We start from the raw sequence: 225106 nt of genomic DNA, 5'->3' as shown, positions 1-225106 counted from the left end.
ACAGACAAAAAGAGAGACAGAGAGAGAGACACATGGAGAGACAGAGAGCGACACACAGAGAGGGAGACATCCCGAGACAGAGAGACACACGGAAAGAGAGAGAGACAGACAAAAAGAGAGACAGAGAGAGAGACACATGGAGAGACAGAGAGCGACACACAGAGAAAGAGACAGAGAGACACACAGAGAGGGAGACATCCCGAGACAGAGAGACACACGGAAAGAGAGACAGACAGACAAAAAGAGAGACAGAGAGAGAGACACATGGAGAATCAGAGAGTGACACACAGAGAAAGAGACAGAGAGACAAACAGAGAGGGAGACATACAGAGGCAGAGAGACACACGGAAAGAGAGACAGACAGACAAAGAGAGAGACAGAGAGAGACACATGGAGAGACAGAGAGCGACACACAGAGAAAGAGACAGAGAGAGACACACACAAAGGAAGAGAGACAGAACGAGACAGAGAGAAACACACACACACATGGAGAGCCAGAGGGCGGAGTGGTGATATGCATCACCATATATACTCAAGGGGTTAATGTAAATACACTACAACTAAGTAAACACCGGGGATGTCATGATATGCAAACATGCAGCTAATGAACACTTAGAATAGGACACAACCAATGAGCAGTCAAGACACCCGGAGGTGGCATTACCACAAGGGGGCATTACACAACCCATATAAAAGGACAGGGCACACATGCTCTGTCTCTTTCCACAGACCCACAGCTAGAGAGTACATCAGGGTTGATCAGAATCATCACACCCAGCACGTGGCTTAGAGCAAGCTGGTAAAGATAGACTGAGTTACTACAGTTAGATTAGCAGGAGAGTCGAACTCATTTAAGAACTGTGTTAATAGTTCAATAAACATATTGAACTCATTTCAAAGTCTGGAGCTTCCTTTGTCAGAGTATACATCAAGGCAGCAGCGTATGCTACACGAAGCAGCAGAACACAGCAACATTCACAGAGAGAAAGGGGCAGGAGACAAGGGGGGATTGAGAGGTGACAAAAAGACAGAAAGAAAGTGGGAGAGAGGCCAAAAAAGAGAGATGCCGAAAGTGGGGGAGGGACAGAGAGATGAAAGAGGCAGAGCGAGTGGGGAGAGGCAGAGAGAGAGAGTGGGGGAGAGAGAGAGAGAGAGAGAGTGGGGAAGTGGCAGAGAGAGTGGGGGAGAGAGTCGGGAGAGAGAGACAGAGAGAGAGACAGTGGGGAGAGGCAGAGAGAGAGAGGGGAGAGAGAGAGAGAGAGAGAGAGAGTGGGAGAGAGAGAGTGGGGGAAGTGGCAGAGAGAGAGTGGGGGAGAGGAGAGAGAGAGTGGAAGAGAGAGGGGAGAGGAGAAGAGAGAGTGGAGAGGAGAGAGAGTGGGGGAGGGAGAGAGAGAGAGAGAGTGGGGAGAGTGAGAGAGAGAGTGGGGGAGGGAGAGAGAGCTGGGGAGAGAGAGAGAGTGGAGGGGGGAGAGAGAGAGAGAGAGAGTGAGAGAGAGAGAGGAGAGAGAGAGGAGAGAGAGGGAGAGGAGAGCCGAGGGGGGGAGAGGCAGAGAGAGAGTGGGGAGAGAGAGGGGAGAGTGGGGAGAGGAGAGGAGAGAGAGTGGGGGAGAGGGAGAGAGAGGGAGTGGCGGGAGAGGCTGAGAGAGAGTGGAGGGAGGCAGAGAGAGAGTGGGGGGGGAGAGGAGAGAGATGGGGAGAGGCAGAGAGAGAGTGGGGAGAGAGATGGGGGGGAGAGAGAGAGTGGGGGAGAGAGAGAGATGGAGTGGGGGAGAGGCTGAGAGAGAGTGGGGGAGAGGGAGCAAGAGTGGGTGGAGGCAGAGAGAGAGTGGGGAGAGGGAGAGAAAGAGTGGGGGAGAGAGAGTAGGGGGAGAGATAGAGTGGAGTAGAGGCAGAGAGAAAGAGTGGGGGAGAGAGAGAGAGTGAGAGTGGAGGAGAGAGAGAGTGAGAGAGAGAGAGAGTGGGGGAGAGAGAGTGGGAGAGAGATAGAGTGGGGGTGAGAGAGAGAGAGTAGGGGAGAGAGAGGGAGAGGCGGGGAGAGAGAGTGAGGGAGAGAGAGTGGGGTGAGAGAGAGTGGGGGAGAGAGTGGAGTAGAGACAGAGAGAGTGTGGGGGAGAGAGAGAGTGAGAGTGGAGGCGAGGGAGAGAGAGAAAGTGGGGAGAGGCAGAGAGAGTGGGGGAGAGAGAGAGTGCGGGATGGAGAGAGAGAGTGGTGGGAGAGAGAGAGAGTGGGGGGAGAGAGAGAGTGGGGAAGTGGCAGAGACAGTGGGGGAGAGGCAGAGAGAGAGAGTGGGGGGAGAGGCAGAGACAGAGAGAGTGGGGGGAGAGAGAGAGTGAGAGTGGGGGAGAGAGAGAGAAAGAGAGTGGGGGAGAGAGAGAGAGTGGGGGAGAGAGATAGAGTGGGGGGGGTGAGAGAGTGGGGGAGAGAGAGAGTGGGGAGAGAGAGATAGAGTGGAGGGGAGAGAGTGGGGGGGGGTGAGCGTGTGGGGGAGAGAGAGTGGGGAGAGAGAGAGAGTGGGAGAGAGAGAGAGAGAGAGTGGGGGAGAGGCAGAGAGAGTGGGGGAGAGAGAGAGAGTGCGGGAGAGAGAGAGAGAGTGGGGGAGAGAGAGAGAGGCGGGGAGAGAGTGGGGGAGACAGAGTGGGGGAGAAAGTGGGGGGGGAGAGAGAGTGGGGGAGAGGCACAGAGAGAGAGTGGGGAGAGAGAGTGGGTGAGAGAGAGAGTGGGGGGAGAGAGAGAGTGAAGTAGAGGCAGAGAGAGCGAGTGGGGGGAGAGAGAGAGTGTGGGGGAGAAGAGAGAGTGGAGTAGAGGCAGAGAGAGAGTGGGAGGAGAGAGAGAATGGGGGGAGAGAGAGAGAGGGTGTGGGGGAGAGGCTGAGAGAGAGTGGGGAGAGGGAGAGAAAGAGTGGGGGGAGAGAGACAGAGTAGAGGCAGAGAGAGAGAGTGGGGGAGAGAGAGGGTGAGGGTGGAGGAGATAAAGGGTGGGAGAGAGAGAGTGGGGTAGAGAGAGAGTGGGAGAGAGTGAGAGAGTGGGTGAGAGAGAGAGTGGGGGGGGAGAGAGGGAGTGGAGTAGAGGCAGAGAGAGAGAGTGGGGGGAGAGAGAGAGAGTGGGGGAGAGAGAGAGTGGGAGAGAGAGAGAGAGAGTGGGGAGAGGCAGAGAGAGTGGGGGAGAGAGAGAGAGTGTGGGAGAGAGAGAGAGAGTGGGGGAGAGAGAGAGAGGAGGGGGAGAGAGAGAGAGGCGGGAGAGAGAGTGGGGGAGAGAGAGTGGGGGAGAGAGTGAGGGGGAGAGAGTGGAGTAGAGGCAGCGAGAGAGTGGGGGAGAGGCAGAGAGAGAGTGGGGAGAGAGAGACGCGGGGAGAGAGAGTGGGGGGGAGAGAGAGAGAGTGGGGGAGAGAGAGAGTGGGAGAGAGAGAGAGTGGGGAAGTGGCAGAGACAGTGGGGGAGAGGCAGAGAGAGAGAGTGGGGGGAGAGGCAGAGACAGAGAGAGAGAGTGGGGGAGAGAGAGAGGGAGTGCGGGAGAGGCTGAGAGAGAGTGGAGTAGAGGCTGAGAGAGAGTGGGGGGGGAGAGAGAGAGAATGGGGGTAGAGGCAGAGAGTGGGGGGGGAGAGAGAGAGTGGGGAGAGAGAGAGAGATGGAGTGGGGGAGAGGCTGAGAGAGAGTGGGGGGAGAGGGAGCAAGAGTGGGTGGAGGCAGAGAGAGAGTGGGGGAGAGGGAGAGAAAGAGTGGGGGAGAGAGAGTAGGGGGAGAGATAGAGTGGAGTAGAGGCAGAGAGAAAGAGTGGGGGAGAGAGAGAGAGTGAGAGTGAGGAGAGAGAGAGTGAGAGAGAGAGAGAGTGGGGGAGAGAGAGTGGGAGAGAGATAGAGTGGGGGTGAGAGAGAGAGAGTAGGGGAGAGAGAGGGAGAGGCGGGGAGAGAGAGTGAGGGAGAGAGAGTGGGGGTGAGAGTGAGTGGGGGGAGAGAGTGGAGTAGAGACAGAGAGAGTGTGGGGGAGAGAGAGAGTGAGAGTGGAGGCGAGGGAGAGAGAGAAAGTGGGGGAGAGGCAGAGAGAGTGGGGGAGAGAGAGAGTGCGGGAGGGAGAGAGAGAGTGGGGGAGAGAGAGAGAGTGGGGGAGAGAGAGAGTGGGGAAGTGGCAGAGACAGTGGGGGAGAGGCAGAGAGAGAGAGTGGGGGGAGAGGCAGAGACAGAGAGAGTGGGGGAGAGAGAGAGAGAGAGTGGGGGAGAGAGAGAGAGGTGGGGGAGAGAGAGAGAAAGAGAGTGGGGGAGAGAGAGAGTGGGGGAGAGAGATAGAGTGGGAAGATGAGAGAGTGGGGGAGAGAGAGAGTGGGGAGAGAGAGATAGAGTGGGGGGAGAGAGTGGGGGGGAGAGCGTGTGGGGAGAGAGAGTGGGGAGAGAGAGAGTGGGAGAGAGAGAGAGAGAGTGGGGGAGAGGCAGAGAGAGTGGGGGAGAGAGAGAGAGTGCGGAGAGAGAGAGAGAGTGGGGGGAGAGAGAGAGGCAGGGAGAGAGTGGGGGAGACAGAGTGGGGGAGAGAAAGTGAAGGGGGGGAGAGAGAGTGGGGGAGAGGCAGAGAGAGAGTGGGGAGAGAGAGTGGGTGAGAGAGAGAGTGGGGGAGAGAGAGAGTGGAGTAGAGGCCGAGAGAGCGAGTGGGGGGAGAGAGAGAGTGTGGGGGAGAGAGAGAATGGGGGGAGAGAGAGAGAGGGTGTGGGGGAGAGGCTGAGAGAGAGTGGGGGAGAGGGAGAGAAAGAGTGGGGGGGAGAGAGACAGAGTAGAGGCAGAGAGAGAGAGTGGGGAGAGAGAGGGTGAGGGTGGAGGAGATAAAGAGTGGGAGAGAGAGAGTGGGGTAGAGAGAGAGTGGGAGAGAGTGAGAGAGTGGGTGAGAGAGAGAGTGGGGGGGGAGAGAGAGAGTGGAGTAGAGGCAGAGAGAGAGAGTGGGGGGAGAGAGAGAGAGTGGGGGAGAGAGAGAGTGGGAGAGAGAGAGAGAGAGTGGGGGAGAGGCAGAGAGAGTGGGGGAGAGAGAGAGAGTGTGGGAGAGAGAGAGAGTGGGGGAGAGAGAGAGAGAGGGGGAGAGAGAGAGAGGCGGGGAGAGAGAGTGGGGGAGAGAGAGTGGGGGAGAGAGTGAGGGGGAGAGAGAGTGGGGGAGAGGCAGCGAGAGAGTGGGGGAGAGAGAGTGGGTGAGAGAGAGAGTGGAGTAGAGGCAGAGAGAGAGTGGGGGAGAGGCAGAGAGAGAGTGGGGAGAGAGAGACGCGGGGAGAGAGAGTGGGGGGGAGAGAGAGAGAGTGGGGGAGAGAGAGAGTGGGAGGGAGAGAGAGAGAGTGGGGGAGAGGCAGAGAGAGTGGGGGAGAGAGAGAGAGAGCGGGGAGAGAGAGAGAGAGTGGGGGGGAGAGAGAGAGGGGGAGAGAGAGACAGGCGGGGAGTGAGAGTGGGGGAGAGGCAGAGAGAGAGTGGAGGAGAGAGAGAGTGGGTGAGAGAGAGAGTGGAGTAGAGTCAGAGAGAGAGTGGGGGAGAGGCAGAGAGAGTGGGGAGAGAGAGAGGCGGGGAGAGAGAGTGGGGAGAGAGGGTGGGGGAGAGAGTGGGGGGGAGAGAGAGTGGGGGAGAGGCAGAGAGAGAGTGGGGGAGAGAGAATGGGTGAGAGAGAGAGAGTGGAGTAGAGTCAGAGAGAGAGTGGGGGAGAGGCAGAGAGAGCGTGGGAGAGAGAGAGTGAGTGAGAGAGAGAGAGTGGAGTAGAGGCAGAGAGAGAGTGGGGGAGAGGCAGAGAGAGAGTGGGGGGAGAGAGAGGCGGGAGAGAGAGTGGGGGAGAGAGTGGGGGGGGTGAGAGAGAGTGGAGTAGAGGCAGAGAGAGAGTGGGGGGAGAGAGAGAGAGTGGAGAGAGAGAGAGAGAGGGAGTGGGGGAGAGGCTGAGAGAGAGTGGGGGAGAGGGAGCAAGAGTGGGTGGAGGCAGAGAGAGAGTGGGGGAGAGGAGAGAAAGAGTGGGGGAGAGAGAGTAGGGGGAGACAGAGAGTGTAGTAGAGGCAGAGAGAAAGAGTGGGGGAGAGAGAGTGAGAGTGGAGGAGAGAGAGTGAGAGAGAGAGAGAGTGGGGGAGAGAGAGGGTGGGAGAGAGAGAGATAGAGAGTGGGGGTGAGAGAGAGAGAGTAGGGGAGAGAGAGGGAGAGGCGGGGAGAGAGAGTGAGGGAGAGAGTGGGGGTGAGAGAGAGTGGGGGAGAGAGTGGAGTAGAGACGAGAGAGTGTGGGGGAGAGAGAGAGTGAGAGTGAGAGTGGAGGCGAGAGTGGGGAGAGAGAGAGAGAGTGGGGGAGAGACAGAGAGAGTGGGGGAGAGAGAGAGAGTGCGGGAGGGAGAGAGAGAGTGGGGAGAGAGGGAGAGTGGGGGAGGGAGAGAGTGGGGAAGTGGCAGAGACAGTGGGGGAGAGGCAGAGTGAGTGGGGAGAGAGAGAGAGGTGGGGGAGAGAGAGAGAAAGAGAGTGGGGGAGAGAGAGAGAGTGGGGGAGAGGGAGAGAGTGGGGGGGGAGAGAGAGTGGGGGGAGAGAGAGTGGGGGAGAGAGAGAGAGTGGGGAGAGAGAGATAGAGTGGGGGGGGAGAGAGAGTGGGGGAGAGAGAGTGGGGGAGAGAGAGACAGTGCGAGTGAGGGAGAGAGAGAGTGGGAGAGAGAGAGATAGAGTGGGGGAGAGAGAGTGGGAGAGAGAGAGTGGGGGAGAGAGAGAGGGGGAGAGAGTGAGAGTGGGGGAGAGGCAGAGAGAGTGGAGTAGAGGCAGAGAGATAGAGTGGGGAAGAGAGGGAGTGAGAGTGGGTGGAGGCAGAGAGAAAGTGGGGGAGGGAGAGTGGGGGAGAGAGAGAGTGCGGGAGAGGGAGAGAAAGAGTGGGGGTGAGAGAGTGGGGGAGAAGAGACACAGGGCTAGAGGCAGAGAGAGAGAGTGGGGGAGAGAGAGAGTGAGAGTGGAGGAGAGAGAGAGTGGGAGAGAGAGAGAGTGGGGTAGGGAGAGAGTGGGGTAGAGAGAGAGTGGGAGAGAGTGAGAGAGTGGGAGAGAGAGAGTGGGGAGAGAGAGAGTGGGGGGGAGAGGCAGAGAGAGTGGAGGAGAGAGAGAGTGGGAGAGAGAGAGAGAGTGGGGGAGGAGAGAGAGAGTGGAGAGAGAGTGAGAGTGGGGGAGAGGCAGAGAGAGTGGAGTAGAGGCAGAAAGAGAGAGTGGGGGGGGAGAGAGAGAGAGAGTAGGGGAGAGAGAGGGAGAGGCGGGGAGAGAGAGTGGGGGTGAGAGAGAGTGGGGGGAGAGAAAGAGTGGAGTAGAGACAGAGAGAGAGTGTGGGGGAGAGAGAGAGTGAGAGTGGAGGCGAGAGTGGGAGAGAGAGAGAGAGAGAGAGTGGTGGAGAGGCAGAGAGAGTGGGGGAGAGAGAGAGAGTGCGGGAGGGAGAGAGAGAATGGGGGGAGAGAGAGAGAGTGGGGGAGAGGAGAGAGTGGGGAAGTGGCAGAGACAGAGGGGGAGAGGCAGAAAGAGAGAGTGGAGGGAGAGGCAGAGACAGAGAGAGTGGGGGAGAGAGAGAGAGAGAGTGGGGGGAGAGAGAGAGAGGTGGGGGAGAGAGAGAGAAAGAGAGTGGGGAGAGAGAGAGAGTGGGGGAGAGAGATAGAGTGGGGGGGAGAGAGAGTGGGGGAGAGAGAGTGGGGGAGAGAGAGAGTGGGGAGAGAGTGATAGAGTGGGGGGGAGAGCGTGTGGGGGAGAGAAAGTGGGGGAGAGAGAGAGTGGGAGAGAGAGAGTGGGGGAGAGGCAGAGAGAGTGGGGGAGAGAGAGAGAGTGCGGGAGAGAGAGAGAGTGGGGGGAGAGAGAGAGAGGCGGGGAGAGAGAGTGGGGGAGAGAGAGTGGGGGAGAGAGTGGGGGGGAGAGAGAGTGGGGGAGAGGCAGAGAGAGAGTGGGGAGAGAGAGTGGGTGAGAGAGAGAGAGTGGGGGGAGAGAGAGCGGAGTAGAGGCAGAGAGAGTGAGTGGGGGGAGAGAGAGAGAGTGGGGGAGAGAGTGGAGTAGAGGCAAAGAGAGAGTGGGGTAGAGAGAGTGGGGGGGAGAGAGAGTGGGGGAGAGGCAGAGAGAGAGTGGGGGAGAAGAGAGTGGGTGAGAGAGAGTGGAGTAGAGGCAGAGAGAGAGTGGGGGAGAGGCAGAGAGAGAGTGCGGGAGAGAGAGAGAGTGGGGGGAGAGAGAGAGAGAGGGGGAGAGAGAGAGATGCGGGAGAGAGAGAGTGGGGGGAGAGAGAGTGGGGGGGAGAGAGAGTGGGGGAGAGAGAGAGAGAGGGGAGAGAGAGAGAGGCGGGGAGAGAGAGTGGGGGAGAGAGAGTGGGGGGGAGAGAGAGTGGAGTAGAGCAGAGAGAGAGGGGGAGAGACGGAGAGAGAGTGGGTGAGAGAGAGAGAGTGGAGTAGAGGCAGAGAGAGAGTGGGGGAGAGGCAGAGAGAGAGTGGGGGAGAGAGGGTGGGGAAGAGAGTGGGGGGGAGAGAGAGTGGGGTAGAGGCAGAGAGAGAGTGGGGGAGAGGCGGAGAGAGAGAGTGGGTGAGAGAGAGAGAGTGGAGTAGAGGCAGAGAGAGAGTGGGGGACAGGCAGAGAGAGAGTGGGGAGAGAGAGAGGCGGGAGAGAGAGTGGGTGAGAGAGGGTGGGGGAGAGAGTGGGGGGGGAGAGAGAGTGGGTAGAGGCAGAGAGAGAGTGGGTGAGAGAGAGAGAGTGGAGTAGAGGCAGAGAGAGGGTGGGGTAGAGGCAGAGAGAGAGTGGGGGAGAGAGAGTGGGAGTAGAGAGAGAGAGTGGAGTAGAGGCAGAGAGAGAGTGGTGGAGAGGCAGAGAGAGAGTGGGGAGAGAGAGAGGCGGGGAGAGAGAGAGAGGCGGGGAGAAGAGAGAGAGAGTGGGGGAGAGAGAGAGAGTGGGGGAGGAGAGGGTGGGGAGAGAGGGTGGGGGAGAGAGTGGGGGGGAGAGAGAGTGGGGAGAGAGAGAGGCGGGGAGAGAGAGTGGGGGAGAGAGGGTGGGGGAGAGAGTGGGGGGGGAGAGAGAGTGGGGGAGAGTCAGAGAGAGAGTGGGGGAGAGAGAGAGTGGGTGAGAGAGAGAGAGTGGAGTAGAGGCAGAGAGAGAGTGGGGGAGAGGCAGAGAGAGAGTGGGGAAAGAGAGAGGCGGGGAGAGAGAGTGGGTGAGAGAGAGTGGGGGAGAGAGTGGGGGGGGAGAGAGAGTGGGGGAGAGGCAGAGAGAGAGTGGGGGAGAGAGAGTGGGTGAGAGAGAGAGAGTGGAGTAGAGGCAGAGAGAGAGTGGGGGAGAGAGAGTGGGTGAGAGAGAGAGAGTGGAGTAGAGGCAGAGAGAGAGTGGGGAGAGAGAGTGGGGGAGAGAGAGAGAGTGGAGTAGAGGCAGAGAGAGAGTGGAGGAGAGGCAGAGAGAGAGTGGGGGAGAGGCAGAGAGAGAGTGGGGGAGAGAGAGTGGGGGAGAGAGAGAGGCTGAGAGAGAGTGGGGTAGAGGCAGAGAGAGAATGGGGAGAGAGAGAGGCTGAGAGAGAGTGGGGTAGAGGCAGAGAGAGAATGGGGGAGAGAGAGAGAGTGGAGTAGGGCAGAGAGAGAGTGGGGAGAGGCACAGAGAGAGTGGGGGAGGGAGAGTGGGGGAGAGAGAGAGAGAGTGGAGTAGAGGCAGAGAGAGAGTGGAGGAGAGAGAGTGAGAATGGGGGAGAGAGAGAGGCGGGGAGAGAGAGTGGGGGAGAGTGAGTGGGGGAGAGAGAGAGAGTGTGGAGTAGAGGCAGAGAGAGAGTGGAGGAGAGGCAGAGAGAGAGTGGGGGAGAGGCAGAGAGAGAGTGGGGGAGAGAGAGTGGGGGAGAGAGAGACAGAGTGGAGTAGAGGCAGAGAGAGAGTGGAGGAGAGGCAGAGAGAGAATGGGGAGAGAGAGAGAGGCTAGGGAGAGAGAGTGGTGGAGGGAGAGTGGGGAGAGAGAGAGAGTGGAGTAGAGGCAGAGAGAGAGTGGGGTAGAGGCAGAGAGAGAGTGGGGGAGAGAGAGTGGGTGAGAGATAGAGAGTGGAGTAGAGGCAGAGAGTGTGGGGAGAGAGAGAGGCGGGGAGAGAGGAGAGAGTGGGGGGGAGAGAGAGAGAGTGGGGGAGAGAGAGAGAGAGGGGGAGCGAGAGAGAGTGGAGTAGAGGCAGAATGAGAATGGGCTAGAGGCAGAGAGAGAGTGGGGGAGAGAGAGTGGGTGAGAGATAGAGAGTGGAGTAGAGGCAGAGAGAGAGTGGGGTGAGAGAGTGGGGGAGAGAGAGTGGGGGAGAGAGATAGAGTGGAGTAGAGAGGCAGAGAGAGTGTGGGGAGAGAGAGAGGCGGGGGAGAGAGAGAGTGGGGGGGAGAGAGAGAGAGTGGGGGAGAGAGAGAGAGTGAGTAGAGGCAGAGTGAGAATGGGGTAGAGGCAGAGTGAGAGTGGGGGAGAGAGATGGGTGAGAGATAGAGAATGGAGTAGAGGCAGAGAGAGAGTGGGTGAGAGAGAGAGAGTGGAGTAGAGGCAGAGAGAGTGTGGGGGAGAGGCAGAGAGAGAGTGGGGAGAGAGAGAGGCGGGGAGAGAGAGGAGTGGGGGGGAGAGAGAGAGAGTGGGGGAGAGAGAGAGAGTGGGGGAGAGAGAGAGAGTGGGAGTAGAGGCAGAGTGAGAATGGGGTAGAGGCACAGAGAGAGTGCGGGAGAGAGAGAGAGTGGGGGAGAGAGAGAGAGTGGGGGAGAGAGAGTGGGTGAGAGATAGAGAGTGGAGTAGAGGCAGAGAGAGAGTGGGGGAGAGAGAGTGGGGGAGAGAGAGAGAGTGGAGTAGAGGCAGAGAGAGTGTGGGGGAGAGGCAGATAGAGAGTGGGGAGAGAGAGTGGCGGGAAGACAGAGAGAGTGGGGGGGGAGAGAGAGAGAGTGGGGGAGAGAGAGAGAGTGGAGTAGAGGCAGAGAGAGTGGGGTAGAGAGAGAGAGTGGAGAAGAGGCAGAGAGAGAGTGGGGTAGAGGCAGAGAGTGTGGGGGAGAGAGAGTGGGTGAGAGAGAGAGAGTGGAGTAGAGGCAGAGAGAGAGTGGGGTAGAGGCAGAGAGAGAGTGGGTGAGAGAGAGAGAGTGGAGTAGAGGCAGAGAGAGAGTGGGGGAGAGGCAGAGAGAGAGTGGGGCGAGAGAGAGGCGGGGAGAGAGAGTGGGGGAGAGAGGGTGGAGGAGAGAGTGGGGGGCGAGAGAGAGTGGGGTAGAGGCAGAGAGAGAGTGGGGGAGAGAGAGAGAGTGGAGTAGAGGCAGAGAGAGAGGGGTCGAGGCAGAGAAAGAGTGGGGGAGAGAGAGAGAGTGGGGTAGAGGCAGAGAAAGAGTGGGGGAGAGAGAGTGGGTGAGAGAGAGAGAGTGGGGTAGAATCCAGAGAGAGAGACAGAGGAGCGGAAGGTGGGGTTGAGAGAAAAGTCGAGAGGTAGACGCTCAGAGAGAGCAGCACAGTGGTAGAGGCACAGAGAGAAGACAGAGAGGGGTGCAGTGAGGCAGATGGAGAGACAGAGCAAGGCACTGAGAGAGCGGGAGAGGAACAGGGTCAGCCAAGATCAAATACTTGTTGCTCTCATACTCAGGTTGTGTTGATCTGCGCACATCTTGATAGGTCCTGTTACACAATGAGAGAGAGCGAGGGAGAGAAACTGGAATGTCATTTAATATGGCCAGGGTTCCCAATTATCGATTGTTGGGCAGTTATCCAAAGATAGAGAAAGGGAGGGAGAGAGAGAGCCTGATGGAGAGCACGAGAGAGAGAGAGAGAGAGAGAGTGATAAAGTGTGAGCCTCACCCCCACCGCCCCCAAACTGTGGAACTCCTCACCCCACCCCACCTCATTGTAACACTGCACTTTTTTGCCATTATGCTCTATTCAGACTTACTGGAAATTTTGCGAGCAGCTATTCAAAGTTTGGAAACCATATCAACAAGTGCAGAGTCGGGCAGGCAGATTCCTGTGTATGATTAGGAGATATCCAGTTTCTTTCCAAATCAGCTCTAATCCTGAAATTTTGGATGGAGCGACAGAACAACTAAAAGCCTTTATACAGAACATCTCGTCCCCGAGGCAGTGAACTATAAAGAGGGATTAACCTTCTCATTCACGTCCCTCCTCTTATACACACCATGCAGCCTGTTCCCCTATCGGAGGGGGATTAACCCCCTCACCCACCTCTCTCCATTTACACACACTGGGCAGCCTGTTCCCCTATCGGAGGGGGATTAACCCCCTCACCCACCTCTCCCCATTTACACACACTGGGCAGCCTGTTCCCCTATTGGAGGGGGATTAACCCCTTCACCCACCTCTCCCCATTTACACACACTGGGCAGCCTGTTCCCCTATCGGAGGGGGATTAACCCCCTCACCCACCTCTCCCCATTTACACACACTGGACAGCCTGTTCCCCTATCGGAGGCGGATTAACCCCCTCACCCACCTCTCCCCATTTACACACACTGGGCAGCCTGTTCCCCTATCGGAGGGGGATTAACCCCCTCACCCACCTCTCACCATTTACACACACTGGGCAGCCTGTTCCCCTATCGGAGGGGGATTAACCCCCTCACCCACCTCTCTCCATTTACACACACTGGGCAGCCTGTTCCCCTATCGGAGGAGGATTAACCCCCTCACCCACCTCTCCCCATTTACACACACTGGGTAGCCTGTTCCCCTATCGGAGGGGGATTAACCCCCTCACCCACCCCATTTACACACACTGGGCAGCTTGTTCCCCTATCGGAGGGGGATTAACCCCCTCACCCACCTCTCTCCATTTACACACACTGGGCAGCCTGTTCCCCTATCGGAGGGGGTTAACCCCCTCACCCACCTCTCTCCATGTACACACACTGGGCAGCCTGTTCCCCTATCGGAGGGGGATTAACCCCCTCACCCACCTCTCCCCATTTACACACACTGGGCAGCCTGTTCGCCTATCGGAGGGGGATTAACCCCATCACCCACCTCTCCCCATTTACACACACTGGGTAGCCTGTTCCCCTATCGGAGGGGGATTAACCCCCTCACCCACACCATTTACACACACTGGGCAGCTTGTTCCCCTATCGGAGGGGGATTAACCCCCTCACCCACCTCTCCTCATTTACACACACTGGACAGCCTGTTCCCCTATCGGAGGGGGTTAACCCCCTCACCCACCTCTCCCCATTTACACACACTGGGCAGCCTGTTCTTCTATCGGAGGGGGAATAACCCCCTCACCCACCTCTCCCCATTTACACACACTGGGCAGCCTGTTCGCCTATCGGAGGGGGATTAACCCCCTCACCCACCTCTCCCCATTTACACACACTGGGCAGCCTGTTCGCCTATCGGAGGGGGATTAACCCCCTCACCCACCTCTCCCCATTTACACACACTGAGCAACCTGTTCCCCTATCGGAGGGGGATTAACCCCCTCACCCACCTCTCCCCATTTACACACACTGGGCAGCCTGTTCCCCTATCGGAGGGGGATTAACCCCCTCACCCACCTCTCCCCATTTACACACACTGGGCAGCCTGTTCCCCTATCGGAGGGGATTAACCCCCTCACCCACCTCTCCCCATTTACACACACTGGGCAGCCTGTTCCCCTATCGGAGGGGGATTAACCCCCTCACCCACCTCTCCCCATTTACACACACTGGGCAGCCTGTTCACCTATCGGAGGGGGATTAACCCCCTCACCCACCCCATTTACACACACTGGGCAGCTTGTTCCCCTATCGGAGGGGGATTAACCCTCTAACCCACCTCTCCCCATTTACACACACTGGACAGCCTGTTCCCCTATCGGAGGGGGATTAACCCCCTCACCCACCTCTCCCCATTTACACACACTGAGCAGCCTGTTCCCCTATCGGAGGGGGATTAACCCTCTAACCCACCTCTCCCCATTTACACACACTGAGCAGCCTGTTCCCCTATCGGAGGGGGGTTAACCCCCTCACCCACCTCTCCCCATTTACACACACTGGACAGCCTGTTCCCCTATCGGAGGGGGATTAACCCCCTCACCCACCTCTCCCCATTTACACACACTGAGCAGCCTGTTCCCCTATCGGAGGGGGATTAACCCCCTCACCCACCTCTCCTCATTTACACACACTGGACAGCCTGTTCCCCTATCGGAGGGGGATTAACCCCCTCACCCACCTCTCCCCATTTACACACACTGGACAGACTGTTCTTCTATCGGAGGGGGAATAACCCCCTCACCCACCCCATTTACACCCACTGGGCAGCTTGTTCCCCTATCGGAGGGGGATTAACCCCCTCACCCACCTCTCCTCATTTACACACACTGGACAGCCTGTTCCCCTATCGGAGGGGGATTAACCCCCTCACCCACCTCTCCCCATTTACACACACTGGACAGACTGTTCTTCTATCGGAGGGGGAATAACCCCCTCACCCACCTCTCCCCATTTACACACACTGGGCAGCCTGTTCGCCTATCGGAGGGGGATTAACCCCCTCACACACCTCTCCCCATTTACACACACTGGGCAGCCTGTTCCCCTATCGGAGGGAGATTAACCCTCTCACCCACCCTCTCCCCATTTACACACACTGGGCAGCCTGTTCGCCTATCGGAGGGGGATTAACCCCCTCACCCACCTCTCCCCATTTACACACACTGGGCAGCCTGTTCCCCTATCGGAGGGGGATTAACCCCCTCACCCGCCTCTCCCCATTTACACACACTGGGCAGCCTGTTCCCCTATCGGAGGGGGATTAACCCCCTCACCCGCCTCTCCCCATTCACACACACTGGGCAGCCTGTTCCACTATCGGAGGGGGATTAACCCCCTCACCCACCTCTCCCCATTTACACACACTGGGCAGCCTGTTCCCCTATCGGAGGGGGATTAACCCCCTCACCCACCTCTCCCCATTTACACACACTGGGCAGCCTGTTCCCCTATCGGAGGGGGATTAACCCCCTAACCCACCTCTCCCCATTTACACACACTGGGCAGCCTGTTCCCCTATCGGAGGGGGATTAACCCCCTCACCCACCTCTCCCCATTTACACACACTGGGCAGCCTGTTCGCCTATCGGAGGGGGATTAACCCCCTCACCCACCACTCCCCATTTACACACACTGGACAGCCTGTTCCCCTATCGGAGGGGGATTAAGCCCCTCACCCACCTCTCCCCATTTACACACACTGGGCAGCCTGTTCCCCTATCGGAGGGGGATTAACCCCCTCACCCACTACTCCCCATTTACACACACTGGGCAGCCTGTTCCCCTATCGGAGGGGGATTAGCCCCCTCACCCACCTATCCCCATTTACACACACTGGGCAGCCTGTTCCCCTATCGGAGGGGGATTAGCCCCCTCACCCACCTCTCCCCATTTACACACACTGGGCAGCTTGTTCCCCTATCGGAGGGGGATTAGCCCCCTCACCCACCTCTCCCCATTTACACACTCTGGGCAGCCTGTTCCACTATCGGAGGGGGATTAACCCCCTCACCCACCTCTCCCCATTTACACAGACTGGGCAGCCTGTTCCCCTATCGGAGGGGGATTAACCCCCTCACCCACCTCTCCCCATTTACACACACTGGGCAGCCTGTTCCCCTATCGGAGGGGGATTAACCCCCTCACCCACCTCTCCCCATTTACACACACTGGGTAGCCTGTTCCCCTATCGGAGGGGGATTAACCCCCTCCCCCCATTTACACACACTGGGCAGCCTGTTCCCCTATCGGAGGGGGATTAACCCCCTCCCCCACCTCTCCCCATTTACACACACTGGGCAGCCTGTTCCCCTATCGGAGGGGGATTAACCCCCTCCCCCCATTTACACACACTGGGCAGCCTGTTCCCCTATCGGAGGGGGATTAACCCCCTCACCCACCTCTCCCCATTTACACACACTGGGCAGCCTGTTCCCCTCTCGGAGGGGGATTAACCCCCTCACCCACCTCTCCCCATTTACACACACTGGGCAGCCTGTTCCCCTCTCGGAGGGGGATTAACCCCCTCACCCACCTCTCCCCATTTACACACACTGGGCAGCCTGTTCCCCTCTCGGAGGGGGATTAACCTCCTCACCCACCCCTCCCCATTTACACACAATGGGCAGCCTGTTCCCCTATCGGAGGGGGATTATCCCCCTCACCCACCTCTCCCCATTTACACACACTGGGCAGCCTGTTCCCCTATCGGAGGGGGATTAACCCTCTCACCCACCTCTCCCCATTTACACACACTGGGCAGCCTGTTCCCCTATCGGAGGGGGATGAACCCCCTCCCCCACCTTTCCCCATTTACACACACTGTGCAGCCTGTTCCCCTATCGGAGGGGGATGAACCCCCTCCCCCACCTCTCCCCATTTACACACACTGGGCAGTCTGTTCCCCTATCGGAGGGGGATTAGCCCCCTCACCCACCTCTCCCCATTTACACACTCTGGGCAGCCTGTTCCACTATCGGAGGGGGATTAACCCCCTCACCCACCTCTCCCCATTTACACAGACTGGGCAGCCTGTTCCCCTATCGGAGGGGGATTAACCCCCTCACCCACCTCTCCCCATTTACACACACTGGGCAGCCTGTTCCCCTATCGGAGGGGGATTAACCCCCTCACCCACCTCTCCCCATTTACACACACTGGGTAGCCTGTTCCCCTATCGGAGGGGGATTAACCCCCTCCCCCCATTTACACACACTGGGCAGCCTGTTCCCCTATCGGAGGGGGATTAACCCCCTCCCCCACCTCTCCCCATTTACACACACTGGGCAGCCTGTTCCCCTATCGGAGGGGGATTAACCCCCTCCCCCCATTTACACACACTGGGCAGCCTGTTCCCCTATCGGAGGGGGATTAACCCCCTCACCCACCTCTCCCCATTTACACACACTGGGCAGCCTGTTCCCCTCTCGGAGGGGGATTAACCCCCTCACCCACCTCTCCCCATTTACACACACTGGGCAGCCTGTTCCCCTCTCGGAGGGGGATTAACCCCCTCACCCACCTCTCCCCATTTACACACACTGGGCAGCCTGTTCCCCTCTCGGAGGGGGATTAACCTCCTCACCCACCCCTCCCCATTTACACACAATGGGCAGCCTGTTCCCCTATCGGAGGGGGATTATCCCCCTCACCCACCTCTCCCCATTTACACACACTGGGCAGCCTGTTCCCCTATCGGAGGGGGATTAACCCTCTCACCCACCTCTCCCCATTTACACACACTGGGCAGCCTGTTCCCCTATCGGAGGGGGATGAACCCCCTCCCCCACCTTTCCCCATTTACACACACTGTGCAGCCTGTTCCCCTATCGGAGGGGGATGAACCCCCTCCCCCACCTCTCTCCATTTACACACACTGGGCAGTCTGTTCCCCTATCGGAGGGGGATCAACCCCCTCACCCACCTCTCCCCATTTACACACACTGGGCAGTCTGTTCCCCTATCGGAGGGGGATTAACCCCCTCACCCACCTCTCCCCATTTACACACACTGGGCAGCCTGTTCCCCTATCGGAGGGGGATTAACCCTCTCACCCACCTCTCCCCATTTACACACACTGAGCAGCCTGTTCCCCTATCGGAGGGGGATGAACCCCCTCCCCCACCTTTCCCCATTTACACACACTGGGCAGCCTGTTCCCCTATCGGAGGGGGATGAACCCCCTCCCCCACCTCTCCCCATTTACACACACTGGGCAGTCTGTTCCCCTATCGGAGGGGGATCAACCCCCTCACCCACCTCTCCCCATTTACACACACTGGGCAGTCTGTTCCCCTATCGGAGGGGGATTAACCCCCTCACCCACCTCTCCCCATTTACACACACTGGGCAGCCTGTTCCCCTATCGGAGGGGGATTAACCCTCTCACCCACCTCTCCCCATTTACACACACTGAGCAGCCTGTTCCCCTATCGGAGGGGGATTAACCCCCTCACCCACCTCTCCCCATTTACACACACTGGGCAGCCTGTTCCCCTATCGGAGGGGGATGAACCCTCTCACCCACCTCTCCCCATTTACACACACTGGGCAGCCTGTTCCCCTATCGGAGGGGGATTAACCCTCTCACCCACCTCTCCCCATTTACACACACTGGGCAGTCTGTACCCCTATCGGAGGGGGATTAACCCCCTCACCCACCTCTCCCCATTTACACACACTGGGTAGCCTGTTCCCCTATCGGAGGGGGATTAACCCCCTCCCCCCATTTACACACACTGGGCAGCCTGTTCCCCTATCGGAGGGGGATTAACCCCCTCACCCACCCCTCCCCATTTACACACAATGGGCAGCCTGTTCCCCTATCGGAGGGGGATGAACCCCCTCCCCCACCTCTCCCCATTTACACACACTGGGCAGACTGTTCCCCTATCGCAGGGGGATTAACCCTCTCACCCACCTCTCCCCATTTACACACACTGGGCAGTCTGTTCCCCTATCGGAGAGGGATTAACCCCCTCACCCACCTCTCCCCATTTACACACACTGGGCAGCATGTTCCCCTATCGGAGGGGGATTAACCCCCTCACCCACCTCTCCCCATTTACACACACTGGGCAGTCTGTTCCCCTATCGGAGGGGGATTAACCCCCTCACCCACCTCTCCCCATTTACACACACTGGGCAGCCTGTTCCCCGATCGGAGGGGGATTAACCCCCTCACCCACCTCTCCCCATTTACACACACTGGGCAGTCTGTTCCCCTATCGGAGGGGGATGAACCCCCTCCCCCACCTCTCCCCATTTACACACACTGGGCAGTCTGTTCCCCTATCGGAGGGGGATTAACCCCCTCACCCACCTCTCCCCATTTACACACACTGGGCAGCCTGTTCCCCGATCGGAGGGGGATTAACCCCCTCACCCACCTCTCCCCATTTACACACACTGGGCAGACTGTTCCCCTATCGGAGGGGGATGAACCCTCTCACCCACCTCTCCCCATTTACACACACTGGGCAGCCCGTTCCCCTATCGGAGGGGGATTAACGCTCTCACCCACCTCTCCCCATTTACACACACTGAGCAGCCTGTTCCCCTATCGGAGAGGGATTAACCCCCTCACCCACCTCTCCCCATTTACACACACTGGGCAGCCTGTTCCCCTATCGGAGGGGGATGAACCCCCTCACCCACCTCTGCCCATTTACACACACTGGGCAGCCTGTTCCCCTATCAGAGGGGGATTAACCCCCTCACCCACCTCTGCCCATTTACACACACTGGGCAGTCTGTTCCCCTATCGGAGGGGGATGAGCCCCCTCACCCACCTCTGCCCATTTACACACACTGGGCAGCCTGTTCCCCTATCAGAGGGGGATTAACCCCCTCACCCACCTCTCCCCATTTACACACACTGGGCAGCCTGTTACCCTATCAGAGGGGGATTAACCCCCTCACCCACCTCTCCCCATTTACACACACTGGGCAGCCTGTTCCCCTATCGGAGGGGGATTAACCCCCTCACCCACCTCTCCCCATTTACACACACTGGGCAGTCTGTTCCCCTATCGGAGTGGATTAACCCCCTCACCCACCTCTCCCCATTTACACACACTGGGCAGCCTGTTCCCCTATCGGAGGGGGATTAACCCCCTCACCCACCTCTGCCCATTTACACACACTGGGCAGCCTGTTCCCCTATCAGAGGGGGATTAACCCCCTCACCCACCTATCCCCATTTACACACACTGAGCAGCCTGTTCCCCTATCGGAGGGGGATTAACCCTCTCACCCACCTCTCCCCATTTACACACACTGGGCAGCCTGTTCCCATATCGGAGGAGGATTAACCCCCTCACCCACCTCTCCCCATTTACACACACTGGGCAGCCTGTTCCCCTATCGGAGGGGGATTAACCCCCTCACCCACCACCCCCCATTTACACACACTGGGCAGTCTGTTCCCCTATCGGAGGGGGATGAACCCCCTCACCCACCTCTGCCCATTTACACACACTGGGCAGCCTGTTCCCCTATCAGAGGGGGATTAACCCCCTCACCCACCTCTGCCCATTTACACACACTGGGCAGCCTGTTCCCCTATCAGAGGGGGATTAACCCCCTCACCCACCTCTCCCCATTTACACACACTGGGCAGCCTGTTCCCCTATCGGAGGGGGATTAACCCTCTCACCCACCTCTCCCCATTTACACACACTGGGCAGTCTGTTCCCCTATCAGAGGGGGATTAACCCCCTCACCCACCTCTCCCCATTTACACACACTGAGCAGCCTGTTCCCCTATCGGAGGGGGATTAACCCCCTCACCCACCTCTCCCCATTTACACCCACTGGGCAGCCTGTTCCCCTATCGGAGTGGATTAACCCCCTCACCCGCCCCTCCCCATTTACACACACTGGGCAGTCTGTTCCCCTATCGGAGTGGATTAACCCCCTCACCCACCTCTCCCCATTTACACACACTGGGCAGCCTGTTCCCCTATCGGAGGGGGATTAACCCCCTCACCCACCTCTCCCCATTTACACACACTGGGCAGTCTGTTCCCCTATCGGAGTGGATTAACCCCCTCACCCACCTCTCCCCATTTTCACACACTGGGCAGCCTGTTCCCCTATCGGAGGGGGATTAATCCTCTCACCCACCTCTGCCCATTTACACACACTGGGCAGCCTGTTCCCCTATCAGAGGGGGATTAACCCCCTCACCCACCTCTCCCCATTAACACACACTGGGCAGCCTGTTCCCCTATCGGAGGGGGATTAACCCTCTCACCCACATCTCCCCATTTACACACACTGGGCAGCCTGTTCCCCTATCAGAGGGGGATTAACCCCCTCACCCACCTCTCCCCATTTACACACACTGAGCAGCCTGTTCCCCTATCGGAGGGGGATTAACCCTCTCACCCACATCTCCCCATTTACACACACTGGGCAGCCTGTTCCCATATCGGAGGAGGATTAACCCCCTCACCCACCTCTCCCCATTTACACACACTGGGCAGTCTGTTCCCCTATCGGAGGGGGATTAACCCCCTCACCCACCACCCCCCATTTACACACACTGGGCAGCCTGTCATTTTTAAATAAAATACCAACGAGCTGCTCTGTATTCAGAAATATTTGTTTTATTCGGTATTTTGGTGTAAGGTGTTAATGGGACACTGCTCTCCAGGTTGTGCCCATGATTCGGGCTGGAAGCTGCCTCCCTTGGCTGAGCAGCCGGCTGCAGCCTTCAGTCCTCCAAATTGCGGAACGCGTTTTGCATCTCGTCATGGAGCTGCGCATAGTCCGCTCTTATCTTCGCTTCGCCGTCCTTGACCGGATCCTGAAGGAGAAGGAGGGAGAGAGAACGAGAAAATGAGGCAGAGAGAGGGAGAGCAATTGGTGAAGACAAATGTAGGTCCCTTACAGTCAGAAACAGGGGAATGTATAATAGGGGACAAAGAAATGGCTGGGCAACTAAACACTTACTTTGGTTCTGTCTTCACAAATCAGATACCAGACATGTTGGGGAAAGCAGGGTTTAGTGGGAGGGAGGAACTGAAGGTGATCATTATTAGTAGAGAAACGGTGTTGGGGAAACTGATGGGATTGTAGATTGATAAATCACCAGGACCTGATAATCTACATCCCAGAGTATATAAGGAAGCGGCTCTAGAAATAGAGGGTGTATTGGTGGCCATCTTCCGGGATTTTATAAACTCTGGAACAGTTCCTGCACACTTTGTTTTCTTTTTTTCCCGTTCATTTACGGGATGTGGGCGTCGCTGGTCGGGCCAGTGTTTGTCGCCCATCACTGTTCACCCTTCAGAAGGTGGTGGTGAGTTGCCTTCTTGAACCGCTGCAGTTCCTGAGGTGTAGGTACACCCAGTGTGCTGTTAGGAAGGGAGTTCCAGGAGACAGTGAAGGAGCGGCGATATATTTCCAAGTCAGGGGTGGTGAGTGACTTGGAGGGGAACCTCCAGGTGGTGGGGTTCCCAGGCATCTGCTGCTCTTGTCCTTCTAGATGCTAGTGGTCATGGGTTTGGAAGGTGCTGCCCAAGGAACCTCGGCGAGTTCCTGCAGTGCATCTTGTAGATGGTACACACGGCTGAAGGAGAAGGAGGGAGAGAGAATGAAGCAGAGGGAGCGCAATAGGTGAAGAGAAATGTAGGTCCCTTACAGTCAGAAAATGAAATGAAAATCGCTTATTGTCACAAGTAGGCTTCAAATGAATTTACTGTGAAAAGCCCCTAGTCGCCATATTCCCGCGCCTGTTTGGGGAGGCTGTTACGGGAATTGAACCGTGCTGCTGGCCTGCCTTGGTCTGCTTTCAAAGCCAGCGATTTAGCCCTGTGCTAAAACAGGGGAATTTATAATGGGGGTAAAGGAATGGCTGTTCATTGGTGGTGAAGGGTTTGAATGTTTTTTTTGTTGTTATATATTTAGAGTGCCCAATTCATTTTTCCAATCAAGGAGCAATTTAGTGTGGCCAGCCCACATAGCCTGCAAATCTTTGGGTTGTGGGGGCGAAACCCACGCAAACACGGGGAGAATGTGCAAACTCCACACGGACACTGACCCAGAGCCGGGATCGAACCTGGGACCTCGGCGCCGTGAGGCAACAATGCTAACCACTGTGCCACCGTGCTGCCCAAAGGGGCTGAATGTCTGTGGAAGGAGGAGCAATCAAGGGGGCTGCTTTGTCCTGGATGGTGTTGAGCTTCTTGAGTGTTGTAGGAGCTGCACTTATCCAGGCAAGTGGAGAGTACTCCTGACTTGTGCCTTGTAGATGGTGGATAGGGTTTGGGGAGTCAGGAGGTGAGTTACCTGCCATAGAAGTTCTAGCCTTTGACCTGCCCTGGTAGCCACTGTATTAATGTGGTTACTCCAATTCAGTTTCTGATCAATGGATGTTGATTGTGGAGGATTCAGCGATGGTAATGCAATTGAATGTCAAGGGGCGATGGCTAGATCCTCTCTTGTAGGAGACGGTCATTGCCTGGCACTTGTGTGGCGTGAATGTAACTTGCCACTTGTCAGCCCGAGCCTGGATACTGTCCAGGTCTTGCTGCATTTGGACATGGACTGCTTCAGTATCGGAGGAGTCGCAAATGGTGCTGAACATTGTGCAGTCATCCGCAAACATCCCCACTTCTGACCTTATCATGGAAGGGACGCCATTGATGAAGCAGCTGAAGATGGTTGGGCCGAGGACACTACCCTGAGGAACTCCTGCAGTGATGTCCTGGAGTTGAGATGATTGACCTCCAACCATCACAACCATCTTCCTTTGTGTCAGGTATGACTCCAACCAGCGGAGTTTCCCCTGATTCCCATTGACTCGAGTTTAGCTCCGGCTCCTTGATGCCACACTCGGTCAAATGCTGCCTTGATGTCAAGGGCAGTCACTCGCACCTCACCTCTGGCATTCAGCTCTTTTCTCCATGTTTGAACCAAGGCTGTAATGAGGTCAGGAGCTGAGTGACCCTGCGGAACCCAAGCTGAGCGTCCGTGAGTAGGTTATTGCTGAGTGAGTGCTCCTCGATGGCACTGTTGATGACTCCTTCCATCATTTTGCTGAGGATGGTGAGTAGACTGATAGGGCAGTAATTGACTGGATTGGATTGGTTCTGCTTTCTGTGTCCAGGACATACCTGGGCAATTTTCCACGTTGCTGGGTAGATGCCAGTGTTGCAGTTGTACTGGAAGAGCTTCCACCAGAGATCCATGTTCAATTCCAACCTTGGGTCACTGTGTGGCGTTTGCACATCCTCCCCGTGTGTGCGTGGGTTTTCTCCGGGTGCTCCGGTTTCCTCCCACAGTCCAAAATGTGTGGGTTAGGTGGATTGGCCAGAGGGCAGCACGGTGGCGGCACTACTGCCTCAAGGCACCGAGGTCCCGGGTTCGATCCCAGCCCCGGGTCACTGTCCGGATGGAGTTTGCACATTCTCCCCGCGTTTGCAAAAAATGTGCTGGTGAGGTCAAATGGCCACGCTAAATTACACCTTAATTGGAAAAAAATAATTGGGTACTCTAAATTTATTTTTTAAAAAGGTGAATTGGCCATGCGAAATTGCCCCTTTGTGCCCAAAAGGGTAGGTGGGGTTGCGGGAATGGGGCGAAAAGGGCCCAGGTGGGGTGTTCTTTTGTAGGTTGGGTGCAGACTCGATGGACTGAATGACCTCCTTATGCACTGTAGGGACACTAGAAACAGTAGGAATTAAGGGGTCTTTTTCCAAATGAGCAGACATTAACCAGTGGGGTACCGCGGGTATCGCTGCTGGGGCCCCAGCTATTCACAATATATATTCATGATTTAGATGAGGGAACAAAATGTAATATCTACAAATTTGAAGTTGACACCAGGGTGAGCTGTGAGGAGGATACAGAGACCCTTCAGTGTGATTTGGACAAGTTCAGTGAGTGGGCAAATGCAGTGTAATTTGGATAAAGGTGAGGGCATCCACTGGTAGCAAAAACGGGAAGCCAGACTATTACCTGAATGGCCAGGAATTAGGAGAAGAGGGCGGCACGGTGGCGCAGTGGTTAGCACTGCTGCCTCACGGCGCCGAGGTCCCAGGTTCAATCCCGGCTCCGGGTCACTGTCCGTGTGGAGTTTGCACATTCTCCCCGTGTTTGCGTGGGTCTCACCCCCACAACCCAAAGGTGCGCAGGCTAGGTGGATTGGCCTCGCTAAATCCCCTTAATTGGAAGAAATGAATTGGGTACTCTAAATTTAATAAATAAATAAATCCGGAGAAGGGAATGCGCAATAAGACCTGGATGTCCTCATACATCAGTCGCTGAAAGTAAGTGTGCAGGTACTGCAGGCAGTGGAAAAGGCTAATGGTATGTTGGCCTTCATTGCGAGAAGTTTCGAGTACAGAAGCAGGGATGTGTTGCTGCAATTGTACAGGGCCTTGGTGAGGCCACACTTGGAATATTGTGCGCAGTTTTGGTCTCCTTCTCTGAGGAAGGATGTTCTTGCTCTAGAGGGAGTGCAGCGAAGGTTCACCAGACTGATTCTGGGAATAACAGGACTGACGTACGAGGAGAGATTGAATCGGTTAGGATTGTACCAGCTGGGGTTCAGAAGAATGAGAGGGGATCTCTTATAAAATTCCAACAGGACTGGACAGGGTCGATGCAGGAAGGATGTTCCCGATGGCGGGTGTGCCCTGAACCAGGGGTCACAGTCTGAGGATACAGGGTCGACCATTGAGGACCGATGAGACATTGCTTCACCCAGAGAGTGGGCGGCCTGTGGAATTCATTACTCCAGGAAGCAGTTGAGGTCAAAACATAGAACAGTACAGCACAGACCAGGCCCTTCGGCCCTCGATGTTGTGCCGAGCATTGTCCGAAACCAAGATCAAGCTATCCCACTCCCTGTCATTCTGGTGTGCTCCATGTGCCTATCCAATAACCGCTTGAAAGTTCCTAAAGTGTCCGACTCCACTATCACAGCAGGCAGTCCATTCCACACCCTAACCGCTCTCTAAGAACCTACCTCGGACATCCCTCCTATATCTCCCACCCTGCATCTTATAGTTATGCCCCCTTGTAACAGCTACATCCACCCAAGGAAATAGTCTCTGAGCGTCCACTCCATCTATCCCCCTCATCATCTTATAAACCTCTGTTAAGTCGCCTCTCATCCTCCTCCGCTCCAATGAGAAAAGCCCTCGCTCCCTCAACCTTTCCTCATAAGACCTGCCCTCCAATCCAGGCAGCATCCTGGTAAATCTCCTTTGCACCCTTTCCAATGCTTCCACATCCTTCATATAATGATGTGACCAGAACTGCACAAAATACTCCAAATGTGGTCTCACCAGGGTCCTGTACAGTTGCAGCTTAAACAATGTATGTTTTCAAGAAGTAGTTAGATACAGCACTTAGGGCGAAGGGGATCAAAAATATGGAGGGAAAGCGGGATTAGGCGGTTGTGTTGGATGGTCAGCAGCGATCATAATGAATGGCGGAGCAGGCTCGAAGGGCCGAATGGCCTCCTGCTGCTCCTGTTTGCTATGTTTGTGTGCAATAGAACCAGTGGAGCAGGGGTAGGCTATGCAGTCCTTCAAGCCTGCTCCGCCATCCAATCAGATTAAGGTTGATCTGGCTGATGATCATGGCTCCACTTTCCAGCCTGTCCCCCCACTCGCCCTGAATGTCGTCAACGGCCCACAGCCTCCAATACTCCCTGGACAAGAGAATTCCACACACCAAACACCCTCTGGGAGAACAAAAGTCGACACTTCTGTCTTCAAAGGGAGACCTCTTAAAGTATGTCCCCCGGTTCTATTCTCATAAAACCATAAGACATAGGAGCAGAATTAGGCCACTCGGCCCATCGAGTCTGCTCCCCCATTCAATCATGGCTGATATTTTCTCATCCCCATTCTCCTGCTTTCTCCCCATAACCGCTGATCCCCTATTAATCAAGAACCTATCTACCTCTGTCTTAAAGACACTCAGTGATTTGGCCTCCACAGCCTTCTGCGGCAAAGAGTTCCACAGATTCACCACCCTCTGGCTGAAGAAATTCCTCCTCATCTCTGTTTTAAAGGATCGTCCCTTCAGTCTGAGATTGTCCCCTCTGGTTCTAGTTTTTCCTACAAGGGGAAACATCCTCTCCACGTCCACTCTATCCAGGCCTCGCAGTATCCTGTAAGTTTCAATAAGATCCCCCCTCATCCTTCTAAACTCCAACGAGTACAGACCCAGAGTCCTCAACCATTCCTCATACAACAAGTTCTTCATTCCAGGGATCATTCTTGTGAACCTCCTCTGGACCCTTTCCAAGGCCAGCACATCCTTCCTTAGATACGGGGCCAAAACTGCTCACAATACTCCAAATGGGATCTGACCAGAGCCTTATACAGCCTCAGAAGTACATCCCTGGTCCTGTATTCTAGCCCTCTCGACAAGAATGCATTTGCCTTCCTAACTGCCGACTGAACCTGCACGTTAACCTTAAGAGAATTGTGAACAGGAATCCCAAGTCCCTTTGTGCTTCTGGGGCGAAATTCTCCCGAAACGGCGCGATGTCCGCCGACTGGCGCCCAAAGCGGTGCCAATCAGACGGGCATCGCGCCACCCCAAAGGTGCGGAATGCTCCGCATCTTTGGGGGCCGAGCCCCAACATTGCGGGGCTAGGCCGACGCCGGAGGAATTTCCGCCCCGCCAGCTGGCGGAAACGGCCTTTGTTGCCCCGCCAGCTGGCGCGGAAATGACATCTCCGGGCGGCGCATGCGCGGGAGCGTCAGCGGCCGCTGAAAGTTTCCCGCACATGCGCAGTGGAGGGAGTCTCTTCCGCCTCCGCCATGGTGGAGACCGTGGCGGAGGCGGAAGGGAAAGAGTGCCCCCACGGCACAGGCCCGCCCGCGGATCGGTGGGCCCCGATCGCGGGCCAGGCCACCGTGGGGGCACCCCCCGGGGTCAGATCGCCTCGCCAGGACCCCGGAGCCCGCCCACGCCGCCTTGCCCCGCCGTTCAAAAGGTGGTTTAATCCAAGCCGGCGGGACAGGCAATTTATCAGCGGGACTTCGGCCCATCCGGGCCAGAGAATCCAGCGGGGGGGCCTGCCAACCAGCGCGGCCCGATTCCCGCCCCCGCCGAATATCGGTACCGGAGAGTTCGGGAACCGGCGGGGGCGGGATTCACGGCGGCCAACGGCCATTCTCCGACCCGGCGGGGGGTCGGAGAATGGCGCCCCTGATTTCGAAACCTTTCCCCATTTCGAAAATAGTCTATTCTTCCTACTTAAGTGCACAATCCTGTCAAGCTCTACCCCTAGAAAGGTCCCAATTAAATCACCCTTCATTCTTCTAACCTCCAATGAGCATGGGCTCAACCTGTTCAATCAGGGGCTGGTTTAGCACAGTGGGCTAAACAGCTGGCTTGTAATGCAGAACAAGGCCAGCAGCATCGGTTCAATTCCCGTACCGGCCTCCCCGAACAGGCGCCGGAATGTGGCGACTAGGGGCTTTTCACAGTAACTTCATTGAAGCCTACGCGTGACAATAAACAATTATTATTATTGTCTTTCCTGATAGAACAAAACCCCTTCACCCCAGGGTTCAGGCCAGTGAACCTTCTCCGAACTGCTTCCAAAGCTATTCCGGATGGATTCTCCGGTCCCCCAGCTGCTTGTTCATGGAAACGCGCCATTGACTGGCGGTGGGATTCTATCCTCCACCGCTTGTCAATGGGATTTCCCATTGAAGCCCCCCCCCCCCCACATTGCTGGGAAACCTGCAGGCGGGGGTGCAGTGTCGACGGGAACAGAGATTCACAACAGACGGAGAATTCCGGCCTATATCTTCTTTTAAAATTAGGAGACCAAATTGAGCCTCAACTCTGGTGGCAATTAGGAGCAATGACCGGGTGCTGGGACAGTGTGTGCCATTTTGCCATGTTTCCATGGCTTTATCCTGTTTCTGCTTCTTCTCTGGTGGGGTTTTTCGATGTATCAACGCGAGTAACTCGCCTCCTGACCCCCCCCCCCCCCCCCAGTCTGTCCACCGTCTACAAGGCACAAGTCAGGAGTGTGATGGAATACTCCCCACCTGCCTGGATGAATGCAGCTCCAACAACACTCAGGAAGCTCAACACCATCCAGGACAAAGCAGCCCCGCTTGATTGCTCCCCCTCCCACAAACATTCACTCCCTCCACCACCGACGCACAGCAGCAGCCGTGTGCACCATCTACAAGATGCACTGCGGCACCTGCCAAACCCACGGCCACCACCATCTAGAAGGACAAGAGCAGCAGATACCTGGGGCGGGATTCTCCAATCCCGCGACAGAGTGTCCACGCTGTCGTAACACGACGGCGTGAACGGGCCGCTCCCACGTCTAATTCTGGCCCCCCACGGCGCTGGAGCGGTTCCCGCTGCTCCAGCTGCAGCTCCCGGTGCGAACTGTGCACCGCGGGATCCACGCATGTGCAGTTGCACCGGCGCCAACGAGGACGTGCGCAGTGGCCTCCTCCAACGTGCCGGCCCCGACGCAACATGGCGCAGGGCTACAGGGGCTGGCGCGTAGGAAAGGAGGCCCCCAGCCAGAGAGGCCCCGATTGTGGACCAGGCCGCATCGGAGGCCCCCCCCTGGGTTCGGAGCCCCCCCCCACAGGCGGCCCCCCCGGCCCTGCGCACAGAGTACCCGCCGGCTGCGACCAGGTGTGGACGGTGCCGGCGGGACACTGCCTTTTTAGAGCGGCCGCTCGGCCCATCCGGGCCGGAGAATCGGCGGCCCGTCCACGTAGAGCGGCCCGCGACCGGCACCGCGGCAACCGCGCCAGCGCCAATGGCACCGATTCTCCACTCCGCGGAGATTGGCGTCGGGGCGGCGCGGCGCGGTTGTGGGGATTCTCCGGCCCGGCGCGGGGCTGGGAGAACCCCGCCCTCAGTAACGCCACCACCTGGAGGCTCCCCTCCAAGTCACTCACCACCCTGGCGTGGAAATACATCGCCGCTCCGTCACTGTCGCTGGGGCAACATCCTGGGCCTCCCTCCCTAACAGCACAGTGGGTGTACCTACACCTCAGGGACTGCAGCGGTTCAAGAAGGCAGCTCACCCCCACTTTCTAAATGGCAACTAGAGATGGACAATAAATGCCGGCCCAGCCAGCGACGCCCACACACCACAAATGAATATTTTAAAAAATCTAATGATTGTATTGACCCAGTGTTACTGCCCGTCTCCTGGTCCTCCTGTGTACTCACGCATGTTTTTTTAAAATAATTTTTATTGAGGTTTTCACAAAATATCAACAACAAAATGAAAAAGGAACCCAATAGAATTAAATACAAAACAAAATAAAACAACCCCGTGCCCCCCTATATATAAATAATAAATTAACACACCGAATTAACACAAAGCAAACATAACAAATATATACATCCCCTCAGATCCCCTAGTGTAAACAAACAAAAATAAAATAGAACCTCCCACCCCCCCCCGGGTTGCTGCTGCTGACCAATGTCTATCGTTCTGCCAGGAAGTCCAAGAACGGTTGCCACCGCCTGAAGAACCCTTGTACCGATCCCCTTAAGGCGAATTTCACCCTCTCCAATTTAATAAACCCCGCCATATCGCTGATCCAGGATTCCACGCTTGGGGCCTCGCATCCTTCCACTGAAGAAGAATCCTTCGCCGTGCTACCAGGGACGCGAAGGCCAGAATTCCGGCCTCTTTCGCCTCCTGCACTCCCGGCTCCCCTGGAACCCCAAATATTGTGAGCCCCCAGCCCGGTCTGACCCTGGATCCTACCACCCTCGACACCGTCCTCGCTACGCCCTTCAAAATTCCTCCAGCGCTGGGCATGCCCAGAACATATGGGTGTGATTTCCTGGGCTCATTGAGCACCTAACACACCTGTCCTCACCCCCAAAGAACTGGCTCATCCTTGTCCCGGTCATGTGTGCCCTGTGCAGCACCTTAAACTGTATGAGGCTGAGCCTCGTGCACGAAGAGGAAGAGTTCACCCTCCCTAGGGCATCTGCCCACGTCCCCTCTTCGATCTCCTCCCAAATCCTCCTCCCACTTACCTTTCAACTCCACCACCGAGGTCTCCTCCTCCTCCGGCATCACCTGGTAAGTTTCTGAGATCTTCCCCACTCCAACCCACCCCCCCCCAATAGCACCCTGTCCTGTACTGTGTGTGGCAGTAGCCATGGGAATTCCACCACTTGCCGCCTGGGAAACGCCCTGACCTGTAAGTACCTGAAGGTGTTTCCCGGGGGGAGCCCGTACTTCTCCTCCAGCTCACCCAGGCTCGCGAACTTCCCGTCCACAAACAGGCCCCTCAACCTTCTTATCCCTGCCCTGTGCCACCCCGAAAACCCTCCATCTATTCTCCCTGGGACAAACCGGTGGTTCCCCCGTATCGGGGTCCACACCGAGGCTCCCACTTCCCCCCTGTGCCGCCTCCACTGCCCCCTGATTTTGAGGGTAGCCGCCACTACCGGGCCCGTGGTATACCTCATTGGAGGGAGCGGCAGCGGTGCCGTTGCCAGCGCCTCCAGATTCGTACCCTCACAAGACGCCGTCTCCAGCCTCTTCCGTGCTGTCCCCTCCCCCTCCATCACCCACTTGCGCACCATCGCCACATTGGTGGCCCAGTAGTACCCACAGAGGTTGGGCAGCGCCAGTCCCCCCACATCCCTACCCCGCTCCAGGAAAACCCTTCTCACCCTCGGAGTCCCTCGTGCCCACACAAACCCCGTTATGCTCCTGTTGACCCGCCTAAAGAAGGCCTTCGGATAAGAATGGGGAGGCACCGGAACAGGAACAAAAACCTTGGAGCACCGTCATCTTAACTGACTGCACCCTACCCGCCAGGGACAGCGGCAACGCGTCCCACCTCTTGAACTCCTCCTCCATTTGCTCCACTAGCCTCGTGAAATTAAGCCTATGCAGGGCCCCCCAGCTCCTGGCCACCTGGACCCCCAAATACCTGAAGCTCCTCTCCGCCCTTTTTAGTGGGAGCTCGCCAATCCCCCTCTCCTGGTCCCCTGGGTGAACCACAAACAACTCGCTCTCCCCCATGTTGAGCTTTTCCCCTGAGAAATCCCCGAACTCCCTGAGGATTCTCATTACCTCTGCCATTCCTCCCACCGGGTCCGCCACATATAGCAGTAAGTCGTCCGTATAGAGCGGCACCCTATGCTCCTCCCCACCCCGCACCAACCCCCCCCAGTTCCTCGACTCCCTCAGTGCCATAGCCAGGGGTTCAATCGCCAGTGCAAAGAGCAGGGGGGTCAGGGGACACCCCTGTCTCGTCCCTCGGTGCAACCGAAAGTACTCAGACCTCCTCTTGTTCGTGGCCACACTCGCCATCGGGACCTCGTACAACAGCCTAACCCACCTGACGAACCCCTCCCCAAACCCGAACCTCTTCAGCACCTCCCACAGGTACCCCCACTCTACCCTATCGAAGGCCTTCTCAGCGTCCATCGCCACCACTATATCCGCCTCCCCCTCCCTTGCCGGTATCATAATAACGTTCAGGAGCCTCCGCATATTCGCGTTCAACTGTCTCCCCTTCACAAACCCCGTCTGGTCTTCGTGGATGATCTGCGGCACACAATCCTCAATCCTCGTGGCTAAGACCTTCGCCAGCACCTTGGCATCTGTGTTTAACAACAAAATCGGCCTGTAAGACCCACACTGCAGCGGATCCTTGTCCCGCTTCAGAATCCAGGAGATCAGTGACTGGGACATCGTCGGGGGCAAAGCCACCCCCCCCCCCCCCCCCACCCCACCCCAACCTCCCTTGCCTCATTGAAGTTCCTAACTAGCAACGGGCCCAACAGGTCCACATATTTTTTGTAGAATTCGACCGGGAAACCATCCGGCCCCGGTGCCTTCCCCGCCTGCATGCTCCCTATCCCTTTGGCCAGCTCCTCCAGCCCAATCGGGGCCCCTAATCCCGCCACCAGTCCCTCCTCCACCTTCGGGAACTTCAGTTGGTCCAGAAAGCGGCCCATCCCTCCCTCCTCCAGTGGGGGCTCGGACCGATACAGTTCCTCATAAAAGTCCCCATTGAACCAACCCCACTCCGCACCACGCGCCCTCCCCTATCCTTAACTCCCCCGATCTCCCTAGCTGCGTCCCGCTTCCGAAGCTGATGTGCCAGCATCCGACTTGCCTTTTCCCCACACTCATAAATCGCCCCCTGGGCCTTCCTCCACTGTGCCTTCGCCTTCCTGGTGGTCACCAGGTCGAATTCGGCCTGGAGGTTCCGCCTCTCCCTCAACAGCCCCTCCTCCGGCACCTCCGCATACCTCCTGTCTACCCTCACCATCTCCCCCACCAGCCTCTCCCTCTCTCTCTGCTCTCTCCTCTCCTTGTGGGCCCTAATGGAGATCAGCTCTCCCCTAACCACCGCCTTCAGCGCCTCCCGGACCATCCCCACTCGGACCTCCCCGTTATCGTTGGACTCCAGGTATCCCTCTATGCTTCTTCGGACCCGCTCGCTCACCTCCTCAACCGCCAACAGCCCCACCTCCAAACGCCACAATGGGCGCTGGTCCCTCTCCTCCCCCAGCTCTAGGTCTACCCAATGCGGGGCGTGATCCGAAATGGCTATCGCCGAGTACTCGGTATCCTCAACTCTCGCAATCAACGCCCTGCTCATAATAAAAAAGTTGATTCGGGAATAAGCCTTATGAACGTGTGAGAAGAATGAAAATTCCCTAGCCCCCGGCCTTGCAAACCTCCAAGGGTCCACCCCTCCCATCTGGTCCATAAACCCCCTCAGCACTTTAGCCGCCATCGGCCCCCTACCCGTCCTAGACCTGGAACGGTCCAGTGCCGGATCCAACACCGTGTTAAAGTCCCCCCCCCCCCCCCCCCCAATTATCAGGCCCCCCACTTCCAAGTCCGGGATCCGACCCAACATGCGCCACATAAAACCCGCATCGTCCCAGTTCGGGGCGTACACGTTGACGAGCACCACCCTCTCCCCTTGCAGCTTACCACTTACCATTACGTACCTGCCGCCATTGTCTGTCACAATGCTCGACGCCTCGAACGACACCCTCTTTCCCACCAAGATCGCCACCCCCTGATTTTTGGCATCCAGCCCCGAATGAAACACCTGACCTACCCACCCCTTCCTCAATCTTACCTGGTCTACCACCTTCAGGTGTGCCTCCTGGAGCATGACCACATCCGCCTTCAGCCCCTTCAGGTGTGCGAACACCCGGGCCCGCTCAACCGGCCCGTTCAGCCCCCTTACATTCCAGGTTATCAGCCGGATCAGGGGGCTACCCGCGCCCCTCCCCCGCCGACGAGCCATAACCGCTCCTCGGCCAGCCACGCGCCCATGCCCAGCCCGTTCCCCGCGGCGGCAGACCCCGTCCCAACGCCCTCTACTCGCTCCAGCTCCCCCTTGACCATACCAGCAACAACCCGTTTCCCCCCACCCCCCCACAGCTAGGACCCCTCCGAGCTGCACTGCTCCCCCCATTGCACTCCCGCAAGTCAGCTGACTCCTGCTGACCCCGGCCGCTCCCGCCTCTCCTTCGACTCCTCCCATTGTGGGACTTCCCCTCCCCCTCCATTACCCATCAGCAGGCTCTCCGCCTCCCCCTTCCACCCCAAGCGCGGGAAAAAACCCGCGCTTCCCCGCCCAGGCCCTGCCCCCTCCAGCCTTCAGCGCGGGAAAAAGCCCGCGCTTTCCACCTGCCCGGCCCCGCCACCTCTGACGCAGCTCCTCTTACAGGCCTAGTCCCCTCACCCCCGACTCGGGCCTCCCCCTCACCACGGGGCACCATCCCCCCTACCGGCCATCCACCCCCTACTCCGTTTACTTACACCCCTCCAAGAGCCCATCCGTCAGACCCAACCAGAACAGTGCCCAACTCACCCTAACCACCCACACCGAACCAAAACTAAACAAGAACAAAGAACCCCCCCCCCCCCTCAAAATGTAACCAACAGCAATCCCCGACCACCCATCCCGACCCTCAGTTTGTGTCCAGCTTCTCGGCCTGAACAAAGGCCCATGCCTCCTCCGGGGACTCAAAATAATGGTGCCGGTCCTTGTAGGTAACCCACAATCGCGCCGGCTGCAACATGCCAAACTTCACCCCCTTCCTGTGCACCACCGCCTTCGCTCGATTGTACCCGGCCCTCCTCTTCGCCACCTCAGTGCTCCAGTCCTGATATATCCGAACCTCCGCGTTCTCCCACCTGCTGCTCCTCTCCTTCTTGGCCCACCTGAGCACACACTCCCGATCGACGAACCGATGGAACCGCACCAGCACCGCCCGCGGAGGCTCGTTAGCCTTGGGCCTCCTCGCCAACACTCTATGGGCCTCTTCCAGCTCCAGGGGCCCCTGGAAGGACCCCGCTCCCATCAGCGAGTTTAACATGGTGACCACATAGGCCCCCACGTCCGGCCCCTCCAGCCCCTCCGGGAGACCCAGAATCCGCAAATTCTTTCACCTCGACCGATTCTCCATCTCCTCGAACCGCTCCTGCCATTTCTTGTGGAGCGCCTCGTGCGCCTCCACCTTTACCGCCAGGCCTAAGATCTCGTCTTCGTTGTCGGAGATCTTTTGTCGGACCTCGCGGATCGCCACCCCCTGGGCCGTCTGTGGCTCCAGCAGGTCCGCTTTGATCTCCCTGAAGCAGCGCTGGATAACCTCCTGCTGCTCCTGCGCCCACTGCATCCACGCTGCCTGGTCCCCGCCCGCCGCCATCTTGCTCTTCTTCCCTCGCACTTTCTTTGGGTTCACCACCACTTTTTTAGTCGCCCCGCTCCTGGCCCAAACCATACACTGTCGGGGGAATATTGCAGTCTTCTTCCCACACCGGGAAATGTTGAAAAAATGCCGTTGGGGGCCCTGAAAAGAGCCCAAAAGTCCGTTCCAAGCGGGAGTTGCCGAACATGCTGACCCAGTGGTACTGCCCGTCTCCTGGTCCTCCTGCGTATTCATGTATGTTGAGCCTGTACTTTTTCTTGAGGGGCTGTGCCATTGTTGTGGTTTAATTGCGTTATTTGTTCAAATGTAAAACCTTAATGAGTATAATTTGTGTTCAAACGGGGAGGCCAAAACTGTGCAGAGTGCTCCAGATGTGGTCTGAATGATCTACAGTAAAACTTCGAATAGATAGTCATAGAATTTACAGTGCAGAAGGAGGCCATTAGGCCCATCGGGTCTGCACCGACACTCTGAAAGAGCACCCCACCCAAGCTCACTCCCCCAACCTCTCCCAATAAACCCCTTAGCCTAACCTACACATCTTTTTTTGGAGACTAAGCGGCAATATATCATGGCCAATCCACCTAACCTGCACATCTTTGGACTGTGGGAGAGAGAGAGAGACCCCAGACTCTCTGGGCCCACACACCTTGACCCTCGTCCCCCCCCCCCCGCCCCATCCCTACATCTCCAGGGGGAGCAGTGAATCATAGAATAGAATTTACAGTGCTGAAGGAGGCCATTCGACCCATCGAGTCTACACCGGCCCCTGAAAGGGCACCCTATCTCAGTCCACACCTCTACCCTATCCCCATAGCCCAGTAACCCAACCTAACATTTGGACACTCAGGGCAATTTATCATGGCCAATCCACCTAACCTGCGCATCTTTGGACTGTGGGAGGAAACCGGAGCACCCGGAGGAAACCCACGCACACACGGGGAGGATGTGCAGACTCCGCACAGACAGTGACCCAAGCCGGGAATCGAACCTGGGACCCTGGAGCTGTGAAGCAACAGCTCTTAATTAAAAAAAAAATTTAGAGTACCCAATTCATGTTTTCCAATTAAGGGGCAATTTAGCGTGTTCAATCCGCCTACCCTGCACATCTTTGGGTTGTGGGGGCGAAACCCACGCAAACACGGGGAGAATGTGCAAACTCCACACGGACACTGACCCAGAGCCGGGATCGAACCTGGGACCTCGGCACCGTGAGGCAGCAGTGCTAACCACTGCTCCACCGTGCTGCCCTGAAGCAACAGTGCTAACTAGTGATCTTGCCCAAAGCTCTGAGCTGGCTGAGGAAGGTGGATTGGGCGAAAGGATTACCCGGCACTGACCTTGAACTTCATGGAGCTGAGCTTGTACAGAATGTCTCCCAGATTCTCCCGGATGTTCGCCCAGGTGATGCGGCACTCGGAGTGCACCGTGGTCTCCACCGCATGCCGGGCCAGCTCGTAGAAACCGATGATGTTCTGCAGGATCCCCACCGTCTTATAGAAGGGGCAAAACCTGTAACGAGAGAGAGAGGGGTGGGGGGGGGGTTGTGAGGGTGAGGTTACATGCGTGTACTGGACACGGAGAGGAGACCACACCGTGTTGGGCATCCCCCAAACTATCCCCCACTTCAGGAGGCCCCGCTGCCCATCCTCTGCACAGCAGGAATTCAGCCGGAACCGCCCCCCCCCCACCCTCCAGGACAACCAGCCTTTGAGTTCCCCCACCACCCACACCGGATGTCTGGAGTTGGGGGGGGGGGGGGGGGGGGTGAATGGGTGGATCCTGGTTGGACGTAGAGGCGGTCACTCAGATTCGCAGTCACCTTCGTGGATGGAGATGAGCGATGCCTCCCCGTGTCGAACAGATCGGCCACCTCACGGGAGGAGCGAGGGGGGACGCTCGCCAGGTCAATCTCCCAGTCCACGTTGGATTGTCCGTGAGGGGCATCACGTTGACCAGGGATGGTCACCCACTCTCGCTTCCATGCTCTACCTTCACCCCCCCCCCCGCACTGACCTGTCACAGGGGGAATATTCATTCTGCCCCCCCCCACTGACCTGTCATAGGGGGAATGTCCATCCTGGCCCCCCCACTGACCTGTCATAGGGGGAATGTCCATTCTGCACCCCCCCCACTGACCTGTCATTGGGGGAATGTCCATCCTGGCCCCCCCACTGACCTGTCAAGGGGGAATGTCCATTCTGCCCCCCTCCACTGACCTGTCATCGGGGGAATGTCCATTCTGCCCCCCAACCACTGACCTGTCATAGGGGGAATATCCATTCTGCCCCCCCCCCACTGTCCTGTCATAGGGGGAATGTCCATTCTGCCCCCCCCCACTGTCCTGTCATAGGGGGAATGTCCATTCTGCCCCCCCCCCACTGTCCTGTCATAGGGGGAATGTCCATTCTGCCCCCCCCCCACTGTCCTGTCATAGGGGGAATGTCCATTCTGCCCCCCCCCCGACTGACCTGTCATCGGGGGAATGTCCACTCTGCCCCCCCCCCACTGACCTGTCACAGGGGGAATGTCCATTCTGCCCCCCCACTGACCCGTCATAGGGGGAATGTCCACTCTGCCCCCACCACTGACCTGTCATAGGGGGAATGTCCATTCTGCCCCCCCCCCCAATGACCTGTCACGGGGGAATGTCCATTCTGCCCCCCCCCCACTGGCCTGTCATAGGGGGAATGGCCACTCTGCCCCCCCCACTGACCTGTCATAGGGGGAATGTCCACTCTGCCCCCCCCCCACTGACCTGTCATAGGGGGAATGTCCATTCTGCCCCCCCCCCCCCACTGACCTGTCATAGGGGGAATGTCCACTCTGCCCCCCCCCACTGACCTGTCATAGGTGGAATGTCCACTCTGCCCCCCCCCACTGACCTGTCATAGGGGGAATGTCCACTCTGCCCCCCCCCACTGACCTGTCATAGGGGGAATGTCCACTCTGCCCCCCCCACTGACCTGTCAGAGGGGGAATGTCCACTCTGCCCCCCCCCACTGACCTGTCATAGGGGGAATGTCCATTCTGCCCCCCCCCCACTCACCTGTCATCGGGGGAATGTCCATTCTGCCCCCCCCCCCCACTGACCTGTCATAGGGGGAATGTTCATTCTGCCCCCCCCCCCACTGACCTGTCATAGGGGGAATGTCCATTCTGCCCCCCCCACTGACCTGTCATAGGGGGAATGTCCACTCTGCCCCCCCCCCCACTGACCTGTCATAGGGGGAATGTCCATTCTGCCCCCCCCCACTCACCTGTCATAGGGGGAATGTCCATTCTGCCCCCCCCCCACTGACCTGTCATAGGGGGAATGTCCATTCTGCCCCCCCCACTGACCCGCCATTGGGGGAATGTCCATTCTACCCCCCCTCCCCCACTGACCTGTCATAGGGGGAATGTCCATTCTGCCCCCCCCACTGACCTGTCATAGGGGGAATGTCCATTCTGCCCCCCCCCCCCCCCCACTGACCTGTCATAGGGGGAATGTCCATTCTGCCCCCCCCCCCACTGACATGTCATAGGGGGAATGTACATTCTACCCCCCCCACTGACCTGTCATAGGGGGAATGTCCATCCTGCCCCCCCCACTGACCTGTCATCGGGGGAATGTCCACTCTGCCCCCCCCCCCCACTGACCTGTCATAGGGGGAATGTCCACTCTGCCCCCCCCCACTGACCTGTCATTGGGGGAATGTCAATTCTGCCCCCCCCACTGACCTGTCATAGGGAGAATGTCCATTCTGCCCCCCCCCACTGACCTGTCATAGGGGGAATGTCCATTCTGCCCCCCCCCACTGGCCTGTCATAGGGGGAATGTCCATTCTGCCCCCCCCCACTGACCTGTCATTGGGAGAATGTCAATTCTGCCCCCCCCACTGACCTGTCATAGGGAGAATGTCCATTCTGCCCCCCCCCCACTGACCTGTCATAGGGGGAATGTCCACTCTGCCCCCCCCCCCACTGACCTGTCATTGGGGGAATGTCCATTCTGCCCCCCCCCCACTGGCCTGTCATAGGGGGAATGTCCATTCTGCCCCCCCACTGGCCTGTCATAGGGGGAATGTCCTTTCTGCCCCCCCCCCACCCACTGACCTGTCTTAAGGGGAATGTCCATTCTGCCCCCCCCCCCCCACCACTGACCTGTCATAGGGGGAATGTCCATTCTGCCCCCCCCCACTGACCTGTCATCGGGGGAATGTCCATTCTGCCCCCCCCCACTGACCTGTCATAGATGGAATGTCGTTTCTGCCCCCCCCCCACTGACCTGTCATAGGGAGAATGTCCATTCTGCCCCCCCCCACTGACCTGTCATAGGGAGAATGTCCATTCTGCCCCCCCCCCACTGACCTGTCATAGGGGGAATGTCCATTCTGCCCCCCCCAATGACCTGTCACAGGGGGAATGTCCACTCTGCCCCCCCCACTGACCTGTCATAGGGGGAATGTCCATTCTGCCCCCCCCCACTGACCTGTCATAGGGGGAATGTCCATTCTGCCCCCCCCCACTGACCTGTCATAGGGGGAATGTCCATTCTGCCCCCACCCCACTGACCTGTCATAGGGGGAATGTCCATTCTGCCCCCCCCCACTGACCTGTCATAGGGGGAATGTCCATTCTGCCCCCACCCCACTGACCTGTCATAGGGGGAATGTCCATTCTGCCCCCCCCCCACTGACCTGTCATAGGGGGAATGTCCATTCTGCCCCCCCCCCCACTGACCTGTCATAGGGGGAATGTCCACTCTGCCCCCCCCACTGACCTGTCATAGGGGGAATGTCCATTCTGCCGCCCCCCCCACTGTCCTGTCATCGGGGGAATGTCCATTCTGCCCCCCCCCGACTGACCTGTCATCGGGGGAATGTCCACTCTGCCCCCCCCCACTGACCTGTCATAGGGGGAATGCCCATTCTGCCCCCCCCACCACTGACCCGTCGAAGGGGGAATGTCCATTCTGCCCCCCCCCACTGACCTGTCATAGGGGGATTGTCCACTCTGCCCCCCCCCACTGACCTGTCATAGGGGGAATGTCCATTCTGCCCCCCCCACACTGACCTGTCATAGGGGGAATGTCAATTCTGCCCCCCCCCCCACTGACCCGTCATAGGGGGAATGTCCATTCTGCCCCCCCCCCACTGACCTGTCATAGGGGGAATGCCCATTCTGCTCCCCCCCCCACTGACCCGTCATAGGGGGAATGTCCATTCTGCCCCCCCCCACTGACCTGTCATAGGGGGATTGTCCACTCTGCCCCCCCCCACTGACCTGTCATAGGGGGAATGTCCATTCTGCCCCCCCCCCACTGACCTGTCATAGGGGGAATGTCAATTCTGCCCCCCCCCACTGACCTGTCATAGGGGGAATGTCCACTCTGCCCCCCCCACTGACCTGTCATTGGGGGAATGTCAATTCTGCCCCCCCCACTGACCTGTCATAGGGGGAATGTCCATTCTGCCCCCCCCCACTGGCCTGTCATAGGGGGAATGTCCATTCTGCCCCCCCCCACTGACCTGTCATAGGGGGAATGTCCATTCTGCCCCCCCCCCACTGGCCTGTCATAGGGGGAATGTCCATTCTGCCCCCCCCCACTGACCTGTCATAGGGGGAATGTCCATTCTGCCCCCCCCACTGACCTGTCATAGGGGGAATGTCCATTCTGCCCCCCCCCGCCATCCACTGACCTGTCATAAGGGGAATGTCCATTCTGCCCCCCCCCCACTGACCTGTCATAGGGGGAATGTCCATTCTGCCCCCCCCCGCCATCCACTGACCTGTCATAGGGGGAATGTCCATTCTGCCCCCCCCCCACTGACCTGTCATAGGGGGAATGTCCATTCTGCCCCCCCCCCCCACTGGCCTGTCATAGGGGGAATGTCCATTCTGCCCCCCCCCACTGACCTGTCATAGGGGGAATGTCCATTCTGCCCCCCCCCCACTGACCTGTCATAGGGGGAATGTCCATTCTGCCCCCCCCCCACTGACCTGTCATCGGGGGAATGTCCATTCTGCCCCCCCCACTGACCTGTCATAGGGGGAATGTCCATTCTGCCCCCCCCCCAGACCTGTCATAGGGGGAATGTCCATTCTGCCCCCCCCCACTGGCCTGTCATAGGGGGAATGTCCATTCTGCCCCCCCCCTCACCTGTCATAGGGGGAATGTCCATTCTGCCCCCCCCTCACCTGTCATAGGGGGAATGTCCATTCTGCCCCCCCCCCCCCACTGACCTGTCATAGGGGGAATGTCCATTCTGCCCTCCCCACTGACCTGTCATAGGGGGAATGTCCATTCTGCCCCCCCCCCCCCACTGACCTGTCATAGGGGGAATGTCCATTCTGACCCCCCCCCCTCACCTGTCATAGGGGGAATGTCCATTCTGCCGCCCCCCACTGACCTGTCATAGGGGGAATGTCCACTCTGCCCCCCCCCCACTGACCTGTCATAGGGGGAATGTCCATTCTGCCCCCCCCCACTGACCAGTCATAGGGGGGATGTCCATTCTGCCCCCCCCCCCCCACTGACCTGTCATAGGGGGAATGTCCACTCTGCCCCCCCCCCACTGACCTGTCATAGGGAGAATGTGAATTCTGCCCCCCCCACTGACCTGTCATAGGGGGAATGTCCACTCTGCCCCCCCCCCCCACTGACCTGTCATAGGGGGAATGTCCATTCTGCCCCCCCCCACTGACCTGTCATAGGGAGAATGTCCATTCTGCCCCCCCCCCCACTCACCTGTCATAGGGGGAATGTCCATTCTGCCCCCCCCCACTGACCTGTCATACGGGGAATGTCCATTCTGCCCCCCCCACTGACCTGTCATAGGGAGAATGTCCATTCTGCCCCCCCCCACTGACCTGTCATAGGGGGAATGTCCATTCTGCCCCCCCCACTGACCTGTCATAGGGAGAATGTCCATTCTGCCCCCCCCCCACTCACCTGTCATAGGGGGAATGTCCATTCTGCCCCCCCCCCCACTGACCTGTCATAGGGAGAATGTCCATTCTGCCCCCCCCCCACTGACCTGTCACAGGGGGAATGTCCATTCTGCCCCCCAACCACTGACCTGTCATAGAGGGAATGTCCATTCTGCCCCCCCCCCAATGACCTGTCATAGGGGGAATGTCCACTCTGCCCCCCCCCCCACTGACCTGTCATAGGGGGAATGTCCATTCTGCCCCCCCCCACTGGCCTGTCATAGGGGGAATGTCCATTCTGCCCCCCCCCCACTGGCCTGTCATAGGGGGAATGTCCATTCTGCCCCCCCCCACTGGCCTGTCACAGGGGGAATGTCCATTCTGCCCCCCCCACTGACCTGTCATAGGGGGAATGTCCATTCTGCCCCCCCCCCACTGGCCTGTCATAGGGGGAATGTCCATTCTGCCCCCCCCCCCCCCCCCCACTGGCCTGTCATAGGGGGAATGTCCATTCTGCCCCCCCCCTCACCTGTCATAGGGGGAATGTCCATTCTGCCCCCCCCCACTGACCTGTCATAGGGGGAATGTCCACTCTGCCCCCCCCCCACTGACCTGTCATAGGGGGAATGTCCACTCTGCCCCCCCCACTGACCTGTCATAGGGGGAATGTCCATTCTGCCCCCCCCCCCCCACTGACCTGTCATAGGGGGAATGTCCATTCTGCCCCCCCCCGACTGACCTGTCATCGGGGGAATGTCCACTCTGCCCCCCCCCACTGACCTGTCATAGGGGGAATGTCCATTCTGCCCCCCCCACTGACCTGTCATAGGGGGAATGTCCATTCTGCCCCCCCCCCGACTGACCTGTCATCGGGGGAATGTCCACTCTGCCCCCCCCCACTGACCTGTCATAGGGGGAATGTCCATTCTGCCCCCACCACTGACCTGTCATAGGGGGAATGTCCATTCTGCCCCCCCCCCACTGACCTGTCATAGGGGGAATGTCCATTCTGCCCCCCCCCACTGGCCTGTCATAGGGAGAATGTCCATTCTGCCCCCCCCCCCACCCACTGACCTGTCATAAGGGGAATGTCCATTCTGCCCCCCCCCCCCCCACTGACCTGTCATAGGGGGAATGTCCATTCTGCCCCCCCCCCCACTGACCTGTCATCGGGGGAATGTCCATTCTGCCCCCCCCAGACCTGTCATAGGGGGAATGTCCATTCTGCCCCCCCCCACTGAACTGTCACAGGGGGAATGTCCATTCTGCCCCCCCCCACTGGCCTGTCATAGGGGGAATGTCCATTCTGCCCCCCCCCCCCACTGACCTGTCATAGGGGGAATGTCCATTCTGCCCCCCCCACTGACCTGTCATAGGGGGAATGTCCACTCTGCCCCCCCCCCACTGACCTGTCATAGGGGGAATGTCCACTCTGCCCCCCCCCCACTGACCTGTCATAGGGGGAATGTCCATTCTGCCCCCCCCCCACTGACCTGTCATAGGGGGAATGTCCATTCTGCCCCCCCCCCACTGACCTGTCATAGGGGGAATGTCCATTCTGCCCCCCCCCCACTGACCTGTCATAGGGGGAATGTCCACTCTGCCCCCCCCCCACTGACCTGTCATAGGGGGAATGTCCACTCTGCCCCCCCCCCACTGACCTGTCATAGGGGGAATGTCCATTCTGCCCCCCCCCCCACTCACCTGTCATAGGGGGAATGTCCACTCTGCCCCCCCACTGACCCGTCATAGGGGGGATGTCCATTCTGCCCCCCCCCACTGACCTGTCATAGGGGGAATGTCCATTCTGCCCCCCCCCACTGACCTGTCATAGGGGGAATGTCCATTCTGCCCCCCCCCACTGACCTGTCATCGGGGGAATGTCCACTCTGCCCCCCCCCACTGACCTGTCATAGGGGGAATGTCCATTCTGCCCCCACCACTGACCTGTCATAGGGGGAATGTCCATTCTGCCCCCCCCCACTGACCTGTCATAGGGGGAATGTCCATTCTGCCCCCCCCCCACTGGCCTGTCATAGGGAGAATGTCCATTCTGCCCCCCCCCACCCACTGACCTGTCATAAGGGGAATGTCCATTCTGCCCCCCCCCCCCCACTGACCTGTCATAGGGGGAATGTCCATTCTGCCCCCCCCCCTCACCTGTCATAGGGGGAATGTCCATTCTGCCCCCCCCCACTGACCTGTCATAGGGGGAATGTCCACTCTGCCCCCCCCCCACTGACCTGTCATAGGGGGAATGTCCACTCTGCCCCCCCCACTGACCTGTCATAGGGGGAATGTCCATTCTGCCCCCCCCCACTGACCTGTCATAGGGGGAATGTCCATTCTGCCCCCCCCCCACTGACCTGTCATCGGGGGAATGTCCATTCTGCCCCCCCCTGACCTGTCGTAGGGGGAATGTCCATTCTCGCCCCCCCCACCCCACTGACCTGTCATAGGGGGAATGTCCATTCTGCCCCCCCCCACTGACCTGTCATAGGGGGAATGTCCACTCTGCCCCCCCCCACTGACCTGTCATAGGGGGAATGTCCATTCTGCTGCAGAAAATCATCCTTCAGGAGCTTCGCTACTTCCAGAGTGATCTTATCTGTCTCAGCCAAGGATGCCTGCGGGAGAGGGGAAGTTTCAAAAAAATATACATTACACACAGAGCTGGAGAGAGAGAGAGACGGAGAGAGTGGGATAGAGAGAGAGAGAGTGGGATAGAGACCGAGAGAGTGGGATAGAGAGAGAGAGAGAGAGAGTGGGATAGAGGCCGAGAGAGTGTGGGATAGAGAGAGAGAGAAGCTAGGGAGGAGATTGCTGAGCCTTTGGCTTTGATCTTTAAGTCATCTTTGTCTACAGGAATAGTGCCAGAAGACTGGAGGATAGCAAATGTTGTCCCCTTGTTCAAGAAGGGGAGTAGAGACAACCCCAGTAACTATAGACCAGTGAGCCTTACTTCTGTTGTGGGCAAAATCTTGGAAAGGTTTTAAGAGATAGGATGTATAATCATCTGGAAAGGAATAATTTGATTAGACATAGTCAACACGGTTTTGTGAAGTGTAGGTCGTGCCTCACAAACCTTATTGAGTTCTTTGAGAAGGTGACTGAACAGGTAGACGAGGGTAGAGCAGTTGATGTGGTGTATATGGATTTCTGCAAAGCGTTTGATAAAGTTCCCCACGGTAGGCTATTGCAGAAAATACGGAGGCTGGGGATTGAGGGTGATTTCGCAGTTTGGATGCACACACACACACACAAATACTCACACACAGTTCCACAAGCACACGCATGTACACAAATACTCTCTGAAATACACAGCACCCCACACACAGTCCCACCAACACACATGCAGAACGCACACAGACTTCCAGACAGAGAAATAGAAACACAGAAACACAGGGCGGGATTCTCTCAGCCCGGGGCCGGGCCGGACAAGCCCCGCTTCCGGTGCGGATCGCGCCACGCCACCCCGACTCCGGCACGCGGGGGGGGCCTCCTTTCTTCCGCGCCGGCCCCTGTAGCCTCACGCCACGTTGCGTCGGGGCCGGCGCGTTGAAGGGAGCCACTGCGCATGCGCGGACCCCGTGGCGCCCAGTTGACGCCGGGATCAGCAGCTGTGCGGCGTGAACCTCTCCAGTGCCGTGCTGGCCCCCTGTAGGGGGCAGAATTGCCGATCCCGAGCCCGTGTTGACGCCGTCGAGAAACGTGACGCTGTTTCCGACGGCGTCAACACTTAGCCTCAGGATCACAGAACCCCGCCCATAGTCTCAGCACACACGCGTGGCTTCAGTCCCCGAAACGCAGCTCGTCCTTCCTCCGAACAGGCCTCACCTTTCCCACCAGCTGGACAATCTCAGCCAGATCCTCCTCTTCCTGAAGAATCTCTTTGGCCTTGGTGCGAAGCGGGACAAACTCGGAGAAATGCTTCTCGTAGTACTCGTCCAGAGACCGGGTGTACTTACTGTAGCTAATCAGCCAGTTAACAGAGGGGAAATGCTTCTGCTGGGCCAGCTTCTTATCAAGGCCCCAAAATACCTGCAACAGAAGATGGAGAGAACATCTAAACTCTGCCTCCAACAACATGAAGCAGGAAGGGTTGGGCCGAATGTGGCTCAGGGAGCTTTTTATCAGACACGATGGGCGTCATTCTCCGCCGGCGGGAGTCTCCGTTTTGCCAGCGCTCCGGGGGTTTCCCCACGGCGTGCGGCTCCCCACAATGGGAAACCCCATTGACCAGCCGGTGTTACGGAGACTCCCGCCGGCCGGTCGGAGCAGAAATATGGCGGGGCGGGTAGGAGAATTTCGCCCATTTAGTGATGCAGAACTCAGTACTGACCCTCTGACAGTGCAGCACTCCCTCAGTACTGACCCTCTGACAGTGCAGCGCTCCGTCAGTACTGACCCTCTGACAGTGCAGCGCTCCCTCAGTACTGACCCTCTGACAGTGCAGCACGCCCTCAGTACTGACCCTCTGACAGTGCAGCACCCCCTCAGTACTGACCCTCTGACAGTGCAGCACTCCCTCAGTACTGACCCTCTGACAGTGCAGCGCTCCCTCAGTACTGACCCTCTGACAGTGCAGCGCTCCCTCAGTACTGACCCTCTGACAGTGCAGCACCCCCTCAGTACTGACCCTCTGACAGTGCAGCACCCCCTCAGTACTGACCCTCTGACAGTGCAGCACCCCCTCAGTACTGACCCTCTGACAGTGCAGCACTCCCTCAGTACTGACCCTCTGACAGTGCAGCACTCCCTCAGTACTGACCCTCTGACACTGCAGCGCTCCCTCAGTACTGACCCTCTGACAGTGCAGCGCTCCCTCAGTACTGACCCTCTGACAGTGCAGCACTCCCTCAGTACTGACCATCTGACAGTGCAGCACTCCCTCAGCACTGACCCGCTGACAGTGCAGCACTCCCTCAGCACTGACCCGCTGACAGTGCAGCGCTCCCTCAGCTCTGCTGCCTGCATCATTCTAGATTTTAGTGGTCAACTCTCAGCTCTGGATATGAATGCACAACCTACTGAACTGGTGGCGCGAGAGTGACAAGGCCCACTCTGCCAGGGCTGGATAGACAGGATGCAGGGTGCTGTTTCCTCTGGTTAGAGGGTGCAGGGGTTGGTGGGGGGGTTGGGGGGGGGCGGCGGTGATCTGGAACAAGGGGCCACAGCCTCAGGATGAGGGCTGGACCATTTAGGACTGAGATGGAGAAATGTCTTCACTCGGAGGGTGGGGAACCTATGGAAATCCCTCCTGCAAAAGACTGTGGAGGCCAAGGCACCGTCTTCTTCTAGGGAGGGTTGTAGGGGCTGGAGGAGGTTACAGAGATAGGGAGGGTTGTAGGGGCTGGGGGACGTTACAGGGATAGGGAGGATTGTAGGGGCTGGAGGAGGTTACAGAGATAGGGAGAGTTGTAGGGGCTGGAGGAGGTTACAGAGATAGGGAGGGTTGTAGGGGCTGGGGGAGGTTACAGAGATAGGGAGGGTTGTAGAGGCTGGAGGGGTTTACGGAGATAGGGAGAGTTGTAGGGGCTGGAGGAGGTTATAGAGATAGGGAGGGTTGTAGGGGCTGGGGGAGGTTACAGAGATAGGGAGGGTTGTAGGGGCTGGAGGAGGTTACAGAGATAGGGAGGGTTGTCTGGACTGGGGGAGGTTACAGGGATAAGGAGGGTTGTTGAGTCTGGAGGAGGTTACAGAGATAGGGAGGGTTGTAGGGACAGGGGGAGGTTATAGGGATAAGGAGGGCTGGTGAGTGTGGAGGAGGTTACAGAGATAGGGAGGATTGTAAGGGCTGGAGGAGGTTACAGAGATAGGGAGGGTTGTAGGGGCTGGGGGAGGTTATCGGGATAGGGAGGGTTGTAGAGGCTGGTGGAGGTTACAGAGATAGGGAGGGTTGTAGGGGCTGGGGGAGGTTACAGGGATAGGGAGGATTGTAGGGGCTGGAGGAGGTTACAGAGATAGGGAGAGTTGTAGGGGCTGGAGGAGGTTACAGAGATAGGGAGGGTTGTAGGGGCTGGGGGAGGTTACAGAGATAGGGAGGGTTGTAGAGGCTGGAGGGGTTTATGGAGATAGGGAGAGTTGTAGGGGCTGGAGGAGGTTACAGAGATAGGGAGGGTTGTAGGGGCTGGGGGAGGTTACAGAGATAGGGAGGGTTGTAGGGGCTGGAGGAGGTTACAGAGATAGGGAGGGTTGTCTGGACTGGGGGAGGTTACAGGGATAAGGAGGGTTGTTGAGTCTGGAGGAGGTTACAGAGATAGGGAGGGTTGTAGGGACAGGGGGAGGTTATAGGGATAAGGAGGGCTGGTGAGTGTGGAGGAGGTTACAGAGATAGGGAGGATTGTAAGGGCTGGAGGAGGTTACAGAGATAGGGAGGGTTGTAGGGGCTGGGGGAGGTTATCGGGATAGGGAGGGTTGTAGAGGCTGGTGGAGGTTACAGAGATAGGGAGAGTTGCAGGGGCTGGAGGAGGTTACAGAGATAGGGAGAGTTGTAGGGGCTGGAGGAGGTTATAGAGATAGGGAGGGTTGTAGGGACTGGAGGAGGTTACAGAGGTAGAGAGAGTTGTATGAGCTGGTGGAGGTTACAGAGATTGGGACGGTTGTAGGGTCTGGAGGATGTTACAGAGATAGGGAGGGTTGTAGTGGCTGTTGGAGGTTACAGGGATAGGGTGGTAGGGGCTGGAGGAGGTTACAGGGTTGGGGAGGATTGTAGGGACTGGAGTAGGTTTCAGAGTTAGGGAGGGTTGTAGGGGCTGGAGGAGGTTACAGAGATAGGGAGGATTGTAGGGTCATGAGGAGGTTACAGAGATAGGGAGGGTTGTAGGGGCTGGAGGAGGTTACAGAGATAGGGAGGATTGTAGGGGATGGAGGAGGTTACAGAGTTAGGGAGGATTGTAGGGACTGGAGTAGGTTACAGAGTTAGGGAGGGTTGTAGGGGCTGGAGGAGGTTACAGAGATAGGGAGGATTGTAGGGTCTGGAGGAGGTTACAGAGATAGGGAGGATTGTAGGGGCTGGAGTAGGTTACAGAGATAGGGAGGGTTGTAGGGACTGGAGTAGGTTACCGAGATAGGGAGGGTTGTAGAGGCTGGAGGAGGTTACAGAAATAGGGAGGGTTGTAGGGGCTGGAGGATGTTACAGAGATAGGGAGGGTTGTAGGGGCTGGAGGAGGTTACAGAGATAGGGAGGGTTGTAGGGGCTGGAGGATGTTACAGAGATAGGGAGGGTTGTAGGGGCTGGAGGAGGTTACAGAGATAGGGAGGGTTGTAGGGTCTGGAGGAGGTTACAGAGTTAGGGAGGGTTGTAGTGGCTGGAGGAGGTTACAGAGATAGGGAGGGTTTAAGGGGCTGGCAGAGGTTACAGAGATAGGGAGAGTTGTAGGGACTGGAGGAGGTTACAGAGATAGGGAGGGTTGTAGGGTCTGGAGGAGGTTACAGAGTAAGGGAGTGTTGTAAGGGCTGGAGGAGTTTACAGAGGTAGGGAGGGTTTTAGGGGCTGGATGAGGTTACAGAGATAGGGAGGGTTGTAGGGACTGGAGGAGGTTACAGAGATAAGGGAGGGTTGTAGGAGCTGGAGGAGGTTACAGAGATAGGGAGGGTTGTAGGGACTGGAGGAGGTTACAGAGATAAGGGAGGGTTGTAGGGACTGGAGGAGGTTACAGAGATAAGGGAGGGTTGTAGGAGCTGGATGAGGTTACAGAGATAGGGAGGGTTGTAGGGACTGGAGGAGGTTACAGAGATAAGGGAGGGTTGTAGGAGCTGGAGGAGGTTACAGAGATAGGGAGGGTTGTAGGGACTGGAGGAGGTTACAGAGATAAGGGAGGGTTGTCGGAGCTGGAGGAGGTTACAGAGATAGGGAGGATTGTCGGGGCTGGAGGAGGTTACAGAGATAGGGAGGGTTGTAGGGGCTGGAGGAGATCCAGAGATAGGGAGAGCTTTAGGGGCTGGAGTAGTTTACAGAGATAGGGAGGGTTGTAGAGGCTGGTGGAGGTTACAGAGATAGGGAGAGTTCCAGGGGCTGGAGGAGGTTACAGAGATAGGGAGAGTTGTAGGGGCTGGAGTAGTTTACAGAGATAGGGAGGGATGTAGAGGCTGGTGGAGGTTACAGAGATAGGAGAGTTGTCGGGGCTGGAGGAGGTTACAGAGATAGGGAGGGTTGTAGGGGCTGGAGGAGGTTCCAGAGATAGGGAAGGTTGTAGGGGCCTGAGGAGTTTCCAGAGATAGGGAAGGTTGTCGGGGCTGGAAGAGGTGACAGAGTTAAGGAGGGTTGTAGGGGCTGGAAGAGGTTACAGAGTTAAGGAGGGTTGTAGGGGATGGAGGAGGATACAGAGTTAGGGAAGGTTGTAGGGGCTGGAGGAGGTTACAGAGATAGGGAGGGTTGTAGGGGCTGGAGGAGGTTACAGAGATAGGGAGGATTGTCGGGGCTGGAGGAGGTTACAGAGATAGGGAGGGTTGTAGGGGCTGGAGGAGGTTCCAGAGATAGGGAAGGTTGTAGGGGCCTGAGGAGGTTCCAGAGATAGGGAAGGTTGTCGGGGCTGGAAGAGGTTACAGAGTTAAGGAGGGTTGTAGGGGCTGGAGGAGGTTCCAGAGATAGGGAGAGTTGTAGGGGCTGGAGTCGTTTACAGAGATAGGGAGGGTTGTAGAGGCTGGTGGAGGTTACAGAGATAGGGAGAGTTCCAGGGGCTGGAGGAGGTTACAGAGATAGGGAGAGTTGTAGGGGCTGGAGTAGTTTACAGAGATAGGGAGGGTTGTAGAGGCTGGTGGAGGTTACAGAGATAGGAGAGTTGTCGGGGCTGGAGGAGGTTACAGAGATAGGGAGGGTTGTAGGGGCTGAAGGAGGTTCCAGAGATAGGGAAGGTTGTAGGGGCCTGAGGAGGTTCCAGAGATAGGGAAGGTTGTCGGGGCTGGAAGAGGTTACAGAGTTAAGGAGGGTTGTAGGGGCTGGAAGAGGTTACAGAGTTAAGGAGGGTTGTAGGGGATGGAGGAGGATACAGAGTTAGGGAAGGTTGTAGGGGCTGGAGGAGGATACAGAGATAGGGAGGGTTGTAGGGGCTGGAGGAGGTTACAGAGATAGGGAGGATTGTCGGGGCTGGAGGAGGTTACAGAGATAGGGAGGGTTGTAGGGGCTGGAGGAGGTTCCAGAGATAGGGAAGATTGTAGGGGCCTGAGGAGGTTCCAGAGATAGGAAAGGTTGTAGGGGCTGGAAGAGGTTACAGAGTTAAGGAGGGTTGTAGGGGCTGGAAGAGGTTACAGAGTTATGGAGGGTTGTAGGGGATGGAGGAGGATACAGAGTTAGGGAAGGTTGTAGGGGCTGGAGGAGGTTACAGAGATAGGGAGGATTGTCGGAGCTGGAGGAGGTTACAGAGATAGGGAGGGTTGTCGGGGCTGGAGGAGGTTACAGAGATAGGGAGAGTTGTAGGGGCTGGAGGAGGTTACAGAGATAGGGAGGGTTGTAGGGGCTGGGGGAGGTTACAGGGATAGGGAGAGTTGTCTGGAATGGGGGAGGTTACAGGGATAAGGAGGGTTGTTGAGTCTGGAGGAGGTTACAGAGATAGGGAGGGTTGTAGGGGCTGGGGGAGGTTATCGGGATAGGGAGGGTTGTAGAGGCTGGTGGAGGTTACAGAGATAGGGAGAGTTGCAGGGGCTGGAGGAGGTTACAGAGATAGGGAGAGTTGCAGGGGCTGGAGGAGGTTACAGAGATAGGGAGAGTTGCAGGGGCTGGAGGAGGTTACAGAGATAGGGAGAGTTCCAGGGGCTGGAGGAGGTTACAGAGATAGGGAGAGTTGCAGGGGCTGGAGGAGGTTACAGAGATAGGGAGAGTTGAAGGGGCTGGTGTAGTTTACAGAGATAGGGAGGGTTGTAGAGGCTGGTGGAGGTTACAGAGATAGGGAGAGTTGAAGGGGCTGGTGTAGTTTACAGAGATAGGGAGGGTTGTAGGGGCTGGAGGAGGTTACAGAGGTAGAGAGAGTTGTATGAGCTGGTGGAGGTTACAGAGATAGGGGGGGGGGGTTGTAGGGGCTGGAGGAGATTACAGAGATAGGGTTGTAGGGGCTGGAGGAGGTTACAGAGTTGGGGAGGATTGTAGGGACTGGAGTAGGTTTCAGAGTTAGGGAGGGTTGTAGGGGCTGGAGGAGGTTACAGAGATAGGGAGGGTTGTAGGGACTGGAGTAGGTTACCGAGATAGGGAGGGTTGTAGAGGCTGGAAGAGGTTACAGAGATAGGGAGTGTTGTAGGGACTGGAGGAGGTTACAGAGATAGGGAGGGTTGTAGGGGCTGGAGGATGTTACAGAGATAGGGAGGGTTGTAGGGGCTGGAGGAGGTTACAGAGATAGGGAGGGTTGTAGGGTCTGGAGGAGGTTACAGAGTTAGGGGGGGCTGTAGTGGCTGGAGGAGGTTACAGAGATAGGGAGGGTTGTAGGGGCTGGAGGATGTTACAGAGATAGGGAGGGTTGTAAGGGCTGGAGGAGTTTACAGAGGTATGGAGGGTTTTAGGGGCTGGATGAGGTTACAGAGATAGGGAGGGTTGTAGGGACTGGAGGAGGTTACAGAGATAAGGGTGGGTTGTAGGAGCTGGAGGACGTTACAGAGATAGGGAGGGTTGTAGGGACTGGAGGAGGTTACAGAGATAAGGGAGGGTTGTCGGAGCTGGAGGAGGTTACAGAGATAGGGAGGATTGTCGGGGCTGGAGGAGGTTACAGAGATAGGGAGGGTTGTAGGGGCTGGAGGAGGTTCCAGAGATAGGGGGAGTTGTAGGGGCTGGAGTAGTTTACAGAGATAGGGAGGGTTGTAGAGGCTGTTGGAGGGTACAGAGATAGGGAGAGTTCCAGGGGCTGGAGGAGGTTACAGAGATAGGGAGAGTTGTAGGGGCTGGAGTAGTTTACAGAGATAGGGAGGGATGTAGAGGCTGGTGGAGGTTACAGAGATAGGAGAGTTGTCGGGGCTGGAGGAGGTTACAGAGATAGGGAGAGTTGTAGGGGCTGGAGGAGGTTCCAGAGATAGGGAAGGTTGTAGGGGCCTGAGGAGGTTCCAGAGATAGGCAAGGTTGTCGGGGCTGGAAGAGGTTACAGAGTTAAGGAGGGCTTTAGGGGCTGGAAGAGGTTACAGAGTTAAGGAGGGTTGTAGGGGATGGAGGAGGATACAGAGTTAGGGAAGGTTGTAGGGGCTGGAGGAGGTTACAGAGATAGGGAGGATTGTCGGGGCTGGAGGAGGTTACAGAGATAGGGAGGGTTGTAGGGGCTGGAGGAGGTTCCAGAGATAGGGAAGGTTGTAGGGGCCTGAGGAGGTTCCAGAGATAGGGAAGGTTGTCGGGGCTGGAAGAGGTTACAGAGTTAAGGAGGGTTGTAGGGGCTGGAGGAGGTTCCAGAGATAGGGAGAGTTGTAGGGGCTGGAGTAGTTTACAGAGATAGGGAGGGTTGTAGAGGCTCGTGGAGGTTACAGAGATAGGGAGAGTTCCAGGGGCTGGAGGAGGTTACAGAGATAGGGAGAGTTGTAGGGGCTGGAGTAGTTTACAGTGATAGGAAGTGTTGTAGAGGCTGGTGGAGGTTACAGAGATAGGAGAGTTGTCGGGGCTGGAGGAGGTTACAGAGATAGGGAGGTTTGTAGGGGCTGAAGGAGGTTCCAGAGATAGGGAAGGTTGTAGGGGCCTGAGGAGGTTCCAGAGATAGGGAAGGTTGTCGGGGCTGGAAGAGGTTACAGAGTTAAGGAGGGTTGTAGGGGCTGGAAGAGGTTACAGAGTTAAGGAGGGTTGTAGGGGATGGAGGAGGATACAGAGTTAGGGAAGGTTGTAGGGGCTGGAGGAGGATACAGAGATAGGGTGGGTTGTAGGGGCTGGAGGAGGTTACAGAAATAGGGAGGATTGTCGGGGCTGGAGGAGGTTACAGAGATAGGGAGGGTTGTAGGGGCTGGAGGAGGTTCCAGAGATAGGGAAGGTTGTAGGGGCCTGAGGAGGTTCCAGAGATAGGAAAGGTTGTAGGGGCTGGAAGAGGTTACAGAGTTAAGGAGGGTTGTAGGGGCTGGAAGAGGTTACAGAGTTATGGAGAGTTGTAGGGGATGGAGGAGGATACAGAGTTAGGGAAGGTTGTAGGGGCTGGAGGAGGATACAGAGTTATGGAGGGTTGTAGGGGATGGAGGAGGATACAGAGTTAGGGAAGGTTGTAGGGGCTGGAGGAGGTTACAGAGATAGGGAGGATTGTCGGAGCTCGAGGAGGTTACAGAGATAGGGAGAGTTGTAGGGGCTGGAGGAGGTTACAGAGATAGGGAGGGTTGTAGGGGCTGGGGGAGGTTACAGGGATAGGGAGAGTTGTCTGGAATGGGGGAGGTTACAGGGATAAGGAGGGTTGTTGAGTCTGGAGGAGGTTACAGAGATAGGGAGGGTTGTAGGGGCTGGTGGAGGTTACAGAGATAGGGAGAGTTGCAGGGGCTGGAGGAGGTTACAGAGATAGGGAGAGTTGCAGGGGCTGGAGGAGGTTACAGAGATAGGGAGAGTTGCAGGGGCTGGAGGAGGTTACAGAGATAGGGAGAGTTCTAGGGGCTGGAGGAGGTTACAGAGATAGGGAGAGTTGCAGGGGCTGGAGGAGGTTACAGAGATAGGGAGAGTTGAAGGGGCTGGTGTAGTTTACAGAGATAGGGAGGGTTGTAGAGGCTGGTGGAGGTTACAGAGATAGGGAGAGTTCTAGGGGCTGGAGGAGGTTACAGAGGTAGAGAGAGTTGTATGAGCTGGTGGAGGTTACAGAGATAGGGGGGGGGTTGTAGGGGCTGGAGGAGGTTACAGAGTTAGGGAGGGTTGTAGTGGCTGTTGGAGGTTACAGAGATAGTGTTGTAGGATCTGGAGGAGGTTACAGAGTTGGGGAGGATTGTAGGGACTGGAGTAGGTTTCAGAGTTAGGGAGGGTTGTAGGGGCTGGAGGAGGTTACAGAGATAGGGAGGATTGTAGGGTCATGAGGAGGTTACAGAGATAGGGAGGGTTGTAGGGGCTGGAGGAGGTTACAGAGATAGGGAGGGTTTCGAGGCTGGAGGAGGTTACAGAGTTAGGGAGGGTTGTAGGGGCTGGAGGAGGTTACAGAGATAGGGAGGGTTGTAGGGGCTGGAGGAGGTTACAGAGATAGGGAGGATTGTAGGGTCTGGAGGAGGTTACAGAGATAGGGAGGGTTGTTGGGGCTAGAGGAGGTTACAGAGATAGGGAGGATTGTAGGGACTGGAGTAGGTTACCGAGATAGGGAGGGTTGTAGAGGCTGGAAGAGGTTACAGAGATAGGGAGTGTTGTAGGGACTGGAGGAGGTTACAGAGGTAGAGAGAGTTGTATGAGCTGGTGGAGGTTACAGAGATAGGGACGGTTGTAGGGGCTGGAGGATGTTACAGAGATAGGGAGGGTTGTAGGGGCTGGAGGAGGTTACAGAGATAGGGAGGGTTTTAGGGGCTGGAGGAGGTTACAGAGATAGGGAGGGTTGTAGGGACTGGAGGAGTTTACAGAGGTATGGAGGGTTTTAGGGGCTGGATGAGGTTACAGAGATAGGGAGGGTTGTAGGGACTGGAGGAGGTTACAGAGATAAGGGTGGGTTGTAGGAGCTGGAGGACGTTACAGAGATAGGGAGGGTTGTAGGGACTGGAGGAGGTTACAGAGGTAAGGGAGGGTTGTCGGAGCTGGAGGAGGTTACAGAGATAGGGAGGATTGTCGGGGCTGGAGTAGTTTACAGAGATAGGGAGGGTTGTAGAGGCTGTTGGAGGTTACAGAGATAGGGAGAGTTCCAGGGGCTGGAGGAGGTTACAGAGATAGGGAGAGTTGTAGGGGCTGGAGTAGTTTACAGAGATAGGGAGGGATGTAGAGGCTGGTGGAGGTTACAGAGATAGGAGAGTTGTCGGGGCTGGAGGAGGTTACAGAGATAGGGAGGGTTGTAGGGGCTGGAGGAGGTTCCAGAGATAGGGAAGGTTGTAGGGGCCTGAGGAGGTTCCAGAGATAGGCAAGGTTGTCGGGGCTGGAAGAGGTTACAGAGTTAAGGAGGGCTTTAGGGGCTGGAAGAGGTTACAGAGTTAAGGAGGGTTGTAGGGGATGGAGGAGGATACAGAGTTAGGGAAGGTTGTAGGGGCTGGAGGAGGTTACAGAGATAGGGAGGATTGTCGGGGCTGGAGGAGGTTACAGAGATAGGGAAGGTTGTAGGGGCCTGAGGAGGTTACAGAGATAGGGAAGGTTGTCGGGGCTGGAAGAGGTTACAGAGTTAAGGAGGGTTGTAGGGGCTGGAGGAGGTTCCAGAGATAGGGAGAGTTGTAGGGGCTGGAGTAGTTTACAGAGATAGGGAGGGTTGTAGAGGCTGGTGGAGGTTACAGAGATAGGGAGAGTTCCAGGGGCTGGAGGAGGTTACAGAGATAGGGAGAGTTGTAGGGGCTGGAGTAGTTTACAGTGATAGGAAGTGTTGTAGAGGCTGGTGGAGGTTACAGAGATAGGAGAGTTGTCGGGGCTGGAGGAGGTTACAGAGATAGGGAGGTTTGTAGGGGCTGAAGGAGGTTCCAGAGATAGGGAAGGTTGTAGGGGCCTGAGGAGGTTCCAGAGATAGGGAAGGTTGTCGGGGCTGGAAGAGGTTACAGAGTTAAGGAGGGTTGTAGGGGCTGGAAGAGGTTACAGAGTTAAGGAGGGTTGTAGGGGATGGAGGAGGATACAGAGTTAGGGAAGGTTGTAGGGGCTGGAGGAGGATACAGAGATAGGGAGGGTTGTAGGGGCTGGAGGAGGTTACAGAGATAGGGAGGATTGTCGGGGCTGGAGGAGGTTACAGAGATAGGGAGGGTTGTAGGGGCTGGAGGAGGTTCCAGAGATAGGGAAGGTTGTAGGGGCCTGAGGAGGTTCCAGAGATAGGAAAGGTTGCAGGGGCTGGAAGAGGTTACAGAGTTAAGGAGGGTTGTAGGGGCTGGAAGAGGTTACAGAGTTATGGAGAGTTGTAGGGGATGGAGGAGGATACAGAGTTAGGGAAGGTTGTAGGGGCTGGAGGAGGTTACAGAGATAGGGAGGATTGTCGGAGCTGGAGGAGGTTACAGAGATAGGGAGGGTTGTAGGGGCTGGAGGAGGTTACAGAGTTGGGGAGGATTGTAGGGACTGGAGTAGGTTACAGAGTTAGGGAGGGTTGTAGGGGCTGGAGGAGGTTACAGAGATAGGGAGGATTGTAGGGTCTGGAGGAGGTTACAGAGATAGGGAGGATTGTAGGGACTGGAGTAGGTTACAGAGGTAGAGAGAGTTGTATGAGCTGGTGGAGGTTACAGAGATAGGGAGGGTTGTAGGGTCTGGAGGAGGTTACAGAGGTAGAGAGAGTTGTATGAGCTGGTGGAGGTTACAGAGATAGGGAGGGTTGTAGGGACTGGAGGAGGTTACAGAGGTAGAGAGAGTTGTATGAGCTGGTGGAGGTTACAGAGATAGGGAGGGTTGTAGGGTCTGGAGGAGGTTACAGAGTTAGGGGGGGCTGTAGTGGCTGGAGGAGGTTACAGAGGTAGGGAGGGTTTTAGGGGCTGGATGAGGTTACAGAGATAGGGAGGGTTGTAGGGACTGGAGGAGGTTACAGAGATAAGGGAGGGTTGTAGGAGCTGGAGGAGGTTACAGAGATAAGGGAGGGTTGTCGGAGCTGGAGGAGGTTACAGAGATAGGGAGGATTGTCGGGGCTGGAGGAGGTTACAGAGATAGGGAGGGTTGTAGGGGCTGGAGGAGGTTCTAGAGATAGGGAGAGTTGTAGGGGCTGGAGTAGTTTACAGAGATAGGGAGGGTTGTAGAGGCTGGTGGAGGTTACAGAGATAGGGAGAGTTCCAGGGGCTGGAGGAGGTTACAGAGATAGGGAGAGTTGTAGGGGCTGGAGTAGTTTACAGAGATAGGGAGGGTTGTAGAGGCTGGTGGAGGTTACAGAGATAGGAGAGTTGTCGGGGCTGGAGGAGGTTACAGAGATAGGGAGGGTTGTAGGGGCTGGAGGAGGTTCCAGAGATAGGGAGGATTGTCGGGGCTGGAGGAGGTTACAGAGATAGGGAGGGTTGTAGGGGCTGGAGGAGATTCCAGAGATAGGGAAGGTTGTAGGGGCCTGAGGAGGTTCCAGAGATAGGAAAGGTTGTAGGGGCTGGAAGAGGTTACAGAGTTATGGAGGGTTGTAGGGGATGGAGGAGGATACAGAGTTAGGGAAGGTTGTCGGGGCTGGAGGCGGATACAGAGATAGGGAAGGTTGTAGGGGCTGGAGGACGTTACAGAGATAGGGAGGATTGTCGGAGCTGGAGGAGGTTACAGAGATAGGGAGAGTTGTAGGGGCTGGAGGAGGTTACAGGGATAGGGAGGGTTGTAGGGGCTGGAGGAGGTTACAGAGATAGGGAGAGTTGTAGGGGCTGGAGGAGGTTACAGGGATAGGGAGGGTTGTAGGGGCTGGAGGAGGTTACAGAGATACGGAGGGTTGTAGAGGCTGGAGGAGGTTACAGAGAGAGGGAGGGTTGTAGCGGCTGGAGGAGGTTACAGGGATAGGGAGTGTTGTAGGGGTTGGAGGAGGTTTCAGAGATTGGGTGGGTTGTAGGGGCTGGAGGAGGTTGCAGAGATAGGGAGGGTTGTAGGGGCTGGAGGAGGTTACAGAGATAGGGAGGGTTGTCTGGAATGGGGGAGGTTACAGGGATAAGGAGGGTTGTTAAGTCTGGAGGAGGTTACAGAGATAGGGAGGGTTGTAGGGGCTGGGGGAGGTTATCGGGATAGGGAGGGTTGTAGAGGCTGGTGGAGGTTACAGAGATAGGGAGAGTTGCAGGGGCTGGAGGAGGTTACAGAGATAGGGAGAGTTGAAGGGGCTGGAGTAGTTTACAGAGATAGGGAGGGTTGTAGGGGCTGGTGGAGGTTACAGAGATAGGGAGGGTTGTAGGTGCTGGAGGAGGTTACAGAGATAGGGAGGATTGTTGGGGCTGGAGGAGGTTACAGAGATAGGGAGGGTTGTAGGGGCTGGAGGAGGTTACAGAGATAGGGAGGGTTGTCTGGAATGGGGGAGGTTACAGGGATAAGGAGGGTTGTTGAGTCTGGAGGAGGTTACAGAGATAGGGAGGGTTGTAGGGGCTGGGGGAGGTTATCGGGATAGGGAGGGTTGTAGAGGCTGGTGGAGGTTACAGAGATAGGGGGGGTTGTAGGGGCTGGAGTAGTTTACAGAGATAGGGAGGGTTGTAGAGGCTGGTGGAGGTTACAGAGATAGGGAGAGTTCTAGGGGCTGGAGGAGGTTAGGGAGATAGGGAGGGTTGTAGGGACTGGAGGAGGTTACAGAGGTAGAGAGATTTGTATGAGCTGGTGGAGGTTACAGAGATAGGGACGGTTGTAGGGGCTGGAGGATGTTACAGGGATCGGGAGGGCTGTAGGGGCTGGAGGAGGTTTCAGAGATAGGGAGGGTTGTCTGGAATGGGAGAGGTTACAGGGATAAGGAGGGTTGTTGAGTCTGGAGGAGGTTACAGAGATAGGGAGGGTTGTCGGGGCTGGGGGAGGTTATCGGGATAGGGAGGGTTGTAGAGGCTGGTGGAGGTTACAGAGATAGGGAGAGTTGCAGGGGCTGGAGGAGGTTACAGAGATAGGGAGGGTTGTAGAGGCTGGTGGAGGTTACAGAGATGGGGAGAGTTCTAGGGGCTGGAGGAGGTTACAGAGATAGGGAGGGTTGTAGGGACTGGAGGAGGTTACAGAGGTAGAGAGATTTGTATGAGCTGGTGGAGGTTACAGAGATAGGGAGAGTTGCAGGGGCTGGAGGAGGTTACAGGGATAGGGAGGATTGTAGGGTCTGGAGGAGGTTACAGAGATAGGGAGGATTGTAGGGACTGGAGTAGGTTACCGAGATAGGGAGTGTTATAACCTGCCTACTTACGATTGGCTGGGGACTAATGACTATCCCACAATCCTATGGGAGTATGAACTTCCCCAATGAGGGGGGCGGAGAAACTCCTAGTATAAATAAGCTGTCCAGTTCCATAACCAGCAGGAAGGAGAATGTAGCAAGGGAAGTTACTGCTACTGTTATGTATATATGTTATAGTAAATAAACATTATTATTTTGTATCCTTAAAACTCGTGCTGGATTCTTCGTGGCCCTCACAAAACTGGCGACGAAGGTTACAGTGAATAGCTGTCTACACTGCTGAAGCCACCTCCCTGGATTTTTGTTGGATCCAGGTTGGAAGTTGTTTTCTATTATACCATGCCTCTGTACGGACGTTTGGATGTTTTTGATGCTGCGCTGGGAAGCTGGAACCAGTACACACAACGGATGCGTTACTATTTCCGGGCGAACAGTATCACCGAAAACGAGGGCCAGGTGGTCATATTGCTCACCGCCTGCGGCCCGCATACCTTTGGGGTGATTAGGAGCCTTACGTACCCAGCTGCGCCGGACACCAAAACGTTTGACAAACTTGTGAATATAGTGGGGTAACACTTTAACCCAACCCCGTCCACGATAGTCCAGCGTTACCGGTTTAATACCGCTGAGAGGACCCCTGGAGAATCCCTTGCCGATTTTCTATCCAGGCTACACAGGATTGCGGAGTACTGTGACTATGGTGAGACCTTGTCAGAAATGTTACGCGACCGTTTGGTTTGCGGTAATAACAATGCGGCCACCCAGAGAAAGTTGTTAGCGGAGCCAACATTGACTTTTCAACAGGCAATACAAATAGTCTTGTCCCGAGAGAGCGCAGAGCGAGGAGTACAGGAGCTACAGGGAATGGAAGTGCATGCCTTGGGGCGCAACCCTTTCCGCCCAAAAACGTCCCCCCGCACTCCTCCGGTACCTTGGGCGAGGCAACGACCGGACCGGCGCCAGTGGCCATCGGACATTCCTCCCCGAAGGGAGCCTTCTCCAGAGCCAATGGATGAGGAGCCATGTCTGTGTCAGACTTGTAGGCGCCGACCCCGTCGCGGACGGCGGTCCTGGGGACGCCAGAGGCACCGTCGTTCCGACCGAAACTGGGACCAGCCCAGGGGCCGTAACTGGGACCAGCCCAGGGGCCGTACCTTCCATGTGGATGAACCTGCGGCGACTACTACTGAGGACGTGGAGACGGAGGACGACTTCCTGCAGTTGCATTGTGTGGCAGCTCCCCATGTGGCCCCCATTAAGGTGACAGTACGGGTCAATGGCCACCCGCTGGAGATGGAGTTGGATACTGGCGCAGCGGTCTCCGTGATCGCCCAGAGGACATTCGACCGCATCAAGCAGGGTATACAGACCCTTACACTAACTGACTCACAGGCCAGGTTGGCCACCTACACGGGGGAACCACTGGACATTGCAGGAACTACAATGACCCCTGTTGTCTATGGACGCCAGGAGGGGCGTTTCCCACTTATCGTAGTGCGTGGCCATGGGCCCAGCCTGTTGGGTAGGGACTGGTTACGCCATTTGCGGTTGCAATGGCAGCACATCCTCCAAACAGTTTCTGGAGGGTTGACTGAGGTTCTAGGACGATACCCAGAGGTATTCCAGCCTGGTTTGGGGAAAATAAAAGGGGCCGTAGCCCGTATCCAAGTTGAACCAGGAGCCACGTCGCGCTATTTCCGGGTGCGCCCAGTGCCTTACGCTTTGCTCGAGAAGGTAGAAGGGGAGCTCACTCGTTTGGAGAGTTTGGGTATTATCAGGCCCGTCCGTTTTGCTGACTGGGCAGCACCAATTGTACCAGTAATGAAGCCAGATGCCACAGTTCGCTTGTGTGGCGACTATAAACTTACAGTGAATACAGTTTCCCGACTCGACCGATACCCAATGCCTCGCATAGAGGATCTCTACGCGAAACATGCAGGTGGACTCTCATTCACAAAATTAGATATGAGTCACGCCTACCTGCAGTTGGAGCTGGACCCTGCCTCCCGACCATATGTAACAATTAATACACACCGGGGCCTGTATGAATATACACGGTTGCCTTTTGGAGTATCCTCTGCCTGCGCAATTTTTCAACGTGTTATGGAGGGCATTTTGAGAGGTTGAGCACCTGTGGCTGTCTACCTAGATGACGTGTTGATTCCAGGGACGTCGGAGCAAGAGCATTTGGAAAATCTGGAGGCTGTCCTTAAACGCCTTTTCGGAGGCTGGAGTCCGTTTACGTCACACAAAGTGCGTATTTCAGGCAAAAGAAGTAGTCTACCTAGGTTATCGGGTGGACCGCGAGGGTCTGCACCCCGTCGCAGAGAAGGTGCGTGCAATTCAACATGCCCCCACCCCGACTGACACTTCGCATCTTCGTTCTTTTCTCGGTCTCGTAAACTATTACGGGAAGTTCCTCCCCAATCTGGCAACTACGCTGGCCCCTTTGCACCTGCTGCTAAAGAAAAATCACACCTGGGTTTGGGGTCAGCCGCAAGAAACCGCTTTCCGGCGGGTAAAGCAACAATTGTCGTCGTCTGGGTTACTAACCCACTATGATCCGGGAAAGCCTTTGCTCGTCACATGTGATGCATCCCCGTATGGTATTGGGGCCGTCCTGTCCCACAAGATGGAGAACGGGGCCGAGCGACCGATAGCTTTCGCCTCCCGCACATTGACTGCAGCGGAGAAAAAGTACGCGCAGATCGAGAAGGAGGGCCTGGCAGTGGTTTTTGCGGTGAAACGCTTCCACCAGTATGTGTACGGCCACCATTTCACTATCGTGACTGATCATCAGCCCCTGCTGGGACTTTTCAGAGAGGATAAGCCAATACCGCCCATTGCTTCCACACGGATCCAGCGCTGGGCTTTGTTGCTTGCTGCATACGAGTATTCTCTGGAGCACAAACCAGGTACGCAGATAGCAAATGCCGACGCACTGAGCCGTTTGCCTTTATCGACCGGCCCCATGTCGACCCCCACGACCGGTGAGGTGCTTGCAACCCTAAATTTTATGGACACCTTGCCTGTCACGGCATCACAGATCCATGAGTGGACCCAGACGGAGCCAGTCCTGTCAAAGGTTCGGCACGTAGTCCTGTATGGTGGGCAGCATAGACAGCTCCCAGGCGAGTTGCGGGCATTTTCCTCCAAGCTGTCAGAGTTCAGCGTGGAAGACGGCATCCTCTTGTGGGGGACGCGTGTGATTGTCCCGGAAAAAGGCCAGGAGCTGATATTATCAGACTTGCACAATGGGCATCCAGGCATGACCAAAATGAAAATGTTGGCCCGGAGTTATGTCTGGTGGCCAGGCCTCGACACCGACATTGAGAAGGTGGCCCAAAACTGCTCCATTTGCCAGGAGCATCAGAAGCTTCCGCCGGCCGCGCCCCTACATCACTGGGAATGGCCAGGGCGGCCTTGGGCACGCTTACATGCAGATTTCGCAGGCCCTTTTCAGGGATCCATGTTCCTTCTACTAATTGACGCCCAGTCCAAATGGCTAGAGGTGCATAAAATGCAGGGGACAACGTCCTGCGCAACAATTGAAAAGATGCGTTTATCGTTTAGTACGCATGGCCTCCCCGAGGTGCTGGTCACGGATAACGGCACTCCATTCACGAGTGAGGAGTTTGCTAGGTTTACAAAGATGAACGGCATCCGCCATATCCGCACTGCCCCTTACCACCCGGCTTCAAATGGGTTGGCAGAGCGCGCAGTGCAAACATTCAAAAGAGGCCTAAAGAAGCAGTCTTCCGGATCAATGGACACGAGACTGGCTCGCTTTTTGTTTTCGTATAGGACCACCCCCCATGCGGTGACTGGGGTAGCTCCTAATGGGCCAGAGACTTCGCACCCGCCTTAGTATGGTCTTCCCGGACATTGGCGCAAAAGTATGCCGCACACAAGAACAGCAGGGACAGGGATTTTCTCGGCATCGTCCGATTCGGCAGTTTGCGCCCGGTGACCCAGTATTCGTGCGTAATTTTGCTGGTGGTGCCCAGTGGGTTCCTGGTGTAATCTTTCACCAAACGGGCCCTATATCTTGCCCAGGGTCGCCTCCAGCGCAAACATGTAGACCACATCCGGTCCAGAAGATCATCCCCTCAAAAGATTCCCTGTCCCCGGAGCTCATTTCAACAGCCGCAGAGACCAGAGACAAGGGAAGGTAGTCCTCACAATCTTCCACTGGTGCCTCACTCGAAGCCTGCGCAGGTCGTTACAGAACCGAATGGAGATAGAGACGCTGACATGGCGGAGGCAGCAGACTCTGACTCCGAGATGGAGACACGGGATGCATCAGAGGGGGAATCCTCGGGTCCATGGGCCGTGGATGTACAACCGCGCCGTTCATCACGGAAGCGCCGGTCTCCATCTCGTTACACGCCGCCTGATCCAGCGCCGCGTGCAAATGGCGTCCGGCCTGCGGCAAAACGAGTTTGACGCCCTCCTTCGCCAAGGTCTTCGGTGGATTCCTTGGACTTTGGGGGGGAGGAATGTTATAACCTGCCTGCTTACCATTGGCTGGGGACTAATGACTATCCCCCAATCCTATGGGAGTATGAACTTCCCCAATGAGGGGGGCGGGGAAACTCCTAGTATAAATAAGCTGGCCAGTTCAGGAACCAGCAGGAAGGAGAAGGTAGCAAGGGAAGTTACTGCTACTGTTATGTATATATTGTTATAGTAAATAAACATTATTATTTTTATCCTTAAAACTTGTGCTGGATTCTTCGTGGCCCTTACAAAAGGAGGATTGTAGGGTCTGGAGGAGGTTACAGAGATAGGGAGGATTGTAGGGGCTGGAGGAGGTTACAGAGATAGGGAGGGTTGTCGAGGGTGGAGGAGGTTACAGAGATAGGGAGGGTTGTAGGGGCTGGAGGAGGTTACAGAGATAGGGAGGATTGTAGGGTCTGGAGGAGGTTACAGAGATAGGGAGGATTGTAGGGTCTGGAGGAGGTTACAGAGATAGGGAGGGTTGTAGGGGCTGGAGGAGGTTACAGAGATAGGGAGGGTTGTAGGGGCTGGAGGAGGATACAGAGATAGGGAGGATTGTAGGGTCTGGAGGAGGTTACAGAGATAGGGAGGATTGTAGGGGCTGGAGGAGGTTACAGAGATAGGGAGGATTATAGGGACTGGAGTAGGTTACCGAGATAGGGAGGGTTGTCGAGGCTGGAGGAGGTTACAGAGATAGGGAGGGTTGTAGGGACTGGAGGATGTTACAGAGATAGGGAGGGTTGTAGGGGCTGGTGGAGGTTACAGAGATAGGGAGGGTTGTAGGGGCTGGAGGATGTTACAGAGATAGGGAGGGTTGTAGGGGCTGGTGGAGGTTACAGAGATAGGGAGGGTTGTAGGGGCTGGAGGATGTTACAGAGATAGGGAGGATTGTAGGGGCTGGAGGAGGTTACAGAGATAGGGAGGGTTGTAGGGTCTGGAGGAGGTTACAGAGTTAGGGAGGGTTGTAGGGGCTGGAGGAGTTTACAGAGATAGGGAGGGTTGTCGGGGCTGGAGGAGGTTACAGTGGTAGGGAGGGTTGTAGGGACTGGGGGTGGTTCCAGAGATAGGGAAGGTTGTAGGGGCTGGAAGAGGTTTCAGAATTAAGGAGGGTTGTAGGGGATGGAGGAGGATACAGAGTTAGGGAAGGTTGTAGGGGCTGGAGGAGGTTTCAGAGATGGGGAGGGTTGTAGGAGCTGGAGGAGGTTACAGAGATAGGGAGGGTTGTATGGGCTGGAGGAGGTTACAGAGATAGGGAGGGTTGTCGGGGCTGGGGAGGTTACAGAAATAGGGAGGGTTGTAGGGGATGGAGGAGGTTACAGAGATAGGGAGGGTTGTAGGGAATGGAGGAGGTTACAGAGTTAGGGAAGGTTGTAGGGACTGGAGGAGGTTACAGAGATGGGGAGGGTTGTAGGAGCTAGAGGAGGTTACAGAGATAGGGAGTGTTGTAGGGGCTGGAGGAGGCTACAGAGATAGGGAGGGTTGTCGGGGCTGGGGAGGTTACAGAGATAGGGAGGGTTGTAGGGGCTGGAGGAGGATACAGAGAATGGGAGGGTTGTAGGGGCTGGAGGAGGTTACAGAGATAGGGAGGGTTGTAGGGGCTGGAGGAGGTTACAGAGATAGGGAGGGTTGTCGGCGCTGGGGAGGTTACAGAGAGAGTGAGGGTTGTAGGGGCTGGAAGAGGTGACAGAGTTAAGGATGGTTGTAGGGGATGGAGGAGGATACAGAGATAGGGAAGGTTGTAGGGGCTGGAGGAGGTTACAGAGATAGGGAGGGTTGGAGGGACTGAGGGTAGTTACAGAGATAGGGAGGGTTGTAGGGGCTGGAGGAGGCTACAGAGATAAGGAGGGTTGTAGGGGATGGAGGAGGATACAGAGATAGGGAGGGTTGTCGGGGCTGAAGGAAGTTACAGAGATAGGGTGGGTTGTAGGGGCTGGAGGAGGTTACAGAGATAGGGAAGGTTGTAGGGGCTGGAGAAGGTTACAGAGTTAAGGAGGGTTGTAGGGGATGGAGGAGGATACAGAGATAGGGAGGGTTGTAGGGGCTGGAGGAGGTTACAGAGATAGGGAGGGTTGTAGGGGCTGTAGGAGGTTACAGAGATAGGGAGGGTTGTAGGGGCTGGAGGAGATTACAGAGATCGGGAGGGTTGTGGGTGCTAGAGGTGGTTACAGAGATAGGGAGGGTTGTAGGGGCTGGAGGAGGTTACAGAGATAGAGAGGGTTGTAGGGGCTGGAGGAGGTTACAGAGATAGAGAGGGTTGTAGGGGCTGGAGGACGTTACAGAGATAGGGAGGGCAGTAGGGGCTGGAGGAGGTTACAGAGATAGGGAGGGTTGTAGGGGCTGGAGGAGGTTACAGAGTGAGGGGCGGGATTCTCCCATCCCACGGCATAGTGTCCACGCCGTCGAAAACACCGACTTGTTTGACGGCGGTGTGAACGGGCGTCTCCCAGGAGTAACTCTGGCCCCTACAGGGGGCCCAGCACTGGTCTGGAGAGGTTCGCGCCGCTCCAGCTGCCGATCCTGGCACGAACTGTGCGCCGCGGGACCCGCGCGTGCGCAGTGGTGCGGGAGCCAAGCCGCGCGTGCGCAGTGGTGCGGGAGCCAAGCCGCGCGTGCGCAGTGGTGCGGGAGCCAAGCCGCGCGTGCGCAGTGGTGCGGGAGCCAAGCCGCGCGTGCGCAGTGGTGCGGGAGCCAAGCCGCGCGCGCGCAGTGGTGCGGGAGCCAAGCCGCGCGCGCGCAGTGGTGCGGGAGCCAAGCCGCGCGCGCGCAGTGGTGCGGGAGCCAAGCCGCGCGCGCGCAGTGGTGCGGGAGCCAAGCCGCGCGCGCGCAGTGGTGCGGGAGCCAAGCCGCGCGCGCGCAGTGGTGCGGGAGCCAAGCCGCGCGCGCGCAGTGGTGCGGGAGCCAAGCCGCGCGCGCGCAGTGGTGCGGGAGCCAAGCCGCGCGCGCGCAGTGGTGCGGGAGCCAAGCCGCGCGCGCGCAGTGGTGCGGGAGCCAAGCCGCGCGCGCGCAGTGGTGCGGGAGCCAAGCCGCGCGCGCGCAGTGGTGCGGGAGCCAAGCCGCGCGCGCGCAGTGGTGCGGGAGCCTAGCCGCGCGCGCGCAGTGGTGCGGGAGCCAAGCCGCGCGCGCGCAGTGGTGCGGGAGCCAAGCCGCGCGCGCGCAGTGGTGCGGGAGCCAAGCCGCGCGCGCGCAGTGGTGCGGGAGCCAAGCCGCGCGCGCGCAGTGGTGCGGGAGCCAAGCCGCGCGCGCGCAGTGGTGCGGGTGCCAAGCCGCGCGCGCGCAGTGGTGCGGGTGCCAAGCCGCGCGCGCGCAGTGGTGCGGGAGCCAAGCCGCGCGCGCGCAGTGGTGCGGGAGCCAAGCCGCGCGCGCGCAGTGGTGCGGGAGCCAAGCCGCGCGCGCGCAGTGGTGCGGGAGCCAAGCCGCGCGCGCGCAGTGGTGCGGGAGCCAAGCCGCGCGCGCGCAGTGGTGCGGGAGCCAAGCCGCGCGCGCGCAGTGGTGCGGGAGCCAAGCCGCGCGCGCGCAGTGGTGCGGGAGCCAAGCCGCGCGCGCGCAGTGGTGCGGGAGCCAAGCCGCGCGCGCGCAGTGGTGCGGGAGCCAAGCCGCGCGCGCGCAGTGGTGCGGGAGCCAAGCCGCGCGCGCGCAGTGGTGCGGGAGCCAAGCCGCGCGCGCGCAGTGGTGCGGGAGCCAAGCCGCGCGCGCGCAGTGGTGCGGGAGCCAAGCCGCGCGCGCGCAGCGGTGCGGGAGCCAAGCCGCGCGCGCGCAGCGGTGCGGGAGCCAAGCCGCGCGCGCGCAGCGGTGCGGGAGCCAAGCCGCGCGCGCGCAGCGGTGCGGGAGCCAAGCCGCGCGCGCGCAGCGGTGCGGGAGCCAAGCCGCGCGTGCGCAGCGGTGCGGGAGCCAAGCCGCGCGTGCGCAGCGGTGCGGGAGCCAAGCCGCGCGTGCGCAGCGGTGCGGGAGCCAAGCCGCGCGTGCGCAGCGGTGCGGGAGCCAAGCCGCGCGTGCGCAGCGGTGCGGGAGCCAAGCCGCGCGTGCGCAGCGGTGCGGGAGCCAAGCCGCGCGTGCGCAGCGGTGCGGGAGCCAAGCCGCGCGTGCGCAGCGGTGCGGGAGCCAAGCCGCGCGTGCACAGCGGTGCGAGAGCCAAACCTTTTGTGCGCAGCGGTGCGAGAGCCAAGCCGCGCGTGCGCAGCGGTGCGAGAGCCAACCCGCGCGTGCGCAGCGGTGCGAGAGCCAAACCTTTTGTGCGCAGCGGTGCGGGAGCCAACCCGCGCGTGCGCAGTGGTGCGAGAGCCAAACCTTTCATGCGCAGTGGTGCGGGAGCCAAGCCGCGCGTGCGCAGTGGTGCGAGAGCCAACCCGCGCGTGCGCAGTGGTGCGAGAGCCAAACCTTTCGTGCGCAGCGGTGCGGGAGCCAAGCCGCGCGTGCGCAGCGGTGCGGGAGCCAACCCGCGCGTGCGCAGCGGTTCGGGAGCCAACCCGCGCGTGCGCAGCGGTGCGGGAGCCAAGCCGCGCGTGCGCAGCGGTGCGGGAGCCAAGCCGCGCGTGCGCAGTGGTGCGAGAGCCAAACCTTTCGTGCGCAGTGGTGCGAGAGCCAAACCTTTCGTGCGCAGCGGTGCGGGAGCCAAGCCGCGCGTGCGCAGCGGTGCGGGAGCCAAGCCGCGCGTGCGCAGCGGTGCGGGAGCCAAGCCGCGCGTGCGCAGCGGTGCGGGAGCCAAACCTTTCGTGCGCAGCGGTGCGGGAGCCAACCCGCGCGTGCGCAGTGGCCTCCTTCAACGCGCCGGCCCCGACCCAGCATGGCTCAGGACTGCAGGGCCGGCGCGTAGGAAAGGAGGCCGAGGGACAGAGAGGCCAGCCTGCCGATCGGTGGGCCCGGCCGCATCGGAGGCCCCCTCCTACCCCACAGGCCGCCACCCGACCCTTCGACCTCAAGGTCCCGCCGGCCGTGAGCAGGTGCGGACGGGCGGCGGCGGGACTCAGCATTTTAACTGCGGCCGCTCGGCCCATCCGGGCCAAAGATTCGGCGGGCCGGCTGCATCGAGCGGCCCGTGACCTCCGCCGCGACAATGGCGCCGTTTCTCCGCTCTGCGGAGTATCGCGTGCCGGGGTGGGGGCGGCGTGGCCCGGTCGCGGGGATTCTCCGGCCTGGCCCGGGGGCTGGGAGAATCCCCCCCAGGGAGGGTTGCCGGGGCTTGAAAGCAAGGATTAGAATTTGGAGATTGAGATGTTGCCAGACCAGGAGCCAATCTAGGCCAGCGAGCACAGGGGGCGGAGGGTGGCCTGGTGTTAGGGAGGCGGTGGGGGGGCGGTGGTGACGAGGGAGGGCCGGGGTGGGTGGGGGGGGGGGGGTGCAGCTGAGTTTAGGCTAACCTCGCAACGAGGCAGGTTAGACTGTGAGGGAGCTCTGCAGCCAAGCTCCGAGGTAACCGAGGCAACGCCTGCGCTTGGAGAAAGGCAGTGTGGCCAAAACAGGCAGTCTTATAGACGGCCTGCGTGTCCAGCCAGGGGCCTGCCTCCCGCAAAGGCAACACCAGTTGAAACCGAGAAAAGTTTGGAATCTGCGGGAGGTGCAACGAGACTTGGGATAGAGTTTGGGCGGGGTGGAGCGGGGGTGGATTGATGAGTGGGTGTGGGTGGGGCTGCTCCAGTTGCACAGACTATTAAACAGCCCAGAACAGGTACAGAAGATTACCCAACAGTTTACTGGAATATGTTCCAGTTGGTTAGACCAATCGCTGGCTTTGAAAGCAGACCAAGGCAGGCCAGCAGCACGGTTCGATTCCCGTACCAGCCTCCCCGAACAGGCGCCGGAATGTGGCGACTAGGGGCTTTTCGCAGTAACTTCATTTGAAGCCGACTCGTGACAATAAGCGAGTTTCATTACATAATGAGAATGATAATCTTTATTCACAGTTCTGGCCACCATGCCAGAAGAACACTGTGACCTTGCGAAGGCACCCTGCTGATTTACTGGAATTATAAATTTCCAGGTGAGATTACACAAACTATGCGTTTTTAAAATATATTTAGAGTATCCAATTACTTTTTCCAATCAAGGGGCAATTTAGCGAGGCCAATCCATCTACCCTGCACATCTTTGGGTTGTGGGGGTGAGACCCACACAGACATGGGGAGAATGTGCAAACTCCACACGGCCAGTGACCCAGGGCCAGGATTCGAACCCGGGTCCTCAGAGGTGCAGTCCCAGTGCTAACACTGTGCCATACAGAAACTATGCTTGTATTCAATGGAATTTAGAAGTTTCAGGGGACATTTCATTAAGATTCTTGCAGCTAACAGGCTCGAGAGGGGCTGAATGGGCTCCTCCTGTTCCTGTGTAACAGGCTCAAGAGGGGCTGAATGGGCTCCTCCTGTTCCTGTGTAACAGACTCAAGGTGCTGAATGGGATCCTCCTGTTCCTGTATAACAGACTTGAGAGGGGTTGAACGGGCTCCTCCTGTTCCTGTGTCACAGGCTCGAGAGGGGCTGAATGGGCTCCTCCTGTTCCTGTGTAACAGGCTCGAGAGGGGCTGAATGGGCTCCTCCTGTTCCTGTGTAACAGACTTGAGAGGGGCTGAATGGGCTCCTCCTGTTCCTGTGTAACAGGCTCGAGAGGGGCTGAATGGGCTCCTCCTGTTCCTGTGTAACAGGCTTGAGAGGGGCTGAATGGGCTCCTCCTGTTCCTATGTAACAGGCTTGAAAGGGGCTGAATGGGCTCCTCCTGTTCCTGTGTAACAGGCTTGAGAGGGGCTGAATGGGCTCCTCCTGTTCCTGTGTAACAGGCTTGAGAGGGGCTGAATGGGCTCCTCCTGTTCCTGTGTAACAGGCTTGAGAGGGGCTGAATGGGCTCCTCCTGTTCCTGTGTAACAGGCTTGAGAGGGGCTGAATGGGCTCCTCCTGTTCCTGTGTAACAGGCTCGAGAGGGGCTGAACGGGCTCCTCCTGTTCCTGTGTAACAGGCTCGAGAGGGGCTGAACGGGCTCCTCCTGTTCCTGTGTAACAGGCTCGAGAGGGGCTGAATGGGCTCCTCCTGTTCCTGTGTAACAGGCTTGAGAGGGGCTGAATGGGCTCCTCCTGTTCCTATGTAACAGGCTTGAAAGGGGCTGAATGGGCTCCTCCTGTTCCTGTGTAACAGGCTTGAGAGGGGCTGAATGGGCTCCTCCTGTTCCTGTGTAACAGGCTTGAGAGGGGCTGAATGGGCTCCTCCTGTTCCAGTGTAACAGACTCAAGGTGCTGAATGGGCTCCTCCTGTTCCTGTGTAACAGACTCGAGACGTTGAATGGGCTCCTCCTGTTCCTGTGTAACAGGCTCGAGGGGCTGAATGGGATCCTCCTGTTCCTGTTTAACAGGCTTGAGAGGGGCTGAATGGGATCCTCCTGTTCCTGTATAACAGACTCGAGAGGTTGAATGGGCTCCTCCTGTTCCTGTTTAACAGGCTTGAGAGGGGCTGAATGGGCTCCTCCTGTTCCTATGTAACAGGCTTGAAAGGGGCTGAATGGGCTCCTCCTGTTCCTGTGTAACAGGCTTGAGAGGGGCTGAATGGGCTCCTCCTGTTCCTGTGTAACAGGCTTGAGAGGGGCTGAATGGGCTCCTCCTGTTCCTGTGTAACAGGCTCGAGAGGGGCTGAATGGGCTCCTCCTGTTCCTGTGTAACAGGCTTGAGAGGGGCTGAATGGGCTCCTCCTGTTCCTATGTAACAGGCTTGAGAGGGGCTGAATGGGCTCCTCCTGTTCCTATGTAACAGGCTTGAGAGGGGCTGAATGGGCTCCTCCTGTTCCTGTGTAACAGGCTTGAAAGGGGCTGAATGGGCTCCTCCTGTTCCTGTGTAACAGGCTCGAGAGGGGCTGAATGGGCTCCTCCTGTTCCTGTGTAACAGGCTTGAAAGGGGCTGAATGGGCTCCTCCTGTTCCTGTGTAACAGGCTCGAGAGGGGCTGAATGGGCTCCTCCTGTTCCTGTGTAACAGGCTTGAGAGGGGCTGAATGGGCTCCTCCTGTTCCTGTGTAACAGGCTCGAGAGGGGCTGAATGGGCTCCTCCTGTTCCTGTGTAACAGACTCGAGACGTTGAATGGGCTCCTCCTGTTCCTGTGTAACAGGCTCGAGGGGCTGAATGGGATCCTCCTGTTCCTGTTTAACAGGCTTGAGAGGGGCTGAATGGGATCCTCCTGTTCCTGTATAACAGACTCGAGAGGTTGAATGGGCTCCTCCTGTTCCTGTTTAACAGGCTTGAGAGGGGCTGAATGGGCTCCTCCTGTTCCTATGTAACAGGCTTGAAAGGGGCTGAATGGGCTCCTCCTGTTCCTGTGTAACAGGCTTGAGAGGGGCTGAATGGGCTCCTCCTGTTCCTGTGTAACAGGCTTGAGAGGGGCTGAATGGGCTCCTCCTGTTCCTGTGTAACAGGCTCGAGAGGGGCTGAATGGGCTCCTCCTGTTCCTGTGTAACAGGCTTGAGAGGGGCTGAATGGGCTCCTCCTGTTCCTATGTAACAGGCTTGAGAGGGGCTGAATGGGCTCCTCCTGTTCCTATGTAACAGGCTTGAGAGGGGCTGAATGGGCTCCTCCTGTTCCTGTGTAACAGGCTTGAAAGGGGCTGAATGGGCTCCTCCTGTTCCTGTGTAACAGGCTCGAGAGGGGCTGAATGGGCTCCTCCTGTTCCTGTGTAACAGGCTTGAAAGGGGCTGAATGGGCTCCTCCTGTTCCTGTGTAACAGGCTCGAGAGGGGCTGAATGGGCTCCTCCTGTTCCTGTGTAACAGGCTTGAGAGGGGCTGAATGGGCTCCTCCTGTTCCTGTGTAACAGGCTCGAGAGGGGCTGAATGGGCTCCTCCTGTTCCTGTGTAACAGGCTTGAGAGGGGCTGAATGGGCTCCTCCTGTTCCTATGTAACAGGCTTGAGAGGGGCTGAATGGGCTCCTCCTGTTCCTGTGCAACAGGCTCGAGGGGCTGAATGGGCTCCTCCTGTTCCTGTGTAACAGGCTCGAGGGGCTGAATGGGCTCCTCCTGTTCCTGTGTAACAGGCTTGAAAGGGGCTGAATGGGCTCCTCCTGTTCCTGTGTAACAGGCTCGAGAGGGGCTGAATGGGCTCCTCCTGTTCCTGTGTAACAGGCTCGAGAGGGGCTGAATGGGCTCCTCCTGTTCCTGTGTAACAGGCTCGAGAGGGGCTGAATGGGCTCCTCCTGTTCCTGTGTAACAGGCTTGAGAGGGGCTGAATGGGCTCCTCCTGTTCCTATGTAACAGGCTTGAGAGGGGCTGAATGGGCTCCTCCTGTTCCTGTGCAACAGGCTCGAGGGGCTGAATGGGCTCCTCCTGTTCCTGTGTAACAGGCTCGAGGGGCTGAATGGGCTCCTCCTGTTCCTGTGTAACAGACTTGAGAGGGGTTGAATGGGCTCCTCCTGTTCCTGTGTAACAGGCCTGGAGAGGGGCTGAATGGGCTCCTCCTGTTCCTATGTAACAGGCTTGAAAGGGGCTGAATGGGCTCCTCCTGTTCCTGTGTAACAGGCTCGAGAGGGGCTGAATGGGCTCCTCCTGTTCCTGTGCAACAGGCTTGAGAGGGGCTGAATGGGCTCCTCCTGTTCCTGTGTAACAGACTCGAGAGGGGCTGAATGGGCTCCTCCTGTTCCTATGTAACAGGCTTGAAAGGGGCTGAATGGGCTCCTCCTGTTCCTGTGTAACAGGCTCGAGAGGGGCTGAATGGGCTCCTCCTGTTCCTGTGCAACAGGCTTGAGAGGGGCTGAATGGGCTCCTCCTGTTCCTGTGTAACAGACTCGAGAGGGGCTGAATGGGCTCCTCCTGTTCCTGTGTAACAGGCTTGAAAGGGGCTGAATGGGCTCCTCCTGTTCCTGTGTAACAGGCTCGAGAGGGGCTGAATGGGCTCCTCCTGTTCCTGTGTAACAGGCTTGAAAGGGGCTGAATGGGCTCCTCCTGTTCCTGTGTAACAGGCTCGAGAGGGGCTGAATGGGCTCCTCCTGTTCCTGTGTAACAGGCTCGAGAGGGGCTGAATGGGCTCCTCCTGTTCCTATGTAACAGGCTTGAAAGGGGCTGAATGGGCTCCTCCTGTTCCTGTGTAACAGGCTCGAGAGGGGCTGAATGGGCTCCTCCTGTTCCTGTGTAACAGGCTTGAAAGGGGCTGAATGGGCTCCTCCTGTTCCTGTGTAACAGGCTTGAGAGGGGCTGAATGGGCTCCTCCTGTTCCTGTGTAACAGGCTCGAGAGGGGCTGAATGGGCTCCTCCTGTTCCTGTGTAACAGGCTTGAGAGGGGCTGAATGGGCTCCTCCTGTTCCTATGTAACAGGCTTGAGAGGGGCTGAATGGGCTCCTCCTGTTCCTATGTAACAGGCTTGAGAGGGGCTGAATGGGCTCCTCCTGTTCCTGTGTAACAGGCTTGAAAGGGGCTGAATGGGCTCCTCCTGTTCCTGTGTAACAGGCTCGAGAGGGGCTGAATGGGCTCCTCCTGTTCCTGTGTAACAGGCTTGAAAGGGGCTGAATGGGCTCCTCCTGTTCCTGTGTAACAGGCTCGAGAGGGGCTGAATGGGCTCCTCCTGTTCCTGTGTAACAGGCTTGAGAGGGGCTGAATGGGCTCCTCCTGTTCCTGTGTAACAGGCTTGAGAGGGGCTGAATGGGCTCCTCCTGTTCCTGTGTAACAGGCTCGAGAGGGGCTGAATGGGCTCCTCCTGTTCCTGTGTAACAGGCTCGAGAGGGGCTGAATGGGCTCCTCCTGTTCCTGTGTAACAGGCTTGAGAGGGGCTGAATGGGCTCCTCCTGTTCCTATGTAACAGGCTTGAGAGGGGCTGAATGGGCTCCTCCTGTTCCTGTGCAACAGGCTCGAGGGGCTGAATGGGCTCCTCCTGTTCCTGTGTAACAGGCTCGAGGGGCTGAATGGGCTCCTCCTGTTCCTGTGTAACAGACTTGAGAGGGGTTGAATGGGCTCCTCCTGTTCCTGTGTAACAGGCCTGGAGAGGGGCTGAATGGGCTCCTCCTGTTCCTATGTAACAGGCTTGAAAGGGGCTGAATGGGCTCCTCCTGTTCCTGTGTAACAGGCTCGAGAGGGGCTGAATGGGCTCCTCCTGTTCCTGTGCAACAGGCTTGAGAGGGGCTGAATGGGCTCCTCCTGTTCCTGTGTAACAGACTCGAGAGGGGCTGAATGGGCTCCTCCTGTTCCTATGTAACAGGCTTGAAAGGGGCTGAATGGGCTCCTCCTGTTCCTGTGTAACAGGCTCGAGAGGGGCTGAATGGGCTCCTCCTGTTCCTGTGTAACAGGCTTGAAAGGGGCTGAATGGGCTCCTCCTGTTCCTGTGTAACAGGCTCGAGAGGGGCTGAATGGGCTCCTCCTGTTCCTGTGTAACAGGCTTGAAAGGGGCTGAATGGGCTCCTCCTGTTCCTGTGTAACAGGCTCGAGAGGGGCTGAATGGGCTCCTCCTGTTCCTGTGTAACAGGCTCGAGAGGGGCTGAATGGGCTCCTCCTGTTCCTATGTAACAGGCTTGAAAGGGGCTGAATGGGCTCCTCCTGTTCCTGTGTAACAGGCTCGAGAGGGGCTGAATGGGCTCCTCCTGTTCCTGTGTAACAGGCTTGAAAGGGGCTGAATGGGCTCCTCCTGTTCCTGTGTAACAGGCTCGAGAGGGGCTGAATGGGCTCCTCCTGTTCCTGTGTAACAGGCTTGAGAGGGGCTGAATGGGCTCCTCCTGTTCCTGTGTAACAGACTCGAGAGGGGCTGAATGGGCTCCTCCTGTTCCTGTGTCACAGGCTCGAGAGGTTGAATGGGCTCCTCCTGTTCCTGTTTAACAGGCTTGAGAGGGGCTGAATGGGATCCTCCTGTTCCTGTATAACAGACTCGAGAGGTTGAATGGGCTCCTCCTGTTCCTGTTTAACAGGCTTGAAAGGGGCTGAATGGGCTCCTCCTGTTCCTATGTAACAGGCTTGAGAGGGGCTGAATGGGCTCCTCCTGTTCCTGTGTAACAGGCTTGAGAGGGGCTGAATGGGCTCCTCCTGTTCCTGTGTAACAGACTCGAGAGGGGCTGAATGGGCTCCTCCTGTTCCTGTGTAACAGGCTTGAGAGGGGCTGAATGGGCTCCTCCTGTTCCTATGTAACAGGCTTGAGAGGGGCTGAATGGGCTCCTCCTGTTCCTGTGTAACAGGCTCGAGAGGGGCTGAATGGGCTCCTCCTGTTCCTGTGTAACAGGCTTGAAAGGGGCTGAATGGGCTCCTCCTGTTCCTGTGTAACAGGCTCGAGAGGGGCTGAATGGGCTCCTCCTGTTCCTGTGAAACAGGCTTGAGAGGGGCTGAATGGGCTCCTCCTGTTCCTATGTCACAGGCTTGAAAGGGGCTGAATGGGCTCCTCCTGTTCCTGTGTAACAGGCTCGAGAGGGGCTGAATGGGCTCCTCCTGTTCCTGTGTAACAGGCTTGAGAGGGGCTGAATGGGCTCCTCCTGTTCCTGTGTAACAGGCTTGAGAGGGGCTGAATGGGCACCCCCTGTTCCTGTGAAACAGGCTCGAGAGGGGCTGAATGGTCTCCTCCTGTTAAAGGAGCTCTATGCTTAATCGAACAACGGCATAATGTTGTCTTTTCTCCTGATGTCTGCTGTCACAAACTTCTTGGCAGCTGTGAGCGTGCCCGTGGGACAGAGAGACCTCACCTGAACAATTCCCAGCGTCGCAGACGTGACGGGGTCTGAGAAATCACCACCAGGGGGAGAGACGCTGATGGAAGGAAAGAGAGAGAGAAAATGGTCAGATGTTCAACAGTCATGTCACACAGCGCGGGGAAAGGAGGGGAGCACAAGGGATAGAGGGGAGTGAGGGGGAGGAGGAGCAGGGAGAGGATGGAGTGTGTGATGAACGGTTACTGTGTTACTTTACCCTGATCATCATGTAAGGTGATGTCCCCTTTAAGACTGGGCGTGGAACCCTGGGGGACTCCGCCTCTGGCTCCGCCCAACAGGGAGTCATATGTAAGGGGCCGCTCTGCAGGCGGCACTCAGTAAGCGCCCGTCTCAGCATCAGGCTAGTTCTCAGCTTATTAAAGCCTTCATTACCGTTCAACTATCTTGGGTCGTTATTGAGGGTACTACAGAGTGGCAAAGGGAGGAGAAGGAAGCCCAGCATAGCAGACAAAAAGGGACAATATGGGGGAGGAGAGAGGGAATAGGGGAGGGTAGTAGAGGGAAGGGGAGGGGGTTCAGACTAAGAACCAAACATATTCTCTCGTTGTCATCCCCTCACTCACTGACAATACTGACCCTCACTCCCCCGTCACTGACAATACTGACCCTCACTCCCCCCTCACTCACTGACAATACTGACCCCCACTCCCCCCTCACTCACTGACAATACTGACCCCCACTCCCCCCTCACTGACAATACTGACCCTCACACCCCCTCACTCTCTGACAGTACTGACCCTCACTCCCCCCTCACTGACAATACTGACCCTCACTCCCCCCTCACTCAGTGACAATACTGACCCTCACTCCCCCCTCACTGACAATACTGACCCTCACTCCCCCCTCTCTGACAATACTGACCCTCACTCCCCCCTCTCTGACAATACTGACCCTCACACCCCCCTCACTCAGTGACAATACTGACCCCCACTCCCCCCTCACTCACTGACAATACTGACCCTCACTTCCCCCTCACTCACTGACAATACTGACCCTCACTCCCCCCTCACTGACAATACTGACCCTCACTCCCCCCTCACTGACAATACTGACCCTCACACCCCCTCACTCACTGACAATACTGACCCTCACTCCCCTCTCACTGACAATACTGACCCTCACTCCCCCCTCACTGACAATACTGACCCTCACTCCCCCGTCACTGACAATACTGACCCTCACTCCCCCGTCACTGACAATACTGACCCTCACTCCCCCGTCACTGACAATACTGACCCTCACACCCCCTCACTCACTGACAATACTGACCCTCACTCCCCCGTCACTGACAATACTGACCCTCACTCCCCCCTCACTGACAATACTGACCCTCACTCCCCCGTCACTGACAATACTGACCCTCACTCCCCCCTCACTGACAATACTGACCCTCACTCCCCCTCACTCACTGACAATACTGACCCTCTCTCCCCCCTCACTGACAATACTGACCCTCACTCCCCCGTCACTGACAATACTGACCCTCACTCCCCCCTCACTGACAATACTGACCCTCACTCCCCCGTCACTGACAATACTGACCCTCACTCCCCCCTCACTGACAATACTGACCCTCACTCCCCCCTCACTCAGTGACAATACTGACCCTCACTCCCCCCTCACTCAGTGACAATACTGACCCTCTCTCCCCCTCACTCACTGACAATACTGTCCCTCACTCCCCCTCACTGACAATACTGACCCTCACTCCCCCCTCACTCACTGACAATACTGACCCTCACACCCCCCTCACTGACAATACTGACCCTCACTCCCCCCTCACTCACTGACAATACTGACCCTCACTCCCCCCTCACTCACTGACAATACTGACCCTCACTCCCCCCTCACTGACAATACTGACCCTCACTCCCCCCTCACTGACAATACTGACCCTCACTCCCCCGTCACTGACAATACTGACCCTCACTCCCCCCTCACTGACAATACTGACCCTCACTCCCCCCTCACTCAGTGACAATACTGACCCTCACTCCCCCCTCACTCAGTGACAATACTGACCCTCACTCCCCCCTCACTCACTGACAATACTGACCCTCACACCCCCCTCACTGACAATACTGACCCTCACTCCCCCCTCACTCACTGACAATACTGACCCTCACTCCCCCCTCACTCACTGACAATACTGACCCTCACTCCCCCGTTACTGACAATACTGACCCTCACTCCCCCCTCACTGACAATACTGACCCTCACTCCCCCGTCACTGACAATACTGACCCTCACTCCCCCCTCACTGACAATACTGACCCTCACTCCCCCCTCACTCAGTGACAATACTGACCCTCACTCCCCCCTCACTCACTGACAATACTGACCCTCACTCCCCCCTCACTGACAATAGTGACCCTCACTCCCCCCTCACTCACTGACAATACTGACCCTCACTCCCCCCTCACTGACAATACTGACCCTCACTCCCCCCTCACTCAGTGACAATACTGACCCTCACTCCCCCCTCACTGACAATACTGACACTCACTCCCCCCTCACTCACTGACAATACTGACCCTCACTCCCCCCTCACTGACAATACTGACACTCACTCCCCCCTCACTCACTGACAATACTGACACTCACTCCCCCCTCACTGACAATACTGACCCTCAATCCCCCCTCACTCACTGACAATACTGACCCTCACTCCCCCCCTCACTCACTGACAATACTGACCCTCACTCCCCCCTCACTCAGTGACAATACTGACCCTCACACCCCCTCACTCACTGACAATACTGACCCTCTCTCCCCCCTCACTGACAATACTGACCCTCACTCACTGACAATACTGACCCTCACTCCCCCCTCACTGACAATACTGACCCTCACTCCCCCCTCACTCACTGACAATACTGACCCTCACTCCCACCTCACTGACAATACTGACCCTCACTCCCCCCTCACTCACTGACAATACTGACCCTCACTCACTGACAATACTGACCCTCACTCCCCCCTCACTGACAATACTGACACTCACTCCCCCTCACTCACTGACAATACTGACCCTCACTCCCCCCTCACTCACTGACAATACTGACCCTCACTCCCCCCTCACTCACTGACAATACTGACCCTCACACCCCCCTCACTGACAATACTGACCCTCTCTCCCCCCTCACTGACAATACTGACCCTCACTCCCCCCCTCACTCAGTGACAATACTGACCCTCACACCCCCTCACTCACTGACAATACTGACCCTCTCTCCCCCCTCACTGACAATACTGACCCTCACTCCCCCCTCACTCACTGACAATACTGACCCTCACTCCCCCCTCACTCACTGACAATACTGACCCTCACTCTCCCCTCACTGACAATACTGACCCTCACTCCCCCCTCACTGACAATACTGACCCTCACCCCCCCTCACTGACAATACTGACCCTCACTCCCCCCTCACTGACAATACTGACCCTCACTCCCGCCTCACTCACTGACAATTCTGACCCTCACTCCCCCCTCACTCACTGACAATACTGACCCTCACTCCCCCCTGACTGACAATACTGACACTCACTCCCCCCTCACTGACAATACTGACCCTCACACCCCCCTCACTGACAATACTGACCCTCACTCCCCCCTCACTCACTGACAATACTGACCCTTACTCCCCCCTCACTCACTGACAATACTGACACTCACTCCCCCCTCACTGACAATACTGACCCCCACTCCCCCCTCACTGACAATACTGACCCTCACTCCCCCCTCACTCACTGACAATACTGACCCTCACTTCCCCCTCACTCACTGACAATACTGACACTCACTCCCCCCTCACTGACAATACTGACCCTCACTCCCCCCTCACTCACTGACAATACTGACACTCACTCCCCCTCACTGACAATAGTGACCCTCACTCCGCCCTCACTGACAATACTGACCCTCACTCCCCCCTCACTCACTAACAATACTGACACTCACTCCCCCTCACTGACAATACTGACCCTCACTCCCCCCTCACTCACTAACAATACTGACCCTCACTCACGCCTCACTCACTGACAATACTGACACTCACTCCCCCCTCACTGACAATACTGACCCTCACTCCCCCCTCACTGACAATACTGACCCTCACTCCCCCCTCACTCACTGACAATACTGACCCTCACTCCGCCCTCACTGACAATACTGACCCTCACTCCCCCCTCACTCACTAACAATACTGACCCTCACTCACGCCTCACTCACTGACAATACTGACACTCACTCCCCCCTCACTGACAATACTGACCCTCACTCCCCCCTCACTGACAATACTGACCCTCACTCCCCCCTCACTGACAATACTGACCCTCACACCCCCCTCACTGACAATACTGACCCTCACTCCCCCCTCACTGACAATACTGACCCTCACTCACCCCTCACTCACTGACAATACTGACCCTCACTCCCCCCTCACTGACAATTCTGACCCTCACTCCACCCTCACTCACTGACAATACTGACCCTCACTCCCCCCTCACTGACAATACTGACCCTCACACCCCCCTCACTGACAATACTGACCCTCACTTCCCCCTCACTCACTGACAATACTGACCCTCACTCCCCCCTCACTCACTGACAATACTGACCCTCACTCCCCCCTCACTCACTGACAATGCTGACCCTCACTTCCCCCTCACTCACTGACAATACTGACACTCACTCCCCCCTCACTCACTGACAATACTGACCATCACTCCCCCCTCATTCACTGACAATACTGACCCTTACTTCCCCCTCACTCGCTGACAATACTGACACTCACTCCCCCCTCACTGACAATACTGACCCTCACTCCCCCCTCACTCACTGACAATACTGACACTCACTCCCCCTCACTGACAATACTGACCCTCACTCCGCCCTCACTGACAATACTGACCCTCACTCCCCCCTCACTCACTAACAATACTGACACTCACTCCCCCTCACTGACAATACTGACCCTCACTCCGCCCTCACTGACAATACTGACCCTCACACCCCCTCAATGACAATACTGACCCTCACTCCCCCCTCACTGACAATACTGACCCTCACACCCCCTCAATGACAATACTGACCCTCACTCCCCCCTCACTGACATTACTGACCCTCACACCCCCCTCACTGACAATACTGACCCTCACTCCCCCCTCACTGACAATACTGACCCTCACTCCCCCCTCACTGACAATACTGACCCTCACTCCCCCCTCACTGACATTACTGACCCTCACACCCCCCTCACTGACAATACTGACCCTCACTCCCCCCTCACTGACAATACTGACCCTCACTCACCCCTCACTCACTGACAATACTGACCCTCACTCCCCCCTCACTGACAATACTGACCCGCACTCCCCCCTCACTGACAATACTGACCCTCACTCCCCCCTCACTGACAATACTGACCCCCACTCCCCCCTCACTGACAACACTGACGCCCACTCCCCCCTCACTGACAATACTGACCCTCACTCCCCCGTCACTGACAATACTGACCCTCACACCCCGCTCAATGAAAATACTGACCCTCACTCCCCCGTCACTGACAATACTGACCCTCACCCCCCCCTCACTGACAATAGTGACCCTCACTCCCCCGTCACTGACAATACTGACCCTCACTCCCCCGTCACTGACAATACTGACCCTCACCCCCCCCTCACTGACAATAGTGACCCTCACTCCCCCCTCACTGACAATACTGACCCTCACTCCCCCCTCACTCACTGACAATACTGACCCTCACTCCCCCCTCACTCAGTGACAATACTGACCCTCACTCCCCCCTCACTCAGTGACAATACTGACCCTCACTCCCCCCTCACTGACAATACTGACCCTCACTCCCCCCTCACTGACAATACTGACCCTCACTCCCCCCTCACTCACTGACAATACTGACCCTCACTCCCCCCTCACTGACAATACTGACCCTCACTCCCCCCTCACTGACAATACTGACCCTCACACCCCCCTCACTGACAATACTGACCCTCACTCCCCCCTGACTGACAATACTGACACTCACTCCCCCTCACTCACTGACAATACTGACCCTCACTCCCCCCTCACTCACTGACAATACTGACCCTCACTCCCCCCTCACTCACTGACAATACTGACCCTCACACCCCCCTCACTGACAATACTGACCCTCTCTCCCCCCTCACTGACAATACTGACCCTCACTCCCCCCCTCACTCAGTGACAATACTGACCCTCACACCCCCTCACTCACTGACAATACTGACCCTCTCTCCCCCCTCACTGACAATACTGACCCTCACTCCCCCCTCACTCACTGACAATACTGACCCTCACTCCCCCCTCACTCACTGACAATACTGACCCTCACTCTCCCCTCACTGACAATACTGACCCTCACTCCCCCCTCACTGACAATACTGACCCTCACCCCCCCTCACTGACAATACTGACCCTCACTCCCCCTTCACTGACAATACTGACCCTCACTCCCCCCTCACTCACTGACAATTCTGACCCTCACTCCCCCCTCACTCACTGACAATACTGACCCTCACTCCCCCCTGACTGACAATACTGACACTCACTCCCCCCTCACTGACAATACTGACCCTCACACCCCCCTCACTGACAATACTGAGCCTCACTCCCCCCTCACTCACTGACAATACTGACCCTCACTCCCCCCTCACTCACTGACAATACTGACACTCACTCCCCCCTCACTGACAATACTGACCCCCACTCCCCCCTCACTGACAATACTGACCCTCACTCCCCCCTCACTCACTGACAATACTGACCCTCACTTCCCCCTCACTCACTGACAATACTGACACTCACTCCCCCCTCACTGACAATACTGACCCTCACTCCCCCCTCACTCACTGACAATACTGACACTCACTCCCCCTCACTGACAATAGTGACCCTCACTCCGCCCTCACTGACAATACTGACCCTCACTCCCCCCTCACTCACTAACAATACTGACACTCACTCCCCCTCACTGACAATACTGACCCTCACTCCGCCCTCACTGACAATACTGACCCTCACTCACGCCTCACTCACTGACAATACTGACACTCACTCCCCCCTCACTGACAATACTGACCCTCACTCCCCCCTCACTGACAATACTGACCCTCACTCCCCCCTCACTGACAATACTGACCCTCACACCCCCCTCACTGACAATACTGACCCTCACTACCCCCTCACTGACAATACTGACCCTCACTCACCCCTCACTCACTGACAATACTGACCCTCACTCCCCCCTCACTGACAATTCTGACCCTCACTCCACCCTCACTCACTGACAATACTGACCCTCACTGACAATACTGACCCTCACACCCCCCTCACTGACAATACTGACCCTCACTTCCCCCTCACTCACTGACAATACTGACCCTCACTCCCCCCTCACTCACTGACAATACTGACCCTCACTCCCCCCTCACTCACTGACAATGCTGACCCTCACTTCCCCCTCACTCACTGACAATACTGACACTCACTCCCCCCTCACTCACTGACAATACTGACCATCACTCCCCCCTCACTCACTGACAATACTGACCCTTACTTCCCCCTCACTCGCTGACAATACTGACACTCACTCCCCCCTCACTGACAATACTGACCCTCACTCCCCCCTCACTCACTGACAATACTGACACTCACTCCCCCTCACTGACAATACTGACCCTCACTCCGCCCTCACTGACAATACTGACCCTCACTCCCCCCTCACTCACTATCAATACTGACACTCACTCCCCCTCACTGACAATACTGACCCTCACTCCCCCCTCACTCACTAACAATACTGACACTCACTCCCCCTCACTGACAATACTGACCCTCACTCCGCCCTCACTGACAATACTGACCCTCACTCCCCCCTCACTGACAATACTGACCCTCACTCCCCCCTCACTGACAATACTGACCCTCACACCCCCTCAATGACAATACTGACCCTCACTCCCCCCTCACTGACATTACTGACCCTCACTCCCCCCTCACTGACAATACTGACCCTCACTCCCCCCTCACTGACATTACTGACCCTCACACCCCCCTCACTGACAATACTGACCCTCACTCCCCCCTCACTGACAATACTGACCCTCACTCACCCCTCACTCACTGACAATACTGACCCTCACTCGCCCCTCACTGACAATACTGACCCGCACTCCCCCCTCACTCACTGACAATACTGACCCTCACTCCCCCGTCACTGACAATACTGACCCTCAATCCCCCCCTCACTGACAATACTGACCCTCACTCCCCCCTCACTGACAATACTGACCCCAATTCCCCCCTCACTGACAACACTGACGCCCACTCCCCCCTCACTGACAATACTGACCCTCACTCCCCCGTCACTGACAATACTGACCCTCACACCCCGCTCAATGAAAATACTGACCCTCACTCCCCCGTCACTGACAATACTGACCCTCACCCCCCCCTCACTGACAATAGTGACCCTCACTCCCCCGTCACTGACAATACTGACCCTCACTCCCCCCTCACTCTCTGACAATACTGACCCTCACTCCCCCCTCACTCACTGACAGTACTGACCCTCACTCCCCCTCACTCTCTGACAATACTGACCCTCACTCCCCCCTCAATCACTGACAATACTGACCCTCACTCCCCCCTCACTGACAATACTGACCCTCAGTCCCCCCTTCACTGACAATACTGACCCTCACTCCCCCCTCACTGACAATACTGACCCTCACTCCCCCCTCACGCACTGACAATACTGACCCTCACTCCCCCCTCACTGACAATACTGAACCTCACTCCCCCCTCACTGACAATACTGAACCTAACTCCCCCCTCACTGACAATACTGACCCTCACTCCCCCCTCATTCACTGACAATACTGAACCTCACACCCCCCTCACTGACAATACTGACCCTCACTCCCCCCTCACTGACAATACTGACCCTCACTCCCCCCTCACTGACAATACTGACATTCACTCCCCCCTCACTGACAATACTGACCCTCACTCCCCCTCACTGACAATACTGACCCTCACTCCCCCTCACTGACAATACTGACCCTCACTCCCTCCTCACTGACAATACTGACCCTCACTCTCCCCTCACTGACAATACTGACCCTCACTCCCCCCTCACTGACAATACTGACCCTCACACCCCCCTCAATGACAATACTGACCCTCACTCTCCCCTCACTGACAATACTGACCCTCACTCCCCTCTCACTGACAATACTGACACTCACTCCCCCCTCACTGACAATACTGACCCTCACTCCCCCCTCACTCACTGACAATACTGACCCTCACTCACTGACAATACTGACCCTCACTCCCCCCTCACTGACAATACTGACACTCACTCCCCCTCACTCACTGACAATACTGACCCTCACTCCCCCCTCACTCACTGACAATACTGACCCTCACTCCCCCCTCACTCACTGACAATACTGACCCTCACACCCCCCTCACTGACAATACTGACCCTCTCTCCCCCCTCACTGACAATACTGACCCTCACTCCCCCCCTCACTCAGTGACAATACTGACCCTCACACCCCCTCACTCACTGACAATACTGACCCTCTCTCCCCCCTCACTGACAATACTGACCCTCACTCCCCCCTCACTCACTGACAATACTGACCCTCACTCCCCCCTCACTCACTGACAATACTGACCCTCACTCTCCCCTCACTGACAATACTGACCCTCACTCCCCCCTCACTGACAATACTGACCCTCACCCCCCCTCACTGACAATACTGACCCTCACTCCCCCCTCACTGACAATACTGACCCTCACTCCCGCCTCACTCACTGACAATTCTGACCCTCACTCCCCCCTCACTCACTGACAATACTGACCCTCACTCCCCCCTGACTGACAATACTGACACTCACTCCCCCCTCACTGACAATACTGACCCTCACACCCCCCTCACTGACAATACTGACCCTCACTCCCCCCTCACTCACTGACAATACTGACCCTTACTCCCCCCTCACTCACTGACAATACTGACACTCACTCCCCCCTCACTGACAATACTGACCCCCACTCCCCCCTCACTGACAATACTGACCCTCACTCCCCCCTCACTCACTGACAATACTGACCCTCACTTCCCCCTCACTCACTGACAATACTGACACTCACTCCCCCCTCACTGACAATACTGACCCTCACTCCCCCCTCACTCACTGACAATACTGACACTCACTCCCCCTCACTGACAATAGTGACCCTCACTCCGCCCTCACTGACAATACTGACCCTCACTCCCCTCTCACTCACTAACAATACTGACACTCACTCCCCCTCACTGACAATACTGACCCTCACTCCGCCCTCACTGACAATACTGACCCTCACTCCCCCCTCACTCACTAACAATACTGACCCTCACTCCCCCTCACTGACAATACTGACCCTCACTCCGCCCTCACTGACAATACTGACCCTCACTCACGCCTCACTCACTGACAATACTGACACTCACTCCCCCCTCACTGACAATACTGACCCTCACTCCCCCCTCACTGACAATACTGACCCTCACTCCCCCCTCACTGACAATACTGACCCTCACACCCCCCTCACTGACAATACTGACCCTCACTCCCCCCTCACTGACAATACTGACCCTCACTCACCCCTCACTCACTGACAATACTGACCCTCACTCCCCCCTCACTGACAATTCTGACCCTCACTCCACCCTCACTCACTGACAATACTGACCCTCACTCCCCCCTCACTGACAATACTGACCCTCACACCCCCCTCACTGACAATACTGACCCTCACTTCCCCCTCACTCACTGACAATACTGACCCTCACTCCCCCCTCACTCACTGACAATACTGACCCTCACTCCCCCCTCACTCACTGACAATGCTGACCCTCACTTCCCCCTCACTCACTGACAATACTGACACTCACTCCCCCCTCACTCACTGACAATACTGACCATCACTCCCCCCTCATTCACTGACAATACTGACCCTTACTTCCCCCTCACTCGCTGACAATACTGACACTCACTCCCCCCTCACTGACAATACTGACCCTCACTCCCCCCTCACTCACTGACAATACTGACACTCACTCCCCCTCACTGACAATACTGACCCTCACTCCGCCCTCACTGACAATACTGACCCTCACTCCCCCCTCACTCACTAACAATACTGACACTCACTCCCCCTCACTGACAATACTGACCCTCACTCCGCCCTCACTGACAATACTGACCCTCACACCCCCTCAATGACAATACTGACCCTCACTCCCCCCTCACTGACAATACTGACCCTCACACCCCCTCAATGACAATACTGACCCTCACTCCCCCCTCACTGACATTACTGACCCTCACACCCCCCTCACTGACAATACTGACCCTCACTCCCCCCTCACTGACAATACTGACCCTCACTCCCCCCTCACTGACAATACTGACCCTCACTCCCCCCTCACTGACATTACTGACCCTCACACCCCCCTCACTGACAATACTGACCCTCACCCCCCCCTCACTGACAATACTGACCCTCACTCACCCCTCACTCACTGACAATACTGACACTCACTCCCCCCTCACTGACAATACTGACCCCCACTCCCCCCTCACTGACAATACTGACCCTCACACCCCCCTCACTGACAATACTGAGCCTCACTCCCCCCTCACTCACTGACAATACTGACCCTCACTCCCCCCTCACTCACTGACAATACTGACACTCACTCCCCCCTCACTGACAATACTGACCCCCACTCCCCCCTCACTGACAATACTGACCCTCACTCCCCCCTCACTCACTGACAATACTGACCCTCACTTCCCCCTCACTCACTGACAATACTGACACTCACTCCCCCCTCACTGACAATACTGACCCTCACTCCCCCCTCACTCACTGACAATACTGACACTCACTCCCCCTCACTGACAATAGTGACCCTCACTCCGCCCTCACTGACAATACTGACCCTCACTCCCCCCTCACTCACTAACAATACTGACACTCACTCCCCCTCACTGACAATACTGACCCTCACTCCGCCCTCACTGACAATACTGACCCTCACTCACGCCTCACTCACTGACAATACTGACACTCACTCCCCCCTCACTGACAATACTGACCCTCACTCCCCCCTCACTGACAATACTGACCCTCACTCCCCCCTCACTGACAATACTGACCCTCACACCCCCCTCACTGACAATACTGACCCTCACTCCCCCCTCACTGACAATACTGACCCTCACTCACCCCTCACTCACTGACAATACTGACCCTCACTCCCCCCTCACTGACAATTCTGACCCTCACTCCACCCTCACTCACTGACAATACTGACCCTCACTGACAATACTGACCCTCACACCCCCCTCACTGACAATACTGACCCTCACTTCCCCCTCACTCACTGACAATACTGACCCTCACTCCCCCCTCACTCACTGACAATACTGACCCTCACTCCCCCCTCACTCACTGACAATGCTGACCCTCACTTCCCCCTCACTCACTGACAATACTGACACTCACTCCCCCCTCACTCACTGACAATACTGACCATCACTCCCCCCTCACTCACTGACAATACTGACCCTTACTTCCCCCTCACTCGCTGACAATACTGACACTCACTCCCCCCTCACTGACAATACTGACCCTCACTCCCCCCTCACTCACTGACAATACTGACACTCACTCCCCCTCACTGACAATACTGACCCTCACTCCGCCCTCACTGACAATACTGACCCTCACTCCCCCCTCACTCACTATCAATACTGACACTCACTCCCCCTCACTGACAATACTGACCCTCACTCCCCCCTCACTCACTAACAATACTGACACTCACTCCCACTCACTGACAATACTGACCCTCACTCCGCCCTCACTGACAATACTGACCCTCACTCCCCCCTCACTGACAATACTGACCCTCACTCCCCCCTCACTGACAATACTGACCCTCACACCCCCTCAATGACAATACTGACCCTCACTCCCCCCTCACTGACATTACTGACCCTCACTCCCCCCTCACTGACAATACTGACCCTCACTCCCCCCTCACTGACATTACTGACCCTCACACCCCCCTCACTGACAATACTGACCCTCACTCCCCCCTCACTGACAATACTGACCCTCACTCACCCCTCACTCACTGACAATACTGACCCTCACTCGCCCCTCACTGACAATACTGACCCGCACTCCCCCCTCACTCACTGACAATACTGACCCTCACTCCCCCGTCACTGACAATACTGACCCTCAATCCCCCCCTCACTGACAATACTGACCCTCACTCCCCCCTCACTGACAATACTGACCCCAATTCCCCCCTCACTGACAACACTGACGCCCACTCCCCCCTCACTGACAATACTGACCCTCACTCCCCCGTCACTGACAATACTGACCCTCACACCCCGCTCAATGAAAATACTGACCCTCACTCCCCCGTCACTGACAATACTGACCCTCACCCCCCCCTCACTGACAATAGTGACCCTCACTCCCCCGTCACTGACAATACTGACCCTCACTCCCCCCTCACTCTCTGACAATACTGACCCTCACTCCCCCCTCACTCACTGACAGTACTGACCCTCACTCCCCCTCACTCTCTGACAATACTGACCCTCACTCCCCCCTCAATCACTGACAATACTGACCCTCACTCCCCCCTCACTGACAATACTGACCCTCAGTCCCCCCTTCACTGACAATACTGACCCTCACTCCCCCCTCACTGACAATACTGACCCTCACTCCCCCCTCACTCACTGACAATACTGACACTCACTCCCCCCTCACGCACTGACAATACTGACCCTCACTCCCCCCTCACTGACAATACTGAACCTCACTCCCCCCTCACTGACAATACTGAACCTAACTCCCCCCTCACTGACAATACTGACCCTCACTCCCCCCTCATTCACTGACAATACTGAACCTCACACCCCCCTCACTGACAATACTGACCCTCACTCCCCCCTCACTGACAATACTGACCCTCACTCCCCCCTCACTGACAATACTGACATTCACTCCCCCCTCACTGACAATACTGACCCTCACTCCCCCTCACTGACAATACTGACCCTCACTCCCCCTCACTGACAATACTGACCCTCACTCCCTCCTCACTGACAATACTGACCCTCACTCTCCCCTCACTGACAATACTGACCCTCACTCCCCCCTCACTGACAATACTGACCCTCACACCCCCCTCAATGACAATACTGACCCTCACTCTCCCCTCACTGACAATACTGACCCTCACTCCCCTCTCACTGACAATACTGACACTCACTCCCCCCTCACTGACAATACTGACCCTCACTCCCCCCTCACTGACAATACTGACCCTCACTCCCCCTCACTCACTGACAATACTGACCCTCACTCCCCCCTCACTGACAATACTGACACTCACTCCCCCCTCACTGAAAATACTGACCCTCACTCCCCACTCACTGACAATACTGACCCTCACTACCCCCTCACTCACTGATAAGATTGACCCTCACTCCCCCCTCACTGACAATACTGACCCTCACTCCCCCCCTCATTCACTGACAATACAGACAATCAATCCCCCCTCACTCTCTGACAATACTGACCCTCACTCCCCCCTCACTGACAATACTGACCCTCACACCCCCCTCACTGACAATACTGACCCTCACTCCCGCCTCACTCACTGACAATACTGACCCTCACTCCCCCCTCACTGACAATACTGACCCTCACTCCCCCCTCACTGACAATATGGACCCTCACTCCCACCTCACTGACAATACTGACACTCACTCCCCCCTCACTGACAATACTGACCCTCACTGCCCCTCACTGACAATACTGACCCTCACTCCCCCTCACTGACAATACTGACCCTCACTCCCCCTCACTGACAATACTGACCCTCACTCCCCCTCACCCACTGACAATACTGACCCTCACTCACTGACAATACTGACCCTCACTCCCCCTCACTCACTGACAATACTGACCCTCACTCCCCCCTCACTCACTGACAATACTGACCCTCACTCCCCCCCTCACTCACTGACAATACTGACCCTCACTCCCCCCTCACTCTCTGACAATACTGACCCTCACTCCCCCCTCACTGACAATACTGACTCTCACTCCCCCCTCACTGACAATATGGACCCTCCCTCCCCCTCACTGACAATACTGACCCTCATAACCCCTCACCCACTTACAATACTCACTCCCCCCCTCACTCAGTGACAATACTGACCCTCACTCCTCCCTCACTCTCTGACAATACTGACCCTCACTCCCCCTCACTGACAATGCTGACCCTCACTCCCCCTCACTGAAAATACTGACCCTCACTCCCCCCTCACTCACTGACAATACTGACCCTCACTCCCCCAACACTGACAATACTGACCCTCAATCCCCCCTCACTCAGTGACATTACTGACCCTCACTCCCACTTACTCACTGACAATACTGACCCTCACTCCCCCCTCAATGACAATACTGACCCTCACTCCCCACTCACTGACAATATGGACCCTCAATCCCCCTCACTGACAATACTGACCCTCACTCCCCCTCACCCAGTGACAATACTGACCCTCACTCCCCCTCACTGACAATACTGACACTCACTCCCCCCTCACTGACAATACTGACCCTCACTGCCCCTCACTCTCTGACAATACTGACACTCACTCCCCCCTCACTCTCTGACAATACTGACACTCACTCCCCCCTCACTGACAATACTGACCCTCACTCCGCCCTCACTGACAATACTGACCCTCACTCCCCCTCACTCTCTGACAATACTGACACTCACTCCCCCCTCACTCACTGACAATACTGACCCTCACTCCCCCTCACCCAGTGACAATACTGACCCTCACTCCCCCTCACTGACAATACTGACACTCACTCCCCCCTCACTGACAATACTGACCCTCACTGCCCCTCACTCTCTGACAATACTGACACTCACTCCCCCCTCACTCTCTGACAATACTGACCCTCACTCCCCCCTCACTCTCTGACAATACTGACACTCACTCCCCCCTCACTCTCTGACAATACTGACACTCACTCCCCCCTCACTGACAATACTGACCCTCACTCCCCCCTCACTGACAATATGGACCCTCACTCCCCCTCACTGACAATACTGACCCTCACTCCCCCTCACCCACTGACAATACTGACCCTCACTCCCCCCCTCACTCAGTGACAATACGGACCCTGACTCCCCCCTCACTCTCTGACAATACTGACCCTCACTCCCCCTCACTGACATTACTGACCCTCACTCCCCCTCACTGACAATACTGACCCTCACTCCCCCCTCACTCACTGACAATACTGACCCTCACTCCCCCTCACTCACTGACAATACTGACCCTCAATCCCCCCTCACACAGTGACAATACTGACCCTCACTCCCACTCACTCACTGACAATACTGACACTCACTCCCCCCTCACTGACAATACTGACCCTCACTCCCCCCTCACTGACAATATGGACCCTCACTCCCCCTCACTGACAATACTGACCCTCACCCACTGACAATACTGACCCTCACTCCCCCTCACTGACAATACTGACACTCACTCCCCCCTCACTGACAATACTGAGCCTCACTCCCCCCTCACTCAGTGACAATACTGACCCTCACTCCCCCCTCACTCTCTGACAATACTGACCCTCACTCCACCTCACTGACAATACTGACCCTCACTCCCCCCCCACTGACAATACTGACCCTCACTCCCCCTCACTGACAATACTGACCCCCACTCCCCCCTCACTGACAATACTGACCCTCACTCACTGACAATACTGACCCTCACTCCCCCCTCACTCACTGACAATACTGACCCTCACTCCCCCCCTCACTCACTGACAATACTGACCCTCACTCCCCCCTCACTCTCTGACAATACTGACCCTCACTCCCCCCTCACTGACAATACTGACTCTCACTCCCCCTTCACTGACAATATGGACCCTCCCTCCCCCTCACTGACAATACTGACCCTCACTCCCCCTCACCCACTGACAATACTGACCCTCACTCCCCCCCTCACTCAGTGACAATACTGACCCTCACTCCCCCCTCACTCTCTGACAATACTGACCCTCACTCCCCCTCACTGACAATACTGACCCTCACTCCCCCTCACTGAAAATACTGACCCTCACTCCCCCCTCACTCACTGACAATACTGACCCTCACTCCCCCAACACTGACAATACTGACCCTCACTCCCCTCTCACTCAGTGACAATACTGACCCTCACTCCCCCCTCACTCACTGACAATACTGACCCTCACTCCCCCCTCACTCACTGACAATACTGACCCTCAATTCCCCTCTCACTCAGTGACAATACTGACCCTCACTCCCACTTACTCACTGACAATACTGACCCTCACTCCCCCCTCACTGACAATATGGTCCCTCACTCCCCCTCACTGACAATACTGACCCTCACTCCCCCTCACCCAGTGACAATACTGACCCTCACTCCCCCTCACTGACAATACTGACACTCACTACCCCCTCACTGACAATACTGACCCTCACACCCCCTCGCTCTCTGACAATACTGACCCTCACTCCCCCTCACTGACAATACTGACCCTCACTCCCCCCTCACTGACAATATGGACCCTCACTCCCCCTCACTGACAATACTGACCCTCACTCCCCCTCACCCACTGACAATACTGACCCTCACTCCCCCCCTCACTCAGTGACAATACGGACCCTCACTCCCCCCTCACTCTCTGACAATACTGACCCTCACTCCCCCTCACTGACAATACTGACCCTCACTCCCCCTCACTGACAATACTGACCCTCACTCCGCCCTCACTCACTGACAATACTGACCCTCACTCCCCCCTCACTGACAATACTGACCCTCAATCCCCCCTCACTGACAATACTGACCCTCACACCCCCTCACTCACTGACAATACTGACCCTCACTCCCCCCTCACTGACAATATGGACCCTCACTCCCCCTCACTGACAATACTGACCCTCACCCACTGACAATACTGACCCTCACTCCCCCTCACTGACAATACTGACACTCACTCCCCCCTCACTGACAATACTGACCCTCACTCCCCCTCACTGACAATACTGACCCTCACTCCCCCCTCACTCTCTGACAATACTGACCCTCACTCCCCCTCACTGACAATACTGACCCCCACTCCCCCCTCACTGACAATACTGACCCTCAATCCCCCCTCACTCAGTGACAATACTGACCCTCACACCCCCTCACTCACTGACAATACTGACCCTCGCTCCCCCCTCACTGACAATACTGACCCTCACTCCCCCCTCACTGACAATACTGACCCTCACACCCCCTCACTCTCTGACAATTCTGACCCGCACTCCCCCCTCACTGACAATACTGACCCTCACTCCCCCCTCACTCACTGACAATACTGACCCTCACTCCCCCCTCACTGACAATACTGACCCTCACACCCCCTCACTCTCTGACAGTACTGACCCTCACTCCCCCCTCACTGACAATACTGACCCTCACACCCCCTCACTCACTGACAATACTGACCCTCACTCCCCCTCACTGACAATACTGACCCTCACTCCCCCCTCACTCACTGACAATACTGACCCTCACTCCCCCCTCACTGACAATACTGACCCTCACTCCCCCCCTCACTCACTGACAATACTGACCCTCACTCCCACTCACTGACAATACTGACCCTCAATCCCCCCTCACTCATTGACAATACTGACCCTCACTCCCACTCACTCACTGACAATACTGACCCTCACTCCCCCCTCACTGACAATACTGACCCTCACTCCCCCCTCACTGACAATATGGACCCTCACTCCCCCTCACTGACAATACTGACCCTCACCCACTGACAATACTGACCCTCACTCCCCCTCACTGACAATACTGACACTCATTCCCCCCTCACTGACAATACTGACCCTCACTCCCCCTCACTGACAATACTGACCCTCACTCCACCTCACTGACAATACTGACCCTCACTCCCCCCCCACTGACAATACTGACCCTCACTCCCCCTCACTGACAATACTGACCCCCACTCCCCCCTCACTGACAATACTGACCCTCAATCCCCCCTCACTCACTGACAATACTGACCCTCACTCCGACTCACTCACTGACAATACTGACCCTCACTCCCCCTCACTGACAATATTGACCCTCACTCCCCCCTCACTCACTGACAATACTCACCCTCACTCTCCCGTCACTGACAATACTGACACTCACTCCCCCGTCACTGACAATACTGACCCTCACTCCCCCCTCACTGACAATACTGACCCCCACTCCCCCCTCACTGACAATACTGACCCTCACTCCCCCCTCACTTACTGACAATACTGACCCTCACTCCCCCCTCACTGACAATACTGACCCTCACTCCCCCCTCGCTGATAATACTGACCCTTACTCCCCCTCACTGACAATACTGACCCTCTCTCCCCCCTCACTGACAATAGTGACCCTCACTCCCCCTTCACTCACTGACAATACTGACCCTCCCTCTCCCTCACTGACAATACTGACCCTCACACCCCCCTCACTGACAATACTGACCCTCACTCCCCCCTCACTGACAATACTGACCCTCACACCCCCTCACTCACTGACAATACTGACCCTCACTCCCCCCTCACTGACAATACTGACCCTCACTCCCCCCTCACTGACAATACTGACCCTCACTCCCCCCTCACTGACAATACTGACCCTCACACCCCCTCACTCTCTGACAATACTGGCCCTCACTCCCCCCACACTGACAATACTGACCCTCACTCCCCCCTCACTCACTGACAATACTGACCCTCACTCCCCCCTCACTCACTGACAATACTGACCCTCACTCCCCCCTCACTGACAATACTGACCCTCAATCCCCCCTCACTCAGTGACAATACTGACCCTCACTCCCACTCACTCACTGACAATACTGACCCTCACTCCCCCCTCACTGACAATACTGATCCTCACTCCCCCTCACTGACAATACTGACCCTCACTCCCCCCTCACTGACAATACTGACCCTCACTCCCCCCCTCACTCACTGACAATACTGACACTCACTCCCCCTCACTAACAATACTGACCCTCACTCCCCCCTCACTGACAATACTGACCCTCACTCCCCCTCACTCACTGACAATACTGTCCCTCACTCCAGCCTCACTCACTGACAATACTGACCCTCACTCCCCCCTTACTGACAATACTGACCCTCACTCCCCCGTCACTGACAATACTGACCCTCACTCCCCCCTCACTGACAATACTGACCCTCACTCCCCCTCACTGACTATACTGACCCTCACTCCCCCTCACTGACAATACTGACCCTCACTCCCCCCTCACTGACAATACTGACCCTAACTCCCCCCTCACTGACAATACTGACCCTCACTCCCCCTCACTGACAATACTGACCCTCACACCCCCTCACTCACTGACAATACTGACCCTCACTCCCTCCTCACTGACAATGCTGACCCTCACTCCCCCCTCACTGACAATTCTGACACTCACTCCACCCTCACTCACTGACAATACTGACCCTCACTCCCTCCTCACTGACAATGCTGACCCTCACTCCCCCCTCACTGACAATACTGACCCTCTCTCCCCCACCACCCCCTCACTCACTGCTGCGACATGTTTTAAAAAATTTACTGTGCCCAATTAATTTTTCCAGTTCAGGGACAATTTAACCTGGCCAATTCACCTACCCTGCACAGCCTTTCATGTTGTGATTCATTGACATGACTGACCCTACCGCCACCCCCCCTCCCAGCCATGGACAGTCCCCCACCCTCAGTTCCCCGCTCACTCACGCTCCGACAATGCTGACACTGCCCTCTCTCTCGGGGCTGCCCAGACATTTCACCCGTCCGGCCCTCTCATAGAACGAAGCCAGGCGTGCTCCAAGGTACGCAGGATAGCCACTGTCTGTGGAGAGAAACACCAGGTTAGGGCACAGAGAGGGCACAGGTTAGAGTGTAGGAGAGCATAGAGAGTGGGATGCGCCATTCAACGTCTTGTCCCATCATTCCTGCCACTTTCTCACCTCACTCCACCCATGTTTCCGGTTCTATTCTCCATCTTGGAAGAGTTCCCCCTTAAGCTGTGCACAGTGCTCCAAGTGGGGACAGTGTACAGGGTACTTTACTCTGTATCTAACCCCGTGCTGTACCTGTCCTGGGAGTGTTTGAAGGGGACAGTGTAGAGGGAGCTTTACTCTGTATCTAACCCCGTGCTGTACCTGTCCTGGGAGTGTTTGATGGGGACAGTGTAGAGGGAGCTTTACTCTGTATCTAACCCCGTGCTGTACCTGTCCTGGGAGTGTTTGATGGGGACAGTGTAGAGGGAGCTTTACTCTGTATCTAACCCCATGCTGTACCTGTCCTGGGAGTGTTTGATGGGGACAGTGTAGAGGGAGGATTACTCTGTATCTAACCCCGTGCTGTCCCTGTCCTGGGAGTGTTTGATGGGAACAGTGTAGAGGGAGCTTTACTCTGTATCTAACCCTGTGCTGTACCTGTCCTGGGAGTGTTTGATGGGGACAGTGTAGAGGGAGCTTTACTCTGTATCGAACCCCGTGCTGTACCTGTCCTGGGAGTGTTTGATGGGGACAGTGTGGAGGGAGCTTTACTCTGTATCTAACCCCGTGCTGTACCTGTCCTGGGAGTGTTTGATGGGGACAGTGTGGAGGGAGCTTTACTCTGTATCTAACCCCGTGCTGTACCTGTCCTGGGAGTGTTTGATGGGGACAGTGTCGAGGGAGCTTTACTCTGTATCTAACCCCATGCTGTACCTGTCCTGGGAGTGTTTGATGGGGACAGCGTAGAGGGAGCTTTACTCTGTATCTAACCCCGTGCTGTACCTGTCCTGGGGGTGTTTGATCGGGACAGTGTAGAGGGAGCTTTACTCTGTATCTAACCCCGTGCTGTACCTGTCCTGGGAGTGTTTGATGGGGACAGTGTAGAGTGGGCTCTACTCTGTATCTAACCCCGTGCTGTACCTGTCCTGGGGGTGTTTGATGGGGACAGTGTAGAGGGAGCTTTACTCTGTATCTAACCCCGTGTTGTACCTGTCCTGGGGGTGTTTGATGGGGACAGTGTAGAGGGAGCTTTACTCTGTATCTAACCCCGTGCTGTACCTGTCCTGGGAGTGTTTGATGGGGACAGTGTAGAGGGAGCTTTACTCTGTATCTAACCCCATGCTGTGTCTGTCCTGGGAGTGTTTGATGGGGACAGTGTAGAGGGAGCTTTACTCTGTATCTAACCCCATGCTGTACCTGTCCTGGGAGTGTTTGATGGGGACAGTGTAGAGGGAGCTTTACTCTGTATCTAACTCCGTGCTGTACCTGTCCTGGGGGTGTTTGATGTGGACAGTGCAGAGGGAGCTTTACTCCATATCTAACCCTGTGCTGGACCTGTCCTGGGAGTGTTTGATGGGGACAGTGTAGAGGGAGCTTTACTCTGTATCTAACCCCGTGCTGTCCCTGTCCTGGGAGTGTTTGATGGGGAGTGTCGAGGGAGCTTTACTCTGTAACTAACCCCGTGCTGTACCTGTCCTGGGAATGTTTGATGGGGACAGTGTAGAGGGAGCTTTACTCTGTATCTAACTCCGTGCTGTACCTGTCCTGGGAGTGTTTGATGGGGACAGTGGAGAGGGAGCTTTACTCTGTATCTAACCCCGTGCTGTACCTGTCCTGGGAGTGTTTGATGGGGACAGTGTAGAGGGAGCTTTACTCTGTATCTAACCCCGTGCTGTACCTGTCCTGGGAGTGTTTGATAGGGACAGTGTAGAGGGAGCTTTACTCTGTATCTAACCCCGTGCTGTACCAGTCCTGGGAGTGTTTGATGGGGACAGTGTAGAGGGAGCTTTACTCTGTATCTAACCCCGTGCTGTACCTGTCCTGGGAGTGTTTGATGGGGACAGTAGAGGGAGCTTTACTCTGTATCTAACTCCGTGCTGTACCTGTCCTGGGAGTGTTTGCCGCGTTTCAGTGAGGGATAGGCTCTCACCTGCAGGCATTTCTGCAAGGCGACCTGAGATTTCCCGAAGAGCTTCCGCCCAGCGGGAGGTGGAGTCGGCCATCATGCTGACATTGTAACCCATGTCACGGAAATACTCGGAGAGGGTGATCCCTGTGGAGAAACAGGAGGCATTCAATCACTGACCGAACACAGCAGCAAGCGTTTTTACACAGGCAGCGAGTAGATCAGAGGGAGGGGCTGAGAGGGACAGGTGGTAAGCTGTGTGAAGGTCAGAGGGCAAGGTGGGAGAGGGTCAGATTTCGATGTGGGAGAGGCTCGGAGGGTGAGCAGGTCAGAGGGCGGGGGAACGCCGAAGGGACATGGGATCAGAGGGTGAGTTGGATGATGGTCGCAGGTAGTGGGGCACAAAGGTCAGAGGGCAAGGGATAAGGTCAAAGGTGAGCGGTCAGGCAGCCGGGTACTCACCCGTGTAGATTGACGCCTCACGTGCTGCCACTGGCATGTTGGATGTATTGGCGACCAGGGCCGTTCTCTTCATGATGCTCTCCATCTTCCCATCGACTTCCATCGTCAGCTGGAGAGAAGGTAATGTTACCATGGATAAAGGGTGGTCAGCCCCCCGCCCCCCCCACACACACAGGGGTCAGGATACCCTGAGGAAGAGCCCCAGACTCCCTCACACCCTTTGTGCCCCCCGACCCTTGATTGAGACTCCCGCAGCCTCCGCTCCCGCCGCCCCCCCCCCTCCCCCGCGCCACCACCCCCTCACCCTCACGACCGCATGCCTCATTACCTCAGGGAAGTCCCTCAGCACCTCCGCCATTTCGTTGCCTCTCTCTCCACAGCCCACGTAGACGATGACGTCGCTGTTGGAGAACTTGGACAGGGACTGGGAGATGACGGTTTTCCCACAGCCAAATGCCCCGGGGATGGCTGTCGTTCCTCCCAGGACGCACCTGGATTGTGAGGGCGAAGCGGCAAGAGGGCGACAGGTTAATAAACAGGCGGCAACCAGGGTCAGGCAGCTTAACTGGGCCAAACCAGGGTTCAATCAGTTCATCTGGGATGGGGAAGTGTCATTGGTGGTGCCGTTGTGGGGGGCGGGGGAGTCGCACAGATTGGTGGGGGGGGGGGGGGAGTCGCACAGTTTGGTGGGGGGGGGAGTCGCACAGTTTGGTGGGGGGGGGGGAGTCGCACAATTTGGTGGGGGGGGGGAGTCGCACAGTTTGGTGGGGGGGGGAGTCGCACAGTTTGGTGGGGGGGGAATCGCACAGTTTGGTGGGGGGGGAGTCGCACAGTTTGATGGGGGGGGGAGTCGCACAGTTTGGTGGGGGGGAGTCGCACAGTTTGGTGGGGGGGGGAGTCGCACAGTTTGGTGGGGGAGGGAGTCGCACAGTTTGGTGGGGGGGAGTCGCACAGTTTGGTGGGGGGGGGGGGAGTCGCACAGATTGGTGGGGGGGAGTCGCACAGTTTGGTGGCGGGGGAGTCGCACAGTTTGGTGGGGGGGGGGAGTCGCACAGTTTGGTGGGGGGGGAGTCGCACAGTTTGGTGGGGGAGGGAGACGTACAGTTTGGTGGGGAGGGAGTCGCACAGTTTGGTGGGGGGGGAGTCGCATAGTTTGGTGGGGGGGGAGTCGCACAGTTTGGTGGGGGGGAGTCGCACAGTTTGGTGGGGGGGGGAGTCGCACAGTTTGGTGGGGGGGGAGTCGCACAGTTTGGTGGGGGGGGGGAAGTCGCACAGTTTGGTGGGGGGGAGTCGCACCGTTTGGTGGGGGAGGGAGTCGCACAGTTTGGTGGGGGGGAGTCGCACAGTTTCGTGGGGGAGGGAGACGTACAGTTTGGTGGGGAGGGAGTCGCACAGTTTGGTGGGGGGGAGTCGCACAGTTTGGTGGGGGGAGTCGCACAGTTTGGTGGGGGGGTAGTCGCACAGTTTGGTGGGGGGGAGTCGCACAGTTTGGTGGGGGGGGAGTCACACAGTTTGGTGGGGGGGAGTCGCACAGTTTGGTGGGGGGGAGTCGCACAGTTTGGTGGGGGGGAGGAGCACAGTTTGGTGGGGGGGAGTCGCACAGTTTGGTGGGGGGGGAGTCGCACAGTTTGGTGGGGGGGGAGTCGCACAGTTTGGTGGGGGGGGAGTCGCACAGTTTGGTGGGGGGGGAGTCGCACAGTTTGGTGGGGGGGGAGTCGCACAGTTTGGTGGGGGGGGAGTTGCACAGTTTGGTGGGGGGGGGTGCCGCACAGTTCGGTGGGGGGGAGTCGCACCGTTTGGTGGGGGGGGAGTCGCACAGTTTGGTGGGGGGGAGTCGCACAGTTTGGTGGGGGGGAGTCGCACAGTTTGGTGGTGGGGGGGGAGTCGCACAGATTGGTGGGGGGGAGTCGCACAGTTTGGTGGCGGGGGAGTCGCACAGTTTGGTGGGGGGGGGGGAGTCGCACAGATTGGTGGGGGGGAGTCGCACAGTTTGGTGGCGGGGGAGTCGCACAGTTTGGTGGGGGGGGGGAGTCGCACAGTTTGGTGGGGGGGGAGTCGCACAGTTTGGTGGGGGAGGGAGACGTACAGTTTGGTGGGGAGGGAGTCGCACAGTTTGGTGGGGGGGGAGTCGCATAGTTTGGTGGGGGGGGAGTCGCACAGTTTGGTGGGGGGGAGTCGCACAGTTTGGTGGGGGGGGGAGTCGCACAGTTTGGTGGGGGGGGAGTCGCACAGTTTGGTGGGGGGGGGGAAGTCGCACAGTTTGGTGGGGGGGAGTCGCACCGTTTGGTGGGGGAGGGAGTCGCACAGTTTGGTGGGGGGGAGTCGCACAGTTTCGTGGGGGAGGGAGACGTACAGTTTGGTGGGGAGGGAGTCGCACAGTTTGGTGGGGGGGAGTCGCACAGTTTGGTGGGGGGGAGTCGCACAGTTTGGTGGGGGGGTAGTCGCACAGTTTGGTGGGGGGGAGTCGCACAGTTTGGTGGGGGGGGAGTCACACAGTTTGGTGGGGGGGAGTCGCACAGTTTGGTGGGGGGGAGTCGCACAGTTTGGTGGGGTTGAGGAGCACAGTTTGGTGGGGGGGAGTCGCACAGTTTGGTGGGGGGGGAGTCGCACAGTTTGGTGGGGGGGGAGTCGCACAGTTTGGTGGGGGGGGAGTCGCACAGTTTGGTGGGGGGGGAGTCGCACAGTTTGGTGGGGGGGGAGTCGCACAGTTTGGTGGGGGGGGGAGTTGCACAGTTTGGTGGGGGGGGGTGCCGCACAGTTCGGTGGGGGGGTGTCGCACCGTTTGGTGGGGGGGGAGTCGCACAGTTTGGTGGGGGGGAGTCGCACAGTTTGGTGGGGGGGAGTCGCACAGTTTGGTGGTGGGGGGGGAGTCGCACAGATTGGTGGGGGGGAGTCGCACAGTTTGGTGGCGGGGGAGTCGCACAGTTTGGTGGGGGGGGGGAGTCGCACAGTTTGGTGGGGGGGGAGTCGCACAGTTTGGTGGGGGAGGGAGACGTACAGTTTGGTGGGGAGGGAGTCGCACAGTTTGGTGGGGGGGGAGTCGCATAGTTTGGTGGGGGGGGGAGTCGCACAGTTTGGTGGGGGGGAGTCGCACAGTTTGGTGGGGGGGGGAGTCGCACAGTTTGGTGGGGGGGGAGTCGCACAGTTTGGTGGGGGGGGGAAGTCGCACAGTTTGGTGGGGGGGAGTCGCACCGTTTGGTGGGGGAGGGAGTCGCACAGTTTGGTGGGGGGGAGTCGCACAGTTTCGTGGGGGAGGGAGACGTACAGTTTGGTGGGGAGGGAGTCGCACAGTTTGGTGGGGGGGAGTCGCACAGTTTGGTGGGGGGGAGTCGCACAGTTTGGTGGGGGGGTAGTCGCACAGTTTGGTGGGGGGGAGTCGCACAGTTTGGTGGGGGGGGAGTCACACAGTTTGGTGGGGGGGAGTCGCACAGTTTGGTGGGGGGGAGTCGCACAGTTTGGTGGGGGGGAGTAGCACAGTTTGGTGGGGGGGAGTCGCACAGTTTGGTGGGGGGGGAGTCGCACAGTTTGGTGGGGGGGGAGTCGCACAGTTTGGTGGGGGGGGAGTCGCACAGTTTGGTGGGGGGGGAGTCGCACAGTTTGGTGGGGGGGGAGTTGCACAGTTTGGTGGGGGGGGGTGCCGCACAGTTCGGTGGGGGGGAGTCGCACCGTTTGGTGGGGGGGGAGTCGCACAGTTTGGTGGGGGGGAGTCGCACAGTTTGGTGGGGGGGAGTCGCACAGTTTGGTGGGGGGGGGAAGTCGCACAGTTTGGTGGGGGGGAGTCGCACAGTTTGGTGGGGGGGGGGAGTCGCACAGTTTGGTGTGGGGGGAGTCGCACAGTTTGGTGGGGGAGGGAGTCGCACAGTTTGGTGGGAGGGAGTCGCACAGTTTGGTGTGGGGGAGTCGCACAGTTTGGTGGGGGGGGGGAGTCGCACTGTTTGGTGGGGGGGGAGTCGCACAGTTTGGTGGGGGGGTAGTCGCACAGTTTGGTGGGGGGGTAGTCGCACAGTTTGGTGGGGGGGGAGTCGCACAGTTTGGTGGGGGGGAGTCGCACAGTTTGGTGGGGGGGGAGTCGCACAGATTGGTTGGGGGGAGTCGCACATTTTGCTGGGGTGGTGTCGCACAGTTTGGTGGGGGGGTAGTCACACAGTCTGGTTGGGGGGAGTCGCACAGTTTGGTGGGGGGAGAGTAGCACAGTTTGGTGGGGGGGAGTCGCACAGTTTGGTGGGGGGGGAGTCGCACAGTTTGGTGGGGGGGAGTCGCACAGTTTGGTGGGGGGGGAGTCGCACAGATTGGTTGGGGGGAGTCGCACAGTTTGCTGGGGGGGTGTCGCACAGTTTGGTGGGGGGGAGTCGCACAGTTTGGTGGGGGGAGAGTAGCACAGTTTGGTGGGGGGGGAGTCGCACAGTTTGGTGGGGGGGGGAGTCGCACAGTTTGGTGGGCGGGAGTCGCACAGTTTGGTGGGGGGGAGTCGCACAGTTTGGTGGGGGGAGAGTCGCACAGTTTGGTGGGGGGGGGGAGTCGCACAGTTTGGTGGGGAGGGGAGTCGCACAGTTTGGGGGGGAGTCGCACAGTTTAGGGGGGGAGTCGCACAGTTTGGTGGGGGGGAGTCGCACAGTTTGGTGGGGGGGTGTCGCACAGTTTGGTGGGGGGGAGTCGCTCAGTTTGGTGGGGTGGGAGTCGCACAGTTCTGTGGGGGGGGGGGAAGTCGCACAGTTTGGTGGGGGGGGAGTCGCACAGTTTGGTGGGGGGGGGGGAGTCGCACAGTTTGGTGGGGGGGAGAGTGGAACAGTTTGGTGGGGGGGGGAGTCGCACAGTTTGGTGGGGGGGGAGTCGCACAGTTTGGTGGGGGGGGAGTCGCACAGTTTGGTGGGGGGGGAGTCGCACAGTTTGGTGGGGGGGAGACGCACAGTTTGCTGGGGGGGGGAGTCGCACAGTTTGGTGGGGGGGGAGTCGCACAGTTTGGTGGGGGGGAGGGAGTCGCACAGTTTGGTGGGGGGGGCGAGACGCACAGTTTGGTGGGAGGGGGAGTCGCACAGTTTGGTGGGGAGGGAGTCGCACAGTTTGGTGGCGGGGGAGTCGCACAGTTTGGTGGGGGGGGGAGTCGCACAGTTTGGTGGGGGGGGGAGTCGCACAGTTTGGTGGGGGGGAGTCGCACAGTTTGGTGGACGGGAGTCGCACAGTTTGGTGGACGGGAGTCGCACAGGTTGGTGGGGGGGGAGTCGCACAGTTTGGTGGGGGGGGAGTCGCACAGTTTGGTGGTGGGGAGTCGCACAGTTTGGTGGGGGCGGACTCGCAGTTTGGTGGGGGGGAGTCGCACAGTTTGGTGGGGGGGGAGTCGCACCGTTTGGTGGGGGGGGAGTCGCACAGTTTGGTGGGGGGGAGTCGCACAGTTTGGTGGGGGGGGGAGTCGCACAGTTTGGTGGGTGGGGGAGTCGCACAGTTTGGTGGGGGGGGAGTCGCACAGTTTGGTGGGGGGGAGTCGCACAGTTTGGTGGGGGGGGAGTCGCACAGTTTGGTGGGGGGGAGTCGCTCAGTTTGGTGGGGGGGAGTCGCACAGTTTGGTGGGGGGGGGGAAGTCGCACAGTTTGGTGGGGGGGAGTCGCACAGTTTGGTGGGGGGGGGAGTCGCACAGTTTGGTGTGGGGGGAGTCGCACAGTTTGGTGGGGGAGGGAGTCGCACAGTTTGGTGGGAGGGAGTCGCACAGTTTGGTGTGGGGGAGTCGCACAGTTTGGTGGGGGGGGGAGTCGCACAGTTTGGTGGGGGGGGAGTCGCACAGTTTGGTGGGGGGGGGTAGTCGCACAGTTTGGTGGGGGGGGAGTCGCACAGTTTGGTGGGGGGGGAGTCGCACAGTTTGGTGGGCGGGGGAGTCGCACAGTTTGGTGGGGGGGGAGTCGCACAGTTTGGTGGGGGGGAAGTCGCACAGTTTGGTGGGGGGGGAGTCGCACAGTTTGGTGGGGGGGGGAGTCGCACAGTTTGGTGGGGGGGGGAGTCGCACAGTTTGGTGGGGGGGGAGTCGCACAGTTTGGTGGGGGGGAGTCGCACAGTTTGGTGGGGGGGAGTCGCACAGTTTGGTGGGGGGGGGAGTCGCACAGTTTGGTGGGGGGGAGTCGCACAGTTTGGTGGGCGAGTAGCCCAGTTTGGTTGGGGGAGTCGCACAGTTTGGTGGGGGGGGGAGTCGCACAGTTTGGTGGAGGGGGGGAGTCGCACAGTTTGGTGGGGGGGAGTCGCACAGTTTGGTGGGGGGGGAGTCGCACAGTTTGGTGGGGGGGAGTCGCACAGTTTGGTGGGTGGGCGAGTAGCCCAGTTTGGTTGGGGGAGTCGCACAGTTTGGTGGGGGGGAGTCGCACAGTTTGGTGGGGGGGAGTCGCACAGTTTGGTGGGGGGGGGTCGCACAGTTTGATGGGGGGGGAGTCGCACAGTTTGGTGGAGGGGGGGAGTCGCACAGTTTGGTGGGGGGGAGTCGCACAGTTTGGTGGGGGGGGAGTCGCACAGTTTGGTGGGGGGGTAGTCGCACAGTTTGGTGGAGGGGGGGAGTCGCACAGTTTGGTGGGGGGGAGTCGCACAGTTTGGTGGGGGGGAGTCGCACAGTTTGGTGGGGGGGGAGTCGCACAGTTTGGTGGGGGGGTAGTCGCACAGTTTGGTGGAGGGGGGGAGTCGCACAGTTTGGTGGGGGGGAGTCGCACAGTTTGGTGGGGGGGAGTCGCACAGTTTGGTGGGGGGGAGTCGCATAGTTTGGTGGGGGGGAGTCGCACAGTTTAGTGGGGTGGGAGTCGCACAGTTCTGTGGGGGGGGGAAGTCGCACAGTTTGGTGGGGGGGAGTCGCACAGTTTGGTGGGTGAGGGGGGAGTCGCACAGTTTGGTGGGGGGGAGAGTGGAACAGTTTGGTGGGGGGGGGGATTCGCACAGTTTGGGGGGGAGTCGCACAGTTTGGGGGGGGAGTCGCACAGTTTGGTGGGGGGGAGTCGCACAGTTTGGTGGGGGGGGTGTCGCACAGTTTGGTGGGGGGGAGTCGCTCAGTTTGGTGGGGTGGGAGTCGCACAGTTCTGTGTTGGGGGGAAGTCGCACAGTTTGGTGGGGGGGGAGTCGCACAGTTTGGTGGGGGGGGGGAGTCGCACAGTTTGGTGCGGGGGAGAGTGGAACAGTTTGCTGGGGGGGGGAGTCGCACAGTTTGGTGGGGGGGGAGTCGCACAGTATGGTGGGGGGGGAGTCGCACAGTTTGGTGGGGGGGGAGTCGCACAGTTTGGTGGGGGGGAGACGCACAGTTTGCTGGGGGGGGAGTCGCACAGTTTGGTGGGGGGGGAGTCGCACAGTTTGGTGGGGGGGAGGGAGTCGCACAGTTTGGTGGGGGGGGCGAGTCGCACAGTTTGGTGGGTGGGGGAGTCGCACAGTTTGGTGGGGAGGGAGTCGCACAGTTTGGTTAGGGGGGGAGTCGCACAGTTTGGTGGGGGGGGGGAGTCGCACAGTTTGGTGGGGGAGGGGAGTCGCACAGTTTGTTGGGGGGGAGTCGCACAGTTTGGTGGACGGGAGTCGCACAGTTTGGTGGACGGGAGTCGCACAGGTTGGTGGGGGGGGAGTCGCACAGTTTGGTGGGGGGGGAGTCGCACAGTTTGGTGGGGGCGGAGTCGCAGTTTGGTGGGGGGGAGTCGCACAGTTTGGTGGGGGGGAGTCGCACCGTTTGGTGGGGGGGGAGTCGCACAGTTTGGTGGGGGGGAGTCGCACAGTTTGGTGGGGGGGGGAGTCGCACAGTTTGGTGGGTGGGGGAGTAGCACAGTTTGGTGGGGGGGGAGTCGCACAGTTTGGTGGGGGGGAGTCGCACAGTTTGGTGGGGGGGGAGTCGCACAGTTTGGTGGGGGGGAGTCGCACAGTTTGGTGGGGGGGGAGTCGCACAGTTTGGTGGGGGGGGGGGGGAAGTCGCACAGTTTGGTGGGGGGGAGTCGCACAGTTTGGTGGGGGGGGAGTCGCACAGTTTGTTGTGGGGGGAGTCGCACAGTTTGGTCGGGGAGGGAGTCGCACAGTTTGGTGGGAGGGAGTCGCGCAGTTTGGTGTGGGGGAGTCGCACAGTTTGGTGGGGGGGAGTCGCACAGTTTGGTGGGGGGGGAGTCGCACAGTTTGGTGGGGGGGTAGTCGCACAGTTTGGTGGGGGGGGAGTCGCACAGTTTGGTTGGGGGGGAGTCGCACAGTTTGGTTGGGGGGGAGTCGCACAGTTTGGTGGGCGGGGGAGTCGCACAGTTTGGTGGGGGGGGAGTCGCACAGTTTGGTGGGGGGGAAGTCGCACAGTTTGGTGGGGGGGGAGTCGCACAGTTTGGTGGGGGGGGGGAGTCGCACAGTTTGGTGGGGGGGGGAGTCGCACAGTTTGGTGGGGGGGGAGTCGCACAGTTTGGTGGGGGGGAGTCGCACAGTTTGGTGGGGGGGAGTCGCACAGTTTGGTGGGGGGGGGAGTCGCACAGTTTGGTGGGGGGGAGTCGCACAGTTTGGTGGGCGAGTAGCCCAGTTTGGTTGGGGGAGTCGCACAGTTTGGTGGGGGGGGGAGTCGCACAGTTTGGTGGAGGGGGGGAGTCGCACAGTTTGGTGGGGGGGAGTCGCACAGTTTGGTGGGGGGGGAGTCGCACAGTTTGGTGGGGGGGAGTCGCACAGTTTGGTGGGTGGGCGAGTAGCCCAGTTTGGTTGGGGGAGTCGCACAGTTTGGTGGGGGGGAGTCGCACAGTTTGGTGGGGGGGAGTCGCAGTTTGGTGGGGGGGGGTCGCACAGTTTGATGGGGGGGGAGTCGCACAGTTTGGTGGAGGGGGGGAGTCGCACAGTTTGGTGGGGGGGAGTCGCACAGTTTGGTGGGGGGGGAGTCGCACAGTTTGGTGGGGGGGTAGTCGCACAGTTTGGTGGAGGGGGGGAGTCGCACAGTTTGGTGGGGGGGAGTCGCACAGTTTGGTGGGGGGGAGTCGCACAGTTTGGTGGGGGGGGAGTCGCACAGTTTGGTGGGGGGGTAGTCGCACAGTTTGGTGGAGGGGGGGAGTCGCACAGTTTGGTGGGGGGGAGTCGCACAGTTTGGTGGGGGGGAGTCGCACAGTTTGGTGGGGGGGAGTCGCATAGTTTGGTGGGGGGGAGTCGCACAGTTTAGTGGGGTGGGAGTCGCACAGTTCTGTGGGGGGGGGAAGTCGCACAGTTTGGTGGGGGGGAGTCGCACAGTTTGGTGGGTGAGGGGGGAGTCGCACAGTTTGGTGGGGGGGAGAGTGGAACAGTTTGGTGGGGGGGGGGATTCGCACAGTTTGGGGGGGAGTCGCACAGTTTGGGGGGGGAGTCGCACAGTTTGGTGGGGGGGAGTCGCACAGTTTGGTGGGGGGGGTGTCGCACAGTTTGGTGGGGGGGAGTCGCACAGTTTGGTGGGGTGGGAGTCGCACAGTTCTGTGTTGGGGGGAAGTCGCACAGTTTGGTGGGGGGGGAGTCGCACAGTTTGGTGGGGGGGGGGAGTCGCACAGTTTGGTGCGGGGGAGAGTGGAACAGTTTGCTGGGGGGGGGAGTCGCACAGTTTGGTGGGGGGGGAGTCGCACAGTATGGTGGGGGGGGAGTCGCACAGTTTGGTGGGGGGGGAGTCGCACAGTTTGGTGGGGGGGAGACGCACAGTTTGCTGGGGGGGGAGTCGCACAGTTTGGTGGGGGGGGAGTCGCACAGTTTGGTGGGGGGGAGGGAGTCGCACAGTTTGGTGGGGGGGGCGAGTCGCACAGTTTGGTGGGTGGGGGAGTCGCACAGTTTGGTGGGGAGGGAGTCGCACAGTTTGGTTAGGGGGGGAGTCGCACAGTTTGGTGGGGGGGGGGAGTCGCACAGTTTGGTGGGGGAGGGGAGTCGCACAGTTTGTTGGGGGGGAGTCGCACAGTTTGGTGGACGGGAGTCGCACAGTTTGGTGGACGGGAGTCGCACAGGTTGGTGGGGGGGGAGTCGCACAGTTTGGTGGGGGGGGAGTCGCACAGTTTGGTGGGGGCGGAGTCGCAGTTTGGTGGGGGGGAGTCGCACAGTTTGGTGGGGGGGAGTCGCACCGTTTGGTGGGGGGGGAGTCGCACAGTTTGGTGGGGGGGAGTCGCACAGTTTGGTGGGGGGGGGAGTCGCACAGTTTGGTGGGTGGGGGAGTAGCACAGTTTGGTGGGGGGGGAGTCGCACAGTTTGGTGGGGGGGAGTCGCACAGTTTGGTGGGGGGGGAGTCGCACAGTTTGGTGGGGGGGAGTCGCACAGTTTGGTGGGGGGGGAGTCGCACAGTTTGGTGGGGGGGGGGGGGAAGTCGCACAGTTTGGTGGGGGGGAGTCGCACAGTTTGGTGGGGGGGGAGTCGCACAGTTTGTTGTGGGGGGAGTCGCACAGTTTGGTCGGGGAGGGAGTCGCACAGTTTGGTGGGAGGGAGTCGCGCAGTTTGGTGTGGGGGAGTCGCACAGTTTGGTGGGGGGGAGTCGCACAGTTTGGTGGGGGGGGAGTCGCACAGTTTGGTGGGGGGGTAGTCGCACAGTTTGGTGGGGGGGGAGTCGCACAGTTTGGTTGGGGGGGAGTCGCACAGTTTGGTTGGGGGGGAGTCGCACAGATTGGTTGGGGGGAGTCGCACAGTTTGCTGGGGTGGTGTCGCACAGTTTGGTGGGGGGGTAGTCACACAGTCTGGTTGGGGGGAGTCGCACAGTTTGGTGGGGGGAGAGTAGCACAGTTTGGTGGGGGGGGAGTCGCACAGTTTGGTGGGGGGGAGTCGCACAGTTTGGTGGGGGGGGAGTCGCACAGTTTGGTGGGGGGGGGAGTCGCACAGTTTGGTGGGGGGGGAGTCGCACAGTTTGGTGGGGGGGGGAGTCGCACAGTTTGGTGGGGGGGGGAGTCGCACAGTTTGGTGGGGGGGTAGTCGCACAGTTTGGTGGGGGGGAGTCGCACAGTTTGGTGAGGGGGGAGTCGCACAGTTTGGTGGGGGGGGAGTCGCACAGTTTGGTGGGGGGGGGAAGTCGCACAGTTTGGTGGGGGGGAGTCGCACAGTTTGGTGGGGAGGGAGTCGCACAGTTTGGTGGGGGGGGAGTCGCACAGTTTGGTGGGGGGGGAGTCGCACAGTTTGGTGGGGGGGAGTCGCACAGTTTGGTGGGGGGGGAGTCGCACAGTTTGGTGGGGGGGGGGAGTCGCACAGTTTGGAGGGGGGGAGTCGCACAGTTTTGTGGGGGGGGGAGTCGCACAGTTTTGTGGGGGGGGAGTCGCACAGTTTGGTGGGGGGGGGAGTCGCACAGTTTGGAGGGGGGGAGTCGCACAGTTTTGTGGGGGGGGGGAGTCGCACAGTTTGGTGTTGGGGGGAGTCGCTCAGTTTGGTGGGGGGAGTCGCACAGTTTGGTGGGGGGGCAAGTCGCACAGTTTGGTGGGGGGGGAAGTCGCACAGTTTGGTGGGGGAGTCGCACAGTTTGGTGGGGGGGGAGTCGCACAGTTTGGTGGGGGGGGGAGTCGCACAGTTTGGTGGGGGGGGAGTCGCACAGTTTGGTGGGGGGGGAGTCGCACAGTTTGGTGGGGGAGTCGCACAGTTTGGTGGGGGGGGAGTCGCACAGTTTGGTGGGGGGGGGAGTCGCACAGTTTGGTGGGGGGGAGTCGCACAGTTTGGTGGGGGGGAGTCGCACAGTTTGGTGGGGGGGAGTCGCACAGTTTGGTGGGGGGGGGAGTCGCACAGTTTGGTGGGTGGGGGAGTAGCACAGTTTGGTGGGGGGGGAGTCGCACAGTTTGGTGGGGGGGAGTCGCACAGTTTGGTGGGGGGGGAGTCGCACAGTTTGGTGGGGGGAGTCGCACAGTTTGGTGGGGGGGGAGTCGCACAGTTTGGTGGGGGGGAGTCGCACAGTTTGGTGGGGGGGGGAGTCGCACAGTTTGTTGTGGGGGGAGTCGCACAGTTTGGTGGGGGAGGGAGTCGCACAGTTTGGTGGGAGGGAGTCGCACAGTTTGGTGTGGGGGAGTCGCACAGTTTGGTGGGGGGGGAGTCGCACAGTTTGGTGGGGGGGGAGTCGCACAGTTTGGTGGGGGGGTAGTCGCACAGTTTGGTGGGGGGGGAGTCGCACAGTTTGGTTGGGGGGGAGTCGCACAGTTTGGTTGGGGGGGAGTCGCACAGATTGGTTGGGGGGAGTCGCACAGTTTGCTGGGGTGGTGTCGCACAGTTTGGTGGGGGGGTAGTCACACAGTCTGGTTGGGGGGAGTCGCACAGTTTGGTGGGGGGAGAGTAGCACAGTTTGGTGGGGGGGGAGTCGCACAGTTTGGTGGGGGGGGAGTCGCACAGTTTGGTGGGGGGGGAGTCGCACAGTTTGGTGGGGGGGGGAGTCGCACAGTTTGGTGGGGGGGAGTCGCACAGTTTGGTGGGGGGGAGTCGCACAGTTTGGTGAGGGGGGAGTCGCACAGTTGGGTGGGGGGGGAGTCGCACAGTTTGGTGGGGGGGGAAGTCGCACAGTTTGGTGGGGGGGAGTCGCACAGTTTGGTGGGGAGGGAGTCGCACAGTTTGGTGGGGGGGGAGTCGCACAGTTTGGTGGGGGGGGAGTCGCACAGTTTGGTGGGGGGGAGTCGCACAGTTTGGTGGGGGGGGAGTCGCACAGTTTGGTGGGGGGGGGCAGTCGCACAGTTTGGAGGGGGGAGTCGCACAGTTTTGTGGGGGGGGGAGTCGCACAGTTTTGTGGGGGGGGAGTCGCACAGTTTGGTGGGGGGGGGAGTCGCACAGTTTGGAGGGGGGGAGTCGCACAGTTTTGTGGGGGGGGGAGTCGCACAGTTTGGTGGTGGGGGGAGTCGCTCAGTTTGGTGGGGGGGCAAGTCGCACAGTTTGGTGGGGGGGGAATTCGCACAGTTTGGTGGGGGAGTCGCACAGTTTGGTGGGGGGGGAGTCGCACAGTTTGGTGGGGGGGGAGTCGCACAGTTTGGTGGGGGGGGAGTCGCACAGTTTGGTGGGGGGGGAGTCGCACAGTTTGGTGGGGGAGTCGCACAGTTTGGTGGGGGGGGAGTCGCACAGTTTGGTGGGGGGGGGAGTCGCACAGTTTGGTGGGGGGGAGTCGCACAGTTTGGTGGGTGGGCGAGTAGCACAGTTTGGTTGGGGGGAGTCGCACAGTTTGGTGGGGGGGGGAGTCGCACAGTTTGGTGGGGGGAGTCGCACAGTTTGGTGGAGGGGGGGAGTCGCACAGTTTGGTGTGGGGGAGTCGCACAGTTTGGTGGGGGGGGAGTCGCACAGTTTGGTGGGGGGGTAGTCGCACAGTTTGCTGGGGTGGTGTCGCACAGTTTGGTGGGGGGGGAGTCGCACAGTTTGGTGGGGGGGGGGAGTCGCACAGTTTGGTGGGGGGGTAGTCACACAGTCTGGTTGGGGGGAGTCGCACAGTTTGTTGGGGGGAGAGTCGCACAGTTTGGTGGGGGGGGAGTCGCACAGTTTGGTGGGGGGGGAGTCGCACAGTTTGGTGGGGGGGGAGTCGCACAGTTTGGTGGGGGGGGGAGTCACACAGTTTGGTGGGGGGGGGAGTCGCAAAGTTTGGTGGGGGGGGGAGTCGCACAGTTTGGTGGGTGGGGAGTCACACAGTTTGGTGGGGGGGAGTCGCACAGTTTGGTGGGGGGGAGTCGCACAGTTTGGTGGGGAGGGAGTCGCACAGTTTGGTGGGGGGGGAGTCGCACAGTTTGGTGGGGAGGGAGTCGCACAGTTTGGTGGGGGGGGGAGTCGCACAGTTAGGTGGGGGGGTAGTCGCACAGTTTGGTGGGGGGGGAGTCGCACAGTTTGGTGGGGGGGTAGTCGCACAGTTTGGTGGGGGGGGAGTCGCACAGTTTGGTGGGGGGGAGTCGCACAGTTTGGTTGGGGGGGAGTCGCACAGATTGGTTGGGGGGAGTCGCACAGTTTGCTGGGGTGGTGTCGCACAGTTTGGTGGGGGGGGAGTCGCACAGTTTGGTGGGGGGGGGAGTCGCACAGTTTGGTGGGGGGGGGAGTCGCACAGTTTGGTGGGGGGGTAGTCACACAGTCTGGTTGGGGGGAGTCGCACAGTTTGGTGGGGGGAGAGTCGCACAGTTTGGTGGGGGGGGGAGTCGCACAGTTTGGTGGGGGGGAGTCGCACAGTTTGGTGGGGGGGGAGTCGCACAGTTTGGTGGGGGGGGAGTCACACAGTTTGGTGGGGGGGGGGAGTCGCACAGTTTGGTGGGGGGGGGGATTCGCACAGTTTGGTGGGGGGGAGTCGCACAGTTTGGTGGGGGGGAGTCGCACAGTTTGGTGAGGGGGGAGTCGCACAGTTTGGTGGGGGGGGAGTCGCACAGTTTGGTGGGGAGGGAGTCGCACAGTTTGGTGGGGGGGGAGTCGCACAGTTTGGTGGGGGGGGAGTCGCACAGTTTGGTGGGGGGGAGTCGCACAGTTTGGTGGGGGGGGAGTCGCACAGTTTGGTGGGGGGGGAGTCGCACAGTTTGGTGGGGGGGAGTCGCACAGTTTGGTGGGGGCGGAGTCGCAGTTTGGTGGGGGGGAGTCGCACAGTTTGGTGGGGGGGGAGTCGCACCGTTTGGTGGGGGGGGAGTCGCACAGTTTGGTGGGGGGGAGTCGCACAGTTTGGTGGGGGGGGGAGTCGCACAGTTTGGTGGGTGGGGGAGTCGCACAGTTTGGTGGGGGGGGAGTCGCACCGTTTGGTGGGGGGGGAGTCGCACAGTTTGGTGGGGGGGAGTCGCACAGTTTGGTGGGGGGGGGAGTCGCACAGTTTGGTGGGGGGGAGTCGCACAGTTTGGTGGGGGGGAGTCGCACAGTTTGGTGTGGGGGAGTCGCACAGTTTGGTGGGGGGGGAGTCGCACAGTTTGGTGGGGAGGGAGTCGCACAGTTTGGTGGGAGGGAGTCGCACAGTTTGGTGGGGGGGGAGTCGCACAGTTTGGTGGGGGGGAGTCGCACAGTTTGGTGGGGGGGGAGTCGCACAGTTTGGTGGGGGGGAGTCGCTCAGTTTGGTGGGGGGGAGTCGCACAGTTTGGTGGGGGGGGGGAAGTCGCACAGTTTGGTGGGGGGGGGGGGAGTCGCACAGTTTGGTGGGGGAGGGAGTCGCACAGTTTGGTGGGAGGGAGTCGCACAGTTTGGTGTGGGGGAGTCGCACAGTTTGGTGGGGGGGGGAGTCGCACAGTTTGGTGGGGGGGAGTCGCACAGTTTGGTGGGGGGGGTAGTCGCACAGTTTGGTGGGGGGGGAGTCGCACAGTTTGGTGGGGGGGGAGTCGCACAGTTTGGTGGGGGAGTCGCACAGTTTGGTGGGGGGGGGAGTCGCACAGTTTGGTGGGGGGGAGTCGCACAGTTTGGTGGGGGGGAGTCGCACAGTTTGGTGGGGGGGGAGTCTCACAGTTTGGTGGGCGAGTAGCACAGTTTGGTTGGGGGAGTCGCACAGTTTGGTGGGGGGGGAGTCGCACAGTTTGGTGGGCGAGTAGCACAGTTTGGTTGGGGGAGTCGCACAGTTTGGTGGGGGGGGGAGTCGCACAGTTTAGTGGGGGGGGAGTCGCACAGTTTGGTGGAGGGGGGGAGTCGCACAGTTTGGTGGGGGGGGAGTCGCACAGTTTGGTGGAGGGGGGGAGTCGCACAGTTTGGTGGGGGGGAGTCGCACAGTTTGGTGGGGGGGAGTCGCACAGTTTGGTGGGGGGGAGTCGCATAGTTTGGTGGGGGGGAGTCGCACAGTTTGGTGGAGGGGGGGAGTCGCACAGTTTGGTGGGGGGGGAGTCGCACAGTTTGGTGGAGGGGGGGAGTCGCACAGTTTGGTGGGGGGGAGTCGCACAGTTTGGTGGGGGGGAGTCGCACAGTTTGGTGGGGGGGAGTCGCATAGTTTGGTGGGGGGGAGTCGCACAGTTTGGTGGGGTGGGAGTCGCACAGTTCTGTGGGGGGGGAAGTCGCACAGTTTGGTGGGGGGGGAGTCGCACAGTTTGGTGGGTGAGGGGGGAGTCGCACAGTTTGGTGGGGGGGAGAGTGGAACAGTTTGGTGGGGGGGGGATTCGCACAGTTTGGGGGGGAGTCGCACAGTTTGGGGGGGGAGTCGCACAGTTTGGTGGGGGGGAGTCGCACAGTTTGGTGGGGGGGGTGTCGCACAGTTTGGTGGGGGGGAGTCGCTCAGTTTGGTGGGGTGGGAGTCGCACAGTTCTGTGGGGGGGGGAAGTCGCACAGTTTGGTGGGGGGGGAGTCGCACAGTTTGGTGGGGGGGGGAGTCGCACAGTTTGGTGCGGGGGAGAGTGGAACAGTTTGGTGGGGGGGGGAGTCGCACAGTTTGGTGGGGGGGGAGTCGCACAGTTTGGTGGGGGGGGAGTCGCACAGTTTGGTGGGGGGGGAGTCGCACAGTTTGGTGGGGGGGAGACGCACAGTTTGCTGGGGGGGGAGTCGCACAGTTTGGTGGGGGGGGAGTCGCACAGTTTGGTGGGGGGGAGGGAGTCGCACAGTTTGGTGGGGGGGGCGAGTCGCACAGTTTGGTGGGTGGGGGAGTCGCACAGTTTGGTGGGGGGGGGAGTCGCACAGTTTGGTGCGGGGGAGAGTGGAACAGTTTGGTGGGGGGGGGAGTCGCACAGTTTGGTGGGGGGGAGTCGCATAGTTTGGTGGGGGGGGAGTCGCACAGTTTGGTGGGGGGGGAGTCGCACAGTTTGGTGGGGGGGAGACGCACAGTTTGCTGGGGGGGGAGTCGCACAGTTTGGTGGGGGGGGAGTCGCACAGTTTGGTGGGTGGGATGGAGTCGCACAGTTTGGTGGGGGGGGCGAGTCGCACAGTTTGGTGGGTGGGGGAGTCGCACAGTTTGGTGGGGAGGGAGTCGCACAGTTTGGTGGGGGGGAGTCGCACAGTTTGGTGGGGGGGGGAGTCGCACAGTTTGGTGGGGGGTGGGAGTCGCACAGTTTGTTGGGGGGGAGTCGCACAGTTTGGTGGACGGGAGTCGCACAGTTTGGTGGACGGGTGTCGCACAGGTTGGTGGGGGGGAGTCGCACAGTTTGGTGGGTGGGGAGTCGCACAGTTTGGTGGGGGGGAGTCGCACAGTTTGGTGGGGGCGGAGTCGCAGTTTGGTGGGGGGGAGTCGCACAGTTTGGTGGGGGGGAGTCGCACCGTTTGGTGGGGGGGGAGTCGCACAGTTTGGTGGGGGGGAGTCGCACAGTTTGGTGGGGGGGGGAGTCGCACAGTTTGGTGGGTGGGGGAGTAGCACAGTTTGGTGGGGGGGGAGTCGCACAGTTTGGTGGGGGGGAGTCGCACAGTTTGGTGGGGGGGGAGTCGCACAGTTTGGTGGGGGGGAGTCGCACAGTTTGGTGGGGGGGGAGTCGCACAGTTTGGTGGGGGGGGGGGAAGTCGCACAGTTTGGTGGGGGGGGAGTCGCACAGTTTGGTGGGGGGGGGAGTCGCACAGATTGTTGTGGGGGGAGTCGCACAGTTTGGTGGGGGAGGGAGTCGCACAGTTTGGTGGGAGGGAGTCGCACAGTTTGGTGTGGGGGAGTCGCACAGTTTGGTGGGGGGGGGCGTCGCACAGTTTGGTGGGGGGGGAGTCGCACAGTTTGGTGGGGGGGTAGTCGCACAGTTTGGTGGGGGGGGAGTCGCACAGTTTGGTGGGGGGGAGTCGCACAGTTTGGTTGGGGGGGAGTCGCACAGATTGGTTGGGGGGAGTCGCACAGTTTGCTGGGGTGGTGTCGCACAGTTTGGTGGGGCGGTAGTCACACAGTCTGGTTGGGGGGAGTCGCACAGTTTGGTGGGGGGAGAGTAGCACAGTTTGGTGGGGGGGGAGTCGCACAGTTTGGTGGGGGGGAGTCGCACAGTTTGGTGGGGGGGGGAGTCGCACAGTTTGGTGGGGGGGGGAGTCGCACAGTTTGGTGGGGGGGAGTCGCACAGTTTGGTGGGGGGGGAGTCGCACAGTTTGGTGGGGGGGGAAGTCGCACAGTTTGGTGGGGGGGAGTCGCACAGTTTGGTGGGGAGGGAGTCGCACAGTTTGGTGGGGGGGGAGTCGCACAGTTTGGTGGGGGGGGAGTCGCACAGTTTAGTGGGGGGGAGTCGCACAGTTTGGTAGGGGGGGGAGTCGCACAGTTTGGTGGGGGGGGAGTCGCACAGTTTGGAGGGGGGGAGTCGCACAGTTTTGTGGGGGGGGGAGTCGCACAGTTTTGTGGGGGGGGAGTCGCACAGTTTTGTGGGGGGGGGAGTCGCACAGTTTGGTGGTGGGGGGAGTCGCTCAGTTTGGTGGGGGGGAGTCGCACAGTTTGGTGGGGGGGCAAGTCGCACAGTTTGGTGGGGGGGGAAGTCGCACAGTTTGGTGGGGGAGTCGCACAGTTTGGTGGGGGGGGAGTCGCACAGTTTGGTGGGGGGGGAGTCGCACAGTTTGGTGGGGGGGGGAGTCGCACAGTTTGGTGGGGGGGAGTCGCACAGTTTGGTGGGGGGGGAGTCGCACAGTTTGGTGGGGAGGGATTCGCACAGTTTGGTGGGGGGGAAGTAGCACAGTTTGGTGGGGGGGGAGTCGCACAGTTTGGTGGGGGGGGAGTCGCACAGTTTGGTGGGGGGGGAGTCGCACAGTTTGGTGGGGGAGTCGCACAGTTTGGTGGGGGGGGAGTCGCACAGTTTGGTGGGGGGGGAGTCGCACAGTTTGGTGGGGGGGAGTCGCACAGTTTGGTGGGGGGGAGTCGCACAGTTTGGTGGGGGGGAGACGCACAGTTTGGTGGGGGGGGGAGTCGCACAGTTTGGTGGGGGGGAGTCGCACAGTTTGGTGGGGGGGGAGTCGCACTGTTTGGTGGGGGGGGGAGTCGCACAGTTTGGTTGGGGGGAGTCGCATAGTTTGGTGGGGGGGAGTCGCACAGTTTGGTGGGGGGGGGAGTCGCACAGTTTGGTGGGGGGGGAGTCGCACAGTTTGGTGGGGGGGAGTCGCACAGTTTGGTGGGGGGGGGAGTCGCACAGTTTGGTGGGGGGGGGAGTCGCACAGTTTGGTGGGGGGGAAGTCGCACAGTTTGGTGGGGGGGAGTCGCATAGTTTGGTGGGGGGGAATCGCACAGTTTGGTGGGGGGGAGTCGCACAGTTTGGTGGGGGGGAGTCGCACAGTTTGGTGGGGGGGAGTCGCACAGTTTGGGGGGGGGGAGTCGCACAGTTTGGTTGGGGGGGGCAGAGTCGCACAGTTTGGTGGGGGGGGAGTCGCACAGTTTGGTGGGGTGGGGAGTCGCACAGTTTGGTGGGGGAGGGAGTCGCACAGTTTGGTGTGGGGGGAGTCGCACAGTTTGGTGGGGGGGGAGTCGCACAGTTTGGTGGGGGGGAGTGGCACAGTTTGGTGGGGTGGGGAGTCGCACAGTTTGGTGGGGGGGGAAGTCGCACAGTTTGGTGGGGGGGGAGTCGCACAGTTTGGTGGGGGGTGGAGTCGCACAGTTTGGTGCGGGGGGAGTCGCACAGTTTGGTGGGGGGGAGTCGCACAGTTTGGTGGGGGCGGGGAGGCGCACAGTTTGGTGGGGGGGGAGTCGCACAGTTTGGTGAGGGGGGAGTCGCCCAGTTTGGTGGGGGGTGGAGTCGCACTGTTTGGTGGGGGGGGAGTCGCACAGTTTGGTGGGGGGGGAGTCGCACAGTTTGGTGGGGGGGGAGGGAGTCGCACAGTTTGGTGCGGGGGAGTGGCACAGTTTGGTGGGGTGGGGAGTCGCACAGTTTGGTGGGGGGGGAAGTCGCACTGTTTGGTGGGGGGGGAGTCGCACAGTTTGGTGGGGGGGTGTCGCACAGTTTGGTGCGGGGGGTGAGTCGCACAGTTTGGTGGGAAGGGAGTCGAACAGTTTGGTGGGGGGGAGTCGCACAGTTTGGTGGGGGGGAGTCGCACAGTTTGGTGGGGGGGGAGTCGCACAGTTTGGTGGGGGTGAGTCGCACAGTTTGGTGGGGGGGGAGTCGCACAGTTTGGTGGGGGGGAGGCACACAGTTTGGTGGGGGTGAGTCGCACAGTTTGGTGGGGGGGGAGTCGCACAGTTTGGTGGGGGGGGGAGTCGCACAGTTTGGTGGGGAGGGAGTCGCACAGTTTGGTGGGGAGGGAGTCGCACAGTTTGGTGGGGGTGAGTCGCACAGTTTGGTGGGGGGGAGGCACACAGTTTGGTGGGGTGGAGTCGCACAGTTTGGTGGGGGGGAGGCACACAGTTTGGTGGGGAGGGAGTCGCACAGTCTGGTGGGGGGGAGTCGCACAGTTTGGTGGGGGGGGAGTCGCACAGTTTGGTGGGGGGGAGTCGCACAGTTTGGTGGGGGTGAGTCGCACAGTTTGGTGGGGGGGGGAGTCGCACAGTTTGGTGGTTGGGGAGTCGCACAGTTTGGTGGGGGGAGGGTCGCACAGTTTGGTGGGGGGGGAGTCGCACAGTTTGGTGGGGGGAGTTTCGCACAGTTTGGTGGGGGGGGAGTCGCACAGTTTGGTGGGGGGGGAGTCGCACAGTTTGGTGGGGGGAGTTTCGCACAGTTTGGTGGGGGGGGGAGTCGCACAGTTTGGTGGGGAGGGAGTCGCACAGTTTGGTGGGGGGGGAGTCGCACAGTTTGGTGGGGGGGGGAGTCGCACAGTTTGGTGGGGAGGGAGTCGCACAGTTTGGTGGGGGGGGAGTCGCACAGTTTGGTGGGGGGAGTTTCGCACAGTTTGGTGGGGGGGGAGTCGCACAGTTTGGTGGGGGGGGGAGTCGCACAGTTTGGTGGGGGGGGGAGTCGCACAGTTTGGTGGGGGGGGAGTCGCACAGTTTGGTGGGGGGGGAGTCGCACAGTTTGGTGGGGGGGGAGTCGCACAGTTTGGTGGGTGGGGGAGTAGCACAGTTTGGTGGGGGGGGAGTCGCACAATTTGGTGGGGGGGGATTCGCACAGTTTGGTGGGGGGGGAGTCGCACAGTTTGGTGGGGGGGGAGTCGCACAGTTTGGTGGGGGGGGGAGTCGCACAGTTTGGTGGGGGGGGATTCGCACAGTTTGGTGGGGGGGGAGTCGCACAGTTTGGTGGGGGGGGAGTCGCACAGTTTGGTGGGGATGGAGTCGCACAGTTTGGTGGGGGGGGGGTCGCACAGATTGGTGGGCGGGAGTCGCACAGTTTGGTGGGGGGGGGAGTCGCACAGTTTGGTGGGGGGGGATTCGCACAGTTTGGTGGGGGGGGAGTCGCACAGTTTGGTGGGGGGGGATTCGCACAGTTTGGTGGGGGGGGAGTTGCACAGTTTGGTGGGGGGGGAGTCGCACAGTTTGGTGGGGGGGGTGGAGTCGCACAGTTTGGTGGGGGGGAGTCGCACAGTTTGGTGGGGGGGGAGTCGCACAGTTTGGTGGGGGGGGAGTCGCACAGTTTGGTGGGGGGGAGAGTCGCACAGTTTGGTGTGGGGGAGTCGCACAGTTTGGTGGGGGGGGAGTCGCACATTTTGTGGGGAGGGAGTCGCACAGTTTGGTGGGCGGAGTCGCACAGTTTGGTGGGGGGGAGTCGCACAGTTTGGTGGGGGGGAGTCGCACAGTTTGGTGGGGGGGGGAGTCTCACAGTTTGGTGGGGGGGGGTCGCACAGTTTGGTGGGGGGGTGAATCGCACAGTTTGGTGGGGGGGGGGAAGTCGCACAGTTTGGTGGGGGGGGGAGTCGCACAGTTTGGTGGGGGGGGGAGTCGCACAGTTTGGTGGGGGGGGGAGTCGCACAGTTTGGTGGGGGGGGGGAGTTGCACAGTTTGGTGGGGGGGGGAGTCGCACAGTTTGGTGGGGGGGGAGTCGCACAGTTTGGTGGGGGGGGAGTCGCACAGTTTGGTGGGGGGGGGGAGTCGCACAGTTTGGTGGGGGGGAGTCGCACAGTTTGGTGGGGGGGAGTCGCACAGTTTGGTGGGGGGGGGGAGTCGCACAGTTTGGTGGGGGGGAGTCGCACAGTTTGGTGGGGGGGAGTCGCACAGTTTGGTGGGGGGGGGGGAGTTGCACAGTTTGGTGGGGAGGGGAGTCGCACAGTTTGGTGGTGGGGGAGTCGCACAGTTTGGTGGGGAGGGAGTCGCACAGTTTGGTGGGGGGGGGAGTCGCACAGTTTGGTGGGGGGGAGTCGCACAGTTTGGTGGGGGGGAGTCGCACAGTTTGTTGGCGTGGGAGTCGCACAGTTTGGTGGGGGGGGAGTCGCACAGTTTGTTGGGGGGGGAAGTCGCACAGTTTGGTGGGGGGGAGTCGCACAGTTTGGTGGGGGGGGAAGTCGCACAGTTTGGTGGGGAGGGAGTCGCACAGTATGGGGGGGGGAGTCGCACAGTTTGGTGGGGGGGAGTCGCACAGTTTGGTGGGGGGGAGTCGCACAGTTTGGTGGGGGGGAGTCGCACAGTTTGGGGGGGGGAGTCGCACAGTTTGGGGGGGGAGTCGCACAGTTTGGTGGGGGGGAGTCGCACAGTTTGGTGGGGGGGGAGTCGCACAGTTTGGGGAGGGATGAGGACTGAGTGGATTGGGGTAGGAGAGGGAATATTATAGAGTGTGAGAGATAGGGTGAGACTGAGGGAGACGGACACAGTTGGATATCGCACCCCTCGCCACTCGCCCACCCACACCCAGAACTCACGGGAAAAGGGCATCTAAGACGCGCTGTCCTGTCAGCAGGGGGTAGTTGGAGGGCAGCTTTTCAGAGACTGGCCGGATCTGCCTCACCGGCCATACTTGGACCATGGTCAGCTGCTCTGTCACTCCTTCAAAGTCCAGCTCCATCAGCACATCCTGAGAGGGAGCGAGAGATTCAGAAGCAGGTTAATCAGGTGCCAGTCAGACACACCCCTCTCTCTGCTCACACAGTCACAGAATTCACAGTGCAGAAGGAGGCCATTCAGCCCATCCAGTCTGCACCGGCCCCTGGAAAGACAACTCTACCGAAACCCACACCGCCACCCTATCCCCGTAACCCAATAACCCCATCTAACCTTTTTGGACACGAAGGGCAATTTAGCATGGCCAATCCACCTAACCTGCACATCTTTGGACTGTGGGAGGAAACCGGAGCACCCGGAGGAAACCCACGCACACACGGGGAGGATGTGCAGACTCCGCACAGACAGTGACCCAAGCCGGAATCGAACCTGGGACCCTGGAGCTGTGAAGCAGCAGTGCTAACCACTGTGTTACCGTGCTGCCCAGTCTCCTGCTCGGAGACAGGGGTTATACTCACCGTCACGTCGTAGTGCCCAGGAGGGGCAATGAAGGAGACTGTCCCCCTGCTCCTGGGAGGGATCAGAATCTGGTGTTTGATCAGCGAGTTCTCGAAAACCCAGGCGTAAATATCTCCGCCCGTCACGTGACTGCCCACCTGAGGAAGGACAGAATGGCGCAGTGAGTGCGGGGGCACGCTGGCCTGCTCCTTCCAGCTCTGTCACACTCACTCCATCTCTCCATCTAAATCTGTCACACTCTCTCCATCTTTCCTTACAAATCTGTCACACTCTCCATCCCTCTTCCAACTCGGTCACACTCACTCCATCCCTCCCACCAGCTCTGTCAAACTCACTCCATCTCTCCATCTGTGTCTGTCACCCACTCTCAATCTCTCCATCTGAGTCTGTCACACTCTCTCCATCTTTCCCTCCAAATCTGTCACACTTTCCATCCCTCTTCTAACTCGGTCACACTCATTCCATCCCTCCCTCCAGCTCTGTCGCACTCACTCCAACCCTCCATCTGGGTCTGTCACACTCACTCCATCACACCCTTTGCTCTGTCACACTTACTCCATCTCTCCATCTGGCTGTCTTCTTTCCCTGTGACTCTCCATCTCTCCCTCTGGTTCTGTCACACTATTTCTCTCCCTCCAACTCTTTCACACTCTATCCATCCGGTTCTGTCATACTGACTCCTTCTTTCCCTCTGACTCTGTCACATTCTCTACCTCTCCCACTGACCCTTTCACACTCCGCATCTCTCCATCTGGCTCTGTCACACTCTCTCCATCTCTACTCTGACCCTGTCACCCTCCATCTCTCTGTCCATCTCTCTGTCTGACGGTCACCCTCTCACCATCTTTCCCTCCAACTTTGCACCACTCTCTCTTCAACTCTTTCAAACTCTCCATCTTTCCCTGCGATTCTGTCACACACTTTCTATCTCTCCCGCCAACTCTGTCACCCTCATACATCCCTTCCTCTCGCTCCGTCCCTGTCTTTACATCTCTCTGACTCTCTCTCAGGGTCTGTCAAAGCTCTCCATTACCCCATCTATCTTCCTCCCTCCAACTCTCTCTCCCTCCCCTTTCTCCCTATCTCTCCCTCCCTTCCACCCTTTCCCGCCCTCTCGCTCTCTCCCTTCTCTCTCCTCCGCCCTCAATCTCTCCCCATTTCTCACTTCCTCATTCCCCCTCCCTTTGTCTCTCTCCCTCTCCCATCTCCCCCCCCACTTCTCTCTCTCCTCCTCTGCCTCACTTCCTCCCTGTCCCCCTCTCTCTCTCTCTCTGCCACCTCTGTCTCTCCCCCTCTTTAACTCACTCTCCCCTTCCCTCCATTTCTCTCTGTCTCTCGCCCTCTCCCCCTCCATCTCTCCCCTCTCTATCCACCTCTACCTCCATTCCTCCCTCCCTCCTGCACTCTCTCTCTCACCCTCTCCCGCACTGCTCGCCCCCATTCCGTACCCTGATATGAGGATCTGGGGTGAACTCCCACTTGGAGTGCGTGGGCAGTGGGGTGACGTTGACCCCCCTCGGGATGTAGATGCTCTTGGTCAGCTGCCAGATGTCGAAGAGGGGGCGCTGGATCCCGTCAAAGATGGAGCCCATGATACCGGGACCCAGCTCCACCGAGAGGGGCTTCTCTGTCCGCAGGACCGGGTCGCCGACTGACACACCAGCTGGGGAGGGGAGTCAGTTCAGGACGTCAACACGGCAGAGATCCAGGCTCCCGGCCTACCCAGCGAGGGCTTAACATCGATGGCCAACGGTAACGGCCCACCGAACCCCATCCCACCCCCGCGCAGCAGAGAACACCAACTAAGGATACAGGTTTCCTCGTAGACTTGGACGGTCGCCATTTCCCCATCCAAGCGGATAATCTCGCCCACCAGCTCGCTGTGGCCGACTCGCACCAACTCGTACATGGCAGCACCGGACATGTTGGATGCCAAGATGACTGGGGAGGGAGAGACACAGAGGAAAATATGAGGAGTGTCTCTCAGCCCCTCTCTCTCAGGGTGATATCTGTACACTGACTGGTGTCTCTCAGTCCCTCTCTCAGGGAGATATCTGTACACTGACAGGTGTCTCTCAGTCTCTCTCTCGGGGAGATATCTGTACACTGACTGGTGTCTCTCAGTCCCTCTCTCAGGGTGACATCTGTACACTGACTGGTGTCTCTCAGTCCCTCTCTCTCAGGGAGATATCTGTACACTGACTGGTGTCTCTCAGTCCTTCTCTCTCAGAGAGATATCTGTACACTGACTGGTGTCTCTCAGTCCCTCTCTCTCAGAGAGATATCTGTACACTGACTGGTGTCTCTCAGTCCCTCTCTCTCAGAGAGATATCTGTACACTGACTGGTGTCTCTCAGTCCCTCTCTCTCAGGGAGATATCTGTACACTGACTGGTGTCTCTCAGTCCCTCTCTCAGGGAGATATCTGTACACTGACTGGTGTCTCTCAGTCTCTCTCTCAGGGAGGTATCTGTACAGTAACTGGTGTCTCTCAGTCCCTCTCTCAGGGAGATATCTGTACACTGACTGGTGTCTCTCAGACTCTCTCTGGGAGATATCTGTACACTGACTGGTGTCTCTCAGTCCCTCTCTCTCAGGGAGATATCTGTACACCGACTGGTGTCTCTCAGTCCCTCTCTCTCAGGGAGATATCTGTACACTGACTGGTGTCTCTCAGTCTCTCTCTCAGGGAGGTATCTGTACACTGACTGGTGTCTCTCAGTCTCTCTCTCTCAGGGAGATATCTGTACACCGACTGGTGTCTCTCAGTCCCTCTCTCTCAGGGAGATATCTGTACACTGACTGGTGTCTCTCAGTCTCTCTCTCAGGGAGATATCTGTACACCGACTGGTGTCTCTCAGTCCCTCTCTCTCAGGGAGATATCTGTACACTGACTGGTGTCTCTCAGTCTCTCTCTCAGGGAGGTATCTGTACACTGACTGGTGTCTCTCAGTCTCTCTCTCTCAGGGAGATATCTGTACACTGACTGGTGTCTCTCAGTCCCTCTCTCTCAGGGAGATATCTGTACACTGGCTGGTGTCTCTCTCTCTCTCTCTCAGGGAGATATCTGTACACTGGCTGGTGTCTCTCTCTCTCTCAGGGAGATATCTGTACACTGACTGGTGTCTCTCAGTCTCTCTCTCTCAGGGAGATATCTGTACACTGACTGGTGTCTCTCAGTCCCTCTCTCTCAGGGAGATATCTGTACACTGACTGGTGTCTCTCAGTCTCTCTCTCTCAGGGAGATATCTGTACACTGACTGGTGTCTCTCAGTCTCTCTCTCAGGGAGGTATCTGTACACTGACTGGTGTCTCTCAGTCTCTCTCTCTCAGGGAGATATCTGTACACCGACTGGTGTCTCTCAGTCCCTCTCTCTCAGGGAGATATCTGTACACTGACTGGTGTCTCTCAGTCTCTCTCTCAGGGAGATATCTGTACACCGACTGGTGTCTCTCAGTCCCTCTCTCTCAGGGAGATATCTGTACACTGACTGGTGTCTCTCAGTCTCTCTCTCAGGGAGGTATCTGTACACTGACTGGTGTCTCTCAGTCTCTCTCTCTCAGGGAGATATCTGTACACTGACTGGTGTCTCTCAGTCCCTCTCTCTCAGGGAGATATCTGTACACTGGCTGGTGTCTCTCTCTCTCTCAGGGAGATATCTGTACACTGGCTGGTGTCTCTCTCTCTCTCAGGGAGATATCTGTACACTGACTGGTGTCTCTCAGTCTCTCTCTCTCAGGGAGATATCTGTACACTGACTGGTGTCTCTCAGTCCCTCTCTCTCAGGGAGATATCTGTACACTGACTGGTGTCTCTCAGTCTCTCTCTCACTGAGATATCTGTACACTGACTGGTGTCTCTCAGTCTCTCTCTCTCAGGGAGATATCTGTACACTGACTGGTGTCTCTCAGTCCCTCTCTCTCAGGGTGATATCTGTACACTGACTGGTGTCTCTCAGTCCCTCTCTCTCAGGGAGGTATCTGTACACTGACTGGTGTCTCTCAGTCCCTCTCTCTCAGGGAGATATCTGTACACTGACTGGTGTCTCTCAGTCCCTCTCTCAGGGAGATATCTGTACACTGACTGGTGTCTCTCAGTCCCTCTCTCACAGGGAGATATCTGTACACTGACTGGTGTCTCTCAGTCCCTCTCTCAGGGAGATATCTGTACACTGACTGGTGTCTCTCTGTCTCACTCTCTCAGGGAGATATCTGTACACTGACTGGTGTCTCTCAGTCCCTCTCTCAGGGAGATATCCGTACACTGACTGGTGTCTCTCAGTCCCTCTCTCTCAGGGAGATATCTGTACACTGACTGGTGTCTCTCAGTCTCTCTCTCAGGGAGATATCCGTACACTGACTGGTGTCTCTCAGTCCCTCTCTCTCAGGGAGATATCTGTACACTGACTGGTGTCTCCCAGTCCCTCTCTCTCAGGGAGATATCTGTACACTGACTGGTGTCTCTCAGTCCCTCTCTCTCAGGGAGATATCTGTACACTGACTGGTGTCTCCCAGTCCCTCTCTCTCAGGGAGATATCTGTACACTGACTGGTGTCCCTCAGTCCCTCTCTCTCTCAGGGAGATATCTGTACACTGACTGGTGTCTCTCAGTCTCTCTCTCAGGGAGATATCTGTACACTGACTGGTGTCTCTCAATCCCTCTCTCTCAGGCAGATATCTGTACACTGACTGGTGTCTCTCAGACTCTCTCTCTCAGGGAGATATCTGTACACTGACTGGTGTCCCTCAGTCCCTCTCTCTCAGGGAGATATCTGTACACTGACTGGTGTCTCTCAGTCTCTCTCTCAGGGAGATATCTGTACACTGACTGGTGTCTCTCAGTCTCTCTCTCAGGGAGATATCTGTACACTGACTGGTGTCTCTCAGACTCTCTCTCAGGGTGATATCTGTACACTGACTGGTGTCTCTCAGTCCCTCTCTCTCAGGGAGATATCTGTACACTGACTGGTGTCTCACAGTCTCTCTCTCAGGGAGATATCTGTACACTGACTGGTGTCTCTCAGTCCCTCTCTCTCAGGGAGATATCTGTACACTGACTGGTGTCTCTCAGTCTCTCTCTCAGGGAGATATCTGGACACTGACTGGTGTCTCTCAGTCCCTCTCTCTCAGGGAGATATCTGTGCACTGACTGGTGTCTCTCAGTCCCTCTCTCTCAGGGAGATATCTGTACACTGACTGGTGTCTCAGTCTCTCTCTCTCAGGGAGATATCTGTACAGTGACTGTTGTCTCTCAGTCTCTCTCTCTCAGGGAGATATCTGTACACTGACTGGTGTCTCTCAGTCTCTCTCTCAGGGAGATATCTGGACACTGACTGGTGTCTCTCAGTCCCTCTCTCTCAGGGAGATATCAGTACACTGACTGGTGTCTCTCAGTCCCTCTCTCTCAGGGAGATATCTGTACACTGACTGGTGTCTCTCAGTCTCTCTCTCTCAGGGAGATATCTGTACACTGACTGGTGTCTCAGTCTCTCTCTCTCAGGGAGATATCTGTACACTGACTGGTGTCTCTCAGTCTCTCTCTCTCAGGGAGATATCTGTACACTGACTGGTGTCTCAGTCTCTCTCTCTCAGGGAGATATCTGTACAGTGACTGTTGTCTCTCAGTCTCTCTCTCTCAGGGAGATATCTGTACACTGACTGGTGTCTCTCAGTCTCTCTCTCAGGGAGATATCTGTACACTGACTGGTGTCTCTCAGTCCCTCTCTCTCAGGGAGATATCAGTACACTGACTGGTGTCTCTCAGTCCCTCTCTCTCAGGGAGATATCTGTACACTGACTGGTGTCTCTCAGTCTCTCTCTCTCAGGGAGATATCTGTACACTGACTGGTGTCTCTCAGTCCCTCTCTCTCAGGGAGATATCAGTACACTGACTGGTGTCTCTCAGTCCCTCTCTCTCAGGGAGATATCTGTACACTGACTGGTGTCTCTCAGTCTCTCTCTCTCAGGGAGATATCTGTACACTGACTGGTGTCTCTCAGTCCCTCTCTCTCAGGGAGGTATCTGGACGCTGACTGGTGTCTCTCAGTCTCTCTCTCAGGGAGATATCTGTACACAGACTGGTGTCTCTCAGTCCCTCTCTCTCAGGGAGATATCTGTACACTGACTGGTATCTCTCAGTCCCTCTCTCTCAGGGAGATATCTGTACACTGACTGGTGTCTCTCAGTCCCCCTCTCAGGGAGATATCTGTACACTGACTGGTGTCTCTCAGTCCCTCTTCAGCGAGATATCTGTACACTGACTGGTGTCTCTCAGTCCCTCTCTCTCAGGGTGATATCTGTACACTGACTGGTGTCACTCAGTCTCTCTCTCTCAGGGCGGCATCTGTATACTGACTGGTGTCTCTCAGTCTCTCTCTCTCAGGGCGGTATCTGTACACTGACTGGTGTCTCTCAGTCTCTCTCTCAGGGAGATATCTGTACACTGACTGGTGTCCCTTAGTCTCTCTCTCAGGGAGATATCTGTACACTGACTGGTGTCTCTCAGTCCCTCTCTCAGGGAAATATCTGTCCACTGACTGGTGTCTCTCAGTCCCTCTCTCTCAGGGAGATATCTGTACACTGACTGGTGTCTCTCAGTCCCTCTCTCAGGGAGATATCTGTACACTGATTGGTGTCACTCAGTCCCTCTCTCTCAGGGTGATATCTGTACACTGACTGGTGTCACTCAGTCTCTCTCTCTCAGGGTGGCATCTGTATACTGACTGGTGTCTCTCAGTCTCTCTCTCTCAGGGCGGTATCTGGACACTGACTGGTGTCTCTCAGTCTCTCTCTCAGGGAGATATCTGTACACTGACTGGTGTCCCTTAGTCTCTCTCTCAGGGAGATATCTGTACACTGACTGGTGTCTCTCAGTCCCTCTCTCAGGGAAATATCAGTCCACTGACTGGTGTCTCTCAGTCCCTCTCTCTCAGGGAGATATCTGTACACTGACTGGTGTCTCTCAGTCCCTCTCTCTCAGGGAGATATCTGTACACTGACTGGTGTCTCTCAGTCTCTCTCTCTCAGGGAGATATCTGTACACTGACTGGTGTCTCTCAGTTCCTCTCTCAGTGAAATATCTGTCCACTGACTGGTGTCTCTCAGTCCCTCTCTCTCAGGGAGATATCTGTACACTGACTGGTGTCTCTCAGTCCCTCTCTCAGGGAGATATCTGTACACTGACTGGTGTCTCTCAGTCCCTCTCTCTCAGGGTGATATCTGTACACTGACTGGTGGCTCTCAGTCCCTCTCTCTCAGGGTGATATCTGTACACTGACTGGTGTCACTCAGTCTCTCTCTCTCAGGGCGGCATCTGTACACTGACTGGTGTCTCTCAGTCTCTCTCCCTCAGGGAAATATCTGTACACTGACTGGTGTCTCTCAGTCTCTCTCTCAGGGAGATATCTGTAAACTGACTGGTGTCTCTCAGTCTCTCTCTCAGGGAGATATCTGTACACTGACTGGTGTCTCTCAGTCCCTCTCTCTCAGGGAGATATCTGTACACTGACTGGTGTCTCTCAGTCCCTCTCTCAGGGAGATATCTATATACTGACTGGTGTCACTCAGTCTCTCTCTCAGGGAGATATCTGTACACTGACTGGTGTCTCTCAGTCCCTCTCTCTCAGGGAGATATCTGTACACTGACTGGTGTCTCTCAGTCCCTCTCTCTCAGGGAGATATCTGTACACTGACTGGTGTCTCTCAGTCTCTCTCTCAGGGAGATATCTGTACACTGACTGGTGTCTCTCAGTCCCTCTCTCTCAGGGAGATATCTGTACACTGACTGGTGTCTCTCAGTCTCTCTCTCTCAGGGAGATATCTGTACTCTGACTGGTGTCTCTCAGTCTCTCTCACTCAGGGAGATATCTGTACACTGACTGGTGTCTCTCAGTCTCTCTCTCTCAGGGAGATATCTGTACACTGACTGGTGTCTCTCAGTCCCTCTCTCTCAGGGAGATATCTGTACACTGACTGGTGTCTCTCAGTCCCTCTCTCTCAGGGAGATATCTGTACACTGACTGGTGTCTCTCAGTCCCTCTCTCTCAGGGAGATATCTGTACACTGACTGGTGTCTCTCAGTCTCTCTCTCTCAGGGAGATATCTGTACACTGACTGGTGTCTCTCAGTCCCTCTCTCAGGGAGATATCTGTACACTGATTGGTGTCACTCAGTCTCTCTCTCTCAGGGTGATATCTGTACACTGACTGGTGTCACTCAGTCTCTCTCTCTCAGGGTCGCATCTGTATACTGACTGGTGTCTCTCAGTCTCTCTCTCTCAGGGCGGTATCTGGACACTGACTGGTGTCTCTCAGTCTCTCTCTCAGGGAGATATCTGTACACTGACTGGTGTCCCTTAGTCTCTCTCTCAGGGAGATATCTGTACACTGACTGGTGTCTCTCAGTCCCTCTCTCAGGGAAATATCAGTCCACTGACTGGTGTCTCTCAGTCCCTCTCTCTCAGGGAGATATCTGTACACTGACTGGTGTCTCTCAGTCCCTCTCTCTCAGGGAGGTATCTGTACACTGACTGGTGTCTCTCAGTCCCTCTCTCTCAGGGAGATATCTGTACACTGACTGGTGTCTCTCAGTCCCTCTCTCAGGGAGATATCTGTACACTGACTGGTGTCTCTCAGTCCCTCTCTCACAGGGAGATATCTGTACACTGACTGGTGTCTCTCAGTCCCTCTCTCAGGGAGATATCTGTACACTGACTGGTGTCTCTCTGTCTCACTCTCTCAGGGAGATATCTGTACACTGACTGGTGTCTCTCAGTCCCTCTCTCAGGGAGATATCCGTACATTGACTGGTGTCTCTCAGTCCCTCTCTCTCAGGGAGATATCTGTACACTGACTGGTGTCTCTCAGTCTCTCTCTCAGGGAGATATCCGTACACTGACTGGTGTCTCTCAGTCCCTCTCTCTCAGGGAGATATCTGTACACTGACTGGTGTCTCCCAGTCCCTCTCTCTCAGGGAGATATCTGTACACTGACTGGTGTCTCTCAGTCCCTCTCTCTCAGGGAGATATCTGTACACTGACTGGTGTCTCCCAGTCCCTCTCTCTCAGGGAGATATCTGTACACTGACTGGTGTCCCTCAGTCCCTCTCTCTCTCAGGGAGATATCTGTACACTGACTGGTGTCTCTCAGTCTCTCTCTCAGGGAGATATCTGTACACTGACTGGTGTCTCTCAATCCCTCTCTCTCAGGCAGATATCTGTACACTGACTGGTGTCTCTCAGACTCTCTCTCTCAGGGAGATATCTGTACACTGACTGGTGTCCCTCAGTCCCTCTCTCTCTCAGGGAGATATCTGTACACTGACTGGTGTCTCTCAGTCTCTCTCTCAGGGAGATATCTGTACACTGACTGGTGTCTCTCAGTCTCTCTCTCAGGGAGATATCTGTACACTGACTGGTGTCTCTCAGACTCTCTCTCAGGGTGATATCTGTACACTGACTGGTGTCTCTCAGTCCCTCTCTCTCAGGGAGATATCTGTACACTGACTGGTGTCTCACAGTCTCTCTCTCAGGGAGATATCTGTACACTGACTGGTGTCTCTCAGTCCCTCTCTCTCAGGGAGATATCTGTACACTGACTGGTGTCTCTCAGTCTCTCTCTCAGGGAGATATCTGGACAGTGACTGGTGTCTCTCAGTCCCTCTCTCTCAGGGAGATATCTGTGCACTGACTGCTGTCTCTCAGTCCCTCTCTCTCAGGGAGATATCTGTACACTGACTGGTGTCTCAGTCTCTCTCTCTCAGGGAGATATCTGTACAGTGACTGTTGTCTCTCAGTCTCTCTCTCTCAGGGAGATATCTGTACACTGACTGGTGTCTCTCAGTCTCTCTCTCAGGGAGATATCTGGACACTGACTGGTGTCTCTCAGTCCCTCTCTCTCAGGGAGATATCAGTACACTGACTGGTGTCTCTCAGTCCCTCTCTCTCAGGGAGATATCTGTACACTGACTGGTGTCGCTCAGTCTCTCTCTCTCAGGGAGATATCTGTACACTGACTGGTGTCTCAGTCTCTCTCTCTCAGGGAGATATCTGTACACTGACTGGTGTCTCTCAGTCTCTCTCTCTCAGGGAGATATCTGTACACTGACTGGTGTCTCAGTCTCTCTCTCTCAGGGAGATATCTGTACAGTGACTGTTGTCTCTCAGTCTCTCTCTCTCAGGGAGATATCTGTACACTGACTGGTGTCTCTCAGTCTCTCTCTCAGGGAGATATCTGTACACTGACTGGTGTCTCTCAGTCCCTCTCTCTCAGGGAGATATCAGTACACTGACTGGTGTCTCTCAGTCCCTCTCTCTCAGGGAGATATCTGTACACTGACTGGTGTCTCTCAGTCTCTCTCTCTCAGGGAGATATCTGTACACTGACTGGTGTCTCTCAGTCCCTCTCTCTCAGGGAGATATCAGTACACTGACTGGTGTCTCTCAGTCCCTCTCTCTCAGGGAGATATCTGTACACTGACTGGTGTCTCTCAGTCTCTCTCTCTCAGGGAGATATCTGTACACTGACTGGTGTCTCTCAGTCCCTCTCTCTCAGGGAGGTATCTGGACGCTGACTGGTGTCTCTCAGTCTCTCTCTCAGGGAGATATCTGTACACAGACTGGTGTCTCTCAGTCCCTCTCTCTCAGGGAGATATCTGTACACTGACTGGTATCTCTCAGTCCCTCTCTCTCAGGGAGATATCTGTACACTGACTGGTGTCTCTCAGTCCCCCTCTCAGGGAGATATCTGTACACTGACTGGTGTCTCTCAGTCCCTCTTCAGCGAGATATCTGTACACTGACTGGTGTCTCTCAGTCCCTCTCTCTCAGGATGATATCTGTACACTGACTGGTGTCACTCAGTCTCTCTCTCTCAGGGCGGCATCTGTATACTGACTGGTGTCTCTCAGTCTCTCTCTCTCAGGGCGGTATCTGTACACTGACTGGTGTCTCTCAGTCTCTCTCTCAGGGAGATATCTGTACACTGACTGGTGTCCCTTAGTCTCTCTCTCAGGGAGATATCTGTACACTGACTGGTGTCTCTCAGTCCCTCTCTCAGGGAAATATCTGTCCACTGACTGGTGTCTCTCAGTCCCTCTCTCTCAGGGAGATATCTGTACACTGACTGGTGTCTCTCAGTCCCTCTCTCAGGGAGATATCTGTACACTGATTGGTGTCACTCAGTCCCTCTCTCTCAGGGTGATATCTGTACACTGACTGGTGTCACTCAGTCTCTCTCTCTCAGGGTGGCATCTGTATACTGACTGGTGTCTCTCAGTCTCTCTCTCTCAGGGCGGTATCTGGACACTGACTGGTGTCTCTCAGTCTCTCTCTCAGGGAGATATCTGTACACTGACTGGTGTCCCTTAGTCTCTCTCTCAGGGAGATATCTGTACACTGACTGGTGTCTCTCAGTCCCTCTCTCAGGGAAATATCAGTCCACTGACTGGTGTCTCTCAGTCCCTCTCTCTCAGGGAGATATCTGTACACTGACTGGTGTCTCTCAGTCCCTCTCTCTCAGGGAGATATCTGTACACTGACTGGTGTCTCTCAGTCTCTCTCTCTCAGGGAGATATCTGTACACTGACTGGTGTCTCTCAGTTCCTCTCTCAGTGAAATATCTGTCCACTGACTGGTGTCTCTCAGTCCCTCTCTCTCAGGGAGATATCTGTACACTGACTGGTGTCTCTCAGTCCCTCTCTCAGGGAGATATCTGTACACTGACTGGTGTCTCTCAGTCCCTCTCTCTCAGGGTGATATCTGTACACTGACTGGTGGCTCTCAGTCCCTCTCTCTCAGGGTGATATCTGTACACTGACTGGTGTCACTCAGTCTCTCTCTCTCAGGGCGGCATCTGTACACTGACTGGTGTCTCTCAGTCTCTCTCCCTCAGGGAAATATCTGTACACTGACTGGTGTCTCTCAGTCTCTCTCTCAGGGAGATATCTGTAAACTGACTGGTGTCTCTCAGTCTCTCTCTCAGGGAGATATCTGTACACTGACTGGTGTCTCTCAGTCCCTCTCTCTCAGGGAGATATCTGTACACTGACTGGTGTCTCTCAGTCCCTCTCTCAGGGAGATATCTATATACTGACTGGTGTCTCTCAGTCTCTCTCTCAGGGAGATATCTGTACACTGACTGGTGTCTCTCAGTCCCTCTCTCTCAGGGAGATATCTGTACACTGACTGGTGTCTCTCAGTCCCTCTCTCTCAGGGAGATATCTGTACACTGACTGGTGTCTCTCAGTCTCTCTCTCAGGGAGATATCTGTACACTGACTGGTGTCTCTCAGTCCCTCTCTCTCAGGGAGATATCTGTACACTGACTGGTGTCTCTCAGTCTCTCTCTCTCAGGGAGATATCTGTACTCTGACTGGTGTCTCTCAGTCTCTCTCACTCAGGGAGATATCTGTACACTGACTGGTGTCTCTCAGTCTCTCTCTCTCAGGGAGATATCTGTACACTGACTGGTGTCTCTCAGTCCCTCTCTCTCAGGGAGATATCTGTACACTGACTGGTGTCTCTCAGTCCCTCTCTCTCAGAGAGATATCTGTACACTGACTGGTGTCTCTCAGTCCCTCTCTCTCAGGGAGATATCTGTACACTGACTGGTGTCTCTCAGTCTCTCTCTCTCAGGGAGATATCTGTACACTGACTGGTGTCTCTCAGTCCCTCTCTCAGGGAGATATCTGTACACTGATTGGTGTCACTCAGTCCCTCTCTCTCAGGGTGATATCTGTACACTGACTGGTGTCACTCAGTCTCTCTCTCTCAGGGTCGCATCTGTATACTGACTGGTGTCTCTCAGTCTCTCTCTCTCAGGGCGGTATCTGGACACTGACTGGTGTCTCTCAGTCTCTCTCTCAGGGAGATATCTGTACACTGACTGGTGTCCCTTAGTCTCTCTCTCAGGGAGATATCTGTACACTGACTGGTGTCTCTCAGTCCCTCTCTCAGGGAAATATCAGTCCACTGACTGGTGTCTCTCAGTCCCTCTCTCTCAGGGAGATATCTGTACACTGACTGGTGTCTCTCAGTCCCTCTCTCTCAGGGAGATATCTGTACACTGACTGGTGTCTCTCAGTCTCTCTCTCTCAGGGAGATATCTGTACACTGACTGGTGTCTCTCAGTTCCTCTCTCAGTGAAATATCTGTCCACTGACTGGTGTCTCTCAGTCCCTCTCTCTCAGGGAGATATCTGTACACTGACTGGTGTCTCTCAGTCCCTCTCTCAGGGAGATATCTGTACACTGACTGGTGTCTCTCAGTCCCTCTCTCTCAGGGTGATATCTGTACACTGACTGGTGGCTCTCAGTCCCTCTCTCTCAGGGTGATATCTGTACACTGACTGGTGTCACTCAGTCTCTCTCTCTCAGGGCGGCATCTGTACACTGACTGGTGTCTCTCAGTCTCTCTCCCTCAGGGAAATATCTGTACACTGACTGGTGTCTCTCAGTCTCTCTCTCAGGGAGATATCTGTAAACTGACTGGTGTCTCTCAGTCTCTCTCTCAGGGAGATATCTGTACACTGACTGGTGTCTCTCAGTCCCTCTCTCTCAGGGAGATATCTGTACACTGACTGGTGTCTCTCAGTCCCTCTCTCAGGGAGATATCTATATACTGACTGGTGTCTCTCAGTCTCTCTCTCAGGGAGATATCTGTACACTGACTGGTGTCTCTCAGTCCCTCTCTCTCAGGGAGATATCTGTACACTGACTGGTGTCTCTCAGTCCCTCTCTCTCAGGGAGATATCTGTACACTGACTGGTGTCTCTCAGTCTCTCTCTCAGGGAGATATCTGTACACTGACTGGTGTCTCTCAGTCCCTCTCTCTCAGGGAGATATCTGTACACTGACTGGTGTCTCTCAGTCTCTCTCTCTCAGGGAGATATCTGTACTCTGACTGGTGTCTCTCAGTCTCTCTCACTCAGGGAGATATCTGTACACTGACTGGTGTCTCTCAGTCTCTCTCTCTCAGGGAGATATCTGTACACTGACTGGTGTCTCTCAGTCCCTCTCTCTCAGGGAGATATCTGTACACTGACTGGTGTCTCTCAGTCCCTCTCTCTCAGGGAGATATCTGTACACTGACTGGTGTCTCGCAGTCCCTCTCTCAGGGAGATATCTGTACACTGACTGATGTCTCTCAGTCTCTATCTCAGGGAGATATCTGTACACTGACTGGTGTCTCTCTGTCTCTCTCTCTCTCAGGGAGATATCTGTACACTGACTGGTGTCTCTCAGTCTCTCTCTCAGGGGGATATCTGTACACTGACTGGTGTCTCTCAGTCTCTCTCTCAGGGAGATATCTGTACACTGAAGTCACACGGGATCAGGGGTGAGCTGGCAAGGTGGATTCAGAACTGGCTAGGCCATAGAAGGCAGAGGGTAGCAATGGAGGGATGCTTTTCTAATTGGAGGGCTGTGACCAGTGGTGTTCCACAGGGATCAGTGCTGGGACCTTTGCTGTTTGTAGTATATATAAATGATTTGGAGGAAAATGTAACTGGTCTGATTAGTAAGTTTGCAGACGACACAAAGGTTGGTGGAATTGCGGATAGCGATGAGGACTGTCTGAGGATACAGCAGGATTTAGGTTGTCTGGAGACTTGGGCGGAGAGATGGCAGATGGAGTTTAATCCGGACAAATGTGAGGTAATGCATTTTGGAAGGGCTAATGCAGGTAGGGAATATACAGTGAATGGTAGAACCCTCAAGAGTATTGAAAGTCAAAGAGATCTAGGAGTACAGGTCCACAGGTCATTGAAAGGGGCAACACAGGTGGAGAAGGTAGTCAAGAAGGCATACGGCATGCTTGCCTTCATTGGCCGGGGCATTGAGTATAAGAATTGGCAAGTCATGTTGCAGCTGTATAGAACCTTAGTTAGGCCACACTTGGAGTATAGTGTTCAATTCTGGTCGCCACACTACCAGAAGGATGTGGAGGCTTTAGAGAGGGTGCAGAAGAGATTTACCAGAATGTTGCCTGGTATGGAGGGCATAAGCTATGAGGAGCGATTGAATAAACTCGGTTTGTTCTCTCTGGAACGAAGGAGGTTGAGGGGCGACCTGATAGAGGTCTACAAAATTATGAGGGGCATAGACAGAGTGGATAGTCAGAGGCTTTTCCCCAGGGTAGAGGGGTCAATTACTAGGGGGCATAGGTTTAAGGTGAGAGGGGCAAGGTTTAGAGTAGATGTACGAGGCAAGTTTTTTACGCAGAGGGTAGTGGGTGCCTGGAACTCGCTACCGGAGGAGGTAGTGGAAGCAGGGACGATGGGGACATTTAAGGGGCATCTTGACAAATATATGAATAGGATGGGAATAGAAGGATACGGACCCAGGAAGTGTAGAAGATTGTAGTTTAGTCGGGCAGTATGGTCGGCGCGGGCTTGGAGGGCCGAAGGGCCTGTTCCTGTGCTGTACATTTCTTTGTTCTTTGTTTGTTGACTGCTGTCTCTCTGTCCCTCTCTCTCAGGGAGATATCTGTGCACTGACTGGTGTCTCTTAGTCCCTCTCTCTCAGGGAGATATCTGTGCACTGACTGGTGTCTCTCAGTCCCTCTCTCTCAGGGGGATATCTGTACACTGACTGGTGTCTCTCTGTCCCTCTCTCTCAGGGAGATATCTGTGCGCTGACTGGTGTCTCTCAGTCCCTCTCTCTCAGGGAGATATCTGTACACTGACTGGTGTATCTCAGTCTCTCTCTCAGGGAGATATCTGTGCACTGACTGGTGTCTCTCAGTCCCTCTCTCTCAGGGGGATATCTGTACACTGACTGGTGTCTCTCTGTCCCTCTCTCTCAGGGAGATATCTGTGCGGTGACTGGTGTCTCTCAGTCCCTCTCTCTCAGGGAGATATCTGTACACTGACTGGTGCATCTCAGTCTCTCTCTCAGGGAGATATCTGTACACTGACTGGTGTCTCTCAGTCACTCTCTCAGGGAGATATCTGTACACTGACTGGTGCCTCTCAGTCTCTCTCTCAGGGAGATATCTGTACACTGACTGGTGTCTCTCAGTCACTATCTCAGGGAGATATCTGTATACTGACTGGTGTCTCTCAGTCGCTCTCTCTCAGGGAGAAATCTGTACACTGACTGATGTCTCTCAGTCACTCTCTCTCAGGGAGATACCTGTACACTGACTGGTGTCTCTCAGTCCCTCTCTCTCAGGGAGATATCTGTACACTGACTGGTGTCTCTCAGTCCCTCTCTCTCAGGGAGATATCTGCACACTGACTGGTGTCTCTCAGTCTCTCTCTCAGGGAGATATCTGTGCGCTGACTGGTGTCTCTCAGTCCCTCTCTCTCAGGGAGATTTCTGTACACTGACTGGTGTCTCTCAGTCTCTCTCTCAGGGAGATATCTGTACACTGACTGGTGTCTCTCAGTCACTCTCTCAGGGAGATATCTGTACACTGACTGGTGCCTCTCAGTCTCTCTCTCAGGGAGATATCTGTACACTGACTGGTGTCTCTCAGTCACCCTCTCAGGGAGATATCTGTATACTGACTGGTGTCTCTCAGTCGCTCTCTCTCAGGGAGAAATCTGTACACTGACTGATGTCTCTCAGTCACTCTCTCTCAGGGAGATACCTGTACACTGACTGGTGTCTCTCAGTCCCTCTCTCTCAGGGAGATATCTGTACACTGACTGGTGTCTCTCAGTCCCTCTCTCTCAGGGAGATATCTGCACACTGACTGGTGTCTCTCAGTCTCTCTCTCTCAGGGAGATATCTGTACACTGACTGGTGTCTCTCAGTCCCTCTCTCTCAGGGAGATATCTGTACACTGACTGGTGTATTTCAGTCCCTCTCTCTCAGGGAGATATCTGCACACTGACTGGTGTCTCTCAGTCTCTCTCCCTCAGGGAGATATCTGTACACTGACTGGTGTCTCTCAGTCCCTCTCTCTCAGGGAGATATCTGTACACTGACTGGTGTCACTCAGTCCCTCTCTCTCAGGGAGATGTCTGTACACTGACTGGTGTCTCTCAGTCCCTCTCTCTCAGGGAGATATCTGTACACTGGCTGGTGTCTCTCAGTCCCTCGCTCTCAGGGAGATATCTGTACACTGACTGGTATCTCTCAGTTCCCCTCTTTCAGGGAGAAAACTGTACACTGACTGGTGTCTCTCAGTCCCTCTCTCTCAGGGAGATATCTGTACACTGACTGGTGTCTCTCAGTCCCTCTCTCTCAGGGAGATATCTGCACACTGACTGGTGTCTCTCAGTCCCTGTCTCTCAGGGAGATATCTGTACACTGACTGGTGTCTCTCAGTCCCTCTCTCAGGGAGATATCTGTACACTGACTGGTGTCTCTCAGTCTCTCTCTCAGGGAGATATCTGTCCACTGACTGGTGTCTCGCAGTCCCTCTCTCTCAGGGAGATATCTGTACACTGACTGGTGTCTCTCAGTCCACCTCTCAGGGAGATATCTGTACACTGACTCGTGTCAGTCTCTCTCTCAGGGAGATATCTGTAAACTGACTGGTGTCTCTCAGTCTCTCTCTCTCAGGGAGATATCTGTACACTGACTGGTGTCTCTCAGTCCCTCTCTCTCAGGGAGATATCTGTACACTGATTGGTGTCTCTCAGTCCCTCTCTCTCAGGGAGATACCTGTACACTGACTGGTGTCTCTCAGTCTCTCTCTCTCTCAGGGAGATATCTGTACACTGACTGGTGTCTCTCAGTCTCTCTCTCTCAGGGAGACATCTGTACACTGACTGGTGTCTCTCAGTCCCTCTCTCTCAGGGAGATATCTGTACACTGACTGGTGTCTCTCTGTCCCTCTCTCTCAGGGAGATATCTGTACACTGACTGGTGTCTCTCAGTCCCTCTCTCTCAGGGAGATATCTGTACACTGACTGGTGTCTCCCAGTCCCTCTCTCTCAGGGAGATATCTGTACACTGACTGGTGTCCCTCAGTCCCTCTCTCTCTCAGTGAGATATCTGTACACTGACTGGTGTCTCTCAGACTCTCTCTCTCAGGGAGATATCTGTACACTGACTGGTGTCCCTCAGTCCCTCTCTCTCTCAGGGAGATATCTGTACACTGACTGGTGTCTCTCAGTCTCTCTCTCAGGGAGATATCTGTACACTGACTGGTGTCTCTCAGTCTCTCTCTCAGGGAGATATCTGTACACTGACTAGTGTCTCTCAGTCCGTCTCTCTCAGGGAGATATCTGTACACCGAATGGTTTCTCTCAGTCCCTCTCTCTCAGGGAGATATCTGTACAATGACTGGTGTCTCTCAGTCCCTCTCTCTCAGAGAGATATCTGTACACTGACTGGTGTCTCTCAGTCCCACTCTCTCAGAGAGATATCTGTACACTGACTGGTGTCTCTCAGTCTCTCTCTCTCAGGGAGATATCTGTACACTGACTGGTGTCTCTCAGTCTCCCTCTCTCAGGGAGATATCTGTACAGTGACTGGTGTCTCTCAGTCCCTCTCTCTCTCAGGGAGATATCTGTACACTGACTGGTGTCTCTCAGTCTCTCTCCCTCAGGGAGATATCTGTACACTGACTGGTGTCTCTCAGTCTCTCTCTCTCAGGGAGATATCGGTACACTGACTGGTGTCTCTCAGTCTCTCTCTCAGGGAGATATCTGTACACTGACTGGTGTCTCTCAGTCCCTCTCTCTCAGGGAGATATCTGTACACTGACTGGTGTCTCTCAGTCCCTCTCTCTCAGGGAGATATCTGTACACTGACTGGTGTCTCTCAGTACCTCTCTCAGGGAGATATCTGTACACTGACTGGTGTCTCTCAGTCTCCCTCTCTCAGGGAGATATCTGTACACTGACTGGTGTCACCCAGTCTCCCTCTCTCAGGGAGATACCTGTACACTGACTGGTGTCTCTCAGTCGCTCTCAGGGAGATATCTGTACACTGACTGGTGTCTCTCAGTCCCTCTCTCAGGGAGATATCTGTACACTGACTGGTGTCTCTCAGTACCTCTCTCAGGGAGATATCTGTACACTGACTGGTGTCACTCAGTCTCCCTCTCTCAGGGAGATATCTGTACACTGATACCGGAGAGATAGAAGTGCAGATTTCTGAGAATCGTAAGGAAAATTGGGTAATAATAATAGCGGACTTCAGCTTCCCCGATAGTCAAAGTGTCAAAGGCTTATTGGGGGCAGAATTCGGTGGCAGTACGGCGGCGCAGTGGTTAGCACTGCTGCCTCATGGCGCCGAGGACCTTGGTTCGATCCTGGCCCCGGATCACTATCCGTGTGGAGTTTGCACATTCTCCCCGTGTCTGCGTGGGTCTCACCCCCACAACCCAAAGATGAGCAGATTAGGTGGATTGGCCACGCTAAATTGCCCCTTAATTGGAAAAAATGAATTGGGCACTCTAAATTTTAAAATGAAAAATAGGGGGCAGAAGTGTTAAACGCACCCAGCAGAGCTTTTTCTGCCAATACATGGCAGTGCTGGATCTCGTTTTTGGAAACGATGCCAGGCAAATGGGTGAAGTTTCAATGGGGAGCATTTTGGAAACAGTGACCATAACTCAGTGATATTTAAGGTATTTATGGAAAGTGAGAAAGATAGACCAGAAATTAGGTTTCTTAATTGGGGGAGGCCCAATTTTATTAAAATAGGATAGGGGTCGCGAACTTCTGGCCACGCCACGCTGCACCCGAAAACCAACGTCGCACTGCACAGCGTGGCCGTTAACTGCTGAGAGACCCCCCCCCTTCTGGGATCTAGCCGACTCGCCACGCCTCATGAGATCAAACGCGATCTTGCCAGACCAATTAAGTCAGCCAATTAAGTGGGTGGGATCAATTTTTGGCAAATCTGTATATTCAAGCGAGACAGCTAGTCTCACTCTAATGTGCAGTTTCACGAGGTAACCAAGGCATTGGGATCAATCCCCTTCACCTCGGAGACCACGGGCGAGAACTGTTCAGTGGTCTCCACAAACCGGGACCAGACGGGACGGCACTCATGGGTAATTCTGAGGACCCCCTTACAGTGAGCTCAGGCTGGGGGGGAGGGGGAGGTTCAGGGGTCACATCAAGGGCTCGACAGATTGGGGGTAGCATTTAAAAATGGCGCCCTTCTCTCTCCCTACCCCGAGAAGTTTCAGTGAGTAGGGCTCTTCAATGCAGGAAACAAGACTAAGCGCGGCCTCAACTCCGTGTTCTCCTCTGAGGGCCCCGTATCTAACCGGAGCTACGTTAGATAGCGTTGTGTTTCTTGGCGTCACGGGTGCCGGGAAACGGGCAGCTAAACGTTCTCGCCATGGGACGTAGTTCCCACTGGGTTCGATCACGCCCAGAATTTGTCGAAAGTTAACTGGGAGCAGCTACTTGTGGGAAGATCTACATCAGAGCAGTGAGATTATTTCAAAATGCAAATGGAGAGAGGACAGGTCCATCATATTCCCCTGATAGTGAAGGATGGAGCAATAAGTTCAGAGAACCCTGGGTGTCAAGGGATAGCCAGGATTGGATAAGGGGAAAAAAGGGAGGATTGTGGCAGATACCGAGGGCTTAAAACAGTGGAAGCCCGGGAGAAATATAGGATGTGCAGGGGGTTACTTAAGAAAGAAATTAGGGGAACGAAGAGGGGTCATGTTAAACACTGGCGGGTAAAACAAAGGAAACTCCAAAGTTGTTTTATTACGGTAAAGAGAATGACCAGGGTAGGATTAGGGACCATTCGGGACCAAAGTGGCAATTTGTGTGTGGAACTGGAAGATATTGGTGGGGTTTTAAATGATTACTTTGCATCTGTGTCATTAAGGAGAAGGATTATGTATAGAAATCATGGGGGTGCTTTGTGATTGATTTGAACAACTTAGCATTGAGAGGGAGAGGTATTAACAGGTTTAACGGGCATAAAACTGGCTAAATCCCCAGGGCCAGATGAGGTGGATCCCAGGTTTCTCTGGGAGGCAAGGGAGGAGATTGCAGCGGCTTTGACAAACATTTTCATATCTTCTCTGGCCACAGGAGAGATACTAGAGGACTGGAGAATTGCTAATGTGGTGCCATTATTCAAGAAGGGGAGTAGGGACAAACCAGGAAATTACAGGCCAGTGAGTCGAACTTCAGTGGTAGGGAAGCTACTGGAAAAAACAGAGACAGAATTAATCTTCACTTGGAGAGGCAAGGATTAATCACGGATAGTCAACAAGGTTTTGTCAAAGAGAGATTAAAGGCGGCACGGTGGCACAGTGGTTAGCACTGCTGTCTCACAGCTCCAGTGTCATGAGAGAGTACCTTTAAGACATGGATGTTGAAGCAATGTACCTTTAAGAAAACAGTAATGTCAGAGAGTGGGTGGAGCTGAGCAGTTCAGTCATTTTGAAGTTTCAGTTTGGAGGAAAAGCGCTTGGGGAGTGTCTGTGTGTTTCCAGAGAGCTGAAGTTTTGCAGTTTGAAAAGAGCTTGGGAGTGTCTGTGTTTGCAGTGAGCTGGATCTCTGCCATGAAAGACTATCTCTGGATCATTTGGGTGATTTAAACTCATAATAGTAAAGCCTTTAACCTGATGTGATTCTGTTTAAAGGTGTTAAGTCTCTTGGAAGTTTGAAGGAACATTTTGAGGAATTATTTACTGTTGTAATATTTTTGGAGTTATCTTTGAAGTAAGGGGTGTTAAGAGATCCAATGTTTATTTAAGATGTTAAGTTGAGTTCATGGAATAAACATTGTTTTGTGTTTAAAAACCCACGTGTCCATAATTGTAATCCCACACGTAGGGAGCAAGCCGTGTGCTAAAAGCAACAAATACATTAAAGGGAGAGGTTGGTTGAACTCCATGATACATTTTGGGGTTCTGAAAACGCCTCGCCCATAACAATTGGGGGCTCGAGGGGGATAAAAGTCTATCTATTGGATTGGCTTTTGTGAACTTAAAGACATTGAAGCATTGTTGCTTTTCCGGTGTGGTATTTTAGTTTAAGTGGGGAGAGTGTTGTGGACAATGGCTCTTTCAGAGGCTCAGAGGTTTTTGGGGGTGGAGACTGTCACACGCAGTACTTTATGGACAGAGACGAAAAGCAGACTGTTGGGTCTGGCAAAAACATTGCAGTTAACATTACCTGACAAAATGCGAAAAGATGAGGTAATTATGGCGGTGGTTCAGCATTTTAAGTTGCCTGAGATAGAGTTTGACTCATGGGAAATGGCAAAAATTCAGTTGCGAATTAAACAAATGGAACATGAGAAAGAATTAAAGCGGCTTGAATACAAAAGAGAGAGAGCGGAAAAAGAAAGAGAAAGAGATAGAGAGGAAAAAGAAATTGAGAGAGAAGAAAGAAACAAAGAAAGAGAAAGAGAGGAAAGGGAAAAAGAGAGAGAGTTTGAACTTCGGAAAATGGCTCTGAAACATGAAAATCAGTTAAAATTGGCAGACGTAAAGGGACACTTACAGTTGGAGGATAGTGATGAGGATAGTGAGACAGAGCGTCATAGTCGAAGATGTGGTGGGGATCTATTTATGTATGTCCAAGCATTGCCAAGGTTTGATGAGAAGGAGGTAGAAGCTTTTTTCATTTCATTTGAGAAGGTAGTTAAACAAATGCAATGGCCACAGGACATGTGGGTATTACTGATTCAAACAAAGCTGGTAGGTAGGGCTAGTGAAGTGTTTGCATCACTACCGGATATCTGGAACGTATGAGGAGGTGAAGAAATCCATCTTAAGTGCATATGAGCTAGTGCCTGAAGCTTACAGACAAAGGTTTAGAAATATAAAGAAAGAATTTGATCAAACATACATGGAGTTTGAAAGGCTCCAGTAGAGTAATTTTGATAGGTGGATAAGGGCTTTGAAAATAGACCAAACGTATGAAGCTCTTAGAGAAATTATACTTTTGGAGGAGTTTAAAAATTCAATTCCTGATGTAGTGAGAACTCATGTGGAAGAACAGAGGGTTAAAACTGCGAGATAAGCAGCAGAAATGGCAGATGATTATGAATTAGTTCATAAATCAAAGATTGGTTTCCGACATCAGTTTCAGCCGGTGAGGGATAGAAACTGGGGACATGAGAAATACTCAAGTGGTAAAGGTGAAGGTGATCTGATGGGAGACAATAAAGAGTGTGTACCTCAGATTAAAAAAGAAATCCAGGAGGGTGGAAAAGAAATGAAAAGTTTCAAATGTTTTCACTGTAATAAACTAGGCCATGTAAAGTCACAGTGTTGGTGGTTGGAGAAAAGCACTGGGAAGGCTGATGTGGTAAAACAGGATAAGACAGTGGGGTTTGTTTGAGTGGTAAAGGAAAGCCCAAGGGAAGCAAAGGAGGTGCAAACGATTGTACAGCCTGTTCAAGAAGTAATTGTTAAGAAGGTGACAGATGTATTTAAAGAATTTACTTGTGTGGGTAAAGATTACTCATGTGTATCAGGAGGAGCAGGTAAAGAAGTCACAATTTTAAGAGATACAGGGGCTAGTCAATCTTTAATGGTAAGAGATGAGGAATTATGTCGTTTGGGAAGAATGTTGCCAGAAAAGGTGGTGATATGTGGAATTCAGGGTGAGAGGAGTAGCGTTCCATTATATAAGGTAAGATTGGAAAGTCCAGTGAAGTGGTGAAGTGGTAGTAGGAGTAATAGATAAACTATCTTGTCCAGGAATACAGTTTATCTTGGGTAATGATATAGCTGGATCGCAGGTGGGAGTGATGCATAGTGTGGTTGATAAGCCAGTGGAAAATCAGACAACTGAAGGATTGAAGGACGAATATCCTGGGATTTTTCCGGATTGTGTAGTAACAAGGTCGCAAAGTCACAGGTTAAAACAAGAGGAGAAATCAAAGAGTGAAGATGAAGTTGAAGTGCAATTATCAGAAACGATTTTTGATCAGCTGGTTGAAAAAGAACAACAGGTGGAGGATGAGGCGGATATTTTTAGTTCAGGAAAATTGGCGGAGTTACAACAGAAAGATGTAGAAATAAAACGGATATATCAGAAAGCATATACGGAAGAGGAATCTGAGAGTATACAAGAGTGTTATTGCCGTAAAAATGATGTCTTGATGAGAAAATGGGGACCTGTACATATGCAGGCGGATGAAAAGTGGGCAGAAGTTCATCAAGTCGTATTGCCGGTAGGGTATAGAAAGGAGGTGTCGCGAGTTGCACATGAGGTACCAGTGGGAGGTCATTTGGGAATAAGGAAAACTCAAGCTAAAATCCAGAAACATTTTTATTGGCCTGGTAAATATGTAGTTAAATTTTGTCAATCATGTCACACATGTCAAGTGATAGGGAAACCTCAAGCAGTGATAAAACCAGCGCCCTTAATACCCATTCCAGCATTTGAGGAACCTTTTACGAGGGTCATAATTGATTGTGTAGGACCGCTTCCCAAAACAAAAAGTGGGAATCAATATCTTTTGACTATAATGGATGTGTCTATTAGGTTTCCAGAGGCCATTCCAGTACATAATATTACAGCTAAAAGGATTGTGGAGGAGCTATTTAAATTCTTTACTAGATATGGACTACCCACAGAAATTCAATCGGATCAAGGATCAAATTTTACTTCAAAGTTATTCAAAGAAGTTATGGATAGTTTAGGAATAAAACAATTTAAATCAACTGCGTACCATCCAGTTGCAGGGAGCATTAGAAAGCTGGCATCAGACATTAAAGACAATGTTGAGGACGTATTGTCAAGATTATCCAGAGGATTGGGATAAAGGAATTCCACTCGTATTGTTTGCAATTAGGGATGCACCTAATGAGTCTACCAAATTTAGTCCTTTTGAACTAATTTCTGATCATGAGGTAAGAGGACCACTTAAATTGATTAAGGAAAAATTGATGGGTGAGAAATCGGAAATTACACTATTGGATTACGTGTCAAATTTTAGGGAACGATTAAATAGAGCAGGTGAATTGGCAAGACAACATTTGAAAGTTGCACAAAATGTGATGAAACGACAAGAAATCCAAAGTTCGTAGTTTTTCCAGTGGGGATAAAGTTTTACTGTTGTTACCAGTGGTAGGGGAGCCTTTTAAAGCTAGGTTTGCGGACCGTATCAGATTGAAAGGTAATTAAGTGAGGTAAATTATGTGGTAAAAACACCAGATAGAAGGAAGACTCACCGAGTGTGTCATATGAATATACTTTGAAAGGGAAGGAGAGAAAAAGGAAGTTTTAATGATTCTAACTCAAAGTGACGAACCAAATCCAGATGACTGTGAATTTGACTACCTCAAATTAAATTGGAAAATGAGGATGTTCTTAAAAATTGGGATGAATTGTTAAGTTACCTTCCAGCGGAAAAACAAACTGAGCTGAAAGAGTTATTGATATCACATGGGCAAGTTTGTAGAGATAAATTGGGAAGTACTAAAATGGCTATACATGATGTAGATGTGGGAAATGCTGTTCCTATCAAACAACATCCATATAGACTTAATCCTTTAAAATTGGCTCAGGTTAACAGAGAGATTGAGAGTATGCTTAAAAATGGCATAATTGAAGTGGGTTGCAGCCAATGGAGCTCACCCATAGTGATGGTACCTAAACCAGATGGTACCCAACGGTTGTGTGTGGACTATCGAAAGGTGAATGCAATTACAAGAACGGACTCTTACCCTGGGACAATCTGCTTTTATTTTCAACTTCCAGACATGGAAAGAACATTTTAAACATCGTATGGAGCTCTTCGATCGACTTCACGGGTTTGGTGATGAACCTAGCCGAAAGTGAATTTGGAGAAGCCCGAATCACTTTCCTTGCGGAGTTTCCGATTCCCTCAAGACGAAGGGAAATTATGCGATTTCTTAGCATGAGTGGCTTTGATCGAACATTTGTGCAAAAGTTTTGTGGCGTGATTACTCCACTGATGGACTTGCTGAAGAAACGTCAAAAATTTCAAGGGACAGCGGACTTTCAACAGGCATTTGACTGCCTGAAAGCTGTGATCACCAATGCTCCTGTATTGGAGAATTGCAAGGGGCGCTGTGGTCAGATTGAACTAAAGTATCTGGGGCGGGATTCTCCGTAATCGGCGCGATGTCCGCCGACCGGTGCCAAAAACGGCGCAAATCAGTCCGGCATCGCGCCGCCCCAAAGGACCCTGGAATGCGGAATTCTCCATATCTTGAGGGGCCGAGCCCTCACCTTGAGGAGCTAGGCCCGCGCCCGACTGATTTCCGCCCCGCCAGCTGACAGGAAAGATCTTTGGTGCCCTGCCAGCCGGCGCGGAAATGACTTTGCCGGGTGGCGCATGCGCGGGAGCGTCAGCGGCCGCTCACGGCATCCCTGTGCATGCGCGGTGGAGGGAGTCTCTTCCGCCTCCGCCATAGTGGAGACCATGGTGAAGGTGGAAGGAAAAGAGTGCCCCCAAGGCACAGGCCCGCCCGCCGATCAGTGGGCCCCGATCGCGGGCCAGGCCACCATGGGGGCACCCCCCGGGGCCAGATCGCCCCACGCCCCCCCCCAGGACCCTGGAGCCCACCCGCGCTGCCGTGTCCCGCCGTCGGGCACCCCCCGGGGCCAGATCCCCCCGTGCCCCCCCCCCCAGGACCCTGGAGCCCGCCCGCACTGCCGTGTCCCGCTGTCCCAAAGGTGGTTCACTCGATGCCGGCTGGCGGGGTCGACAGCGGCGGGACTTCGGCCCATCGCAGACCTGAGAATCACCGGGGGATTCCCGCCGACCGGCACGGCGACATTCCCGCCCCCGCCGAATCACCAGTGGTGGAGTATTCGCGACACGGCGGGGGCGGGATTCACGCCGGCCCCGGCGATTCTCCGACCTGGTGGGGGGGTCGGAGAATCAAGCCCCTGATTCTAAAGAGAAATGCCGAGGAGTAGAGGAATGGATGGATCGTGCAGAGACTTTGTTCAAAGAGACTGTCAATCGAGAAGGATTTCCGTTGGAGGAAGAAGAACAAAGAAAAATGGACTGTAATATTATACCTGTTTGCGTGTGTTTTTTTTTAAAAAACCAAAAGGTATATTTACTGTGTACATTTCTTAGTGGATGGTGCAAAAGTAAAAAATGAAACCATCTTGAAGTTGATGGTTTATTTTTTTTTTCTTGGGTGGAGGTGTCATGTGAGAGTACCTTTAAGTCATGGATGTTTAAGCAATGTACCTTTAAGAAAACAGTGATGTCAGAGAGTGGGTGGAGCTGGGCTTTAGGTCAGCCATTTTGCAGGTTTTTAGTTTCAGTTTAAAAAGCAGCTTGTGTGTGTCTGTGTGTTTCCAGAGAGCTACAAGTTTGACAAGATCTTGGGAATATCTGCGTTTGCAGGGAGCTGGATCTCTGACATGAAAGACTATCTCTGGATCATTTGGGTGATTTAAACTCATAATTGTAAAGCCTTTAACCTGATGTGATTCTGTTTAAAGGTGTTAAGTCTCTTGGAAATTTGCTGGAACATTTTGAAGAATTATTTACTGTTGCAATATTTTCCGAGTTATCTTTGAAGTAAGGGGTGTTAAGAGATCCAATGTTTATTTAAGATGTTAAGTTGAGTTCATGGAATAAACATTGTTTTGTGTTTAAAAACCCATGTATCCATAATTGTAATCCCACACCTAGGGAGCATGCCGTGTGCTAGGGAAAGCAACAAATCCATTAAAGGGGGAGGTTGGTTGAACTCCATGATTCATTTTGGGGTTCTGAAAACGCCTCGCCCATAACACCAGGGTCCTGCGTTTAATTCGAGCCTTGGGTGTCTGTGCGGAGTCTGCACGTTCTCCCCGTGTCTGCGTGGGTTTCCTCCGGGTGCTCCGGTTTCCTCCCACAGTCCAAAGATGTGCAGGTTAGGTGGATTATGTAAGATAAAATTGCCCCTTAGTCTCCAGGGTTGTACAGGTTAGGTGGGGTTATGAGGATAGGGCGGGGGAATGGGCCTAGATAGGATGCTCTTTCAGGGGGTCGGTGCAGACTCGATGGGCCAAATGCCTCCTTCTGCACTGTAGAGATTCTATGTCTTATAAACTTGGTTAAATTCTTTGAAGAGGTGATTAGGTGTGTAGATAAGGGTAGCGCAGTTGAGGTAGTCTACATGGGCTTTTGATAAGGTCCCGAATGGGAGTCTGATGAAGAATATCCCATGGGATCCAGGGCAATTTGGCAAACTGGGTGCTCCGGTTTCCTCCCACAAGTCCCGAAAGACGTGCTTGTTGGGTGAATTGGACATTCTGAATTCTCCCTCTGTGTACCCGAACAGGCGCCGGATGTGGTGTCTAGGGGATTTTCACAGTAACTTCATTGCAGTGTTAATGTAAGCCTACTTGTGACAATGAAGATGATTATATTATGTTAAAGACGGGCTGGTTAGATGGGCAGAAGGCTGGCAGATGGAATTTAGCCATGAAAAGTGTGAGGTCATGCATTTTGGATGAACTGACAAGACAATGAATGGTCAGACCCTGGGAAGTAGAGAGAATCAAATGGGCCTTGGTGTGCAAGTTCACAGATCTCTGAAGGCAGCAGGGCAGGTAGATACAGTTCTTAAGAAGGCTTATGGGATCCTTGCCTTTATTAACTGAGGCATAGAATATAAGAGCAGGGAGGTGATACTGGAGCTGCATAAAATGCTGGTGAGGCCCCAGCTGGGGTAGTGTGTATTGCTCCGGTCACCTCACTATAGAGAGTGTTTTGTTCTGCTCTTGGTGTAGCATAAGCTGCTTCCTTGATGTGCACTCTTACAAAGGAAGGTTCAGACTTGGAGATAACTTTAACACGTTTATTGAACTATTTACAATTCTCCTACTCAGATTCGACGCTACTGTTAATCCTGCTATAGCTACTCAGACTGAAGAACCAGTCTGCTGCAATCCACGTGGTGGGTGTGATGTTCAATCAACCCTGTGTCTGTGCTCACTGAGTGTCTCCACTGGAAAGAGACTGAGCATGTGTGCTGTGTCCTTTTATATGGGTTGGTGTAATGCCCTCCTGTGGTGGTGTCACCTCTGTGTGTATCGTGAATGCCCATTGGTCGTGTCCTATCTTACTGACCTATTGGTTGAATGTCTGTGTGTCATGTCTCTGGTGCTCCCTCTAGTGTCTAGCTAGGTGTAGTGTGTTCACATTAACCCCTTGTGTACTTACAGTGATGCATATCACCACAGCTCCGGTCACCTCACTATAGAAAGGAAGTGATTGCACTGGAGAGGGTGCAGAGCAGATTTGCCAGCATGCTGCCTGGGCTTGGAGCCTTTCAGTTACCAAGAGAGACTGGATAGGCTGGGGTTGTTTTCCTCAGGGCAGAGAAAGCAGAGGGGGGGCCTGATTGAGGTGTACAAAATTATGGGGGACATAGGTAGGGTGGATACTTTTCCCCCTACAGCACACAAGGAGTTAAAGGTGTACAAAGGCCAAGTGGTCGGAAATGGGGTTAGAATAGGTAGGTGCTTGACGGTCGGCCCGGATGCAATGGGCCGAAGGGCCTCTTTCAGTGCGGCTAACCTCTAAGACTCTATGACACTGACTGGTGTATCTCAGTCCCTCCCTTTCTTCGAGTGTCTCTCACCTGGGCCCGAGACTCCGTGGACATATCCAAACATGCTCTCTCGCTCCTCGTTGCGAATCTTCGGCAGTTTCTCAAAGTCCATGTTGGCCGTCTGTGATTAATATGGGTGATGCTTGAGAGAAACATGGAAGTGCGGTGTTAAAGGGGAGACATGCAGCTGGGACCTTGACATAGGAAAGTCAGGCTGTACACTGAGAGGCAATCTGAGAAACCCCACTGCGCTACATATAATCACAGGAAACAACAGTCTACGTCCCTCACAATCTTATAAACCTCTATCAGGTCGCCCCTCAACCTTCACTGCTCCAAGGTAAACAGCCCTAGCCTATCCAATCTCTCCCCATTGCTCCAACCCTCCAGCCCAGGCATCATCCTGGCAAATCTCTGTATCATCTACAGTGCAATCACATCCTTCCTATCGTGTGGCGACCAGAACTGTGTACAGTATTGGCCTCCTTATTCAAGGAAAGATGTAAATGCATTGGAAACCGTTCAGAGAAGGTTTCCAAAATGAATCACTTCACATTTATCTAGGTTGAACTCCATCTGCCACTTCTCAGCCCAGCTCTGCATCCTGTCAATGTCCTGTTGTAACCTGCAACAGCCCTCGACACTATCTACAACTCCCCAACCTTCGTGTCATCGGCAAACTTACTTACCCACCCTTCCACGTCCTCATCCAAGTCATTTATAAAAGCCACAAAGAGCAGAGGTCCCAGAACAGATCCCTGCGGGACACCACTGGTCACCGACCTCCAGGCGCAATACTTGCCATCCACTGCCACTCGCTGTCGCCAGATGTTCCGAGTGCCTCATTGCAACGGCAAGGTCAACAGTGGATGGCTATCCACCTCTGCAAGTCCGCTCTAACCCTGTTCGCCAAGCTTGTAAAATTCAGCTTGCGAAGCCTCGGACAATCCTGGGCCACCTGAACCCCCAAACAGGGAAAACGTGGTCCCCCCAGATGGAATGGCAATCCCCTCAACCCATCACCTCCCCTCAGAGGGATAACCACAAAATATTCACTCTTCCCAACATTTAATTTATATCCTGAAAAGGAACTGAACCCCTGCAATATCCCCATTATCTCCCCCATAACTGGCCCTGGATTTCTAACATACAGTAAAAGGTTGTCCGCACGGAGGGACACCATGGGCGGGATTCTCCGACCCCCCGCCGGTTGCCGAATTCTCCGGCACCGGATGTTCGTCGGGGGTGCCCCCCCCCCCCCCCCCTCCGGCGATTCTCCGGCCGCGATGGGCCGAAGTCCCGCTGCTGGAATGCCAGTCCCGCCGGCGAGAATCAAACCACCTCTCTTACTGGCGGGACAAGGCGGCGCGGGCGCGGGGCGATCTGGCCCCGGGGGGGGGGGGGGGGGGTGCCCCCACGGTGGCCTGGCCCGCGATCGGGGCCCACCGATCCGCGGGCGGGCCTGTGCCGTGGGGGCGCTCTTTCCCTTCCGCCTCCTCCACGGTCTCCACCATGGCGGAGGCGGGAAAGACCCCCTCCACTGCGCCTGCGCGGGGATGCCGTGAGCGGCCGCTGACACTCCCGTGCATGCGCCACCCGGCAAAGTCAGTTTCGCGCCGTCTTGTCAAATTCTACCGTGAGCCCATCGGGCCCCAACACCTTCCCCGCTGCATCTGACCCAGAGCCCTGTGGACCTCCTCCAACCCCATCGGCACCTCCAAAGCCTCCCGCAACTCATCCCACCCGAGGAAACTCCAAGCCCTCCAAAAACTCAACCATCTCCGGCTCCTCCTCTGGCGGCTCCGACCTGTGAAGTGCCTCATAAAAGGAACAAACACCTCATTAATTTTCTCTGGGGTAGCTGGACTCCCAGTGGAGGCACGTCAGGTGGCTCCCGCTAGAGTCCTTGGATTTTGGCCCTTTTCACCCAGTTTTGGGGGGGGGGGCGGTTGTGGGTAAACTTATCCCAATAGAGTTGTGGCACTAGAGGATGTAAAAATCCCAAAGAAAGAATATTGGGAGAAAGGGGGCGAGGGCTAGCCCTCCGGCAGAGTCGGCGACAGTGCGGAGTATAGCTTGCCGGGTGGGGTGGCGCCCATTACAGCGGACATGTTGGCCGAGGGGATGGCGGTGGAGTTTGAACGGCAATTTGCCAAACATTTCGAGCGGCAAGGGAAGGAGATGCTGGACACTGAAGAATTCGGTGGAAGATTCTCTGGCCCCAATAAAGCTCTTGGAAAGACGTCAGAGTGTGGGAGCACGGTGAGGTGCTGAAGGGGGCGGGGGGGAGCACTGTCGCGACACAGTGACCAGGCCCGCCTCGCTGGAACTGCAGTTGCTGAAGGTGGAGGACAGAAATAAAGGGTTGAGGGCCTTGAGAACAGGTCGTGATGGCAGAACCTCAGGATTGCGGCAGGCCTGCCTGAAGTTGTGGAGGGCCCGAGGCCGACCGAGTATTTTGCAAAGATGTTCGCAAAGCTGTTGGAGGTGGAGGATGCCCTTGAGCTGGAAAGGGCCCACCGGTCGCTCCTGCCAAAGCCACGGGCTGACGAGCCGTCAAGAGCGATGATTATCTGCTTTTATAGCTACCAGAGGAAGGAGCAGGTATTGAGATGGGCCCATGGGCCCAGCAGAATCGGGAGGTGAGGTGGGAAGGCAGTGGTTTTCGGATATACCAGGATGTGACGGGACGGTGGAGCTGGCGAAAAGGCGTGCGGCCTTTAACAGGGTGAAGGCAGCGCTCTTTGAGAGCGGACTGCGCTTCGGGGTGGACGACCAGGCGAGGCTGAGGGTCACGCACAACTTCAGGGACCGTTACTTTGAGATGGCGGAGGAGGCGTTCGTGAGGGCAGAAGGATTGGGACTGAACTGAGATGGACATTAGAACTTTGGGGTGGCGAGTGGGATGAGGGGGTATGTTCTTTGTCCCATTCGTGGGGTGGGGCTGGGGGCCATCTTGGATGGGCTCTGGTGGCTTTTAGGAATCATGTGGGGGGGGGGGGCGGGGATTAGATTATCCCTCGCAGCAGACATGGCTGACATGCAGGGGCGGAGTTGGGGGGCGGGAGTTGGGTGGGGGGTTGGTGAGGGGCACCTGGTTCGGTTGGTAACATGGAGTGAGCAGTGGTTGGGAGGGCCGGTAAAGCGGGCGAGGGTTTTCGCCACCTGAAGGGCCGCCAGCCCATGTGACGCCGCTGGAGGAGCCCCATCCGCGGGCGAAAGGCCAGGTCAGGCTTCGTCAGAACTGGGTTAGTCAGGGGTTTCACTCGGTCTTTGATAGTCGGGTCCAGGCAGGGGGCAGGGATACTGATTAACAAGAGAGTGCGGTTTCAGATGGAGAAGGTGATGGCGGATCAGGGGGGCAGATACGTGGATAGTCACGGGTACTTTGGAGGGACGTCGGTCTGTTGGTTAGCGGGTACGCCCCCAATTGGGATGATGTAGGGTTCACGAAGAAGATGTTAGCGGCCATCCCCGACGTGGACACCCATCAGTTGATTCTTGGGGTGGGGGGGGCTAGAATACAGTCCCGAACCCGAGAGTGGATTGATCTAAGCCAAGGTCTTTGGCCCCATTTGGGGGTGCAAAGGTGTTGGTGGTGTTTCTGAAGGTGATGGGGGAATGGGGCGGGGGGGGGGAGTAGACCAGTGGGGGTTTCTAAATCTGGGAGTAGTGCGAACTCTTTCTTTTCTCTGGCGCACAACGCATGCACTCTTTTTCATCTCCCTGCTGTTCAAACCCTGAGTGAAAAACCCGACGCACCAAGGCTTTCCCCAAGCTGATCTGATCCCGCACCCGCAGGTGTGTTACCTGTAGGAACACTGCATGGGCCCCAGCTCTTTCAAATGTGTAAAAATCTCTTATTCTCTTCACAGCCTCCCCCCCACCCCCCCTCCAAAGCTCTATCCGTTCCAGGTGATCAACCTTGTTGGTGGTCTGCTGCTTCCCACCCCCTCTCGAATCAGACATTGCACCGTAGTGCAATATCCCTACCCAAATCCCTGGGTCCCAGGCCCATCTAAGATGGCCGCCAGCCCCAGCCACCCAGTCAGACAAAGGAAAACCGCACGTCACTGTCAGGCCCCCCCCCCCCCCCCACTGATTCCTCCACAGACTTCTTGGTGCCACCTCCTCCCTCATCCCCCCACCACAGAAACATAAAACTATAACTAGACCTATTGCGCCCCTCCCAACCTGACCCCAACAGGCCGCAGCCTCTCTCCCCACTAGCAAACAGGGTCCCATTAGCATATCCCCTCAAACAATGGCCAATACATCCCTTCTCCCCCCACCCCCCAACCATACCCAAACCCCGACAAGATCAACAAACCTCTCTCCCCTCCAAGAGAAAAAAACCCAAAGGGACACGTTGATACGCAATCAATATACTCGAGACGAAGGTATTCAGTAACTGAGGCTTTAATGCACTAGAACTGATCCCCAGCAGCTTCGTAACAGAAAGTGAAGGCTGCTGGGCCGACACCATCTCTTATACCCCGCCTTCAGGGCGGAGCTACTTCACACAGCCAATGGTAGACTCCAGGGTCTCAACCAATGGCGTCGGCCTCTCAGGTACCGCAATTACCACACACATACCAATCCCCTTTTACAACCATCCGCTTGTCCCAAAGAGCAAAAGTGAAACAGTGGTAAAAACAGCAACATATCTACACCATACAAACACCCCCTTCATACACAGAGTCCAAAATAATCCTCGTCACTGCGGTCCCAACTCCTTCTCCAGCCTGGCAAAAAAGTTATAATTCGGACCCATTGTAACCATTAACTGGGCCGGATACACCACTCCAAACCTCACACCTTTATTATTAAACCTCCTCTAGCCTCTACAACCCTCCCAATCTCTGTAACCTCCTCCAGACACTACATCCCTCCCTATCCCTGTAACCTCCTCCGGACTCTACATCCCTCCCTATCTCTATAACCTCCTCCAGGCCCGATATCCCTCCCTATCTCTGTATCCTCCTCCAGCCCCTACAACCCTCCCTATCTCTGTAACCTCCTCCAGCCCCAACAACCCTCCCTAACTCTGTAACCTCCTCCAGCCCCAACAACCCTCCCTATCTCTGTAACCTCCTCCAGACACTACATCCCTCCCTATCCCTGTAACCTCCTCCGGACTCTACATCCCTCCCTATCTCTATAACCTCCTCCAGGCCCGATATCCCTCCCTATCTCTGTATCCTCCTCCAGCCCCTACAACCCTCCCTAACTCTGTAACCTCCTCCAGCCCCAACAACCCTCCCTATCTCTGTAACCTCCTCCAGCCCCTACAATCCTCCCTATCTCTGTAACCTCCTCCAGCCCCTACAACCCTCCCTATCTCTGTAACCTCCTCCAGCCCCTACAATACTCCCTATCTCTGTAACCTCCTCCAGCCCCAACAACCCTCCCTATCTCTGTAACCTCCTCCAGCCCCTACAACCCTCCCTATCTCTGTAACCTCCTCCAGTCCCTACAACCCTCCCTATCTCTGTAACCTCCTCATGCCCCGACAACCCTCCCTATCCCTATAACCTCCCCCTGCCCCTACAACTCTCCCTATCTCTGTAACCTCCTCCAGACCCCTGCAACCTTCCCTATCTCTGTAACCTCCTCCAGCCCCTACAACCCTCCCTATCTCTGTAACCTCCTCCAGCCCCTACAACACTCCCTATCTCTGTAACCTCCTCCAGCCCCAACAACCCTCCCTATCTCTGTAACCTCCTCCAGCCCCTACAACCCTCCCTATCTCTGTAACCTCCTCCAGCCCCTACAACCCTCCCTATCTCTGTAACCTCCTCCAGCCCCTACAATCCTCCCTATCTCTGTAACCTCCTCCAGTCCCTACAATCCTCCCTATCTCTGTAACCTCCTCGTGCCCCTACAACCCTCCCTATCCCTATAACCTCCCCCTGCGCCTACAACTCTCCCTATCTCTGTAACCTCCTCCAGCCCCTACAACCCTCCCTATCTCTGTAACCTCCTCCAGCCCTCAACAACCCTCCCACTCTTCAATGAAGGGTGCAGGAGGGCATGCCAGGAGCAGCACCAAGCGTACCTAAAAATGAGATGTCATCCTGGCGAAGGTACAACACCGGACTACTTGCATGCCAAATAACATAAGCAGCAAATGATAAACAGAGCTAAGCAGTTCCACAATGTAAGGAGCCTCTTTTAAATCCTGGTCTGACCCTTGTTTTCCCTTTCAATCCCTTCCTTTCTGGCTGCTTTTAAATTGCGGACTTTGGTTAAACTCAAAACACCCCTGGTTTAAGGTGTCAGGCGAACTTGCCCGGGCAGTCCGCTCAAGGCAGTATGCTACGTGGCATAGTCCAGTGGTGTCATTGTGATGGACTTGGCTTGCAGCCAATCGACTCTGAAATTCCGGGTCTTGTTTGATTCTCGATTGTGATTGGTGGAGTCATTCTGAAGCTTCTAGAAAGCCCTGCAAAGAAAGGCAGGCTGGCTCTCGGGCTTTGGTTTCATTTTTGGGACAGAGTTCAAGGAGCTTGAAGTTCTCTCTGCCTGCAGTTGGAAGCTCTGTTTTCTTCTCAACCGAGCTGGTAGGCATTCCCTATGAAACTGTTTTCCAAGTAGGTTTTCGATTGGAACAAGAAGCTTGTGAGTACAAGACCTGCAGTGGGATTCTCCGACTCCCCGCTGGGTCGTTGGCAGCACCCCCCCCCCCGGCAATTCTCCGATGGGCCGAGCGGCCGTCGGTTTCTGGCCCGTCTCGCCGGCGTGGATTGGGCATGGTCCCACACGGCGGGAGCTGGCATGTAAGTCGGCTGGGGCGGTCCTCGGGGGGGGCGGAGGTGGATTCGACCCCGGGGGCGGGGGGGGGGGGGGGCCCCCACGGTGGCCTGGCCCGCGATCGGGGCCCACCGATCTGCGGGCGGGCCTGTGCCGTGGGGGCGCTCCTTCCTTCGGCGCCGGCCCCTGCGGGAGTCCGCCATGGCCGGCACGGAGACGAGGAACCCCCGCGCACGCGCCAGGACACTGTATCCTTCCTTCGGTTCAATGATTCGAATACCCACTTTTAAATTTTCACGTTGAGGACTTCAGATTGACATGGTGAGGCTGGTAGTCCATCTGGTGGACACAACGTAGCATTGCACGGACCCGAGGCGAAGCTTCTCTGTGATAGCCCAAGTCAGTTGAGGGTGAAGTGACTCTCCAGAGGAATTCCAGCAGCCTGCCGGGGTCGAAGTGAAGGCAGATTCCACGAGACCCAAACCAACCGATGGTTTTCAACAACGTTGCATTTTGAGAAAATCAATGCCTGCAAAGACCAAACCTCAGCAGCTAAGATACCGATCACTTGTTCCGTTTAATCCCCATTATTTTGATCCTTCCCCTGCCCCACTGTGTGTCTGTCTTGTATGTGTGTGTGTGGGTGGAGGGTGGGACGGGGTTAGGGGGACAATTAAATTAGCAGACCATTGTTCTGTTATCACCATCACATGTCTAACTCTTCCCTTGTTGTAAATAAACAGCTGTTTTGTGTGTCACTTACAAATCTGGTGCCTGGAACTCATTGCAACATTCGAGGGTCAAAGGTCTCAGGAAACCATGCAAATGATTGGTTAATTCACTTGTGCGGTGACTCCGGGGCTGGAATGGACCGCATACTAACCCAGAGTGTCGTGACAATAACCAATGGATAAGATCTAAGCTCTGCAGACCTGCCAGAACCAGCTGTGAATGGTGGTGGACAATTCAGCAGCTCACTGGAGGAGGAGGCTCCACAAATATCCCCATCCTCTCATGATGGAGGAGCCCAGCACATCTGTGCAAAAGTTGCATTCGCAACAATCTTCAGCCAGATGTGCCGAGTGGATGATCCGTCTCGGTCTCCTCCGGAGGTCCCCAGCATCACAGACGTCAGTCTGCAGCCAATCCGATTCGCTCCACGTGGTATCAAGAGACGGCCGGAGGCACTGGGTACTGCAAAGGCTATGGGCCCTGACAATATCCCGGCAATACGACTGAAGACTTGTGCTCCAGAGCTTGCCGCACCCTTAGCTACGTTGTTCCAGTACAGCTACAACACTGGCATCTCCCCGGCAACGTGGAGAATTGCCCAGGTATGTCCTGTACACAGAAAGCAGAACAAATCCAATCCAGCCAAATGTCGCCCTATCAGTCTACTCACCATCCTCAGCAAAGTGATGGAAGGAGTCATCAACAGTGCGACCAAGCGGCACTTACTCAGCAATAACCTGCTCACGGACGCTCAGTTTGGGTTCCGCAGGGTCACTCAGCTCCTGACCTCATTACAACCTTGGTTCAAACATGGAGAAAAGAGCTGATTGCCAGAGGTGAGGTGCGAGTGACTGCCCTCGACATCAAGGCAGCATTTGAGCAAGTATGGCATCAAGGAGCCGGAGCTAAACTGTAGTCAATGGGAATCAGGGGAAACTCCGCTGGTTGGAGTCATACCTGACACAAAGGAAGATGATTGTGGTGGTTGGAGGTCAATCATCTCAGCTCCAACTCCTCAGGGTAGTGTCCGAGGCCCCACCATCTTCAGCTGCTTCATCAATGACGTGCCTTCCATGATCAGGTCAGAAGTGGGGATGTTCACTGATGACTGCACAATGTTCAGCACTGTGCGGAGTCTGCACATCCTCCCCGTGTGTGCGTGGGTTTCCCCGGGGTGCTCCGGTTTCCTCCCACAGTCCAAAGATGTGCAGGTTAGGTGGATTGGCCATGATAAATTGCCCTTAGTGTCCAAAATTGCCCTTAGTGTTGGGTGGGGTTACTGGGTTATGGGGATAGGGTGGAGGTGTGGGCTTGGGTGGGGTGCTCTTTCCAAGAGCCGGTGCAGACTCAATGGGCCGAATGGCCTCCTTCTGCACTGTAAATTCTATGATTCATGACTCCTCGGACACTGTCCAAATGCAGCAAGACCTGGACAGTATCCAGGCTCGGGCTAACAAGTGGCAAGTTACATTTGCGCCACACAAGTGCCAGGCAATGACCGTCTCCTACAAGAGAAGATCGAACCATCACTCCTTGACATTCAATGGTAATACCGAGGCTGAATCCCCCACAATCAACATCCTGGTGGTTACCATTGATCAGAAACTGAAATGGACTAGCCGTATTAATAGTGAGGCTACCAGAGCAGGTCTGAGGCTAGGAATCCTACGGTGAATAACTCACCTCCTGACTCCCCAAAGCCTGTCCACCATCTACAAGGTACAAGTCAGGAGTGTGATGGAATACTCTCCACTTCCCTGGGTGAGTGCAGCCCCAACAACACTCAAGAAACTCGACACCATCCAGGACAAAGCAGCCCCGCTTGATTGCTCCTCCTTCCACAAACATTCACTCCCTCCACCACCGACGCACAGTGGCAGCCGTGCGCACCATCTACAAGATGCACTGCAGGAACTCACCAAGTCTCCTTAGACAGCACCTCCCAAACCCACGACCACTCCCATCTAGAAGGACAAGAGCAGCAGATACCTGGGAACCCCACCACCTGGAGGTTCCCCTCCAAGTCACTCACCCCCCTGACTTGGAAATATATTGTGTGATGAATGTAGAAATTGTCATGTAATTTATTTTATATTTGTGACAGTAATGTTATTAAAAACCCAGGTTTAAAATACATACAGGCAGTATGTCTGCTAAAACTGCAATCAGGGTGTCATGAAAGGTGAGGAAATCATTCATTCCAACCACGTTGTCACAGATAAAGAACTAATGGCTTGATGGAAGTTCCCTGGAGTATAGATAATTTATGGGGGATTGTATTTAGCCCTAGCTGAGCAGGTAATGGAACTTAGTGGGATACAGGTGATGTATTAATGGGAGAAGCCAGGCCTGTCTGTAGCTTTGCAGTCTGTTATAAGATTTTAATTTGAACAGCAGTTAGGCCAAATGCTATTAGGTTGAGCAGAGGTGTACTAGATCTGCTCTGGAAAGGATCTCCCTCCAAAGGTCTCTGCAGAGCTAAGTAAGTAACCCGATTTGTTAACTTTATTTGTAAGTGGCATTTGAACAGTATCGGGCTGCTTAATCGGAATTAGTGGCTGTTGTGGAGAGGCTAAAGTTTTTCTTTTATTTAATAACTCTTGAACTGATAATTATAAAGCTATTTTCTTTGATTTTAATGTTATTTATGTGTTTAAATTAAAGGTAGCTTGATTATAAAAGATACCTATTGGTCAGAGACACCCCTCTGGGGTGAAGTATATGTTCCTCACAATTTTACAAATTTAAATTGTTTGGTGTTCTCGCCGATATCCTAACAAAGGTTGGGGACTGGGCCAGTATCCTAACAATAGTTATTTCATTGTTCCTGGGTCAAAATCCTGGAGCCCAATTCCTAACAGCAGTGGGTGTGACCTATACCACATAGGCTGCAGCAGTTCAAGAAGGCAGCTACCCACCACATTCTCAAGGGGAAATTAGGTATGGCCGATCAATGTTGGCCTCACCAGCGAAGCCCACAGCATTGTATTAATACAAAACATTCTGTGGCCCCTTTCAGCTCCTCGAGCCCTAACTACCTCTGTAACTTCATCAGCCTAAAACAACCCAGTAACCACCTCCAGCGCCTACAAACCTCCCTATCTCTGTAACCTCCTCCAGTCCCCACAACCCTCCCAATCTCTGTAACCTCCTCCAGCCCCTACAACCCTCCCTATCTCCGTAACCTCCTTCAGCCCCTACAAACCTCCCTATCTCTGTAACCTCCTCCAGCCCCTACAACCCTCCCTATCTCTGGAATGTCCTCCAGTACCTACAACCCTCCCTATCTCTGTAACCTCCTCCAGTTCCTGCAACCCTCCCTATCACTGTAACCACGTCCAGCTCCTACAACCCTCCCTTTCTCTGTAACCTCCTCCAGTTCCTGCAACCCTCCCTATCTCTGTAACCTCTTCCAGTTCCTGCAACCCTCCCTATCTCTGTAACCTCCTCCAGTTCCTGCAACCCTCCCTATCACTGTAACCACGTCCAGCTCCTACAACCTTCTCTTTCTCTGTAACCACCTCCAGCCCCTACAACCCTCCCTATCTCTGTAACCTCCTCCAGCCCCTACTACCATCCCTATCTCTGTAATCTTCTCCAACCCCTACAACCCTTCCTATCTCTGTAACCTCCTCCAGCCCTTACAACCCTCCCTATCTCTGTAACCTCCTCCAGTCTCTAGAAACCTTCCTATCTCTGTAGCCTCCTCCAGCCCCGATAACCCTCCCCATCTCTGTAACCTTCTCCAGTCCGTACAACCCTCCCTATCTCTGTAACCTGCTCCAGCTCCTCCAACCCTCCCTATCTCTGTAGCTTCTCCAGCTCCTACAACCCTCCCTATCTCTGTCACCTTCTCCAGCTCCTACAACCCTCCCTATCTCTGTAACCTCCTCAAGCCCCTACAACCCTCCCTATCTCGGTAACCTCCTCCAGCTCCTACAACCCTCCCTATCTCTGTAACCTCCTCCAGCTCCTACAACCCTCCCTATCTCTGTAACCTCCTCAGGCTCCTACAATCTTTGCTTTCTCTGTAACCTCCTCCTGTCCCTACAAACCTCTCTATCTCTGTAACCTCCTCCAGTCCCTATACCCTCCCTATCTCTGAAACCTCCTCCAGTCCCTATACCCTCCCTATCTCTGTAACATCCACCAACCCCTACAACCTTCCCTAACTCTGTAACCTCCACCAGCCCCTACAACCCTCCCTATCTCTGTAACCTCCTCCAGCTCCTACAACCCTCCCTATCTCTGTAACCTCCTCCAGTCCTGATAATGTCCCTATCTCAGTAACCTCCTCCAGTCCCTGTACCCTCCCTATCTCTGGAACATCCACCAACCCCTACAACCTTCCCTATCTCTGGAACCTCCTCCAGTCCCTATACACTCCCTATCTCTGGAACATCCACCAACCCCTACAACCTTCCCTATCTCTGGAACCTCCTCCAGTCCCTATACACTCCCTATCTCTGGAACATCCACCAACCCCTACAACCTTCCCTATCTCTGGAACCTCCTCCAGTCCCTACAACCCTCCCTATCTCTGTAACCTCCTCCAGCCCCTACAACCCTCCCTATCTCTGTAACCTCCTCCAGCCCTTACAACCCTCCCTATCTCTGTAACCTCCTCCAGTCTATAGAAACCTTCCTATCTCTGTAACCTCCTCCAGCCCCGATAACCCTCCCCATCTCTGTAACCTTCTCCAGTCCGTACAACCCTCCCTATCTCTGTAACCTGCTCCATTAATTATACTCTCCCTATCTCTGTAACCTCCTCCAGCCCCGACAACCCTTCCTATCTCTGTAACCTCCTCCAGTCCCTACAAACCTCCCTATCTCTGTAACATCCCCCAGCCCCTACAGCCCTCCCTATCTCGGTAACCTCCTCCAGCTCCTACAACCCTCCCTATCTCTGTAACCTCCTCCAGCCCCTACAACCCTCCCTATCTCTGTAACCTCCTCCAGCCCCTACAATCTTTCCTTTCTCTGTAACCTCCTCCAGCCCCGACAACCCTCCCTATCTCTGTAACCTCCTCCAGTCCCTATACCCTCCCTATCTCTGTAACCTCCTCCAGTCCCTATACCCTCCCTATCTCTGTAACCTCCTCCAGTCCCTATACCCTCCCTATCTCTGTAACCTTCTCCTGTCCTGATACTGTCCCTATCTCTGTAACCTCCTCCAGTTCCTGCAACCCTCCCTATCACTGTAACCACGTCCAGCTCCTACAACCTTCTCTTTCTCTGTAACCACCTCCAGCCCCTACAACCCTCCCTATCTCTGTAACCTCCTCCAGCCCCTACTACCATCCCTATCTCTGTAATCTTCTCCAACCCCTACAACCCTTCCTATCTCTGTAACCTCCTCCAGCCCTTACAACCCTCCCTATCTCTGTAACCTCCTCCAGTCTCTAGAAACCTTCCTATCTCTGTAGCCTCCTCCAGCCCCGATAACCCTCCCCATCTCTGTAACCTTCTCCAGTCCGTACAACCCTCCCTATCTCTGTAACCTGCTCCAGCTCCTCCAACCCTCCCTATCTCTGTAGCTTCTCCAGCTCCTACAACCCTCCCTATCTCTGTCACCTTCTCCAGCTCCTACAACCCTCCCTATCTCTGTAACCTCCTCAAGCCCCTACAACCCTCCCTATCTCGGTAACCTCCTCCAGCTCCTACAACCCTCCCTATCTCTGTAACCTCCTCCAGCTCCTACAACCCTCCCTATCTCTGTAACCTCCTCAGGCTCCTACAATCTTTGCTTTCTCTGTAACCTCCTCCTGTCCCTACAAACCTCTCTATCTCTGTAACCTCCTCCAGTCCCTATACCCTCCCTATCTCTGAAACCTCCTCCAGTCCCTATACCCTCCCTATCTCTGTAACATCCACCAACCCCTACAACCTTCCCTAACTCTGTAACCTCCACCAGCCCCTACAACCCTCCCTATCTCTGTAACCTCCTCCAGCTCCTACAACCCTCCCTATCTCTGTAACCTCCTCCAGTCCTGATAATGTCCCTATCTCAGTAACCTCCTCCAGTCCCTGTACCCTCCCTATCTCTGGAACATCCACCAACCCCTACAACCTTCCCTATCTCTGTAACCTCCTCCAGTCCCTATACACTCCCTATCTCTGTAACCTCCTCCAGCCCCTACAACCCTCCCTATCTCTGTAACCTCCTCCAGCCCTTACAACCCTCCCTATCTCTGTAACCTCCTCCAGTCTATAGAAACCTTCCTATCTCTGTAACCTCCTCCAGCCCCGATAACCCTCCCCATCTCTGTAACCTTCTCCAGTCCGTACAACCCTCCCTATCTCTGTAACCTGCTCCATTAATTATACTCTCCCTATCTCTGTAACCTCCTCCAGCCCCGACAACCCTTCCTATCTCTGTAACCTCCTCCAGTCCCTACAAACCTCCCTATCTCTGTAACATCCCCCAGCCCCTACAGCCCTCCCTATCTCGGTAACCTCCTCCAGCTCCTACAACCCTCCCTATCTCTGTAACCTCCTCCAGCCCCTACAACCCTCCCTATCTCTGTAACCTCCTCCAGCCCCTACAATCTTTCCTTTCTCTGTAACCTCCTCCAGCCCCGACAACCCTCCCTATCTCTGTAACCTCCTCCAGTCCCTATACCCTCCCTATCTCTGTAACCTCCTCCAGTCCCTATACCCTCCCTATCTCTGTAACCTTCTCCTGTCCTGATACTGTCCCTATCTCTGTAACCTCCTCCAGCTCCTACAATCCTCCCTATCTCTGTAACCTCCTCCAGTCCCTATACCCTCCCTATGTCTGGAACATCCACCAACCTCTACAACCTTCCCTATCTCTGTAACCTCCTCCAGCCCTTACAACCCTCCCTATCTCTGTAACCTGTTCCAGTCCCTACAATCCTCCCTATCTCTGTAACCTGCTCCAGTCCCTACAACCCTCCCTATCTCTGTAACCTCCTCCAGTCCCTACAACCCTCCCTATCTCTGTAACCTCCTCCAGCTCTTACATCCCTCCCTATCTCTGTAACCTCCTCCAGCTCTTACAACCCTCCCTATCTCTGTAACCTCCTCCAGCTCTTACAATCCTCCCTATCTCTGTAACCTCCTCCAGCCCCTACAACCCTCCCTATCTCTGTAACCTCCGCCATCCCCTACAACCCTCCCTATCTCAGTAATCTCCTCCAGCTCTTACAACCCTCCCTATCTCTGTAACCTCCTCCAGTCCCTACAACCCTCCCTATCTCTGAAACCTTCCCCAGTCCCTACAACCCTCCCTATCTCTGAATCCTCGGCTGGTCCCTACAATCGTCCAACATTGCCACACTCCTTTAATTTTAGCTTCTGGATCCTTTCCCAGTTTCAACCTAATCTCACATGTTGTCTCTGTCTTTCTCGCTCTGAGATGTTCCTCAATATTTACCTCTTTAACTGAGTTTTTCACCACCTGCCCCTGACGATAGGTGGCTCAGTGTTTGATTACACACTTGGGCAAGGTATTGGAAATATCCTTCCACTGCAGGTGTTATAACAACAGATAAATGTTGTTGAATGAGGACAGAGAGACTTGAAGGAGAGGGAGATGCAATCAGAGATTATTATCTTCAGTTTACATAACATCAGGAACTTATCTGATTGCTAACAACAGCAACAGAGTCAAGAGTCAAGGGCAAAAATCCCGATTTCAGAATGTCCCATACTTCCAACGGATGGTCAACTCAACCCCTCCCACTCCCCGCGTACACTCTCCCCTATCACGGTCTCCCCCATTCAATCCCCTCTCACTCACCACGTACACTCTCCCCTATCACAGTCTCCCCATTCAAACCCCTCTCACTCCTCACGTGCACTCTCCTCTATCACAGTCTCCCCATTCAATCCCCTCTCACACCCCACGTACACTCTCCCCTATCACAGTCTCCCCATTCAATCCCCTCTCACTCCCCGCGTACACTCTCCCCTATCACAGTCTGCCCCATTCAATCCCCTCTCACTCCCCACGTACTCTCTCCCCTATCACAGTCTCCCCCATTCAATCCCCTCTCACTCCCCACGTACACTCTCCCCATCACAGTCTCCCCAATCAATCCCCTCCCACTCCCCACGTACACTCTCCCCAATCACAGTCTCCCCATTCAATCCCCTCTCACTCCTCACGTACACTCTCCCCTATCACAGTCTCCCCCATTCAATCCCCTCTCACTCCCCACGTACACTCTCCCCTATCACAGTCTCCCCATTCAAACCCCTCTCACTCCCCACGTACACTCTCCCCTATCACAGTCTCCCCCATTCAATCCCCTCTCACTCCCCACGTACACTCTCCCCTATCACAGTCTCCCCCATTCAATCCCCTCTCACTCCCCACGTACACTCTCCCCATCACAGTCTCCCCAATCAATCCCCTCCCACTCCCCACGTACACTCTCCCCAATCACAGTCTCCCCATTCAATCCCCTCTCACTCCTCACGTACACTCTCCCCTATCACAGTCTCCCCCATTCAATCCCCTCTCACTCCCCACGTACACTCTCCCCTATCACAGTCTCCCCATTCAAACCTCTCTCACTCCCCACGTACACTCTCCCCTATCACAGTCTCCCCCATTCAATCCCCTCTCACTCCCCACGTACACTCTCCCCTATCACAGTCTCCCCCATTCAATCCCCTCTCACTCCCCACGTACACTCTCCCCATCACAGTCTCCCCATTCAATCCCCTCCCACTCCCAACGTACACTCTCCCCAATCTCAGTCTCCCCATTCAATCCCCTCCCACTCCCCACGTACACTCTCCCCAATCACAGTCTCTACCCCCATTCAATCCCCTCTCACTCCCCACGTACACTCTCCCCTATCACAGCCTCTACCCCCATTCAATCCCCTCTCACTCCCCACGTACACTCTCCCCTATCACAGTCTCCCCCATTCAATCCCCTCTCACTCCCCACGTACACTCTCCCCTATCACAGCCTCTACGCCCATTCAATCCCCTCTCACTCCCCATGTACACTCTCCCCTATCACAGTCTCTACCCCCATTCAATCCCCTCTCACTCCCCACGTACACTCTCCCCTATCACAGCCTCTACCCCCATTCAATCCCCTCTCACTCCCCACGTACACTCTCCCCTATCACAGTCTCCCCCATTCAATCCCCTCTCACTCCCCACGTACACTCTCCCCTATCACAGCCTCTACCCCCATTCAATCCCCTCTCATTCCCCACGTACAGTCTCCCCTATCACAGCCTCTATCTCCATTCAATCCCCTCTCACTCCCCACGTACACTCTCCCCTATCACAGCCTCTACCCCCATTCAATCCCCTCTCACTCCCCACGTACACTCTCCCCTATCACAGCCTCTACCCCCAATCAATCCCCTCTCACTCCCCACGTATACTCTCCCCTATCACAGCCTCTACCCCCATTCAATCCCCTCTCACTCCCCACGTACACTCTCCCCTATCACAGTCTCCCCATTCAATCCCCTCTCACTCCCCACGTACACTCTCCCCTATCACAGCCTCTACCCCCATTCAATCCCCTCTCACTCCCCACGTACACTCTCCCCTATCACAGTCTCCCCATTCAATCCCCTCTCACTCCCCACGTACACTCTCCCCTATCACAGTCTCCCCATTCAAACCCCTCTCACTCCCCACGTGCACTCTCCCCTATCACAGTCTCCCCCATTCAATCCCCTCTCACTCCCCACGTACACTCTCCCCTATCACAGTCTCCCCCATTCAATCCCCTCTCACTCCCCACGTACACTCTCCCCATCACTGTCTCCCCAATCAATCCCCTCCCACTCCCCACGTACACTCTCCCCAATCACAGTCTCCCCAATCAATCCCCTCCCACTCCCCACGTACACTCTCCCCAATCACTGTCTCCCCCATTCAATCCCCTCTCACTCCCCACGTACACTCTTCCCATCACAGCTTCTACACCCATTCAATCCCCTCTCACTCCCCATGTACACTCTCCCCTATCACAGTCTCTACCCCCATTCAATCCCCTCTCACTCCCCACGTACACTCTCCCCTATCACAGCCTCTACCCCCATTCAATCACCTCTCACTCCCCACGTACACTCTCCCCTATCACAGTCTCCCCCATTCAATCCCCTCTCACTCCCCATGTACACTCTCCCCTATCACAGCCTCTACCCCCATTCAATCCCCTCTCATTCCCCACGTACAGTCTCCCCTATCACAGCCACTATCCCCATTCAATCCCCTCTCACTCCCCACGTACACTCTCCCCTATCACAGCCTCTACCCCCATTCAATCCCCTCTCACTCCCCACGTACACTCTCCCCTATCACAGCCTCTACCCCCATTCAATCACCTCTCACTCCCTACGTATTCTCTCCCCTATCACAGCCTCTACCCCATTCAATCCCCTCTCACTCCCCACGTACACTCTCCCCTATCACAGTCTCCCCCATTCAATCCCCTCTCACTCCCCGCGTACACTCTCCCCTATCACAACCTCTACTCCCATTCAATCCCCTCTCACTTCCCGCGTACACTCTCCCAATCACAGTCTCCCCATTCAATCCCCTCTCACTCCCCATGTACACTCTCCCCTATCACAGCCTCTACCCCCATTCAATCCCCTCTCACTCCCCACGTACACTCTCCCCTATCACAGTCTCCCCCATTCAACCTCCTCTCACTCCCCGGGTATACTCTCCCCTATCACAGTCTCCCCATTCAAGCCCCTCTCACTCCCCACGTACACTCTCCCCTATCACAGTCTCCCCATTCAATCCCCTCTCACTCCCCATGTACACTCTCCCCTATCACAGTCTCCCCCATTCAATCCCCTCTCGCTCCCCGCGTACACTCTCCCCTATCAGCCTCCCCATTCAATCCCCTCTCACTCCCCGCGTACACTCTCCCCTATCACAGTCTCCCCCATTCAATCCCCTCTCACTCCCCACGTACACTCTCCCCTATCACAGCCTCTAACCCCATTCAATCCCCTCTCACTCCCCACGTACACTCTCCCCGATCACAGTATCCCCCATTCAATCCCCTCTCACTCCCCACGTACACTCTCCCCTATCACAGCCTCTACCCCCATTCAATCCCCTCTCACTCCCCACGTACACTCTCCCCTATCACAGTCTCCACCATTCAATCTCCTCTCACTCCCCGGGTACACTCTCCCCTATCACAGTCTCCCCATTCAATCCCCTCTCACTCCCCGCATACACTCTCCCCTATCACAGTCTCCCCCATTCAATCCCCTCTCCTTCCCCACGTACACTCTCCCCTATCACAGTCTCCCCCATTCAATCCCCTCTCACTCCCCACGTACACTCTCCCCATCACAGTCTCCCCATTCAATCCCCTCCCACTCCCAACGTACACTCTCCCCAATCTCAGTCTCCCCATTCAATCCCCTCCCACTCCCCACGTACACTCTCCCCAATCACTGTCTCCCACATTCAATCCCCTCTCGCTCCCCACGTACACTCTCCCCATCACAGCCTCTACGCCCATTCAATCCCCTCTCACTCCCCATGTACACTCTCCCCTATCACAGTCTCTACCCCCATTCAATCCCCTCTCACTCCCCACGTACACTCTCCCCTATCACAGCCTCTACCCCCATTCAATCCCCTCTCACTCCCCACGTACACTCTCCCCTAACACAGTCTCCCCCATTCAATCCCCTCTCACTCCCCACGTACACTCTCCCCTATCACAGCCTCTACCCCCATTCAATCCCCTCTCATTCCCCACGTACAGTCTCCCCTATCACAGCCTCTATCTCCATTCAATCCCCTCTCACTCCCCACGTACACTCTCCCCTATCACAGCCTCTACCCCCATTCAATCCCCTCTCACTCCCCACGTACACTCTCCCCTATCACAGCCTCTACCCCCAATCAATCCCCTCTCACTCCCCACGTATACTCTCCCCTATCACAGCCTCTACCCCCATTCAATCCCCTCTCACTCCCCACGTACACTCTCCCCTATCACAGTCTCCCCATTCAATCCCCTCTCACTCCCCACGTACACTCTCCCCTATCACAGCCTCTACCCCCATTCAATCCCCTCTCACTCCCCACGTACACTCTCCCCTATCACAGTCTCCCCATTCAATCCCCTCTCACTCCCCACGTACACGCTCCCCTATCACAGTCTCCCCATTCAAACCCCTCTCACTCCCCACGTGCACTCTCCCCTATCACAGTCTCCCCCATTCAATCCCCTCTCACTCCCCACGTACACTCTCCCCTATCACAGTCTCCCCCATTCAATCCCCTCTCACTCCCCACGTACACTCTCCCCATCACTGTCTCCCCAATCAATCCCCTCCCACTCCCCACGTACACTCTCCCCAATCACAGTCTCCCCAATTAATCCCCTCCCACTCCCCACGTACACTCTCCCCAATCACTGTCTCCCCCATTCAATCCCCTCTCACTCCCCACGTACACTCTTCCCATCACAGCTTCTACACCCATTCAATCCCCTCTCACTCCCCATGTACACTCTCCCCTATCACAGTCTCTACCCCCATTCAATCCCCTCTCACTCCCCACGTACACTCTCCCCTATCACAGCCTCTACCCCCATTCAATCCCCTCTCACTCCCCACGTACACTCTCCCCTATCACAGTCTCCCCCATTCAATCCCCTCTCACTCCCCATGTACACTCTCCCCTATCACAGCCTCTACCCCCATTCAATCCCCTCTCATTCCCCACGTACAGTCTCCGTATCACAGCCACTATCCCCATTCAATCCCCTCTCACTCCCCACGTACACTCTCCCCTATCACAGCCTCTACCCCCATTCAAGCCCCTCTCACTCCCCACGTACACTCTCCCCTATCACAGCCTCTACCCCCATTCAATCCCCTCTCACTCCCCACGTATTCTCTCCCCTATCACAGCCTCTACCCCATTCAATCCCCTCTCACTCCCCACGTACACTCTCCCCTATCACAGTCTCCCCCATTCAATCCCCTCTCACTCCCCGCGTACACTCTCCCCTATCACAGCCTCTACTCCCATTCAATCCCCTCTCACTCCCCGCGTACACTCTCCCAATCACAGTCTCCCCATTCAATCCCCTCTCACTCCCCATGTACACTCTCCCCTATCACAGCCTCTACCCCCATTCAATCCCCTCTCACTCCCCACGTACACTCTCCCCTATCACAGTCTCCCCCATTCAACCTCCTCTCACTCCCCGGGTATACTCTCCCCTATCACAGTCTCCCCATTCAAGCCCCTCTCACTCCCCACGTACACTCTCCCCTATCACAGTCTCCCCATTCAATCCCCTCTCACTCCCCATGTACACTCTCCCCTATCACAGTCTCCCCCATTCAATCCCCTCTCGCTCCCCGCGTACACTCTCCCCTATCAGTCTCCCCAGTCAATCCCCTCTCACTCCCCGCGTACACTCTCCCCTATCACAGTCTCCCCCATTCAATCCCCTCTCACTCCCCACGTACACTCTCCCCTATCACAGCCTCTACCCCCATTCAATCCCCTCTCACTCCCCACGTACACTCTCCCCGATCACAGTCTCCCCCATTCAATCCCCTCTCACTCCCCACGTACACTCTCCCCTATCACAGCCTCTACCCCCATTCAATCCCCTCTCACTCCCCACGTACACTCTCCCCTATCACAGTCTCCACCATTCAATCTCCTCTCACTCCCCGGGTACACGCTCCCCTATCACAGTCTCCCCATTCAATCCCCTCTCACTCCCCGCATACACTCTCCCCTATCACAGTCTCCCCATTCAATCCCCTCTCACTCCCCACGTACACTCTCCCCTATCACAGTCTCCCCAGTCAATCCCCTCTCACTCCCCACGTACACTCTCCCCTATTACTGTCTCCCCATTCAAACCCCTCTCACTCCCCACGTACACTCTCCCCTATCACAGTCTCCCCCATTCAATCCCCTCTCACTCCCCACGTACACTCTCCCCATCACAGTCTCCCCATTCAATCCCCTCCCACTCCCAACGTACACTCTCCCCAATCTCAGTCTCCCCATTCAATCCCCTCCCACTCCCCACGTACACTCTCCCCAATCACTGTCTCCCACATTCAATCCCCTCTCGCTCCCCACGTACACTCTCCCCATCACAGCCTCTACGCCCATTCAATCCCCTCTCACTCCCCATGTACACTCTCCCCTATCACAGTCTCTACCCCCATTCAATCCCCTCTCACTCCCCACGTACACTCTCCCCTATCACAGCCTCTACCCCCATTCAATCCCCTCTCACTCCCCACGTACACTCTCCCCTAACACAGTCTCCCCCATTCAATCCCCTCTCACTCCCCACGTACACTCTCCCCTATCACAGCCTCTACCCCCATTCAATCCCCTCTCATTCCCCACGTACAGTCTCCCCTATCACAGCCTCTATCTCCATTCAATCCCCTCTCACTCCCCACGTACACTCTCCCCTATCACAGCCTCTACCCCCATTCAATCCCCTCTCACTCCCCACGTACACTCTCCCCTATCACAGCCTCTACCCCCAATCAATCCCCTCTCACTCCCCACGTATACTCTCCCCTATCACAGCCTCTACCCCCATTCAATCCCCTCTCACTCCCCACGTACACTCTCCCCTATCACAGTCTCCCCATTCAATCCCCTCTCACTCCCCACGTACACTCTCCCCTATCACAGCCTCTACCCCCATTCAATCCCCTCTCACTCCCCACGTACACTCTCCCCTATCACAGTCTCCCCATTCAATCCCCTCTCACTCCCCACGTACACGCTCCCCTATCACAGTCTCCCCATTCAAACCCCTCTCACTCCCCACGTGCACTCTCCCCTATCACAGTCTCCCCCATTCAATCCCCTCTCACTCCCCACGTACACTCTCCCCTATCACAGTCTCCCCCATTCAATCCCCTCTCACTCCCCACGTACACTCTCCCCATCACTGTCTCCCCAATCAATCCCCTCCCACTCCCCACGTACACTCTCCCCAATCACAGTCTCCCCAATTAATCCCCTCCCACTCCCCACGTACACTCTCCCCAATCACTGTCTCCCCCATTCAATCCCCTCTCACTCCCCACGTACACTCTTCCCATCACAGCTTCTACACCCATTCAATCCCCTCTCACTCCCCATGTACACTCTCCCCTATCACAGTCTCTACCCCCATTCAATCCCCTCTCACTCCCCACGTACACTCTCCCCTATCACAGCCTCTACCCCCATTCAATCCCCTCTCACTCCCCACGTACACTCTCCCCTATCACAGTCTCCCCCATTCAATCCCCTCTCACTCCCCATGTACACTCTCCCCTATCACAGCCTCTACCCCCATTCAATCCCCTCTCATTCCCCACGTACAGTCTCCGTATCACAGCCACTATCCCCATTCAATCCCCTCTCACTCCCCACGTACACTCTCCCCTATCACAGCCTCTACCCCCATTCAATCCCCTCTCACTCCCCACGTACACTCTCCCCTATCACAGCCTCTACCCCCATTCAATCCCCTCTCACTCCCCACGTATTCTCTCCCCTATCACAGCCTCTACCCCATTCAATCCCCTCTCACTCCCCACGTACACTCTCCCCTATCACAGTCTCCCCCATTCAATCCCCTCTCACTCCCCGCGTACACTCTCCCCTATCACAGCCTCTACTCCCATTCAATCCCCTCTCACTCCCCGCGTACACTCTCCCAATCACAGTCTCCCCATTCAATCCCCTCTCACTCCCCATGTACACTCTCCCCTATCACAGCCTCTACCCCCATTCAATCCCCTCTCACTCCCCACGTACACTCTCCCCTATCACAGTCTCCCCCATTCAACCTCCTCTCACTCCCCGGGTATACTCTCCCCTATCACAGTCTCCCCATTCAAGCCCCTCTCACTCCCCACGTACACTCTCCCCTATCACAGTCTCCCCATTCAATCCCCTCTCACTCCCCATGTACACTCTCCCCTATCACAGTCTCCCCCATTCAATCCCCTCTCGCTCCCCGCGTACACTCTCCCCTATCAGTCTCCCCAGTCAATCCCCTCTCACTCCCCGCGTACACTCTCCCCTATCACAGTCTCCCCCATTCAATCCCCTCTCACTCCCCACGTACACTCTCCCCTATCACAGCCTCTACCCCCATTCAATCCCCTCTCACTCCCCACGTACACTCTCCCCGATCACAGTCTCCCCCATTCAATCCCCTCTCACTCCCCACGTACACTCTCCCCTATCACAGCCTCTACCCCCATTCAATCCCCTCTCACTCCCCACGTACACTCTCCCCTATCACAGTCTCCACCATTCAATCTCCTCTCACTCCCCGGGTACACGCTCCCCTATCACAGTCTCCCCATTCAATCCCCTCTCACTCCCCGCATACACTCTCCCCTATCACAGTCTCCCCATTCAATCCCCTCTCACTCCCCACGTACACTCTCCCCTATCACAGTCTCCCCAGTCAATCCCCTCTCACTCCCCACGTACACTCTCCCCTATTACTGTCTCCCCATTCAAACCCCTCTCACTCCCCACGTACACTCTCCCCTATCACAGTCTCCCCCATTCAATCCCCTCTCACTCCCCACGTACACTCTCCCCTATCACAGTCTCCCCAATTCAATCCCCTCTCACTCCCCACGTACACTCTCCCCATCACAGTCTCCCAAATCAATCCCCTCTCACTCCCCACGTACACTCTCCCCAATCACAGTCTCCCCATTCAATCCGCTCCCACTCCCCACGTACACTCTCCCCAATCACTGTCTCCCCCATTCAATCCCCTCTCACTCCCCACGTACACTCTCCCCATCACAGCCTCTACCCCCATTCAATCCCGTCTCACTCCCCACGTACACTCTCCCCTATCACAGTCTCCCCCATTCAATCCCCTCTCACTCCCCACGTACGCTCTCCCCTATCACAGCCTCTACCCCCATTCAATCCCCTCTCACTCCCCACGTACACTCTCCCCATCACAGCCTCTACCCCCATTCAATCCCCTCTCACTCCCCACGTACACTCTCCCCTATCACAGTCTCCCCCATTCAATCCCCTCTCACTCCCCACGTACGCTCTCCCCTATCACAGCCTCTACCCCCATTCAATCCCCTCTCATTCCCCACGTACACTCTCCCCTATCACAGCCTCTATCCCCATTCAATCCCCTCTCACTCCCCACGTACACTCTCCCCATCACAGCCTCTACCCGCATTCAAACCCCTCTCACTCCCCACGTACACTCTCCCCTATCACAGCCTCTACCCCCATTCAATCCCCTCTCACTCCCCACGTATACTCTCCCCTATCACAGCCTCTACCCCCATTCAATCCCCTCTCACTCCCCGCATACACTCTCCCAATCACAGTCTCCCCATTCAATCCCCTCTCACTCCCCATGTACACTCTCCCCTATCACAGCCTCTACCCCCATTCAATCACCTCTCACTCCCCACGTACACTCTCCCCTATCACAGTCTCCCCATTCAATCCCCTCTCACTCCCCATGTACACTCTCCCCTATCACAGTCTCCCCCATTCAATCCCCTCTCACTCCCCGCGTACACTCTCCCCTATCAGTCTCCCCATTCAATCCCCTCTCACTCCCCGCGTACACTCTCCCCTATCACAGTCTCCCCCATTCAATCCCCTCTCACTCCCCAGGTACACTCTCCCCTATCACAGCGTCTACCCCCATTCAATCCACTCTCACTCCCCACGTACACTCTCCCCTATCACAGTCTCCCCATTCAATCCCCTCTCACTCCCCATGTACACTCTCCCCTATCACAGTCTCCCCCATTCAATCCCCTCTCGCTCCCCGCGTACACTCTCCCCTATCAGTCTCCCCATTCAATCCCCTCTCAAACCCGCGTACACTCTCCCCTATCACAGTCTCCCCCATTCAATCCCCTCTCACTCCCCACGTACACTCTCCCCTATCACAGCCTCTACCCCCATTCAATCCCCTCTCACTCCCCACGTACACTCTCCCCGATCACAGTCTCCCCCATTCAATCCCCTCTCACTCCCCACGTACACTCTCCCCTATCACAGCCTCTACCCCCATTCAATCCCCTCTCACTCCCCACGTACACTCTCCCCTATCACAGTCTCCACCATTCAATCTCCTCTCACTCCCCGGGTACACGCTCCCCTATCACAGTCTCCCCATTCAATCCCCTCTCACACCCCGCATACACTCTCCCCTAACACAGTCTCCCCATTCAATCCCCTCTCACTCCCCACGTACACTCTCCCCTATCACAGTCTCCCCAGTCAATCCCCTCTCACTCCCCACGTACACTCTCCCCTATTACTGTCTCCCCATTCAAACCCCTCTCACTCCCCACGTACACTCTCCCCTATCACAGTCTCCCCCATTCAATCCCCTCTCACTCCCCACGTACACTCTCCCCTATCACAGTCTCCCCCATTCAATCCCCTCTCACTCCCCACGTACACTCTCCCCATCACAGTCTCCCCATTCAATCCCCTCTCACTCCCCACGTACACTCTCCCCAATCACAGTCTCCCCATTCAATCCGCTCCCACTCCCCACGTACACTCTCCCCAATCACTGTCTCCCCCATTCAATCCCCTCTCACTCCCCACGTACACTCTCCCCATCACAGCCTCTACCCCCATTCAATCCCGTCTCACTCCCCATGTACACTCTACCCTATCACAGTCTCTACCCCCATTCAATCCCCTCTCACTCCCCACGTACACTCTCCCCATCACAGCCTCTACCCCCATTCAATCCCCTCTCACTCCCCACGTACACTCTCCCCTATCACAGTCTCCCCCATTCAATCCCCTCTCACTCCCCACGTACGCTCTCCCCTATCACAGCCTCTACCCCCATTCAATCCCCTCTCATTCCCCACGTACACTCTCCCCTATCACAGCCTCTATCCCCATTCAATCCCCTCTCACTCCCCACGTACACTCTCCCCGTCACAGCCTCTACCCGCATTCAAACCCCTCTCACTCCCCACGTACACTCTCCCCTATCACAGCCTCTACCCCCATTCAATCCCCTCTCACTCCCCACGTATACTCTCCCCTATCACAGCCTCTACCCCCATTCAATCCCCTCTCACTCCCCGCATACACTCTCCCAATCACAGTCTCCCCATTCAATCCCCTCTCACTCCCCATGTACACTCTCCCCTATCACAGCCTCTACCCCCATTCAATCCCCTCTCACTCCCCACGTACACTCTCCCCTATCACAGTCTCCCCATTCAATCCCCTCTCACTCCCCACGTACACTCTCCCCTATCACAGTCTCCCCCATTCAACCTCCTCTCACTCCCCGGGTATACTCTCCCCTATCACAGTCTCCCCATTCAAGCCCCTCTCACTCCCCACGTACACTCTCCCCTATCACAGTCTCCCCATTCAATCCCCTCTCACTCCCCATGTACACTCTCCCCTATCACAGTCTCCCCCATTCAATCCCCTCTCGCTCCCCGCGTACACTCTCCCCTATCAGTCTCCCCAGTCAATCCCCTCTCACTCCCCGCGTACACTCTCCCCTATCACAGTCTCCCCCATTCAATCCCCTCTCACTCCCCACGTACACTCTCCCCTATCACAGCCTCTACCCCCATTCAATCCCCTCTCACTCCCCACGTACACTCTCCCCGATCACAGTCTCCCCCATTCAATCCCCTCTCACTCCCCACGTACACTCTCCCCTATCACAGCCTCTACCCCCATTCAATCCCCTCTCACTCCCCACGTACACTCTCCCCTATCACAGTCTCCACCATTCAATCTCCTCTCACTCCCCGGGTACACGCTCCCCTATCACAGTCTCCCCATTCAATCCCCTCTCACTCCCCGCATACACTCTCCCCTATCACAGTCTCCCCATTCAATCCCCTCTCACTCCCCACGTACACTCTCCCCTATCACAGTCTCCCCAGTCAATCCCCTCTCACTCCCCACGTACACTCTCCCCTATTACTGTCTCCCCATTCAAACCCCTCTCACTCCCCACGTACACTCTCCCCTATCACAGTCTCCCCCATTCAATCCCCTCTCACTCCCCACGTACACTCTCCCCTATCACAGTCTCCCCAATTCAATCCCCTCTCACTCCCCACGTACACTCTCCCCATCACAGTCTCCCAAATCAATCCCCTCTCACTCCCCACGTACACTCTCCCCAATCACAGTCTCCCCATTCAATCCGCTCCCACTCCCCACGTACACTCTCCCCAATCACTGTCTCCCCCATTCAATCCCCTCTCACTCCCCACGTACACTCTCCCCATCACAGCCTCTACCCCCATTCAATCCCGTCTCACTCCCCATGTACACTCTACCCTATCACAGTCTCTACCCCCATTCAATCCCCTCTCACTCCCCACGTACACTCTCCCCATCACAGCCTCTACCCCCATTCAATCCCGTCTCACTCCCCACGTACACTCTCCCCTATCACAGTCTCCCCCATTCAATCCCCTCTCACTCCCCACGTACGCTCTCCCCTATCACAGCCTCTACCCCCATTCAATCCCCTCTCATTCCCCACGTACACTCTCCCCTATCACAGCCTCTATCCCCATTCAATCCCCTCTCACTCCCCACGTACACTCTCCCCATCACAGCCTCTACCCGCATTCAAACCCCTCTCACTCCCCACGTACACTCTCCCCTATCACAGCCTCTACCCCCATTCAATCCCCTCTCACTCCCCACGTATACTCTCCCCTATCACAGCCTCTACCCCCATTCAATCCCCTCTCACTCCCCGCATACACTCTCCCAATCACAGTCTCCCCATTCAATCCCCTCTCACTCCCCATGTACACTCTCCCCTATCACAGCCTCTACCCCCATTCAATCACCTCTCACTCCCCACGTACACTCTCCCCTATCACAGTCTCCCCATTCAATCCCCTCTCACTCCCCATGTACACTCTCCCCTATCACAGTCTCCCCCATTCAATCCCCTCTCACTCCCCGCGTACACTCTCCCCTATCAGTCTCCCCATTCAATCCCCTCTCACTCCCCGCGTACACTCTCCCCTATCACAGTCTCCCCCATTCAATCCCCTCTCACTCCCCAGGTACACTCTCCCCTATCACAGCGTCTACCCCCATTCAATCCACTCTCACTCCCCACGTACACTCTCCCCTATCACAGTCTCCCCATTCAATCCCCTCTCACTCCCCATGTACACTCTCCCCTATCACAGTCTCCCCCATTCAATCCCCTCTCGCTCCCCGCGTACACTCTCCCCTATCAGTCTCCCCATTCAATCCCCTCTCAAACCCGCGTACACTCTCCCCTATCACAGTCTCCCCCATTCAATCCCCTCTCACTCCCCACGTACACTCTCCCCTATCACAGCCTCTACCCCCATTCAATCCCCTCTCACTCCCCACGTACACTCTCCCCGATCACAGTCTCCCCCATTCAATCCCCTCTCACTCCCCACGTACACTCTCCCCTATCACAGCCTCTACCCCCATTCAATCCCCTCTCACTCCCCACGTACACTCTCCCCTATCACAGTCTCCACCATTCAATCTCCTCTCACTCCCCGGGTACACGCTCCCCTATCACAGTCTCCCCATTCAATCCCCTCTCACACCCCGCATACACTCTCCCCTAACACAGTCTCCCCATTCAATCCCCTCTCACTCCCCACGTACACTCTCCCCTATCACAGTCTCCCCAGTCAATCCCCTCTCACTCCCCACGTACACTCTCCCCTATTACTGTCTCCCCATTCAAACCCCTCTCACTCCCCACGTACACTCTCCCCTATCACAGTCTCCCCCATTCAATCCCCTCTCACTCCCCACGTACACTCTCCCCTATCACAGTCTCCCCCATTCAATCCCCTCTCACTCCCCACGTACACTCTCCCCATCACAGTCTCCCCATTCAATCCCCTCTCACTCCCCACGTACACTCTCCCCAATCACAGTCTCCCCATTCAATCCGCTCCCACTCCCCACGTACACTCTCCCCAATCACTGTCTCCCCCATTCAATCCCCTCTCACTCCCCACGTACACTCTCCCCATCACAGCCTCTACCCCCATTCAATCCCGTCTCACTCCCCATGTACACTCTACCCTATCACAGTCTCTACCCCCATTCAATCCCCTCTCACTCCCCACGTACACTCTCCCCATCACAGCCTCTACCCCCATTCAATCCCCTCTCACTCCCCACGTACACTCTCCCCTATCACAGTCTCCCCCATTCAATCCCCTCTCACTCCCCACGTACGCTCTCCCCTATCACAGCCTCTACCCCCATTCAATCCCCTCTCATTCCCCACGTACACTCTCCCCTATCACAGCCTCTATCCCCATTCAATCCCCTCTCACTCCCCACGTACACTCTCCCCGTCACAGCCTCTACCCGCATTCAAACCCCTCTCACTCCCCACGTACACTCTCCCCTATCACAGCCTCTACCCCCATTCAATCCCCTCTCACTCCCCACGTATACTCTCCCCTATCACAGCCTCTACCCCCATTCAATCCCCTCTCACTCCCCGCATACACTCTCCCAATCACAGTCTCCCCATTCAATCCCCTCTCACTCCCCATGTACACTCTCCCCTATCACAGCCTCTACCCCCATTCAATCCCCTCTCACTCCCCACGTACACTCTCCCCTATCACAGTCTCCCCATTCAATCCCCTCTCACTCCCCATGTACACTCTCCCCTATCACAGTCTCCCCCATTCAATCCCCTCTCACTCCCCGCGTACAATCTCCCCTATCAGTCTCCCCATTCAATCCCCTCTCACTCCCCGCGTACACTCTCCCCTATCACAGTCTCCCCCATTCAATCCCCTCTCACTCCCCAGGTACACTCTCCCCTATCACAGCGTCTACCCCCATTCAATCCACTCTCACTCCCCGCGTACACTCTCCCCTATCACAGTCTCCCCATTCAATCCCCTCTCACTCCCCACAAACACTCTCCCCATCACAGCCTCTACCCCCATTCAATCCCCTCTCACAACCCACGTACACTCTCCCCATCACAGTCTCTACCCTCATTCAATCCACTCTCACTCCCCACGTACACTCTCCCCTATCACAGCCTCTACCTCCATTCAATCTCCTCACACTCCCCGCGTACACTCTCCCCTATCACAGTCTCCCCCATTCAATCCCCTCTCACTCCCCACGTACACTCTCCCCTATCACAGCCTCTACCCCCATTCAATCCCCTCTCACTCCCCATGTACACTCTCCCCTATCACAGTCTCCCCCATTCAATCTCCTCTCACTCCCCGCGTACACTCTCCCCTATCAGCCTCTACCCGCATTCAATCCACTCTCACTCCCCACGTACACTCTCCCCATCACAGTCTCCCCATTCAATCCCCTCTCACTCCCCACGTACACTCTCCCCTATCACAGCCTCTACCCCCATTCAATCCCCTCTCATTCCCCACGTACACTCTCCCCTATCACAACCTCTACCTCCATTCAATCCCCTCTCACTCCCCACGTACACTCTCCCCCATCACAGCCTCTATCCCCAGTCAATCCCCTCACTCCCCACGTACACTCTCCCCTATCAGTCTCCCCATTCAATCCCCTCTAACTCCCCACATACACTCTCCCCTATCACAGCCTTTATCCCCATTCAATCCCCTCTCACTCCCCACGTACTCTCACCCCGATCACAGCCTCTCCCCCCATTCAATCCCCTCTCACTCCCCACGTACACTCTCCCCTATCACAAACTCTACCTCCATTCAATCCCCTCACACCCCACGTACACTCTCCCCTATCACAGCCTCTATCCCCATTCAATCCCCTCTCACTCCCCACGTACACTCTCCCCTATCACAGTCTCCCCATTCAATCCCCTCTTACTCCCCGCGTACACTCTCCCCTATCACAGTCTCCCCATTCAATCCACTCTCACTCCCCGCGTACACTCTCCCCCATCACAGTCTCCCCATTCAATCCCCTCTTACTCCCCGCGTACACTCTCCCCTATCACAGTCTCCCCATTCAATCCCCTCTCACTCCCCACGTACACTCTCCCCTATCACAGCCTCTATCCCCATTCAATCCCCTCTCACTCCCCACGTACACTCTCCCCTATCACAGTCTCCCCATTCAATCCCCTCTCACTCCCCGCGTACACTCTCCCCTATCACAGTCTCCCCATTCAATCCCCTCTCACTCCCCGCGTACACTCTCCCCATCACAGCCTCTATCCCCATTCAATCCCCTCTCACTGCCCACGTACACTCTCCCCTATCACAGTCTCCCCCATTCAATCCCCTCTCACTGCCCACGTACACTCTCCCCTATCACAGTCTCCCCCATTCAATCCCCTCTCACTCCCCTCGTACACTCTCCCCTATCACAGCCTCTACCCCCATTCAATCCCCTCTCACTGCCCACGTACACTCTCCCCTATCACAGTCTCCCCCATTCAATCCCCTCTCACTCCCCACGTACACTCTCCCCGATCACAGCCTCTACCCCCATTCAATCCCCTCTCACTCCCCACGTACACTCTCCCCTATCACAGTCTCCCCCATTCAATCCCCTCTCACTCCCCACGTACACTCTCCCCCATCACAGCCTCTACCCCCATTCAATCCCCTCTCATTCCCCACGTACACTCTCCCCTATCACAGCCTCTATCCCCATTCAATCCCCTCTCACTCCCCACGTACACTCTCCCCTATCACAGCCTCTACCCCCATTCAATCCCCTCTCACTCCCCACGTACACTCTCCCCATCACAGCCTCTACCCCCATTCAATCCCCTCTCACTCCCCACGTATACTCTCCCCTATCACAGCCTCTACCCCCATTCAATCCCCTCTCTCTCCCCACGTACACTCTCCCCTATCACAGTCTCCCCCATTCAATCCCCTCTCACTCCCCGCGTACACTCTCCCCTATCACAGCCTCTACTCCCATTCAATCCCCTCTCACTCCCCGCGTACACTCTCCCAATCACAGTCTCCCCATTCAATCCCCTCTCACTCCCCATGTACACTCTCCCCTATCACAGCCTCTACCCCCATTCATTCCCCTCTCACTCCCCACGTATACTCTCCCCTATCACAGTCTCCCCCATTCAATCTACTCTCACTCCCCGGGTACACTCTCCCCTATCACAGTCTCCCCATTCAAGCCCCTCTCACTCCCCACGTTCACTCTCCCCTATCACAGTCTCCCCATTCAATCCCCTCTCACTCACCATGTACACTCTCCCCTATCACAGTCTCCCCCATTCAATCCCCTCTCACTCCCCACAAACACTCTCCCCATCACAGCCTCTACCCCCATTCAATCCCCTCTCACTCCCCACGTACACTCTCCCCATCACAGTCTCTACCGTCATTCAATCCACTCTCACTCCCCACGTACACTCTCCCCTATCACAGCCTCTACCTCCATTCAATCTCCTCTCACTCCCCACGTACACTCTCCCCTATCACAGTCTCCCCCATTCAATCCCCTCTCACTCCCCGCGTACACTCTCCCCTATCACAGTCTCCCCCATTCAATCTCCTCTCACTCCCCATGTACACTCTCCCCATCACAGCCTCTACCCCCATTCAATCCCCTCTCACTCCCCACGTACACTCTCCCCAATCACTGTCTCCCACATTCAATCCCCTCTCACTCCCCACGTACACTCTCCCCATCACAGCCTCTACGCCCATTCAATCCCCTCTCACTCCCCATGTACACTCTCCCCTATCACAGTCTCTACCCCCATTCAATCCCCTCTCACTCCCCACGTACACTCTCCCCTATCACAGCTTCTACCCCCATTCAATCCCCTCTCACTCCCCACGTACACTCTCCCCTATCACAGCATCTACCCCCATTCAATCCCCTCTCATTCCCCATGTACACTCTCCCCTATCACAGTCTCCCCCATTCAATCCCCTCTCACTCCCCACGTACACTCTCCCCAATCACAGCCTCTACCCCCATTCAATCCCCTCTCATTCCCCACGTACAGTCTCCCCTATCACAGCCTCTATCTCCATTCAATCCCCTCTCACTCCCGACGTATACTCTCCCCTATCACAGCCTCTACCCCCATTCAATCCCCTCTCACTCCCCACGTACACTCTCCCCTATCACAGCCTCTACCCCCAATCAATCCCCTCTCACTCCCCACGTATACTCTCCCCTATCACAGCCTCTACCCCCATTCAATCCCCTCTCACTCCCCACGTACACTCTCCCCTATCACAGTCTCCCCATTCAATCCCCTCTCACTCCCCACGTAAACTCTCCCTATCACAGCCTCTACCCCCATTCAATCCCCTCTCACTCCCCACGTACACTCTCCCCTATCACAGTCTCCCCATTCAATCCCCTCTCACTCCCCACGTACACTCTCCCCTATCACAGTCTCCCCATTCAAACCCCTCTCACTCCCCACGTGCACTCTCCCCTATCACAGTCTCCCCCATTCAATCCCCTCTCACTCCCCACGTACACTCTCCCCTATCACAGTCTCCCCCATTTAATCCCCTCTCACTCCCCACGTACACTCTCCCCATCACTGTCTCCCCAATCAATCCCCTCCCACTCCCCACGTACACTCTCCCCAATCACAGTCTCCCCAATCAATCCCCTCCCACTCCCCACGTACACACTCCCCAATCACTGTCTCCCCCATTCAATCCCCTCTCACTCCCCACGTACACTCTTCCCATCACAGCTTCTACACCCATTCAATCCCCTCTCACTCCCCATGTACACTCTCCCCTATCACAGTCTCTACCCCCATTCAATCCCCTCTCACTCCCCACGTACACTCTCCCCTATCACAGTCTCTACCCCCATTCAATCCCCTCTCACTCCCCACGTACACTCTCCCCTATCACAGTCTCCCCCATTCAATCCCCTCTCACTCCCCATGTACACTCTCCCCTATCACAGCCTCTACCCCCATTCAATCCCCTCTCATTCCCCACGTACAGTCTCCCCTATCACAGCCACTATCCCCATTCAATCCCCTCTCACTCCCCACGTACACTCTCCCCTATCACAGCCTCTACCCCCATTCAATCCCCTCTCACTCCCCACGTACACTCTCCCCTATCACAGCCTCTACCCCCATTCAATCCCCTCTCACTCCCCACGTATTCTCTCCCCTATCACAGCCTCTACCCCATTCAATCCCCTCTCACTCCCCGCGTACACTCTCCCCTATCACAGCCTCTACTCCCATTCAATCCCCTCTCACTCCCCGCGTACACTCTCCCAATCACAGTCTCCCCATTCAATCCCCTCTCACTCCCCATGTACACTCTCCCCTATCACAGCCTCTACCCCCATTCAATCCCCTCTCACTCCCCACGTACACTCTCCCCTATCACAGTCTCCCCCATTCAACCTCCTCTCACTCCCCGGGTATACTCTCCCCTATCACAGTCTCCCCATTCAAGCCCCTCTCACTCCCCACGTACACTCTCCCCTATCACAGTCTCCCCATTCAATCCCCTCTCACTCCCCATGTACACTCTCCCCTATCACAGTCTCCCCCATTCAATCCCCTCTCGCTCCCCGCGTACACTCTCCCCTATCAGTCTCCCCATTCAATCCCCTCTCACTCCCCGCGTACACTCTCCCCTATCACAGTCTCCCCCATTCAATCCCCTCTCACTCCCCACGTACACTCTCCCCTATCACAGCCTCTACCCCATTCAATCCCCTCTCACTCCCCACGTACACACTCCCCGATCACAGTCTCCCCCATTCAATCCCCTCTCACTCCCCACGTACACTCTCCCCTATCACAGCCTCTGCCCCCATTCAATCCCCTCTCACTCCCCACGTACACTCTCCCCTATCACAGTCTCCACCATTCAATCTCCTCTCACTCCCCGGGTACACTCTCCCCTATCACAGTCTCCCCATTCAATCCCCTCTCACTCCCCGCATACACTCTCCCCTATCACAGTCTCCCCATTCAATCCCCTCTCACTCCCCACGTACACTCTCCCCTATCACAGTCTCCCCAGTCAATCCCCTCTCACTCCCCACGTACACTCTCCCCTATTACTGTCTCCCCATTCAAACCCCTCTCACTCCCCACGTACACTCTCCACTATCACAGTCTCCCCCATTCAATCCCCTCTCACTCCCCACGTACACTCTCCCCTATCACAGTCTCCCCCATTCAATCCCCTCTCACTCCCCACGTACACTCTCCCCATCACAGTCTCCCCATTCAATCCCCTCTCACTCCCCACGTACACTCTCCCCAATCACAGTCTCCCCATTCAATCCGCTCCCACTCCCCACGTACACTCTCCCCAATCACTGTCTCCCCCATTCAATCCCCTCTCACTCCCCACGTACACTCTCCCCATCACAGCCTCTACCCCCATTCAATCCCGTCTCACTCCCCATGTACACTCTACCCTATCACAGTCTCTACCCCCATTCAATCCCCTCTCACTCCCCACGTACACTCTCCCCATCACAGCCTCTACCCCCATTCAATCCCCTCTCACTCCCCATGTACACTCTCCCCTATCACAGTCTCCCCCATTCAATCCCCTCTCACTCCCCACGTACGCTCTCCCCTATCACAGCCTCTATCCCCATTCAATCCCCTCTCACTCCCCACGTACACTCTCCCCTATCACAGCCTCTACCCCCAATCAATCCCCTCTCACTCCCCACGTATACTCTCCCCTATCACACCCTCTACCCCCATTCAATCCCCTCTCACTCCCCGCATACACTCTCCCAATCACAGTCTCCCCATTCAATCCCCTCTCACTCCCCATGTACACTCTCCCCTATCACAGCCTCTACCCCCATTCAATCCCCTCTCACTCCCCACGTACACTCTCCCCTATCACAGTCTCCCCATTCAATCCCCTCTCACTCCCCATGTGCACTCTCCCCTATCACAGTCTGCCCCATTCAATCCCCTCTCACTCCCCGCGTACACTCTCCCCTATCAGTCTCCCCATTCAATCCCCTCTCACTCCCCGCGTACACTCTCCCCTATCACAGTCTCCCCCATTCAATCCCCTCTCACTCCCCACGTACACTCTCCCCTATCACAGCCTCTACCCCCATTCAATCCCCTCTCACTCCCCACGTACACTCTCCCCTATCACAGTCTCCCCCATTCAATCCCTTCTCACTCCCCAGGTACACTCTCCCCTATCACAGTGTCTACCCCCATTCAATCCACTCTCACTCCCCACGTACACTCTCCCCTATCACAGTCTCCCCCATTCAATCTCCTCTCACTCCCCGCGTACACTCTCCCCTATCACAGTCTCCCCATTCAATCCCCTCACTCCCCGTGTACACTCTCCCCTATCACAGTCTCCCCATTCAATCCCCTCTCACTCCCCACAAACACTCTCCCCATCACAGCCTCTACCCCCATTCAATCCCCTCTCACTCCCCACGTACACTCTCCCCATCACAGTCTCTACCGTCATTCAATCCACTCTCACTCCCCACGTACACTCTCCCCTATCACAGCCTCTACCTCCATTCAATCTCCTCACACTCCCCGCGTACACTCTCCCCTATCACAGTCTCCCCCATTCAATCCCCTCTCACTCCCCACGTACACTCTCCCCTATCACAGCCTCTACCCCCATTCAATCCCCTCTCACTCCCCATGTACACTCTCCCCTATCACAGTCTCCCCCATTCAATCTCCTCTCAATCCCCGCGTACACTCTCCCCTATCAGCCTCTACCCGCATTCAATCCACTCTCACTCCCCACGTACACTCTCCCCATCACAGTCTCCCCATTCAATCCCCTCTCACTCCCCACGTACACTCTCCCCTATCACAGCCTCTACCCCCATTCAATCCCCTCTCACTCCCCACGTACACTCTCCCCTATCACAGCCTCTACCCCCATTCAATCCCCTCTCACTCCCCACGTACACTCTCCCCTATCACAGCCTCTATCCCCAGTCAATCCCCTCACTCCCCACGTACACTCTCCCCTATCAGTCTCCCCATTCAATCCCCTCTAACTCCCCACATACACTCTCCCCTATCACAGCCTTTATCCCCATTCAATCCCCTCTCACTCCCCACGTACTCTCACCCCGATCACAGCCTCTACCCCCATTCAATCCCCTCTCACTCCCCACCTACACTCTCCCCTATCACAACCTCTACCTCCATTCAATTCCCTCACACCCCACGTACACTCTCCCCTATCACAGCCTCTATCCCCATTCAATCCCCTCTCACTCCCCACGTACACTCTCCCCTATCACAGTCTCCCCATTCAATCCCCTCTTACTCCCCGCGTACACTCTCCCCTATCACAGTCTCCCCATTCAATCCACTCTCACTCCCCACGTACACTCTCCCCTATCACAGCCTCTATCCCCATTCAATCCCCTCTCACTCCCCACGTACACTCTCCCCTATCACAGTCTCCCCATTCAATCCCCTCTCACTCCCCGCGTACACTCTCCCCTATCACAGTCTCCCCATTCAATCCCCTCTCACTCCCCGCGTACACTCTCCCCATCACAGCCTCTATCCCCATTCAATCCCCTCTCACTGCCCACGTACACTCTCCCCTATCACAGTCTCCCCCATTCAATCCCCTCTCACTGCCCACGTACACTCTCCCCTATCACAGTCTCCCCCATTCAATCCCCTCTCACTCCCCTCGTACACTCTCCCCTATCACAGCCTCTACCCCCATTCAATCCCCTCTCACTGCCCACGTACACTCTCCCCTATCACAGTCTCCCCCATTCAATCCCCTCTCACTCCCCACGTACACTCTCCCCGATCACAGCCTCTACCCCCATTCAAGCCCCTCTCACTCCCCACGTACACTCTCCCCTATCACAGTCTCCCCCATTCAATCCCCTCTCACTCCCCACGTACACTCTCCCCCATCACAGCCTCTACCCCCATTCAATCCCCTCTCATTCCCCACGTACACTCTCCCCTATCACAGCCTCTATCCCCATTCAATCCCCTCTCACTCCCCACGTACACTCTCCCCTATCACAGCCTCTACCCCCATTCAATCCCCTCTCACTCCCCACGTACACTCTCCCCTATCACAGCCTCTACCCCCATTCAATCCCCTCTCACTCCCCACGTATACTCTCCCCTATCACAGCCTCTACCCCCATTCAATCCCCTCTCACTCCCCACGTACACTCTCCCCTATCACAGTCTCCCCCATTCAATCCCCTCTCACTCCCCGCGTACACTCTCCCCTATCACAGCCTCTACTCCCATTCAATCCCCTCTCACTCCCCGCGTACACTCTCCCAATCACAGTCTCCCCATTCAATCCCCTCTCACTCCCCATGTACACTCTCCCCTATCACAGCCTCTACCCCCATTCAATCCCCTCTCACTCCCCACGTATACTCTCCCCTATCACAGTCTCCCCCATTCAATCTCCTCTCACTCCCCGGGTACACTCTCCCCTATCACAGTCTCCCCATTCAAGCCCCTCTCACTCCCCACGTTCACTCTCCCCTATCACAGTCTCCCCATTCAATCCCCTCTCACTCCCCATGTACACTCTCCCCTATCACAGTCTCCCCCATTCAATCCCCTCTCACTCCCCGCGTACACTCTCCCCTATCAGTCTCCCCATTCAATCCCCTCTCACTCCCCGCGTACACTCTCCCCTATCACAGTCTCCCCCATTCAATCCCCTCTCACTCCCCACGTACACTCTCCCCTATCACAGCCTCTACCCCCATTCAATCCCCTCTCACTCCCCACGTACACTCTCCCCTATCACAGTCTCCCCCATTCAATCCCCTCTCACTCCCCGCGTACACTCTCCCCTATCACAGTCTCCCCCATTCAATCTCCTCTCACTCCCCACGTACACTCTCCCCATCACAGCCTCTACCCCCATTCAATCCCCTCTCACTCCCCACGTAAACTCTCCCCATCACAGTCTCTACCCCCATTCAATCCACTCCCACTCCCCACGTACACTCTCCCCTATCACAGCCTCTACCCCCATTCAATCCCCTCTCACTCCCCATGTAAACTCTCCCCATCACAGTCTCTACCCCCATTCAATCCACTCCCACTCCCCACGTACACTCTCCCCTATCACAGCCTCTACCTCCATTCAATCTCCTCACACTCCCCGTGTACACTCTCCCCTATCACAGTCTCCCCCATTCAATCCCCTCTCACTCCCCACGTACACTCTCCCCTATCACAGCCTCTACCCCCATTCAATCCCCTCTCACTCCCCATGTACACTCTCCCCTATCACAGTCTCCCCATTCAATCCCCTCTCACTCCCCACGTACACTCTCCCCTATCACAGCCTCTACCCCCATTCAATCCCCTCTCACTCCCCACGTACACTCTCCCCTATCACAGCCTCTATCCCCATTCAATCCCCTCACTCACCACGTACACTCTCCCAACAAACAAAGAACAAAGAAATGTACAGCACAGGAACAGGCCCTTCGGCCCTCCAAGCCCGTGCCGACCATACTGCCCGACTAAACTACAATCTTCTACACTTCCTGGGTCCGTATCCTTCTATTCCCATCCTATTCATATATTTGTCAAGATGCCCCTTAAATGTCCCTATCGTCCCTGCCTCAACTACCTCCTCCGGTAGTGAGTTCCAGGCACCCACTACCCTCTGCGTAAAAAACTTGCCTCGTACATCTACTCTAAACTTTGCCCCTCTCACCTTAAACCTATGCCCCCTAGTAATTGACCCCTCTACCCTGGGGAAAAGCCTCTGACTATCCACTCTGTCTATGCCCCTCATAATTTTGTATACCTCTATCAGGTCGCCCCTCAACCTCCTTCGTTCCAGTGAGAACAAACCAAGTTTATTCAATCGCTCCTCATAGCTTATGCCCTCCATACCAGGCAACATTCTGGTAAATCTCTTCTGCACCCTCTCTAAAGCCTCCACATCCTTCTGGTAGTGTGGCGACCAGAATTGAACACTATACTCCAAGTGTGGCCTAACTAAGGTTCTATACAGCTGCAACATGACTTGCCAATTCTTATACTCAATGCCCCGGCCAATGAAGGCAAGCATGCCGTATGCCTTCTTGACTACCTTCTCCACCTGTGTAGCCCCTTTCAGTGATCTGTGGACCTGTACTCCTAGATCTCTTTGACTTTCAATACTCTTGAGGGTTCTACCATTCACTGTATATTCCCTACCTGCATTAGCCCTTCCAAAATGCATTACCTCACATTTGTCCAGGTTAAACTCCATCTGCCATCTCTCCGCCCAAGTCTCCAGACAATCTAAATCCTGCTGTATCCTCAGACAGTCCTCATCGCTATCCGCAATTCCCCCAACCTTTGTGTCGTCTGCAAACTTACTAATCAGACCAGTTACATTTTCCTCCAAATCATTTATATATACTACAAAGAGCAAAGGTCCCAGCACTGATCCCTGTGGAACACCACTGGTCACAGCCCTCCAATTAGAAAAGCATCCCTCCATTGCTACCCTCTGCCTTCTATGGCCTAGCCAGTTCTGTATCCACCTTGCCAGTTCACCCCTGATCCCGTGTGACTTCACCTTTTGTACTAGTCTACCATGAGGGACCTTGTCAAAGGCCTTACTGAAGTCCATATAGACAACATCTACTGCCCTACCTGCATCAATCATCTTAGTGACCTCCTCGAAAAACTCGATCAAGTTAGTGAGACACGACCTCCCCTTCACAAAACCGTGCTGCCTCTCACTAATACGTCCATTTGCTTCCAAATGGGAGTAGATCCTGTCTCGAAGAATTCTCTCCAGTAATTTCCCTACCACTGAAGTAAGGCTCACCGGCCTGTAGTTCCCGGGATTATCCCTGCCACCCTTCTTAAACAGAGGAACAACATTGGCTATTCTCCAGTCCTCCGGGACATCCCCTGAAGACAGCGAGGATCCAAAGATTTCTGTCAAGGCCTCAGCAATTTCCTCTCCAGCCTCCTTCAGTATTCTGGGGTAGATCCCATCCGGCCCTGGGGACTTATCTACCTTAATATTTTTTAAGACACCCAACACCTCGTCTTTTTGGATCACAATGTGACCCAGGCTATCTACACCCCCTTCTCCAGACTCAACATCTACCAATTCCTTCTCTTTGGTGAATACTGATGCAAAGTATTCATTTAGTACCTCGCCCATTTCCTCTGGCTCCACACATAGATTCCCTTGCCTATCCTTCAGTGGGCCAACCCTTTCCCTGGCTACCCTCTTGCTTTTTATGTAAGTGTAAAAAGCCTTGGGATTTTCCTTAACCCTATTTGCCAATGACTTTTCATGACCCCTTCTAGCCCTCCTGACTCCCTGCTTAAGTTCCTTCCTACTTTCCTTATATGCCACACAGGCTTCGTCTGTTCCCAGCCTTTTAGCCCTGACAAATGCCTCCTTTTTCTTTTTGACGAGGCCTACAATATCATTCGTCATCCAAGGTTCCCGAAAATTGCCGTATTTGTCTTTCTTCCTCACAGGAACATGCCTGTCCTGTATTCCTATCAACTGACACTTGAAAGCCTCCCACATGTCAGATGTTGATTTGCCCTCAAACATCCGCCCCCAATCTATGCTCTTCAGTTCCCGCCTAATATTGTTATAATTAGCCTTCCCCCAATTTAGCACATTCATCCTCGGACCACTCTTATCCTTGTCCACCAGTACTTTAAAACTTACTGAATTGTGGTCACTGTTACCGAAATGCTCCCCTACTGAAACATCTACCACCTGGCCGGGCTCATTCCCCAATACCAGGTCCAGTACCGCCTCTTCCCTAGTTGGACTGTTTACATATTGTTTTAAGAAGCCCTCCTGGATGCTCCTTACAAACTCTGCCCCGTCTAAGCCCCTGGCACTAAGTGAGTCCCAGTCAATATTGGGGAAGTTGAAGTCTCCCATCACCACAACCCTGTTGTTTTTACTCTTTTCCAAAATCTGTCTACCTATCTGCTCCTCTATCTCCCGCTGGCTGTTGGGAGGCCTGTAGTATACCCCCAACATTGTGACTGCACCCTTCTTATTCTCCCCTATCAGTCTCCCCATTCAATCCCCTCTAACTCCCCACGTACACTCTCCCCTATCACAGCCTCTATCCCCATTCAATCCCCTCTCACTCCCCACGTACTCTCTCCCCGATCACAGCCTCTACCCCCATTCAATCCCCTCTCACTCCCCACGTACACTCTCCCCTATCACAACCTCTACCTCCATTCAATCCCCTCACTCCCCACGTACACTCTCCCGTATCACAGCCTCTATCCCCATTCAATCCCCTCTCACTCCCCGCGTACACTCTCCCCTATCACAGTCTCCCCATTCAATCCCCTCTCATTCCCCGCGTACACTCTCCCCCATCACAGCCTCTATCCCCATTCAATCCCCTCTCACTGCCCACGTACACTCTCCCCTATCACAGTCTCCCCCATTCAATCCCCTCTCACTGCCCACGTACACTCTCCCCTATCACAGACTCACCCATTCAATCCCCTCTCACTCCCCACGTACACTCTCCCCTATCACAGCCTCTACCCCCATTCAATCCCCTCTCACTGCCCACGTACACTCTCCCCTATCACAGTCTCCCCCATTCAATCCCCTCTCACTCCCCACGTACACTCTCCCCTATCACAGCCTCTACCCCCATTCAATCCCCTCTCACTCCCCACGTACACTCTCCCCTATCACAGTCACCCCCATTCAATCCCCTCTCACTCCCCACGTACACTCTCCCCAATCACAGTCTCCCCATTCAATCCGCTCCCACTCCCCACGTACACTCTCCCCAATCACTGTCTCCGCCATTCAATCCCCTCTCACTCCCCACGTACACTCTCCCCATCACAGCCTCTACCCCCATTCAATCCCCTCTCACTCCCCACGTACACTCTCCCCATCACAGCCTCTACCCCCATTCAATCCCCTCTCACTCCCCACGTACACTCTCCCCTATCACAGTCTCCCCCATTCAATCCCCTCTCACTCCCCACGTACACTCTCCCCTATCACAGCCTCTACCCCCATTCAATCCACTCTCATTCCCCACGTACACTCTCCCCTATCACAGCCTCTATCCCCATTCAATCCCCTCTCACTCCCCACGTACACTCTCCCCATCACAGCCTCTACCCCCATACAATCCCCTCTCACTCCCCACGTACACTCTCCCCTATCACAGTCTCCCCCATTCAATCCCCTCTCACTCCCCGCGTACACTCTCCCCTATCACAGCCTCTACTCCCATTCAATCCCCTCTCGCTCCCCGCGTAAACTCTCCCAATCACAGTCTCCCCATTCAATCCCCTCTCACTCCCCACGTACACTCTCCCCAATCACAGTCTCCCCATTCAATCCGCTCCCACTCCCCACGTACACTCTCCCCAATCACTGTCTCCCCCATTCAATCCCCTCTCACTCCCCACGTACACTCTCCCCATCACAGCCTCTACCCCCATTCAATCCCCTCTCACTCCCCACGTACACTCTCCCCATCACAGCCTCTACCCCCATTCAATCCCCTCTCACTCCCCACGTACACTCTCCCCTATCACAGTCTCCCCCATTCAATCTCCTCTCACTCCCCGCGTACACTCTCCCCTATCACAGTCTCCCCATTCAATCCCCTCTCACTCCCCGCGTACACTCTCCCCTATCACAGTCTCCCCATTCAATCCCCTCTCACTCCCCACGTACACTCTCCCCATCACAGACTCTACCCCCATTCAATCCCCTCTCACTCCCCACGTGCACTCTCCCCATCACAGTCTCTACCCCCATTCAATCCACTCCCACTCCCCACGTACACTCTCCCCTATCACAGCCTCTACCTCCATTCAATCTCCTCACACTCCCCGCGTACACTCTCCCCTATCACAGTCTCCCCCATTCAATCCCCTCTCGCTCCCCACGTACACTCTCCCCATCACAGCCTCTACCCCCATTCAATCCCCTCTCACTCCCCACGTACACTCTCCCCTATCACAGTCTCCCCCATTCAATCTCCTCTCACTCCCCGCGTACACTCTCCCCTATCAGCCTCGACCCCCATTCAATCCACTCTCACTCCCCACGTACACTCTCCCCATCACAGTCTCCCCATTCAATCCCCTCTCACTCCCCACGTACACTCTCCCCTATCACAGCCTCTACCCCCATTCAATCCCCTCTCACTCCCCACGTACACTCTCCCCTATCACAACCTCTACCCCCATTCAATCCCCTCTCACTCCCCACGAACATTCTCCCCTATCACAGTCTCCCCCATTCAATCCCCTCTCACTCCCCACGTACACTCTCCCCTATCACAGCCTCTATCCCCATTCAATCCCCTCTCACTCCCCACGTACACTCTCCCCTATCACAGCCTCTACCCCCATTCAATCCCCTCTCATTCCCCACGTACACTCTCCCCTATCACAGCCTCTACCCCCATTCAATCCCCTCTCACTCCCCACGTACACTCTCCCCTATCACAACCTCTACCTCCATTCAATCCCCTCACTCCCCACGTACACTCTCCCCTATCACAGCCTCTATCCCCATTCAATCCCCTCTCACTCCCCACGTACACTCTCCCCTATCACAGTCTCCCCATTCAATCCCCTCTCACTCCCCGCGTACACTCTCCCCTATCAGCCTCGACCCCCATTCAATCCACTCTCACTCCCCACGTACACTCTCCCCATCACAGTCTCCCCATTCAATCCCCTCTCACTCCCCACGTACACTCTCCCCTATCACAGCCTCTACCCCCATTCAATCCCCTCTCACTCCCCACGTACACTCTCCCCTATCACAACCTCTACCCCCATTCAATCCCCTCTCACTCCCCACGAACATTCTCCCCTATCACAGTCTCCCCCATTCAATCCCCTCTCACTCCCCACGTACACTCTCCCCTATCACAGCCTCTATCCCCATTCAATCCCCTCTCACTCCCCACGTACACTCTCCCCTATCACAGCCTCTACCCCCATTCAATCCCCTCTCATTCCCCACGTACACTCTCCCCTATCACAGCCTCTACCCCCATTCAATCCCCTCTCACTCCCCACGTACACTCTCCCCTATCACAACCTCTACCTCCATTCAATCCCCTCACTCCCCACGTACACTCTCCCCTATCACAGCCTCTATCCCCATTCAATCCCCTCTCACTCCCCACGTACACTCTCCCCTATCACAGTCTCCCCATTCAATCCCCTCTCACTGCCCACGTACCCTCTCCCCTATCACAGTCTCCCCCATTCAATCCCCTCTCACTGCCCACGTACACTCTCCCCTATCACAGTCTCCCCCATTCAATCCTCTCTCACTCCCCACGTACACTCTCCCCTATCACAGCCTCTACCCCCATTCAATCCCCTCTCACTCCCCACGTACACTCTCCCCTATCACAGTCTCCCCATTCAATCCCCTCTCACTCCCCGCGTACACTCTCCCCTATCACAGTATCCCCATTCAAACCCCTCTCACTGCCCACGTACCCTCTCCCCTATCACAGTCTCCCCCATTCAATCCCCTCTCACTGCCCACGTACACTCTCCCCTATCACAGTCTCCCCCATTCAATCCTCTCTCACTCCCCACGTACACTCTCCCCTATCACAGCCTCTACCCCCATTCAATCCCCTCTCACTGCCCACGTACATTCTCCCCTATCACAGTCTCCCCCATTCAATCCCCTGTCACTCCCCACGTACACTCTCCCCTATCACAGCCTCTACCTCCATTCAATCCCCTCTCACTCCCCACGTACACTCTCCCCTATCACAGCCTCTACCCCCATTCAATCACCTCTCGCTCCCCGCGTACACTCTCCCCTATCAGTCTCCCCCATTCAATCCCCTACTCTCCCCACATACACTCTCCCCTGTCACAGCCTCTACCCCCAGTCAATCCCCTCTCACTCCCCACGTACACTCTCCCCTATCACAGTCTCCCCCATTCAAACCCCTCTCACTCCCCACGTACACTCTCCCCTATCACAGTCTCCCCCATTCAATCCCCTCTCACTCCCCACATACACTCTCCCCTATCACTGTCTCCCCATTCAATCCCCTCTCACTCCCCACGTACACTCTCCCCTATCACAGTCTCCCCCATTCAATCCCCTCCCACTCCCCGCATACACTCTCCCCTATCACAGTCTAGATATTCCCATTCAATACCCTGTCACAGACCTATGTACGCTCTCCCCTATCACAGTCTCCTCCATTTAATCCCTTCCCACAGCCCCATGTTGTGGGCAGCATGGTAGCACAGTGGTTAGCTCTGTTGCTTCACAGCACCAGGGTCCCGGGTTCGATTCCCGGCTTGGACCACTGTCTGTGTGGAGTCTGCACGTTCTCCCCGTGTCTGTGTGGGTTTCCTCCGGGTGCTCCGGTTTCCTCCCACAAGTCCCGAAAGACGCGCTGTTAGGTGAATTGGACATTCTGAATTCTCTCTCTGTGTACCCGAACAGGCGGCGGAATGTGGCGACTAGGGGCTTTTCACAGTAACTTCATTGCAGTGTTAATGTAAGCCTACTTGGGACAATAAAGATTATTATTATTATTACACACCTTCCCTACCGAGGGAAGAGATAGGGAGGAGAAGAGTTAGAGTCACGAGTTGAGTGGAGAGGACAGATTGGACTGGTGGGTGGGAGCGAGTGGTCACAGACTGGGAGGGAATTCACCAATGGCTGGTGATGGACATATCCGGGGCACAGATGGTGATTAAATAGCCCCAGCAATCAGAATCAAAGAGAACACTTACCAATATGAATCGAATCTCAGGAAGCCCTCTCCAGCTCGCGCACTCTCTATGTCTCCCCTTCTCCCTTCTGCTCGCTCCTTCACTTTATCTTTAATTCTCTCTTATGTCTGGTGTTGTTGCCTCTTTGTCTTTCTGTTTCTGTCTCTGCCTCGAGCCTGTTGCTCTGAGTGCCTCTCTCTCAATTCCTCACTATTTCTCGCTCTCTGGCACTACCTCCCTCGCTATCTGTATCTCACGCTATCTCTCTCCCCGTCCCTCTCTGCCTGTGTCTCTCTGCCTGTTCCACTCCCTCTCGCTCTCTCTCTGTTTCTATGTCTGTCACTGTTTCTCTTTCTCTCCCTCTCCCTGTGTTTCTCTCTGTCGTTCCCACTCTACCCTGCTCTCTGTCCCAGTGCTGACACTGTTTGTGCATCCTGGTGCTTTATACATCGCTCATCCTGTTTCAGGCAGACACAGGTGGTGAACACAGACTTGGGGCTGGTCAAAACTTCACCAACGGAATGCCAAGTCAGGCGAGAATACCCAGACTGTTTAACCCATAACAGCAGACCCCCCCCCCCCCCCCCCCCCCCGGATCTCCCCATTTACACACACTGGGCAGCCTGTTCCCCTATCGGAGGGGGATTAACCCCCCCCCCGGATCTCCCCATTTACACACACTGGGCAGCCTGTTCCCCTATCGGAGGGGGATTAACCCCGTCACCCACCTCTCCCCATTTACACACACTGGGCAGCCTGTTCCCCTATCGGAGGGGGATTAACCCCCTCACCCACCTCTCCCCATTTACACACACTGGGCAGCCTATTCCCCTATCGGAGGGGGATTAACCCCCCCCACCCACCTCTCCCCATTTACACACACTGGGCAGCCTGTTCCCCTATCGGAGGGGGATTAACCCCCTCACCCACCTCTCCCCAGTTACACACACTGGGCAGCCTGTTCCCCTATCGGAGGGGGATTAACCCCTCACCCACCTCCCCCCAGTTACACACACTGGGCAGCCTGTTCCCCTGTCGGAGGGGGATTAACCCCTCACCAACCTCTCCCCATTTACACACACTGGGCAGCCTGTTCCCCTATCGGAGGGGGATTAACCCCCTCACCTACCTCTCCCCAGTTACACACACTGGGCAGTCTGTCCCCTTATCGGAGTGGGATTAACCCCCTCACCCACCTCTCCCCATTTACACACACTGGGCAGCCTGTTCCCCTATCGGAGGGGGATTAACCCCCTCACCCACCTCTCCCCAGTTACACACACTGGGCAGCCTGTTCCCCTATCGGAGGGGGATTAACCCCCTCACCCACCTCTCCCCAGTTACACACACTGGCAGCCTGTTCCCCTACCGGAGGTGGTTTAACCCCCTCACCCACCTCTCCCCATTTACACACACTGGGCAGCCTGTTCCCCTATCGGAGGGGGATTAACCCCCTCACCCACCTCTCCCCATTTACACACACTGGGCTGCCTGTTCCCCTATCGGAGGGGGATTAACCCTCTCACCCACCTCTCCCCATTTACACACTGTGGTGGTGTGTATTAGGGGTAATACGGTACACCACGTGTCGACAGGCTATTGGTGGAGGGATGCCAGGTCCTGATAGGATCTGCCACCTACTGGACTCCACCCAGAAATGCCGGTATAAGAACCCAGCTTTTCCCTCCATTTCCCTCAGCAGCTGCATTCTGTAACCACGCTGCTGGGGATAAAGTTCTGCTTAATAAAGCCTTCAATTGACATTACCTCAGCCTGCCTCGCGTCATATTGACGGTGCTACAATTTATTAAGCAGAATTTAAATTGAAGAAAACGACGTGGGAACATGGAGCTCCGAATCACCCCGGAGTGCCTGCGCATCGCACCCCAAGCAGCTAACTCGGCCTCTATCTTCAAACACTGGATGGCGTGCTTTGAGGGCTACCTCCGAACGGCCCCCGGCACACCGACTGACGAACAAAAGATGCAGGGTGTGTCCTGACGTCTACTCCCTTATCGAGGACGAGGACGGTTTCACCGGTGCCATCGCCGCGCGGAAGATATCTACACCCGGCCCGCCAACCAGGTTTTTGCTCGCTACCAGCTCGCCACACGACGGCAATTTCCGGGGGAATCGCTGGACAAGTTTTATAACGCCCTGCAGATCCTGGGTCGAAACTGCAACTGCCCGGCGGTAACAGCGAGTGAACAGAGCTCCTGGTCCGCGATGAGTATGTGGCAGGTTTGGCCTCTTCCCAGATCCGCCAGAGGCTTCTGGAGAAAGAATCTCTGGGACTTACAGAAGCTCGGGCCCTGGTGGCATCCCTCGATGTGGCCTCGCGTAACGCCCGCGCCTACGCCCCCGACCGCACTACAGCCCCTTGGGCTCCGTGGACCCCTGCTGCTGTCGACTCTCCGACACCCCCCCCACCCCCGCAAACCTGCGCGGCCAAAACACCAGACCAACCGGGGGGGCCCCGCTGCTATTTTTGCGGCCAGCCGAAACACCCTCGGCAGCGCTGCCCGGCCTGCGCGGCTACCTGCAAAAGCTGCGGGAAGAAGGGCCACTACGCGACGGTGTGCAAATCCCGCGGGGTCGCCGCTATCTCCGGGGAAGAAACAGGACCACAGACCCAGCCCCCCCAGCGATCCACTTGTGACCAACGGACACCGCCATTTTGGACCCCGGACGCCACGAGGGAGAGATGGGCGCCGCCATTTTGTCCACCCCCGACCGCGCTCGATCCGTGGACGCCGCCATCTTGGCTGAAGGACCCCGACACAGACGGCCACATACTGCCTGATTACGATGCTCAACTTCAACAACCACGTCTGGCTTCGACGACCCTCGACCAGTCGCGACCCCGGACGCTCCAGACTGCAATCACTGCAGTCCTAGTGAATGGCTACGAGACGCCGTGTCTTATCGACTCTGGGAGCACGGAGAGCTTCATCCATCTGGACACGGTAAGGCGCTGTACCCCCGTAATTCGGCCAAGCACCCAGAAAATGTTCCTGGCGGCGGGATCCCACTCCGTTCAGATCACGGGGTTCTGCATCGCTAACCTAACGGTGCAGGGGAGGGAGTTCCAAAATTACCGGCTGTATGTCCTCCCCCATCTCTGTGCGCCCACACTCCTAGGGTTGGACTTCCAATGCAACCTCCAGAGTTTAACATTTAAATTTGGCGGCCCTATACCCCCACTGACTGTCTGCGGCCTCGCGACCCTCAAGGTTGAACCGCCTTCCTTGTTTGCGAACCTCACACCGGATTGCAAACCCGTCGCCACAAGGAGCAGACGGTACAGCGCCCAGGACCGAGCATTTATCAGGTCCGAAGTCCAGCGGCTGCTGAGGGAAGGCATCATCCAGGCTAGCAACAGTCCCTGGAGAGCCCAGGTGGTAGTTGTTAAGATCGGGGAGAAACCGAGGATGGTCGTAGACTATAGTCAAACCATCAATAGGTACACTCAGCTAGATGCGTACCCTCTCCCCCCCATATCCGACATGGTCAATCGGATTGCACAGTACAAGGTCTTTTCCACCGTGGACCTCACGTCCGCCTACCACCAGCTCCCCATCCGTCCCGGTGACCGCAACTATACTGCCTTCGAAGCAGACGGGCGGTTATACCACTTTTTAAGGGTTCCATTCGGCGTCACGAACGGAGTCTCGGTCTTCCAACGAGAGATGGACCGAATGGTTGACCAGCACGGTTTACGGGCCACGTTCCCGTATCTCGACAACGTCACCATCTGCGGCCACGACCAGCAGGACCACGACGCCAACCTCCAAAAATTCCTCCAGACCGCTCACGCCCTGAACCTCACATACAACAAAGAAAATTCATGTTCCGCACCGATCGTCTAGCCATCCTGGGCTACGTAGTGCGTAATGGAGTGATAGGCCCCGACCCTGAACGCATGCGCCCCCTCATGGAGTTCCCTCTCCCCCAGTGTGCCAAAGCCCTGAAACGTTGCCTGGGCTTCTTTTCTTATTACGCCCAGTGGGTCCCCCAGTACGCAGACAAGGCCCGTGCACTAATCCAGTCCACTACTTTTCCCCTGACGACAGAGGCATGCCAGGCCTTTAGCCGCATCAAAACGGATATCGCAGAGGCCACGATGCGCGCCATCGACGAGTCCCTCCCCTTCCAGGTCGAGAGCGACGCATCGGATGTAGCTCTGGCGGCCACCTTCAACCAAGCAGGCAGACCCGTGGCCTTCTTCTCCCGAACCCTCCACGCTTCAGAAATCCGCCACTCCTCAGTGGAAAAGGAGGCACAAGCCATAGTGGAAGCTGTGCGACACTGGAGGCATTACCTGGCCGGTAGGAGATTCACTCTCCTCACTGACCAACGGTCAGTTGCCTTCATGTTCGATAATGCACAGCGGGGCAAGATCAAGAACGACAAGATCTTGCGGTGGAGGATCGAGCTCTCCACCTTCAATTATGAGATCTTGTATCGTCCCGGAAAGCTGAACGAGCCATCCGATGCCCTATCTCGCGGCACATGTGCCAATGTACAAGTGGACCGTCTACAAGCCCTCCATGAGGACCTCTGCCACCCGGGGGTCACTAGTTTCTACCACTTCCTTAAGGCCCGCAACCTCCCTTACTCCGTCGAGGACGTCTGAACAGTCACCAGAAACTGCCAGAACTGCGCTGAGTGCAAACTGCACTTTTTCAGGCCAGATAGAGCGCACCTGGTTAAGGCCTCTCGACCCTTTGAACGCCTCAGTTTGGATTTCAAAGGTCCCCTCCCCTCCACCGATCGCAACGCGTACTTCCTAAACGTCGTTGACGAATACTCCCGTTTCCCTTTCGCCATCCCCTGCCCCGACATGACAGCGACCACGGTCATTAAAGCCTTCGGTACCATTTTTACACTGTTCGGTTGCCCCGACTATATCCATAGCGACAGGGGGTCCTCCTTTATGAGTGACGAACTGCATCAATTCCTGCTCAGCAGGGGCATAGCCTCGAGCAGGACGACCAGTTATAACCCCCGGGGGAACGGGCAGGTAGAAAGGGAGAATGGAACGGTCTGGAAGGCCGTCCTGCTGGCCCTCCAGTCTAGGAACCTCCCAATTTCCGGCTGGGAGGAAGTCCACCCGGATGCCCTTCACTCTATCCGGTCCCTGCTGTGCACCACCACGAATCAAACGCCTCACGAGCGCCTCCTCCTCTTTCCTAGGAAGTCCTCCTCTGGAACGCCACTTCCGACCTGGCTAGCAGCTCCGGGACCCATTCTGCTCCGGAAACATGTGCAGGCGCACAAGTCAGATCCGTTGGTGGAACGGGTGCATCTCCTTCACGCCAACTCGCAATACGCCTATGTGGAGTACCCCGATGGGCGACAGGACACGGTCTCCCTGCGAGACCTGGCGCCCGCCGGAGCTACCCACACACCCCCAACGCCAATCACCACCTCCTCACTCCCGCCGGTTCATCCCGCAGCCACCCCCTTCCCGGGGGGTTCGGTTCTCCTCCCAGACCCGCCCAGGAGTAAGGACACAGGGGACAGCGCTACGCTCCCAGAGTCGACGGGACCCGAGCCAGCGCCATCACCACCACGCCCGAGACGATCGGAAAGGACAACCAGGGCGCCCATCCGGCTCATCGAATCACTTTAACTCTCAATGTTTTCAGTTATTGTGTCTTGTTATAGTTATGGCATCATGCCGACCCTGTTTGGCCCGTTGGCCCAGTTGAAGCGATAATTTTGTGTTTTGTTCAAAGTTACGGCACAGTACCGACTCTGTAAACCCCTACCACCATGCGAACCACCATCCCGTCGGGTTTTTTTCAACAAGGTGTGAATGTGGTGGTATGTATTAGGGGTAATACGGTACACCACGTGTCGACAGGGTATTGGTGGAGGGATGCCAGGTCCTGATAGGATCTGCCACCGACTGGACTCCACCCAGAAATGCCGGTATAAGAACTCAGTTTTTCCCTCCATTTCCCTCAGCAGCTGCATTCTGTAACCACGCTGCTGGGGATAAAGTTCTGCTTAATAAAGCCTTCAATTGACATTACCTCAACCTGCCTCGTGTCATATTGTCGGTGCCACACACACACTGGGCAGCCTGTTCCCCTATCGGAGGGGGATTAACCCCCTCACCCACCTCTCCCCATTTACACACACTGGGCAGCCTGTTCCCCTATCAGAGGGGGATTAACCCTCTCACCCACCTCTCCCCATTTACACACACTGGGCAGCCTGTTCCCCTATCGGAGGGGGATTAACCCTCTCACCCACCTCTCCCCATTTACACACACTGGGCAGCCTGTTCCCCTATCGGAGGGGGATTAACCCCCTCACCCAGCTCTCCCCATTTACACACACTGGGCAGCCGATTCCCCTATCGGAGGGAGATTAACCCCCTCACCCACCTCTCCCCATTTACACACACTGGGCAGCCAGTTCCCCTATCGGAGGGGGATTAACCCCCTCAACCTCCTCTCCCCATTTACACACACTGGGCAGCCTGTTCCCCTATCGGAGGGGGATTAACCCTCTCACCCACCTCTCCCCATTTACACACACTGGGCAGTCTGTTCCCCTATCGGAGGGGGATTAACCCCCTCACCCACCTCTCCCCATTTACACACATGGGCAGTCTGTTCCCTTTTCGGAGGGGGATAAACCCCCTCACCCACCTCTCCCCATTTACACACACTGGGCAGCCTGTTCCCCTATCGGAGGGGGATTAACCCTCTCACCCACCTCTCCCCATTTACACACACTGGGCAGCCTGTTCCCCTATCGGAGGGGGATTAACCCCTTCCCCCACCTCTCCCCATTTACACACACTGGGCAGCCTGTTCCCCTATTGGAGGGGGATTAGCCCCCTCACCCACCTCGCGCCATTTACACACAGTGGGCAGTCTGTTCCCCTATCAGAGGGGGATTAGCCCCTTCCCCCACCTCTCCCCATTTACACACACTGGGCAGTCTGTTCCCCTATCGGAGGGGGATTAACCCCCTCGCCCACCTCTCCCCATTTACACACACTGGGAAGCCTGTTCCCCGATCAGAGGGGGATTAACCCTCTCACACACCTCTCCCCATTTACACACACTGGGCAGCCTGTTCCCCTATCGGAGGGGGATTAACCCCTTCCCCCACCTCTCCCCATTTACACACACTGGGCAGCCTGTTCCCCTATTGGAGGGGGATTAACCCCCTCACCCACCTCGCGCCATTTACACACAGTGGGCAGTCTGTTCCCCTATCGGAGGGGGATTAACCCCTTCCCCCACCTCTCCCCATTTACACACACTGGGCAGTCTGTTCCCCTATCGGAGGGGGATTAACCCTCTCACCCACCTCTCCCCATTTACACACACTGGGCAGCCTGTTCCCCTATCGGAGGGGGATTAACCCCTTCCCCCACCTCTCCCCATTTACACACACTGGGCAGCCTGTTCCCCTATTGGAGGGGGATTAACCCCCTCACCCACCTCGCGCCATTTACACACAGTGGGCAGTCTGTTCCCCTATCGGAGGGGGATTAACCCCTTCCCCCACCTCTCCCCATTTACACACACTGGGCAGTCTGTTCCCCTATCGGAGGGGGATTAACCCCCTCGCCCACCTCTCCCCATTTACACACACTGGGCAGCCTGTTCCCCGATCAGAGGGGGATTAACCCCCTCACCCACCTCTCCCCATTTACACACACTGGGCAGCCTGTTCCCCTATCGGAGGGGGATTAACCCCCTCACCCACGTCTCCCAATTTACACACACTGGGCAGTCTGTTCCCCGATCAGAGGGGGATTAACCCTCTCACCCACCTCTCCCCATTTACACACACGGGGCAGCCTGTTCCCCTATCGGAGGGGGATTAACCCACTCACCCACCTCTCCCCATTTACACACACTGTGCAGCCTGTTCCCCTATCGGAAGGGGATTAACCCCCTCACCCACCTCTCCCCATTTACACACACTGGGCAGCCTGTTCCCCTATCAGAGGGGGATTAACCCTCTCACCCACCTCTCCCCATTTACACACACTGGGCAGCCTGTTCCCCTATCGGAGGGGGATTAACCCTCTCACCCACCTCTCCCCATTTACACACACTGGGCAGCCTGTTCCCCTATCGGAGGGGGATTAACCCCCTCACCCACCTCTCCCCATTTACACACACTGGGCAGCCTATTCCCCTATCGGAGGGAGATTAACCCCTCACCCACCTCTCCCCATTTACACACACTGGGCAGCCTGTTCCCCCATCGGAGGGGGATTAACCCCCTCACCCACCTCGCCCCATTTACACACACTGGGCAGCCTGTTCCCCCATCGGAGGGGGATTAACCCCCTCACCCACCTCGCCCCATTTACACACACTGGGCAGCCTGTTCCCCTATCGGAGGGGGATTAACCCCCTCACCCACCTCGCCCCATTTACACACACTGGACAACCTGTTCCCCTATCGGAGGGGGACTAACCCTCTCGCCCACCTCTCCCCATTTACACACACTGAGCAGCCTGTTCCCATATCGGAGGGAGATTAACCCCCTCACCCACCTCTCCCCATTTACACACACTGGGCAGCCTGTTCCCCTATCGGAGGGGGATTAACCCCCTAACCCACCTCTCCCCATTTACACACACTGGGCAGCCTGTTCCCCTATCGGAGGGGGATTAACCCCCCCACCCACTTCTCCCCATTTACACACACTGGGCAGTCTGTTCCCCTATCGGAGGGGGATTAACCCCCTCACCCACCTCTCCCCATTTACACACACTGGGCATCCTGTTCCCCTATCGGAGGGGGATTAACCCCCTCACCCACCTCTCCCCATTCACACACACTGGGCAGCCTGTTCCCCTATCGGAGGGGGATTAACCCCCTCACCCACCTCTCCCCATTTACACACACTGGGCAGCCTGTTCCCCTATCGGAGGGGGATTAACCCCCTCACCCACCTCTCCCCATTTACACACACTGGGCAGCCTGTTCCCCTATCGGAGGGGGATTAACCCCCTCACCCAGCCCATTTACACACACTGGATAGCCTGTTCCCCTATCGGAGGGGGATTAACCCCCTCACCCACCTCTCCCCATTTACACACACTGGGCAGCCTGTTCCCCTATCGGAGGGGGATTAACCCCCTCACCCACCTCTCCCCATTTACATACACTGGGCAGCCTGTTCCCCTATCGGAGGGGGATTAACCCCCTCACCCACCTCTCCCCATTTACACACACTGGATAGCCTGTTCCCCTATCGGAGGGGGATTAACCCCCTCACCCACCTCTCCCCATTTACACACACTGGGCAGCCTGTTCCCCTATCGGAGGGGGATTAACCCCCTCACCCACCTCTCCCCATTTACACACACTGGGCAGCCTGTTCCTCTATCGGAGGGGGATTAACCCTCTCACCCACCCTCTCCCCATTTACACACACTGGGCAGCCTGTTCCCCTATCGGAGGGGGATTAACCCCTTCCCCCACCTCTCCCCATTTACACACACTGGGCAGCCTGTTCCCCTATCGGAGGGGGATTAACCCCTTCCCCCACCTCTCCCCATTTACACTCCCTGGGCAGTCTGTTCCCCTATCAGAGGGGGATTAACTCCATCACCCACCTCTCCCCATTTACACACACTGGGCAGTCTGTCCCCTATCGGAGGGGGATTAACCCCCTCGCCCACCTCTCCCCATTTACACACACTGGGCAGCCTGTTCCCCTAGCAGATGGGGATTAACCCCCTCACCCACCTCTCCCCATTTACACACACTGGGCAGCCTGTTCCCCTATCGGAGGGGGATTAACCCCCTCGCCCACCTCTCCCCATTTACACACACTGGGCAGCCTGTTCCCCTATCCGAGGGGGATTAGCCCCCTCACCCACCCCTCCCCATTTACACACACTGGGCAGCCTGTTCCCCTATCGTAGGGGGATTAATCCCCTCGCCCACCTCTCCCCATTTACACACACTGGGCAGCCTGTTCCCCTAACGGAGGGGGATTAACCCCCTCACCCGCCCCTCCCCATTTACACACACTGGGCAGCCTGTTCCCCTATCGGAGGGGGACTAACCCCCTCACCCAACTCTCCCCATTTACACACACTGGGCAGCCTGTTCCCCTATCGGAGGGGGATTAACCCCCTCACCCACCTCTCCCCATTTACACACACTGGGCAGCCTGTTCTCCTATCGGAGGGGGATTAAGCCCCTCGCCCACCTCTCCCCATTTACACACACTGGGCAGCCTGTTCCCCTATCGGAGAGGGGTTAACCCCCTCACCCACCTCTCCCCATTTACACACACTGAGCAGCCTGTTCCCATATCGGAGGGAGATTAACCCCCTCACCCACCTCTCCCCATTTACACACACTGGGCAGCCTGTTCCCCTATCGGAGGGGGATTAACCCCCTCACCCACCTCTCCCCATTTACACACACTGAGCAGCCTGTTCCCATATCGGAGGGAGATTAACCCCCTCACCCACCTCTCCCCATTTACACACACTGGGCAGCCTGTTCCCCTATCGGAGGGGGATTAACCCCCTCACCCACCTCTCCCCATTCACACACACTGGGCAGTCTGTTCCCCTATCGGAGGGTGATTAACCCCCTCACCCACGTCTCTCCATTTACACAGACTGGGCAGCCTGTTCCCCTATCGGAGGGGGATTAACCCCCTCACCCACCTCTCTCCATTTACACACACTGGGCAGCCTGTTCCCCTATCGGAGGGGGATTAACCCCCACACCCACCTCTCACCATTTACACACACTGGGCAGCCTGTTCCCCTATCGGAGGGGGATTAACCCCCTCACCCACCCCTCCCCATTTACACACACTGGGCAGCCTGTTCCCCTATCGGAGGGGGAATAACCCCCCCAGCCACCTCTCCCCATTTACACACACTGGGCAGCCTGTTCCCCTATCGGAGGGGGATTAACCCCTTCATCCACCTCTCCCCATTTACACACACTGGGCAGCCTGTTCCCCTATCGGAGGGGGATTAACACTCTCACCCACCTCTCCCAAATTACACACACTGGGCAGTCTGTTCCCCTATCGGAGGGGGATTAACCCCCTCACCCACCTCTCCCCATTTACACACACTGGGCAGCCTGTTCCCCTATCGGAGGGGGATTAACCCCTTCACCCACCTCTCCCCATTTACACACACTGGGCAGCCTGTTCCCCTATCGGAGGGGGATTAACCCCCTCACTCACCTCTCCCCATTTACACACACTGGGCAGCCTGTTCCTCTATCGGAGGGGGATTAACCCCCTCACCCACCTCTCCCCATTTACACACACTGGGCAGCCTGTTCCCCTATCGGAGGGGGATTAACCCCCTCACCCACCTCTCCCCATTTACACACACTGGGCAGCCTGTTCCCCTATCGGAGGGGGATTAACCGCCTCACCCACCTCTCCCCATTTACACCCACAGGGCAGCCTGTTCCCCTATCGGAGGGGGATTAACCCCCTCACCCACGTCTCCCCATTTACACCCACTGGGAAGCCTGTTCCCCTATCGGAGGGGGATTAACCCCCTCACCCACCTCTCCCCATTTACACACACTAGGCAGCCTGTTCCCCTATCGGAGGGGGGTTAACCCCCTCACCCACCTCGCCCCATTTACACACACTGGGAAGCCTGTTCCTCTATCGGAGGGGGATTAACCCCCTCACCCACCTCTCCCCATTTACACAGACTGGGCAGCCTGTTCGCCTATCGGAGGGGGATTAACCCCCTCACCCACCTCTCCCCATTTACACACACTGGGCAGACTGTTCCCCTATCGGAGGGGGATTAACCCCCTCACCCACCTCGCCCCATTTACACACACTGGGCAGCCTGTTCCCCTATCGGAGGGGGATTAACCCCCTCACCCACCTCTCCCCATTTACACACACTGGGCAGCCTTTTCCCCTATCGGAGGGGGATTAACCCCCCCACCCACCTCTCCCCATTTACACACACTGGGCAGCCTTTTCCCCTATCGGAGGGGGATTAAACCCCCACCCACCTCTCCCCATTTACACACACTGGGCAGCCTGTTCCCCTATCAGAGGGGGATTAACCCCCTCACCCACCCCTCCCCATTTACACACACTGGGCAGCATGTTCCCCTATCGGAGGGGGATTAACCCCCTCACCCACCTCTCCCCATTTACAGACACTGGGCAGCCTGTTCCCCTATCGGAGGGGGATTAACCCCCTCACCCACCTCTCCCCATTTACACACACTGGGCAGTCTGTTCCCCTATCAGAGGGGGATTAACCCCCCCACCCACGTCTCCCCATTTACACACACAGGGCAGCCTGTTCCCCTATCGGAGGGGGATTAACTCCCTCACCCACCTCTCCCCATTTACACACACTGGGCAGCCTGTTCCCCTATCGGAGGGGGATTAACCCCCTCACCCACCTCTCCCCATTTACAGACACTGGGCAGCCTGTTCCCCTATCGGAGGGGGATTAACCCCCTCACCCACCTCTCCCCATTTACACACACTGGGCAGCATGTTCCCCTATCGGAGGGGGATTAACCCCCTCACCCACCTCTCCCCATTTACACACACTGGGCAGCCTGTTCCGCTATCGGAGGGGGATTAACCCCCTCACCCACCTCTCCCCATTTACACGCACTGGGCACCCTGTTCCCCTATCGGAGGGGGATTAACCCCCTCACCCACCTCTCCCCATTTACACACACTGGGCAGCCTGTTCCCCTATCGGAGGGGGATTAATCCCCTCACCCACCTCTCCCCATTTACACACACTGGGCAGCCTGTTCCCCTATCCGAGGGGATTAACCCCCTCACCCACCTCTCCCCATTTACACACACTGGGCAGCCTGTTCCCCTATCGGAGGGGGATTAACCCCCCCACCCACCTCTCCCCATTTACACACACTGGGCAGCCTGTTCCCCTATCAGAGGGGGATTAACCCCCTCACCCACCTCTCCCCATTTACACACACTGGGAAGCCTGTTCCTCTATCGGAGGGGGATTAACCCCCTCACCCACCTCTCCCTATTTACACACACTGGGCAGCCTCTTCCCCTATCGGAAGGGGATTAACCCCCTCACCCACCTCGCCCCATTTACACACACTGGGAAGCCTGTTCCCCTATCGGAGGTGGATTAACCCCCTCACCCACCTCTCCCCATTTACACACACTGGGCAGCCTGTTCCCCTATCGTAGGGGGATTAACCCCCTCACTCACCTCGCCCCATTTACACACACTGGGCAGCCTGTTCCCCTATCGTAGGGGGATTAACCCCCTCACCCACCTCTCCCCATTTACACACACTGGGCAGCCTGTTCCCCTATCGGAGGGGGATTAACCCCCTCACCCACCTCACCCCATTTACACACACTGGGCAGCCTGTTCCCCTATCGGAGGGGGATTAACCCCACCACCCACCTCTCCCCATTTACACACACTGGGCAGCCTGTTCCCCTATCGGAGGGGGATTAACTCCCTCACCCACCTCTCCCTATTTACACACACTGGGCAGCCGGTTCCCCTATCGGAGGGGGATTAACCCCCTCACCCACCTCTCCCCATTTACACACACTGGGCAGCCGGATCCCCTATCGGAGGGGGATTAACCCCCTCACCCACCTCTCCCCATTTACACACACTGGGCAGCCTTTTCCCCTATCGGAGGGGGATTAACCCCCCCACCCACCACTCCCCATTTACACACACTTGGCAGTCTGTTCCCCTATCAAAGGGGGATTAACCCCCTCACCCACCTCTTCCCATTTACACACACTGGGCAGCCTGTTCCCCTATCGGAGGGGGATTAACCCCTCACCCACCTCTCCCCATTTACACACACTGGGTAGTCTGTTCCCCTATCGGAGGGGGATTAACCCCCTCACCCACCTCTCCCCATTTACACAGACTGGGCAGCCTGTTCCGCTATCGGAGGGGGATTAACACTTCACCCACCTCTCCCCATTTACACACACTGGGCAGCCTGTTCCCCTATCGGAGGGGGATTAACCCACTCACACACATCTCTCCATTTACACAAACTGGGCAGTCTGTTCCCCTATCGGAGGGGGATTAACCCCCTCACCCACCTATCCCCATTTACACACACTGGGCAGTCTGTTCCACTATCGGAGGGGGATTAACCCCCTCACCCACCTCTCCCCATTTACACACACTGGGCAGCCTGTTCCCCTATCGGAAGGGGATTAACCCCCCCCCAGCCACCTCTCCCCATTTACACACACTGGGCAGCCTGTTCCCCTATCGGAGGGGGATTAACCCCCTCACCCACCTCTCCCCATTTACACACACTGGGCAGCCTGTTCCCCTATCGGAGGGGGATTAACCCCCTCACCCACCTCTCCCCATTTACACACACTGGGCAGCCTTTTCCCCTATCGGAGAGGGATTAACCCCCTCACCCACCTCTCCCCATTTACACACACTGGGCAGCCTGTTCCCCTATCGGAGGGGGATTAACCCCCCCACCCACCTCTCCCCATTTACACACACTGGGCAGCCTGTTCCCCTATCGGAGGGGGATTAACCCCCTCACCCACCCCTCCCCATTTACACACACTGGGCAGCCTGTTCTCCTCTGGGAGGGGGATTAACCCCCTCACCCACCCCTCCCCATTTACACACACTGGGCAGTCTGTTCCGCTATCGGAGGGGGATTAACCCCCTCACCCACCTCTCCCCATTTACACACACTGTGCAGACTGTTCCCATATCGGAGGGGGATTAACCCCCTCACCCACCTCTCCCCATTTACACAGACTGGGCAGCCTGTTCCCCTATCGGAGGGGGATTAACCCCCTCACCCACCTCTCCCGATTTACACACACTGGGCAGCCTGTTCCCCTATCGGAGGGGGATTAACCCCCTCACCCACCTCTCCCCATTTACACACACTGTGCAGACTGTTCCCATATCGGAGGGGGATTAACCCCCTCACCCACCTCTCCCCATTTACACACACTGGGCAGCCTGTTCCCCTATCGGAGGGGGATTAACCCCCCCACCCACCTCTCCCCATTTACACACACTGGGCAGCCTGTTCCCCTATCAGAGGGGGATTAACCCCCTCACCCACCTCGCCCCATTTACACACACTGGGCAGCCTGTTCTCCTATCGGAGGGGGATTAACCCCCTCACCGACCTCTCCCCATTTACACACGCTGGGCAGCCTGTTCCCCTATCGGAGGGGGATTAACCCCCCAACCACCTCTCCCCATTTACACACACTGGGCAGCCTCTTCCCCTATCGGAAGGGGATTAACCCCCTCACCCACCTCGCCCCATTCACACACACTGGGAAGCCTGTTCCCCTATCGGAGGTGGATTAACCCCCTCACCCACCTCTCCCCATTTACACACACTGGGCAGCCTGTTCCCATATCGGAGGGGGATTAACCCCACCACCCACCTCTCCCCATTTACACACACTGGGCAGCCTGTTCCCCTATCGGAGGGGGATTAACCCCCTCACCCACCTCTCCCCATTTACACACACTGGGCAGCCTTTTCCCCGATCGGAGGGTGATTAACCCCCCCACCCACCTCTCCCCATTTACACACACTGGGCAGCCTTTTCCCCTATCGGAGGGTGATTAACCCCCCCACCCACCTCTTCCCATTTACACACACTGGGCAGCCTGTTCCCCTATTGGAGGGGGATTAACCCCCTCACCCACCTCTCCCCATTTACACACACTGGGCAGCCTGTTCCCCTATCGGAGGGGGATTAACCCCCTCACCCACCACTCCCCATTTACACACACTTGGCAGTCTGTTCCCCTATCGGAGGGGGATTAACCCCCTCACCCACCTCAACCCATTTACACACACTGGGCAGATTGTTCCCATATCGGAGGGGGATTAACCCCCTCACCCACCTCTCCCCATTTACACAGACTGGGCAGCCTGTTCCGCTATCGGAGGGGGATTAACACTTCACCCACCTCTCCCCATTTACACACACAGGGCAGCCTGTTCCCCTATCGGAGGGGGATTAACCCCCTCACCCACCTCTCCCGATTTACACACACTGGGCAGTCTGTTCCACTATCGGAGGGGGATTAACCCCCTCACCCACCTATCCCCATTCACACACACGGGGCAGTCTGTTCCACTATCGGAGGGGGATTAACCCCCTCACCCACCTCTCCCCATTTACACACACTGGACAGCCTGTTCCCCTATCGGAGGGGGATTAACCCCCTCACCCACCTCTCCCCATTTACACACACTGGGCAGCCTTTTCCCCTATCGGCGGGGATTAACCCCCCCACCCACCTCTCCCCATTTACACTCACTGGGCAGCCTGTTCCCCTATCGGAGGGGGATTAACCCCCTCACCCACCCCTCCCCATTTACACACACTGGGCAGTCTGTTCCGCTATCGGAGGGGGATTAACCCCCTCACCCACCTCTCCCCATTTACACACACTGTGCAGACTGTTCCCATATCGGAGGGGGATTAACCCCCTCACCCACCTCTCCCCATTTACACACACTGGGCAGCCTGTTCCGCTATCGGAGGGGGATTAACACTTCACCCACCTCTCTCCATTTACACATATCGGGCAGCCTGTTCCCCTATCGGCGGGGATTAACCCCCCCACCCACCTCTCCCCATTTACACTCACTGGGCAGCCTGTTCCCCTATCGGAGGGGGATTAACCCCCTCACCCACCCCTCCCCATTTACACACACTGGGCAGTCTGTTCCGCTATCGGAGGGGGATTAACCCCCTCACCCACCTATCCCCATTCACACACACGGGGCAGCCTGTTCCCCTATCGGAGGGGGATTAACCCCCCCCCAGCCACCTCTCCCCATTTACACACACTGGGCAGCCTGTTCCCCTATCGGAGGGGGATTAACCCCCTCACCCACCTCTCCCCATTTACACACACTGGGCAGCCTGTTCCCCTATCGGAGGGGGATTAACCCCCCCACCCACCTCTCCCCATTTACACACACTGGGCAGCCTTTTCCCCTATCGGCGGGGATTAACCCCCCCACCCACCTCTCCCCATTTACACTCACTGGGCAGCCTGTTCCCCTATCGGAGGGGGATTAACCCCCTCACCCACCCCTCCCCATTTACACACACTGGGCAGTCTGTTCCGCTATCGGAGGGGGATTAACCCCCTCACCCACCTCTCCCCATTTACACACACTGTGCAGACTGTTCCCATATCGGAGGGGGATTAACCCCCTCACCCACCTCTCCCCATTTACATAGACTGGGCAGCCTGTTCCCCTATCGAAGGGGGATTAACCCCCTCACCCACCTCTCCCCATTTACACACACTGGGCAGCCTGTTCCCCTATCGGAGGGGGATTAACCCCCTCACCCACCTCGCCCCATTTACACACACTGGGCAGCCTGTTCCACTATCGGAGGGGGATTAACACCTTCACCCACCTCGCCCCATTTACACACACTGGGCAGCCTGTTCCCCTATCGGAGGGGGATTAACACCTTCACCCACCTCGCCCCATTTACACACACTGGGCAGCCTGTTCCCCTATCGGAGGGGGATTAACCCCCTCACCCACCTCTCCCCATTTACACACACTGGGCAGCCTGTTCCCCTATCGGAGGGGGATTAACCCCCTCACCCACCTCGACCCATTTACACACACTGGGCAGCCTGTTCCCCTATCGGAGGGGGATTAAGCCCACCACCCACCTCTCCCCATTTACACACACTGGGCAGCCTGTTCCCCTGTCGGAGGGGGATTAACCCCCTCACCCAACTCTCCCCATTTACACACACTGGGCAGCCTGTTCCCCTATCGGAGGGGGATTAACCCCCCCACCCACCTCTCCCCATTTACACACACTGGGCAGCCTGTTCCCCTATCAGAGGGGGATTAACCCCCTCACCCACCTCGCCCCATTTACACACACTGGGCAGCCTGTTCCCCTATCGGAGGGGGATTAACCCCCTCACCGACCTCCCCCCATTTACACACACTGGGCAGCCTGTTCCCCTATCGGAGGGGGATTAACCCCCTCACCCACCTCTCCCCATTTACACACACTGGGCAGCCTCTTCCCCTATCGGAAGGGGATTAACCCCCTCACCCACCTCGCCCCATTTACACACACTGGGAAGCCTGTTCCCCTATCGGAGGTGGATTAACCCCCTCACCCACCTCTCCCCATTTACACACACTGGGCAGCCTGTTCCCCTATCGTAGGGGGATTAACCCCCTCACTCACCTCGCCCCATTTACACACACTGGGCAGCCTGTTCCCCTATCGGAGGGGGATTAACCCCCTCACCCACCTCGCCCCATTTACACACACTGGGCAGCCTGTTCCCCTTTCGGAGGGGGATTAACCCCCTCACCCACCTCTCCCCATTTACACACACTGGGCAGCCTGTTCCCCTATCGGAGGGGGATTAACCCCCTCACCCACCTCTCCCCATTTACACACACTGGGCAGCCTGTTCCCCTATCGGAGGGGGATTAACCCCCTCACCCACCTCTCCCCATTTACACACACTGGGCAGCCTGTTCCCCTATCGGAGGGGGATTAACCCCCTCACCCACCTCTCCCCATTTGCACACACTGGGCAGTCTGTTCCGCTATCGGAGGGGGATTAACCCCTTCACCCACCACTCCCCATTTACACACACTGGGCAGATTGTTCCCATATCGGAGGGGGATTAACCCCCTCACCCACCTCTCCCCATTTACACAGACTGGGCAGCCTGTTCCGCTATCGGAGGGGGATTAACACTTCACCCACCACTCCCCATTTACACACACTGGGCAGTCTGTTCCACTATCGGAGGGGGATTAACCCCCTCACCCACCTATCCCCATTCACACACACGGGGCAGTCTGTTCCACTATCGGAGGGGGATTAACCCCCTCACCCACCTCTCCCCATTTACACACACTGGGCAGCCTGTTCCCCTATCGGAGGGGGATTAACCCCCCCCCAGCCACCTCTCCCCATTTACACACACTGGGCAGCCTGTTCCCCTATCGGAGGGGGATTAACCCCCTCACCCACCTCTCCCCATTTACACACACTGGGCAGCCTGTTCCCCTATCGGAGGGGGATTAACCCCCCCACCCACCTCTCCCCATTTACACACACTGGGCAGCCTTTTCCCCTATCGGCGGGGATTAACCCCCCCACCCACCTCTCCCCATTTACACTCACTGGGCAGCCTGTTCCCCTATCGGAGGGGGATTAACCCCCTCACCCACCCCTCCCCATTTACACACACTGGGCAGTCTGTTCCGCTATCGGAGGGGGATTAACCCCCTCACCCACCTCTCCCCATTTACACACACTGTGCAGACTGTTCCCATATCGGAGGGGGATTAACCCCCTCACCCACCTCTCCCCATTTACACAGACTGGGCAGCCTGTTCCCCTATCGGAGGGGGATTAACCCCCTCACCCACCTCTCCCCATTTACACACACTGGGCAGCCTGTTCCCCTATCGGAGGGGGATTAACCCCCTCACCCACCTCGCCCCATTTACACACACTGGGCAGCCTGTTCCACTATCGGAGGGGGATTAACACCTTCACCCACCTCGCCCCATTTACACACACTGGGCAGCCTGTTCCCCTATCGGAGGGGGATTAACACCTTCACCCACCTCGCCCCATTTACACACACTGGGCAGCCTGTTCCCCTATCGGAGGGGGATTAACCCCCTCACCCACCTCTCCCCATTTACACACACTGGGCAGCCTGTTCCCCTATCGGAGGGGGATTAACCCCCTCACCCACCTCGACCCATTTACACACACTGGGCAGCCTGTTCCCCTATCGGAGGGGGATTAAGCCCACCACCCACCTCTCCCCATTTACACACACTGGGCAGCCTGTTCCCCTGTCGGAGGGGGATTAACCCCCTCACCCACCTCTCCCCATTTACACACACTGTGCAGCCTTTTCCCCTATCGGAGGGGGATTAACCACCCCACCCACCTCTCCCCATTTACACACACTGGGCAGCCTGTTCCCCTGTCGGAGGGGGATTAACCCCCTCACCCACCTCTCCCCATTTACACACACTGGGCAGCCTGTTCCCCTATCGGAGGGGGATTAACCCCCTCACCCACCCCTCCCCATTTACACACACTGGGCAGTCTGTTCCCTTTTTCGGAGGGGGATTAACCCCCTCACCCACCTCTCCCCATTTACACACACTGGGCAGTCTGTTCCGCTATCGGAGGGGGATTAACCCCTTCACCCACCACTCCCCATTTACACACACTCGGCAGTCTGTTCCCCTTTCGGAGGGGGATTAACCCCCTCACCCACTCTTCCCATTTACACACACTGGGCAGCCTGTTCCCCTATCGGAGGGGGATTACCCCCTCACCCACCTCTCCCCATTTACACACACTGGGCAGCCTGTTCCCCTATCGGAGGGGGATTAACCCCCTCACCCACCTCTCCCCATTTACACACACTGGGCAGGCTGTTCCCCTATCGGAGTGGGATTAACCCCCTCACCCACCTCGCCCCATTTACACACACTGGGCAGCCTGTTCCCCTATTGGAGGGGGATTAACCCCCTCACCCACCTCTCCCCATTTACACACACTGGGCAGACTGTTCCCCTATCGGAGGGGGATTAACCCCCTCACCCACCTCTCCCCATTTACACAGACTGGGCCGCCTGTTACTCTACCGGAGGGGGATTAACCCCTCACCCACCTCTCCCCATTTACACACACTGGGCAGACTGTTCCCATATCGGAGGGGGTTTAACCCCCTCACCCACCTCTCCCCATTTACACACACTGGGCAGCCTGTTCCCCTATCGGAGGGGGATTAACACCTTCACCCACCTCGCCCCATTTACACACACTGGGCAGCCTGTTCCCCTATCGGAGGGGGATTAACCCCCTCACCCACCTCTCCCCATTTACACACACTGGGCAGCCTGTTCCCCTATCGGAGGGGGATTAACCCCCTCACCCACCTCTCCCCATTTACACACACTGGGCAGCCTGTTCCCCTATCGGAGGGGGATTAACCCCCCCACCCACCTCTCCCCATTAACACACACTGGGCAGCCTGTTGCCCTATCGGAAGGGGATTAACCCCCTCACCCACCTCTCCCCATTTACACAGACTGGGCAGCCTGTTCCCCTATCGGAGGGGGATTAACCCCCCCACCCACCTCTCCCCATTTACACACACTGGGCAGCCTGTTCCCCTGTCGGAGGGGGATTAACCCCCTCACCCACCTCTCCCCATTTACACACACTGGGCAGCCTTTTCCCCCACCGGAGGCTGATTAACCCCCCCACCCACCTCTCCCCATTTTCTCACACTGGGCAGCCTGTTCCCCTATCGGAGGGGGATTAACCCCCTCACCCACCCCTCCCCATTTACACACACTGGGCAGCCTGTTCCCTTTTTCGGAGGGGGATTAACCCCCTCACCCACCTCTCCCCATTTACACACACTGGGCAGTCTGTTCCGCTATCGGAGGGGGATTAACCCCTTCACCCACCACTCCCCATTTACACACACTCGGCAGTCTGTTCCCCTATCGGAGGGGGATTAACCCCCTCACCCACCTCTCCCCATTTACACACACTGGGCAGCCTATTCCCCTATCGGAGGGGGATTACCCCCTCACCCACCTCTCCCCATTTACACACACTGGGCAGTCTGTTCCCCTATCGGAGGGGGATTACCCCCTCACCCACCTCTCCCCATTTACACACACTGGGCAGTCTGTTCCCCTATCGGAGGGGGATTAACCCCCTCACCCACCTCTTCCCATTTACACACACTGGGCAGCCTGTTCCCCTATCGGAGGGGGATTACCCCCTCACCCACCTCTCCACATTTACACACTCTGGGCAGCCTGTTCCCCTATCGGAGGGGGATTAACCCCCTCACCCACCTCTCCCCATTTACACCCACTGGGCAGACTGTTCCCCTATCGGAGGGGGATTAACCCCTCACCCACCTCTCCCCATTTACACACACTGGGCAGCCTGTTCCCTTTATCGGAGGGGGATTAACCCCCTCACCCAGCTCTCCCCATTTACACACACTGGGCAGCCTGTTCCCCTATCGGAGGGGGATTAACCCCCTCACCCACCTCTCCCCATTTACACACACTGGGCAGCCTGTTCCCCTATCGGAGGGGGATTAACCCCCTCACCCACCTCTCCCCATTTACACACACTGGGCAGTCTGTTCCGCTATCGGAGGGGGATTAACCCCCTCACCCACCTCTTCCCATTTACACACACTGGGCAGCCTGTTCCCCTATCGGAGGGGGATTACCCCCTCACCCACCTCTCCCCATTTACACACACTGGACAGCCTGTTCCCCTGTCAGAGGGGGGTTAACCCCCTCACCCACCTCTCCCCATTTACACACACTGGGCAGCCTGTTCCCCTATCGGAGGGGGATTAACCACCTCATCTACCTCTCCCCATTTCCACACATTGGGCAGCCTGTTCCCCTATCGGAGGGGGATTAACCCCTTCACCCACCACTCCCCATTTACACACACTGGGCAGTCTGTTCCCCTATCGGAGGGGGATTAACCCCTTCACCCACCACTCCCCATTTACACACACTGGGCAGTCTGTTCCCCTATCGGAGGGGGATTAACCCCTCACCCACCTCGCCCCATTTACACACACTGGGCAGCCTGTTCCCCTATTGGAGGGGGATTAACCCCCTCACCCACCTCTCCCCATTTACACACACTGGGCAGACTGTTCCCCTATCGGAGGGGGATTAACCCCTCACCCACCTCTCCCCATGTACACACACTGGGCAGCCTGTTCCCCTATCGGAGGGGGAATAACCCCCTCACCCACCTCTCCCCATTTACACACACTGGGCAGCCTGTTCCCCTATCGGAGGGGGATTAACCCCTCACCCACCTCTCCCCATTTACACACACTGGGCAGACTGTTCCCATATCGGAGGGGGATTAACCCCCTCACCCACCTCTCCCCATGTACACACACTGGGCAGCCTGTTCCCCTATCGGAGGGGGATTAACCCCCTCACCCACCTCTCCCCATTTACACACACTGGGCAGCCTGTTCCCCTATCGGAGGGGGATTAACCCCTCACCCACCTCTCCCCATTTACACACACTGGGCAGACTGTTCCCATATCGGAGGGGGATTAACCCCCCCCCACCCACCTCTCCCCATTTACACACACTGGGCAGCCTGTTCCCCTATCGGAGGGGGATTAACCCTTCACCCACCTCTCCCCATTTACACACACTGGGCAGCCTGTTCCCCTATCGGAGGGGGATTAACCCCTCACCCACCTCTCCCCATTTACACAGACTGGGCAGTCTGTTCCCCTATCGGAGGGGGTTTAACCCCCTCACCCACCTCTCCCCATTCACACACACTGGGCAGCCTGTTCCCCTATCGGAGGGGGATTAACCCCCTCACCCACCTCTCCCCATTTACACACACTGGGCAGTCTGTTCCCCTATCGGACGGGGATTAACCCTCTCACCCACCTCTCCCCATTTACACACACTGGGCAGCCTGTTCCCCTATCGGAGGGGGATTAACCCCCTCACCCACCTCTCCCCATTTACACACACTGGGCAGCCTGTTCCCCTATCGGAGGGGGATTAACCCCCTCACCCACCTCTCCCCATTTACACACACTGGGCAGCCTGTTCCCCTATCGGAGGGGGATTAACCCTCTCACCCACCTCTCCCCATTTACACACACTGGGCAGCCTGTTCCCCTATCGGAGGGGGATTAACCCTCTCACCCACCTCTCCCCATTTACACACACTGGGTAGCCTGTTCCCCAATCGGAGGGGGATTAACCCCCTCACCCACCTCTCCCCATTTACACACACTGGGTAGCCTGTTCCCCTATCGGAGGGGGATTATCCCCCTCACCCACCTCTCCCCATTTACACACACTGGGTAGCCTGTTCCCCAATCGGAGGGGGTCCGTCTCCCTTGCCCATCTCTGCTGTCTGCTTTTTGCAGCATGTTTACAGCCGTGCTGGCATTGTCATAAACTGAGTTCCACTTTCTGGCATGTGGCCGCTGCCCGTGGCACTGCAGTGCTGCAGTCTCCCAGGGCAACCGTCGCCAGGACAACCAGACCCGACAGCAGCAATGCAGGTAATAACAGGGTGAGGGAGAGAGGGCGTCTGAGCATCGCTCCCTCCCGCACTGCGGGCCACTTCCCAGGTCGCACAGGGGTCACAAGTCAGCGTCTGACCCACCCTGTGACGACATTTGACCCTCAGCTCCCTGCACCGCCGTGATTGTTTAGCTGGCTAGAGCAGGTGATTGGTTGGTTAGTTGGAGGATTTGAGTTGTTGAGTGGCCTGGTAATGTGACTGGTTTGTTAGTTAGCGAATGCCATCGGTTAGTTAGTGATTTTGATCGGTTGATTGGCGATTGCAGTTGGGCGGATGTCAGATTCTGATTGGTTCATCCATTGGCGATTGTAATTGGTTAGAGATTTAAACTGGTTTGGATAGTTACAGGTTGTGATTGGATGATTAGATATTTTTCTATTGGTTATTTAGAGATTTATGGCTTAGTTGGATATTGTGATTGGTTAGTTACTGAGAGATCGTGATTGGTTAGTTACTGAGAGATTGTGATTGGTTAGTTACTGAGAGATCGTGATTGGTTAGTTACTGAGAGATTGTGATTGGTTAGTTACTGAGAGATCGTGATTGGTTAGTTACTGAGAGATTGTGATTGGTTAGTTACTGAGAGATCGTGATTGGTTAGTTACTGAGAGATTGTGATTGGTTAGTTCAAGGTAGTGATTGGT

The 225106-nt window shown here is 56.3% G+C and overlaps 2 protein-coding genes across 4 annotated transcripts in view; both read right to left on the bottom strand.

Moving 5' to 3' along the window:
* LOC140410311 (CD276 antigen-like) overlaps positions 1–11934 on the bottom strand; it is a 195647-nt gene extending 183713 nt beyond the window's left edge. Inside the window, exon 1 of one of the 2 annotated variants that reach the window (XM_072498295.1) lies at positions 11829–11934. The gene's annotated coding sequence lies outside the window, so the exon portion shown is untranslated. Of the gene's footprint in view, positions 1–11521; positions 11642–11828 lie in introns of those variants that run through there. The other variant, XM_072498294.1, reaches the window with a different exon arrangement.
* Positions 11935–21025: 9091 nt separating this feature from the next.
* LOC140410310 (V-type proton ATPase catalytic subunit A-like) lies at positions 21026–200676 on the bottom strand. Of its 2 annotated transcripts, XM_072498292.1 has the most exons (15): positions 200304–200676; positions 153104–153215; positions 125463–125591; positions 125099–125313; positions 123650–123787; positions 123053–123204; positions 100965–101127; positions 100637–100745; positions 100199–100321; positions 98003–98117; positions 76954–77017; positions 45868–46071; positions 44563–44657; positions 36456–36627; positions 21026–21241 (listed from the first exon to the last, which is right to left on the bottom strand). In XM_072498292.1, exons 2-15 carry the CDS (start codon positions 153183–153185, stop codon positions 21149–21151), a joined length of 1854 nt encoding a protein of 617 aa, XP_072354393.1. In that variant the 5' UTR covers positions 153186–153215; positions 200304–200676; the 3' UTR covers positions 21026–21148. The 2 variants fall into 2 exon arrangements, with proteins under 2 accessions (XP_072354393.1, XP_072354394.1); XM_072498293.1 differs by lacking the exon at positions 153104–153215.
* Positions 200677–225106: the final 24430 nt, after the last annotated feature.

Source organism: Scyliorhinus torazame, chromosome 4, assembly GCF_047496885.1.
Source record: "Scyliorhinus torazame isolate Kashiwa2021f chromosome 4, sScyTor2.1, whole genome shotgun sequence".
Taxonomy (NCBI): domain Eukaryota; kingdom Metazoa; phylum Chordata; class Chondrichthyes; order Carcharhiniformes; family Scyliorhinidae; genus Scyliorhinus; species Scyliorhinus torazame.
The sequence above is the reverse complement of the archived record's forward strand: the minus strand, read 5'-3'. Positions and strand labels throughout refer to the sequence as shown.

Excerpts from the sequence above, each read along its gene's own strand:
- LOC140410310 (XM_072498292.1), bottom strand. The coding sequence starts at position 153,185 with ATGGACTTTGAGAAACTGCCGAAGATTCGCAACGAGGAGCGAGAGAGC. Across the intron at positions 125,592-153,103 it reads CCACGGAGTCTCGGGCCCAG|TCATCTTGGCATCCAACATG; the intron begins GTGAGAGACACT and ends CTCCCTCCCCAG. Across the intron at positions 100,322-100,636 it reads TGAGGCGTCAATCTACACGG|GGATCACCCTCTCCGAGTAT; the intron begins GTGAGTACCCGG and ends GTTTCTCCACAG.